The 286,936-nt window shown below is 47.6% G+C and overlaps 5 protein-coding genes across 12 annotated transcripts; 2 read left to right on the top strand and 3 right to left on the bottom strand.

Moving 5' to 3' along the window:
* Window positions 1-54,844: 54,844 nt before the first annotated feature.
* On the top strand, window positions 54,845-97,284 carry PLEKHG3 (pleckstrin homology and RhoGEF domain containing G3). 4 transcript variants are annotated; one of them, XM_079912563.1, is made up of 19 exons: window positions 54,845-55,056; window positions 81,413-81,793; window positions 82,961-83,058; window positions 84,239-84,308; window positions 84,582-84,628; window positions 84,737-84,887; window positions 84,979-85,110; window positions 85,334-85,516; window positions 85,728-85,820; window positions 86,081-86,167; window positions 86,389-86,422; window positions 86,762-86,854; window positions 89,372-89,461; window positions 89,915-89,953; window positions 90,394-90,413; window positions 90,865-91,185; window positions 91,863-91,976; window positions 94,086-95,478; window positions 95,925-97,284. In XM_079912563.1, exons 2-19 carry the CDS (start codon window positions 81,452-81,454, stop codon window positions 96,662-96,664), a joined length of 4,047 nt encoding a protein of 1,348 aa, XP_079768689.1. In that variant the 5' UTR covers window positions 54,845-55,056; window positions 81,413-81,451; the 3' UTR covers window positions 96,665-97,284. The 4 variants fall into 4 exon arrangements, with proteins under 4 accessions (XP_079768689.1, XP_079768691.1, XP_079768688.1 ...); XM_079912562.1 differs by having other exon boundaries at window positions 54,931-55,056; window positions 90,865-91,098; XM_079912565.1 differs by lacking the exon at window positions 89,372-89,461.
* Window positions 97,285-101,746: 4,462 nt separating this feature from the next.
* SPTB (spectrin beta, erythrocytic) lies at window positions 101,747-222,918 on the bottom strand. Of its 2 annotated transcripts, XM_079914756.1 has the most exons (36): window positions 222,711-222,918; window positions 167,152-167,350; window positions 149,494-149,645; window positions 148,047-148,220; window positions 146,967-147,058; window positions 146,488-146,568; window positions 146,063-146,178; window positions 145,578-145,690; window positions 144,566-144,753; window positions 142,656-142,773; window positions 141,935-142,093; window positions 140,708-141,010; window positions 139,616-139,766; window positions 138,138-139,005; window positions 136,940-137,077; window positions 131,431-132,187; window positions 130,771-130,973; window positions 130,597-130,687; window positions 128,973-129,119; window positions 127,313-127,576; window positions 126,724-126,930; window positions 126,193-126,282; window positions 122,328-122,606; window positions 121,622-121,752; window positions 120,494-120,698; window positions 119,847-120,221; window positions 118,226-118,470; window positions 116,995-117,133; window positions 116,443-116,527; window positions 115,478-115,674; window positions 115,119-115,168; window positions 114,554-114,632; window positions 104,807-105,102; window positions 102,601-102,774; window positions 102,303-102,345; window positions 101,747-102,159 (listed from the first exon to the last, which is right to left on the bottom strand). In XM_079914756.1, exons 2-36 carry the CDS (start codon window positions 167,297-167,299, stop codon window positions 101,992-101,994), a joined length of 7,026 nt encoding a protein of 2,341 aa, XP_079770882.1. In that variant the 5' UTR covers window positions 167,300-167,350; window positions 222,711-222,918; the 3' UTR covers window positions 101,747-101,991. The 2 variants fall into 2 exon arrangements, with proteins under 2 accessions (XP_079770882.1, XP_079770881.1); XM_079914755.1 differs by lacking the exons at window positions 101,747-102,159; window positions 102,303-102,345; window positions 102,601-102,774; window positions 104,807-105,102 and having other exon boundaries at window positions 111,977-114,632.
* Window positions 222,919-231,206: 8,288 nt separating this feature from the next.
* LOC307182205 (retinal rod rhodopsin-sensitive cGMP 3',5'-cyclic phosphodiesterase subunit delta-like) lies at window positions 231,207-232,048 on the bottom strand. Its single transcript, XM_079913424.1, has one exon. The coding sequence runs from the start codon at window positions 231,719-231,721 to the stop codon at window positions 231,272-231,274; it is 450 nt and encodes a 149-aa protein (XP_079769550.1). The 5' UTR covers window positions 231,722-232,048; the 3' UTR covers window positions 231,207-231,271.
* Window positions 232,049-257,673: 25,625 nt separating this feature from the next.
* Window positions 257,674-286,293, top strand: CHURC1 (churchill domain containing 1). 4 transcript variants are annotated; one of them, XM_079913647.1, is made up of 4 exons: window positions 257,674-257,788; window positions 267,598-267,733; window positions 269,294-269,364; window positions 275,142-279,127. In XM_079913647.1, exons 1-4 carry the CDS (start codon window positions 257,750-257,752, stop codon window positions 275,232-275,234), a joined length of 339 nt encoding a protein of 112 aa, XP_079769773.1. In that variant the 5' UTR covers window positions 257,674-257,749; the 3' UTR covers window positions 275,235-279,127. The 4 variants fall into 4 exon arrangements, with proteins under 4 accessions (XP_079769773.1, XP_079769772.1, XP_079769775.1 ...); XM_079913646.1 differs by having other exon boundaries at window positions 269,291-269,364; XM_079913649.1 differs by lacking the exon at window positions 275,142-279,127 and adding an exon at window positions 285,437-286,293 and having other exon boundaries at window positions 257,699-257,788.
* GPX2 (glutathione peroxidase 2) lies at window positions 281,036-285,049 on the bottom strand. The gene is made up of 2 exons (XM_079913637.1): window positions 284,196-285,049; window positions 281,036-281,634 (listed from the first exon to the last, which is right to left on the bottom strand). The coding sequence occupies exons 1-2, from the start codon at window positions 284,415-284,417 to the stop codon at window positions 281,284-281,286; spliced, it is 573 nt and encodes a 190-aa protein (XP_079769763.1). The 5' UTR covers window positions 284,418-285,049; the 3' UTR covers window positions 281,036-281,283.
* Window positions 286,294-286,936: the final 643 nt, after the last annotated feature.

Raw genomic sequence — 286,936 nt, 5'->3', positions numbered from 1 at the left:
TGGAAGCTACTTTGTCTTCAGCACTTCCATCCCCTATTTCTGGCCTTAGAATTTTAATTTAAGCCACGGATTAAAGCTCAGATGTGATTCAGCAACACATGGGGGGAAAACACTTTTAAACATATTGAAGCAAAACAAAACGAAGAATAGGAAGGCCGTCTAAGGGAAAAGCCCTCTGTCTTGGAGGTGGGAGTGGGGAGTAGAGCAAGGAGTATGAGAGGTGAGAAGACCTTCTGTAGGAAACTCTTAGCTAAACACCTGCTATGATAGTGGGAGTGAGGAACAGAGGAGAGGAGAGAGAGGGAAGAAGAGAGAAAGTGAGAATAAAGTTCCGTAGAGCTCGTTAATGACCCCTGAGCCCGTTCTTCCTTCCACAAACACTTCCTACCTTCCTTCTCTGAACTAGACATGGGGTTGGGGGCGTGAGGCATAGCCAGACGTGGGACACGAAGGGACACCCAGGGCCCGTGACTGCTCCTTGGAGGTCCAGAGCCTTGCAGGATTGCTTCCGAGCCTCAGACCTTGATGGTAGACTTCATCAAACACCCTCCTGGCCTCGGTGAGAATGGGCAATGCTCCGTTCACACTCAGGTTTCTCCTTCGTTGACACCAGCACGAGCTACACAGAACATGTGACAGAATTGTTCATGTGTTTCCAGCTGTTGTCTGGGGGGGAGACATTTTGTTTTGGAGCATCCCAGCCTTAGAATCGATTGACCTAAACATTGTCAGATGTGTACTCAGAACAAATGAAATTGTGTTCTGCGTAAATATAAGAGCACAACTGATCACTACAGAATCCATTAACCGTATCTTGTATTCATGGTTGATAGACTAAGGACCACCCTCAGCCAATCAGGACTCAGCAATGCCCAACACAGGTCACCAGAGTTCAGTGACTGAGTCGTGGGCTTAGCGGCTGTGCCATATTATAACCAAATTAGATTAATTGAGCAAGTCAATCATTTGTATCTGGTAACAGCAATTAAAACGTGAGATCGCAACCTTATGAGAGCAAAAATTGAACCAAGTCATTCAAAAGATAAAGCAACTTGCTTATGTGTAATTTCTTCCTTGGGTAGTTATACTAAAAGTGAGCGGTGGGGTAGGGAGTATGGTCTGCAGGTTCATTAGGTGTGTGTCATGTGCTTTATTTCTATGCCAGTCTAGAACCATAAGCATAATTTGAATGATCTTTATGTCCACTGTGGAGCGGGATCCTGCCATGTGGTTTTAAGGCAATTTTTTGTATGTTGTTTATGATCACCTTGGGGCTACACGATTATCCAAAGTAACAGAGTGTAACTGTTACACTCTGTAAAGCAGTCTTTTTCCAACTAGAGCATTCTGAAGGACTCTGCAAGTTATAAATTAGCTAAAACACTGTCTTCAGACTTGGAGAGCTTTAGAGTTCCTTGTAAAATAGTGACAGAATAAAAGCATGGATGTCAAAATCTCAATGTAGAGTACGGAAGAATCTGCTGTGTTCTCTAAAACTCCTTTTCCTGGCCTCCCTTGTATTTAGGTGTGGTCATGTGACTGGGTTCTGGTCAATGAACTGTGTGAGCGGGAGAGACCAAAATAGTTAAGAAATGGGTCAATATCACTGGATACAAGGTCAGTATACAAAAGTCACTTGTAGTATAACTGATTCACTTTGTTATAAAGCAGAAACTGACACACCATTGTAAAGCAATTATACTCTAATAAAGATGTTAAAAAAAAAAAGTCACTTGTATTTCTTCATACTAGCACCAAAAAATTTGAAAGCAAAATTTCAAAAAAACAATTCCATTATCAATAACACAAAAAAAATCACCTAGAAATAAACATACCAAAAGATGTGCAAGACCTCTACACACAAAACTATAAAACATTACCAAGATAAATTGAAGAAGGAAGAAAGAGGAGTTATATACCATGTTCATAGATTGGAAGAATATTATAAAGCTGTTAACTCTTCCCAATTTTATCTGTAGATTCAATTCAATCCCAAGCAAAATCCCCACAGGTTTATATGTGTGTGTGAAAACTGGCAAGCAAATTGTGAAATGCAAAGTACCAAGAACAGCAAAGACAATCTTGAGTAAGAACAAAGTTAGAGGATGTAAATTACTGATTTGTAAACTATCACATCATAATTAAAACTATGTGTGATGAATTGGGCGATTGGGATTGACATGTATACACTGATGTGTATAAAATTGATGACTAGTAAGAACCTGCTGTATAAAAAAATAAATAAAATTAAATTTAAAAATTAAAAAAAATAAAACTATGTGGTATCAGTAAAAGGATAGACAAAGGGACTAAAATAATAAAATAGAGTCCCCCAAATTGACCCACACATGTGTAATTAACTGATTTGCAACAAAGATACACTGTCATACAGCAGGGGAATGATGGTCTTTTCAGTAAATGGTGCTGACCCCTTGGGTATTCACATGGGAAAAAACTTGACCGCTACATCGTACCAAACACAGAAATAAATTACAGCTAAATTATAGACATAAATGTGAAAAGTAAAACAATAAAGTTTCCAAAAGATAACAAAGGAAACATGGAAGAATATCTTTGTGACCCTGGGACAGGCAATGATTTCTTTAACAGGACACAAAAAGTCCCGCCCATTAAAGAAAAGACTGTACTCCATATTTCATTACAATTTTTCTAGAAAAATTTTTGAAAAAATTTTCTGGTAATCTGGGACGAAGTGAGAGAGTGGCACTGACATATATACACTACCAAATGTAAAATAGATGGCTAGTGGGAAGCAGCCGCATAGCACAGGGAGATCAGCTCCGTGCTTTGTGACCACCTAGAGGGGTGGGGTAGGGAGGGTGGGAGGGAGACGTAAGAGGGAGGGATATATGTGTACATATAGCTGATTCACTTTGTTATACGGCAGAAACTAACACAACACTGTAAAGCAATTATACTCCAATAAAGATGTTAAAAAAGAAAACCATGAAGGGAGTGAAAAGGCAAGCCACAGAGTATGAGAATATAATTGCAATCCATATAACTGACAAAGAATTCATATCCAGAATAAGAAAAAGACAGAATACCCAAAAGAAAAGTTGACCAAAGACTTGAACAGGAAATTCTCAAAAGAGAGTACTGAAGTGGCCAATGAGCCTTTAAAAGGTGTTCAATACCATTAGTTTTTAGAAAAATGCAAATTAAAACCACAGTGAGATACCGCTGCACTCGCACCAGAATGGCTAAATGAGAAAGACAAGACAGTAGCACCAAGTGGTGACAGGTATATGCAGCAGCTGGAAGTCTCATGAAATGCTGATGGGCATGTGAATTTGTATAACCACTTTGGAAAACTGGCAATATCTACTAAAGTTTAATGTGTGCATGCTTTCTGACCCAGCACATTTACTGCTAGGTATATACCCAACAGAAACATATAGATAGGGACTTCCCTGGTGGTCCAGTAGCTAAGACTCCACACTCCCAATGTTGGGGACCTGGGCTCGATCCCTGGTCAGGGAACTAGATCCCACATGCATGCTGCAACTAAGAGTTTGCATGCTTCGATGAAGATCCCGCATGCCACAACTAAGACCCGGCACAGCCAGATAAGTAAATAAATATTTTAAAAAAGAAATGTATAGATATGTACACCAAAAGACAATTCATAATCGCTTATTGATAATAGTCCCAAACTGAAAGCAATCCAAATGCCCATCAGCAGTAGAATGTATAAATTGTGGTATATTCATGAATGGAATATTATATAGCAACAAAAGAGAATGAGCTACTGCTTCAAGCCACAATGTGGATGAATCTCACAGACATGATATTGTACATAAGAAGTAAGTGGAACTTCCCTATGCTCTCTTTCCTCGTCTGCCAAGTCAATAGCAAAGACTCCAAGGACCGGAAGAAGGTGGAGCCACACAATAGAGAGGGCTTGGGGAACCCTGAATGATCATGGGAAAGCTTACCTGGTCAGGAACACCCACTTTGTATGGTGAGTGAAAATTACTTTTTGTGTTAAGTCGCTGAGAATTTGGGGTTCATCCAGTTCAGCAGCCAGCATTGCTTATCCTCCGTGGTACACAGAGCAATACAATTAAGTGGTAACAGGTGGTACCACCAGAATGTGCTGGAGAAGCTCGTTAGGAGAGGCCACCAGGAGCTGGTGCTGTCAGGAAAGACATTTTCCCATCTACAGGAGCTGCAAGGCAAATGGAGGGTGGGGCTTGGGTAAATCAAGGGAGAAATCATTCTGGGTAGGGGCAGAGGCTCAGCGGCTGACGCTGATGGAGGACAGATGGAGAGCATTCTGTTCCTGCAGGTGGAAGATAGGACCAGCTTTTGCAGGTGCCCCTGTCATCTGCTGAAGGATCTGGGAACAAAAGGGTCAAGGGCTCCTCTTTCCTCAGTAGATCGTCAGCCCCTGATTTGAAATGACGTTATGTGCTCAGCCTACACATTCAAAGCAGTTACAAGTGAGATGTATGTAATTCCTTTCCTCTGACAACATGCTTCACTGTGTTCTGTCTGTTTCATAATTATCTACTTTTAAGAGAATTTATGGAGGCTGAGGAATAGCTGAATACTTCTTTCTTTGAACTCCCAGATGTTCTGACCAGATTCCACCCTCCAGTCCATGTTCCCAGCCATTCACCAGATCTGTCTGGTAATTTTCTAATCCTCCCCGGGACATTCCTATTTCCTGCTGAGAAATAAGAAAACAACAATGCTTCCCTAAGGGTGATGTGCTTCGGCCTGGAGGCCTGGAATCTCCATTTTAGGAAAAGTGTTTACAAGGGTATAAAAGCTCTGAAAGGAAACGGCCTGTGATTCTCCTGGGAAAGAATATGAGACCCCATCATGAGGATTTGCCATAGAATTCCGCTTCATTCCTCATCAGGACAGGGCTGTCTAAGAAGTTCGTTTTGATTAAAAAATATATCAGAGCAGAAGTGTGTATGTGCATGGGCATGTGAAACAGATCTGAGAATAAGACAGGTAAAAATAAAGTGGAGGAGATAAGTAGAGAGGTCAAAGGCAAACACTTCTCTTTCCTTCCAAAAAGATCTCTTCAGGGTGATTGAAGTTTTTATTATGGAAATATTCAAAAATAGAGAAAATAGTGTAATAAACCACCAGGTACCCCTCATCCAGCTTCAACAATTATCAACATTTTGTTAATCTTTTTCACTTATCTGCTCCTCTCCTTTCCTTGCACTAGAGCTGGGATTGGCCAAAACCATGGGCCAAATCCAACTTGCCTCCTCTTTTTGTAAAAAAAGTTTTATTGGAACACAGCCATGCCCATTAGTTTCTGTATTGTCTATACCTGCTTTTGCATCACACCAGCAAGGGTGAGTAGTTGTGACAGAAATCATGTGGGCCACATGCTTAAAATATTTGCTATCTGGCCTTTCACAGAAAAAATTTGCTGACCCTACAGCAAAGTATTTTAAAGCAAATACTAGTCAGCATATCATTTCATCTGTAAATGCTTCAATATGAACCTCTAACAGATAAGAGCTTTATTTAAGCCATATCTATAATAGAATTATCATATCTAACAAAATGAATAACTCCTTAATTTCACCTAATACCCAATCCGTTTAAAGCTCCTCGGTTATCTTAAAAAAAAAGGCTTTTTACAGTTGGATTTTTCACATCATAATCTAAATAAGTTCACACACTGCATTTGGTTAATATGTCTCTTAAGTATCTTTTAATCCATTGTCAGTTTTCCCTTATACCCCTCCCTTGTCTTCTTCACATTTATTTGTTGAAGAAACCAGACCATTTGTCCTATAAAATCCCCACTTTCCGGATATGACTGGTTATCCTCAATGCATCATTTAACATGAACACAGTACAGTTTTTTAAATAGGGAAGGCCTTTTTAAAAACAAAAATTGAAATATAGTTGAATTACAATGTTGCGTTAATTTCAGGTATACAGCTAAGTGATTCAGCTATATACATATATATACATCCTTTTTCAGATTCTTTTCCCTTGCAGGTTATTACAAAATATTGAATATATTTCCCTGTGCTATACAGTAGGTCCTTGTTTATCTATTTTATATATAGTAGTATGTGTCTGTTAATCCCAAACTCCTAATTTATGCCTCCCCACACTTTCCCCTTTGGTAATCGTAAGTTTGTTTTCCATGCCTGTGAATCTGTTTCTGTTCTGTATTTTTTTTTTAATTTATTACTTATTTATTTATTTATTTTTGGCTGTGTTGGGTCTTGGTTGCTGCTTGCGGGCTTTCTCTATTTGCGGTACGCGGGCCTCTCACTGTTGTGGCCTCTCCCGTTGCAGAGCACAGGCTCCGGACGCACAGGCTCAGCGGCCATGGCTCACGGGCCTAGCCGCTCCGCGGCATGTGGGATCTTCCCGAACCAGGGCACGAACCCCTGTCCCCTGCATCGGCAGGCGGACTCTCAACCACTGCACCACCAGGGAAGGCCCGGGGTCTACTCTCTGTTGCAGTGGGCAGGTGAGCTTCTCATTGTGGTGGTTTCTCTTGATGCTGAGCACAAGCTCTAGGCACACGGGCTTCAGTAGTTGTGGCACGTGGGCTCAGTAGTTGTGGCTCGTGGGCTCTAGTATGCAGGATCAGTAGTTGTGGCGCATGGGCTTAGTTGCTCTGTGGTGTGTGGGATCTTCCTAGACCAGGGCTCAAACCCTGTTCCCTGCATTGGCAGGAGGATTCTTAACCACTGTGCCACCAGGGAAGCCCCTCTGTCTCTGTTTTGTAAATAAGTTCATTTGTATCATTTTTTTAGATTCCACATATAAGTGATATCATATGATATTTGTCTTTTTCTGTGTGACTTACTTCACTTGGTATGATAATCCCTAGGTCCATCCATGTTGCTGCAAATGGCATTATTTCATTATTTTTCATGGCTGAGTAATATGACCACAGTGCATTTTTGTGTCAGGCTACATGAGGTAGTAGAGCTTTGGGCCATCCTCTGGTTTCCAGACCTGTCTAGGCATCCCGTTCTGACCTCCAGCGGTGGAACCACTGTTTTGAGGGTAAGAGTGTGCCTCGTTCCTTCGGCAAACTCCATGTGTTCCTGGTGAAGCTGCTGTTTTAGTCCATTTGGGCTGCTGTATGTATATGTATAGCTGATTCACTTTGTTACACAACAGAAACTAACACACCATTGTAAAGCAATTATACTCCAATAAAGATGTTAAGAAAAGAAAATATTAACACCATCATCAGATGGTGCTGGTTGGTAAAAAAAAAAAAAAAACACAAAACCCACAGACTAGGTGGATTATAAACAACAGAAATTTATTTCTCATACTTCTGGAGGCTGGAAGTCCAGGATCAGGGGCCACCATGGCCGTGTTTGGGTGAGAGCCCTCTTCCCTGTTCGTATCTGATGCCTTCTTGCTGTGTCCTCCTGTGGTGGAAGCGGGCTAGGGATCTCTGTGGGATAGCTTTTATAAGGCACTAATCCCATTTATGAGGTCTCCTTATTCATGACTTAAACACCTCCCAAAGGCCCCACTTCCTAATACCGTCATCTTTGGGGGTTAGGATGGGAACGTATGAATTTTGAGGAGACACAAACATTCAGACCATAGCAGCTGCCTGTCACAGCTCCCTGGCTTCCCCCTCACTACAGCCCAAGAGGTGGTCATGACACCCCGCCCAGCCAATTAGAGCCCTTTCCTGGGAAGTTCTTTTCTTCCTTAGCATTGCCAAACTGGCATGATCTCAGCCTAGAGCTACCCGTAGCCATGCTGAGCTTGGCCTAGTAACAAAGTTTGAATCACTAAAGGATGGTGAGGATCCTGACAGCAGTCACTTGATTCTGTCCCCACCCAACCCATGGACACATGTCTGAGACCTAAGGAGAGAGAGGGTTAGGAGTAAAAATGGAATTATTTTCATAAAATCTCTGTAAAACTGTAGCTCAAGGGCAGCACAGTGAAGAGGAGAGAATCATCTTCCTGCCACTTCATCACACAGCATCTCCCAGCTTTGGTCCAGTGAGTTCTTCAGAAGCAATACTTGGAAAGTAGGGGTGATGCCCTGTGGGAGACTTTGGTGCTTGGCCAGGGGCACTGACCCCTGGTGACATAGTGGTACCTAGCAGGAGACGTGGTATCTTAACATGCATAAGCAGTGCCCAGTGAAACACAGCCAAACAGCACATAGGGAAGTTCTTAAACACTTGCGAGAACTATCCCTCTTCTCCCAATTCACAAACATACTCTTTATTTTCCTATGGGAAGGGGGAACAGCTAATTTACAGAACTGCAAGTCCAGGTCTTCGACAGAAGAGGCAAGAGAGCGGAGGAATCCAAGTATCCCTCTTGCTGTGTCCCCTTTTGTACTCATGGGCTGAGGTGGGAAACTCAGGTATACTTGCGTAACTTCAATAAAGCTGGGTCACCTCACCCTCAGTGTTTTAGTTATCTATTGCTGCAAGACAAATTACCCCAGAACTTAGAAATTTAAAAATAACAGTAAATGTTTACTATCTCACACAGGTCAAGAATTTGGGAGTGGCTTAGCTGAGTGGTTCTGGCCTGGGGATCTCTCAGGAGGTTGCCGCAAGCTGCCGGCTAAGGCTATAGGCTCCACTTCTTGACGGTGGCCGGGGGATGCACTTCTAGGAAGTCTCACTCACGTGTTGGCTCTTGGTGGGGTGGGGGTGGGAGCTGGTTCTTGCCCACATGGACTTCCCCAAAGGACTGCTCGAGCATCCTCACAACATGGCAGCCGACTTACCTGAGGGTAAGGGATCCACAGAGTGAAGTAGAAGCTACAACGTCTTTTAGGATATAACGTCGTATGGTCCACTCTTTCCTTTCTACAATATCCTACTGTTACACAGTTTATCCCTATTCAATGTGGGAGGGAACGACACAAGAGCATGAATACCAGGAGACAAGGCTCACTGGGGGCCTTCTTAGAAGATGGCTAGTGCAGCCAGTCTCAGTATGGTACCATATTCAAAAGAAGTACCAGTTTCACATCCAAAAGCACTGAAAAGCAATTGGAGTCTTGACTGAAGTCTCTAGAAGAGGCAAGGAAGAAGGACTTACATTGCCCAGTGCCCAGCAAAAGTTCTAAAACTCCTCTTCACTCATCTATTTCCCCAAAGTTATCACTCATCACACCAAAATTTCTCTTCTTCCAAACTCACTCAGATCCTCACATCTCTCCTGTCACCTCCTCGCCACCTCAACTATGTAGCTTAAGTCAACTTCTCTCAATTCTCAACTCTCCTCTTTACCTTGAAGCCCCAGGAACCAGGTAGGCAGCCACAAAGACTCTCGAGTGGGGCCCAGAGAGGAGGAAGAGGGAAGAGGGAAGGCTGGGAAGAATGATACGTTAACATTTTGTGTCTGTATCACATTTATATCCTAAGTGCCTAATACAGTGCCTAGAACATAGTAGATGCTCAGTGTGCAGATGAATTAAAGGATGGTGGCATTTAAAAATTCTAAATGAAAAGTATTTATTCAGTGATATTCAAAACTAATGCTATAGCAACAAATTTCCATATGGAACACAAAAATGACATAGTATTACCGTGTGTAAAAATGTTCATGATAGCACTTCCTGGTGGTGCAGTGGTTAGGAGTCCACCTGCCAATGCAGGGGACATGGGTTCGAGCCCTCGTCCGGGAAGATCCCACATGCCGCAGAGCAACTAAGCCCATGCACCACGACTACTGAAGCCCGCACGCTTAGAGCCCGTGCTCTGCAATAAGAGAAGCCACCTCAATGAGAAGCCCGCACACTGCAACGAATAGTAGCCCCCGTTCGCTGCAACTAGAGAAAGCCTGCACACAGCAACAAAAAACCAAAGCAGCCAAAAATAAAAATAAATAAATAAATTTTAAAAATGTTCATGATAAGGATATGAAATGTTGTTATTGATATTTTTCTATGTATGTATTTTTTGGGGTTCTCCTCTGAATAATCCTCTTGAAATCAGAATCTGTGTTTTATTCATCTTTATGTCCCCAAAACCTGGCAATGCCTGGCTTGGAGTTGTCAGGAGTTTTGTCAATAATGTGTTTAACACTTACAATGTATACCAGACATTTTTCCAGAACCAATACATGTATTAACTCAATTAATTTTCATAGTTACCTAATGAGGTAGGTTATATTTTTATCGTCCCCATTTTTCAGATGAGAAAAATGAGATACAAAGAGGTTAGGTAACTTTCTGGAGGACAAAGGCAAGAGCTGGGATGTGGACCAGGGCAGTCTCGTTCTAGAGTCTGCAACCACCCTCCCTACCACATCTACAGGGTTTGTGGAATTATTAAAGTTGAGTGAAGAGATCAGTCAGACCTCTTCCAGGAAAGCCTGTACATTTTCATCAGACACATCTAGAAAAACACTGAGGAAGTCCTGGAAACCACTAGTGTGCTTTAAGGTGACTTATGGACGGAAGAGAGGAAGTTGCAATGCCTCTTGAGGGTGGGTGGTTTAGAGAAGGATGAAATATGTCCAAAAAAAAACCCAAAACAAAACAAAAAAAGCAATGAACACACAGAGGATTTTTTAGGGCTATGAAGATACTCTGCATGATACTATAATGATGAATACATGTTATTATACATTTGTCCAAACCCATAGGATGTGCAACACCAACGGACCTTGTGTAATTATGTTGTGTCAATGTGGGTTCAACACTTGTTACAAATACACCGCTCTGGTGGGGGGCTGTTGATAATGGGGGAGGCTATGCATTAGTGGGGGCAGGAGGTATATGGGAACTCTCTGTACCATCCTTTCAATTTGGCTGTGAACCTAAAACTGCCCTTAAAAATAAAATAAAATTAAAAAAACATGATCAGCAGAAAAAAATCAGTGAATACGAATAAAGCCAAGCAGCTGCGTTCCTGTTAACACCAAAACGGAAACCCAGGTGGGGCAGAAGCCTTTTGATCGGTGGCCCTGGTCAGCTGTGATGGAGAGCTGGCCAAGTATTTGGCGGACGCAGGGTCCATCACAAGCTGTAATAGCTCTGGTCATCACAAACCTCTGGTTTTTTTAATTTGTGTTCGGTCTCATACAGATATTAATGTTTGAGCAAAATTTTAGAAATCACCACAGAAACCAGGAAGCAACTCTCTTATTTGGAAAACCAGCTAATGGAAAGTTTTATAAAATAAGAAAGAAGCTTATGCTTCAGCAGTGGGATTTGCGGCATCTCTTCCATGTTACACAGTTAATGTCCACAAATAATGTCTCATTTGGTACCACATAGTAATTTTAGCCTTCAGAATTGGAAACTGCATAACTATTGGAGAAGTTTAAAAAGAATGAGAACATAATGATTTCCCAAATAAGTAAAGACTTTGCACAGCTGAAGCAAAAGGAAGTAGACTTATGGAAATGAGAGGCGGTGTGGCACCAGGGAGGGGCTAGGCTGGCATCAGGACACATGGGTTTGAATTTCAGTTCTGCTATTTACTCACTCAGTGTCTTTCCACGGGGCACTTAACCTCCCTGAGTCTTACTTTCCTCATCTGGAAGTTGAGAGGGTTGCCCTAGATAATCCTTAAGGACCTGCCCAGCCAGAAGTCTGAATCCACAAGAAACATGGTGCAGTGAAGGTCATGGCATTAGTTTCCATGTAGTTCATATACATAGTGAAGCCCACATGAAGTGTTCAGTTTGGACAGGCAGCTTGCACATGCGGCGACGTGGAATCTTCTGCAAAGGAAGTGGCCTTTTGATGTGCTCCACAGCATGCCACTTCTGGGTATATATCCCAAAGAACTGCAGGCAGAGGCTCGAGCAGATATTTGAACACCCATGTTCATAGCAGCATTATTAATAATGGCCAAAAGGTGGAGGCGACCAAAAACAGATGAATGGAGAAACAAAATGTGACTATATATATATATACACACACACACACACACACACACACATATATATGTGATTCAGCCATAAAAAGGAATGAAATTTTGATATATGCTAAAACTCAGATGAGACGAAAGCATTACACCAGAAAAAATAATCCAGACACAAAAGGGCAGATATTGTATGATTCCACTTATATGAGGTACCGAAGACAGGCTAATTCATAGACAGAAAGTAGAGTAGAGGTTACCAGGGGCTGGGGGGAAGAAAGAAGCGGGATTTATTGTTTAATAGATATAGAGTTTTTGTTGGAGACAATGAACAGTTGTAGGTATGGCCAGTCCTGATGTCTGAGTGATTCCCTGGGCCCAGCAAAGGGACCTAGTTTCTGGAGCCTTGAAGACAAAGGGTAACACCCCAGAATATGGTCTCATTTTCCACTCTATCTTCACTGGCCAAGCAGCTGCTGAGAACAAAGGCCGCATCTCCTGATACCTGGCAAAGAAATGCGGTATTGCCTCATGAATTGGTGCCCACGAGTGTATTTGGGGAAGAGCTTCAAGAACAAGTGGAGGAGCAGCTGTCTTTCTATGAGACTGGAGAGAGTCCACGAAAGAAACTGGATACCGTGAAGGAAGCAATGGTTCAGGCAGAGGGAGCAGCTGCTGAGATGACTAGGGAGCTAGGCAGGAGAAGAAATGCTTGGAGAAGGCAGGGACGACTGGCTGCCGTGGCCCCGGCATCTTCAGAAAACAGTAGTGGTATCCAGGGGGAGTGTGAGGGGACAAGTGAAAGACACAAAAAGAAGACAAAGTAAAAGCCCAGAAGGCTCCTCAGGAGGATGAGATGGAACATACATCTGTCTCTTTCTCCAAACCCAAGAAAAAGAAATCTTTTTCAAGGAGGAGCTGCTCAGGAGTGATCTTGAAGAGACAGTGGAAGTGGAAGTGGAAGTCTTCCCAGTGAGCGACCCTGAAGAGTCAGGAAACAAGAGTGCCCCCAAGAAAAAGAGGACATTCTCTTCCAGGGAGGAGCCACTCAACTGCTGAAGAGGCTGCTGGCAGCAAGGGCAGCAGCTCCAAGAGAAAGAAAACGTTCCAGAAGCTATCGCAGGGAGATGAGGATGGACATTTCCCTGCTGGGGCATAACCCACAGAGGTATCTCCCAACCCATCCCCTATATCCCAATAAAAACAAATTCACAAGAGTAAAAAAAGAAGAAGTTTTAGATATATATAGTGATGATGGTTACACAACCTTGAGAATGTATTTAATGCTACTGAATTGTATGCTTACAAACTTTTAAAAAGAGGGACTTCCCTGATGGTCCAGTGGCTAAGACTCCATGCTCCTAATGCAGGGGGCCCCGGGTTTGATCCCTGGTCAGGGAACTAGATCCCACATGCAGCAACTAAGAGTTTGCAATCCGCAACTAAGAGTTCATGTGTCGCAACTAAGACCCGGCTCGGCCAAACAAATAAAAAACAACAAAGAAACAAAAGCAAAACCAAAAAAACCCCACATATGTTTAAAAAGATAAACACTGTGTTATGTACCGGGTTGGCCAAAAAGCTCGTTCGGATTTTTCCCTAAGATGGTAGGGAAAACCCAACGAACTTTTTGGCCAACCCAATATATTTTACCACAATAAAAATAAATGTTTTAAGTGAGTGCTCTGTGTGCTTCTGTTAAAAACATTTTTTTGCATGTAAATCGGCTCTCTGTAAAGTGCAAGAGAAAGGTGAGAACATGGAAAGGGTGGTAGCTGCTTAGTATCGTAATCCGACTGGAAAGCATGATGACTGAAATGTTTATGTGTGTGCCAGCGCTTGTGTGGGTTTGGGAAGGTGTGAGGAGGAACCAGATTTAAGAAAGGCATGGATTTAAGAGAAAGTCAGAAAGGCAAGAGGGAGCCAAAGACTGAATGCAGGGAGCAAATTTTCCCCCAACAGGATTGCTGTCTCCAGACTCCCCAAATCACACAGAGGCCCAGTTTGCTCCTGACTCAGCAGCTGGGGCTGAGTAAAAGTTTGTCTGTAATCCTTCTCCAAGGGAAGCTTCATGCCTATTCTTCCAGAGCTCTTCTGCTTTTATCAGCTAAGTCAGGTTTTCAGATGGGCACATTTCCTTCCACAGGTAACAGAGTCTGAACAGAATCGGGAGGTGACCTCCCTTCTCTGCTTAGGGCCACCATTGCTCACCCATGCTCTGTGACTTAGCTCCCACTCTGTAATACACAGCTCACACTCACTATTACCTTCGAGAGCAGGAATTCCTTAACTGTGCATAATGCTCAATAGTTTAGAGAACACTCTGGAAGCCTGCCCCCGAGAACATCAGCTTCTTGGAGGCACGCGTTCTTTTCTGTTTTGTTCTCTGCTGCATTCCCAGCCCAAGAAACAGTGGGGTCACACAGCAGATGCACCACCAACAGCGCCTGAATATGTGATGAGGGAGGGTCTCAGGGCAATGCTGGGAGGTATTTTCTCCAGATGAGAAAACTGAGAAACAGCAAGACTGAGTAACTGACCCAACGACCTGGGATTCACACAGGTGTTTTGGCTCCAAGTCTAGTGAATAAGAAGTACATCAAAATAAATGTATGTTTTTATTTATTTATTTTTAATTTTTTAAATTGAGGTATAGTTGATTTACAATGTTGTATTAGTTTCAGGTGTACAGCAAAGTGGCTCAGTTATACATTCATATATTTTTTTTTCCAGATTCTTTTCCCTTACAGTTTATTACAAAATAGTGAGTAGAGTACCCTGTGCTATACAGTAGGTCCTTGTTGGTTGTCTATTTTATATACAGTGGCGTGTATATGTTAATCCCAAACTCCTAATTTATCCCTCCCTAACCCTTTCCCCTTTGGTAACCATAAGTTCGTTTTCTATGTCTATGGGTCTATTTCTGTTTTGTATGTACGTTTACTTGTATCATTTTTTTGGGGGGGGAGGGCTGCGTTGGGTCTTCGTTGCTGTGCGCAGGCTTTCTCTAGTTGCAGCAAGCAGGTGCTACTCTTCATTGCGGTGCGTGGGTTTCTAATTGTGGTGGCTTCTCTTTGTTGTGGAGCACGGGCTCTAGAGCGCAGGCTCCATAGTTGTGGCACACAGGCTTAGTTGCTCCACAGCATGTGGGATCTTCCCGGACCAGGGCTCAAACCTGTGTTCCCTGCATTGGCAGGCGGATTCTCAACCACTGCGCTACCAGGGAAGTCCTAGATGGTATTCTTGAATCGGTGTCAATTTCCTGATCATCATGGTTGTACTGTGGTTATGTTGGAGTGTGTCCTTGAACTTGGGAAACACACACTCAAGTGGAGAACAGTTGCTCTGCCTCTGAAAGCAGGATAACAGCAAAGTGGGTGGGAGGATGGATTTTAAAATCCAACGTACCTGGGCTTCCCTGGTGGCGCAGTGGTTGAGAGTCCATCTGCCAATGCAGGGGACACAGGTTTGAGCCCTGGTCCGGGAAGATCCCACATGCCGCGGAGCAGCTGGGTCCGTGAGCCATGGCCGCTAAGCCTGCGCGTCCGGAGCCTGTGCTCCGCAACGGGAGAGGCCACAACGGTGAGAGGCCCGAGTACCACAAAAAAAAAAAAAAATCCAACATACCTGACCTCCATCGCAGGCCAAGCCTCAGTTTCTTCATTTGTAAAGTGGAACTAATACTATACTTACTTCAGAGCATATTTTAAGAATTCGATGAGATAATGCTGGTAAAGAGCTTACCCTGATACCTGGCACTAGGAAGCCCTCCATAACCTCTAGCTATCTTTATTGCCTGTACATGTTTCAAGGGGATGATGAACTGTCATTGCACTAAACACTGGCTTTACAGCTTTGTGGCTGGGACTCTCCTGGGTTCCCTCCTGGCTGCTCTGCTTTGAGACCACGTCACCGTCATCATAGGCATTGTTGTCTTTGGGACCAGCCACTAGTTGGAATTATTTTCTTAGGCCTGAATTCAGTTTCCCAAGTTAATGTGTTGAAGACTGAAGGAAATCTCTGGCACAGAGCCCTTGCTTCACAATCAGGGTTTCCTGTTCCTTGTGGCAGCATGCTGGGGCGAGCTTCTATCTCTTCCTGAACAGCCTGGGGCTTGATTGAATTTCCTCTCGGCCTCCAGAGGGCATGACTCTGGATCCGGAGGTGGCCCATCCAAATCTCCTCATTTCAGAAGTTCTGGAAAGCAGCCAGGTAATCCGGCCAGTGTCCCTTAAATGTAGGCAGGTGGGGATTGAAGGTGCATGTGGGTGGCCAGACCCTGAGGGTCAGGTGTGTAGCTGCTGGGAGGGGAAGTGGCCTCTCTCTGAGCCGGACATCGGAGGGTGTGGTTTGGGCCCTACTCTGCCTCATCGCTTAAAGCACCTGTTCAGGAAGTCACTGGGGGTGGGGGTGTCCATCGATTGGGGAGGGTGTGCTCAGCTTTCAGAGATTTGATAGCAAAGCCTTCCTTGCAACTTTAATCTTCACCCTCTTTAGAGACCCTATCCATCTTGGTCTTTCAAGTATTGAATTGTTTAGATTAAAATTTTGAACTAAGTCTTGAAGCAAATATATTTATTTATTAGCTCAAGATTTCTGATGGTTAGGAATTCAGACCAAACACAGTGAGGATGACTGTTCTCTGCCCCATGATATCAGGGGCTTCAGATGGCAGATTTTGATGAAGGATGGCGGTTGGAGTCATTCAAAGGCGCCTTCACTCACATGTCTGATGATTGACACTGGTTGCCAGCTGGGAACCTCACTGAGGCTATTGGTGGGCTTCCTCACAACATGGTGGCTCCTTTCCAAAGGCAAGTACCCAGAGAAAAAGGGAGAGCAAGGTGAAGGCTGCATTGCCTTTTATGACCTGGTGTGTTAGTCAGAGTACTTGAGAGAGAAAAAAAAAAAAAAAACAGTAGGAGAGATATATATACAATTGACCCCTGAACAACATGGGTTTGAACTGCAAGGGTCCAAGGATTTATACAAGGATTTTTTTTCAAGAGTAAATACTACAGTACTACACCATCCTCAGTTGATTGAATCCTTGGATGTGGAACCGTGGATACAGAGGAACTGCAGATTTTCAACTATGTGAAGGATCAACACCCCTAATCCATGCATTGTTCAAGGGTCAACTGTATATATATATTTATTTTTAGGAATAGGTTCATGTGATTATGGAGGCTGCAAGTCCAAATCTGCAAATGGGCCAGTAGACTGGAGACCCAGAGAAGAGCCAATGCCATGGTTCAAGGCCAAAAGTCGTCTGCTGCAGAATTCCCCCTTGCTTGGAGGAGGTCAGCCTTTTGTTCTATTCAAGTCTTCAACTGATTGGATGAGGCCCACCCATGGAGGGCAATCTGCTTTACTCAAAGTCTACAGACTTAAATGTTAATCTCATCCCCCTAAAACCCTCACAGAAACATCCATAATAGTGTTTGACCAAATATCTGGGCACTGTTGCCCAGCCAATTTGACACACAGAATTAACCATTACACCTAGTTTCAGAACTCACATAGCATACTTCTACCACATTCTGTTGGTCAAGGCAGTTACAAAGGTCTAGCCAAATACAAGGGAAGGGAACATCGAACACCCCCCTGCTGCCAACTCAATAGAGTAATACCAATGTCATGCTATAAAAAGCATATATGCATGTGGCATGTGGTATACATTGGTGTGGCATCTTTGGAAAATACGATGTAACAAATGCCCAACTGTGATGTAAGGGAAAAGGAAACCAATTTATAATAAAATATTATGTCTTTCAAAATGTAAATTCCAGTTGTGGCTGCACTCAGAGTTATAGTGGAGAAGTCAGGTGTCCTGCACCTGTACACAGCATGACATTGAATGTGAGCACCACAGTTACGGACTGCTACAGGTATGTCCCACGGGAAACTCAAAGAACATGAGTGGAGCTGCTGTGGGTGGTGTGATTTTCCAAAATGGCGAATGCTCTAAAATTCTACACAAGGCAAAATGCAATTTTCCCTCTGTTTACCTGGTAGTTGTATTCCTGGGGCAGGGGGGTGGGTGGTGGGAAATTTAGGCATATAAAAGTTTGCAAAAATCACATTGTGTTTATATGTACAGTGGGGCTAGGTTTCAAGGCTCAAGGCACTATAAATAGATTGTTTTGCCTATAGGAATGTGTCAGGGAACACTCAGACATCATGGGGGATATAAAACAATTCCTGTAGAACCTTCCAGCACATTGCAGGAGGACTTCTGGCCTCCCTGATCTTTCCCTACTAAAAGCCAATAGTGCCCTCTCCGGCACTGAGACCACCAAAAACAGCCGCTATGCCTTTTTAAAACTCCTCCTAGAGGGCAGTAGCAACCCTAGTGAGAAGCAGTGCTATAAAGGAAAGGAACAGAGAAATTCCAAAGATTCCTGTGGAGAAAGTCTGGGGAGTATAGAAATGAATCAACCAGTGACAAAATGGAGGATGGAAGGCAAAAAGCCTCACGCCACATCTGATAGGTAAGACTACCCTGTGTGTGTGTGTATGTGAGTGTGGGTGGGTGGGAGGATCCCAACCCATCCCAGAGGCCACAGTAGAGGCCCCACCCTGCTCCTCCAGGAATCCAGCACCATCCAGGTTCAGCCAGAAGAGAGTCCTTTTCTACATGTCCACTGTCATCTGCATCAAGGGACCCTAAGCTTGTAGGACGTTTCCCACACTTGGAGTGAAGCAAGGGAAAAAGGAACTGAATGGCCAACAGTGTTCTCTTTTTGATCACTACATCCCAATAGTTGGGTCTCTCCTTGGTTAGGGATGAAAGAGAAACCTTAGGCCTTGCTGGGACTATTTGATAAAAACAAGAAACTTCAAGGCGTCCTCATTTTGTTTTTTTAACAAACAAAGCATCATTCAGGAACCCCTATGTTATACCTAGTGTATCTTTTAAATTCCTACCCCTGGGCCTTTGCACCTGTCACGTGCCCTGTTGCAAAGTCATCTTCCCTTCTGGAAGCCCATGTAAAGCCTGTTTATCCCCAGTCTCACTTCCTTCATGAAGCCTGTGTTTCCCAACCCAACCCAAGGAGACCTCTTGTCCTCCCCCACATCACTCTGTGTCTTACGGACCTGTCAGACTCACAGGACTCACATGTGCTGCGTGCATCTTTCATTAGGCTCTTCTCTCTCACTGGATACTTTCTTAAGGACAGGACTGAGGCTGATGCCCCTGTTTCTTTGTATCTCCCCAGAGCACCTAACCCAGTGCCTTGATCAAAGTACAAATATTTTAGACTAATTCAACAGGAATGAAACTTTATAAATCCTGCCACTTGAAATACCGTGGCTTTAACCTCCTGAGGTCAAACTAAACTTTCACATCCCTGGGAATTAATTGCTGACATTTTCAGAGCTTCCCATCTTCCTGTGAGGCTGAACTTTAATGGCTACTTGAAACAATAGGGCATTGATTTTGTTTAAGTGGCTGTTGAGAAGGGCTGCAGGGAAGGGAAAGCTGCAAAGGTCTGAGTCAGGGAAGGCAGGGGCAGCTGAGGAAGGGAGTAAATTGCCCTTGGCCTTTAAGAGGTGTGGCCCTGAAACCCTCTCCGGGAGGGAAGGCAGCGTGAGAGTCTCTTCAATCATCATCGTCAAACTTTATGACCTGTTCTCTTGTCACACTTCATGTCTAAGTAGTCCTGTGAGTCATTTCAGACACTCCCAGAGCCCCTGTATGGACCTTCTCTGCCCTCAAACGGTGAGAATGTTCAGAAACCCACTGAAGTACAAGAACTTCTTCATTTTAGTTTTCAGTTGATTGGGAGGTTTTTTGGTATCACAGGTTCTGGATTTGCTGTTTCTAGAGTGTCTGTGTTCTTGTCCTGTGACCTCATTCAATCCTCAGTTCAGGCCTGCCTGCATTCCAGTCTCATAGCAGCCTGAACTTCCCCTTCTTAGCATTTGTACAAGTGTGCTAAAAACTCTGTTTTTTAATGATCTGTTTAACGCCTCCTTCTCCTGCTGAGCTGCATGCCCCATGAGGGCAAGTGGCCAGGACTTGCAGGTCCACCACTGTGCTGTTTGTTCCTGGCACAGAGCGTAGTGGGGCTCGGTTAATATGCATTGAGTGGGGAAAGAATCTGGCAGTTCCTCAAAAAGTTAAACGCGAGTTGCGATACGATGCAGCAATTCCACTCCTAGGTATTTACCCAAGAGAATTGAAAACACGTGTCCACACAGAAACTTGTATACAAATGTTCATAAAGGCGATATTCATAATAGCCCAAACGTGGAAATACCCAAATGTCCATCATGCACACATGAATAGAACGTGGTCCATCCATACCGTGGAATATCATCCAACCATAAAAAACAATGAAGGGGCTTCCCTGGTGGCGCAGTGGTTGAGAGTCCGCCTTCCGATGCAGGGGACGCGGGTTCATACCCCGGTCCGGGAAGATCCCACGTGCCGCGGAGCGGCTGGGCCCGTGAGCCACGGCCGCTGAGCCTGCGCGTCCCGAGCCTGAAATAAGGCAAACACAAAAGGCCACATATTATATGAATTCCCTTGTATGAAATGTCCAGAATAGGCAAATCCGTAAAGACAGAAGGTAGATTAATGGCTGCTAGGGGCGGGGGGAGGAGGTAATGGGCAGAGACTTCGCATGAGGTTTCTTTTTGTCATGATGGAAATCCTTTGGAATTAGAGAGGGTGATAGTTGCACAGTACAGGAAATATACTAAAAAACATTGAATTGTAAACTTTAAAGTGGTGAATTTCATGTTTTTTATGTTGTGTGAATTATATCCCAATTTTTAAAAATACTGCCTTAAAATAGACATATTTATTTATTTGGGCCACACCTTGAGGGACCTTAGTTCCCCAACAAGGGATCCAACCCATGCCCCCTGCGACGGAAGCGCGGAGTCCTAACCATTGCACCGCCAGGGAAGTCCCAATATACATATGTATTGAGTGAACAGTTCATCCCTGAAACAAACTCAAGGGGCTCTGGATCAACTGTAAGCCTTTCTGGACTTTCCTGCTGGCTGTGGTTCCTAAGAAAAGTTGGTCTCTAAAGGGTGAGATGTTGGCACTCTGTGTGAGAAAAGGGTGTGGCCATGGTTTATCTGTGTGCATTGGCTGCCAGCACTCTTGTTGGATGTGGTCCATCACTGACGTTTTTATTAACTTCAAGAGAGGAAGTTGGAGAGGGAGGCTTCCACCCTTTTTTCTTGCAACTGATTTCCTAGGTGTGTCAAATGAACGAAAACATCCTCGATATCGAGGCCAAGTACATCAGCTCCAGCACAGGGGGACAGGGGCCGGTGGCAAACACTCCAGTTAGACTTTGCATGTATTTTATTGCAGGCTTTGGAAGTTTACGTAAGAGGTGAGAGAAAACCAGTTGGTGCCACGTAGGGTCACGGTTTAGAGCTGTCACAAATCCAGAGAAATGTGCTATGTCTGTAGTTCAAACCCCGATGGGGTAGGTGTAAGGAGAGGGACAGACATGCCGCGTGTGAATATACTCAGGGACCCTTCAGTTTGGATGAACAAGGGAAATTTTCAGGGTTTTTTCTTGCAGATGGATTTCCTCTGAATGAGAAGGCGGGACGGATCCTCTAGCAGGTTATTCCTTCTTATCGAGAAGCAAAAACATCCTGAGAAAAATCAATGTGGAAAAGGGAAAAACCATTTTTGCAGGAGAGACACAGGAATTCTTTGCTCTCAACAGGCCCTGGCCAGGGCCTCTTAGAGGTCAAGACTGACCTGCAGTTATGTGCTTTTTTAAAGGTTCCTAGTATATTAAAATGTGAAGAAATGCCCCCCTCAAAAGGTTGCTGAGAACTGCGGTATATTTTAAATGTTTACATTTGACAGATTAATACTTTTACCACAGAAAAATAGAATAGAAGTAATTATGCTTTTGCAAGATAATGCCAGGACATATTTTAAATATATGACATGAAGTGCTCTATAGGCAGTGATGGAACTCGGATCTAGAGTTTTACCCCGAATGTCAACTTCTCTCAACCCTGTCATCTAGAGATAACATCCAAAGCCAGAGTAGGGGACCCTTTGTGAATCGTGAGACCACAGCCCAGTGCCCTCTATACTCCACCCTCACCCCTAAATAGGCCCCGTGGGCCCCAGCAGCTACTGCAGTTCACTTGGGTTGGAGGGACATGGTGCATACTCAAAAGCTGTGTTTGTGCTGAAGCCAGTTCTTATTACGACCTTTCTCTTCAGTCAATAAGCAGTTTGCTCTTGAGACCTTAGTATTCTTTCTGGCCAATTCCATATGCTTGTTTGCTGCTGCCCTGCAGTGCCTGGGATTTTGTGGATTTTATTTTTGTTTAATTTTCGTCAAAAGCAGTAGCTTATTACAAGGGCAAAGGCAATAATTATTCATTTTCCAACTATAAACGACCAAGTGTCAAGCAGGGTCACACTTCAGCCCCCCTGGGTCTCACTTGTTGACGTGGCTCCTGTGAAGGACATGTTTGAGGCCTCAGTCCGCTCTGGACTCCTCATGCATCTCTTTTCCTGAAGCCTCAAACCCAGATGGCCACAGCCGCCAGTGACTTGGTAGTGGCACTGTGAGCCCAAGGACCCACTGGGGACTCACCTGGAGAAATTTGGGAAAGGGAATTTGGCTTCATTAGAACATCTTTAAACAGGGTGGCGGGGCGGGGGTTGGAATTCCCTGGTGATCCAATGGTTAGAACTCGGCACTTTCACTGCTGGGGCCCGGATTTGATCTCTGGTCAGGGAACTAAGATCCCATAAGCTGTGTGGCATGCCCGCCACCCCCCCAAAAAAAGAGTGAGGGGATACATGGCATTTCGGATCATTGAAGAGGGCAAGCTCCCTGAAGGAGTCGCTTGGATACTAAATCTCTGTGTGGGGTACCAGTTGTGAACTACCTTGCCATTCCCCAGTTGTGGCAGTCAGGGAACATTCCAGAACACCTATCACGTACCAGGTATGAATCAAACACTTGTCATGGCATCATCTCTTTTTATCTTCACCACAATCCAATGATATCGGTACTATTCTCATGCCCATTTTACAGATGAGGAAACCAAGGGTAGAATGGCTAAGCAACTTGCCCCAAATCACACAGCTAATGAGTAGCAGAGCTAGGGTATGAAGACTGGTCCGTCTCACTCCAGAGGTCAGGATCTCAGAAGCTCTATTTCCGGGTTTCTAGAGAACTTTCCTTTTCCAAACCAACTTTATGTTCTCCAGGGCCTTTGTGTGAACAGAGAGCCAACTTTACACCCCACAGGGCAGTGAAAAGGAGGATCCTGCAGCGTGGCTGTGAATTCAAACGACAAGGACACACGAAGCTCTGAACCTCGGGAGGAGGGAGACCACCACAAGCCTCTCTGGGAAGAGTTGTGAGCAGGAAGAGGTGTCTGCGCCCTGTGGAGACCAGCCTCCTAAGCAGCTCGCCCAAGGTTTCCTCTCAACAGAGACAGAAAGAGATTCAGGAGGCTTGCAGCAGGAAGGAAGCTTGATGACTATTCACCCTCTCCTGTTCCTCAGAGGGAAACAGGTCTGGAAGATTAAGTAAAGCACACCCTTTCTGCAAGCACAACCTGGGTCTCCTGGCTCCCACATGATTTAGAAGGTGGGCCACTTTCTACATTAGGAAGCCCAGGGCCTGAGAGGTGATGTAACTGACCATGACAGGGACCCAGCCTCGAGCCCCTTGAGGTCTGCCACCTGCTAAAGTAACAGTGGACTGTGGATGGGGGGAGGTCTTCAACCCCTTTTAGGATGAATGAATCATATGCATTTTTGTGAGAATAAGAATTATCTGGGGGCACCTGTTAAAAATGACTCCAATCTGACTGCAGGTCTTGCTCTTGATATACTGTTCTCACTGCGGATCCAGAAAGTTTCCAGTCTATTATCACCAACTTTTCATGGACTAAATGGTGCTCTTTTTAGATATGTTTCCTGCAGGTCCGGACCTGTCTGGATTTTTAGCACACTTTTTACCCACTGCCTTCTTGCCTTTATTTTCTATGGTGTAGGCTGTGTCCTCTAGGGGGCAGAAATGAGCCACTTGTTCTTTGGGGCTGAGCCTAGAGATGTCTCAGAACTTTAAGGAGAAAGTAAAAATACCCAAAGGTGTTTAGAAAGGAAGCAGATCGTACACACGCTTTTCTCACTAGATTGAAGTGTGATCTAGAGTCCTCTAGGAGACAGAATACTGGTAGGAACTAAGGCTCTGAATTCAAACAGACTCAAGTTCATGGATCTAACGTACTACATCATGACTACAATTCACAATACTGTGCTGTGTATTTGAAATTTGCCAAGAGAGTAGATCTTAAATATTCTCAACACACACACACACACACATACACACACGGGAACTATGTGAAATGATGGATGCATTAACTAACCTTATTGTGGTAATTGTTTCATTATATATATGAATATCAAATAATTCATTGAACACCTTAAATTTCCAGTGTTATTTGTCAATTATATCTCACTAAAGCACAAAAAAAAGAAGAAAAAACACAAAAAACCAGACCCAAGTTTACATCCAGTGGTCAGCCATCTACTGTCTTTGTAACCACAGCAGGCTATTCAAATTCATCAAGCCTCAGTTTCCTGTTTTGTAAAATAGGAATAATAATAATACCCTCTTAATAAGATTGTTGTGAGCTTTATATCGCAATTGCTAAAAAAAGTTTGCTTTCATTATTACCTCAACTGTTACTTCTGCTTTCTTACCAGCATATGATTTTTAAGTCTGAAGGGAAGGTGAAACCCACTTTCTTCAATAGTTGGCTAAAGCTCTCTAAGGAGGCATTCAGTCCATTCTTTTCCAGGCTCTGTCCTAGGATGACATTTTCACATCCTGGAAACCAATAATATGAACAACACAGAGGCCACACTGGACAGAAGGAAACGTGTTGGCTTCCTCAATAAAATCAAACCCGCTTCCTCCAAGGGGACATGGACACTGTCTGCATAGGAAGGGTGGCTGGCTCTCTTGTTTCTGTCCGCCAAGATTCACCTTCTCCCAGAGATTTCTCCCTGATCTCACTGGGCCGACCACGGGCAAGGAAAGCTGCACCCCTTCTCCACCCCTGTGAGAATTTTGCCTCTACCACCCACCTTAGTGGATCTGAGTTTGATTTTATTGAGGGTGTCAGTAAGTTTCCTTACTCTGAGACTTGGGGATTCTCTCCTTTTTAGCTTCATCCTGAGATTTCAGGATCCTTAGTGCCTAATTGGAAATAACAGTAATAATGATCATAGCAGCTACCATTTTATGTGCCAAGTGCATATGGATTCTCTCGTTCTGCTTCAGCCCAGGGGGGTTAGTTCCTGTGACCACCACATTTTACAAATGGAGAAACTGAGGTACTGGGACATTAGGTAACTTCCTCAAATCCTCTTTTTTTCTTTTCTTTTTAAAAATATTTATTTATGTACTTGGCTGCGCTGGGTCTTAGTTGTGGCATGTGAGATCTTCCTTACCACGTGCAAGATCTTCGTTGCGGCATGCGGGATCTTTTAGTTGTGGCATGTGGGATCTTTTAGTTGCGGCATGCAGGATCTAGTTCCCTGACCAGGGATTGAACCCGGGCCCCCTGAATTGGGAATGCGGAGTCTTAACCACTGAACCACCAGGGAAGTCCCCTTTTTTTCTTTTTTAATTGAAGTATAGTTGATTTACAATGTTGTGTTTGTTTCAGGTGTACAGCAAAGTGATTCAGTTTTATGTATATATTATTTTTCAGATTCTTTTCCATTATAGGTTATTATAAAATATTGAATATAGTCCCCTGTGCTATACAGTAGGATCTTGTTGCTTATCTATTTTATATATAGTAGTGTATATCTGTTAATCTCAAGCTCCTAATTTATCTCTCTCCCACTTCTTTCCCCTTTGATACCATAAGTTTGTTTTCTATGTCTGTGAATCTATTTCTGTTTTGTAAATAAGTTCATTTGTATCATTTTTTTTAGATTCCACATATAAGTGATATCATATGATATTTGCCTTTCTCTGTCTGACTTACTTCACTTAGTATGATAATCTCTAGGTCCATCCATGTTGCTGCAAATGGCATCATTTCGTTCTTTTTTATGGTTGAGTAATATTCCATTGCATATATGTACCACTTCTTCTTTATCCATTCATCTGTTGATGGACATTTAAGTTGCTTCCATGTCTTGGCTCTTGTAAATAGTGCTGCTATGAACATTGGGGTGCATGTATCTTTTTGAATTAGAGTTTTCTCTGGATATATGCCGAGGAATGGGATTGCTGGATCACACGGTAACTCTGTTTTTAGCTTTTTAAGGAACCTCCATACTATTTTCTATAGTGGCTGCACCAATTTATATTACTACCAACAGGGCAGGTGGGTTCCTTTTTCTCCACACCCTCTCCAGCATTTATTACTTGTAGACTTTTTGACAATGGCTATTCTGACTGGTGTGAGGTGATATCTCATTGTAGTTTTGATTTGCATTTCTCTAATAATTAGCAATGTTGAGCATATTTTCATGTGCCTATTGACCGTCTGTATTTTTTCTTTGGAGAAATGTCTGTTTAGGTCTTCTGCCCATTTCAAAGCCTCTTGGGTAGTCTGACTACAGAGCTGAATTCCAAGTCACTTGACCATGAAGGGAATTGAATAAACACAGACACTGCGTTCCCACCCCTGATGACACCAGTTTCATCAGAAAGTTTGACTGCAGCCTGAGCTCCCTCTGGCTGGCCCCTGAGTCAGGTCAAGGTGTCAGTGACATCAAGGAAGAGTTGTCCTGCAGGGAGAGAGCCAGCATCCCACAGCCATACTCTCTTCTGGCACATACTCTCCCATATACTTCCCTCACCCACCCCCAACAGCAAGTTCCCTCCCTGCTTGAGACGCTGGGAGACATTCAGTTCCATGATACTTTGCAAAGGCTCGTAGAGGGGGAAGAAGGAGTGTGTAGCTCCTTTGAGATGCAGTCAGCTTGCAAATGTCTGACACAGGCGGGAAGAGAAACACCTCTGAGGTCCTTCCTTGTCAGGCAAACTGAGCCCTGGGCCTAAGTACAAATGCTGTTCCCTCCTGTCTTACCTTTTCACCTCCCTATTTTTTCACCACTGTGAAGGCAACACTCACCAGGGCATGTAAAGACATCGTCCCTGCCCTGGAGACTCAGAATCTGCCGCCATCGCTATGAGGTGAGAAGGAAATTGCAGTGTTGAGGTTTCTTGCTTCTTCCTCACTGAGATAGAAAAACCCCAACTGTCAACAAACCCCAAACCAATCAACCAAATGATGCTGAGAGGTTGCTGGGCAGCAAGGCTGTGTCTGTGGCAAAAAAGATCACGAGATAGCCTGGTCACAGAAACCAAGGTGACAAAGGACAGAGGATGAAAAGAAGAGGAGAAAGCTTGAGAAGGGGGCTGCTTTCAACTCAAAGGGAGTGAGGCCAGGGTGTGTAGATTCCCCAGATACCCAGGCTGCTACCGCAGGCGCAGGTGGGGTCAGCCAGTGAGGAGGAAAAAAAGAATGGTGGGTGGGGAGGGATCAGAAAAGAGGGCTTCTATGACCCCACAGGCCAAAAGGAAGACCTTGGAAAGAAAAGCAAAGAGAACCAACAGGATTAGGACATTAAATATCCATTCCCGCTGACAGAACTGTATGTATATAAATTGTGCCTCATAAACCTGACTTAAAAGTAAGCTGGGGGGCTTCCCTGGTGGCGCAGTGGTTGAGAGTCCGCCTGCCGATGCAGGGGACACGAGTTCCTTCCCCGGTCCGGGAAGATCCCACATGCCGCAGAGCGGCTGGGCCCGTGAGCCATGGCCGCTGAGCCTGCGCGTCCGGAGCCTGTGCTCCGCAACGGGAGAGGCCACAACAGTGAGAGGCCCGCACACTGCAAAGAAAAAAAAAAAAAAAACGGAAAGAAAAAAAAAAAAGCTGGGGGAGGTGTCAAAAATTATATATTACAACTCAGCCACATTAAAAAAAGAGAACAATTTAGGCTCTTTATTTCTCAGAACCAATATAAGCTTCTTCACAAACTCTTATTCCCATTAATATTAGGTGGGAGAATTTAAACTTGCCAGTTAAAGGAAAACGAGTCTCTTCCACTTTATTTTATTTATTTATTTATTTATTTTTTAAAGAGGGTATGTGTGCGGCTTCCCTGGTGGCGCAGTGGTTGAGAATCTGCCTGCTAATGCAGGGGACACGGGTTCGAGCCCTGGTCTGGGAAGATCCCACATGCCGCAGAGCGGCTGGGCCCGTGAGCCACAACTACTGAGCCTGCGCGTCTGGAGCTTGTGCTCCGCAACAAGAAAGGCCACGATAGTGAGAGGCCCGCGTGCGGCGATGAAGAGTGTCCCCCACTTGCCACAACTAGAGAAAGCCCTCGCATAGAAACGAAGACCCAACACAGCCAAAAATAAATAAAATAAAAATAAATAAATAAGAAGACCCCAAGATCACTATTTTTTTTAAAAAAAAGGGTATGTGTGTTGGGTTTTTTTTTTAATTTCTTATTTATTTATTTATTTTTGGCTGCGTTGGGTCTTCGTTGCTGTGTGTGGACTTTCTCTAGTTGCGGCAAGCGGGGGCTACTCTTCATTGTGGTGCATGGGCTTCTCACTGCGGTGTCTTCTCTTGTTCTAGAGCAAGGGCTCTAGGTAAGCAGGCTTCAGTAGTTGTGGCACGCGGGCTCAGTAGTTGTGGCACACGGGCTTAGTTGCTCCACAGCATGTGGGATCTTCCCGGGCCAGGGCTCAAACTCGTGTCCCTTGCATTGGCAGGCAGATTCTTAACCACCGTGCCACCAGGGAAGCCCCCTCTTCCACTTTAACTTAATTTTGTTAAATTAGTTCAGCCACTTTTGGATAAATATTCAGTCCAGTCCCTGCCTGGACTATTACCTGCTTTCCAGGTGTACCCCCCTCCTGCCCCTCCCCGATCTGTCCCCACTCTGTGTGTAACTCTGGGACAATGGAGAGGGTGACTGGTCTGGGTGCTGGACCCTGTGTTGTGCTCTGGTCTTCAGTGACCTCTACAGAGATGCCCTTCACCCACCAGGTCTGCTGACATCCATGGTTGAGGTCCTGGCTGCCGGGGCCTGCTGCTTCACCCGGCTCATGGGTCCTGTCTCAGTTCTGCTGGTTCTGTGCATACAAACCTGCACCTGTTCGATGTCTCTGCATGTTTTCCATTTCCCAAGGCAGGTCCACAGGATCCCAGCTCTCAAGCCCCTCTGCATTCCCAGCAGCCTTAGGAGCTTCCGGGTTTCTCCCACACTCAAGCTAAGGGGAATTGGGATAAGGCAGGGCGGGGGGCAGGGGACACCTAAAGTCCCTCTCCCGGACTAAACATGTTATGCAGTCGTCTCTGCTACACTGGAGCTGCCCTAGATGGACATAGGGCCACACCCTATGGGACGTGGGTGACTGCCCCAGGGCTCCAGTGGAGGAGCGAGGCATAAATCTTTTGTGTTTCTGGCCTGTTCTCAACCTCTGTGGAGGTTTTCTACTGTTCTCTACGCCGGCACCAAGGTTTGACAAGGGTCAAAGAGCACGGGCTTCTGGCCTCCCATCCCTCCTGCTTCCCCTCCAAGCACCAGAAGCCTTTGTACTTCCTCTTTCTGTTTTTCAGGGACTTCTTTTCGTTGTATCTTCCTTCTTCCCTGCCCTCTGGGTTTTGTTCTAGACGGTATCCACCTTTCTCCTTCCCTAGGACCGTAAGCCCCATGGTGCAGTGAGAGAATTTTGCTCACTCATAAGGAAAGTGCCTTGGAAAATGTTTCAAAAACAGTACCTCCATTACTGTAGGATTTTAGGAACAAGGTAGTCATTTCCAAGGGAGGATGTTTTTCTTAGCCGTGATGCGCATCTTTCGGGATCTTAGTTCCCTAACCAGGGATTGAACCTACGCCCTTCGCAGTGAAAGAGCTGAGTCCTAACCACTGGACCGCCAGGGAATTCCCACCAAGGGAGTGTTTTTGCCGGCATGTTAAGGGACAGTGCTTTTTTTTTTTAATTAATTAATCAATTAATATTTATTTGGCTGTGTTGGGTCTTAGTTGCGGCACGCGGGATCTTCGTTGCAGCGCGTGGGCTTCTCTCTAGTTGTGGTGCAAGTGCTCCAGAGCATGCAGGCTTAGTTGCCCCATGGCATGTGGGATCTTATTTCCCCCACCAGGGATCAAGCCCACATCCCCTGCATTGGAAGGCGCATTCTTAACCACTGGACCACCAGGGATGTCCCAAGGGATGGTGTTTTAAATGATACACATTTTCTAAAAATGGGGGAATTCTCGTCCACTCAGGTAAACAACACACACTTAGTTATCTTTCCCAAAGTCACCTCCTTCTGTTTTTCCCCAAGCCTGTTCCTCCTTCTGTGTTTCTAATCTACCCAGACACCCAAGTCGGAGACTGAGACTCCTAGACCCTTTGTTTCACATCCAGTCTATCACTGTACCTTCTTCCTCCTTCAACTGGAAGAATGGCTGTTTCTGTCCTTGCTCCCATCCCCACTGCTACTGCTGACGTTCAGGCCCTTGTGTTTCTCACCTGGATTGTTGGAAGGATTCTGATCGATCTTTCTATGCCCAGACTTGTTTACTTGCTTTCCTCTACCCGTCCTTCTTGCCACTGGCATGCTTTCCCAGTACATATCAGACCGTGTCATGCCTCCACTTAAAACACTTCTGTGGTTCCCCATGCCTATATCACATGGCCCCTGCCCATCTCTCAAGGGTCATCTCCTTCTGTTAAGTACACAACCTCTGTTCCAGCCACACCAAACAGCTTGAAGTGGACTGGCTATGCCATGCTGGTCACCTGTGTGACTTTGCACATGCTGTTCCCTCTGGCAGGAACGTCTCTTCCCACCTTCTTATCATGCAACATTCGGCTCAAAGACTTCCTTCTCCTTGAAGACTTTCTGTTTCCCCCAAGCAAGAACGCTATGCTTTCAATCATCATGGTACCAACTTGCCTCTCTTAGGACACTTGTCACACAGAACTGTATCACAGCGCTAGGCGGTGAACTCCTTGGGGCCAGTGATGGGTTATGGTAATCTTTATTTCTCCAGCATGTCGCATTGGTGTCTGGCCCAAGCTAGCTGAATGAATGAATAACACTGAGCATCAGCCCTGGAGTGGGAAGAGACCTTGAAGGTCACTAGGTTCAATGTTTGCATTTTCCAGATGATTCTCAGAGAGGTTAAGTCACCAGGTTGACCTCACACAGCTCACTGATAACATAACCAGACCTGGTCCTTTGAATCCGAGAACTGAATTTTCTTACTATTTTGCAGGGCCTCTAGACACAGCAGGCTGTGGGTAGGGGTTGGTGAGAAGACAGCAGAAGCAAAAAAATTAACTCAGGGCCTGGTATAACTTATTCTTGAGCAAGAAAAGGGGTCAATCCCACAAAGGGTTTTTGTAAAACCCTTGTTACTCTCACCTGTGCAGTTGGAGCGACGTACACACTATCAGCATGAGCAGCTGGCCCCTGAGGTTACAATAACAATGCTGTGGGAGAAATTTAAATACAGTCCTCACTTGTTCACTACCGACTTGTTTGAGGCCCAGACAATTTATCTAGCCCTGATTACACTACCATCATCACAGGGATTTTTTTTTTTTTTTTTGCTTTATTTCTTTAAAAAGAGTCTGAATTTTATGGTTTAAAAAAAACAACAAAAAACCAGCCATAGAACCCTCACCTTGTTTCCTCCCAGAGACAGCGGGGGTGATAGAGTGTGGGCTCTTTGAGCCCAGGTGGAAGCTTCAATCTGGGGGTTATTTACGGCATGACTTAGGACAAGCCACTTAACTGCACTGCACCTCAGCTTTTATGTTTGTGAAAATAGAGGTCATGCTAGTTCTCCCCATGGTTGTCATGGGAATGGAAAAGAGGCGCTCGGGCAGCAGCCAGCAGGGTGGGTGAAGCCTAGCCCTAGAGCCAGAGCACCTGGGTTGGAATTCTGGCTCCACCCTTGCAAGGTGTGTGACCTCTGACAGGTGACTGTCCTCTCTGTGACTCAGTTTCCTCTCTTTGCGGGGTGCTTGCCAGTACCTGGCACATAGTAAGCACCAGGTAAGTGCAAGCTGGTGAAAACGCTGGACCCGGTGCCCGGCATTTAATACGTGGGAGCAGCTCCTTCCTCCTCGCACACCCAGAGGGACCCCGGGCTGTGCCTCCGTCTGCGGGTGCACAGGAACTTGGCCATGCTCTTCAGTCCACCCTGTATCAACTCATGATAAATCTGGAGGAACCAAGCCCTCCCTTTTCTCTGTTGAGTCAGTGACAAGTGATTCTTTCTCTTGGTCACTGGAGTCTCCGTATGTGAACCCCTGGCCCAGATATAGGGAGTCTGCTCTCCTGCATCCCCACCACAACAGCTGCAAGCCCAGTCTTGGGCCGAAGTCCCTGCTCCCAGGTCAGGACAGTGTGGTCTCCTGCCCAGCTCCACACAGGGTGCTTTGTTCAGTTCTGCGGCCTGGGCCCCAGCTCCCGAAACCTCCCCGAGACCTGTTTGTACCTGTTGTCTCTTGGGTTTATTAGTCTCAGCTCACCTGCTAGACTCTCAACTCTGCGTGCCAACCCAGTCACCTTTCCCATGCGGACACAGCCCTGGGCCCTGACAGGGAAGCTCAGCCCCAGGCTCCAGTCACAGCCCTGGAGGCGGTGGAGGGAGGCCGGTGGGACAGGGACTAGAACCTGAATTCAGAAGAGAAGGAACCTGAATCCCGCTGCTGCTGCTGAGAAGTTGAAAACAAAGACAGCAAAGGTCTGCAGGTCTGGCTTCTGTGTCTCTCAGAAATCCCTCCGCCCTGTGATAGTTCCAGGCCCAGCATCCCAGAAACAGAAGAGACCGTAGAACTCTTCTGGGCCTGCTCTTGACTTATCTGAAGCAGGAGGCCGTGCTATAGCACCCCAGGCAGGTGGTCTTCCAGGCCCTACGTGAATGTGCTCTGTGACCGAGCGCTCACTCCCTTTGTACCTGCACATGCCGTGGCTCAGCCCGCCGCTGGCTGGAAATGTGGCTTCTGGAATTTTGACCCAATGCTCCTAGTCTCTCTTCTGTGTGATGGTTGGTTTGAACAGTTATTCTACCCACTCCATCCCCACAGCTTCTCCAGGATCAACACCCTCATGGTTCCTCACATAACATGATTTCCAGACCCCTCCCCATCCTGCCTGTGATCACTGGACTTCTCTCATGCTCACAGAAAAGCATTGTAACAATAATAAGGAAGACAGCAAATATTTCGGGCCCTATTGTGTGGCAGGTATGGTGCGGAGGTGGGGCACACAGGTGTCACATCTGGCCTCTGTCCTCAGGGAGCTGACCATAGAGGTGAGAAAGGGATAACCTACCCTCACGTTTGCAGGCCAGTGGAGGGCACCTGCCATATGCCTACATATTAAACATTTAACAGTTGGGGGAGAGGGTGGGTACCTAAAAGATACAAAGTTTCTTTTTGAGATAATGAAAATGTCTAAAAATGATTGTGGTGAAGGCTGCACACATCTGTGAAGCTACTAAAAACCATTGAATTGTACACTTTCAATGGGTGATTTGTATAGTATGGGAATTACCTCTCAATAAAGTTAAGATTTTAAAAGTTTAACAGTTAAATAAAATGTGCTCTATCTTTCTACCTGGAAAGGTATTCCTCATAACGACCAGACCCAGAAGGCCAGCTTTGAAGTTAGAGTTCCTGGCATCCTTGGACCCTGCGTGGGAATGTGGCCACACAGGGAGAGCCAGTCTGGCCCTCACGTGCCCCCCGCCACCGCCCGCACCTCCTTCCTACCTCAGCTCTTCCTGCACCTAGAGAGGCTTCATGAGCACGCAGGTGACTCTTCAGCTCACAAGTTCCAGCTCCATCCACAGTCCCTTGTCAGCCACCCTTGCAGCTAGGGGTGTGCACACTGGTGGTGGCATCTGCTCTAAGGAGGCCAGACCCAGGGAAGACGTCATCACATGCCCAAGTTGGCTGGTGGCCTTTTTTTAAAAATTTTTATTACAGAATAGTTGATTTACAATGTTGTGTTAGTTTCAGGTGCACAGCAAAGTGAATCAGCTACACATATACATATATCCACTCTTTTTTAGATTGTTTTCCCCATACGCCATTACAGAGTATTGAGTAGAGTTCCCTGTGCTATACAGTAGGTTCTTCTTAGTTACTTATTTTATGTATAGTAGTGTGGACCTAGAGATTGTCATACTGAGTGAAGTATGTCAGACAGAGAAAGACAAATATCATATGATACCGCTTTTATGTGGAATCTAAAAAAATGGTACAAAGGACTTATTTACAAAACAGAAATGGAGTTACAGATGTAGAAAACAAACTATGATTACCAGGGGGGCAAGGGGAGAGGGATAAATTGGGAGACTGGGGCTGGCGGCCTTTGGACCAGGGGATTCCAGAGCCTGGTACAGAGCAGTACTATAAAATAGAACATTCTGTGAAGTTGGAAATGCTCTGTATCTGTACCGTCCAATACGGCAGTCACTAGCTCGGGCGGCAACTGAGCACTTGAAATGTGGCTAGTGCACCTGAGGAACGGAATTATTTATTTAAAAAAATTTTTTTTTAATTTATGTATTTATCTTTAAATATTTATTTATTTATTTATTTTTGGCCGCGTTGGGTCTTTGTTGCTGTGCGCTGGCTTTCTCTCTAGTTGTGCTGAGCGGGGACTACTCTTCGTTGCGGTGTGCGGGCTTCCTATTGTGGTGGCTTCTCTTGCTGCGGAGCACGGGCTCTAGGCGCACGGGCTTCAGTAGTTGTGGCGCACGGGCTGAGTAGTTGTGGCTCACAGTCTCTAGAGCGCAGGTTCAGTAGTTGTGGCGTACGGGCTTAGTTGCTCTGCGGCATGTGGGATCTTCCCAGACCAGGGCTGGAACCCATGTCCCCTGCATTGGCAGGCAGATCTTAACCACTGCGCCACCAGGGAAGTCCCAGGAACGGAATTTTCCAATTGAAAAATTGTCATCAAGTAACTTTCAAATTGCCACACGTGGCTAGCGGCTACCAGAGGTCTAGAAAGTGTGCTGGGGTGGGATTCTGAATGGACATGTCCTGTTGCCTCCATCCCACAGGGAGGGAGCAGGCAGGAGGAGAATCAGAATAGGGCTCTCAGGTCTCAGGAAGATACTGGAGAAGGAGATGAGATTTGTTCTGAGAAGGAGGGGACTTCCCTGGTGGTCCAGTGGTTAAGAATCCGCCTTCCAATGCAGGGAACAAGGGTTCGATCCCTGGTCAGGGAACTAAGATCCCACAGGCCATGGGGCAACTAAGCCTGTGCGCTCTAGAGCCTGCACGCCACAACTAGAGAGCCCCACGCACAGCAATGAAAGTCCTGCGAGCCACAACTAAGACCCAACGCAGCCAAATAAATAAATAAATAAAAGAAGGAAACCGCCATATAAGGCCACTTATCGCTGGCCAGCGAGCTCTCCAGATCTCTGAGGAGAGAGGCAGATGGCTGTGGGCTGGGGGGAGGGGCGTGACTCAAGGGCACCCCCCAGACAAGTCCTCCTGAGATTTTTGCGGGGACCTGTTTCACATGAGAGGCCTGCTTTGATAGTTCAGGCCTGCTAGGACTGTGGGTATTGGCAGACGGAGAAGACTCTCTTATTTTTTTCTTCCAAGGCCATGTGAACGGGGCAGGCCGTGTGCATAGTTTCCATGGCATAATGGGACTAGAAAGCCCTGTGTGTCTGTGGGGGAGGGGTGAGGAGGGGCCCTCAGCCAGGCCTCAGTCAGATCTGGGCACAAGCCCAGGAGGCACTTTCCCTGGAAATTCCTGCAGGGAGGGTCCTGAGCCATGAGTCGGGGAGCACCACGCCTGGCTGGCTGAGCCTTTGGAAGCTTGTTCGGTTGCTGATGGAGGTGAGAGTGTTGGCTCTTCCGGATGCCTGGACGCGAGGTAGAGGAAAGATAATGGCCGAGAACTGGGCCAGGGGGAGGCTCAGGCAGAACACAGGAGGCGGATTCACCGGGACGCAAAGCAGAGGCAGGCGGAGGAGGGCAGCCTGTCTGCACTTGGCTGCGGGGTCCCACCTGCAGAAGAGAAGCTGCCTGCAGGCTGGCTGGGGCCCACCCCTGGGGAGGAAGTGAATAGGATCATTTGCCCAGAGGGATTCTAGGCAGGTTCCCTGAACACTTTTGCTGCTGGAGAAAGGATGTCTCTAAAGAAAAGAGGCCACCCTGCCAGCCCTTGAAAACTGGGGATGCAGAGAAGTCAGGGATGCAGAGTATGGGCTAGCGTTAATTACGCATCTCTGTACTAGGTACCAGGCTCTGTGCTAAGCGTTTTGCACTTCTGATCTCATTTGGAACAATATAGATTAATAATCATTGTAACAGCTGATATTTCTTGAGTGCTTACCAAGGGACCAGACATCAATCCATTTAATCTTTACAACCCCTTGTCTCTGGAGTGAGGGAAGCTATGCCTCATCTATAATTTTGCCCCAAGTCGCTCAGCCACAAAACGTCCCAGTTGGCATTTGAACCCAGACACTGACCCCACACACTTGCTCTTAAACCACTGATTTTCCTGACAGTTGTTCTGGATGTAATGTAGATTTGGGGATGCTCTATCCTGGGGCCTTTGAAATGATCCCTTAGCTCTGAATTATCCAGCTTGTCCCATAGCTCCTTCTTCCTTCTCTCTCCTGGCTCTTTGGGGTCTCAAAGCCTGGAGTCTCAAAGGCTCCCTGTCCTTAGACAGTGGCTGTCCCTTCACTTGCTCTGGGTTTGTTGTGACGTGCAGGCCGGCTGCCCTGGGCCACGGAGGTTGCCCTAGACAATCCCGCCTTTCTGAGGGGCGAGATGGTCTCGGGTCTCAGGCCGCAGCCGGCACACACAATGCCCTCTCTCTCCGCCAGGGCAGAAAGGCGTATTATTGCGGTCGGGTCACTCTGGCCCCGCTGGGGTGGTGTTTGTGGTCTGTACATCCCCCACCAGGCGCCTCCCCACGCCAGCCAGCTGGCCAGAGGCTCCAGGGAGGGGGCACAGGACACTCAGGGCCTGGGGAGTCCCTTCCTCTTGAGGCTCCTGCCTTGCCTCCCAGATCAGACTTGTCCCTTGCCCTCCATCCCCTCCCGTAGATCCTTTGCCAGACTGTGTCTCATACTCTCAAGTCTGTGATGCTCTTACTTCTGGGAAAGCACATAGCATCGTGCCTGGTACCACAGGCCCCCACAAATGTGACTTTCTCTTCTGTTTTCCTTTTCTGGCTTCTCATGTTTGCACTTTATGCAGGCTGGAGATCACTTTGTCATCAGGAATTTTGACAAAGACCCCGAAAACAAGTGTGTTCTTAATAGCAGTAGCAGCCACAGTTTACTAAGCCATCAACATGTGCCAGGCACGGGGCCAAACCCATATCCTCATGACAGCCCTGGGAGGCTGTGCTCTTTCCAGTCCCATGTGAAGTGTGAGAACAGGAGGCTCAGGGGACTGGAGTGACTTGCCCAAGGTGGCAAAGCTAGTATGTGGTGCCCCTGGGAGTGGAGCTCAGCCCTGAGTTCAAGCACGAGCAATAGACCATTGTTACAGTGCCTGGATTTGTTTCCCAGGGCGCCAAAAACTAGGTGGCCTAGAACAACGGACATTTATTGTCTCACAGGTGTGGAGGCTAGAAGTCGGAGATCAAGGCACCGATAGGGTTGGCTCCTTCTGAGGACTGTGAGGGAGGCTCTGCCCCCCTCCTCTCCCCCAGCTCCTGGTGGCTTGCTGGCAACCTCTGGTGCTCCGTGGCTTGGAGATGCATCAGCCCAATGTCTGCCTTCATCTTCACCTGGTGTCCTCCTCGTGTGTGTGTCTGTCTCTGCATCCAAATTTTCTCTTATTGTTAGGACACCAGTTGTTGTTAGGTTAGGGCCACCTTAATGACATCATTTTTATTTGACCATCTGCAAAGACCTTGTTTCTAGGGCTTCCCTGGTGGCGCAGTGGTTAAGAATCTGCCTGCCAATGTAGGGGACACGGGTTCAGCCCTGGTCCGGGAAGATCCCACCTGCTGTGGAGCAACTAAGCCCATGCGCCACAACTACTGAGCCTGTGCTCTAGAGCCCGCGAGCCACAACTGCTGAGCCCAAGTGCTGCAGCTACTGAAGCCCGTGCGCCTAGAGCCCGTGCTCCACAACAAGAGAAGCCACCGCAATGAGAAGCCCACACACTGCAACGAAGAGTAGCCCCCGCTCGCCACAACTAGAGAAAGCCCGTGCACAGCAACAAAGATGCAACGCAGCCAAAACTAAATAAATAATTAAAAAAAAAAAAAAGACCTTGTTTCCAAATAAAGTCACATTCACAGGTATAGGGGGTTAGGACTTCAGTATCTTTTGGAAGGACACAATTCAACTCATAACAGTATCTTTCCCTGCTCAGTACCTTGGTGGCTCAGACTTTCTTCAGAGGAGGTAATGCTTCCCTCAGCTCCATGGGCAAGAGAAGCCTCTTTCTAGGGCCACTTTCACCTTGCTCACACGGTGTACACACACACACACACACACACACACACACACACACAGATGGCAATTGTCATGTCGACTAAAGAAAATGTACAACCTAAAAGTTGAGGACTGCATTTTTTTTCAGTTGATAGAACAGTGGCTGGACTGCCACATTAATATCTGGATCCCATGGAGAGAGGGCACATCCAGCCAAGGCACGGCATGGAGGGCACCAGGTGCCACAGCAGGATGGACAGGACACAGCCAGCAGTGCAGACACTCAGCCTTCTGAGTCCAGCAGATCTTTCTGAAAACATCCCCCATTTCCCCACCAACCCCTCCCAGACTCATCCCCCTTCGCCTCCCTTCCATTGGCTTTCAGTGTCCCTGTAGCTGAGAGGCAGAGGCAGGGGCCCATCTCTGAGCTCTAGCATTTGGCCCAGAAGCGATTATTTATGGAGCACCGAGGGCAGAGGGAGGCAGCTGGCCAGCTTGCGAGCTGTGATATGAATTCTTCCATCTGTACCTCTACCTCCACCCAAGTTTTCCCACCTGGTTAGTTCCTGTTCCTGCTGGGTCTCAGGTAAGAAGCCCCCACTCATCAGGTATAGGTGGGGCAAGGGGAGGCCCCAGCTGGGGGTAGGATGGTGCTTCCTGGGCCCCTGGCCTGGGGAATGCTGTCTATGCAGACTTTTGGCCCGCAGGGACTCTTCTAGCCCATGAGCCTTCTCCCCGAGCTCCTCCCCCAGCTCTCCCCCCCCCCCCCACCGCCCCAGCCTTCAACCCTCGTCCTCCCCTCCTCCCACGTCCCGTGGAGGTTCCTGTTCCACTTTCTGTATCCTCAGTGTCTCACCTCCCTCCGTGATTGGTTTCCTCCTGTCAGGCCTCCCAGGCCACAGTGAACACACTCACACACGCTTTGCACAGTTATACACGCACATGCTCACACCCACCCACACAAGCTCACACACGTTCACACACACCCAGACACACTTACCCACATGTGCACACACACTGTCACACAGGCTTGCATACTCACATACGTGCACATCTTCACATATGCCCACACATTCACACACACCTGTACTTTCTCTCACACACACTCACACACTCATGTACACACACGGCCTCATACATTCTCCTAGAACCTCCCTGCTAAGGGCTCTGCTACGCCCTGAGCAGGGGCTTCCTTGAGTTGGCTCCTTAGTGGCTGCTTATAAATGGGTCCCCTGGGATAAAGCACCCACTGGTCTTACTGGAAGAAAGAAAACTGAGACAGAAAGAGAGGTTCAGCCTTCAGATCAAACCTAGAAGTCTGCTTGACTTTTGGGTTAAATCCCAGCTCCACCATTTCACGGCTGTGTGGACTGAGGTACTTATTTCTCTGAGTCTCAGTTTTCTTATTTGGAAAGTGGGGATAATGGTCTGCGTTTCACAGAGTTGTGCTAAAACTAGAAAATGAATTAGAAAGATATAGCCTGGCGTAAAAGAAGCATTTGTTATTATTTATTTCAAAATTCAGTTGTATTTACATTTAAAAATAAGTAAGTCACATGATTCAAAATTCAAAAGGCAGAAAAGGATATACATCAAAGTCCCCCTCTCATCCTATTTCCGAACCACTTAGCCTCCTTCCACACAACCACAGAATCATTGTTCTGGACCTCACTTTCCTCACTTAACAATATATCTTGGAGAATGTTCCATATCAGTACATAAAGGGCTTCCCCATTGTTTCATGGCTGCATTGAATTACGTTATGTGGAGGTACCATCATTTATTTAACCAGTTCTCAATGGACGAGACATTTAGGTTGTTTCCAACCTTTTCCTATTTCAAACAAGCCTGCAGTGAAGAATCTTGTACAGACATCATTTCCCACAGGTGTGAGTGTATCCATTAATACAGCAAATATTGTCAAATGGACGATAAAAGCTACTTTTCCTGGCACGTGGGTCACTCTTCTTTCACAGGCTCTCATTTCTACAACCAAAAAGTCTTTTTTTAGAAAATTAATTGATTTTCTTTATTTTTTGGCTGCATAGGGTCTTAGGTGTGGCACATGAGATCTCTTTGTTGAGGCATGTGGGATCTTTTGTTGCGGTGCATAGGAGTACAAGTGACATAAGTTGGAGGTGGAAGGGGACATCTTGGTGGAAAGATAGGTAAGGGCCCTAGTAAACTCATTTTAAGGAGCTAGGAGACTGTTGAAAATGGACCCGACCAGCAATCAAGTGAGCTTTAAGTACATTGTTTAAAGTTACAAAGATAACCGGTAGAATAACTGAAAATGGTCATGACTAAAAACAAGAGGACTGGGGAGAAGGGTGGCGGTTGGGTAGTGGGCTAAATCCTCATCTTTCTTAGGCAGTAGTCAGAGACATCTGAGGTTGAGAATCAAAGTTGAGCAGCCAATTCCTTGGTGGTAGGGTGATGCCCATCTAAAAGCAGAGAAGTGTAAAGCCCGCTGTCTCTGGAAAGGAAGACCAGAGTAGGGCAGGGAAGTGTCACTATTCCCTATAACCCCCCTTATACCACAGTAAAATGATGCACAGGTTTTACTTTCACAAAACTTACAAGAAATTCTTTCTCAATTTTCCAACTTTTCTGTAAAGGGCATGAATGATGATGATAATGAATGATAAGAGAATATAGGAAAAGCTTAATTAATTAATAATTGTAAATTTTTGATTGTGGTAGAAACACATGACAAAACCTACCATCTTAACCATTTTTAAGTTTACAGCTCAATAGTGTTAATTATATTCACATTGTTGTGCAACAGACCTCTAGAACACTTTCCTCTTGTGAAACTGAAACTCTATACCTATTGTACAACAGCTCCTCATTTCCCCTCCCCCCAACCCCCAGCAACCACCATTTTTTCTGTTTTTATGAACTTGACTACTTCAGATATCTCATGTAAGTGAAATCATACAATATTTGTCTTATTTCACTTAGCATAATGTCCTCAAATTTCATCCATGCTGTAATATGTGACGGGGTTTCCCTCCTTTTTAAGGCTGAATAATATTCCATTGTATGTATGTATCCCATTTTCTTCATCTATCATCTGTGGATGAACCCTTGAGTTGCTTCCACCTTTTAGATATTGCAGACAATGCTGCAATGAACATGGATGGATGTGTGAGCTCGATTTATTTCTAAAAGAGGATACCCCAACTAGATGCAGAAACTATGGTCAGAGAAGACCCATAAATTGTTTAAGTCCCTCTTGGACTAGAGCAAGCCCAGGGCATGCACTCTTGGGTTCCTGCCTTCACTCTCCTGACAGCTAAGGAGTTGGTCAAAGCTCGACTTCTTGAGATGCTCTATAAGCTAGAGGAAGCATGAATGGCATGAAAGGTACGTGGAAAGGAGCCAAGTTGGCATCAGCCTGGCACATAGTCCTGTTTGCCACCCATCCATCTCTACAGTACTTCTCACTGTTGGTGTTCTCGCAGCCCCACCCATATCTACCCAGTGCCCTAGTCTGTCTTCTGGTGCCTGTGAGCAGCTGTGATCTGAGTTCAATGCACAAGCATTTGATTAATTATCTAACTTTCCCACAGGCTCACTTGTTTTCTTTGAGTCTTAGGCCTGTGTCTTGATGTAAATTTGCAGGGCTGGTTGAGGGCTCTCCTGGGTTATTATCAGGACCCATTCACCTAGTCCCTTGACCGTCCTGGGAGAGCAGATCCCTTTCTGGGCTGGAGGCTGTGGGTGAAGCCATGTCACTAGTGCTGGCTAGCTTGGATGGTTTCCCACTGTGTTAGGTGACATTGTTCTTGGACAGGAAATTATTTAAGTTCAGCTTTTTCTCTGATGATCTGGGAGGCACTCAGTCAACACGTGTGGAGCTGAAATCCCGCAGGGACCTGGCCATTAATGGACATGTGAGCTGGGGTCCTCGGCAGGGCATGAGATACTTCCTACAGTGGGAGAAGTGTGTGGGGTGTGGGGTACGGGGTCTCCAAAATCATGGGGTGGAGGCAGGGAGTTCCCTATGGGGCTACTGGGAGGCGTGGAAGTAATTTCCTTCCTCAGTGGACTGTGATGTTGGGGCCACCTGGTAGCCTCAGATGACCTTTTGTGAGGTCCTTTTCCGAAGCCGTGGCTCTCAGATGGGGAGGCTGGGTGACAGTTGCAAGAGTTCAGGCAGCTGATGTCTGTGTCTAGGAAAGAAGTTGACCCAAGGGGTCTTCCCTGTTTCCCATTCCACACCATCTGCTTTTCCCGACGTAGATCGTTGATTGGGATGTTCTGTTCCAATTTATCCTGCCTCTTCTCTTCCAAGCCCTGGAGGTGGGTGAAGGAAGGATGTTCTCTAAGGCTTCTGGTCTAATACGTAGCCTCTAGCCACATGTGGCTATTGAAATTCAAATTCATTTCAATTAAATAAAATTAGAAATTCAGTTCCTCAGTCGCATTAGCCACACTGCCAGTGGCTATCGTGAGGGACACTCCAGACAGAAAACGTTTCCATCATCGCAGAAAGTTCTGTTGACAGGCTGCACTAAGCCTCCTCCCTTTTCTCCTCTCTGATTCTGATCTGGAGTGATTGAAAGCTGCTGCTTCCTTAAGCTGGGGCCCCCAGAGAATGTTGCCTATTGAGAATTTAAAAGCAGAGGATGGGCAGCATGGAAATGCCCTCAGTCCCCCACTCAGTATTGAGTCCAAGGCAGCCTTGGGCTCTGAAATCTTGCTCTTCCTGAGTGTGGCACCTACAGTCCTGAAAGCTGCCACCCAAACCCTTTAAGTGAGTTCTGGCCTGCAGCAGGGATTCTGTTCTACTCGTCACCAAATCCTTTTCATGAATTTTCCAGGGTATGAGGGTGCCCCTGACTAACCTGGTCTTCTGATCCAGATCTCTTTCCTAAAACACCACACCTCCTTGGGTGTTTATCCAGTTACTAACCCTGCTGCAGTGTCCTCTGATAGATAGCTGTTGTCTGTAGGTGAGCTCTCCCGGCAATTAACCATTTGTCTCCCTGTGAAAAGAGTCTGGCCATTAGGGTTGGAAGGAAGTGGGGGCATGTGTCTATCTGGGAAGTAATAGGGGATGAGGTTTTTCCAGAATAATGCAACACAGCATTGCCTTCTTCCCCATATCTGTCCAAGGTTGTCCTTTTTGCCTTTCAGATCCACCCCTCAGCACCACATGTTCCCCACATGACAGCCAGGTTTGGGACTCCATCAGTGAACCTCTTCTACCTGCTTTGTCAGGGACCCTGACAAGAGGCCAAGAAGAGGCCTAGGAGGGAATACTTCCTCTCTTTCCACTGGGGTTGATAAGCTCAGAGAATATGGATCTAGGGTCGCTAGCAGCCAGCTTTCCTGCCTCCCAATGAGAGCCAACCTGTGAAGTGGATACCAGTAGAGTAGGAAAAGGGAGAGACAACAGAGCCCTGCAATATTGTTAGAGCCAACTGTGCCTCGATATTTTGCAAACTAATGTACTTCCATACCTGGACTTTCCAGTTATAAGAGACAACTAAATCTGAAGACAACATAAAAGACAATTTTCTACTGGAGTTAGCTTGTGTTGACTCTCTGTCACTTGCAACCAAAAAAAAAAAAAAAAACCACCTACCTAATACAGAGTCATTAGGTCCAAATATTTGGGAGGAGGAAGCATCTGCATCTGCTGGAAGACCAAGGTCAGGTCCTTGCCATGACACCTACGAGGAATGACAAGACTGAAATAACAAATGAACCAGAGGTGGGTCACACATACACCAGGGTCACACACAGACCAATCTTGACCATAGGTTTTGCTTCCCAGCACTGTCTTCTGCCCTTGATATTTCCTTTCCTCTTCAGCTTCCCACAGTCCTCCTTATCTCCGAAGACCTTATTAGAGCCCACGTCTTCTAAGAAGCCTTCCCTGACCACCTCAGCCTCTACCCTCTGGCTTCTAGTATTAATTGTCATTATCAAAGAACCGTGAACCGTCTTATACTAATGTCTGCTTTCATTGTCTAGAATGGTACTTTAAAGATTTTACTGTTATATGTTTACAGGTGGTCATTCTCTCTCACCTGGTCAAAGTCAGAGATGGGTCTGATGCTTTTGTGTCCCTGACAGGATCCAGCATAAGGCCTGGCACATTATTGCACCTCAGTGAATATTTGTGGATTAGAAACTTGTGGATACAATTGTGAGAGCCACAAGAGTCCAGCCTGTATGCAGCTCTCCTCAGTGGGAAATAAACTCCACTTGTGTCCAGGATGACAGTGGGTTACATTCCTCTAGCAAAGCTAGAGTGAGTGGGGATAAAAGAAAAGGAGGAACAGAGGAAGAGAATGGAGAAGAGGTGAGAATGTAGATCTTTGCTGATGGCTGAGACCTTCCAGGGAAAGTCTCCTAGGTCCCCCTGGGAGAGTGGAGAAGAGAAATGTCCCTGTGCCTCAGATTCCTCTGAACTTCCTGGGGGAGGAGTATAGGCTAGAAGGGTGGGTGTGGGGTGGGAAAAGGCTCAGGTCAGAATCAGCTCCTCTTTGGAAATGTCTTCAGAGATGGGGCAGGAGCCACGTGGGAGAAACCAGTGTTTTCACTCCATAGTCATTCCTCATTCTGGATCTATTTTAATGCAGCTGGAGATTATATTTTCCACCAGACCTAGGTCTAAATGGCATTTGACTATATCCCAAACATCCTACCCCAAACTTTAAAGCCTGGGATTTTTCAACACTGAAGCTAATATAATAATTTAAAGGTCTTTTGAGTGATGAGAAGATCTTTAACGTAAGCATATATCCTCATTCTTTGAAAGCTAACACTATTTGAATATATGTATTCTGAGTCATTCCTAAAAAGGGAGGGAATCTCTTTCCTCCCTTCAGGTGTGATAATAGTCACATCTGAGAGCATAGAAAATACTGCACAGTCAGGCCCTCAACTGTTCTCTAATTGTTTTCTGGCTCTTCCTCTTTTTGGTTTTTTTTTTTTTTTTTTTGAGGTACACGGGCCTCTCACTGTCGTGGCCTCTCCTGTTGCGGAGCACAGGCTCCGGACTCGCAGGCTCAGCGGCCACGCAGGCTCAGCGGCCACGCAGGTCAGCGGCCATGGCTCATGGGCCCAGCCGCTCCACGGCATGTGGGATCCTCCCGGACCGGGGCACGAACCCGTGTCCCCTGCATTGGCAGGCAGACTCTCAACCACTGCACCACAGGGAAGCCCTCTTCCTCTTTTTGATTTGGTTATACATTTCCCTCCTGGGGTAATACTATATCTTATTCTAAGTGTACATCTCCCAGTAACCAGGACACCGAATAAGTGACTATTGGGTGGATGGATAGATGAGTGGATACTCAGTAAATACCTACCTACACAAACAAATAAACAACAACAAAATCTGTATTAGTCAGGGTTCTCCACACAAACAGAACCAATAGGATGGAGATGGATATGTACATGAAAAGATTTAATATAAGGTGTTGCTTTATGCGATTATGGAAGCTGAGAAATCCCATGATCTGCCATCTCCAAGCTGGAGACCCAGGAAAGCTGGTGGTGTGGTTGGAAGGCCTGAGAGCCAGAGCACCAGTGCTGTAGGTTCCAGTCCAAGTCTGAAGGCCTAAGACCCAGGGGTGCCGAGGACAGGAGAAGATCAATGTCCTAGGTCAGCAGTCAGGCAGAGAGAGAATTCAAACTTCCTTCACCTTTTTGTTCTATGCAGGCCCCGCATTGGGGAGGGCAATACACTTTACTCAGTCCACCAGTTCAGATGCTGATCTCTTCTGGAAATATCCTCACAGATAACCAAAAACAACATTTAACCAGATGTCTGGGCATCCTGTGATCTAGTCAAGTTGACACATAAAATTAACTCTCACAAACCCAAACATTTACCAAGCACTTATTATATCCCAGGCACATGCTAAGTACTTTACTGATATTATCTCATTCTTAGAGATATATATGTGCGAGAATTTCCTAGAGGAGAAAATACTTATATTAGGTGACTTCTAGGGTCTCTTCCAGTTGTAAGATTCTTTGACATGATGTGGCATTAGGGAAGGTAGGATATTGAGGTGTGGGGCTTGGGAACCTAACATCTAGAAGCAGAAATAAAAATAACATTATTAGTTACCCCTTTCTGTAGACTAGGAACTGTGCTACGTACCTTACAGATATTTTCTCACTTATTCCTGAGTAACACCCTATGAGATAGGAACTACTACTCACTCTATTTTCAGATGAGGAAAATAAGGCACAGAGAGGTTACATGGCTCGCCTAAGAAGCAGAGTTAGCATTCAGGTCTGTGACCCCAAAGTCAGTTGCTCTTAACCATCCTGCTTCCAGAGGGACTGCAAAGCCCTCATTCTTGGTCTGGATATCTGGGAAGGTACCCTTCCCTGGGGCCACAGGGATGCAGGTGAGCCGGGGGAAGGAGAGCACTGTAGTAGGACCTGTGAGATTTAGTGAGGAGGGGTGGCATGCAGGACAGCTGGGGCTGAGGAAAGTTCTGGAGTCAATTCTGCAGGAGTCACTGAGCCCAGCAGGAAGGAGACGAACTCTCCACTCCCTTCAGCAGCACTTGGTAAAATTCAGTTTTCCTCCCTCTGTCTCTCTCCGGGGCAGACAGGACAGGATGTTCTGGAGTTTTAGCAGCGGGACCATTCCTTGGGAACAGGCAGCAGAGCTATGATTAGGGCTTAAAAGTCTGTGGTTTCCAGGCAAAGGCCCCGCCTCACCTTTTATAGCCGGCTAGCTTGAGACGTCACGTCACAAGTATTTAGAGACTTTTTGCTTCCCCCCCTGCCCCCCCCCTCTGCTTTATGACCCTGAATGCATTCCTCCTTTTCCTCCCATCGTTCAATTGTCCAGCCCCTGGAACAAGTCTGTAACTCACTTATGAGTCTAGAGGCTTTCTGGTGAATTGTTAGGCAATTCATACCGCTTTGGTTGGGCAAAACAGGGTGGGGGTATTTCTTTCTTTTTTTCTTTTTAATTTTATAAATTAATTAATTAATTTATTTATTTATGTCTGTGTTCGGTGTTCGTTGTTGCACACAGGCTTTCTCTAGTTGCGGCGAGCAGGGGCTACTCTTCGTTGTGGTGCGCGGGCTTCTCATTGCTGTGGCTTCTCCTGTTGCGGAGGACCGGCTCTAGGTGCGCGGGCTTCAGTAGTTGTGGAGCACGGGCTTAGTTGCTCCGCAGCATGTGAGGTCTTCCCAGACCAGGGCTCAAACCCGTGTCCCCTGCATTGGCAGGCAGATTCTTAATCACTGTGCCACCAGGGACGTCTGCATTTCTTATCTTGGGTTTAATTTGCTTAAGTTGCTTCCACCTTCTCTGCTTGGGTCTAGTGACTCCTTGGGAGCTGGGGTGGTGTATTTGGTAGCCTGATGGTGGTTAAGAGGATGAGTTTAGGACAGAGGGGCCTGGGAATATGTCCTAGGTCTACCATTAGGGACCACATGACCTGGGACCTGGGACTTGACCTCTCTGAGCCTCAATGTTCTCATCTGTAAAATGGGAGAGAACTATTACCTGCCTCAAAGGGTTGATGGGCAATCCTCAAAGGATGGTTGACTACACCTGGCATTATGTTATTCCCATAACAACCACAGGCTGAGGACACCCACAGGCCTGAGATAAGAGTATTTGGATCATAGAATCAGGAGTTATGAAGCCAGGTTTCTCTCCCTAGACAAGCTTGGAGGTGAAGGGAAAAGAGAGCTTGTTGTAGCTGAATGATCCAGTATGGGGTTCCTTAAGATGGTAGAATCCAAGATTTTCAGGATTGGAAAAAACCCTGGAAATCCTTTAAGACTGATAGGAAGGCAGTTATATAGCAGGAAAGTAAAAAAGAGAGCAGGCAAGTCTGACCCCCACAAAGCACTGCTTATGAAGGGAACGGAGATTCTGATGGGAGTGCCTGGCAGCCAATAATAGGATAGGACCAAGTGGGGTCTGGGAGCCTGGTCACTGCTCAGGTGGAGAAACAAAGTTATTCCATCCACCCTTGGGTCGATTCTTCATTGCCTCTGGAGGAGATGCCGGTGGTTTAGGAAACTAGGTGGACCTGGTCCCATTTGTCCTAATCTGGTTATAAATAACCCATGTTTCCTGTATGGTCTGGCACAGAAACCAGAGGAAGGGTATACAGATCTGGGCTCCACTGTTGCCTTGGCACAGCTGCTCTGTCCTCTTTGGATAAGACGGAGAAGCCGGGGAACCCATAAGGCCCTGTCTAGGAGGAAAACATCAACAACCAAAATTACAGTCAGGAAGAACTGCCTCCATCTGCAGGTAACTAGGCAATGACCTCCTAATCAAGCTCTTATTGATTTGCTTTCTGAAAGCTACAGTATAGTACTTGGTGGGTGCGCCCCGCCCTGCTTGTCACCCAGGTGTTGAAGATTAAGCATTTCACATGGAATCAAGGTGGAACTCTTTCATCTGATTAAATATAATAGCCTGATTTATTCCAACATCATGAAGTCTTAAAAGCCATACCCTTTTATCTTTGGAGCACAGGGAGGGATTGCAGGGTTTTTATCTTGAGTTCTGTGTTTCAGGGGAGGAAGAGGAAGCACCGGGAGGGGAAAAGACACAAAGCAGAATTCAGACCAATGTTTTTTAAAGTGTGGTCCATGGATCTCTCTTGCATCTGACTCACTTGCTTGTTAAAAAAAATGCAGATTCCTTGGGTCTGTTTCTGAGTCGGAAACTTTCCAGGTGATTTTTATGAACACCCAGGTCTGAAAAATCTCAGGTAGAAGTGGCAAGTCTTCTAGGACATTAACCACATGGATAAATGGAAGTACTTCAGACAACTCAAAACACCATCTCAGCTAATAGTTTCTTAACCCACCTCAGAAAATCTTTCACTTTAACATTAGACTGGGTAAAGCTTGACTTCCATGTTTACACTTCATTCACCCACAGGTAGTGATGTGATGCAAATAGAAAAACTTCTGGCCTTTGGGACAGAGAAGGAATAGCATGTCTGTGTATAAATCACCCCTAGTTCATCAAAGGCTGATGTCTTAGTGCCAGCTCTCAGGTCTCAGGTGTTGTAAATGCTGACTTACAGCTCCTTTATCTACTGATAACAAAGGTGAACATAAGTGATCTCCAGAAACGGTTCACGTGCACTCCAGGGTTCTTGAAACACCACAGGTGATTGGCAAATGTTTCTCTTGCAGACTCAAATTCAAATAAACAGCTCATTCCCTTCGAGAGCTCCCCACAGCAGTGGTTACGAGCCTGAATGTAGTAAGGCGGGGACAAGCCTTCCTCTCCCTTGCCCCATACTTTCTTCCCCTTTCCGATGTCACATTTTTCTGACACTTAAGGAGTCCAGACTGAGGGAAAGAAGTTATTGATAAAGAACTTCAGGAAGCAACTCCCATCCCCCCACTGCCCCTTGCCCAGGCCACTGCCCTTTCAGAGTTAGTTACAGACTCTCCATTCTACTCATTTCAGGAAGCCTGGGGGCCACATGGCTTTGAATCACTGTCTTGTAAGGCACAGTGAACTTCATTCAGTGGGCTCTGGGGAAATGCTGAGTTGGGTCCTGCCCGCCGAAGATTCTGGTAGGATTCTGATAGGTTTTGATTATAGGGAGCCTGGGTAACTCTGGAACATGTATGAATGGCACATGTAAAAAAGAATTAACAAATTTAGTGAGATATATTTCATATACCACATAATTCACCCATTTAAAGTATACAATTCAATGATTCTTAGTATATTAAATATTTTTAGTATTTATTTATTTTAATGGAAATGCATTTCATTTATTTATTTATTTTATTTTACTTTTGGCTGCGTTGGGTCTTCATTTCTGTGCAAGGGCTTTCTCTAGTTGCGGCAAGCGGGGGCCACTCTTCATCATGGTGCGCGGGCCTCTCACCGTCGCGGCCTCTCTTGTTGCGGAGCACAGGCTCCAGACGTGCAGGCTCAGTAGTTGTGGCTCACGGGCCCAGCTGCTCCGCGGCATGTGGGATCCTCCCAGACCAGGGCTCGAACCCGTGTCCCCTGCACTGGCAGGCAGACTCTCAACCACTGCGCCACCAGGGAAGCCCCCATTCATTTTTATGACTGAATAATGTTCCATTGTATGGATATACATTTCGTTTATTCATTCATCAGTTGATGGACATTTGGGTTGTTTCTACCTTTTGGATATTATGAATAATGCTGCTATGAACATTTGTGCACAAGGTTTTGTGTGGACAGATGTCTTCATTCCTCTTGGGTATATACCTAAGGAGTAGAATTGTTAGGTCATATGGTAACTCCAAGTTTAAGCTTTTGAGGAACTGCCAGACTGTTTTCCAAAGTGGCTGCGCCATTTTACATTCACAAACAGTGTATAAGAATTCTAATTTCTCCACATCTTCCTTAACACTTATTATTATGTGCTTTTGATTTTAGCTATCCTAAAATGTATGAAGTGATATTTCACTGTTTTTCTGATTTGCATTTCCATGATGGCTAATGACATTATCTTTTCACGTGCTTATTGGCCATTTGTATATCTTCTTTGGAGAAATGTCTGTTTAGGTCCTTTGCCCATTTTACAATTGGGGCTATTTGCCTTTTTATTATTGAGTTGTAGGAATTCTTTACCTATTCTAGATGCAGTCTTTTATCAGAGATATGATTGCAAAATCTTTCTCCCATCCTTTGCAGTTTTTCACTTTCTTGATGTCCTTTGAGGCATAACAATTTTATGTTTTGCTGATGTCCAATTTATCTGTTTTGTTGTTGTTGTGGCTTGTGACTCACACTTTGGGAAGTGTTGCTAAAATGCACCGTGGGGTTTCCCTGGTGGCGCAGTGGTAGAGAGTCCGCCTGCCGATGCAGGGGACACGGGTTCATGCCCCGGTCCGGGAAGATCCCACATGCCCCGGAGCGGCTGGGCCCGTGAGCCATGGCCGCTGAGCCTGCGCGTCCGGAGCCTGTGCTCCACAACGGGAGAGGCCACAATAGTGAGAGGCCCGCGTACCGCAAAAAAATAAATAAATAAATAAATAAAAGAAAAGAAAATGCACCTTGAAACTCTGGAAGCTTTGAGACCTCTAAGTTTGGCGGTGGTTTACAGGTTGACTTTGAGGTTGCCTTTGACAGGGATTTCCTCCAAGTTTGGGATTTCATTCCCCACCCAGCCAGCTAGCTCTTGCTCCTTCTCTGGGCTGGAAGCACAGAGCCCCAGGGGACCTTCACCGTGTTTACATTCCCCTCCCTCTCCTGAGGTCTACCACAATAGAGCAGCTGAGATGACAGTTTGGAAATGTCCTTTATTGTGAAAACTCAATGGCCTTTGTCTCTGGGATTTGAAATTTTCATGCAAATGTTGGCAGCCAAGAGTTCGGAAGGAGGAGGGGAAGGGCCGGGAGAAGAAACCCTGCCATTGATTTCCATAGTGAGTCATTTCAGCTCTGTGTTGTCTTGGTTTTCTCACCCATAAAATAGGGGAAAATATGTCCATCTCCCCAACTCAGTGGGGGTACTTTGAAGATGAGTTAGAATACTTTTGAGATCTTGGATTAAAGACATCACTGAGGCACAAGGTGTTATTATAATAATAAATGACTTAATAGAAGAGAGGGTGAGGCCGCTAAAGCAAAGGGCGGAAGGAGAGGCTCTGCACTGTGGAGTGGCTTCGGTCTAGAGCTCCTGGGCCCAGACAGAGTTTTATTCTTAGGAGTGAGATTGTGTAATTTCTCACAAACTGTTTGGGTTATTTCATTTGAGTTCAGTATTGCTCTGCTGAGTACATCCTATATGACTTCTGACACAAGGAAAGATTACACTCTTTTTAAGAAATAAGATATACATTAAAACAAGTAGAAACAGAGCAAGATATTATAATCAAGCCGTGAACTGAATAACAAGTGTCAAAAAGAAAGCAGAATAGATAATGGTGAAGAGAAGCATTCCCCTATTATGAATCTGAGATCTACCATACACTAGCTGTGTGACTTTGCCTCGTTTTCTTCTTCTGTGACTGCAATTGTTCATATAAAGGACTTGGAATAACGGCCAGCACATAGTAAGCCCTCAGATGTTGGGCCTATCTGGGATCTTGTCAGGCTCGGCTTTTTCTGGTTATGTGATCTTGGCCAAGTGGCTAGATTCTTCTTATCCTCAGTTATCCCATCTGTAAAATGGGGATAAGGATACTTACTAGTGAAACGGAGCAAGACCCTGTGGGGCCCTCCTGGGTACAAATCCTTTCTGTGTTCTCCATTTCTTGTTTGCAGGAAATAGGCTTCATGCAGCGTCCTGGATCTTCCTTGAGTTCCAAAGGGCAGATTGAAAGAGCTGCTGATCAGGGAAGGGAGTGCAGAAACACAGGAGGAGCACTCAAGAAACAATAGTGCAGCCATGGGGCAGGGTCCGGTTTCCAACTCAAGGAACACACATAACAATATTTCTGAGTTCTTCTGCAGGAACTAAGGCCCCCATCCAGGTGGAGGATGGTAACTTCAGGCTGAGCACAAGATTCCTGGAACACTGCCCTGTTACTTCATCACCAACCAATCAGAAGAAAGTCTGCACACAGTGGAAGGTAAGAAAGAATCTGACCCCCTCCCCTGATGATTCTCCCTTTAAAAACTTTCCTGGGCGAGCAGAATCTCTAGCGTTGGTTTTTGGGCAGGAGCGTGCCATCTCCCCAGGTTGCCAGCCTCTTGAATAAAGCAACATTTCTTTTCCAACCAACACTTGTCTCTGGAGTATTGGCTTTCCAGCGGCAAGCAGATGAAGCTGATTTCCGTTAACACTAGCTCACAAGGCGGAGGTGAGGATGGAGGGAGACAATGTTTGTAAATAGCATAGCAGGAGCCCTACAAATGGTAAGCATTCACTAAATTAGTTATTATCACTGTCAGTAACGCGATTACCTGCCCTGGCTGAGGGGTGCTGCTCACCGAGGGCTTAGTTAAATCAGAGGCCTTCTTTGGAAGCTGGAATTTGAGATGGGCAGGAAGGGATTGATAGGATTCGGGTGATCAGAGAAGAAAGCAGGATTAAAGAACGGCAGAAGCCTGAGGCTGAACTGTCTCTGGAAGGCAGGAGGAGACTGGGGCTTCTCACTTTCCGCACCCCCCAGTCCGGAGCCTGGCGGGCTGTATCTGGCAGAGCCCGTGGCTGCTGTTTACCTCCGACCCCCTCCACCCCGCACCCGCCTTCGCAATCTCTTTCACCTTCGCAGTCGGCGAGGGCAGTGCTCTGCTAGGTTGGAGGAGGCTCTCCCTCCCTGAGGAATGTGCGACCCTCCCTCTCTGAGGAATGTGCGCCTAGCTTCCCGGGCCGATCCGGCCCAGCGCCTACCACTTTCCCCCGCCGCGGGTAGCCAGGGGAGCCCCGCTGTCTTCACCCCACCCTCCGCCAGGATCCAGTTTCAAAGTCACCTGAAAGCCATTTCCTTCCGCGCACGCCCCTCCCCTCCCTGTAAATCACCTAGGGCTTGCATTTGCCTGGAGTAACTTTTTTTCTTTTCCTTTTTGGCTTTTTTTTTTTTTTTTGCTTATTTTGTTTTTTAACGTGAATATTAGGCGTTTACTAGACACACTTACCTCTACTGGATGTCAAGTATACCCAGCGGTTCTGATGTCAGTGTCCCATCCCTCCTCCCATCCTGGGCTTCTCTTCCCCTGTCCTGTGCTGGGACAGCATCTTTTTTTCAGTACATTTATTGATGAATTACTTCGGGTTTTAAAGTTTATGCTCTTGCTCAAAACGCAGCCGATCCTTATTGAGTGTCCCTGTCGCGTCCTCAGCCCCTCACTTTCCAGGTGTGCACCTTTCGATGCCCACGTGATTACAGACAGACATAAAAACAGGAGACAGGTTCTCTTCGTTTTACCAAAATGGGTCCTTTATTTACACGGGTTTCTGCCTCTTGCTTCTCCCACCTAACAGTCTCGTGGTGGACTCCCTCCAAGTTATCGGCTTCTTCATCTCTTTCTTGTCAGCTTCTCGGAGGTTTGGATTTATATCTGTAAAGGGTCACGGGAACCGAATTTCGGTGAGGAATTCAAGACGTGAGTTTCTGGCTCAGAAAAGCCGAGGTGACCTGCTCTGGTAGGATCAGGACTCCCAAGTCCGATCCCAACTAAGGACTCACTTGGAAGCCCCCTTTCCTGTCCGTACAAAGGGGGCTGTTTTGGCCGTCCGGTGACCTCTTGGGAGGCAGTGATATCAGGTCTGTGACACCACTGTGTGTTCCCCCCCACCCCCACCCCGTGCGTCTTTGTGTCTTAGCGCATCTAGGTTGCTCGGGGGCGGCTAGCGTTCGGCCGGGAGGACACCGCCGGGGCCGCGCGCTCGCCCCACCCGCGGGCGTTAATCATTAGCGGCGCGCAAGCCCCCCTCCCGCCGCCGCAGCCTTTACCCCGGGTTCCAGCTCGCAGCGCCGCGAGGTTGCCCCCGTCCCCCGCCGAGCCGCCAATCGCGGGATTCCAGTCGCTGGCCCGAGTCTCCACCCACTGGAAAAATTCCTGGTCCGCCCTCCCTGTCCCCTCCCGCGGCTGCTGCCGCTCTGCTCGGCCCCGACTTCCTGCCGGGCGCTGGAAGGCGCGCGCGGGCTGGGGTCCCCGGGGGCCGCGCTAGCAGCTGGCCGCGCCCCGGCCGCCAAGGGGCTGGCCGTGGGCGGGAGCGGCCGGCAGCCTCGGCCCCTTCCCGGAGCGACATTCAAACTCGCGCCCGCGTTGCGGCGGCACCTGGGTGGCTTCGCGCGCCGTGCGTTCTGGATCCAGCCGGGCGGCCGCTGCTCGGTGAGTGTTCGTCGGTTCTCCCCGCGTCCTCTGCGGGCGCAGCGGGCCGAGCGGCAGTGCCCGGAGTGGTTTTGAAGCTCTCGCCCTCCCGGGCACCCGCCCCAGCCCCCTGCGGGGTGAGGACTCGGAGCGGCAGAGAGGGGCCCGGGGCCGCGTGGGCTCCTCCCAGGGCGACCCTCCAGGCCGAGGGCTGGAGCGCGGGAGGCTCGTGCAAGGAGACATTTTTCTGTCCTTTAGCCCCCACCCCGGAAACGAAAGGAGCGAATGCGCCCCGTGACTCCCAAGAGGCGCAGTTTGAAACCCGGGAAGCCCTCGAGGCGGCGCCCACCCGCGCCCACTGCGCGCTCTTTTGCCCGAGGGCTGGTCCTTGCCTCGGACTGTGGGCCCGGGAGGGGTGGACTCTTCTGGGGAAGGACCCGAGCCTCTGGTCCCGGGAGCCCAAAGGCGCCAGCAGCCTGTTCCGGGTTGGTGTCACACAGTACTCGCTCTGGGAATCTCACGCGTCCTGGAGGGATTAGAGTGGGTGCCAGCAGTGGGGTGTCGGGGAGCCGAAAGCACAGAAGCCACTGCCTGCCACTGCCTCCCTCGACCTCACCCACTCCCGAAACCGGTTTGGTTGATTTTCTCCTTATTCGCAGCCCTTTGGTTTGGAACGCTAGGAGGAGGCGTGCAAACTCGAAAATTTCAAGACGTTTTTAGGTAGCTACTTTTACTCTTTGGAGCTGCTTTTTAAAACAAAAGAAAGAACGGAGTGGGAAATGTAATGGTGGGAGGCTGGAGGGGTGTGGCCTGGGGTGGGGCGGTGTTATAGCGGCCACTGTAAGAGTTTCACCCTCGGAAGTCACTTGCCTGTCTCCTGTTCTGGGGCCCCCAGGAGGCGATCCGGATTGCATCGTCCTACAGGGAACCCTGGACAGGGGGTTCCCAGAGTCTCCTCAGCCCTGCCTCTGCACGCAGCTCAGTCACACCAACCTTGCTCAAAGAAATAATGAGGGAGAGTAATGACAGCCCCGAGGGCTCCCCACTGAGCATATTGCCGGCCTCCCTTAAGGCAAGTGCCTTTCTAGCCTCGCCTTTGCTGGACTGGGAGTGGAATCCTGAGTGACGTAGCTGGGAATGACTTCACCCTAACCATTTCCAGCAGAAAACCTAGGGAGTAAGAACCCAAGAAAGGTGTACCCCTTCCCTCTGTTGTTCACCCTCTTCCCTGTGGGCCTGGGATGCCTCATCTCATCTCCTGCTGTTAATACTCCTCTGTCTCTGCTGCCTGCACTCCCTTCCCAGAAGGCTGGGCAACCCCTTAGATCCCTGGATGTCTTGCTCTGGGGATGGGACAGGGAGTCTGCATGGGGTAAACCAAGTCCTAGAAGCAGAGGAAGTGGTTTGCTTAAGAGCTGCCTTGGGCTTTTCTACTGCGTTTTATTAGAAGTGGCACACTGGGGAGAGTGGGAAGAGCACTGGCATGGGAGCCCAGCACAGGATTTTGCCTCCGCTTTAGTCCTGTCTCTACTGTATATGGCATCAGATTTCTAGAGTCATCTGGGCTGGAAGGCACCTCCCATGTGCCTAGGCCATTTACACATGCAGGCAGCAGAGCCCAGAGGTGTGACGTGACTGGAGCCTGGCTCCTGTTGGCCAAACAGGGACCAGAACTCAGATTTCCTCGTGGTCTAATCCATGCTTTTCCCAACGTGACCTGAGCAAGTCACATACTTTTTTCTGACTCAGTTTCCACATGAGTAGAGTTGGGGACTTGCCTGCTTTTCTTCACAGAGGCTGTGGTAAGGATCAAAGGAAGCCACATACATGGAAAGTGCTGCATAAACTCCTATACAAAATGAAGGGCTCACGGTGGCTAGGAGGGGCCCTCAAGAGCTTTACAATTTACTGGATACGTCCCATGTGTGCCACAAGGAGACGGTAGATACCAGGAGCCAATGGTGGATGTTTACACCCCTGGCCTGTAATAGCTCCAGGGTAAACATTTGCCTTACCAAATCCACAGCTCTCCCAGGGTCACTGTGTTTACCCTGGAGGTGGCCAAAGGCCATGGCCTGAGGGATGGCCAGGGCAGGAGGGGAAAAGGAGCTATGTTCCAGATGTATGGCTTGCCCCTTCACCTCCACTCTCCTCCTCAGAACCTTGTGAAGGCTCTGGTTCCAAGTCTGGGGGTTGCTACAAGCCCAGGCTGAGCACTGACTTTGGAGGGTTAATCAGGAGATCAACTAGCTATTCCCTGTTGTGTTGAGGGTTGAGGGGACTCTGGGCATTGGGAGGGTGCTGCCTTTGCAGCTGCACTGAAGGCTGTCTTCAGCTCCTCATTTGCCCCCCTCTCCCCATCCCAGGCTGCCACTCTGGCCCAGGCCGCTGCTCAGTCCTGCCTCTCTGGCCAGCTGCATGTCCATAGGCCTTTGTTTCAGGGTTGCAAGCCTGCCCTCCCCAGCAGAAGCCCTCAGGTTGGGGCCCTGGCAGCTGGAAATCACTCCTGCCAGCAGGAAGGCTTTACTGGAGTCCACAGGGGACCTGGCAGACCTTCATTTCCTCTTGTAGGCCCCAGCTGGAGCCCCCAGCTTGCCCCTGGCCAGATTCTCTCACCATCTTTTCTCATCTTTCCTCCCCTGAATGGATGGGTCATGCTCTTTCTCTTCCTACACTCACACTTCTTAGTTCTATTTTAAAGGATTCATTCATTCATTCAGCAGTTTTTTTGGCATCTACTATATATGAATGCTGGACGCAGAGGACACAGCAATGAACAAAATATACGACAGTCATTGGCTTCATGGAGCTGGCTTCTGGTGGGGGGAAGCTGTCAATAAGCAAGACAGATAGTGGAAAGCAAGTTAATGATAAGCAGAGCAACATGATAGGGAGGGTGGATGTGAATTGTCATGGAGGGGGTGAGATGGCATTTTAGATGGGGTGGCCTGGGGCGCATCCCGAGGAAGGGCTATTTGATAATACCTGAAGGAGGAGTTTCCCTTCATCTCTGGTTTCCTTCCTTTTCTTTTCTTTTCTTTTTTTTTGCGGTACGAGGGCCTCTCACTGTTGTGGCCTCTCCCGTTGCGGAGCACAGGTTCCGGACGCGCAGGCTCAGCGGCCATGGCTCACGGGCCCAGCCGCTCCGCGGCATGTGGGATCTTCCCGAAGCAGGGCACGAACCCGTGTCCCCTGCATCGGCAGGTGGACTCTCAACCACTGCGCCACCAGGGAAGGCCCTCTGGTTTCTTTTCTTGTAACCCAGTTGAAGCAACTCACTGCAGGGCTTGACAGCTTACTAGCCCTGCGGTGCTAAACTCCTTTGAGCTTGTGTTTCTCACCAGTAAAATGGAGTTAGTCATCATACCTACCACATACGGCTTTGTGAGACTGAACAATGAGCTAACGTGTGTTAAAGGCTTAGCAGAGCCTACAGAGGTCATCAGTAAGTGATAATCTTTTATTTTGTTATTTCTCCAACCAAATTCTGCAGGGGTAGCCCAAGATATTTAATGCCATTCCTAAATGAAAAGCTTTCCGTTTGAAGAATTAGGCAAGTGGGGAATTAGAGGCAGGTGAAAATCGAAACCCTAGTTAGTGCAGACTTTCTAGTTGGTGGGGCTTTTGAGCCATATCCTAGATGCTCAGGGGTTGAGGATGTGGGCCTCCCAGGTGTGTGTGCTGCTTCCCCTGCTGACAGGGTGAACTGGGGGCAGCCCTGATTCTTCTCCCTTGCTCTGGAATTCCCCTTGCTTCCAAGCAGCCCTGGTGAATCACACCTTCGTTCCTGGCTTCTCTGTCTCACAGCTGGGAAGACTATCTGCCCCTCCCCCAACGTCCTGTAGATAAAGTACCCTCAGAGAGGGAGAGAAAGGGATGGTGAGAACGAGGGAGGGGCAGGGGAAAGCTGGGCAGATGGGTGGAGCTGTTTTAGGAGAGCCTGCAGAGGTGCAAGAGGATTCTGATGAAGGCCTAGAGGCAGCCCCAGAAAAGGTTTCAAGAAGTGTCCACCATGGACCAGAATTTGTGTCCACCATGGACCAGAGTAACAGAATGGACAGGCACTATGATGCTCAGAGTCCGGCTGGACTCTGCTCAGCTCTGCACTGCTTCCACCCAGGCATTCTGAGGAGTCTCTTCCCCTCTCTGCTGGAACCGGGCCCTTAAAGGGAGGGACCTGATCTCAAAGCCTGCGGTCAAAAGCTGCGGTGAGCGGTTTCCTGGGGGCCTGGCCCTGGCGCAGGAAGCAGGGGTGGGTGGTGGAGGGCGGGTCCTGGGGGAGTGGTCATCAGCCAGACCACTCCCTCTAAGAGCCCTGTCACCATCCAGCAGGAGCTGGACAGCCGAGCGGGCCCTGTGGTGAAGGAGCTTCCCGGTGCCTGGAAACCAGGTAAAGCTAGGTATAATATGGCTTCAGAGGAAGTGGTTGGGAAGGTCCAAACAGCCTCAGGCATTTTTATGATGTTGGGTGACCTCAAGTCAGAGGGGAATGAAAACTGGGTAGGGTCAACGAGCCTGTGGTCAGAAGGAGGAGGTACATCCAGAGATGCCGGCATCCCTCTGGGTGCTGGCTGTCTGGGATAAAGGCTGGCTTTGTCAACAGGGTCTCTGCTCTGTTCTTATTTTGATTAGCAGCTCTCTGAAGGCAGGGACTCTGAGTCATCTTTGTTCCCACATTGCATGGAGAACAGTGTAAAGTGTAATCAACAGGGCATGATGAGCTTGTGCTGGGGTCCCACCCTGAGGGCAGTCTGGGCTCGGTGATCTCATCTGCTCCAGTTTTTGTTCCATGGAGTTAGAGGAAGAAGTCAGTGGTGGGGGTCAAGCCTAGCCCTTGGTGGGTTGTTGCCATCTGGGAATGCCAGCCAAGGGAGAATGGGCTTTTTATAGTTCTCTTGCTGGCCTTTGGGGAGGGAGCCCTCCTGGCTTAAGCTCAAGGAGTGGATTTTTAAGGACTCTCAAATTCTGTTTCGTGCTGAGCAGACTCTGGGCCAACCACAGGACCTGAATGAGGTACAGATGGGCACTATGGTAACTGTGCCTGTAGCCTTTTGGGAGATAGAGTTGGAGGGTACTAGGGGTTGCTCTGATGGTTGCTGGAGTTTGGCTGAGACTGGAGGGAGAGATGCTACAGGAGTGAAGTCTATTTCACTATGGTAATGGGATCTCGGGAGGGAAGATGGGTTCTACAGGTACTGGAAGCTCTTAAAAAGTCGTATCCTTTACTCTCCAGGCCACAAGACTGTGTGTGTGTGTGTGTGTGTGTGTGTCTGTGTGTCTGTGCACATAAATCAGAGGTTCTTGACCGATAGATGTCAAGTGTTTATTGAAAGGAAAAGAGAACCAGTATTCTTGTGGTCTCTATCCTGTGCGTCGCTACATCCCCAGTGCTTGAGGCATAATAGGATTCAATAAATATTTGTTGAATAAGTAAAACCCTACTGTGTGATGAACCTTTAGGAATTAGAGAAATTTTCATGCTCTTCACAAATGTTCTAATCCTGTCTGGAAGTATCTAGGATAGAGTATAATATTCTAAGAAGTTGAACCTGTGGTCAGCTGCTCTGGCACAGGGGCAGGCAGCTCTGTATTCCTCCAGCCTGGGCAAGTGAAAGGGTGCCTGGGGTCACTGGGACCAGTCCTCCTGGGCCTGCTGAGAGTTTGCCCCCATGAATGTTGTGTCCAAAGTGGATGGTAGGGTGTGCTTATAGTCTAGAATATAGTTCATTCCATAATATGTCCTATAATATCCCATAACACGTCTCCTACCCTATTCAGGACATGGCCACCCAGTAGCCTTGCTTATCTGCATGGAGCCAAGAAGGTCTCCAGATGAGCCAGGACTCAAGTTCCTGCATTTTTTTCACACCAGCTCCCTAAGACCCTGTTTAACTCTTTTTTTTAAAATACATTTATTTTATTTATTTATTTTTGACTGCCTTGGATCTTTGTTGCTGAGCGCGGGCTTTCTCTAGTTGCGGTGAGTGGGGGCTACTACTCTTCGTTGTGGTGCGCGGGCTTCTCATTGCGGTGGCTTCTCGTTGCGGAGCATGGGCGCTAGGCGCATGGGCTTCAGTACCTGTGGCGCGTGGGCTCAGTAGTTGTGGCGCACGGGCTTAGTTGCTCCGCGGCATGTGGGATCTTCCCGGACCAGGGCCCGAACCTGTGTCCCCTGCCTTGACGGGTGGATTCTTAACCACTGTGCCACCAGGGAAGCCCTGTTTAACTCTTATATAGGAGTTGTGTCATCCTATTTCCAAGCCCGCAACTGAAAGGAAGCAGCAAAGGAGAGTGTAAAGAGACCAGCATGGAGAGGAAAAATGACCACAGTGCAACTGAGAGTTGACACTGAGAGTGGACAGAGATCAAGACACTATGCAAAGCAAGCACGAGCGTAAGAGCCGGGGGTCATTTATTTAGGGGGAATGGCTTGGCACGCCTTGGCCCTTGGGGGGATCATTATTTTGATAATTGATGCTTTGCTGGTAATTGTGACCCTGAGTCATCAAGAAAAGGTTAAATGTTGTTCCCTTGACTGTTTAGGAAGGCAGGGAAGGAAGTGTGTAACATGTTTTTAAAAGATGTCCCAGTCAGATAGACTAAAAGTTTTAAAAGTGTTGACACTTAGGTAATATCACTAGTCCTCTCAACAAGGCAAAAAATAAGTGGTGGTACCCTCAACTACAGATAAGGAAACTGAGTCCACCCCCACACACAAGGTAGGTAACTTTTCTGAGGTCTCTCAGCTAAGACTTGGCAGGGATGAGGTCTGAACTTCTAAATGACTCTGGAGCACGTGCACTGAACTCTACCCCAGACTGTTTGGAAACCGGGCACACTCTTGAAAACATGGCTCTTGGACAGCTCTCTCTGCAGGGGTTCCGGCTAGTCAAGGTTTTACTGTGTTACTGTGGAGCCAGGATGGACCCAAACTTAATTCAGCTCCACCCATAGCAGACTGCCAGTTATCCTAAAGGACGCTTGCCTCAGTGGAAACAAGAATGCCTTTAATACATTTACATTTTAAGCACCTGCCTGGGTGCCACACAACACTTGCTGAGGCCAGAAAATGATAGGGAGGAGCTGCAATTTCAAAAATCCCAGGCCTCTTTCCGTCAGGAGCTTTTGTTCCTTTGTTTTGGTTCTGGACGCTGCTGAAAGATGCTGTGCTGTGCAGTCTCGGTGCTGGTTGTTCCAGTCTGTCTCCAGGGTGGCGGGGCCCGCCCCTGTGTAGGAACCCCTACCCCCATGTTCCCACCATCCAGATCTGGCAAATGGTAATTTTATCCTATTTACTTCTCTCATTTTTTATAGAGATAGAATGTTACAGATGCAAATGAAGCTTTCTTTTTCTTCCTAATAGCTTTCTCTTCCCTCCTTTCCGCCCCAGAAGTAACATTCTCTTGAATATGGTGTTTATCATTTCTATGAATGTTTTTATACTTTTTACTGTTGTCTCTAAGTAATTTATAGTTTCATGTTGTTTTAATTTTGACTTGTATAGCATCATGTTGAATGAACATTGTTGTCTAGATTTACCCATGTTGAAATATTTAAATCTAGTTTATTCGGTGAACTGTTATATGGTTTCTATTGCATATTACAATTCCCTTATGGACAGACATTTAGGTTGATTCCATTTTCTCACCTCTCTGAGTAATAACTGTATTTATCATCCATGTGCCAGTCTTCTCTACCATATGTATCAGTGGTGGGATTACTGGGTTATAAATTTTGCTTTTCAAGATACGGTCAAATCATGTCCCTGAGTGATTTGTAACCAATTTATGTTGTTACCAGAAACATGAGTGCCCCTATTTCACTAATATTGGGATTGTGTCTTGCAATCTGGTAGATGTAAAACGGTATTTTAAAATTAATTTATAAATTGTTTTTTTAAATAAGCGCTTTTGATTAAAGATAGAGATGAGCACTTTTCATGTTTATTGGCTAGCCATGTTTATTATTCTGTGAGGCTTTGCCCTTTACGTTAAAAAAATAAATTTTAACCAGGTAATGTATCCATATGATTCAGACCTTGAAAGGTAATACAGTGAAAAGTCTCCAACGTCTGTTCCCTTGCTCCCAGCTCCCCACCCTGTGACAAGTTAGAGGTTCCTGATACTTTTTCAGAGTTTTAATTGCCATTTTCTTTTTCTTGTTGATTTTTAGGAGTTAAAAAGTATATATATATTTATGTATGCTAAATAAATGATAATAAATAATCTTTTGTAGGTTATATTCATTACATATAGCTCTGGATTGTCTTAACCTTATTAATGCCATTTTTCATAGGGAAGTTTTAATTTTAATGTTGCCAGATTTGCCAGTCTTTTGTTCATACTTTCTGCGTCTTATTCAAGAAATCTTTTCCTACTCTGATTTTACAGAAACATATTTAGTCTATTTTCTTTTTAAATTTTGCTTCCACACTTACATTTTAAATTCACCTGGAATGTATTTCTTTTGTGTGACAATGGTTCTCAACTCTGGCTATGTAGGAAAGCCTCATGAGGAGCTTTTTAAGAAAGTACGATTGTCTGAGCCTCATTTCAGATCAGACCCATAAAATTAAAATATCTCAGGGTGGAGCCTAGGCGTGGCTATGAAATGCCCCAGGTGACTTTTATGTCCAGCCAAGGTTGAGAACCACTCAACCCTGTAAGATGGAACTGATTTTATTTTTTCCAGAGCAATAGCCAATTTTTCCAGTACTAGTTACTGAACAGTCTATGCTTTTCCTGCTGACTTGTTACTGTTAAGATTTGATTGATAACTTTATTGAGATATAGTTCACATATCTTAAATTCACCCATGTAGAGTGGTTTTTAGTATATGTTCAGAGTTGTGCAACCACCCCTGCTATCCCCACATCTTTTTTTTTTTGGTCGGGGGACCCTGTTGCTTGGCTTGTGGGATCCTCGTTCCCCAACCGGGGATCAAACCTGGGCCCTCAGCAGTGAGAGCTCGGAGTCCTAACCCCTGGACCACCAGGGAATTCTCTCCACTATGTAATCTTAAACCATTTTTATTACCCCTAAAAGAAGCCCTGTATCTTTAGTAATCATTTCCTATTTCCTCCATCCCCTAGCCCCAGGCAATCACTAATCTACTTTTATCTCTCTAGATTTGCCTATTCTGGACATTTTACGTAATGAGTTCATACAATATATAGTTCTATTGACTAGCCTTTTCCATTTAATGTAATGTTTTCGAGTCATCCCTGTTGTGGCATGTTATCAGTTCTTCATTCTTTTTTATTGCCAAATAATATTCCATTGTATGGGTATACTACATTTTATTTATCCATTCATCAGTTGATGGACATTCTAGCTGTTTCCACTTTTTGGTATTATAAATAATGCTGCTATGAACAGTTGTGTACAACTTTTTGTACTCAGCATACAGATCCCCTAGCTTCTATATGACCTATGGGGAGATGATTATTTACAAGTTAACTTTTTGAGGAATCGCTACATTGTTTTCCAAATAGGCTACACTATTTTACATTTTTTTTTTTTTTTTTTTGCGGTATGCAGGCCTCGCACTGTTGTGGCCTCTCCCGTTGCGGAGCGCAGGCTCAGCGGCCATGGCTCACGGGCCCAGCCGCTCTGCGGCATGTGGGATCTTCCCGGACCGGGGCACGAACCCGTGTCCCCTGCATCGGCAGGCGGACTCTCAACCACTGCGCCACCAGGGAAGCCCTATTGTACATTCTTACCAGCAATGTGCAAGGGTTGTAATTTCTCCTCATCCTCACCATTACTTGTTATTGAACATGGTTTTAATTTTAACCATCCTAGAGTGAGTAGGAAGTAGATTTAGTTGTGGTCTTGGTTTGCATTTCCCTAATGATTAATGATATTGAGCATCTTTTCTTGTGCTTATTGGCCATTTATATATGTTTTTTGGAGAAATATCTATTCAAATTTTTGCCCATTTAAAAAAATTTTTATTGTTGAGTTGTAAGTGTTCTTTATATAGTCTGGATACAAGTCTATTATCAGATTTACAAATATTTTCTCCCATTCTGTGATTTGTCTTTTCACTTTCTTTTTTCTCTCTTTTAAAAATTTTAATTTAAAAATTTAAAAAACTTGAGGTGTAATTGATATGTCATTATTGGTTTCAGGTGTACAACTTAATGATTCCATCAATATTTGTATACATTGTGAAATGATCTAGTCCACTTTCTTTATAGTGCCCTTTGAAACACAAGTTTTAAATTTTGATGAAGTCCAATTATCTATTTTTGTTTTGTTTTGTTGCTTGTGCTTTTGCTATTGTATCTGAGAAACCGTTGCTCACCCAAGTTCACAAAAATTTACCCCTATATTTTCTTCTAAGAGTTTTATAGTTTTAGCTCTTATATTCAGGTCTATGATTCATTTTGACTTAATTTTTGTGTATGGTATGAACTAGATATCAAATTCATTCTTTTGCATGTGAATATACAGTTGTCCTAGCACCATTTGTTGAAAAGACGATTCTTTTCCTATTGAATGGTTTTGGTACCCTTAATGAAAATCAATTGACTGTAAATGTGAGGTTTTATTTCTGTACTCTCAATTCTGTTGCATTAATCTATATGTGTATCTTTATGCCTTGGTAACTATAGCTTTGTAGTCGTTTTTGTGTGTGTGTGTGTGTGTGTGTGTGTGTGTGTGTGTGTGTGTGTGTGTTACGCGGACCTCTCACTGTTGTGGCCTCTTCCATTGTGGAGCACAGGCTCCGGATGCGCAGGCTCAGTGGCCATGGCTCACGCGCCCAGCCGCTCCGCAGCATGTGGGATCTTCCCGGACCGGGGCACGAACCCGTGTCCCCTGCATCGGCAGGCGGACTCTCAACCACTGCGCCACCAGGGAAGCCCTGTAGTCGGTTTTGAAATTGGGAACTGTGAGTCTTCCAACTTTGTTCTTTTTCAAGATTGTTTTTCTGGCTCCCTTGCTTTTCCATACAAATTTTATGATTAGCTTGTCAATTTCTACAAAAATACCACCTAGAATTTTGAAAGAGATTGGATTGAGTCTGTAGATCAATTTTGCTAACTTTAAGAATGTTAAGTGTTCTTATCCATGAACATGGGATGTCCTTCTATTTATTCAGGTCTTTAGTTTCTTTCAATAGTTTCCAGTATACAAGTCTTACACTCCTTTTGTTGAATATATTCCAAAGTTTTTAATGCTTTTGCTGATGTTATAAATGAGATTGTTTTGTTTCTTAGTTGCATTGGGGGGGTGGGGTGGGCTGTACCATGCAGTTTGCAGGATCCTAGTTCCCCAACCAGGGATTGAACCTGCTCCCTTGGCAGTGAAAGCGTGGAGTCCCAACTACTGGACTGCCAGGGAATTCCCCTTAATTGCATTTTTTGGATTGTGCACTACTAGTATACAGGAGTAGAAACGATTTTTTGTGTATTGATCTTGTATCCTGCCATCTTACTGGACTCTTTCATTAGTTCTAATCATTTTGTTAGTGGATTCCTTAGGATTTGCTATATATAAGATCATGTCATTTATGAATACAGATAGTTTTACCTCTTTTTTTTCGATCTGAATGTCTTTTATTTCTTTTTCTTGCCTAATTTTCATGGCTAGAATCCAGTACAGTGTTGAATAGAAGTATCATGAGGGGACATTCTTGTCTTATTCCTAATCTTGGGAAAGCATTCCTTCTTTCTCCATTAAGATGAAACGCCTGTGGGGTTTTTTGTAGATGTTCTTTGTAAGACTGGGGATGTTCCCTTCTGTTCCTAGTTTGTGTGGTGTTTTTATCATGGAAGGGTGTCAGATTTTGTCAAATGTTTTTTCTGGGTCTATTGAGGTGATCAGGTGGTTTTTATATTTTATTCTATTAATATTTAAAATTATATTAATTGATTTTTGGATGTTAACCCAATCTTGCATTTCTGGGATAAATTCACATGGTCATAGTGTATACTCCTTTTTCTATGTTGCTGGATTCAGTTTGTTAGTATTTTGTTGAGGATATTTACAGCCACACTTATAAGGGATGTTGGACTGTAGCTGGTTTTTTTTCTTGTGATATCTTGTTTGGTCTTGATAACAGGCCTCATAGAATGAGTTAAGTGTCCCTTTCTCTACTGTTTTTTGGAGGAGTTTGTGAAGAATTGCTATTTATTCTTTAAATGTTTGGTAAATTCACTAGTGAAGCCATCTAGTCCTGAGCTTTTCTTTATTGGAAGTTTAAAAATTATTAATTCAGTCTCTTATTAACAGATCTCTTCAGATTTTCTGTTTCTTCCTGAGTCAGTCATTGGCTTATGTCATTCTAAGGATTTGTCTAGGAATTTCATCTAACTTATTTAATTCATTGGCATAGAGTTGTTCATGGTATTTCCTTATAATCCTTTAAGATGTTCTTTTTTGTCTTTGATGTTCTGCATTTATACTACGGATGATGTGTCTAAATGTGAACTTCTTTTAAATTTAACTTAGTTGTGCTTTCAATATGAGGACAAATGCTTTATGTTCAGTTCTGGAAAATTCATATACATTCTGTCTTTGAAAATTGCCTCTCCCCTATTCTTTCCTTTTCCTTCCTATAGAACTCTATGGACCTCTGTCTCTTAATGTTTATATTTTCTTATTCTTTGCATCTACTTCAGGATAATTTCTTCAGTTTTTTTTTCCATTTCACTAATTCTTTCTTTAGCTGTATTTGATTTTCTGTTGAACGTACCTATTGGGTTTGAAATGTCAATATTGTATACAATTCACCCGTGAAAAATCTGGGTTTGAACTGCGTGGGTCCACTTACATGTGGATCTTTTTCAATAAATATGTACTACAATACTACACAATCCGCAGCTTGTTGAATCCGCGGATGCAGAACTGTGGATACAGAGGGCTGACTGTAAAGTTATATGCAGATTTTCTACTGTGTGAGGGGTTGGTGCCCCTAAGCCCCATGTTGTTCAAAGGTCAACTGTATTTTATTTCCATTCAGTACTTTTTCAAAGTCTTTTTCAGATTTTTCTTTTATTTCTAGCTTTTGGAGTACCAGTTTGTTCCCTCTTCTGACTCGCTTGTCATGGTTTGTTTTATTGTGTGGTTTGTAATTTTTATACTGATCTCCTCTTCATTGGGTTGCAAAGAGTGGGATGCTTAAAAGCAAGGTATTTTGGAGGTCTGCACTTATTGTGATGATGAGGTCCAGGACATATCAAATGTGTGGGTGAGTGGCTGAGGTGGGGTAGAGGAAAAGACTGGCAGAGGAACTTTGCATGTCTGGCTGCTTCCTGTCATACAGGTCTCTGCCGAAGAGTCACCTTTTCAGAGCCTTCCCAGGCCTCCCTAAATGTCTCCAGCCCCCAGTCCTACTGCCTTTCTTCCGTTTTATCTTATCACTGTTAACGCATCTCTATTCAGAAATATATTAGCTATTTGTCTATCTTTTGTGACCTTCCTCCATATTGGAATGTAAGCTCCATGATCATAAGGATTTGTCTTTTTTTTTTTTTTTTTGGCCACCCCACGTGGCATGTGGGATCCTAGTTCCCTAACCAGGAACTGAACCCGTGCCCTCTGCATTGGAAGCACCAGAGTCTTAACCACTGGACCGCTGGGGAAGTCCCCAGTAAGGATTTGTCTTATTCACTGCTACGTCCTCAGCACCTGGCATGTGGTTTATACTGTCCATAAATTTGAGTGAGCTTGAGTAGTCCTGTTTTTAGATGGAAGTCATCTGAGCCCCGATGCCGCAACTTTCAGCTGGGCTGAGTCTGACCAGGCAGCAGAGGTGAACAGTTTGCCTCTTCATCCCCAAACCTTTTTCTGGACCTCCACTGGAGATGTCTTCTTATCCCATTATAAGAGCCCAGAAAATACTATCCATCCTGCGTGCTTCAGCCTTCTTCTGGCATGAGTTCCACAGCTGCTAAAATCAGTAGTAGGGATTTGAGTGCCAGAAGCCCTGGGGGAAGAAAATGCACAAAACCCTGGGAAGATCTGGTCCTTACCTTTAGGAGGCTGTGATTGAGTTAAGAAGACATCACACCAGAAAATAGGTTAGGACGCTTGCCCACTCAGTGAGTCTGCTGTGTAGATTAGCGCTCCTGCTATGAGCTTTCGGTAGAGAAGGCAATCTGCGTGCTGGCCCCTGGGTCACATGCCGTCACATAAGTGGTTTCTGGAGGGATCTATTTGCAAGTTACGAATTCCCAGGTGACTCCATTTTGGCCTCCTTCTGAGGTTGCCCCATGCTGTAGGAACTTGGTCTGAGCATCATAGTGTTACTTGTAAAAGGGCAGAAAGTGCCTGCAGGCGTGCCCGTGATGTGGGCTAAGGATGGCACCTTTCCATTCGTCTTTGGCTGTACCTCTTGGCCCCGTTGGTTTTGGGGTTGGGGAATGGTGACAAGCACTGGAATTCCAGCAAACCCTGGCTTTCCCACTTGCCTTGCTGCACAGCTTTCGGTGAGTGAGTAAATGGCTCTGCCTCATATGGTTATGGTAAGGAGAGTTCCTAGAGAATGTGTTCATTAGCACAATGCCTGCTACACTCTAAGAAAATGCTAGTAGATATTATTCCAGGCCGGCACCTTGGGAGCCACTTGTGCCTCAGTTTCCTGATCTGTAAAACGGGGAAATAATACCGAATCCTTGCCTGCCGCCCCTCCCCTCTGCCCCTGGCTGTTGTAAGGGTTAATATTCTCAGGCTCTGAGGTCCTGGGGTGAGGGAGGAGCTGCATAAATGGGTTATTGTTGTGCTGCTGAATGATCTGGCTTTGTTCAAGTGTCTTCAGTATTTGACTTCCTGCAGTTAATGTCCCCTGACTTTAATTGCTATAGATATTTGCATGTCCTCAGCGGCTGGCGGCTCTCACCTGCCCGCCTGTGACCTGGGTCCTCACCCAGCCAGGGACCTGCTGAGTTGGGGTGGGAAGCTCCATTTCCTCTGTTAGGGGCCCCCCAGGAGTCAGGAATGAAAGAAATGCAGAAAGTATGACCCACACGCGCAACTGATCCTGAATAGGACGTTTATTGAAGAGGTTTTGCAGGAGGCGGCGGGCGCTTTAATTCCCAAGGCTGTTGGTGGCAGCTCTGTGCTCGCCCCAAGCCTGTTAACTGCTTGACTGCTGGTGCTTAGGGAGAATGGAGCTCCCCGGCCCCACGCGGCTCTCCTGGTGCTCGGACGGGAGCCCTTTGGAGAAAAGCGGTAGGTGCCGGGCTGGGCCAGGCCATGGGGTGTGAGTGGGGCATGACCAGGACTATCCCAACTCCAGGCCTCCAAGTCTTGCCAAACTCTTGTGAAAAATCTGGCTGGCCACAGGCTTTGGGGCAAAAGGTAAATGTCTCCCTTGGGGCTTCAGAAACTAAGGATGGGTGTAGGAGAGTTGGTCTCTTTTTAATCCTGTCCTGGCTTCTTCCAGTGGATTTGTCCATCGAGGCCCGGTAAGAGCAAGATAATCCTGTGTTCCTCTTAGAGGCGATTGCAAGTGGTTCTGCAAGGGGCTTCGGAGGCGCTTCTGATCTCTGAACACTCGGAGTTGTGTGGTGAGAGAACTGGGCTGTTCCTAGAGGGACCCAGCACGTACTGGGAAAAGCAGAGTTGATCTCCCATTTCTTCCTGAAGTTTCCTTTTCTCAGAATCCACAGAGGGTGGTTATTTTGGATAAAATCAAGGGCTGGCAGTGGAGCAGGTGAAAGGAAGTTCTTCCCCACCCACCCTGTCTTTTCCCTGGTGCCCAGGCCGGGGCAGTGCCCACCACTTGCAGAGCTCTGGGCTGCAGGAGCAGGGAGGTCAGGGGGCAGATTGCCACTCTGCTTCGGCTTGACTTTCAGCCCTGAATCAAGGCCTGGATTTTCCAGGAGCAGGACTCTGCTGCCTGGGCCATGCCACTCCATGCCATGTGTGTACCCGCTCGTCCAAGAATCTGGGGTTTGGTGACAGCTGCCCCCCCGTCTGAAGTCTGGTCTGTGTAACCTCTCAGCTGAGGGAGAAAGCTGCTCTCCTCCCACCAGGGAACTGGTTGGATGAGTTTTCTCGGGCCTCCCTGGTTGAGGCCCCTTAGAAGGGAAGGCAGGGACCTGGGGGGGTGGGGGCAGGTGCTGTGGGGTGGAGAGGGGCCCTCTCCTCTCCCTCTCTCCTGCAGTGGGATAGGGATCCCTGGGGGACAGGGTGGTGCAGGAGGCCCTGCTCTCCAAAGGGCTGGCTGCCTTTGAGAATTGACCTTGTGTGAGACTATAAGCTCTGACTTGGAAAATCCACTTTCCTAACATGTCTGGGTCGGGTGCCAGGCTCAAGGTCAGCATCCAGGGCAAAGAGGAGGTGTTGGTTGGAGCTCTTCTCTTGCTGTTGTGCCCGAGTGCCAGGGAGGACCAGGGTGCATGACTGATGGTAGCAGTTCATTAAAAGGGGGCTGCTCACGTTTACGCACTTTTCCGGGTCTGGGTGCTCTTGCTTGGAATTGGAGACCAAGGTGCGTTTGGGGGAGCCTCCCTAATTCTCATTTGCTTGGGGAGGGAAGGTGAGACTTTGGGGAAGGGAAAAACCGTCAGGTGGTAAGCTGTACACTGACTGCTCCCCCAGGCCAGCTGGGAGCTGCTGTTCTAGAATCACAGTGGGAGATTCCCTCTGGTTAAGCCCTGGTATCTCAGTTCCTAGACTTGGCGTTCTCCCCCTGCTTTTAGGAGCATTGCATTTATGTGTAGGTTCATATCTCCACATTTATTGGGGGCCTCGTTTCTTCCCCCTTCACAGGGGTTGGGATAGGTGTCATACTTCTTTCTAGCATATGTTCCCTGACTGTCTCTTTCCTCCTTGAAGCTCTCTGTAAACAGTCAGCACCTTCTTGGGCCTCGGGATTCTTCATGAACACGCTGGCTGTATAGATCCCTGAGGCCATAGCCCCACCTGGCGGTCTGTACCTTTTTAGGGCAGTTTCTCACACCTTGTCTCCTGGAGTCTCAGTGGTGGTTCTTCCAGGCCTGGTCTGGGTGTGCCCTTCCCCACAGTTCCTTCGGTCTGTCTTCGGCCTGCCTTCCAGCCTCGCCACTTGCTGCCAGACGCCCCAGGTCCTTGAGTGGTCCAGGTCCTTTCGGGACTCCACTGTCCCATGCTGCCACCCTTGCACCAGATGCCCTCAGAGCTCTTCTTCACCTGGCAGAAGCTTACTTATCAGTCAAGACTCAGCTAAAACTTCACCTCCTTTAAAGCTGCCGGGTCCCCCAGGTGGCATTTGCTACTCCCGCTTCTGTCAGCGGAGTTTATGTGTACTCCTGTTTCAGCACTTGAGGCACTGCTTTGTGGATAATCTGTTGATATAACTATTTTTTAAATTATGATTTTGTTATTATTATTATTACTTTTTTTGGTACTGTGTGGCTTGTGGGATTTTAGTTCCCTGACCAGGGATTGAACCTGGGCAGTGAGAGTGCAGAGTCCTAACCACTGGACTGCCAGGGAATTCCCCAGATATGACTATTTTTCCTTCTAGAATTCTCTTCCTCAAAGATAGAGGGGCAGTGTCTTATTCCTTTCAATATCCCTAGGGCCTAGCTTCATGCTTGGAAGTGTTGAGTGATTCCCAGACTGGAGGCTGTCTTGACCTCCCACATGGCTCCAACACCACCCTCTACTTCCTTTTGTTATTATTATGTGGGATCTTAATTCCCCAACCGTGGATCGAACCTTGCCCCCTGCAGTGGAAGCACGGAGTCTTAACCACTGGACCAGCAGGGAAGTCCCTGCTTTCTTTTGTTATTGATGTGCTTGTCTCGTTTCCTGGTAGAATATCAGCTCCTGGGAGTGGGCTCTGTGGGTGATTCATTTCTGTGTCACCCACAAGGCTGCAATGTCCTTGTGCAAAGTAGATGCCTGAATCTATGGTTCAGTGAATTCTGAAGCTTATGACTTGGGACGGGCCAGCAGTGCTAATCCCTAAATGAGCGGTAGACCCTGTGGTACAGGTGGCTCACTGCCCTGCTCCCTGTCATCCAGCGAGTTAGGAGCAGAGCTAGCCCTGGTTTTGAGCTGTGCTGGCTGGAGTCCCAGGGCTGTTCATACACATTCTGCTGCTTTGCCCTCTTTGATATTCCCTGTGACTTAGGAAATGGGGCTTTCCCCAGTACCTTATGTCTTTGTGACGTGCTGGCTCTCCCATGTGTCCACCCTGGAGATGGACTGTGTTTTTTCTTTAAAACCCAAGGACCAGTGTCAAGGATGGTTTCTACTGATCACTTCTTTGTGCTTTTGCTGCCTCGCATCACCTTCCATTCTGTTCCTCCTCAGGCCTGTTGTGCCCCATGGCTTTGTTCCCCTCCTAGCTGAACATGCCGGTCTCTACCTGTGGAACCCTGAGGAATGTGCCCTGCCTGCTACAGCAAAGGACTGTGACTCATACTTCATCCTCTGGTTTGACCTTCTGTGGGGCATAGATATCAGACTTTTTCCTTTCCAGCCTAATTGCTTTATGTTTGCCCTTATAATATCATGGTCCGAATGTATGTTGGGATCATAGATGATGGATGATTGGTGGGGTGAGTGGGGAGGGGAGGGTTAGGTCATGCTGGTTCACCAGGTTTAACCCATATCTTTACTATTGATTTGAGATGTAGGTCAACTTTTCTAGGCACACGTCAGAAAAAATCTCTTGTCCTGGTGCCGTGGAGCAAATAGTGATTCATCCGTCGTCCTCATCGCTCCCATTTATGGGGGGTTTACTGTGTGTCAGTTGTACAAATTGCTCTACTTGTATCATCTCAATCTTGGAGACCAGCGAGGTTGGTAGTACTGCTGTGCTCATTTTACAGGTGAGGAACTTGAAGCTTGGTCAGGTCAAGTGACCTGCCCAAGGCCACACACAGCCAGCAGAACGGAGGAGCTGAGGTTTAAACCACATCTGCCTGACTGCAATGCCTGTGAATCCGTTTAGTGCATTTAACCTCTGCTCTGGACTCCCACGTACTCACGTACTTGCTCATTCTCTCCTTCTCTTCTGACAACTCAGATCTAGTGGGTCCCTGTGTTCCCACTTGCTTCCAGCTGAGATTCTCCAATGCCTTTGAACCTGTTGCAATAGTAAATGCTGCAACTCTTGAAAGTGTGGTTCAAGCCGAGAGGACTCCAAACAAGCAGCCCCTACAGTGGGCAGAGGGGGGCAACTAGATGGCTCATTTGTAGCGTTGGGTCCCTGAATTTTGCTGGTAAGGAGGGGTGGTCCTGTGAACCTTTTTGACCTAGAGATGAGAGAGGTAGGGTCTCTGGGAACACTGGAGGTGTCTATGATTTCTAGCACAGTCTTTAGCTCCTCCATCTTCTGGGGACATTCTGTCTGTCGTTTTCTTTCTTAGTTACAAGTTGTGCTGGGAGCAAGCTGACCTACCCTGGCTGAGAGCAACAGCAATTTCTAATCAACGTTAATTATTCTCATTTGCCTTCGGTACGTGTTTCTGTGAAACCTCCTGGTGGACTGCTTTTCCTGGGGTATCTGTAGGGCCATTTTATTGTAGTCCCTTCTCCAAACTGCAAAGTGGTCCCTTGGCCACTTTCCCCTTCTCCCAGTTTTTGTGGCTGGTCACTTAATGTGTGGCATGGCAGGGCAGCTGTACCCCTGCTCCAGTCCCTCGTCTGGGGCTAGGGTACGGGACTGCTGGGGTGAACGAGCAGTCACTGCTCCTGCGTGCCTCTTGGTGGATCGGAAACTTGCTGGCAGTGACTAATGTGGAAACTCATTAGACTAGGAGGAACGGGCTCAGGTCTTGACTTTGACTACTGTTTATCTTTCACCTGACTGTGGGAGTGGTGAAGCGCTCTAGGCACAATCCCGTAGGAATTTATTGAGCATCTAGTGTGTGCGTTGCCTTCTGGGGGTGAAAGAAGGCCCAGCCCACTGGGTTTTATTATCTAGTCTGGAAGGAAAACTTGCACATAAGAGCCCCCAAGGACCAGTGCTTTATGTGACACTCAGGCTCATTAGAGTTCGAAGAAGTGCATGTGTATGAGTGTCCCATGGCTGCTGTAACAAACTGCAAACTTAGTGGCTTAAAACAGCACACATTTATTATCTTATAGTTCTAGAGGTCAGACGTCAGTCTGGGCCTGCATGGCTATGTTCCTTCTGGAGGTTCCAGGGGAAAATTTGTTCTCTTGTCCTTTCCAGCTTCCTGAGGATGCCTAGATCCTTTGACTTGGGGTCCCTTTTCTCCATCTACAAAGCCAGCAGCCTAGCATCTACCAACCTCTCACTCTCTGTCCCTCTGCTTTTGCTGTCACATCAGCTTCTGACTCCTGCTGCCTCCCTCTCATGAGGACCCTTGTGATTACATCAGACCTACCCACGTAATCTAGGACAACCTTCCCCATCTCAAGATCCTTAACTTGATCACATCTGCAAAGTCTCATTTGCCATGTAAGGTAACGTGCGTAGGCTCCTCATATCCAGGGATTAGGATGTGCATATTCTTGGGGGAGAAGCATTATTCAGTCTGCAATAGTGTGTGTGTTGGATGGGTTGGTGATGGTTGGGGAGGCCTTTCTGAGGGAGATGATTTGACCAAATTTGTGTAGGGAGAGAATGTCTAGGACACCTTCCAGGTTTGAGAAGCAACATGAGCAGTGGTTGAGCTTGTGGGTGGTGGGGACAGTGAGGTGTGGGTGAGTGGTCCTCCCAGTGAAACAAGATGCCAGGGGCTTTCCTTTCCTTCCAAGGCTAGGCCGAGGGAGTTTTTTGGACTTCAGTCTGTGTGTCCAGACTCCCTCCCAGAATTCAGGTGGGAAGGCTCCATTGGCAACCAGAGCCTTTCCTTCCACCACACTTGGTGGCCCCTGCTATTCCTGGGTGGTAGCAAAAGGAATTCACGAGGGAAAATGAATTTGAGCCAGCTGGCCTGGGTTTGGGTGGCCCAGAAACCCTGGTCACACTTTGCACAGCCTCTGTGGCAGCCACGTTGCTCACATTGAACACAGTCAGTCCTTAGGGAGCCTTCCCTTGCCCTCCCTTAGGGTGCGTAGGGCCCGGGCCCCTGAGTCTCTGGGGAGGGACAGGAGGGTCAGAAGGAGAGGGGCAAAGGCCAGACCCTCTCAGGGACCCTCCCCATCCCCAGGAAAGCCTCGATGGTGTGGTGAGGGGTGTCCTCAGCTGGTATGACCTCAGCCAGCTCTACTCACCATCTGCTGGCCGGGGGAGCCGTAGGAACAGACCCTAGAGAGCCCACCTTCTGTGGGGACAGCGCTGGGCAGCAGAGAGAGAGAGAGAGAGAGAGAGAGAGAGAGAGAGAGAGAGAGAGAGAGAGAGAGAGAGAGTGTGTGTGTGTGTGTGTGTGTGTGTGTGTGTGTGTGTGTGTGTGTGTGTGTGTGTGTGTGTGTGTCAGAGGCCTGTGGCTGCCCCTGTTTGGAGAGCCTTTGGAATATCTAGCAGGTGTCGGTAGTTGGGAGATGAAAGAAGGTCAGGAAGGAGGGCCGCGCAGCGTGCAGCCCCCCGAGCAGGGAAGGACTTGGCCCGCTTGCCGTTACCTGGTGATTCCCTGGACTTTGGAGCAGCTGCCTTTGGGGGAGACCCCTCTCTCAGTCCCCGCCCACCTCCAGAGCAGGTGTGGCGCTCCGCCTCTTGGGTGTGGGGCAAAGCGGGGTAGGTGAAAGGATGACGTCAGCCGCCTCCGCACCTGGACCCAGCCTCTCCGAACCAAAATGTTTTCTGGGGCGTCTCCAGGGCGCCGGCCTGCACAGCCTCCTCCCGGTCTCCTGCCTTCTCAGCCCAGTAGCCCCCGAAGGAGGGCCGGAAGGGAGTGTTGCTGAGCCCTGGGGACTCCCTAGGACCAGAGAAGCAGAGGTTCTCCGGAAGGTTCCAGGTGAGTTCCCCACTGGGACCGTTCTTTCTGAAGCTGGGGTGGGCTCAGGGAGCAGGGTCCTACAGCCTTAGTGACAAGAGGCTTGAAGACGGAACATGGGGGCTATGGTGGGGTTTGGATCGTCATTTTTTTCTGTTGGAGGCAGGAGGCTAGGTCAGATTGGGGGCACGGTGCTGAGGCCTCGCGGGGCGGAGGAGGATGTGGGACTTGGCCCCGGTCAGCTGTGCTGGGAATCCAAGGGGCCTGCTGCAGCCTGCTTGCGTTCCTGCCCGGGGATGTTCAGGGAAGGTCCCCGTTGGTGGAGCCAATAACCTGGAGAGGTGTGGGTGGAGGAAGGGTGTGGATTAAACTTAGAAAAAGTTATTAAAGAAAAAAAAAAGGAAACTGATCTCCCTCTCCTGTGCCCCAACCCTTAAAGGTGCGTGTTTGAGCAGCTTATTGGGAAGGTCTTATCAGAAAGCAGCTTATCAGAAAGGTCCTACAGGACCCTATCAAAGAGAGCTTCCCAGGTGTGGGAGATACAGAGTTTTCTAGAAGACTGACTCACTGACTGATGATTGACTGGATTGATTTGTGTTGAAAGATGGAAGAGGTCACTGCGGAGCGATACTTAGGGAACTGGAGACTAGTGTGACGGAACGGGGTGGGCGTGGACATCTGACTGCTGTCTGTTAACTTTCTCTCGGCGCGCACTGCCCCAGCGGACAGTGTCTTCCAAGATGAGTTTGAAGACCTGAGTTCTAATCTTGTCTTTGGGGTGAATCTTACCATATGGGGTGATGCTCCGTGGAGAGGAAGGAAAGATTGCCTCCGCCCAGGAACACGTGGGCCGGTGCTTCCGCCGTCTCTGGGAGCCTGAACTACACACACAGTAATGGTTGGATTGGGCTTTTAGGACCAGAGTGCACTCACATTAGGTGTGATGTCCCTTTTCCCTCTCTGTCTAATGGTGTCTGCTAACAGTCCCACTTGGACTCTGCCGTGTCTGCTCTCACTGCCCCATTTGCTGTTCATCCCTCCCTTTCTGGGTCTCTGTGTTCTTTTCCAGCGAGAGCGAGAGCGATAGAGAGCGAGAGAGAGGGGCGGGGGAAGAGAGAGAGCGCCTCATGAGCCTAGGTCTCCTGGTCACTGTAGGGCTTCTCTTGTCATCCGAGCAGTTACAGTCCGATCCCTATGCCCTCGTGCTTCTTCCCCTCTCCATGACCTGTAGTCCTTTGACCTGGAATCTGTATTTTTCTACGTTGTTCCAAGGAAAGGGTAAATGGGCAAATGTCACATAGTAGGAGGTCTAGAAATAGCCTTAAGGAATCTTAAGGCTATTTAAGGCTCTCTCTCTCTCTCTCTCTCTTTTTTTTAACCTCCATTGGCCTTTGTGGGATAAGTGAAATGTCACGTTAAAAGCCCTGACTTTTATGTCTTAATATGTCCCCCGTGGCTTATGCTGAGGCAAAGCCATGGCATCCAGGGCTGTGACTAATCGTTTGCTGCGGTTCTAGCTGCTGTGAAATCCATCAGGGAGGCAGCCAGCAGCGGGCAGGGGCAGGAGAGCATGCACACTGAAGCCTGAGTGCCTGAGTCCAAATCCAGGCTCTACCGCATGCTACTTCTGTGGCCTCAGTTTCTGCATCTGTAAAATGGGGATAATAATAGTACTGACCTCATAGAAATGTTATGAGATAAAAAGGTCTTGTTATGTCTACAGCACTTGGAACATTTTTAGCTGTTAGTCATTATGCTTTCTTTTAACCCCAGGAGGATTTGGGCATGGGCACTACTTTGAAAACATGATCTTGGTTTGCAGGCAGATGTCTGTGTGCAACCAGAGAAAATTTCTCCGAATAGAAAAGATGTTTTAGTTCCTGGGCTTTTGAAGTGTGCTTATGTTGCACCCTATGGCAACGGGGCCCCTAAAGAGTGACCCTCAGAAGGTACCCTTTAGAGATAAATCTCCCTGAGAGTGTGTGTGTGTGTGTGGGGTGTGTGGCTGTGACTAATCCTTCACTTTAAGGCCGTGACCTGACCAGCTGTGAAATCCATTAGGGACTTGGGCCTTTTCCGTTTAGCATCCCCATAGGGGCTGACTGATCCCAGGTTTGATCTGGGAAAGGTTTTAGGTCGTAAGTCCCTACCCCATTGTTCTAGTTGGGATTGACAGGCCTGGGGGGCTGAGGGGGAGAAGGGGTGGAGGGGCTGCGGTGTGCCTGACAGTGCACGTGCCTTGAAGGACACCAGAGTCCCACAGGGCTGGGGTTAAGGGCTGGGGCGGAGTTTGGGTCTTTGTCTCTCTTTGTGCTGAAATGACACGCCACAGGTGGGTAGAAATGACTAGCTGGTTCATTTTAAAGGCTCTTTTGAGGAGGTAGGAAAAAGCAGTGGTGCTGCATTTCCCAAGGGGCTCTCCTCTGAGATACTCAGTTTCACCAAGATGATCCTGTTAATTAGTCCTTTCATTGCACCTGGAGGGAGGGAGAACTCTGGACTGGCCCCAGTGCTGCCACTGTGTCTTCATCTGCAAAATGAGAGGCTCACATAGAGCACCTCGGAGGTGACCCCGTCCCCCAGCTGAGACATGCAGTGAGAAATTGCTGTGCTTGAGAGGGTCCTTGCTGGGCTAGCGTGCAGGCAAACAGGTCTCAGTGCTCCTGATCTTAGCTCAGTAGTAGCACATTATCCGCTTGCCAGATCACCTTTTAAGGCCCCTGCCCTTAGGTCACTTACAGCCTAGGGCAGGGGGTCTCACACAGAGAGTGCTACAATAGGGGTACCCCTGGGGTGCTGTAAGAGTACGTAGAAGGGGCCCCCAGGTTTGGTTTCTGGGGATGTATGGGGGGTGGCTTCTGAGACCCAAGGGTTGGTATAAGTGACACAGGTTGGGGGGCTGTATGGCGTGGGGTGGATGCGGAGGGAGTAATGGCCAGGCAGAGAGAACATTTGCCAAAGCCAGAGCCCAAGGGCGCTGGCACAGGTAGGGACACTGGTTCCAGGTTGGGGCACAGGCACAGAAAACCAGGGGGCAAATTCAAGGCTGCCAGAGTGATGGTACCTTCTAGACCCTTCTCCTCATAGCTCTAGTCTGTGATCTAGTAGCTTCTGATCCTTAGAACTAGAGGTGGAAGTCTTTGGGGCAGTAGAGGTGAGAGGGACGCTCTAGAACATTTTTCCTATGGAAACAGCAATCAAGTGAACATTCTGGAAAGTGGTGTTGGTGAGCTCTGGTGCTCTGGGATGGGGCTGGAGTGTCCTTGACCTTCCCAAAGCCCACAGCCACCACCCCACCTTCACAGACTTGCTGCTCCAGGCTGGCCTGCCTGTGAGCCACACCATCTGCTTAGGGAATAAAGTCCACCTGAGGCTATGTTTGCCTCACCTGGGAACAGTTTCCTGCTTGCTGTGCTGCCCTGATCTAGATCTAGCTGTGCTGAAGGGAACTTAGGGAGACTCACCGGTGGCTCAGCCCTGGGGAATTTCCTGTGCCCCTGGAGCCAGGGTGAGTCAGGGACCTGTACAGAGGGCTGGAGCTGGGGGCAGGGGGGGTAATGTGGGTTCAGCCTTTGTATCATCTCCTCTGCCTTTTCCGTGGGTATCCAGAAGGTTTCAGGTTCATGGTGAAGCCCCTGGTGGCCCCAGAGATTCTGCCATCCTGGGGAGCATCTTACCCTCTGGCACGTCGATTGTTAAGAGCCGGATCCTTGACAGGTGGACACTTGGGAAGTGCTTTTTTTTTTTTTCCCTCGGTATGCGGGCCTCTCACTGTTGTGGCCTCTCCCGTTGCGGAGCACAGGCTCCGGATGCGCAGGCTCAGCTGCCATGGCTTATGGGCCCAGCCGCTCTGCAGCATGTGGGATCTTCCTGGACCGGGGCACGAACCCGTGTCCCTTGCATCGGCAAGCGGACTCTCAACCACTGCGCCACCAGGGAAGCCCCGGGAAGTGCTTTTTGACACTGTTTTGATGGTTTATGGAGCCGTTGCTCTGTGCTGGGCATCAGGCTCAGAGCTGTACATCCAGCAGGTCACTGCATCTTCGGGGGCGCGGCCGAAGCTGAGGCTCTGGGAAGCTCGGTACTTTGCTGGAGCAGAGGCACTGGGCTTCGGATTCCATCACAAGGCACCCCGGACCGTTGCTCTGGCAGAGATGCCCTCTCTGCTTTTCTGGGGCCTCAGCTTTCTGAGCCCTTTATTGTTACTGGATGGGGTCCACCGTGGGAAAGACGGAGGTGGAGCGGTTGCAGTCAGGCAGGAATGTCACTTGGGCATCCTTGCAGATGCTCATACAGGCTGAAGGCAGGGGCCTCCTTGAGATTCCGAGCTGTTGCTTTTATAATTGTGGTAAAATACACATAACATAAAATTCTCATTTTTAAGTGTTCAGAGGTCTTAAGTACATTCCCATTGTTGTGCATCCTTCGCCTCCAGCCATCCGTAGAACTTTATCTTGCAAAACTGAAACTCTGTATCCATTGAACACTAACTCCCCATTCCCTCCTCCCCCAGCCCCTGGCAGCCACCCTTTTACTTTCTGTTTCTGCAAGGATTCCAGAGGTTTGCCCTTTGTCTGTCCCGCCCAGAACCTCCCTGGAGCGCCCCCACCAGGCAGCAATGCAAGGATGCCCGTCTCTGCCTCGCTCCACCAAGATGGCAGCCAGGAGCGGCCCGTGAGCCTGACCTCCACCACCTCCTCGTCAGGCTCCTCCCGTGACAGCCGCGGGGCCATGGAGGAGCCCAGCGGCTCCGAGGCTTCGGCCAAGAACGGGGCCGGCTCCCCGCGCGGCCGGCGTCTCCCCAGCAACAATTCCAGCAGCTGGCTGAGCATGAGGGGCCCCCTGTCCCCTTTCAACAGCCGGGCGTCGGTAGCGCCTGCGCACAAGCTCAGCTACGTGGGTCGAGTAGTGCGGGAAATCGTGGAAACGGAGCGCACGTACGTGCAGGACCTGCGCAGCATCGTAGAGGTGAGGCTCACCCCTCGCCCCCCGCGGGGCTTCGGAGCTAAGGTTGGGAGGGGACCACCCTCTCCTCTGGGGCTGGGGCTGGCCTCTGGCTTCGGGTGGCCCAGCTCTCGCGCATAAACCTACTTCCACCCAGGGAAGGAAAGTTGTCCCTGACATGTTTGTCTCCAGGAGGTGCTTCCCATGGAGTAGTGGGGAGGCCTCACGGCTCTGGCCCCGGGAAGCCACTGGCTGCTCACGCTGCCTTATGACTTGGGGTCCAATCAGTAGCTTGGGCCAGCAGAACTTCCCGCAGATGCTCGGGGCGTAGGCACCCCTGATAGGGAGCGGGGACAACTGTGCTTAGCGGAGACTGAACCGCAGTGAAGAAACTGGCTCTGGACCCCACCTGGCCCGCGCCCAGATTCCTGCCCTGTTGTTTCCTGCTTACGGGGTCTTGGGCACCTGCGTAAACCACCCCCACAGCGCCCAGCCTCAGGTCCCTCATCCATAAATTGAAGATGCAGGGCCATGTACGTGTGCTTCACACTGGGAGGCGCACTGGGCGAGGTGACCGTGGGAGGGAGCTCTCTGCCCTGCGGAGGGAGGTGTATTCATTTCCTAGGCCTGCCTAGCAGACAACCACAAACTGTGGCTTAAGGCTCATTAGTTTATCCTGTCCTGGTTTATGAGGCCAGAAGTCAAAAATCAAGATGCTGGCAGGGTTGGTTCCTTCCGGAAGCTCTGGGGGGGGGGGGGTGCGTTCCAGGGCTCTCCTAGCTCCCGGAGGTTGCTGGCAACCCTTGGTGTTCCTTGACCTGCAGATTTATCACCCCGTTTCCACCTCCGTCTTCACATGGCCTTCTCTGTGTCTCTCTGTGTTCTCTTATAAGGACACCAGTCACTGAATTTAGGGCCCACCCTAAATCCAGTATGGTATCATCTCAAGGTCCTTAATCGTTACATCTGCAAAGACCCTATTTCCAAATAAGGCCACATTCTGAGGTTCCAAGTGGATATTAATTTTGAGGGGGAATTATCCAACCCAGTACAGTAGGTGATGTCTGTGAAACTGTGTCCTAGCTGTAACATGCAGTACAGAAATGAGGTGTGGCTGGGGGAGAAGAGGGAAGACGGGAAGGGACAGGATTGTGCCTGGGAGGCTGGGCCCTGACGCCTCACTCCACGCAGGACTACCTCTTGAAGATCATTGACACGCCTGGGCTGCTGAACCCGGAGCAAGTCAGTGCCCTTTTTGGGAACATAGAAAGCATCTACGCACTGAACAGGTATGGAGCGGGCCTGACATGCACCATGTTCTGCCTGTGAGGCCCATCTCAGGGCCTAGGGAGGAGCCCCGGATGTCCCTGGTCTCGTGGGCTGTGACACGTGGGCCAGGGTCTGATCTCTGAGGGTGGGGAAGGGTGGTCCATCCCTGTACAGTGGTATAGTTAGCTCCCTGCAGGAGAGGGGGCCTGTGGGACCGTGTGCCCTGGGGCTGATGTGCTCATTTGAGGCCGTGTTCATGTTGGGTCCAGCCTGGGCCAGCGCCCCTCAGGGGACTGCTGAACCTTGCACGTGATGCCCTCTCCCCTGTCCCTTTGTGGCCCCTTTGTCCCTCTCATCTTGGTCCCCCAGTGCAGATCTCTTCGTTTCTCCTCCACCTTCCCACTGATTCCGTGGGAAGTTGGGGCTCCCTGGAGGTGATCTGACCCATTAGGGGAACACACAAGCCAGGCAAAGCGTGATGAGGGAGTCCGAGCGAGGCCTGGCGAGGGGCTGCTTCAGGGCAAAGGGGCTCCACGAAGATCACACATGAGTGGCTCCCGGCGCCCCCAGCCTCCCCAGAGAGAGGGCACTGGTCCGGAGGAGCAGAACTTGTGGGGACAGTATTGATAGGACAGGAGGAACCTTACCCCAGGCGCCTTAAGATGGGCAGAGGGACTTCGTGCTGGTCAAGCTGGGAGGGCAGACGGAGGTGAGACTTAGGCGGGGGGTGGGGGGGGTTGGGCAAAGAGGAGCACAGGAGGGGAAGGCAGGGGGAGCACTGGGGTTTCCTCTAGAGCCCCCATTTAAGAACAAGCAGTGCTGGGAGACTCACCCTGTCTCTCCCCTTTCCTTCATCCTTCTGAACTGGGGGCCTTGGTTTCTTTGCGAGTTCCCCCTCTCTCCTTCCCCCTTTAATGTCTGCTTTTGTGTGTTTGACCCCTGCCTGCAGAGGAGCTGTGTCCCCTCCCGAGGTGGGTACTGGTGTCCCTTCTCCCTCTCCTGCTTGTGGAACGCATGGCTCTTTTTTGTCCCCCACCTTTGCAGTGGTGCTGGATACTTTCTGTGTTGGCTGCCCTGGGCAGGGCTCGCTGACACCAGGGCTGGCGTGTGTGTGGGCACCAGGAGGGTGGGGAGGGGGTGTAGTGGTGACTGGAGGCTGCGAGCGGTCCGGTGTCTGATGACCATTCTCCCCTTACCCAGCCAGCTACTCAGAGACCTGGACAGCTGCAATAGTGACCCGGTGGCTGTGGCCAGCTGCTTTGTGGAAAGGGTAAGAAGGGCGGGGTCCTTGCCTCCATCCTGCCTTGCTGGGGGCCTCTCTCCAGGGGAAGGGCTGAGTGCCCGGCCTCAGATAGGAAGGGCCTTTGGGGTGGAGCCAGGGACTGCTGGGTGGACGGCATGTCCGAGACAGATGGGCACAGAGATGGCTCTGCAGATGCTCGGGGAGAGTGTGCTCTGGGGGCCAGGGGCATGTGTTTGATACACCCAGGTTTATAGTCAAACGGGAGTCTCCCTGAAATTACTAATTTTGGTCTTTCTTTAGAGCCAAGAGTTTGATATCTACACCCAGTATTGCAACAACTACCCCAAGTGAGTAGTGAGGGTGGAGAGGGGAAGCAGAGCCATTTGGCGAGTCCAGAGCACCCCACCTCGCCACGCAGGCCTTCCCCTGGTGACGGCCCCTTCCTCCACTCCCAGCTCAGTGGCCGCCCTCACCGAGTGCATGCAGGACAAGCAGCAGGCCAAGTTTTTTCGGGACCGGCAGGAGCTGCTGCAGCACTCGCTGCCCTTGGGCTCCTACCTCCTAAAGCCAGTCCAGCGCATCCTCAAGTACCACCTGCTACTCCAGGTAACCCCAGGGTCCTCCCGAGTCCACAGGGGCCTGAGGGAGGGGCAGGGCCCTTGAGTCTGGGCTGCCTAAGCCCCTGTCTCCCACACAGGAAATCGCCAAACATTTTGATGAAGAAGAGGACGGCTTTGAGGTGGTAGAGGATGCCATTGACACCATGACTTGCGTGGCCTGGTACATCAACGACATGAAGAGGAGACATGAGCACGCAGTCCGGCTCCAGGTGCTCTGGGGCCGGTAGCTGGAGGGACAGGCAGGGGTGGGGCGGGGTTTGGAAGAGGGAATGCGAGCTGAGGGGTGGTGTCGGTGAGGATGGGCTTCTCTGGGGGGAGCCCTTGGTGCAGCACGTCTCTGCAGAACCCAGGCGGTGGCTCCTGGGGCCCTGTGTGGTTCCCAGCAGGGTCTCGAGCACCCTGACCCTGGGGGTCGGGGATTCGCTGCTGCAGGAGATTCAGTCTCTGCTCATCAACTGGAAGGGGCCAGACCTGACCACCTATGGGGAGCTCGTCCTGGAGGGCACATTCCGCGTGCACCGTGTGCGCAACGAGAAGACCTTTTTCCTCTTTGACAAAGCACTGCTCATCACCAAGAAGCGGGGAGATCACTTTGTCTACAAGGGTCACATCCCGGTAACGAGGCCACCGCCATCTCCTCTGCCCCCTTCCCACCGTCCCAACGGCCGGGCTCCACTCCGTGTCGCCTTCACTGGGCCCCGGGTTGGTGTGGACGCAGCTCCACCCTTCAAGATTACTCTCCCTGCCTCCCCAGATGGTCTTGAGGGGCTGGGGCCCCAGGTCAGCTCCCCGCCTCGTGCTTGACTGCCCTCTCCCTCTGCCCCAGTGCTCCTCCCTGATGCTGATTGAGAGCACCAGAGAATCCCCGTGCTTCACCGTCACACACTACAAGCACAGCAAGCAGCAGTACAACATCCAGGTGAGGGGCGGGCTGGGGCGCGGGCTGGGGACAGAACCCGCCCCCTCGCGCGGCGGCACGAGCCTCAGAGTCTCCCTCTGCAAGGGAGAGGTCGTTGTGGGCACCTCTCAGGCTTGTGCTGAGGAGTCAAGGTAACCTCACAGAGCCCCCAGCACAGGCCCTCTTTGGCCTCTGCCCTCCTTGGCAGAAGCCCAGCGCACGCTGGATGGCTTCAGGCCTGTCATGATAACCCCCGCACCCTCTCCCTCGGGTCCTCCCAGGCCAAAACTGTGGAGGAGAAACGGAGCTGGACTCACCACATCAAGAGGCTCATCTTGGAGAACCACCACACCACCATCCCCCAGAAGGTGAGCTCCCAGGGCTTCTGATGGGGTACAGGGAGAGGGTCCCTCAGAACCAGCTCCAGGGTCCACGGGGGCCTCGCCTTCTGGACGTTGGCCCCACTGGACAGTGGGGATCAGTTCAGCGGATGCCACGGCCCTTGGTGCAGCAAGAGTGAGTCTTTGGGCCAAGGGAGAAAACGGCACGTACCGAGGTAGCAACGCGGTGGGTTTCCTTTCCCTTCCAGGCCAAAGAAGCCATCCTGGAAATGGATTCCTATTGTAAGTGTACCCTTTCTGCCTGCCTTGTCCCTAACGGTGCACATCTCTAGGTCAGACCTGAGGAAGCTTTGCCTGATACTTACATTCCAGAGAGCAGGGAGGGTGGGGAGGCTCCTTCTGTCAGGACTGGGGGTCTACTGCAAGACTAGGGCTCAGTGCTGCTGGTGGCTGGGCCTCGTGCTCCTGGATGGAAGAGGACGGAAGATGGAAGAGGGGGGAGCTCTGGAGTCTTGTGGCCCCTGGAGCTCGGCTGGGCAGCAGAGTTGTGGTCAGGAATGGGCAGAGTCCACGCCAAGGGTGATAGTATCCCAAAGGCCTGGTTGTCTCTCTTGGGTGCAGATCCCAATCGGTACCGCCACAGCCCAGAGCGCCTGAAGAAGGCCTCCCAGGATGAGGCGTCCACCCATGTGCATCAGGGGCGCCGGCAGTCTGGTAAGGCAGGGGCTGTGCGGGCAGAGAGGCTTCTTTCCAGGACCCTTGACCATGTGGGGAACCTTCTGCAGCAGCATTTGGGGCTGGCTCTCACCCTCCGGAAATCCTGGGAAAGGGCAGGAAGGAGGGTAAATGGGGTGTGTCTGTAGCATCCTGCCTTCCACCAGGCCCCTCTGGGCCCTTCCTGCCTACCCAGGGCTGGACAGCCCTCCTTTTCCAAGGCCCCCCTTCTTAGCTCCTCTGCGATCAAAACCTTAGATAGTGGGAGGCAGCCAGAGTAACGCTCAGACGTCATGGATGGTCCCCAGCCCAGTTCTGGAACAGAGCAGAGGCAGGACGTGGGGAAAATGAGTTAGATTTCAAGTGGCACCAAATCCAGACAGGAAATATTTACTTTGGGTCTCAGGGAAAAGTTCTGCTTTCCTGGGTTTTCTTTCATGACGGCTTGCTGCTGGGTACTTGGAGGTATCGGAGTGACTCGTCTGTTGAAACGAGAAAACCTTGCTTTTATTCTCGGCTCTTGTAGTGGTGCATGTGTGTGTTTTCTGCCTCGGTTTTTACCCTCGCCTTCAGTCGAGGCCCAGGGATGGATTTGGCTTCGGCCAGGCACTTGTCAAACTTACACATGAGGTGGGAGTTGGGGTGAGGACCATCTCAGAGACCCCTAGAGCGGAAGATTCAGGAGTGATGGGAGATGTGTCCTGACTGGGATCCCCACGGTGAGTTGGGTTTGATTGGCATGGCTCACGGGTCCTCTGAGCAGCTGTGTGGATTGCTGTACGGGCTTTGGTCTTCTGGAGGGTGGAGCTGAGCGGTCTTTGGAAAGCTTTTGTGTTTTTGTTTTGTTTGGTATTGTTGCTGATGGATCTCGAACCCTAGGCAAACTTGCCATGGTTGCAGAAGTGCTACGGTGCTGTGTGTTAAAAGCCCCAAATGGGCTTGCGGGATCTTAGTCCCCCGACCAGGGATCAAACCCAGGCCCTTGGCAGTGAAAGCACGGAGTCCTAACCCCTGGACTGCCAGGGAATTCCCCCCTTTCCTTTCTTCTCCTATAATTCTTCTGTCCAACATTCCCCCTAACTCGCCATAGCTTTGAACTGGAAGCTTCTGACACGTGGAGGTAGTCAGTAAGGGACTGTGGTGATGGTGGTAATAGTAACATTACCTGTCATAACATCAGCTTCCAAACTGTAGCAAGCAGGGCACTCAGGAAATGATCCGCTTCAGAGCTCAGGTTTCCACAAGGCTGAGATTTTAGCCTGTAAACGCTAAGAGTTGGGTTTTGTTTGTTTTCATGTTTTAGTTTTAATTGTTATGAAACAGACATCTTTCTAAAACATGCTTCATACGCTTGAGCCTTATAAAATAGAGGAGGCCCATACGGTCAAACTTTTCCCTTTCTGGAGTCGGTGTAGCAGCATCTTTGTGGCCCCCATTCTCTGGGGCCTTGGGGGGAGGCGGGGCTGTGGGTTGCCATAGAGACAGCTGGCATTGAGGTGTTGTGTCCATCTTTACACTGAAGAGTTCTCCTTATCAGTCTTGGCATGCGTTTCTTTAGTAGCCCTTCCTTCTTCCCTCTTCTGTTAGAAATTAATCGATTTAATGTGCGAGAAGCATGTGTAAAAGCAGGCCAGTGAGTGGATGAGGGGGGATACAGGCCAGTGGAAGTGCTTTAGGGCCTGCTCTCAGCCATCTACTCTGACTGCCTCTGGGCCTTTTCTGCTTCCTACTTCCAGAGAGCTGGGATGGACAGATAAGTACACTATATGGATAAGTAAGGTGGTGTTGTCATCATTTGTCATTTATTAAATATTCATTCATTCATTCATTCATTCATTCATTCATTCATTCATTCATTTATTTATTTATTGGCTGCGTTGGGTCTTTGTTGCTGCACGCGGGCTTTCTCTAGTTGTGGCGAGCGGGGGCTACTCTTCGTTGTGGTGCGCGGGCTTTTCATGGCTTCTCGTTGCAGAGCACGGGCTCTAGGCACGTGGGCTCAGTAGCTGTGGCGCACGGGCTTAGTTGCTCCGTGGCATGTGAGATCTTCCCGGACCAGGGCTCGAACCCGTGTCCCCTACATTGGCAGGCGGATTCTTAACCACTGTGCCACCAGGGAAGTCCGCTTATTAAATATTCTTGATTACAAGTTTTAAAATGAAAGAGAAGAGCATTTTGTATTTCTCACTCTAAAAACAATTGGATATCTACTTACCTCGATGCAGATAGAGTGTAGGTATGTGTGTGCCCATGCACGTTTAGAAAAAAGGTTCTTCAGTTTGCTCTCCTATCCAGGAACAGCTGAGAGACCTCAGTAGACCTTCCTTGTGGCTCCAAGTTTATAGTGGGCCTCCCACTGAATGCCAGTTCGTCAAGGGCAATATGGGCTAAGGGCAAGGTTCTGTAGACAGGTTCCTTGAGACATGCCTCCCTATCTCAGGTCTGTCCCCAGAAAAGGCGGGTTGCGAGGTGCTGACACCATCAGCCTAATGGATGTGTTTTGTATTCTGTCCTCAGAGCCTGGTCAGCTCCTGTACAACCGGGCAACACTCCCCAGCAGGCAGCGAGGCTTCACGGTGCCAGGCCTTAAGGGCCATAGAAAGTCGGGTGCGACCTCTGCTTTCCAGCTGGGGTGCTGTGAAGGGGCTTGGCGTTGGGTGTAGCTAAGGTGCTGATGTGCTCCGTGCAGGGAAGGAAGGTGGGGCTTGCGGTGGAGCCAGGGCCCTCAAGAGAGGCTCGTCATTCTGAAGGGGGCAGCAGGGGGCTGTGGCCCCGGAGCTGAGGGCCCCGGGCTGTGTGCTAACGCAAGGATGGGGGCGGGGCTGCTTCTTGGCTGTGGGTCACAGCAGAGTCCCCAGGCGGGTGGGGGCAGTGGCCCGGGCCCTGTCTCCCTGTGGGCTGGTCGCGAGGGCAGCCTCCTTCAGGCCCTCGGGCTGTGGGGGGCCCCCGCTGGAGTGGACTTTGAGCTGATGATGGGTGTGTGGCGCTGTGAGCGTGGGACCAGGGCCAGGCCGGGCTGCTTCAGGCCTGCTCTGACTGCCCGTTCGCTTTCCTCACCAGAGCCATCCAGACATCTGCTCAGGCAACACAGTGAGAAAGGTGAGTGAGTGAGGGGTGGACAGGCACCACCCCCTTTAAGGTGCGCTCTAGGGCAGGGGTGAGAGGGTGAAGCTGGCGACCAGCAGGGTGTGGGCGTCGCGGACAGTTCAGAGGGGATTCTGCCTCGTTCTGCCCTGGAAGTGGGCCTCACCCCTTGCTGTCCGGGCTCCCCCTGCACACCTTGCACCCTGTCTCTCTGCCCTTGGGTGACAGCAGGAGCGAGTGACCGTGCCATTCTGCACCCCCGGCTCCCGGTCTGTCAGTCATTTCTTTGAAAGCCCGGGAGACCTGGTGAAGGTTCTGGGAGCAGAGCCCCTGACGCGCTCTCGCTCGGGGGCTCTGGGCCTCAGGCCTCTGTGAGGGGGCTCTTTCTCCGGGTTACTGATCTCCGCTCCCCCTCCCCCTCGCCGCTGTGCCGGGACCTGGTGGTGGCGGAGCAGGCAGAGCAGCAGGAATGAAGGTAAGACCAGGGGCACACGGGACAGCCTTGGGGGACAGCCCAGGTCAGCCCCCATCATCTTCCTTCACTCAACAAACACCTGTCGAGCACCTACTGTGCGCCAGGCTCTGTCATGAGGGTCACGGAGATGAATAAGCCGTGGCCCTTGCCCAGGGGACCCTTCTGTACCCTTTTCCTGGAGTGGCACCCTGGTGGTGGCTGGCCCGGCCGGGATCCTCTCATTTTGCCCTCTCCCTGGGGCAGGCAGGCCTCTCTGGATCCTGAGTTCCTGAGCAGACCCCAGTCCCAGCTTCCCACCTCGAGAACCCCCTGCTTCATGTGGGAGCCTAGTGGAGACCGGGGTGGGGGTCTAGATGTGGCTTACTCTGTGAAGCCTCCCCAGCCCCAGCTGCTGCAGGAGGAGGGGGGCTGCCCCGAGGCCTGTCACGAGGGGGCCTTGTGCTCTGAACAGCATGCGGGCAGTGTTGGCATGCTCCTGGACTTTGAACAGCCCCCCTGTGCTCGGGGCCTGCAGTCGGAGGCTGAAGGGGCTGCCCGGGAGGAGGAGGAGGAGGAAGAACAGGCCTTTCAGGTGTCCCTGGAGGACCTGGCAGGGCATGAAGGCCGCGAGCAGGGGGCTGGGCCAGAGCCCCCAGGCGAGGAGGAGGAGGAGGAGGAGGAGGAGAGCCTGGCAGTGGCGGAGCAGGTAGCCGACTTTGCCAGCTCCCTGCTGGCCGCCCTCCACTGCTGGCACTATCGGGCCAACGCTTTACTTTTCTCCCGGGGCGCTATGGTGAGGTGTCTCTTCGATCTCCCCCTCCTCCTTGCATGCCCCCTGGCACGCGCATGCCCGTCCAAGAGTCCCCTCCCCTGCCCTTCTCATCCCTCCGTCCTTGTTCCTTCCTTCCTGCCATCAGCACTTCTTAACACCTTGCTCACTGTCACGCCCTGGTGAGCCCCTGGCATTCGTTGTTCCAGCACTGGGTGCTAACCAGCATGCTACTCAATGGGCATGACTAATGGGGCGCGGTGGGGGGAGGGGGAGAGGCCAGCACACAGGGAGCCGCATGCCTGGCAGGGATTTCTTTTTTTTTTTTTTTTTTGGCGGTACGCAGGCCTCTCACTGCTGTGGCCTCTCCCGTTGCGGAGCACAGGCTCCGGACGCGCAGGCTCCGCGGCCATGGCTCACGGGCCCAGCTGCTCCGCGGCATGTGGGATCTTCCCGGACCGGGGCATGAACCCGTGTCCCCTGCATCGGCAGGCAGACTCCCAACCACTGCGCCACCAGGGAAGCCCCTGGCAGGGATTTCTGAGTCCCCAGACCTGGCAGTTCAGGCTGACTCTGGAATGGCTCAGGTCCAACACAGCCCAGCCCCTTTGGGGCTCAGGAGATGCTGCCAGGGTTGGGATGCAGGAGGGACCAGCTCCCCGTTGTCCTGGGAGCTGACGACTACCCTCTGCTTGCTGCAGGGGAAGGGGCACAGGGAGCCCGAAGACCCCAAGAGCTGCCGAAGGCCCAGCAGCCGATCTCCAACCACCGCTGAGAAGTGCCTGAGCTTTGAGTCTGTGTCTTCCCTGCCGGAGGTGAGGGGCCAGCAGGCGGGAGGGGGATAGTGCAGAGGCGCCTGAGCCCAGATCTCCAGCTCTGCAGATGGGGCTTTCAGGCATGGGCTGTCCCGTTGGGCCCACGGGGACAGGGAATCCCACTCCCTAGGACTCTCGGGCCCTCAGGAAGCCTGTCTGGCCTGTGGGCATGCGGCTTGGTGACCGACAGCCTCTTACTCTGAATTAGAAAAGGTGCCTCTTCCTTTGGGCAGATGCAGTCTCTGGTCAAGGGGCACAGTTATTGGAAGTGACCAGATTATAGGTCCCCTTGGCCAGGCCTCCTTGCATAGAGCATAAAGCTCTGCCCTGCTAGTGTGCCAGACACTTAAATCATGCCTGTCCCACCTGGCAAAGGAGTAAGGTGTCGATATCTACTGGGCACCTCCTACGTGCCTGATGTTTTGTTTCTTCCTCCTGTTTCCTGAGCCAGCTCTACCAGGGAGAACAAGACTCAGGTTAGGTTGACGTGCCTGGCATTGCGCAGCTTCTAAGGGACAGAGCTCAGATTAGACTTGGGTCTGTGACCCAGAAGCCTGCACTCTTTTTTCCCGCCACCCCACGCTATCTGGGGGTTATGTGGAATGGAGTTCTTTGCTCTCGCAGAGTTCCAAGGAAAAGTTCATGAGGCTTAGACGCCGGGGTGGGCCTCACAGCCAGGACATTGAGAAGCCTGGGTGACATTGGAAAAGAGTTCAGAATGGTGCTGTCCGGTGACAATAGAATGTGAGCCTCGTGTAATTTTATTTATTTATAAATTATTTATTTATTTAAAAAATTTATTTATTTATTTTGGCTGCGTTGGGTCTTCGTTGCTGCGTGCGGGCTTTCTCTAGTTGTGGCGAGCAGGGGCTACTCTTCGTTGCGGTGCGTGGGCCTCTCATAGCGGTGGCTTCTCTTGTTGCAGAGCACGGGCTCTAGGTACGCGGGCTTCAGTAGTTGTGGCTCCCGGGCTCTAGAGCGCAGGCTCAGTAGTTGTGGCCCACGGGCTTAGTTGCCCCGCAGCATGTGGGATCTTCCTGGACCAGGGCTGGAACCCATGTTCCCTGCATTGGCAGGCAGATTCCTAACCACTGCGCCACCAGGGAAGTCCCCTCATGGGTAATTTTAAATATTCTAATAGTCACATTAAAGAATTATTTAACCCAGTTTTTCCAAACTACTATCATGTCAACATGTAGTGTGTTAAAAAGCTGTTAATGAGGTATGCTGCGCTTTTTTGGTATGAGGTTTTTGCAGCGTGGACCGGCTACATTTCAGTTGCTCAGGAGTCACGTGTGGCTGGCAGCCATTGTGTTGGACATTACAGGCCTGGCTCCTGGGTCCCACTGTGCAGGTTCTAGACTAGAACGATTGGAATCGGGTCTGATTCCTCGGGCTATAGCGTGTTATCCTGTGTTCTCCTTAAAGATTCCTCTGGAAAGCTGCCTGTACTGGCTGGTTTTATGATTCAGATGACCTTCAAGGTGATCAAGAGAGAGCTGCCAACTTTGCTTCCTTCCTTGCCATCCGCTGCGCACATGCAGAGTCCTGCACGGGGGCGGAGGCTGGCTGGCAGGAGCCACATCCCCGTCTTTACCCTCTGACAGGATTCCAGCACGTGGTCCTACTGCCCTCTGGATCCTGATCCACACGGGAGACCCTGGCCCCTCAGGGAAGTTGTTTAGGCCTGGGTTTCAACCCGGAACAACCCCCATGTGGGGAGCTACTGGGGCTTCAGGGAGCCGCCTCCCCTCAGGCAGGGGAGTCCTGGTGCCGTGGCTCTGGCCCCACGCTGCACGTTCCCACCGTGTCCGTGTGCTTTCCAGGCAGGCCGCCACTGAGAGGTGCCACCGCGTCACCCCATCTGCGTTCCTAGAATTTTTCTCGGGTTTGAGAATGTGGGCCCAGCACCCCAGCTGCAGGGTGACTAAGGGACATCCTCTCCCTAAGGACCTGCTGCCCACTCCTGAGTCATGCTCATTCTGATGGCCTGCAGTCCTAAACCGCAGCCCCTCTCACTAGGCTTTGAGCAGGCTGTGCTGTCCCCACATCCCCCCGGGTCACATGAGGGAGGTTTTTGGCTCATATGAGCTCTTTGTGCTCTCCCAGGTTGAGCCAGACCCTGAGTCTGGGACAGAGCAGGAGGAGTCTGCTGCCATGGAAGGTCCCAGGACCGAGGAGATGCCGTCAGACACAGAGGCTCCAGAAGTCCTAGAAATGCAGCTTGACACCCACCAGCTGCTGCTGGGACTGGACCCCCCGGGTGACGTGGTGGACTTCATGGTGGCCGACAGCACCGAGGACCCGAAGGTCCTGAGCAGTGAGGACGAGGAGGAGGAGGTGGGGGCCGCCCACGAGCCCGAGAGCCTCCTGCCTCCCTCTGTGCTGGACCAGGCCAGCGTCATCGCCGAGCGGTTCGTCAGCAGCTTCTCTCGGCGGAGCAGCCTGGCGCTGGAGGACGGCAAGGCCAGCGGCTTCGGGACCCCGAGGCTGACCAGCCGGAGCAGCAGTGTGGTCAGCCTAGAGGACAGTGAGAAGGGCCTGGCCCGGCGAGGGAGCACCACAGACCCCCTGGGCTCTCAGCTCCCTCCAGAAGCGGACATCAGTATGGGGGTGGCCGCAGAGAGTGACCCTTCTGTCAACGGGACAGAGACCCAGAGCCCAGGCTGCCCAGCGGAGCCAGACAGGCCTTCCTTCACGAAGGAATCGAAGCTTTCTTCCCGAGACCGGCTGTTGTTGGACAAAATCAAGAGCTACTATGAAAGTGCAGAGCACCACGACGCAGGCTTCAGTGTCCGGCGCCGGGAGAGCCTCTCCTTCATCCCCAAAGGATTGGTGAGAAACTCAGTCTCCAGAATCAACAGCCTTCCCAGGCCAGACCCGGAGCCAGTGGCTCCGCCGGGGCATAAGAGACAGGTGGGTTCGCGGGCAGCCTCGTGGGCCCTCTTTGACTACCCAGGACCAGGCCAGGCTCGGGCTGGGGACCCAGCTCCCATCACAGATGCTGAGTTCCGCCCGTCTTCGGAAATTGTGAAGATCTGGGAGGAAATGGAGTCTCCTGAGGGCAGCCCTGGGAAGGGACCAGGCCAAGGCCAGGCCAATAGCTTTGACCTGCATGAGCCCCTCTTCATCCTGGAGGAGCGTGAGCTGGGGGCCATCACTGAGGAGTTGGCTGCTGCCTCGCCGGACCGTGCCTCCCCCACTGAGCCCCCCAGCCCGGCCCACCTGGCCCGGGAGCTGAAGGAGCTGGTGAAGGAGCTGAGCAGCGGCACCCAGGGGGAGCTGGTGACCCCGCTACACCCCCGCATCCTGCAGCTCTCCCACGTGATGGACAGCCACGTGAGCGAGCGAGTCAAGAGCAAGGTCTACCAGCTGGCTCGCCAGTACAGCCTCCGGATCAAGAGCAAGTCGGTGACGGCCAGGCCACCGCAGCCATGGGAAAAGGTGGCTGCCACCACCCCCCACCTGCAGCCGGAGGCTGGAGCACCATCTGCTGGCAGAGGTATGAAGGGGGTGGGGCGGAGGGCCCTGCCTGCAAGCCTGGGATGGAAGCACCTTTTAGGAGCCAGCTGGATTCTGGGAAAGTGACCCCCTAAAGGACCTCTACCAAAAAGAGGGCTGGGGCGAGTCCTGGAGCGGGTCTAACGCTCAAGGCCAAGCTCCTCCTGTGGAGCAGAGGGCCTGTGGCCATGGGCCTCTGTTTTCCAGGAGAGCAGAAGCTCTCGTCTGTCCCTTTGACCCCTGACCCCACCCCACCCCCTTTTCTTCATTCTTCCCATTTCCCTTTGGTGAGGGCGCCGTGGATGGTCAGTGAGGTTTCTCTCCCATCACACGCAAACCCCCAGCAACCAGCCTCGCCTGGAAGGGGAGTTGAGGTCAGTCCAGAGCCCTCATGTCCTCTTGCTCCCTCCTGCACAGGGGTTCAGGCGGCTCGCTGTCTCCTCACAGGTAAGAGGAAACCGGTGCTGTCTCTCTTCAACCACGAGCAGCCCACGGCCCAGGAACACAGCCCGCCCAAGTCCGGCTCTGCCAGGGAGGTATCGCCGCGGCGTTTCTCCTTCAGCTCCTCGGCCACCAGCCCGAGGACCACCTCGCCTGGGGCCTGGCACATCCCCCGAAGCCCCCTCAGCCCCTTGGACACCGAGACTTTCAACTGGCCCGACGTCCGAGAGCTCTGCTCCAAATATGCCTCCCAGGACGAGGCGCTCCAGGCCAAGGGCAGCCGGCCGCGCAACCTGCCCGTCAACCGGAGCCACTCGCTGCCGGAGAACATGATGCAGCCGCAGCCGGCCCTGTCGGGGAAGGTGGGCCGCTGCTGCAGCCTGAACGCCAGGAGGGCTCCGGCAGGCCCAGGGGTCGCCCAGCCTCAGCCTCTGGCGGGGTCATCCCCAAGCGCGCCGGACGGAGGGGAGGCCCTGTACGTCACCGCAGACCTCACACTGGAGGACAGCCGGCGGATGGTCATCATGGAGAAGGGGCCCCTGTCCGGCCCCAACACGGGACTGGAGGCAGCCAGCGGGCAGGGACCGAGCTCACCAGCAGCCCAGGCGGGGCAGGGCCCGGCGTTCCAGGAGTGTGCAGAGTATCGGCCTAAAGAAGAGGGTCCCAGGGACCTGGCGGACCCAAGCCAGCAGGGCAGAGTGAGGAGCCTGCGGGAGAAATTCCAGGCCTTGAACTCCACAGGTTGACACTGAGTCCTGGGGGAGGGAGCAGCTGTGTTGAGAGACGGGGAAGAACGGTGGCATCCTCGCTCACAGCCTGGGCTCACCGTGCTCACCCGGGGCCCTCAGAAAGGCTGCCCCTGGGAGAGCGCCCTGGGGCATCGGGCAAGGGCCTGTCGCCTGCCGTGGGCGCGCCAGTGACTCACGAGCCCCTTTGCCCTCCGAGGCCAGTGTGGCCGCTTCCCTTGTATATAGTTCTTCTCTAGTAAGAGGCCAGATGGTTAAGCTCATCTCTTCCCAGGGAGAGCGAGCCCTGCTCAGGCCTCCAGTGTTGCCTGGCCGCTGCCAGACTGAGGGCCCCCCCGGGGGACACACAGGAGTGTGGCCTGGGGAGGCTTTGTTCTTTAACTGTGCCTTTTCTTAGGATCCGGGCAGGAACGAGGCCCATAATTTATTGCTTTCTACCCTGTGGTATGTCGGTGTGCTCGCGCGCGTGGGTGTGAGTGTGTGTTCTGTTGTTGATTTCCCTCCTGGGAAGAATGTCGTGGACTCTGTTCAGGTACCTCTGTGGGTTGTCTCGCTGGCCCCGTGGTTGTCACTGATGTACACACATTTTGTTATTTGCCGATGGTGTAATAACCACTGCTGACCAACCAACCTGTTGAGTGGTCTCCTTACTGGTGTCTGGCCGGGCTGGGGAGAGGCGATCGTGCCCAGGCCTGTCTCAGGGGAAGCGGGACGTGGGCGTGTTGCTTCCACAGGTGCTCACCAAGCACAAGGCCCCAGGTGCTGGCGGGAGAGGCTGGGGCAACAGGATGTGTGGGAGGGGACTTGTTCTGCTGCTTCTGTTCCCATGGGCTTCTGTCTGCCCACAGCCTGGCGTCCTGTCTGGGGTAAGGTCAGGGGGCACCGTGCCAGCCTTTAGCTCTTTTCCCCAGGTGCCAAAGTTGGACTGAAAGGGGTGGGGTGGGGGTGGAACATTTTTCTAACAGGCAGGTATTTCCACATCTGGTGCCTTTTATTCTTCTCTCCCTTGCTAGTTCCCAGGAGACATCCTAGGGGGCAAGGATTCTCAACTTGGAGCCTAGAAATATCTTAAGTGGCTGGCAGTATTGGGTGAGGGGTACAGATGCATTTTTTCTGGAATGGAGCCTCATTCTTCATCTTACTCTCAAAAGTGTCTTTGATTCAAAAGGCGTAGGTATGCCCCCTACTTCTGACTGGGTTTTCTGCCTTTTTTTCCCTTGGTGGACCAGCCTTGTTTCTCCCTGTTTCTTCTGGCTGGGGCCTGGGAGGAGTGGGGCCGCAGGGCCAGGTGGTAGAGCTGTCCTTGCAGGTCTTCTGACCTAGGAGGACGGACTCAGCCTGAAGATGGGTCTGCTGAGTGTGATGAGCTCAAGGGAATATCAGAGGCAAGTGGAGGCCTTTCCTGAGCAGAAGCAGAGCAGGGCTGGCCCATGTCCTGCCAGCTGGTCACAATGGTCTGTGGGTACTTGCACAGCCGCTGAGAGAGCTGGCTTCTACTAGACAAGTCTCTGATTGTGGTGAATAGCCACACACTAGAGTGAGAGTCAGGAGATCCAGCCCTGCGTTTAACTAGCCGGGTCACCTAAACTCATGCTCTTTCCTCCTCTGTAAATTAAACAAGATGGATGAATTGTTGCTTCTCAAACCCTCTGACTCACACTCTTCAGGAGGTGAGGCCTGGGGAGTAGTCGTCAGCACCTTCCCCAGGTGATCCTTACACAGCCCTCTAGGTTATACCTGGGAACCCTGGACCAGCTCAGTGGTTCTTACTGGCTGCCCACTGGAATCATCAGGGGAGGGAACTTTTTGAAAAATGCTGATGTCTAGGTTTCACCCACCCAGACCAATTGAAACCGCGCCTCCGGAGATGAACCCCAGGTGTGTGGATTCTGATTTTCAGACCTCTGTCCTGAGCTCCATGGGGAAAGGCCTGCAGCAGGCCCTCAAGCTTTTCTCAGGGTCTCAAGTGAAGCACAGAACCTAGGTGCCAGCAGAGTTGTTCCCATAAGACTCCAAGGACGGGCCAGGGTCTGGCTGTGCCTCTGTCTCCACGGCGGTCCTGTGTTCACAGATGCTGCCTTGCTCGATCCACCAGCCCCCTTTGGTCCAGTTTAAAGGGAAATAGGTGAGTCAAATAAGAAACGGAAATACGGAGCATTATTGATTTATTAGAAAAACTAGTAAATGGGTTTTCTCTGGTTGGTGGAAGCACATTTGAGCAGGTGGAGGACAAGGCCCAGCCGGCCCCAGGGCCAGCCCCAGATTGCGTGGTCTGTGCCCAGCAGGGTGGCAGTCCTCTGCAGCCACCTCCTCCCTTGCATCCTCCCTGAGCTTACTTGTCCAAGGGACCGAGCCATGGGGTCCTCTGGATCTCTGCCCCCTCCTACTGAAGGGAGGAGGGCGATCCAGGGCCAGCCTCGGGGACTCTCTTTGCTCTCTGATAGGCAGGAAGAAGGAGTGGGGTGGCGGGGAAGCCGAGCCCTCCCCCCCCCCGCCCCCACCCCAGATCTCCTGTTATTGGTGCTAGTGGAGGGGAGGAAGCTCGAGGACCCTCCTTACCTCCCTCAGCCACAGTCAGTTGAGGCCAGGGGACAAAGGGGAAGGAGAGAGGGAAGGAGGACCACCTGACCATGCCCAGAAGGAGCTTCCTCTAAACTGCCCTGGGGAAGAATCCTGGTTTGCTGGTGTAGACTGGAGCTGTTTGGGGATACTGTTAAAGAAAAGAACTACAGGGCTTCCTTGGTGGCGCAGTGGTTGAGAGTCCGCCTGCCGATGCAGGGGACACGGGTTCGTGCCCCGGTCCGGGAAGATCCCACCCACATGCCACAGAGCGGCTGGGCCCGTGAACCATGGCCGCTGAGCCTGTGCGTCTGGAGCCTGTGCTCCGCAACGGGAGAGGCCACAACAGTGAGAGGCCTGTGTACCGCAAAAAAAAAAAAGAACTACAAAATAGAAAATGTAAGGAGGGAAAAAAGAAACCTTGCCAGGGCACCAGGAGCTTAGCCCCCCATGTGGCACAGAGTCCCAGAGCTGGGCCCCTGCAGTCTCAGTCCGGTGAGTTGCATGTCTCGGGGCCTGTGTGATGTGGGGGAGGGATGCGTGGGGAGCTGGCAGTAGATGGTGGGTCACGTGCAGCCGGCTGCTGCCCTTGCCCAGTCTGGGGGCCCAGGGGCAGTGAAATCCTAGCTTTTCCTCGAGGCCCTTTCATTCTTGGGACTGTGGAGTTGCTTGCTGAAATTCTTCACTTCAGGTGCTGCTTTGGCACACGTGGAGGGGAGAGGGTGGCCCCTCGTCTCTTGGCGCCCTGAAGACTGGCCCATGGGAACAGTTGAGGGAGACTCTTGCCGCTATCTGCCCTGGAGCAGGACATGCCCTCAGATGCACCAGAGGCCTTCTTTATTGCCAGGTGAGTGTCATCACCTCACTGCCTCCTGCCTTGGTTTCCCTAGGTATAGAAGGAGACTGGTGGGTGGTATAGATTAGGTCCCCTGTGGATGCACAGAGGGCCATAGGGTTAGGTGCATACAGGCCCAATGAAGACCCTGGCTCCAGAGGTGGGACCACCTGTCAGGCTCCAGCAGAGAACGTCCCTCCTGTGGTTCTCGTCTGCTGAAATCGCCTTCCCTTGACATGGTGGTATTGATCTCGGGCACTAAGGGCTCCTGGGAAGGCCTAGTGACTCCGGATGCCTATGCCTGTGATTTCTGCCTGAGCTTCACCCGCTTCCGGGGGATCATCTCAGTGTGTCTAAGGCTCCTTCCCATGGGGAAGGTGATGGAAACAGCAACTGCTGGCCCCAGGGACCTTTCTGGTCTACCCAGGGGAGATGCCTGCTGCCTGCAACTTAACCCCTCTTTTGGACCTAACCCCAGTTAAGATGCTGGGCTGGAGCTGTATTGCTTTCGGAGAGTGGCGGAGAAAAATCCCTGTGGAACTAGTGGTCTCTTCCGTCTGGAAGTCTGACCTCAGCAGCACAGGGAAAGCTATCCCTGGGGATAGAGGTTGCAGGGCCCCTTTAGGCTGTGCTTGGGATTGTGGGGTAGATACCCATGTGGCCCCCTGACTCAAGGCCAGGACCTTCCAGAGGAGCTAAGCAAGGGTGCCCGCCACACCTTAATGGCTTTGGCCCCAGCATTTGTCCCAGCCATCTGGGGTTGTTAACGTGGGTCGTAATAAATACCCAGGTGTGGCCACATTTGCCACCCCGGGGTGACGGGTCATGAAATTTGCTGTCGGTCCAGCCAGCACCCTCAGGTGGTACCAGCTGCAGACGGAACACACGGGGTATTTGGCTTTGGGATATCTACTCCAGGCATTGTGGTGTCCATCCTGTGCCTGGGGCCCTGTGCTGTCTCCCGTAAGGGCCCTGGGTCCGAGTGGGATGCTGCTGGGAGTGCAGGAGGACCCCAGGGTGGAGAGGCAGCGCCTTAGGCAGTGTGGAGACCTATCTACCTCCTTCTGGGCTGAGCCCTAAACGGCAACTGTAGTTTTAAAAGAGGGCTGGCTTGAGAGCTTCCTGGTCCTCCCTGCCACCATCGGGGGTGGCAGCAAGGGGTGCCGGAGGCCGCGGGAGCCCCTTTGCACTTAGGACCCATTGATCTTGCAGGATGCCTCCCACTTTCGGTGGGAGGAAGAGCGAGGAGGGGATGCGGTGGCCCCTGAGGTGAGAGTCCCCATTCTGAGGAAGCCCAGCGGGGAGGAAGCCGTCGTGTCCCGTCAGTCCCCAGTAGCCCCTGGCCCAGAGCTACCTGAAGCCTCCTTCCTCACGCCCCTCAGGGGCAGGTCGGGCATTTCCGGGGTCCTCTTCCCTTTCCCTTTCCCTGGCTGCGACTTAGCAGGAGGTGACCCCAAGCCAGACTTGCTTTGGGAGTGGGCAGCGTCTGAGGAACCCCATCAGCCTTCTTCTCCAGCTTATGTTTGAGGGGGGGACGGGCTGGCGCCCCTCAGCCCGGGAGGGGGGCGGGGAGAGGAGGGCGTGGGCCTCGAAAACCGTCTCCTGACCCCAGCCCTGGAGGCCCCGAGGGCCGGAGGAGCTGGGAGCTCCGTCCCTGGAGCCCGCGCTCGCCGTGTGCGGGGCGCCGGGGCTGCGGGCAGAGGGCGCGGAGGCAGGCGTGGGCCGGGCCGGGCCGAGCGGTGGCGCGAAGGCAGCTATTGCAGTGCGGCGGGGCCCGGGGCCTGGGGCCCGGCCGGCGACTCGGGGCAGGCAGGCGGCAGGCAGCGGCGGCCAGGCCGTGGGCAGCAGGAAGACCCGGCCGAGGAGGGAAGCGCTCGTCCCCGCTCGTCGCTAGTCCCGACGCACTGGCTTCACCCGCGGGGTGCCCGAGAGGCTACTTCTTTTTGGGGAAGAAGCTGAATCTCTTCTCCTTGTCTTTCTTGCCGAGGCTGGCGTCGGGGCCGGTGATGGAGGCTAGGGGCAGGCTCTGTGCCTTGACACGGATGCTCTGGGACTCGTTGATGGCGGTGCTCACGCCCTGCAGCCAGGACAGCATCTCCTCCTACAGGGCAGGAGGGTCAGGGCCCCGCAAAGGACGAGGTGCCTCTAGGACAACCCCTCCTGAGTGAGCAGGTCAAGTGGCATGCGTCCCTTCCACCTGCCCCTTTGTTGATGGGGGTCTGGGCTAGGCAGCCCTGCACTTACCTCATCCTTGCCGTGGAAAAGCCACTCGCTGCCATTGCTCAGCCTAGGAGGACAGAGGGTTTCCTGCGTGGCCACCTCTGTATCTGATCCCCCAGCCCCCCTGAGCTTTCCCATGACCAGAACCCTGTCAGGCAGCACAGCACCTTCTGAGAGAGGCAAAAATCAGGACCACCAGCCTCTCTGATTTGAAAAATCCCTGAAGGGCAGCTCAGGTCTGAAGCTGGTCCCAAAGAGTGGACCCCTGTCCAGCCACTTATTGCCAAACCAGGGAAGGGGTAGTGGACAGGCGGGGCCTCACCTCAGCTTGAAGACGTGCTTCTTCTTCTTGTAGCTGGCAGCAATCTCACAGATGGCATGTCTCAGGGCCAGGGGCTCCTCCCCATGGTAGGGCACCCCCAGGGCCAGGTTCTTGGCATCCTTGTAGAAAGTCAGCTCGCTATTCCTGAGCACACAGTACAGGTTGTTCCAGGACCTGTGAGGGTACAGAGAGGCAGGTCACCTACGGTCCTGATACAGCATCTCTATAATCAGTTCCCATAGCTTTACCATTTTTCTGAATTATACCAATTTTACCCTGATCAATAGTAATACATTTTACTGTTTAAAAAATTGCAAATAAAAATCATCTGCACGTAATTCCCCTACCAAAAGTTAACTATTGTTAACATTTGATGTATTTCCTTCTAGTCTTTTTTCTGTTCACATATATAGCTAAAATTGGATTATACTGTATATTCAATTTTATGTCCTGCTTTTAAGTTTAACACTATCGTGAGTATTTCCCCATCCTCAAATATTTGAATTCTCAAATATTTCTTGAAAATAATTTTGAATAGTTATATGGTATCCTATCACATATATAAATAATCCCTTTATTGATGGACCTTTTAATACTGGAAATTTTATCCACGATTTAAATAGCAGTATGATAAACATCCTTGCCTGTAACTCTGATCTTACCTTGAGATATATTTCTAGAAGTAGAATTATTGAGTCTAAGACCAATAGTATAAACAACTTTTCAAAGCATTTCCATAGCCACCAGCATATTTGAGTCTCACTACAGAACTGTAATGTGAACAGAGCAGGGTTTTGTTTTGCTGGTAGTGATATTTTTGTTTTGTTGATGATATATGCCTGGTATACTGTACTAGCACTTTTTAAAGAAATGTATTGGTGTAAATCAAGGCTCATCTCAGCTGAAATGTTTGGTGAGAACAGCAGGCTCATGGGCTCATGTGTGGGCTCACCTGAGCTCCTTCCCTGACAAATGGGGAACATGTTGCCCTTTCACAGTAATGAGTACTGAGAAACATTAAGCTTTTCTTCCTCCTCTTCCTCCTTTCCTCCTCCCTCCCTTTTGAGGGCAGAAAAGTGGAGAACTAGCAGGGCACGTAGGGAGGAAGGACTGGAAGGTCAAAGAGAGAACCTGACCTGTACAAAGCTGGCTGCAGAGCCATTCCACAAAGCCCAGATTTCTGACACCAGCTCAGGGATCTTTCCTCTGGCCCTCACCACCTTCTCTGAGCTTGTAGCCCAAGTAAGGCAGTTGCAAAGGAGGAGCTGGTCTTGGAGTAAATGGACAAATGATTTAACCTCTCTGAGACTGTTTCTCCATCTGGAGAATGGAAACCACAATATCATAGGAGGTTTGAGAAGCTATTATCAGTCCTAACATAATGCCTGGCACACAGTAGGTACTTTATAAATGCTAGTTTCCCTTTCCCTGCAGGCTTTGCATATAAGCAATATACCTCTTCAGGTTGGCTGGGCCCCCCAGTTGATTTTTGGAATTTGAATTAACTTTGGCATGTCCCCCAGGCTAGGCTCTCTCTGTATGCTGCCAGTGGGCCCTGGGAATGTGGCTGGCTTCAACCTCTTGATGCTGCCTTGTTTCTCTGGGACCCTGGACTGCTACCTGAAGGCAGGAGCCTCCAGAGACTTTGGGTCTAGGCATCCCTGGGTAGACCACACCCAAGGACATGACTGCCTCAGGGTCAGGAACCGACACAGCCTCTGAATGAATTCCTCAGAGTCATCTGGTTGCTAGGAGGGACCATAGCAACTCTTTCTCCTCTCCTATTTTATAGCTGGGGAAACTGGGGCCCAGATTGGGTAAAAAGTGGGACTTGGTCAAGGATGTGTTGTTAGTGCTAAGGCCTACCTGTTACCCCGCCCTGGGATAATAACAGCTAGCGTTCACCGAGTTCCTGCTCTGCGCCAGGCATGGCATCTGCACTGAAGAGGCAGGCTGCCCCCGTCATCCCCATTTTACAAGTGAGAGGCTGAGCAACTAGTACCAGGTCATAGGATTTGAACTCAGGACCACAACGGAAGACAGGCTTTTCCCATCATGCCAAGCAGCCCCCAGGCTGTCCCAGAGAATGCCCAGGAGCTCTCAGACTAGAGGCAGAGGGTACCCTCGCCCACAAGCATAGCCATGTTGCTCTCAGAGTCCCTGGGAGCTGCCCACCCCTCCTACCCCACGGCCCTCCCCCACACACCTGTTGGACGCCTTCTTGTTGGGCCCCTCCAGGTCGTGCTTGCGGCCCAGGTAGCCCTCCATCTGCACGCTGTGCCCGTGGTCCACCTGGGCCGGCAGCGTTGTAGGCTCTTCACCCTCGCTCAGAGGCGTGTCCAGGACCTTAAAGAGGGGCTCTGTGGTGGGCCTCTCATCCGTGCTGGATTTCTCCTCCTGCCCTTCCTTGTGCGGCCCTGGCGGCAGTGGCGGCTGCAGGTCCTGGGGCCACTGCCTCTCTTCTTCCCCCTGCTCAGGGGCATATGGGAGGAGCACACCTTGCTGGGGGTTCAGAGCCAGGGGTGGCTACTCTCGGCAGAACTGGGAGGTCAGCAGGCCCCACCTGAGTCTGGTTCCTCTCTCCTGTGCCCTTCCTGGCCCTCCCTCAACCTGCTGTGGGTTTCCACCTGGCCTGCTTCCCTAGCCTGTGCCCATGTCTCTGGCTCCATTCTCACTCTCCCCCTCTCCAATCTAACATAGGAACAGAAGGTTCTTAGAGTGAGCTGAAGGGGCTCATCCGGGGGTTTCCGATGCTGCCCGCCTCCAGGGCCCACCCCTGCTTCAGACAGATACTCCAGCTCCTACTGAGTCATCCGTGGGGCTCTGGCAAGACTTCAAATGAAGAAAGGGTTCTGCTGCTAAGACAGGACAGAAGAACATTTGTGGTAGGATGTTGTATGGGAACCCTTCTGTTACTTTCCACTTGGGTCTAAAACCCCAAAGCTAAGGGCACCAGGCCCTAAGCCTCCGCCACCACCTTCTAAAGGGAGACCCAGACCTTCCCGGGTCATGGTGCAGGGCCGTGACCTGCTCCCCAGGTCCTGCCTCCGTCATTTGGTGGGGATTTGTTGGAGTAGGGCAGTGGCTCCTAACCCTGGCTGCCTTTTACAATCACCTCGGGAGCGTTAACAAAGGATGCCGGGACCCATCCTCAGGATGCTGAGTTAACTAGCCTGGAGTGGGGTCAGCACACTGGAATTTCTTAATCAGCTTTTCATGCACTCGAATGTGCTGCAGGGGTAGAGAATCACCACCTAAGGAGTCACTGCTCCAGGGAAAGTCCGCGGCTTTTACCTCCCTGCTCCTCCCCGTAGAGGACAGGATCCTCCCAGCCCCTGCCCAAGCCAAGTGAGGGGCCTCCAGTGGAGCCACGTGCTGGTATGTCAGGTGCGCATAAGAAGGGGAAGCAGACCTCTTATTCCCCAGCTGGGTACACCCTTATGCAGAGGCCTTTGTGCCACTGCATCAGGAGAGAGGGCAGGACAGATTGCGGCAGCAAGGGGCAGCCAGCCTCCCAGTGCAGCACAAGAATGCCGGCTGGGGCAAGAATGGGCGGGTCTCCTATGAGCCCAGCACCAAGGAAGGCCACCCTAGCTTGAGACATCTGGCCAGAACCCTGTCTCAAAGGCCTGACTGCTAGAGACCTTACAGCACCAGGTGGGAAGGGTCTTGTAGGCCCCAAGCAGGTGGTATCTGGACACCTGAAGGACCAAGGGCACTGACAGCCCAAGAGGACCAGAGCCAACCCAGGCAGTAAAGAGACACTGCCCCCTTTTCTACTCCCTGTCCCAACTGAAGATGGAGACCCAGGGGAGTGTTGGGGAGGAGCCAGGAAACAGCAGACCTTGTGCTCCCCATCGTGGATCCTTCAGACCTTGGGTTGAAGCCAAAATAGAGAAATGGAGAATGAGAGATATGGGCACCATACGGGACATCAGATTGAAGCTTCAAACTGAAACAGACTGGTTAGACTTTTTAACAGCTAAAAGTGACCAGGGTCTGCCTGAGCTGGCACTAAGGAATGGGAAGCGGAGGCTCAACGGAGATGTCTGAAGGCAGTGGTTGGAAGAAAGGTAAAGCTGGTCATGGCTGTATCCCATCAAATTAGGGCTGTTCAATAAACAGGTTGGGGTTCCCTAAGAACCCCCAAAGAAAGGATAATATGGCTGGAAAAGTTGGAAAACACTACCCTAGTCTAACACCTTCAATCTATGAGAAAACCTGTACTCAGAGAGGTTAAGTGACTTCCCCAAGGTCACACAGCTAATAGATACCAGAGGCAATTAAGAGCATGCACTCCAGAATCGGACAGGCCTGAGTTTTTACCACATCTGTAGGGCTCTCATCTTTTCCTGTCTTAGAATCCCTTGAGAGTTGTGGCTGGGCCATGCCCATCTTTATGCATCTGGCAGTATTTATATCTTTGAGTGTCAGCAAAGAGCCAGAATTGACCACAAGGATCTGAAGGCTCTAAAGCCCTGCCTGGATCCTCCTCCAGCAGGGAGGAAGGGCAGGAGTGGCAGGGTTGGATTTGGGAACCTGCGTTTGGGGTCCTTCTATGGACCCAGTCAGGCCAACCCTCTGACTTGGGCATAACTGTTGGGGAGGTAGTGAAGCCTTTCATCCTCTCTCTCTCCAGCTGGCTGTGCTGTTCCTCCTGGTGATGGGCCAGGCCCTCCCCACACCTGCTCTGGGGGCCTCAGGGAAGATGTGTGGCAGATGCTGGGAGGAAAACCCAGCAGACCCTCACAACCATGTTCACCCCTCTCACCCAGCCTCTTCCCTCCTGGGACTGGTTTTACTAGAGCCCTGTGTGTCCGTATTTTCTTCCTATACTTTTCATTTCCATGCTCCTTCCTTACGGGAACTCTCCTCTGAAAATAGAGATGATTTTTCCAGGACTGCCTCCCAATTTAATCTCACCTTTCTTCTGTTTCTTCCTAATGGATGCCTGACTTATGTTCCCTGGCAGGGCCAGTCAGAGGCCACGGCCAGTGTGACCAAAAGTTAAATGGCCAGGTCATGGGTGGGCTTTGGGAAATGGGGGTTTTCCAATGTATGCAAAGAATTCTTCTGTTCTCTTGACTGTTCATGTGGAGAAAATTTAAAACACACCCTCTCCCCTCTCCCCTCTCCCCTGAAGGCCAAGGCCTGAGGAGAAGGAGTCGAGAATGAGGGTGGGAGGTGGAGGGGTCTGGTGGCAGCTGCTCCTCCCAGGCCCAGGGCTGGCAGGGCTTCTCTCTCTCCTGGGTTAGGGGAAGGGACACACAGGAGAAAGATGGGGGCGTGGTTTGGGCCCTCCTTTTATAGGCCCCAGGGGTGAATGTGCTTTGCACCATCTTCTAAGAGAGCTGGGGGTTGAGGGGCAGTTCTGCTGCCCCTGGAACCATACCATGCTCTGATAGAGATTGTGCCTTGCCCGACAGGCAGAGAGATCTGTGGACAGCAGAGCACCAGAAGGGGATGCTGGCTACTCGTTGGCTGTAGGGACAGGTAGGTTCTGCCAAAAGGCCCTGGATAGCTAAGATGATCCTCCGTGATATAAGGCAGAAGGCCAGCTGCTTTAGCCCTTGGGTCATCAGGAAGATGCAGAGATTACACCTACTCTGCTGAGAGGTAACCCAGCCTAGAGCAATCACTCAGAGGAGCTGGCGGACACTGAAAAAAAGAGGATCCAGCTACTTGGAAGAAACTCTGGGCGTCAGGTTGGGGCTGCTGGAGAGTTTAGACCATAAGTGGGTGTAACAGAAGGAGGGAGAATGGCCCAGGGATGGGGCCTGGAATAAGCATGGAGCTTCTGTTCTCTGATTTGAAGGTCTGGGTGACAGGTGGGTGGGTGCGCTGGCTGCTGGGATCACGATGTCAGAGCAGGGTAGGGGACAGGCAGCACTGGATGCTGGTGGGAACATCAGGGGAGGAAAGGGCACAGATAGGAGAGCCTTTTAGGATCCCACAGGATTGTAGTCAAACAGGGAGAGAGGCCTGAGCCCCTGATGGGCTGGGGATGGCCACATCAGAGTATTTGCAGAGTCTTGTAAGCTTGACATTTTAGGGTCCTGCCTTGTTAGGAAACTGACTTGGGTGGGGGGAAGCAGGCAGATGTCTCTTCCCCAGAGGAGGTTCAAGAAGATGAAGGGAAGAGGGGCAGCATGGGTACATTTCTTACCTGGACTAAAGGTGTTGAAGGTGTACTTTCAGGCCAAGCCAGCAGGTGGCGCAGGGGGACAGCACACAGACAACTAACTCCAGCTCCAGGGAGAAAAATAACCAGGGGTGCGACCACAGGGTCTTTGGGAGATTCTAGAAGATGCTCAGTGAACCCAGACACATCAACAAACAAGGAGACACAAGCGAGCTTCTCTCTAAAGGAAATGCTGGTAAGTGAGAACGAGGGCAAGAGGATGCAGCCCAGAGATTTTGACTTTAGCCGTGCAATGGTCTTACCTGCCTACCTCACAGTAAGGACTGAGCCTAGAGTGTGTATGTAGGGTGCTTCCAGGGAAGGGCACTCCAGGAAGATTGGTTTGGGAGGGTGTTGGCAATGGATGTTAGAATTCATATGGAGAATGTTTCTCTTAAGAGATGAAGGACTGCAGTGAGAAAAAAATGAAGGGAAAAATGAACACAATCACCTACTAGGTGTTCTACCCATATTCTCTTTTTCTATCCTCACACCCTTTCTGCGAGGCCAGTATCACTGCCCCTATTTTACAGATGAGGGAAACTGAGGGTCAGGGAAAATGAGTAACTAGCCCACCGTCACACAGCTAGTGAGTGGAAGTCTGAGGATGCGAATCTCTCTGGTCCCAAACCCTGTGCTCTTCCTACTAAATCCTGCTGCAAAAGAAGACGGTGGGACTATTGCTCCAGAGAAAAGAGCCTATCCGATGGGGCTCATGGTCTAAAGGGGAATGCGTCTGGCTTATGTAAGACACGTGGCTGATAGGTTGAGGCAGTGTGGTCGTGTCATGGTCACCTTGGAAAGGGCCAGAAGAGGGGCTTGAGGCCAGACAAGATCTATTGTTGAATACCTTAGGCAACCAAATAGCCCTGTGAGACGGTGGGGTGGGGGAAGCTGGCCACTTCTGCAGCCGAGAACTTTTTCCCTCCCCCAGTGTCTGAGGTCTGGGCTCTCATCCTCTGGGTGAGAAGGCTGTCAGCAGACAGGTTGGGAAGGTTGCTCAGAAGACAGTTGTTTGCAAGAGGAGAAAAAGAGATGGTTGGTTGAGTTGAGAGCAGCCAAAGAGATGAAGAGATGGGAACTTAGAGTGAACAGAGACAGATGCCTAAAGGGAGAACAGAGACGTTGTTGCTGAACAGAGGAAAGAGCATGGGAGGAGCTGAGGCTGAAGCAGCGAGGGGTCCACCGGGTTGGTGGCAGGGATGGTGAGGGGCTCTCGTGAGGAGTGGGATGGGCAGCGGAGGGGCTCAGCACTGTGTCCCAGGGGCCAGCTATCTGTCTGAGATGACCACTGGGAACCAGGGAAGACAACAGGAGGGGACACAGAGCAGAAGGCCACCACATAAAGTGACGGGGAAAGGAGAGGGGAGTGTGCAGGGTCCCCTTGGACAGGGAGGGGAGACCTGGTCCACGGCCATCCCGGGGGAGAGAACGACTCTTCCTCAGGAGCTGTCTTTGCCATTCCCACCACCAGTGTGGGCTCCCTGCCCTGGAGGCGCTGGCGGCTGCTTGATGCCTTGGTGACTCTGAGCCAGCCACTCAGAAAGTCTCAAAAGAGAAGACACTGACTCGCCCATCCAGATCTGACACCCAGCAGTCGGCAGCTTCACGCCTCATTTCTGAGATGCCTGCAATGTTAACTGAGTCCCATCCTGGGTTCATCAGTATCGGGGATGCTCTAAAACACAGATTGGAGGATGAACTTAGGAGTTGCCTTTGAGCAGCGGGACCAGGAAGATCACGTCCGACCCTAGTACAGAGAGCTGGGCGCACCGAGCGGCGGACAGATGTCCACAAAGAGCCTAGAGCCAGCTTCTCCACGGAGCCTGGGGTGCCAGGGCGCGGTGCCAGACTGTAGGCAGACACAGCCCTGCCACGCTGATTCAGGCATCCTGGGGAGACAGACACGCCCAGGTTCACGGGAAAACTGACGTTCTTTCCAGGCTGGGTCTGCTCATTATGGGCAAACACACACCATTTGCCTTCACTGTAAAACGCCTGAATCAGCAGCTCAGTTCAGCCTCACAGGGGGAGTGGAGGGAGGATGGGGAAAGCTCGCTCAGGCAAGAAGAAACACAGCTGCTGCCTCCACACCCACATCCCTTCCCTCCAAGAACGTCAGAGCCAGGCCTCTGGCCGCTGATTAGAGCCCTAGGCTGCCTGCTGCTGTGGGGAGTTGCCAAGGGAGTGACAGCAGCTGGAGCCAGCCAGCCACTGGCTAAAAGGTGACCTGCTGCAACCCAGTGCCTGCTCAGCCCCAGGGCACCATCCCTCAGGTTCTCAAGTGCCGGTTATTTCCCTGAAGCCACGTCAACCTCTAAGATGCTGGAAGGAGATGCCCAGTCCTCTCGGGGAAGCCAGCTGCAGGCGGTCTTGGAAGGTCATGGGAAGAGTGACGTCTGTGAGCTGCACTTGGGTAAGAGTTTTCCCTGACAACCTGATGAAGGCCTGATAATGACAGGCACCCAGGCAGCTGCTCTCAGGAGCGGCCTCACCCCAGAATCCCTGCACCACAGAGGAATGTAGCCTTGAGGCTTGAAGGCAGACGGGGCACGACTGCCCCAAACAGGGAACCCCGAAGGCAGACTCTTTCTTGTCACAGCCCCTCGCAGCACCAATCCCTCTCGGGGTATCCCTCTCGTCGTCACAGCAGCCCCATTGGGAGAGTTCCTAGAGCAGGGCCTCCTTCCCACCCGCGGCCGGGAAACAGGCACAGTGCCACAGAAGAGGTTCCGCAGCCGTTGGCTGGGGGCCCCTAAGCCTGGGTTGACTCGGATCCTCTGCAATACCACTGCTTCTCCAGGAAATCAACCTCAGCATCTTAGCAATCAGCATCTCATCGCAAATGGTACACTGAGGATTCTGCGGCACTCAGAGCCTAGAAGATGAGGACCCTTAGCAGGACCCTCAAGCCCTCCCCAGAGCCGCACCCAGGATGGAGGGGGGACACACAAGGTGGAGGGTGGGGGGGTGAGAGGAAGGGGGACGGCTCAGCCCGCTGCCCGGGGACCACCTTCAGGGCACTGGCCTTGGCAGGAGCAGAGGTCCAACCCTGGCTTCCTCTCTTCCCCAAACAGGAAACACCCTGGCCCCTTGCCATCTCTTTCTCATCTCCAGCCTCACACCAGCTGGCACCTGACCACAGAACCAGGTTCCTCAGAGTTGAGAACGAGACAGAAGTGGGGAAACCCGTCTCTCCCAACTCTCCCTTTATCTAGGTGCATTGTTCACATACAGGAATGTTCTGGACTTTCTGTAATCCCACAGACGGAGCTTTATGAGGGCAGGGGGACCCAGGAGGATTAGGGGGTTTGCCTAAAATCATGCACGAAGTCTACAATTAAGGACTAGAACCCAATGTCCTGACTTCCACTCCAGGAATTTTGCCATTTGTGAAACCTTGTTTCTTCTGCTTGGCCTCATGCACTCTTTCTTACACACTTACCGTATAATGGGTTTTTTTCCTTTCTTTTTGTTTTTATTAGAACATGCTCTAATGTGGAAAGGTAAGAGGTGATAGAGGCAATGGATGTGCTTGAAGAAACGCTGACTGCGTGGAATGGTACTCCAGTCCCTGCGTGTGCGTACATGTGTGCGTGCACACACCCGGGAAGCGGAGGACCAGGCGGGGCTGGCAGGGTGGCCACCGTGTGCTGTGCAGCAGTCTACTCAGGGATTCAGGTGCCTGGTCCACTCCCATGCAGGAAGCCGGCATGCACTAGTGATGGGTTTCACGTGAAGCCACAGCGTACGGATCTATCCCATAGGGCACCGACACCAGACCACACACAGCACGGATCTATCCTATAGAGCACCGACACCAGACCACACATGGGACAGCAGGAGAGCCACTGGACCCAGGCCTACCCCAGAGAGAAGGCTCAGCGGACAGCCGCCTTCCTGGGAGAGGCCTGAGGTTTCTGGAAAGGTTTTGAACCCTGCATGTGACCCATTCTCCTCTCTTCTCATATCAAGGACCAATGGGGTATCCCACTCTCCCTCGGAGTCCCATGGAGCCTCGTGAAAACTCAACAAAGGGCTCGGAAAGGAGAAGCAGCAAGAACTCTGTTTCCATGAGGCCTCAGGCCTGGTGTTCATTTGATTCGCCATCCAGTTTCTTCCTGGTACCGGGCACAGGCCAGTTTCCCCATCTGGCGGGGTGGCTGGCTCTCTGGGAAGGGTCTCAAATGTGGGCTCACTCCCTCCTTCCAGAGACGCTCAGGTCCAAGCAGGTTATACTCCCCCCAAATCCAGCGACATTCAGGCGGTGGGTGGAGGCGGCTCTGATGCACATGTAATTACATTGCACAGACGTACACGACACAGACAATGGATGGATCGAGCAGGTGGTCACAGAGGAACCCGTAGACCCAGGCCACCACCGTGCAGACACACAGGGACGCACAGCTGAAGCGCAGGTGGCAGGAACAGTCCCAGCCCCCGTGTCCACAGTCCATGCCAGCCCCCAGAGTTCTCTCTCCTTCCAGTGGAGGCTGTTCCTGAGAAAAAGTCCACCAGAGACTCCCACATGTGCTGATGGGATCTTCAGAGGGAAGTCCTGGGAGAGACCCACCAGTGGGAGCCCAGGAGTGCCCTCTGCTGGACATGAAGGGCTGGTGCAGCTCAGGACACCTCTGGCCGGCTGGAGGTGTCAGAGGGAGCTCGAGTGTGAGTGTGAGAGAGAGAGAGTGTGTGTGTGTGTGTGTGTGTGTGTGTCTCAGAGGGTGGAAAGGGCTGAAATATAGACCTGACAGGGATTCTGCACAGGAAATGCTCAGTGTTGTGCATTTTTCTGGGGTGGCTGGTGTACCAGAAATTTCCACCAAGAACTCCTAAAGGTTCAGGCAAGCTCACCTGGGCACCTGGAGAGGTGGTGGATATGCAGTGGCAAAGCCATGCAAGGCACATGCTGGATTCTTACTTTCTTCTCAGTCAGCTGCTCCCAGCACATTTCCCCAAAACCTGGATCACAGCCTCCCAGACTTCCTGCATAGACCTCCTGGTTCCTATTCCAGGCCAGGTCCTGAAGCCATCTGCCAGGCCTCTGGCAGTGGGAGTGTTTGCGTCCCTCCCTCACCTCCCCCAGGCGTCCTCTTTTTCTACAAATTGGAGGCCTGTGACCCAGAAGCCCTGGGGCTCTCCCTCACTCCTGAAGGGCTCCGTCAAGTCTGTCCTTGCCTCAGAGCTAGCTCTATCTCCAACTCCCTGACCCACGAGCCTCAGGCCAGGAAGGTGCAAAGGGGGGGGGGCGGCTCTGCTTAGGAGGAAGGAACCTGCTAGAGGGTGGGTATGCCCACTTCACTGCCCCAAATGCCCTGGCCAGGGCAGGAAGACCAAATGGTCCGTTTGTGAGTATATTTGTGTGTGTGTGTGTGTGTGGGCGTAGAGGGGAGAGTTAAGGATGGTGTTAGAGGGAAAATGGGTAAAAGGACAGTGTATACAAAGGAATCATTCCTGCCTGTATAAACTGTTCCCCCTGATGTAGATGGTAATGTATTTATATAATAAAATTTATTAGACCAGATAAAACCAAACTAAGAGAGTCATGTCAGTGGGCTGGCATGTCAGTCTTTCCTTGGTTGAAGGGAGAAGGGGAATTATTCTAGGAATTAAGAAAAGCTGAGTAAACAAGGAAGACTGACTGGAGGAGTCTGGGGGGCAGGGGCAGTGTGTGCCCATCCTGGCCTCCTGCCCCAGCTGGGCCTAGTCGGGATGAGGGGGCTCGGGCAGCAACGACTCCCAGGAACTAGACAGATGGGACAGGGAACTGACCGGGGACGTTCGCTCGGTGGCTGCGCGGTGGGGACCTCGGGGAGCCTCCCCTGCTGTCTCGCCTTCCTCTTCTTGAGGCCTATGGAAGACAGAGTCCCGCTTTAGAAACAAACGCCTCTCAGAGGCCAGAGACTACCTCCAAGGCCTGGCTTCCCACCCCGTCCCCAGAGAACACAAGCCAAGTCAGCAGCCTGGCAGACACTTAGCAAGGAGCTGCTCAACCTGCCTCCGCCTGAAAGGTTAGGCAGATGCTTCAGAAATGCCACGGCTCCGTGCAGCACGGCCTGTGGGACACATGTTCAGCCGGTTCCCAGAGCAGGGGGGCAAGGGTGCAGCAGCCACTGCCCTCCACCCATTTCCTTCCTGCACGAGGCCTTCAGGCCACCCAGGACTGGGGGAGAATGAAAGCTCTTCTCTGTCTTTAAGCTCCAGACACTCTATTTCCCTGACTAGTGGCCCAGGTGTGAGAGGTCACAGGTGGTTTGTCAAGGCATCAGGGGGCGGTTTCTGATTAGAAGGACCCTTCCCCTCTCCTCCTCCACCCCTCTCCGCAGAGGGCACTCACCCAGTCTCCTCGTCAGTTCTCTCCGGGGTCTGGTGTTCTTTGAGCTCAAGCTAGGGGAGGCAAAGGCCGGGGGTGGGTGTCGGGTCAGAGAAGCCACAGAGGGGAGCCTGCTCTCAGACAACCTTCCTCCAAAGAGGCTCCCAGATACCCGACGCACCTGGTGTTCCTTCCTTTTGGAATGAGCCCCTTTTGTCTTTGGGGTTCAAAAGTCAGCACTTTCTCCCTCTCCTATTTCCTTCCCACTCTCCCGCCTTGCCCAGCCTTTACACTGTCCGCAGGTCCCCAGTAACCGCCGAAGAATTCTTGACTTGAGGACCCCCCAGGCGTGGCTGCCCACCGCCCCGAGCCTCCCGGCTCACCGTGGTGGGCTTCTCCAGGGCGGCGAAGCGCTCTGCCCAGCCTGCCGTGGATTTCTCAAAAGCCTCGTGCCTCTTGATGAGCTTCTCCACGCTGTCCACCGTGTGTCCAAAGTCCCGGCTGGCCAGGTAGGGCTCCTGGGCGATCAGCCATGCTTCAGCCACCGAGGCGTCCCGAGAGAACTGGCACACTTCCAGCCCTGCCACGGACAACACAGCCCAGGGGTCTGTTAGCACCCGGCGGTCCGATCCTGCCGGGACCCCGGGGCCCCTCACGGACATGCGGAGCTGGTGGGCAGGCCGAGGCCCACACAGGTGTCCCTGAACCGCGTGGACACCCTGCTCAGTGGCGACCTGCTGCCCGAGGCTGCTCCATCCCCGTGCGGGGCCCCTACCTCATCTCCACCGATAGCGATATTTGAAAAACACATGAATTAGAACAAACTCTAAAACAAAATGGTTTTGACATCGCCCTTTGAGAACAGTCTTGAGTGTTCCCTTCCCGGCCCCTGGCTGTCTCACACAGTCGCAGCCACGGGAGAGTCCAGGTCTTTGTGGCTTGCGGCTCCTACCTGGGTGGTGGAATTTCCCTACCTCTCCTGTTTCCAGCTGCGGAGAACAGAGTTCTTTCTGTGCCCCACATGCCTCAGATCAAACCTTTGGGATGCGCTAGAGCCTTACGCTGACCCCTGGAGAGGCCACAGCTCTACGGGGACACCGGCCAAGCAGGAGGCGGGGGACAGGTGGGGCAGAGGGTGGACAGGGAACAGGTGCTGGCTGGTCAAGGGCAGGCTTCCAGCGGCGTGTCTGTTGGGTCTTCTTCCCCAAGGCCCTTGGCCCTGAACTTTGCTGATGAGTGGTGCTGTGGCGGCTCTTCTCCAGCAGGGGGGGAAATCCACCGCGTTGTGCCATGGCCCCTCCCCCCGGCCCGCCCCCCCCAGGTTCCCTGGCTCCCAGGCTGCACTCACACATGTGGAGCTGCTCCTGGCGGGCCTTCCACTTCTCCTTCATCTCCTTCCTCCTGGACACCACCTGCTGCAGTTTCTCCCTGATCTGCGGGGAGGAAGGGAAGACGGCTCAGGCTTTGGTAACCCTTCCCCCTGTCCGAGGTGGTGTGCGGAGGGGCCCTGCACAGCCTGCTGGGCTTTGTCCCACCGACCTGGCTTCAAGTCTTGGCCCTGCCACTTGCCAGCTGTGCAGCCTTGGGTAAATTACTTAACCTCTCTGAGGTTACCATGGGCCTCACCCAGGAAGTGGGTGTCACCAAGACCAAAGCACACACATATGTGAGGGTTAGTTGGGTTATGAGCCCACTCTCCCTACAGAGTAGCGGCCAGTTCCTCGAATAGGTTTGGTGGAGCTATAAGCCCCGGGCCTACACACAGCCCCAGTCCCCCCCGCAAGAAAGCCTCCTCAGAGAAACCACAGCCCATGGGTTCCCTCCCAGAAAGCTGTCTGGCCCAGCAGGAGCGGAGGGAAGGACAGGGAGGGCCTGTCTCTGTCCCGCCTTCCCCTCACACCTCATCCGAGGCTTGGTGTTGCCGCTGCAGCAGGGACTCGCCGAGCTCCAGGCAGGCGCTGAAGTTCTTGCTTCGGGTTTCCATCTCCGCCAGAATGCCCTTGTGATACTTCATGAGCAGTTCCACCGAGGAGACGTCCCTGCGGGGGCAGGTGTTTGGTGAAAAAGGAAACTCTGGGTGACTCTGGCCCATCTGACACCAAGTCCCGATCAGAGGGGGACCCCTACCTGCCCGGGAGTCTGACTCTCTCTCTCTGGACAGCCAGGAAGTCCTCTGCCAGCTGCCCAGCCCCAGCAGGAACACTGATGCCCTAGTGTCCTCCCTTGCTCAGTGGTCAGGACATGGACGGGGGTGCAGTGACCATAAAAAAAGCCCAGGAATGTTAAATTTGCCAATAAAAAGGAATGAGGTACTGATACGTGGATGAACCTTGGCAAGATTGTGGTAAGTGAAAGAAACCAGTCACAAAGGACCACATATTATATGATCCACTCATATGAAAAGTCTACAACAGGCAAATTAGAGACAGAAAGCAGATTAGTGTTGCCAGAGGAGCGGGGTGTGATGACTGCTAAGGGGTACAGAGTTTCTTTTTGGGGTGATGAAAATGTTCTAGACATGCTGTGGTGACGGCTGTACAACTGTGACTATGCGAAACATTGAATGGTACATTTTAAATGGCTGAATTGTATGGTATGTGGATTATAGCTCAATAATGATGTTAAATATAAAAGCTTGACCACCGGGACAGGCACCCTAGGGGCAGAGGGACAGAGGTGGGCACAAAGCGTGTAGAGAGCTCTGATCCCGGCCGACTGCCCACGTGCCTGCCCCCACCTCTCACGCGCAATGAGCTCCTTTCCTGAGTTTTAGGGAAATGGCCCCCATATGCCCGTGCTGGGGGGAAGAGCAGGACCACTTCTGGACCTGCCCAGCTCTGAATGTGTAAACTGACAACCACGGCCCCTGCGCCCACCGTAGAATCTGAACGACAGATGTCTTTCTCGGCACTCTCAGGATTCCCTTTACTCTGGAATAGTCGGTTCTCCTGGTGGCAGCTGAGCCACTCAGATTCTCCCTGGACGCAGCCTCAGGTGCCCCTTGGGGATTCTTGCGCACCCACAGTCCAGGACGTCCCTCCGGGGCAGACTCTCGGAGCAGCGCCCTGCTCTGCCAGCCTCTGGGACCAAGTGGGCCGGGAGCGGGGCTGCCTTGAGGACGCTGCCCTCACCTGGGCTTCTCCTGGGTCTCGATCTGCCGGATGATGCTGTCCATCCAGGAGAGGAGGTCTCGGACCATGCTGAAGAAGCGGAATTTGTCCGCGGTGTCCACCAGCTGGGTGCGGCGCCCCGCGCAGGCATCGAGCAGCGCCTGCCATGCAGCAGACACCTCCTGTTCCTTGTTCTGGATGGTGTCTGCCTTCTCTCCAGCGTACGCTGTCTGCAGGCGGGTGGCCACGTCCTGGAACTGCTGTACCTGTGATGGGGCAAAACTGAACATTGTTTTCCAGGCAGACACGACTTGGGCCTGGGATGGGCGAGGGCGTCTGCCTCCTCCCAGTCTCCCTCCCGAGGACAGTGCTGGAAGCAGGATCCACCCACTGGCTGCTGGAGAGAAGGCTCCTTGCTTTGGCACCTCTGCTGACCCAAAGCATCCCTTGGGCTCTGATGAGGATTGGGGAGTGAGAGGGGCTCTGTGCCCCTTGGTGTGTGACTGTGAGAGTGATTATGTGCCAGGCGCTGCTCTACACACGTTCTGTTACTCTCTTCATCTTTACAACAACACCGTCAAAGAGGTACTATTATTATCCCTGTTTTTGAGATGAGGAAACTGAGGCACAGGGAGCCTAAGTGACTGGCCCGAGGTCACTCACGCTCAGAGAGGGTGCAACTGGGATTGGAGGCGTGCTCTCAACTCGCTGTTCCTAACCATTCTGCATGGTACCATCCCCTGTTTGAGGCCGGCCCCAGGGCAGTGAAGCCTCATTCCTGAGACCTCGTTGGGGCTGTACCTGCCACAGGGGCTCCAGTAACCCCAAAGCACCTCCAGCTGGAGGACAGATCTTGAGGCTGTCCCCTTCTTGGTGAACCAGGGGCCCAACCTACTTTGGTGTTCTTTCCCGAAACCCTGCTGGGTCGGTGCAGGACTGCACAGCTGGCCCAGCTCTCCCTGCTCCACCGGAGGCCCGGTGAGTCCCCACAGCTGAGCCCCTTGCCCTCAACCTATCCATCATGCTGAACTCTGCAGAACCCTAGGGGCCTGTGGAGGTACCTCAGGGGGCAACCCATGATGAGAGGAGGGAGTCTAGGCTGGCCCTGGGCCCCCCTCCAGCTCCCATGGGGAAAGGCTGAACAGCTCAGTGGCTAAGGGTGTGGAGTCTATAGCCAGACTGCCAGGAGCTGAATTCTGGCTCCACTGCTTAGCTGCATGTTTCTGGACAACTTAGTCACCCTTCTGTGCCTGCTTTCCTCATCTAGAAAAGGCAGATAACATTATTCCCTTCCTCAGAGGCTGAGGATTCACTGACCACGTATATTGCTTAGAACAGTACCTGATACTAGAAAAGTGCTACATGTATGTTCACTAATGATACTGTAACACTTTGACAACCAGAGAAATTGCATTTGAAGGTATTTTTGCATCGGGTTTTGGGAAAGGTTCAGTTTAAAGAACTAGTTCTGAAGCTAAAGAGCATCTGAAAGCCTCTGCTTCCTGCCCGGAGCTGTTGCTTCTCTAAGGAGATGCCTGTTCGAGAAGTCTCCCCTCTAGAAGCCAGGAGAGGACCTGACACTGCGCCCCAGGGAAGCCAGTCATGGGGAAGGCGTGGAGGGACGGCCAGGGATGAGAGGCACCTGCACACCCAGCAGGTGGAGCTCCCGCTCGAAGGCTGTGTGCACGCGGTGGAAGGACTCGGCGGTGCTGGCATCCAGCCCCACATCCTCAGGCAGCTCGCGGTGCTTCTCGTCAATGAGGCCCAGGATCTCGGCGCCAGTGTAGAAGTAGCGCTGCAGGTCGTAGGAGGCGGCCAGCAGCTGCATGCGCGTGTCAATGAGCTCCAGCAGGTCCGCCCACATCTCGTTCAGCCCGTCCTTCCACTCGGCGATGGTGGCCGCCTCCGCGTGGCCCACGTCGATGAGCCGCTCAATGATGGCATTCACATTGTCCACCCGCTCCTGTCCAGTCGCCCCGGTCTCCCGGGCAAAGTCCCGGAACTTGTCCCGGAGCAGCTGGACGGGGGTAGACAGAAAAGCGGTTACCGGTTACCAGGGCTCAGGGGTGTGGTGGTGTCATCACACTAGCTGTCGACGCTCCCAGCGGCACCTGCCACTGCCCGGAGCTGGGCTCTCATGTCTTCCCCAGGGCACCTGAGCTCGCACCGGGGGAGCCCGCATCGCTGCGGCACTTTGCACCTGGCGGGTGTGTGTATGTGTCTGCACGACAGCTCCTAGGTCTACTGCACTAGAGGGAGACAAAGCAAGCGGTGGCCATGGGTACTCACAGTCACGTGGTCAAAGTCTTGCCCCATTTCCGGGGAGGAGGCCACCAGCTCCTTCTCCGTGATCCACTGCTCCAGGTCTTCCACCTCCCGCTTCAGCTGGAACAGGTGGTACATGTTCTCCAGCTTCCGCCTGCGCTCCTCTGCCATGTCCTTCAGCCCCGCGTACTGCTTGTCCACCTGCCCTTGAAGTCTGATGATCTGTTCCCTGGAATTCAAAACAAGAAAGCCCTCAGAGACGGCAACAGAGAACCTAGAGCAGCCAGATCAGGAGCCAGCCTCCTCCTCCCCAGGCCCGAGGCAGGGACGAGTGGCGGAGCACAGCTTCAGAGAAACAGCAGAGCGGCTTTGCACGGGGAAGAGTTGGGGAGAGAAGGAACCACCCCTTAGACCACGATGCTTCAGGGGACAGTGAAATGTGTTCCCCTAGAGGGGGTGCCTCCCACCCCTGCCCCTGACTCTGGGAAGCTCAGAGAGACACGTGCAAATGGAGAAATCTTCCGCTATTCTTCCAGGGAGGCTGAGGCGTGGGCTGGCTGAGCCTGGCTCCGCCAGCAGCAGACCCTGCTCAGCTCTTCCGGGAGGGGCATGCCATACCAGAGGCTCGATCCCTGGGGCTTGGGAGATGCTGAGGCAGCTGCTGTGGGTGCCCTGAAGGTGACTGAGGACAGGGCCGTGACTGGGGGTGGCCCGAGGTGTCTGGCCCAGTGGGCTCCCATTTATGCAGAACCCACACAACTGAACAGTGTAGACGGGTGTATAATGATTTCGCTGAGACACTGTGAGATCCTGAGGTACCTCCTGGACCACAAAAAGAAAAGCAAATTTAGGCTAAGCTGAAAGATGCTGAAGACGAACTCCTGAGAAGACTGGAGCTCTCTGTTCACCAAGAGGGTAGTTTCGCTGTTCCATTTCCTCAAATCTCTTTGCAAACCAGGCCTCAGTCAGCCCTGTGTGAAGTTACACAAGACCACAACATAACAGGGAACTGGGCCAATGAGCAGGCCAGAAGGCAGTTTTCTCAAACCCACAGTTTTCGGGAAAACTGTTCCTGTTCTCCGCCTTGGACCTGAAGGGATCCTGGCTGGCGGGGCCCCTGGCCTGACGCCCGGGATCTGGAGGCACACGCACCCCTCGGGGTGGCCTGAAGACAGCAGGCTCTGGGCCCGGCCGGCCAGCTGCTTGATGCTCCTCCCGTACTCCTCTACTGTGCGCTGCTGCCGCAAGTGCCGCTTCAACATCACGATGGCGCCCTCTTCATCCTAGGAGGCAGCGGACCGTCAGGGCACGCGCTCACCTGGCCCAGCTTACAGCCCTGCTCCTGGAGGTGCCCGAGATGGGGGAGGGCCAGGCTCGCGGGACGCCCATAGGAGAACTGCCCACGGTCCCCTCCCCTCTCCTCCCGTTGCCCGGCAACACCCACACCCTACCTTCCATTCGTCACCCTCAATTCTCGTCTGACATCCACCCTTCCCGGCCCAGATCCAACCTCTGTCCCCATGGAAACTTCCTGTATCACCCCAGCTTTTAGAGACCCCCCTCACCTCTCACCCACTCCCGCAGCAGTTCATCTGCACAGAATCCATGGCACAAAAAAGGTGAAGAACCCTTGGGTTAGAGCAAATCTAATTGCAAACAGGGCGCCCGGCTGCAGTACGTTTACTGTATGTTCTTGAGAGGAGGGGCGTCCTGAGAAGCAGGGTTACTCGTACACCCTCTCCCTGCCCTCACTCCTCACACACCTGGCCTTACAGGTTCCCCACTGACTGCCCACCTCCACCCAGCTCTTCCTCTGGGCTGGTCTTGACACCCAGCCTGGCACCCTTCCCGAGCCGACCTGGGGTGTCTCGTCAGAGAAGACGTAGAACTCCTGCTCACTGATCCAGGCCTCGGCCTCGCCCGCGTCCAGGTAGTACTGCTGGGCCTCGCTGGCGTCCCGCAGGCGCTGCAGCCGCCTGGCTGCCGTCTCCCGCAGTGTGTCCCACGAGACCTGCAGTTGCCCCAGGCACTCCTCCACGTCTCGGCAGTCGATCTCGGCCGCGGCCACCAGCTGCTGCCCCCTGTGCAGCACGTCCTCCACCCGCGGCGCGTGGCCCAGGATCTCGTTCTGTAGCGTCTGCGGCCAGAGGGGAAGGGCTCAGGGGCTGGTCTTCCCACCGTGCAGGGCAGCCCAGGGTCACACCCTGGCACCTCTCGCCCTGAACCCCTTGGGGAAGCTTGAGCGGAGCAGATGTGGCCATAAAGACTGCTAGTGACCAGGTGCCCAGCACGGTGCTGGGCCTGCCACCTCATTCTCCTCTGGCCCCCACCATGACCTTCTAAGGTTAGCACGGGACACCAGCACACAGCAGTTAGGTGACTGGACAGCCAGTGCCAGAGTGGGATTTGAACATGGCTCTCTCGCAGCCACACGTGCCCTTGAGGGCTCCCTACACCTCCTGTCTCAGCAGAGCTTGACTTCTCAGCTGTACGTGGTGGAGGAGAGGAAAACGATACTTAAATGGCCTTTTGAGATCTGATTTTAGCAGCTTTTTTACGCTGTATAAAACAATAGTTGACAGTTGCCCCTTGGTCAGAGTTTAGGATTTCGTTTTGTTTTCCCGGTTCAGTATTTCCTGCCTTTGGTCACCAAGACGGCATTTCTTCCCACTCTGGTGATGGGTCACCTTTATCTTCAGGGGGCCGTGACATGTCGTCACTCGCTTTCTGGGTCCTAGAGGCCCCAGCCCGGCTGCTCCTTGCATGTGGGCTTTTGGCTCCTTAGCCCCCATCTCCTCCCTTTTTACAATTTCCCATGGCCTTGAAAACTGTCTAGAGGGCGGCGGGTAAGAGAAGAACACACAGGCTGTGCTATGACTGTCAGCATTTAAAACACATAGAACTAGCAATACCCACAAGTCACCTAACTTGCTGAAATGCATCTTTACACCTGATGCTCAGAATCTCGATTCTGACAATTTCCCGTGGTCTCTGCGATTGTAGTCAAATGACCCGTGATGTCAGCTCCGCTTGCCTCTTTACTTTCCCTGAGATCTTATATCCTACAAAGGTATTTCCTTCTCTTCTTTTAAGCAATTCCTTTCTAGGCTCCTGTGCAGTATGCTTACTTAGAACATCTTCTTCCCTGACTTCATTCATTCAACCCACAGTTATTATTTCTGATGTATCAGGCCCTGTTCTAGGGACAATATGGGAACAAGATAAACAAAACCCCTGCCCTCATAAAGCTTACACTCTAGAAGAGGAAATGATAAGCATGTAAATAAATGAATGAATGCATATAACAGGTACCACGAGGAACAGACACCACTGAGATGAGGACTGTCTTCCAAGGTGTGGTGGTGGCCTCTTTAACTGGGGGAGTCAGGAAGGGTTTTCTGTGCAGATGACATCTGAGTAAGACATGAATGATGAGGAGAGGGCAACCCCACAAAGATCTGGGGGATGAGCGTTGCTGGCAGGAGGGAAGAGCGAGTGCCAAGAAAGTCCCTGGGGTGGAAGCAAGCCTGGACGGTCCAAAGGGTCAGGCAAGCTAGAATACTGTGAAGGAGGGCGAAAGTGATAAGGGAGGAGATTCGGGAGGAGGCAGGGGCCAGACCAGGCAGGACACTGCTTTTTAACCCTGGTTGCAGGTTGAATCATCGGGGAAAACAGACACAGCCAGGGTCCCATCCCCAGAGGTCCTTATTAATTGATCTGAGGTGGGACCTGGGTACTCGTATGCTTTTAGGTTCCCCCAGGTGATTCTAATGTGCATCCAGAGTTGAGAACCCCTCGTGCGGCACCTTGCAGGTTCTGTTCTAGTTGCAATGACAGCCATTAAAGTGGTGGTTCTCAAAGTGGGGTTCCAGGCCAGCAGCAGCAGCATCGCCTAGGATCTTGATAGAAGTGCAAATTATCAGGCTCTGCTCCCAGAGTCTGATGCAGTAAATCTAGGGTGGAGCCTGGTCAACTGTGTTTTAACAAGCCCTCCGGGTGAGCCTGATACACACTGACCACTGCAGTAGAAGAAATGATAAAATGGGATTTCGGCTTTAGCAAGGCTAGCCTGAAATAGTCTTTACTGGGGCAGCCATGCTCTCCCACGAGATTATCTTTCCCTTCTTGTTAAGGGGAACCCCATATTAGTCTTGCCCTTCTCCTGAAATAGCAACCTTCAGCCAGGGGAGTTGAAAATCATTGGCAATAACACTCATTGAGGCTGAAGTCTTGAGTACTGGAAGGACTAGAGTTGGCCCAATTTATAGTTGAGGAAACTGAGGCCCCGAGAATAGTCTTCTACCAGTCTTCCCCACTTTCACTGGAGGGTGTGATGTTAGCAGAAGCCCCGCCTCCACCACCTTCTAATTCAGGTCCCTACGTGTTGCCACCGGAACCTCTGGGATTTGATCATGCCAACTAGAAGCAAAGTGTTCGAGGGAGCTTTTAAGGAACGTCTTTGAATATAATTCATTCAGGCCTTTGCACAGTTGCTGGGTTCTGTGAGCAGATGTTGGCTGCTGATATCTGGGGGGAAGGACGTACTGTCTGCCATGACCTTCCTTCCCCAATGAGCTGCAGTACCGACTGGCACTCTGGGACACACTGCTCTTCTCTGGGATAAGTTCCTAGACACTCCTTGCTCAAGGTTGCGGCTGCCGCCACTTCCTGAAGCAGAGAGCAGACCAGGCAGGAGGGACTCTCTGCCCAAGAGCAGGGGTACGGCCAGCCCCTGGCTAGACCACATGGCCTGACCATGACCCCATGCAGCTGGCCTTCCTGGAGGACGCAGGCTTCCCCTGCAGCCCTGACACAGAGGAAGTGCATCTGCTCACTTCCAGGATTCTGACCGGGGCTGCAGAGATTCCCAATCCAGCCTGGGAGAGCAGAACAGCCAACGGATGTTTCCTCCAATGGCTCAGAGTCCAAGTTTAGCAGCTTCCTCGTGGCGTTGCAGCCCCACAAGTATGCTCATGTGTCTAGAGAACAGGGGCCTACTTACCCTGAGGAGACTCAATAGGCCAAGCTTAGCCCTGGAAGAGGGACAAGGCAGTGATGGGAGAGACGCCAGGAGCTAAGAGCCTCCTCTCAGGGAGGTCACGGAATACAGAAGCTGTAAAGGACATGAAACCCCAGGCCAGGGCCTCCAGGTCCTGCACACACCTGTGCCCTAATGGGTCTGAATGGCCCCCAAATCCCAAAGCACCTGGACCCCCCGGCCCCATTCACCTCCACCCCACTCTGTGGTCCTCCCAGAATTCTCTCTGCCATCATCAGAGCTGCTCCTTCGGCTATGAGAATACAAACACAGACTGGGGACCCTGTAGCTATCAACAACAACAATAACCTGGGGCTTCCCTGGTGGTGCAGTGGTTAAGAATCCGCCTGCCAATGCAGGGGACACGGGTTCGAGCCCTGGTCCGGGAAGATCCCACATGCCGTGGAGCAACTAAGCCCATGTGCCACAACTACTGAAGCCTGCACGCCTAGAGCCCGTGCTCCACAAGAGAAGCCACCGCAATGAGTAGCCCCCGCTCGCCGCAACTAGAGAAAGCCCCGCGCACAGCAACGAAGACCCAACACCGCCAAAAATAAGTAAATAAAATAAATAAATTTTTTAAAAAAGAACAATAATCTGTTATGTGCTGCTGGGGACCTTGTGCAGATCAGGGCTGGGGCTTCCTCTGTGGGGCAGGTGGGACTGACGAGGTGGCAGGACTCACCTGGTTCTTCTTCATGAACAGCTGCACAGTTTGCAGGTTCGTGCCATGATCGGTCGACTGGGCCAGAGGCAGCCTCTCCTCCACCCAGAGCTGCGGAGACCAGAAGGCGGGGGACAGCTGACGACAATCACAGCCACCCTTTCCCCATCACTCACCGCGGGCCAGACAGAGCTCTGCTTACTGTGTCTCCCCAGCTCTTCCCAACACCCCATCAGGGTTTTGTAAAATGGGGGCATTTTGCTATTTTGAACTGAGGTTCCAAATAACTTGCTCCTGGTCACTTGGAGGGAAGGCAATGTAGCTGGATCTTGAACCCAGGTCTGCCTGGCCCCCAAGTCCACGAGCGAGCTACCATTCAAAAGGCACTGGCTTACACTGACGTTTCATGTAGTCATCACAACCACCCTCTGAGACAAGGCGGTGAGATGACCAGACGTCTGCTACCAAGAACTGCCCCGGGCAGCCGCCAGCTATCCCGGTGACAGCTGCTGGCTCAGCCGCTGGGGGAGGGGGGAGCTGCGGCCCACCCACCGTCTCATCCTCTAAGTCCCGGCTGATCTGCAGCCTGGCTCTGGATGATTCCAGCTGCTTCTTCCTCCTCCCCAAGGGCTCCAGAAGGTCCAGGAACCGCTTCTCGATGCTCAAGTCTTCATGCTCCGCCTCCTCTCCCAGCGAGGGCATCTGGGCAAACAGCTCCTCCAGTTCCACCTTCCGCACGTTCACTTGGTCCTCCACACGCTGGGACACAAGGGGACAGCGTCGGCACCAGCCCTGGCACCTGGGCAGCCCCTCGTCCGCTTCATCGTGCAAATCCCACCCATCCTCAAAGGCCTGGTTTGAGCTCAGCCTCCCCTAAGAAGTCTCCTTGGATTGCCCCCACCTCATCTTCTGCCCCTCTGAGCGTCTGTCCTATACTTCTCACGCACACTTTTATTACCCCGTCTGGATCCCTCCCTGTCTTACCCATTGCAAAAGGGTAGGAGCTGGGCTGTGAACCAGGAGACCTGATAAAAAAGCCAGCCCAGTTAAGGGCACAGGAGGGTACTCTCTTTCAGGTTGCAGATTTGCTTCCAAGACCCCCTCCATTCCAACACCCTCAGTCTACAACCTGCTCACTTGCCTTCAGCTTAGCCAGCATCCTGTTGACGCTGGTCAGGTCCTTGCCCAGGTCGTCCGACCGTAGCTGGTCCTCCATGGCCTTGATCCACTTGTTGAGGTCGGCCTGGGTCTGTGAGCGCAGGTCAGAGCTCCTGGCGGCTGAGAGGTGCTGGGTCGTCTCCTGTGTGGTGGCCTGAAGCTCATCCCAGAGCCGGTGCAAGGCTTCCAGCCTCTGGGACACCAGGTCCGCAAACTGGGGCTTCTCCTCCATCAGCTGCTTTCCTTCCTGTGTGGGGAAGCAGGAGAGTTCACCCTCTGACCTTGAAGAGCCGCCTTGTTCCAGATGGTTGCAAAGGGCTAACCGAGGGGAGGCCAGTGAGGCAAAGGATCTGCCTAGAACTCAGGTGAGGCTCGGCTGAGAGACTCTGCACCCCCAGAGTTATTTGCAGTTATTTGAAGTAGAAGTTATTTGCAGTAGAAGTAGAAGGTGGGACAGGGAGAGCGTGTCTGGGGCAAATGACTCAGGGAGACTGTAGCATAGGGAGCTGCAGACAAGAACCAGCTAGTACTAAAATTTTTTTTAGTTATTTAAAAAAAAAAAGATTCAAGATCCACCCAGGTACAACCACCACGGAAACCTCCCTGTGAGTTTGTTTGTTTGTTTATCGTGCCGCGCAGCTTGCGGGATCTTAGCTCCTAGACCAGGGATTGACCCTGGGCCCTCAGCAGTGAAAGGGCAGAGTCCTAACCACTGGACTACCAGGGAATGCCTTCACCCTCTCTTAATTGTCTTGCCAGAATCTGTGCACTGACCTTCAGTGGTATCTTTTAGTTGCTGAGTTTGTCTTGTCTGGTTTTCACCCACATAAATGTATCTTTTTCGGAAGGTTACAGATGATTTGGGCCTAGGAATACATACTTGCTAGTAATAGATAATATTTATTGAGTGCCTAATAATTGCCAAGTAATACTCTAAGTGCTTTAATGCTCACAACTCCCTCGGGTGGGTACCATTATTATCCTCATTTTACAGATGAAGAAACCGAGGCGCAGGGAGGTTGAGAAGTCAGACAGCCTGGCTCGGAGCCTGCACCCTTAGCCACGATGGACACAGCCTTGTGTGGCCCTAGGCCCGCTTTTTCCAGATAGCCACAGCAGGGAGGGGCAGAGGTACCTCCCTTCCTATTCCCAGATCTAACTCCGGCCACATTCTGACTTGGGCCCCTGGGCAAGCTTGTTACAGGGGGGACCCTTGGTACGAATGACCACTCCCTGGTGGTTTGCCCATCCAAACAGTGAGGGTCAGTAGTCCCTGGCCCATTCTGCTCATCTCACATATTCCCCTGCCCCTGGGCAGGACAGCGCGGGGCCCTGGTGTGGATGATGGAAGGCAGACAGAGGTTACTGCCCTCCCAGCACTGAAAGCTGAGGCTCTGACTCTGTGTCCTCAGTGTCCTGGACTGTCCCCAGACTCAGGTGACCCAGAGGAGGCACCCATTCTGACCGGGTTTTATAAGACTGGCCGTATCAGGAGCTCTGAAGGTCTAACTACTACTTGGAGAAGTTTTTCACGCTCAGGTTCTACACCGTCCAGCAAGCTGCGGGCCAGTGTCCATGCCCTGTGTGAAGCGCTGCTCAGGGAAGCATCCCGAGCAGACAGCCCAAACGCTCGCTCTACTCACTGCATCAATGTTCTCTAGCCACCCCTGGTGGGAAGCCAGCTCTGCCACGAACGCCTGATGCTTCAGCCATTTGTTGTGAAGGTTTCGAGCTTCATCATAGGAGACGTCCTGAGATGTCAGCAGCTTGTCATTGATCCAGAGAGCGAGCTGTGGGCAGAAAGAGTGGGTTCAATGGTCCCCGAGTGTCCTTCTTTGGCCAGGGGCTCAGGGCAGGACTGCCGCCTAGCTCTGGCTGCGGAAGAAGAGGACCAAGGGGAGGAAGTAGGAGCACAGCAGAGTACTCCCCTCCAACGCTGGATCCCTAACTCCCAGCACAGGAAACTTAACCTGCGTTGTCTCAGGGTTAAAATACAGGCACTACTGTGTCTTCCCCTCTAGAGTGTGTGCACTAGGACACCAGGTATATTTATACTTCTCTCCATATTTCCAGGACCGAGGACAGGGCCTGGCCTACTGCAGGAACTCAACAAGTGTTTACTGAATGGATGGATAAATCAACCCTTTGGCAGTAGGGGGAGAAATCATTAATAAACACGGAGAAAGTGTTCTCTGAGGAAAAAGCCAAGGCAGATCCTATAATTAACAATGAAGGAAGAACTGTGATGAGCCTCTGATGTTTCCAAGATGTCCTGGCACCATAACAAGCCTGGTTGGTACCAAGGGCAGAGGTGGGTGAAAACAAAGTCATTTGGGTTGAGAGGAAAGGGGTATGAGGATGGAAGCAAGAAAGAAGTCAGGGGAAGCCCCATTCCACATGGAAGTATTGTTCACGGAAGGACCTAGGAGTGCAGGTTAAAGACCTTCCTGTACAGCTCTCCCCAGGCTGAGCGAGGAGCTTCTGAGTCAGCAGTTCTCCAACCAGAAGGTTGGTTGAGAATGTTGCTCTTTTTCACCCCCTAAGTTCTGGTTCATCTGGGCCCAAGTGGGGCCCAGGAGTCTGCATCTAACCAGAGCCAAGACTGGCTCCATAATTTGCAGGGCCTCGTGCAAAATGGAAATATTCAAAATTATTAAGAATTTCTCAGTGCTTTGTGACCACTAGAGGGGTGGGATAGGGAGGGTGGGAGGGAGGTGCGAGAGGGAGGGGATATGGGGATGTATGTATATGTATAGCTGATTCACTTTGTTATACAGCAGAAACGAACACAACATTGTAAAGCAATTATACTCCAAGAAAGATGTAAAACAAATTTTTTTTTTGAAAGTAGAATCTGCTAAAGGAAAACTATTTAAAAAAAAAAAAAGAATTTCAAGATGGCAACAGGAGAGCATTAAACTAAACATGGGGCCCTTGTAAGCACGGGCCCTGTATGAATGCACAGGTCACATGACCTTCAGGCCGACCCTGACCACGGCCCTAGGTGACTCAATACAGATAGTCCTCAGGCCACTTTTTGAGAAAGCCTGCCCTGGACTTGACAAATTAGAAGCTATCTTTACAGATTTGAAAAAGAAATTGTGGAACCAAAGATTCTAGAGGATGAAGGACTTAAGCTGTCAAGTGCCCAGAGCTCCCCACTTATGGAATCCAGACTCCTGAGTCTAGAAAGGACTTCCCACCTCTAGGACGCTCTGCTTCTAGAAGGAATCTCCTGCAAAGTGGCCAGCCTGGCTGGAGCCTCACCTCCTTGCAGTTCTGCAGGAAGTTCTGGAGCTCCAGGTTGTCTCGCAGAAGGACTGAGGCCTCCTGCGCCTTCTCGTCATTCTTCCTGTGCCTGGAAGGGAAGCCGGAGCCACAGTCACGATGGTGCTGTACCACCACCCTACCGGGCCCCGTGACCCTAGGGGCGGAGGGTACCTGTCCTCAATCAGCTGCACCTTCTCCTTGATCTTGTCTGAGTAGAGGTTTCCTTCAGCTACCAGCTTGTTTCCAGAGTCCACAGGACTCAAAACCTTATCCCGGTTGTTCTCCATAGACACCAGGAATTCCTCAAACTTCCGGATCCTGGCCTCTGCAGCTTCTAGGGAGTCTGGGGGCTCCAAGTGAGCCAGAGTGTATTCCTGTTGAAGCAAGTTTCCAGAACAGGCATGAAGACAAGCTGAGGAGGCGGGGAGGGCACCCGCCAGGCAGGCGCACCGTGTGCAGCCATGCAGGTGACAGCATGAATGGTACCCCCTGGAGCTGTGGGAGGAAGGAGCTCCCTGGGTCTTGTTCCCCACCACCACTCGGGGGCATCTGATCAACAGGGTGCCTGAAGCCACATGGAAGGGTAACCACCCAGGGAAAAATTCACTTCACTAGCCTCTAACCGGCCCAAGAACAAGACGTAGCCTGTGACACGGGGCTGGAAAGGGCACATGATGAGGAACGAAGAGGACTGTCCTCCGAACTAGTGGCTAGAGAGAGTCCAAGAAAAGCATAATTTGGTCCCTGAGCCCTGTTGCAGACTTACGACATAAATTCCCTATTGCCCTGAGAGATGCCCCCTGGCCCCTGGCCCTGAATGCCTCGCCCTACCTGGTTGCTGAGGATGGCTTCAGCCTGCTTGGCATCCTTCTGGAACTCCTGGAAGCCGAGGCAGTGGGTGAGGGCATGGCTGCGGCTCTCCCACATCCGGTGCAGGGCATCCCAGCCCTTATCCAGGCCATCCAGCCGCTGGCCCAGGAGCAGGTACTCCGGGTCCGTCTGGCCGTGGATCACCTTCTCTCCGGATGCCTTGACCTGCTGGTAGCTATTCTGGTGCCTGTCAATGTCGTCCTTGATGGCCGCATGCTGCTGCAGGAGCTGCTCGGCCTCTGGGAGGGACTCAGGCATGTCCTTGGAGGCCACGTCCTTCTGGGCCGTGGACAGCCAGGCCTGGAAGGCATCCAGGTCCTGCAGGAAGGCCTGCAGCAGGCTGGCTTCCCCCAGCGAGGCCTCCTGGCTCTTCAGGGCTTGCTGCAGGGCCTGCCACAGCTCCTCCACATACGCCTGCCGCTGGCCAATGTCCTTCTTCAGCTCAGGGTGTGACTCCATCAGCTGCTGCGACTCCTGCCGCAGGGCATCCACGCGGGCATGGATGGCGGCCACGTCACGCTCCAGCCCCGACAACTTGCGCTGGATGGCGATGACGCCTGTGAGGTCCCGGCCCAGGTCCTTTGTAGACTCCACCACCTTTGTCTTGTCCATCACCCACTTGCTGGTCTCCTCGCAATCCACACAGTAGCTGTGCACCCGTAGGGCCGAGTCCACAGCCTCCCGTCGTTCCAACACCATGGTCTGGAATTCCTGCCACCTGCCGAGGGAGACGGGGGACACAGACACCGTCTTCCTTAACGCTTCCCACAGGGTGTCCCTTCCACATTTAGAAGGGACACCAGATTTCCCTTCCAGAGTCTCTCCTGATAGGCCTTGCACGCTGAAACAAGTCATCTATCCAACAAACTGTCATGAGTAAAATATGTTTATCCAATTTTACTCAAGACAACGTAACTGCCAATCAGAGCTTTCCATCAGCAGGAGGTGAGCTGTGATGTTATTCCAACCATCAGTAAAGGAACATGATGCTCTGTATGGAAGCTCTATATGTAGTTGAATTTCAGGCAAACATACAGTTTCCCCAGAGTTTGAAAAATACAAGCATACCTTGCTTTATCGTGCTTCGCTTTACCGTGCTTCACAGATATTACAGGGTTTTTTGTTTTTTACAAATTGAAGGTCTGTGGTGACCCTCTGCTGAAAAATCTATCCCTGGCATTTTTCCAACAACATTGGCTCACTTCATGTCTCTGTACTACTTTTTGGTAGTTATTGCAATATCAAACTTTTGCATTATTATATTTGTATGGTGACTTGTGGGCAGTGATCTTTGATGTTACTATTGCAAAAAGATTATGACTCCTTGAAAGCTCCTATGATTAGCATTTTTTAGTGATAAAGTATTTTTAAATTAAGGTATGTACGTTGTTTTTCTAGGCATAATGCTTTTGCACACTTAATAGACTACAGTATACTGTAAACAACGTTTATATGCACTGGGAAACCCCCCACATTTGTGTGACTCTCTTTATTTTGATATTTGCTTTATTGGGATGATCTTCAACTGAACCCACAATATCTCCGAGGTACACCTGTCATGAAAATAATTAGAAACCTCCCATTATCAACCTCAAGAATGCTTTAGGACACAGGGTCCCAGCTTCCCCAGAGGAAACACACAAATGCCTAAGACCAAGTTCCAAGTGCCCAGGGCCTAAGAAAAGCCACCATGGTTCTAAAACAAAAGAGTCCTGGTGAAGAGAAGGAAAAGGAAGAGGAAGGGGGAAGGAGAAGCTGGGATTATAATTAAAACATCATCTTAACCTTCAATGTGCAGTCTGGAATGAAACTGGGGAGGGTGCAGATGTTGGGCAGATGTCCTGGGGTTGGCCTGCAGCCCACAGTAAGCTTCTTCTAAAGAGCTGCCCATTAGCCTGGGCCCAGACCACCAGGGACACCTCCCGTGGACCCAGGTTTACTCATCCTGCATCACCGTAATCTAGATGCACACGATAGTATGCTGAACACACACTCGCTAATTGAGCCTAACTCTCTTGAATATCCACAATGTATAAGCATTATGTTAGACTTTGGGAGGATACAGTCATAGCTAGACTTTGCTCCACGGAGTGTATGGGTTAGAGAGAAATTAAGACAAACTCACCAAAAAACGATAGTATAAAATACTACGTACATAGCGCATACCAGGCAGAGAGGACTAAGGGAGCTGTGAGGAGGGATAATAGCAATCTCATGGTGGTCATCTGAGCTGTATTTCAATGGGCAAACCTCCAGTGCCTCCACGGGAGTGATCTATTTAAGGATGGGGCCCCGAGTAGCGCGCTCATCTTTGCGGTCCCAGCACCGGGGGATGGAGGTGGAGACAGGAGGCAGATGGGCTGGGCAGAGCCCACTGTGGGCGTTCCCAGGGTGACCGTGGCCGCAAGTCTGGGGGTGGAAGACAGGCCTGCAAACAGAAGTGAGAGATGGGCCAGGAAGAAGGATCGGGAATTCCGCGAAAGAGAGAGAGAGAGAGAGAGAGAGAGCAAAAAGAGCCCAGAGGAAGGATTGGGAATTCTAGGAAAGAGAAGAGGGAGAGTCCAGATGTGAAGTCCCTCAACTCTGGGTAGTTCTGTGCCTGGTGCGTGGATGCGGCTGAGGCTGGACCTCAAGGGAAAGGAGCAGAAGATTTCCTCCAAGGTGGTCTGAAACCACTGTGAAAGGACAGCAAGGCACTCCAGGGCTGTGAGATCTCCCGGCTCCGTCCAGAAGCCACAGGAGAGGGTCTGGCGGTGCCCCTGGACAAGTGGCTCCATGGCGGTTTTCCAGACTTTTCCTGGTGGGGCCTCACTGCAGCCACCAGGTAGAGCCCACACAGGGGACAGGGTGAGGTTTGGGTCTAGTCTAGCTCCTGAACCCCCCTTCCCCTCCACTGCACCATCTCCAAAAGGAAGGCAGTTGATAGAACTGCTCTAGGCAGCACTGGCCAGACCATGTCAGGAGTCCAGGTTTGGTCCCGGGCCCAAGATTGTTAAGAAAATGTTGGTCAACTAGAATGCATGTGGTGGGAGGTAATCACACATTCAGTAAGTGTTTGAATGACTCATATGTGCCGAGCCTGGCAGAAGATATTTCAGTTTTGTCCCCGGTCACTCATTCACTGTGTTATATCACACAGCTACCAAGTGCCAGGCCCTGTTCAAGGCTCTGGGCATGTAGCAACGAACAAAGCAAAGTGCTCTCATTCGAGTGGGCAGAGACAAATAAGTGTTTAATCCATCAGGTGGTGACAAGTACAATGGAAAAAATGAAAGCAAGATAACAGGATGGAGGCAGAGGAGCTGGATGGGAAGGAGGTAGTGATACTTTGAATGGGGTGGACAGTGCGGGCTGCTCCAAGAAGCTGACACGTGAGCTGAGATCTGAGCGAGGGATTAAGGCAAGTGGCTATTGGGGAAAAGAATATTCTGAACAGAGGGAACCTCAGCAGCAAAATGCTTGGTGCTCAGAGCACTGTGAACAATATATGAAGATACTGCTCTTCATTCGCTTACAGTCTAGTAGAAAAGTTCTTCGGGACAAAATTATAATACAAGGTAGAATGTGAAGCTTTAAGCCAGTCGAGGGAGGGAAAGATACTTTTTCATCCTGGAAACTGGGAAGGAGAGGAACCCGGACTGGCCTAAAAACAAGCACGATTTAGACTACGTAGTTGGAGGAGGATGCACTCTGTAGAGAGAACAGCAGCGACTGGGAGGCAGGACTGTGGATGGGGTGAAGAATGACAACTGTCTTTAAAAATACTTGAAGAGGGCTTCCCTGGTGGCGCAGTGGTTGAGAGTCCGCCTGCCGATGCAGGGGACACGGGTTCGTGCCCCGGTCCGGGAAGATCCCACATGCCACGGAGGGGCTGGGCCCGTGAGCCATGGCCGCTGAGCCTGCGCGTCTGGAGCCTGTGCTCCGCAACGGGAGAGGCCACAACAGTGAGAGGCGCGCGTACCACACACACACAAAAAAAAACCTGAAGAGCTATCATGTGGAAGAAGAATCAGGGTAAGTTCCGTTATCTCTAACGGGCAGAGCCCGATTTTCAAAGAGGCAGATTTCCATTCATGATGAGATCAAACTTTCTACCCAAAAGGAGCTGCTCCCAAATGGGGTGTGCTACATGGGGACGGGGCGAGCTCCCTATGCTTGGAATGATTGTGCAGGATGCAGGCTGTCTGGGGTACATGGCTCAGGTACCTTTCGACACTCAGATGTCATGGAAAACCATTTTACCTTTTCACACCTCAGGTTCTCTCTCACCTGAGGATAAGTATCTTGGTGTATTACACTTAGGATGGTGTATGGCTTAGAGGTCTGTAAGATCATTCTCTGAGCATAACTCATCAAAGCAGCTGACAAGCTCTTCCTGTGTGTCATGCACACGCACACACATACATGCACGCACATGCGTCCCGTTACCTCCAAACCTAAAAGAAGAACAAGGAGGCACCCTCCTCCCCGGCATAAATGTCAGATGACGGAGGACCCTCCTGAACTACAGTCCCTTTCTTCGGACGCTCAGATGATAGTGGCTCCAAAGTCACCCCTTGCCTCCTCTTAAGCCCCGACTGTGCTGCTCCTTTTCTTTACAGCTGAGTCTTCCCTAACCCCACCTCCCAGGTTGCCTCGGGCAGAGCAGGGCTCAGGCACAAGTGTGGGGAGAGGGACCGGGGTAGTGGGGAGATGGCGAACACGTCCCATTGTGCGTGTAGGACCCAGGGGAACAAACAGGACACAGGCGCATGCTCTGTCCTCAGAGGTCCTCAGGGAACTCGTGGCCATTGCACCCTGTACTGAAAGCAGCCCCTCTCCAAAGCCTCCTCAGGGCCTGTTTTTTGTTCTGGCCACGAAGCGTGCTCAAGGCTTGCTGCTAATTCTCCTCTTCATTCGAGCCAGTCTCATTACCAATGCTACATTTTGGTGCCAGCAGGAGCTTTTTTTAATGGACAGTACTTCAGAGCTCTCAGAAAGCAATCTTCCCTGCCTGAGAACGTCCAGGGAAATGCGACATGAGTACCACATGGCCTGATTCTAACTCTGGATGCACTCAGGACATTCGCTCCATCACTCAGCACATGCCCGCCCCAGGCACAGCATTCGCAGCTCTGTGAACAGGTCTCTCTCCCTCCCTGGGCTGGTCACCACACAGCTCTCTCCTTATTACTGCTAAAGCTCCAGTGTCAGAAGGAGACTCTGGCTGAGTGAGGCAAGAGCTCAGGGTACAAAGCTGGCAGTGCATAGCAGGCATCCTGACTACTGGGCCACACCCCCAAGGCTCTGTCAGGTGTCGGGAGAGCCCTTAGCCCCAAGCCCTACCCACACCCCACCTGGTATTCAGGTGGTCCTGGGCCACACCTCCAAGGCTCTGGGCCACACCCCCAAGGCTCTGGGCCACACCCCCAAGGCTCTGTCAGGTGTCCGGAGAAGAAGCCCTTAGCCCCAAGCCCTACCCACAGCCCACCTGGTATTCAGGTGGTCCTGGCACTTCTTCACTTCCCCACTGCGTGGGTGGCTGCTCTCTAGCAGGCTGTTGGCAGCAAGGTTCACGCCATCAATCTGAGCCATCAAAGTCTTCATCTCCTGGTCCAGTATATCAAACCTGATGTGGACAGAGAAAAGGAGGATTGGGAAGGCAGCAGCGGCCAGTCTCCAGAACGTGTAGCTCTTGCTTTCTCCGTCCACCTCCTAAATACATTGACCAGGTAAGAGGGGAGAAAGGTGTGCTGACACACCCTATTTTCTGGTTCATGGGTCCAGTTGCATGGTTTAGCATTTCCTGGGTCAGGCTGGGAGAAAACTGGTTACTTATAAGACAACTGGCTAAACAGAGAGGTTTATGGGAAAATGAGGTGTAGGAGGTGTTAATCGCCACAGAGACTACCTGCCATGCCTCCACTGCCCCAGCTGCTGCTCATGGACCCTAATTCTACTGCCTTGACACCTGGACCTGAAGGATACCTCCCCAGCCAGGTGCTCCATCCCTGGTAGGAGAAGGCAGAGCTGCTGAGGGGAGGGGCACTGTGTGGTTATGAAAGCTGACTCTTCTGAGGTAAGAGCCCAGGTCCCTCCAGCATCAGCGTGGGACCACCTTGGCATGATCGAGGAGTGACTTCTTTTCCTCAACTCCTTGGATCCTGTACTCAGGATGATGGGACGCCGCACAGACTGGGGGCACGCCCTCCCATGCCAGAGTGTTGATGGAATCGGAATAATGGAAATGAGAGTGGCCTTGCAGACTGGTGATTTACAAACTGGTCTCTGTGGCCCCTCGGGGTTCCGTGGCTTAGGGACTGCCAAAGAAAGCTAGAGCTTGTGGGATCCAGCCTCGCGCGCCCCCTTCACCACAAGCACTCCACTTTCCACTGTGTTATATGTCAGGGGTTCCATCTACCATTCAGTTGAACAAAGGCTGCTGTAGCTGAAAAGTCATCAAACACCTGGACCAGAAAGAGCCCCTTTGTCTTATTTTGAGGAAGGTCCCAGGGGGTGACGTACCAAGCACCACAGAGCCAGATTAGAACTCGTGACTCTCAGTGCCTGGCCTCTGTGATCAAGGGCATCCTATGGCCTCTCAGAGACCCTTGTGGATCTGGAGGCTGTTCCAGCACTAGGAGCACAGACCGCGTAGGGGGAGGCGAGAGGGAAGGGCCGGCCCTGACCTGTGCTGCACGACCTCCAGGTCCTCCAGCGTGTCTGGGATGTCCATCTGGGCCAGCCACTTCCCCTTCTCGCCCATCCACAGTTCACAGGCATCCGTCTCCCCGAACACCGTGTACAGGTCCAGGGCATCCTGCAGCCTCTGCCGACGCATGTCCGCTTGGGCCACCACCTGCACGTAGAGATCCCGGAGGGCCTGCAGTCGGTTGGTCACATCTGGGGAATCCCGAAACTCTTGGGGGAACCCCTTGGCCTGCTTTTCCAGATGCTCCATCACCCCGCGGTTCTCCTCTAGCTCCTCCATAAAGTCCTTGTGCTTCTTGCCCAGGGCCTGTGTGGCCCCTTCATCCTGCCCCACATCTCCCGAGAGCAGCCGGTGGGCATCTTGCAGCCAGGCCTTCAGATCGTCCGCATCGCCCTGGAACTGAAAGAAGTTCTCCGCGTCCTGGAGGTTCTTCTTGCGGAAGGCAGCCAGCTCCTTCAGCTGGTTCCACTGGGCAGACACCTCCTTGATCCGGGCCTCGATCTGCGGGTGCCCAAACTCCTTGCGTGCAACCATGCCCTCAGCCTCCTGGAAGATCTGGTCCAGGTGGGCGTCCAGCCCGCGCAGCTCGTCCTCGAAGGCCTTGTGCTTGCGCTGCAGGATGAGCACACTGGTCAGGTCCTTGCCATAGTCCAGGGAGGAGTAAATCTGCTCCTTCTCTTTGATCCAGCTCTCGGTCTCATCCATCTCCCAGAAGAACTTCCAGAGCCGCTTGGACTGCTCCAGCTGGGCCTTGCGTCCGGCTGCCGTGTTGCTCAGCTCCTCGAAGCACTGCTCCAGGTGGCTGACACGGTCCTGGATGACCCGGGGGTCGCAAGGCTGGTACCCTGGGAGGAATGGGAGGAGGGAGGACAAAAAGGGTAAGGGCTTCATCTGAAGGGCAACCTTCAGATCAGGTGCCAGGCTAGGACCATGTTGTCTAGAACCTGCCATCTCACTGGGGCTTTGGGATTGGACGCAGGGGGTCCCAGTTCCCAGTTGCTTAGAGGACAGGCTGTTAATTAGTTCTTTTTAATGAATTCCCACAAAAAATTCAGGAATAAGAGAGGTTAAAAGTTGGGTCAACTCTCACTAGAAATGCACAATGTAAAATTATTTTTAAGGAGAACCAGGCACAAATTTCAAGATGATTCTTCAAAGAGGCAGTGGGGGTCACCTATCTGAGACCAGAAGCTGTAAACCTAAATTGTCTCTGTCATAACTTGAACTAGCAGAGAGAATGAAAGACGGAGCATGCCTTCTTGGTTCTTATAAATCCTTCTGATTATAGATGGCCAATGCAGTTGCCTGTCCTCTGAAGAATTTTGCTATCCCTCAAACTTCTTTCTTGCACCATTAGTTGATGAAAGAGGCAGAATTGTACAACTAGATTTATCCAAGCTGGGGTGCTGGAGTGCTGAGCCAGAGGCCTCAACAGGAAAACACCTGTGGCCTCACCTGGCTCCTCAGTGAACTGAAGAGTGGCTGTGATGATCGCATTCACTTTGTCCCCTTGGATGGCGATGTCAGCCTCCATCAACTTGTGTTTTTGGAGCAAGTCCTCGACCTCCAACAAGTGCTTCCCGAACTCGGCAGACAAGAGGTGAGCCTGGCAAAGAGGACAGATAAGGTAGAGGGAGCGAGGAGAGGTGAAGAAACCCACTCGCTAGGAGAAGACCCCTCTGAAGGGAGCGTCCGTGGCGTGTTGGGGCCGGGATGAGTCAGATGCAGCTGGAAAACAGCTGCTGCTCAGCGGGAAAGAAGCTACAGAGCAGGAGTTCCCACTGGGGATGCCCGTTAAAATCATTCAGGGAGGGCTTCCCTGGTGGCACAATGGTTGAGAGTCTGCCTGCCGATGCAGGGGACACAGGTTCGTGCCCTGGTCCGGGAGGATCCCACATGCCGCGGAGCGGCTGGGCCCGTGAGCCATGGCCGCTGAGCCTGCACGTCTGGAGCCTGTGCTCCGCAACAGGAGAGGCCACAACAGTGAGAGGCACGCGTACCGCAAAAAAAAAAAAAAAAAAAAATCATTCAGGGAGCACCTTTCAGGAGCTCAAGCCCTATACTCAGTCTCCTATGTGTGTCCCTGACTTGGGGCCTGGGCATGTGTATTTTTAGAAAGCTCTGTGGTCAGTCTGATGTGCATCCTCAGTTGAGAGCCACTGCGGTAGAGGGAGAGGAGACAGACTTCTTGGTGGCTATGTGCCGGGTGGTCTGGGTTCCCACCAGAGTCAAATCGTGATTACCCAGAGCCTGATTCTCCAGGCTCCTGATGGATGTCTGCGTCTTCTAGGCCCTGCAGGTTGGCACCTGCGCTACTATGAACCCCAGATTTCTTGATCACGGGGAATACAGAAGATCTGGGCTGGAGCAGTGTGAGCTAAGGCGTTGAGAGGCGGATGCAGCCCGATGCTGTGCTGCCTCGGATTCTCCACTCTGACTCAGGGAGGTGGGGCTGGGAGGTGCCTATGGAAGCACGCTCCCATTGCAGGGCAGGTGCTGAAGCCCCAGGCGGACACGGGGGTGGGGGATGGGGGTGCCTGAGCCCACCTTGATCTCGTCCATCCAGTCGATGCTGTGCAGCATATCCTGGAAGAGCTTCTGCAGGGCCAGCGTCTTCTCAAGCCTCTGGCGCCGGGACTGCAGCAGCTCCTGCAGGTAGCTCCACAGGCGCAGGACGTTGTCCTTGCGGGCCGTGATGCGCTTCTGGTCGTGGTAATTCTCCCGTTCCAGCTCCTGGGCCAGGTCCTCCAGGGCCCTCACCCGCTCCTCGTAGGCAGCTGTGTCCGTCTCAATGGCCTCATGCTTCTTCTTGGCAGCCTCCACAGCTGCCAGGTCGTACCCGAAATTATCCTGTCCCCCAGGGAAGAAAACAGGCAGCTCAATCAGGCTCCCCCTGGCTGGTCCCCAAACGCAGAGAAACAGCGGTTCCCTCCGGAACAACAGCTGGACGGGAAAGCCCTTTCCCAACGAGTTACTTCTGCCATCTTTTCCAGCCTATCTTATCAGAGCCAAGTTCCAAAGACTAAGTGTCTCACAAGAACCTTTACAAGAAGCTTGTGATTTGACTCACTGTGCCATCCTTGTGGGTAACACTGGGTGAATATTACTAACAGAGCTCTTTCACCACCTGCTGGCACTCACCACCCGGCCTTGTGCAGACCTGCCCGATTCTGGGCAGGAAGGGGCTTCTCACTAGGAAACCATGCAGCTGTACACGGGTGGTTTACCCCCATGCTATCTGGGGCACATGCATGCTCTCCAATGCTCTCAGAATGCTTGCTTTCCCCTTTCTGGATGAAAGGGGAAATTTGATTCCAAGCTGCAAGTGGGAAGGAACAGATGCTCTCAGGGAGAATCAGTCCCGGGGTCAATTTTCAGCTAGTGAAATGTGACACAGCCCCAGAGGCCAGAGTCCAAGGGGCATGTCTGACACATACGAGGTGCACTGCTTTCATCACATCCCCGGAGGACCACTGAAATGTCAGCCTGAACTCTGGCTCTAGGTGACGCCACTGGCTCACGTGAGACAACTTTTGGGGCCATTTTTGGGTTGTGTGGCTCTTTCCTAAAGATGAGGCTTTGTCAGTCTGGGAGAGTTCCTTTTCAGATGTGAATCTCGATCCGCCCAGTCACAGGGAGCAGGGCTGCGAGACCTGTGGGGAGGCTTAGCCTGCTGCCGCCACCGAGCGACCAGCGTGGGCTCCAGCCCTGCTGTCTACTGGGGGCTCTGGAAAGCTCCCCCTCTCCTGCAACCCCAAGTGCGGCCCCCTTTACCTGGGCCACAAGCCGCTGGTTTTCATTGAGCCACGTCTCTCTCATGGCAGCCTTTCGGTCAAAGCGCCGGGCCAACTGCTCTAGCTTCTCCTGCCGGATGAGCTCCTCCCTCAGAGCCAGCTCCCGCCGGTACTCAGCTTCCTCCAGGCTTTCCCAGGCCTGCACGAGGGGCAGAGGAGAGCTCTTGGGATTTGGGGGTCCCGACTCTTTCACCCAACACTGAGGAGCCCACTAGCAAACCCGCTGCATCCCCATTCTTATGGCAGCTTTGAGCTGGAAATGTGCAGCTACGGCCTCTTTTTCTTTTTTAATTTTTTAAATTGAAGTATAGTTGACCTACAATATTGTATTAGTTTCAGGTGTATAACAGTGATTCAATATTTTTATAGATTATACTCCATATAAAGTTGTTATAAAATATGGGCTATATTCCCTGTGCTGTGCATTAAATCCTTGTATCTTATTTATTTTATACCTAGTACCTCCCCTTCACCTATCTTGCCCCTCCCTCCACCCCTGAACAGGGCGCTGAATGGATGCTTGCTGGGTGGAGTCTGACCTCTCAGGGCTAAGCTCAGATAGCACCCTCAATAGCCAGGTGTGTCATTAATAACACCACAGAAAGTGGCTTGGTTTAACCCTGTCCAGGGACCATTCCCTGTGCCCTTATCAGGAACTCAATCAACACACTGGCAACGTGAAATGGAAAACGTTGCTGTACCCGGTTGATGTCGGACACGAGTTTCCCATCATGGGGCGTGTACACTTTCTGATTGTTGGCTCTCATCCGTGACTGGAGGGTAAAAAGTAGGACTTCTAGATTCCCCTTCTCCTGAAACCTGTCAAGAAAAAAGAGGTAGGGAGATGAGTGTCGAGATTCCCACAGCCAGTTTTTTTTTTTTCCTTCTAATTTTCTGGTCAGCCATGCGGCACGTGGGATCTTAGTTCCCCGACCAAGGATCAAACCCGCGTCCTCTGCATTGGAAGCGTGGAGTCTTAACCACTGGACCACCAGGGGAGTCCCAGCCAGTTGTTCTTTTTTAAGTGAACATGGAACCCTGGCATCTTGGAGCTCGGATAGCAAAACACATTTCTCTTAAAAAAGTAAAGAGGATCTACATAGGTTTACTTACCTGTTAAAAGATCTATCAATCTATCATACTCGCCAGCTGAGATCTAATAGGGGATGAGTCTTTGCAACATAAACCAGAGAAAACGACTACTGCAGCATTTGCTTGTCATTTGCTTCCACGGAGGAATGGCTAACTGGACTGTTCTGGTAATTCCTATAGGTATCAAGTTTTACTAAGCCATACAAAGAAACTCGTCCCTGTTCTGCACACAGTTGAAGGCTTTTGACTAGTTCTTTACTCAGTTTTTTGCTGAGTGAGTCAATAAAACCATGTATGTTCTTACGTGGAAGCAGCACTGTCCACGTAAGAAGATACTGCACCGAGAGCAACTTTCACCTGAGTACAAATGAGTCAGCTCTCCTGACAACAGTGCAAAAGCCCAGATGCTTCTGAGAGGGGAGGAAAGGCTAGGCTCCGGGAGGACGTTAGGGGTAGGAGATGAGAACCGGCAACAGGATGGATTTCTGGAACCCAGGGTCCAAGCTCCAGGTAACTGGGTACTTTCCCATTTCTGCCCGTAGCCAAGTATGTACCCACTTCTACCTCCACCACGCAGTAGTCAGAGATCAGCTGGTAAGCAAGGTCCCCACCCTGAGGCCAGCCTAATTCATCTGCCTGCGCACAGGCCCTGCAGGAGGGCTGTGGCCTCGAGCACTGTCTACGCAGCCAGGAGATGCTACCCCTGTGTGCAGCGCCTGGTAGACTCACGGGGCACGTTATCTGTATTGGATTTAGGACTTTAAAAGTGGGTTAGTGTCAGGCCAGAAATCAGATACTTGTTTATAGTACATCCTAGACTCCGTGTCTCGCCTCTCCCTGCTTGCCAGTCATGAATGAATGAGCCGGGGAGGAACCACCGATGGTGGTTACCACCGATGAGCTAGAAATCTATTTCTGGGGAGCTGGCCAAGCTAAGGGCGGGCGAGCTGGAATGCCCCGTGTCTGTGTGGGTGTGCGCGTGCACGCGTGTGCACAGCTATGTTTGCACGTGCCTAGGTGCACGTAGGCCCTGCACACGCTGGAGTGAAGCAGAGGTCCCGAGAGGCAGACTGAGTGCTCTGCTAATGGATGAGCAGTGACAGATGGGAGAGAAAGAAGGATGTACTCGATGATCAACAAGGCCTCACGTGGAGAGCTCTGGGGCTGTGGATGCAGAGGTCATTACCAAAGAACAAACCCGCAGCTCAGTGCACAGAAGAGAGAGGAACTTTCCAGCACATTCTTTAAAGATACCCTGAAGTCTGAGATTTCACTGCTGCTCCCCTTCAGGGATCTGGGAAAGTGTTTCTTTGGCTATGAGCCAGGGGTTACTCAGTGCCCACTGCCTGTAGGCAGACGGCTTGGGAGCAGGGAGACAAAACGGGATGAAGTAGGTGACAGATGGGCAGCTCTCTAACCTCCAGGAGCCGCCTCCCGGATTCCTTCTCCAGGCCCGCCAACCTCCTGGAGGTGGTTTCTCGGCCGTGATGCCCGCCCTCCCGAGTGCCCAGGCCCTTACTTGGGCGGCTTCTCCACGGTGCGGTAGGTACTGAAGGCCTGCAGCTGCTGCTGGACGCCGGTCAGGGAGTTGGCGAACTTGCGGCTGTTCAGGACAGTGATGGTCTGCTCGATCCAGGTGAGCAGGTCTGAGGCCAGCCCGCTGTACTTTTCAATCATCTTCTCGGTCTCAATGGCGTGGTCAATTACCTAAGGAATCACCTTGTGACTCATCCTCGTCAGAAGGGCGAGGACGCCCGTGAGGATGCCGACCGGGACCACAATCGAGGTGGTCCTCCTCCTTGCGAGCCCTGGAGCGTTTACGTTGGGTTTGTTCCCTGAGCCCAAGACCACTGCTGAGCAGGGGGCCGGACTGGAAGTGCGCCGGCAATGTCAGGAGGGACCTGGCTGTGCTCAGGACGGGAGCAGCACCCCCCTCCCGAACCCTGTAAAAGACTGGAAAGCTGTCTGTGCTTTCCAATCCAGCCGCCAGAGAGGCCAAGGTCCTGTTTATTTAAGAGTGGGTATTAGGGATCGAAGGCTTCCTGGCATTGTCTTTGCTAAACACCAGTGCACGAAGATGAATGAGAAACGGTCCCTGCCCTGGACGGGCAAAAGACCCAGCCGGGGAAAGGACTCTGGCACGAGGGTCCGTACAGTGGGGTGGCTCCCCTGTACAGTAGGCTGCGGAGCCTAAGAGGCTTGAAATCACAATAAACTAACAAGTAAAGAGCCTGTTTTGTTCCTGTGGGAATGCTCACGAGACATGGGTCTGCAGGTGGAAGGTCGGCTCAGAGCTAAGGGCCATGACCTTGTTCGGGACAGACCATCAACCTGTGTTGGAATTCAGCTTGGGAGCCATTAACCTGGCAATGCTTGGCTTCAGAGGAAGTTGGTGGGGGGTGGTCTGCACCCTCTCCCACAGCTGGGGTCCAGACACAAAGCTCTTAGGGTAGAAAGGGAGCATCTCAGTCAGGGCCTGTGCGTGGCAAGCAGGGAAATGGTGACACTCTGGTTACGCAGCAGCTCGGTACCTTGCCAACGCGCTTGCCCTCCACTGCCAGCACCTTCATCTTGGAGAAGTAGTGGTAAAACGCCACCACGTAGGTGATGATGGATTTCTCGTCAGGGTTTTCTGTGAAGACATCTGCAAGGGGAAAGGGTGGGCTCTCAGGACCAATTGCAAGTTGGAAATGTCAAGCTCAGGGGGTTCATCTCCCTGTGTCTCCAGCACGAAGTTCAACTATAGGCACCAAGTGACAGGCGAGAGTGGAAGAGGAATCGCCCGTGATTTTAGTGAGAGGATGAAATCCATATTAGGACCACAAAGAATGAAAGAGGGGAAAAGGATGGAAAGACTACAGTGGGCCCCCAATCAGGCAGGGGAGGTGTCAGGAACCAGCTTGGGTCTGAAGAGCAGGCCGGAGCGGAGCCCTGGCCCGGCCACCACGCCCACGGCTCTCCCAGCACGGCCCACACTCCTCCGGGCGCCCTGACGGTCTCGTGGGCGCTGGCTCACCTTCAGGGTCGAGGAGCGGGATGATGCCCAGCTGTCGCTCAGCCACGTCGAACGCGTGCTCCAGGTTGTGCCGGGCGTTGGAGTCCTTCAGCTTATCAAAGTCAATCAGGTCGGGCCTGGGGACGAAGCCAGACTGTTAGAGGGCAGGGGGCATGGCATCCCCACCAAAAGGGCAAAGCCCCTGGGCAGACGCAGGCGGGTGGCTGAGCCGGAGAAGTGAGAGGAGGAGACGGGACAGAGGAGGGAGCTGTGAGCACCAGCGTGTGAGGAAGGGGGATTTAAGGGAGGCAGGATGCCGAGGGTGAGAGGAGAAGGCGTTGCGGCTGTACCATTCCTGTGACGCCTACATGTAAAGTGCAAGGTGTCCCAATCCCCCCAGGGCTCCCTGGCTCCCACAGGGGTTCCCGCTCCGCTCCCCCTCTTACCGGTGCTTGTGGATCAGGGCGTTGAAGGCTAGGCCATCCTTCCAGCTGGAGGTGAAGTTGGTGACATTGACATGGGGGTAGCTGCGTCCAAGAAAAGCATTCAGAGCTAAGAAACAGATTCTTCCGGGGTCCCTACAGGTGTGTGAACCCAGGGCCAACACCCAGGAGAGGAGGGGACTGGACCCTTCCTGAGCCCCTTCAACAAGAAGGCAGCCGTTAAGTCACACAAAGAGGCTCCCTCGTCAGGTGGGCCCAAGAGACTCTCGCCCCCAACAGACCCCATGGTCTGACCCAGGCAATCTGGGGATAGACTCCTGTATTCAGGGCCTGTAAGAATCAGGTCAGGATAGACTGGGCATCAACTACATCCAAACGGATGTAGTTCTGGGTGATGGCGTCTATGTCCCCTGGGGACGGCAATGCTTGGGAGGCACGGGGGCTGGTGAGGAACGTGGTAGTGGCTGGTCCCCAGGGCATACCCTGCCGTCTTCATCTGACACCATAACAGCAATGCGTCCTTAGCTGAGCGTGTCTCGCGACCTTCCTGAGTCTGGACAACGATGTCCTGAATCTGTGGGCACAGGAACAAGAGAGGGAAGACTTAGATTTGCATCTGACCCAGAGCCTCCCTGCTCTCCCTGGAAGGCCTCCTCCGTCCTTCCTCCTCTGTAGCCGTCCATCCGGTCGCCAGCCCTGCAGCTGCCCCGCAGCCTGAGGCCCCGGGTCCTGGAGGCCTGTTTCCCTGCCTTGTCAGCTTCTCCACGTCAGAGGAGACCGCTTCAACTTGAAACCCTAAGGGGAGGCCAAGAATAAACAGCAGGATGGCCTCATTCCTCCTCAGGAGGTACGATGCCACCTGGGCCATGGAACGGCATGAATGTTGCAAGGTACTGTATTTTGATGATAGCAGCTCCTCTTGCCTTTTCATCCTCCCCAATTCTGCTGTTATTACCGTTTCATCGTACACACCCTCAGAGAGTGAGATTGGACACCCAAGACCACTTGGGTGAGATCTTCAGGCCAGGAGTTGTGTGTTATCTTCCTTCTCCCTGCCCTTCCCTCCTCCAACTAGGTTCTTTCTGTCCCCAGACCAGCAGGTGGAAGGCTCTGCTTTCCTCCCCTCGTGCTTTCTAAATTCCTTGCAAATAAGCGACCTTGAATTTCAGGGTGGGAAGAGAAAAGCTTCTGAATGAAAAACATAAAAGCAGATCTTCTGCACTCTTGCAATTTCTGAATCAAACTATTTAAAAAACCAAAAAGTGACACACGTGGGGGGAAGGGGACGAAAGTAGGTCTTCCAGCCAGATCTCAGCCCAGCTACTAATTTCTATCCTCTCTCTCAAAAGACTACACTATGGACTGAACAGCTCATCCTGAGCTTCCGCAACTTGGCGATGCTCAGGATGGTTTCTCCTTCCTATAAGCATCATCCCACAGGACGGGCTTCTAGCCTCCCAGAACGTGCAAACACTCGCACTTAGTCACCATTTTCTAAGATTCCCAAACCCAGTCTGGCCCAGGGAAGCTCCCTCCACCCGCTCTGCCCCCCGGGAACCCACCTGGAAGCGGAGGATGATGGTCCAGATGAGGCCCAGGACCAGGCGGTGGTTGCCATCCACGATGTCGTGGGAGCCCATGTTCTCCAGGTGCACACGCTGCTCCTTCAGGAACTGCAGGGCCTTGTCCACATTCTCCAGGCAGTGGATGCGCATCTTCCCCTTCGTGGGCTTTGGCTGAGGGACAGCATTGCCCCGTGGGCATGGAAGAACCTCATGGTCACGCGTGGACCAGCTCCGGTCATCAGCGACCACCCTCCATGCCAAACTCCAACTCCCATGCTCACTCCTTGACACTTTTCAACCCCATCCTTCCAGCAAAGTTCAGAGGCTCCCTCTCTTGAGCACCCAGAGCTCTGCAAGTGGGCTGCATCAGTACTGTTCCTGGGTCTAAACAAAGGCTTCTGAGTGGGTGATAAGTGGCATTCAAATATAGTAACACAACAGGTAGTTCGTTGAGCACTTACTATGTGCTAGGCACAGTTCTAGGAACTGTTTACTGCTGGTTGGTGATAAGAGTGGCTTTTAGTGTGGTGACTGATAATGAGTCCATTCTGCCATCCAACCTCCTCCCTCCCCACCCCCAAACGGCCTCAGTCAAAGCTCAAGGGGACCCCCATTGATGAGTAACTGCATCATCTGAAGGTTTCTTAGCGGTAACTCTCTCTAGTGGGGTAAGAGGCATTCTTTAACTTCAGCCTGGAGTTGAAAAGGCAACTGATGAATGTGGTACCTTTCATTCAAACCCTGAGGTCTTAGGCTACTACATCAGGTAAAGGTATCGGTTTACACATGGGGGAAATGAGGCAAAGAAGGTCCTGCCTCATAGGCCCAAGGTCATAATGGAAGTAACTGAGCAAAACATGAGCCTTGATCTGGTTCTCCTGCAGGGGCAACGTTACCACCGGGTGGGTTACAACTAAGAGGGCCTGTGATAAACTTCCACTTGTTAGAGTGATGGATACACAGGAAAATATCTTTCACACTTTCCTCCTCGTTCCAAGAAGGAGGCAAATTTTTCCAGCTGGGTAATGGGATATGTCTTAGCCTGCGCAAGGAGGCTGAGGGTGGGCCCGCTGCAGGCCAGTCACAGATAACCAGGTGCCAAGAGGAGACAGTCAAGACCTCTGCATGGCTTCTGGGAGGAGCATGAAGGGGTGGGAGCGGCCAGAAGGAGGCAAGAAATTCTGAAATGCTTCAGCAAAATTAACAAATGTTTTGATGATATATTAGATGGAAAGCCAGGCATTTATGCTGGGACATATTTAGATGAACACGTTCAGAGAACCCAGTCAGCCACACGGACACCTCACATCATTAGTACTGAAACCTCCCAAAAGAATAGGGAGAAACCTTGGAAGGCCATGAGAACTGGAGAGGCCCCCAGACCATGTGTGTCCTGAAGAGGGGACAGAGCACCAGCCACTGGGCCTAGGGAAAGGGGCTTTACCAGCATCTCTCCAGAGAGCACTTCCAACAGCCTGATAAGCATCCTCCCATCCCGCAGGTCCTTGTAGAGGTCAGTGATGCGGCAGGACACGCGCGCCAGGTGTGAGTTCACCCATTTTGTGAAGGTTTTCTTCTGAACGACTTCCCGCTCATCTGGGTGGGGAGAAGAGCCTTGGGTGAGGTGCCTGAGGTTGGCAGGGTCCATTTGCAATGTGACATGGGGCTGAAGGGTTTTTCACCTTAACCCCAGAGTCGCCCCATCCCTGGCAGAGGAGGTCAATGTATCCATTCCATCCCCTTCTGAGGAGCATTTCTGACCAGAGCGTAGCCTTTTGGCTTCACAGGTCCACGTGCCATGACTGGGGCAATGAAGAGGTAACTTCCACCACCACGGTATCAAGACACCCCTAGTCCAGTCACCTGATTCCCTGTGCGCATCTGAATGCCCTGGACCACTGGGCCAGCGAGCTCAGAATTCAATGCCAGGTTCACCCGTCCACCCGTCCAACAAATACTCCCTCTGCCTAGAATGCTGTCTCTCGGACCCTCCAGCCCTCACCCCATTCACCTAACTCCTAGTCATCCTTTAGGAGTCAGTGGAAACAGTGCTTCTCCGGGAAGCTTTTGTGACCTCTCGCCTAGGTTCTGTCTCTCCTTGCGTGCCCTGACCCCTGCATCTGCATTTCTCATTTCTCTCTCCTCATATTCAGATGAGTTGAAAGTCTGTCTTTCCTGCAAGCCTGCAGGCTCCTTGAGCCCAGCAAAATCTGTCTGTCTTGTTCACTTCTGAATCCCCAAGGCCTGGAGTCTGGCACACAGTAGGTCTCCAGAGCTGCACTGTAGCTTACCATGCAGAGGTTTATTCAGCTCCTACGCCAGGCCTGCTGAGACATAAAAGAACAAACCGCCTGCCCTCAAGGAGCTGCTGGCAGGTGGAGGAGAGAGATGTGCATGGAAACAGTGAGATCATGTGGAATGTGTGATCCATGTAGGCTGAAGGGTAGTGGGGGCTTGGGCTGGGGGCGGTGCATGGCACTAAGCTCTCCTTCGCTCCCGCAGAGTGGCAGGCAGGATTTTCCATCTTCAGACCCGGGAAGCTGACATGCCACCCCCAGCCTAAATCAGCCTCAGACCAAACCAAGCTTCCAGCCCAGGCTGTACCAGTTCAGGTGGGCTACCTTTTTTGTGTGTGTGGTACGCGGGCCTCTCACTGCTGTGGCCTCTCCCGTTGCGGAGCACAGGCTCCAGACACGCAGGCTCAGCGGCCATGGCTCACCGGACCAGCCGCTCCACGGCATGTGGGATCTTCCCGGACCGGGGCACGAACCCGTGTCCCCTGCATCGGCAGGCGGACTCTCAACCACTGCGCCACCAGGGAAGGCCTGGGCTACCTCTTAACACCTCTGTTAAAATATATACAGGGTACTGTAAAATAAATGCTGGTACCTATATGGTTAGGGCTGGGAAGCTTGATCAAGATGCTGGAGAGAGGACAGAGGCTGGGACAGCAGAAAGAATGGGGACAGGGTGAAAGAGAGAGAGAAGAGGGGCAGAAAAGATAGAAACAGGAAGAGAAGTTTGCTTTAGTGAACAGTCTGTGGCAACCTGCTTCTGGGCACTCTTGCGGAGGATTCTAGGCAGGAGATGACCAGGCTATGTGGTCATGGGCCTGGTCCCTGGGGGGGGGGGGGGGGGGGGCCGTGGAGGGTCCCTGGGGAGAGTGTGCTCAGGTTGGTCACAGTCAGGGCAGACTCCGAGCTGTCCAGCCAGGGGAAACTGTAGGTGCCGTGGGAACAGGCTAAATGTCTGCTCAGCTGAGCCCAAACTGTGGAAGGGCTGGCTTCTTAAATTATTAAATGTCTGACTTAATAACAACAAAAAGAGGAGCCCAGCCAGCATGGCCTCGAGGGTATAAGCCTGGCAGTTTCTGAGGCTCACAGCATCAAATTCCTTCCTACTTCATGGCTATTTTGGTGTTAGGAACTCAGACCCTTTATTCGCTTATTCATTCATTCAGCAATTGTTCACTGTACAGCTGTTAGGTGCCAGGCTCTGGGTGGAGGGGGAGGCAGCCAAGGACACGAAGGCGCCCCCATCCTTGACGCAAACTCCGTTATAAATATGATGAGTGCTGGAGTCACATGAAAAGAATTCTACGGAAGCCATCTAAATAAGACTTCCAAGAAGAGCAAAAATACTACTAGCGACTCTACAAATCTGTAATAAATATAAAATTAAAATGCCACTTGTTTGTTCTGGGCCTCTGGGCAACGGTTCAGGGGGAAAAGCCCCCTTACTCTATTGGACCACTTCCCTGATTTCAAGGACTGCTTCAGCAAAATGTAACTAAAGTTCTGATGATATATTGGACGGAAAGCAATTGCATTTATGCTGGAGCATGTTTAGATTCAACAGAGCCAGCCTCAGTCCCACGACGCTCTCCCTAGAGACCGGATCTGTGCTGTAAGAGGCTAACCCTTCCGACCGGTGGTGGAGCTTTGTCTAAGGGGCTGGAATTTGTTGCCCCTCTAGAGGTAAGTGTCTCAAAAAGTCAAAGTCCTTTCTTCCCATCTCCTTTTCTTGTCTTTAAGAATCTAAAGAGTTCATTATGTGGGTCTGAGACCTGTTTATTTGTGCTCAGCAAAGGGTAAGGAAGAGCTGGGCCGTGGAATTTAATTCTAGGCTGCCGGGCTGGCACACACATCGGTGCAGATGTAAATCACCCTTAGATCTCTCCAGTTCTCAACACACAAATAATGCTCCCTGGGCCCCAAAATGCTGGAGCTGCAGGTTTAGAGCTCAGGTAGGAGGCCTCCTGGCTGCATTTTACTTGAAGGCTGGGGTGCAATTGCCCAGGAACCCCAGTATCCTAAAACAGTCTGCAGTGTTGAGATGGGGGAAAGGTTCTGCGAGGCTCATGACGGTCATAAGGAGAGGAAGGCCCAGGGGTGGGGATTAATTTCCATCAGCTCATAGCCCTGGCTGCTCTGCATCAGCTCGCTCAGTGCATCCACTCCCAGCAGGCACTCAGTGGAGCGTTCTGAGTGCAGGAGAGGCGGGAGGCCCGGAGTGTGTGCACAGGCCGCGGAGGCAGCTGAGCATTGGGCCTGCTGTCCCCAGGAGACCTGGGCCATCCTGCAGGGAACCGCCGTGGAAAAGAGGCCTCAGCAAGGCCCTGCCATGGGCCAGGCCTTATTTCCAGAGCCCTAACCCTGCCAGTGAAGGGGAAGCGGGCAAGTCCACCAGCACGGCCTGAATCAAAGCTACCAGAACCTCAGAAAATACTCACATCTCTGCAACCATCGAGCTCGGGGCCTCTCCATTGCTGCCTGTTCCTCTCCCCTTTCCTTCCTAGGCTGTGGCCAGCCTCCTTCTTCCCTACAAAACTCCCCTTCCCCTCTGACCAGCTAGCTAGAGTCACTGTCTGGATATTGTGACCAAGTGCCCTTTCTTTTATGTCCCCCCTTCAAAGGTTTAATTTAAGGTCAGATAAACCCAGCAAAACTCAAGTGTTTACCCACTAATGAGTTCATACATGGAAAGTGCTTAAAACAGTAGCCAGCACACAGAAAGAAAGCTTGAGGTAAACATTAACTATCACTGTTATCACTGCTGCTACTATCGTTACTGCCTATAGGGCCCAGATGCTGCAGGGAGCACGAGGCAGGCTCACTCTCCCCAAGGGCCTCGCAATCTAGTTGAGGAAACGAGACACAGACCCACAAATAGTTTTGCAACCACACAAGAGATAAAGGGCAGTTCATTTAATAATACAAAGGCTGTCGCAAGGTAATATTGGATTAGTTACCAGATAAATGGCACATACAATAAATGGTCAGGGGTGAAAGAGGAGAGAGGTCATTTCCAATTGGGACACTCAAGGCGGGGCTCGTGAAGAAAACCACTTTGCACAGGCAGAAGAGGAAGGAGAGGAGCCACAAGATGGAATGCATAAAAGGATGGAGCTTGTTCAGGGGTTGTTGACTAGCTACAGGTAAGAAGAAAACATGTGGAAAATAGCTTTTATATCGGATGTGGAAAGCCTTGAAGGAAAAGCTAAGAAGTTTAGATTTAATCCTAGAGGTAAAAGGGGTGGCAGGATCCTTTCCTGAAATAGGAATTTGGAAAAGCCCCAATGATAATAAAAAGACAAAACATTTCAGCTTAAATTTTAAAACAATTGTGTAAAATCCATATAAATCTATAAAGTCTCCCAAGGCGCACCAAAGATTTGAACAATTGGAAAACTCACACTCAATTCTTGAATAGGAAAACTCAATATCATAAAGATGTCAATTTACCCTAAAGTTATATATTTAATATTATTTTTAAAATATTTATATTATATAATTTAAATTTGGGGGGAAACTAGACAAATGATTAGAAAACTTATTATAAAAATAAACAAAAACAGGGTTCCCTGCTGGCACAGTGGTTGAGAATCTGCCTGCCAATGCAGGGGATGTGGGTTCGATCCCTGGTCTGGGAAGATCCCACATGCCACAGAGCAACAAAGCCCGTGCGCCACAACTACTGAGCCTGCGTGCTGCAACTACTGAAGCCTGTGCACCTAGAGCCCATGCTCCACAACAAGAGAAGCCACTGCAATGAAAAGCCCGCACACTACAACAAAGAGTAGCCCCCACTCGCTGCAACTAGAGAAAGCCTGTGCACAGCAACGAAGACCCAACACAGCCAAAAATAAGTAAATTTATTAAATAAAATAAAATAGCTAGGAAAGTTTCAGAAAAGAAGAGTAATAAAGGGTAACCCACGTTCCCAGGTGTTTTTTCTAACAAATATTAAAGTATAGTAAAAAGTTATAATGATGAAACTGTGTGGTACTAGCATATGAATATATAGACACATCAATGGAAGAGAAATAGTCCCAAGTATATATAGGCATTTAATATCTGATAAAGGTGGCATGTCAAATATGAAGGGGAAAGATGGATTATTGGGTACAGGGTGTTGACAAAACTAGATGACCATCCAGGAAAAATTAAGTTAAATTCATATCTCACACTCCAGGATAAATTTCACTGTGGTCAAAAATAGAAATGTAAAAAATAAAACCATAAAAATACCAAAATCAATCATGATAGAATGTTTTTTATAATGTTAGTGTAGAGAAGGGCCTTCTAACTCTGAAACAAAATCCAAAAGCCATAAAATAAAATAAAAGATTGAAAGTTCAACTGCATCAAAAAAAGTTCTGTGTGAGATAAAATACCATAAGCAAAGTCAAACAAGCAAGGAAAATTATCTGTAACTCATATCACAAAGGGCTAACTTACCTAGTATGGTAAAGAACATGTACAGATTAATGAGGAAAAGACCAATAATCCAATAGCAAAATGGACTAAGAATGTGAACAAAGAGTTAATAGAAAAAAATTATAAAAGTCTCTTAATGTATAAAAAGTTGTCCAAGCTATTTATAATAGAAGTACAAATTACAAGTATACACATACACACAAACTTAATATACAGTCCTTAATTAGTTTGAACAAACTAATCATAAAAGTCATCTTTGAGACAACTGGGAAAATTTGAATATTAAGTGGGTATTAAATTGTATTATGGAATTCTTAATTATATTAGGTGTAATAACAGAATTATAGCTAGGTGGGAAATGCTCTTGTTATTCAGATATTCATACTAAAGTATTCTGATAAATTAAGTATTCTAGTAAAATGTCATGATAAATCTTCAATTTACTTTAAAAATACCTCTACCCCAAAATGGACAAGCAAATATGGCCAAATATTAACAGTTAAATCAAGGTGATGATTCTTTGTACTTTTTCTCTACTTTCTTGCATGTTTTAAAATTTTGATACTAAAGGTCCAAAAGCGAAATGAAAGTACATCAAGACACTATGTTTCACTTATCAGATGCACAAAAATCCAAAAGTGTGATAAAATACCACATTGGCAAGGATGCAGGGGAAAAAAACATTCACACGTTGCTGGAGAGGGTATAAAAGGCAATTTGGCAAGACGGATCAGAATTACAACTATACGTATTTTTGGACCCAGTAATTCCACTTCTAGGAATTTATCCTTCAGATAGACATACATTTACAAAATGATCTACATACGAGTTAATTCATTGCATTTTTGGAAATAGCAGGAGATTGGAAACAGCCTAAATGTCCACCAATAGAGGACTGGTTAAATTAAAATTATATGTCCATACAATGGAATACTATATCTGTTAAAAGAATGAGAAGGCTACTTGTGTACTAATATAAAACTATCTTCAAGATACATTGGGTGGGGGGACTTTCCTGGTGGCGCAGTCGTTAAGAATGCAGGGGACACGGGTCGAGCCCTGGTCCGGGAAAATCCCATATGCCGTGGAGCAACTAAGCCCGTGTGCCACAACTACTGAGCCTGTCCTCTACAGCCTGCAAGCCACAACTACTGAGCCCACGTGCTGCAACTACTGAAGCCCATGGGCCTAGAGCCTGTGCTATGCAACAAGAGAAGCCACTGCAATGAGAAGCCCACACACCGCAACAAAGAGTAGCCCCCGCTTGCCACAGCTAGAGAAAGCTCGCGCGCAGCAACGAAGACCCAATGCAGCCCAAAAAAAAAAAGATACATTGGGTGGGGAAAAAAGAACAATAAGGGACAACGTATGGTGAAAAAAAAAAGCTGAGAAAAACAATATAGACCATTTGCTAATATATGCATAAAACATTCCTGGAAAGATACATGAAAAACTGGTAACACTGGCTGTGGGAAAAGAACTGGGTCTGGAGGACTGAGATGGGAACGAAACTTATTATTTGCCCTTTTGTATCTTTTGAGTTTTACCTACCGGGTGTCTATATTACTTATTCAATACAGAAATACACTTTTCTTTTCTTTTTTTAAAATGAGCCAGTTTCCCAAGGCTCTATCTGTTTGTAGAACACATGGAAATATATTAACAATCATCATTTTTTTTTTGGCTGCGCTGCACAGCTTGCGGGATCTTAGTTCCCTGACCGACCGGGGATTGAATCTGGGTTCCTTGCGGTGGAAGCGCAGAGTCCTAGCTATTGGACCGCCAGAGAAGTCCCACACTTTTCTTTTTCTAAAGAAAATATTAAACTTTTTCTCACCCCCTTCTCCAAGATAGTTTAGTTCCTTTGTGCACCCCTGCGTCAGGGACTTTTCACCAGACAAAATTCATAAACATAGTCAACCACCTGAGCCCACGAGAGAGGTGGGAGGGAGAAGAAGGTGGTTTATGAGCTGAGAACACTCCTGTGACACCCTCCCCACCCTGGGACAGAGCCTGGGAGTGAGGTCTGTGGGTCTTGAGGGCAGCGAGGTACACTCTGCCCCACTGTGGCCACACAGCCACTCTAAGGACTTGCCCTCTAGAATATTCCCTACAAGGGTATCAAAGCGCACACCTCCCCTTAGGGTCAAGGCTCTTTCCTTCTCTTATGTTACACCTCTCCAGACTTCCTCTTGGTTCTTCCTTCAACCTCCCTCCATCATTCTTGCCAGTAGCACAGTAGCTGCTGGCCCCGCCCACTCTGGTACCTACTCTACTTCCTGAAGTCATGGACATCCTGGAAGTTTGTCATTAAAAGTCCCCAGTGGGGCTGTTATAAAAATAAGCCTTTTACCCATTGGCTGTTCTTGAGCTAAATGGTAAAGCTTTTACCCATTGGCTGTTCTTGAGCTAAATGGTAAAGCTGAAATATCTTATCTTTGGAAACAGTCACCCAGTTCTAGGACCATCTATTTATTCCTGCCATGGCTTCCTGTAAAATTCCTTGACTGTTTCATGCCTCTCCCTCTTTTCTCTGTTAAAAAATCTGCTCTCAAAAGTAGAGAATAGCAGCCTATATATGAAGAAGGTGGGAGAAGACCTTTCAGTGGCAAGAAAGGATATTATAATACATTCTGAGGGAAAATTCAGATTATAAAACCACATGCATAATATGAACCCAATATTGCAAACCTATATGCATAGATGCAGAGAAAAAAGCAAATGTTGGGCTATGTTACAGCTGGGTATTAAGACTGTGGGTGACATTTTTTTGCTTATCTATGTTTACTAAAATATCTGCAATGAACATGTATTACTTTTATAGTAAGAAACGACAGATGTCATGAAGAAAAATAGGGTATAAAACTCAAACCCCGAGGAATAAATGACTGATGAAAATCAAATAGGTATGCTTCTTGAGCAAGTCTGTATTTTTACCAGCCCATGGCTTTAAGCTATCAGTAAAGCTAGGTGGTCAGAAAGGCAAGTGGGAGAAAAGGCACCATGGGAGGCCATGGACCACTAGCCTGGGCCTGGAAACAAGCATTTAATGTTGAGCCCTTTGCAGGTTTACAACTTGGGATTTCCCTCCTTCTCATGTCAGGAAGCCAAGAGCTTAGGGAACCTGAGCAAGGGATACTTTCACTCCCATGAACTTGTGACAAACCTCAATGACACACATGCCAATCCATGATAAAGCCTAGCACGGGGCAGAGCCTCAGGGACACATCATAAATGATGATGCTGACACAAATTCTACTCTTCCTGTTTAGTCTGGAGAGGAATTTTTCTTTCAACCAATCCACTTTCATTACACTGGTATTGTGAACAGCAAGAACATAGTTCTCCTGCCCATAAGGATTTAAGATCCAACTAGGGTTGATTCTAAGAGAGAACTTTAAGATGCTTACTACATATGCAAATGCACATTTGAATATATACATACTCTTTGATGTGTAAGAATGAAGCACACAAGACTGACTCTAAAAGCGATCAGAGTTGAACCTAAGATGCTGGTTAACTAGATCTGGGTACATTAATACAAAGGAAGACTATACAGCCATGAAAATTATAATCTGCACGTTTACAGACATGAAAAAATATGCATAATATATTGCTCAGTGAAAAACATTCTAAGATTATAGATAATGTTACTATTTATACATATACATGCACAGTCACATATCCATAGGCATTACAATATCTATATGGGATATTAACAATGCCTCTAGTTTTCTCTTTCTTACCTGCTTTTCTAATCTTTTCTACACTAAATATATATTCTTGTGTATTAAAATGTTTAAAGATACAAAAGCAATCACTCTAGTTTTTAAAAAAATAGTTTTTATATATTATAGGAAAAGAGAAGTTATCATAGAACAGTTTAAATTAAAAAAATGTTTTCTGAAGAAGGCTAGTTTTGATCTGGAGCTTGAAGATGATAATGGTTTTAGAATGGCAGGGAAGGAGGGGGGTCTTGTTCAAAGCCTCTGGTGGAAACTGGCAAATGTGTATTTGTGTGTGCATGTAGGTATGTGGGTGCATGTTTTGGGGGTGAGGGAGAAAAGCAGTTAATGCATCAGAGCAAAGGAGTCAAAGGACAGTCTAGGGAATCTGAACTTTATGCTCTGGGAAAAGAAGAGCCAGATAAAGTGACATTTCACTAAAAATTTGTGGGAGGATAAAGATTCTAAGTGCCCTGCACAAATGGGATTGGACAGGGGAGAGGCTGGAGCCCGGGAAACCAGCTTGGAGGCGGCTGCAGAAGTCTGAGGTGCCGTGGCCCCACTAACATGTGAACTATGGAAATGAAATGATAGGAGCTGATCTGGACAGCATCACAGAACAAGGGTCAGCTAGCCCTGGCAGGTGACAGCATTTGGAGGCTGTGAGACAGAAGTAAAAATGAGTTCAGGGTTTTGATCAAAGAGGCTCTAGAGGCTGGTGGTGAAAGCAACACTTTCCCATTCCAATGTATCAGGTGGGGTGTGGAGGGGGAGATCAGGCAGGTCTGAGGGACATTCGAGAAAGCTCAAGTGCTGTAGCCTCAACAGCACAGGGCTGATGTTAACACCCCGGGATTCCAGTCTTGTCCTGGCACTCCCTGCCATGTGACCTCCCTCATCTATAAAGGGGATGGTGGTAGCTATACCTTGCCTACTTCAGAGTGGCTGAAGGGGCAGTGAGATCATCTGGTTAAAAAGCACCTAGAACACTAAGCAGCTGTATAAACACCAAGCACTGTTGTCACGCACACAGGTGGCGGCTGCATGGAGAGATGACCCTCGCTGAGAACACAAGGCTGCAGAAGTCAAGATGGTCCGGGAACCCAGCCTCAGCCTAGCCTTTAATAAACAGAGAGAATTTCTGGAGAACCCACTGATTTACTGAAAAGGATCAATTCCCTTCCCCAAAGCCAGGAGCCGAAGCTCCTCGGTTCAGGGTAAAGGCGTGTGGTCAGCGCTACCTCAAGGGAGCTTCTTCCCAGGCTACGAGCTGGGAAGACCTCCCGCATCAAGCCCCTTGTGTTACAGGTGAGGAAACTGAGGCCTGGAGGAACAGAAAAGTAAGTTGGCCGAGGTCACCTCACTGGGGAAACTCCATGATAGCCGCAGGAGGACAGAAGAATGACGTGGTGGGGATGGACCACTTTCTGCTCCCTGTGGCCACCAAGCTGACCCTCATTGCCACCTTCTCTTTCCTGGACTTCTGTGCAGCCTCTCCACAACCTGTTCTCCCCACTGAGGCCAGAGTGATCTTTCAAAGCTAAACATAACCAGGTCACTTCTTTGTGAAAAGCACTTTTATGGGTTGGGAGCAGTGCCATCCACCCAGCCCTTTACTAAAGGCCACAGCCCCTGTCCTGAGAGCCTACAGCTCTCCCTGCTAAAGGTTCCCACCCTTTGACCCTTCAACTCTGCCACTCCTTTGCAAATAATCCCCTCATTAAACTCCTCAGCCACCGCTTTAGAGTTGCCCGCTGCTTGGCCAAGATACCCATGGCTTTTAAGGCCCCCGTGATGTGGCTCCTGTCTGCCCCTCCTGTCTCCACCCACCAGTCCACACTCTCACTAAAACAAGCCCCTACTCATCCTTGGGTGAGTTATAAGCTGTGGGTTACGTTATAAACGCAGAGTTCCCAGTTAATAGCATTTATCATCATTTGTCATGACATACATGTCTATATGTACAAAGACACATGTGTGATTATCTATTTCTCACTAGACTGTAGAACAAGGTGCCCTGGTTGATCCAGTTTCCAGAGTCTGAAGGCCAAAGGGTTCGGAAGCAAAATTCTCCCAGAGACTAAGCTGCTACCAGCCTCCCTGTCATTCTGTCTCAGTGACATGATGAAAAGGGAAAATGAACAATTGCCACAGATGCTCTGAAAATGACATTCTTGGCATCTCTTCAGCCAAGCAGCACGCAGGGGGGACCCCATGGGGGGAGAAGGGAGGGAGTGCTGGCTGCTCCCAGGAGCCAAAAGCACAGTCCAGGCCTGGTATCAGAACCTGCCCTTGGGAATGAAGCTGACAGCCCATAGGAATGTCCCAGAGATGGAGGAGGCTATTAACATGGCTCACTCAGACTGCGCCGCACGGGGAGGGAACAGAGTCTCATTATTAACCTCGGTGTATTAATATTTGATAAAGCATCTTCACGATGATAGATAGCAGTCACCCAGAACAGGGGAACAGCTGTGGTTCTGCAAAGCATTCTCAAAGAGGAGGAACAGTTTTTATCAAGAGGGGACAATGGGAGAAAGTGTTATGTCCTGGGCAGGGGAAGCTGCCCCAGACCACACAGTGCAGGTGGCACACTGGCCTCCCTCGTAGGTTGGTCTACACAGGTAACTGGCAGGTTTCTCTGCACAGTGGCCTGTCTCAGGGGAAGAAGGAGAACTCACAATGGCTGACCTCCAAGAGCTGCTGAGCCAATTATGTTTTTCTTCTGACAGCACATTAAAATGATTGCTGATGATTAAAGATATTTCTGTGAATAGTACATTTTCCCAATATCTAGTCTCTAAATAGAACTCCATTCCGTGTTTTGAAATCTGAGAAGAAAACATTTTAAAAATTTCTCGTTAATGACACCATCTTTGTTCTCACAGGTAGCTTAAGAGAGACATTTGGGCCATGCACACCTGATGCCTTGGTCTCCAGCAGCTGTTTTTGAAACTGTCAACTTAACAGGCTGCCAAGAAGCACCCCTGTGCCAGGGGTCAGGTTGCTGACCCCTCCTGGCACAACTGTGATGGAATCCTGCTCTCTGAAAGAAATCATTCACCCTTTGGACACAAAGCCCTTCTCACACAACTGGGGCACCTGGGCTCAGAGTCATCCTGGTGCAGGTGGGGTGAGACTAAGCGTCACTTTTTGCCACCAGAGTCAGGAAGGAGCCCATACCACCCTCTCTGGGGAGTTTCCGGAGGGTCCAGGCTGGTGGGCAGGGAGTGCCAGGGTCTGAGGACCACTGTCCTAAAGCTCTGATGGAATACCTGCCGGTCGCAGAACTTAACCTTGGGGCCTGGGCACAGTGGGTCTGGAAGACATTCAAGGTGCAGAGTGGCAGCGACCATGTGCTTCAGGGTACAGGGACACGGCCTGCAGTGCACCCGCTGCCCTGTTGCGTTCTCTGAATTGTCCTAAAGCAACCTCACCTCTGGCCTCACCTCATTTCTAGTAAGAAGGCTACAAAGAGAGAATGTGCAAAGGAAGCACGTCTCTAGTTTGAAACACGACTTGGATTCTGATTTAAAGGCACAAGCAGAGTGGGCTACATAATTTCGTGCATTTTGTCTTAAAAGGGAGGCTCTGTGTAGTCTGTCCCTTAGTAATTGTTCAATGAGCCAAAAAGGGGGAGAAAGGACGTGTCAGGTCCTCCCCTCCTCACAGCCTCCTCTCTGCACTGCAACCTTCCAGATGCCTCTGCATCAGTGAGCTGGAAATCACACAGCGGGCGGCACTGGGGATGCGGGGAGGCTGAGCTGTGTGCGTGCATAAGGCAGGCAGGGGATGTGCGATGGAGGCTAGTGCACAAGGTTTCTCTTTTCAGGGCATCTTTCTGTTGCCTTCCTCCAAACCGCCCCCCCCCCACCATCCCTGCCCAGTGCGGCCACATCTGCCCCGAGGCAGCATCCTCACCCAGATCACAGGGGTCCACAACAGGTGCGAGGGTGCGTGCAGGCAGAGGCCTCCTCTGGGATGAGGAAAGAGGGCAAGAAGGGCAGGCGTTCTGGCCGAAAATTCCCTGCAGCCCGCAGTGCTTCATCCCTCATTCAGACCCACAAATGTTTGCCTACTGGCGCCCAGTGTGAAGGACAGGAAACGGGGTGAGTGATGATGAGGATGGCTCGAGGAGACACTGGGAGCTTTTTTTTTTTTTACTGAAACTCGAAGGCTGGAACCTCTTGGAGGGATAGGAACTTGGGCTTTCCAGCTGCTCCCCTTCCTCTAACTTTCAAAGCAAGTCTGAAAAGTAGGAGGGGGCCAGAGGCAGTCATCAAAGCAGAGAATGGCCTCCCGTTCAGGAAGAAGCCTCAGGACTTAGCCACTGCTGAACCTCAGGAAGCGCTGTCAGCTTCAGAGGCTGACACTGAGCGCAACATCTGCCCAGGGACCTACCTGCAAATATTCCTGCTGGGCCCCCAACCCTCCCCTTGGCATGCCAAGGTCAAATCCATCCCCATCCAGGAGCCTCCTGCAGTGTCTTCTTACCCACCTCCCCTTTCGCTTTAGTCAGGCTGATCCAGTTCTGAACCCAGAGTAATTCATTCTGGAGAGGAGTCAGGTATTTGTATACCAACGTGGCAGTTTCCAGGCAGAATAACCAGATGCCTTGTTTATTTCGGCCCTGGGCGGAAGAGCCGTGAATGGTCTGAAAGGCTGAATAGGGAGTGCTTCCTTTGGAGCTGAGAGGAAGATGACTTAAGAGGCAGAATAGATGGGGTCCAGCTAACCTAATGCAAGTCCTCTAACCACAGGTCACTAAGCAGAGAGGGGCCAGGAAGAGCTGCCACACTAGGAAGAGCATCTCACAGGGCCTCACCGTCCTCTGGTTTCTTGGGCCTTCCTGTCACTCAGCTGATGGCAGACACACACCTGGGGTCTAGGCTGGATGCCTTTGGAGAAAGATCTGCACAGCAGCGGGCTTCATCCCCATGGCCCCTGGGTCCCTGGGGACCAAGCCAAGCGCTCGAAGGGCAAGCATTAGCCTAATTCCGCTGGTCCCTGGCTCTTTTTTCCAACCCAAGCCTTCTAAGATGAAGGAGGGTGGGGGTTAAGAGGGAAGAAACTGGCCCTGGAACAGGCCAAGGTAACTGGGACATTGACTGAGCTGATGAACTTGAATATCTGAAGTTGGGAGAAGAGAAGGGACAGAAAGATACTATTCCTGGGAGTTCCCTGGCGGTCCAGTGGTTAGGACTCAGCGCTTCCACAGCCAAGGGCCCAGGTTCGATCCCTGGTGGGGGGACTGAGGTCCCACAAGCTGCAAGGCCAAAAAAAAGAAAACAAAAAGAAAGATACTATTCCTAAGAAGATTTCCTATAAATACTAACATTCACCTAGTATATTATTAATAAAATAACTTTCATAAACCTTATATTACTTGATCTTCACAACTACCTTGGGAAAATACTACTGTCTTCATTGCATAAAACAGGAGATTGGGGGCTTCCCTGGTGGCGCAGTGGTTAAGAATCCACCTGCCAATGCAGGGGACACGGGTTCGAGCCCCGGTCCGGGAAGATCCCACATGCCGCGGAACAACTAAGCCCGTGAGCCACAACTACTGAGCCTGTGCTCTAGAGCCCGTGAGCCACAACTACTGAGCCCCTGTGCCACAACTACTGAAGCCCACGTGCCTAGAGCCAGTGCTCCCAACAAGAGAAGCCACCGCAACGAGAAGCCCGTGCACCGCAACGAAGAGTAGCCCCGGTTCGCAGCAACTAGAGAAAGTCCGCATTCAGCAACGAAGACCCAACGCAGCCAAAAATAAAATAAATAAAATAAATTTATAAAAAGAAAAGCCCAGGAGATTGACTGAACTGTCCTCCATGGCAGTAGCATTAGCAGTGGAACCAGGACCTCAATCTGGGTCTTGTGACATTTTCCTCCTCATCCCAGGACCTTCGATTTGAGATGGGAAAGACCAGGCCAACATCTCCAACGCTGCCATGTATACGTACAAAGCAGATCACCGCCATCTTTTAAGAAATACAGGGCTGCACGCCTTCCTTGCCGTAGTACTCCTGGGAGTGGGGGAGTGGCCTCAGAGCACGCTGGAATAATAGGGACCAAAGGCAGCCTCTGCTTCCTAAGCCTCTTTGGAAAGGCTGACCCCGCCTAGACTGCCAAGTCAGCCCCAAAGACGGCACTGAAGAGAAAAACGTCAAGAAGTTAAAACCAGTGGGGAGGTGGGTGTGGGAGACTGACGCTCCCTTTCTCTGCTCTGCCTACCCAACCACTCTACTTTGGACCTTCTCAAAGCTTTAGTTTCTCCCACAGGTCACTCAGAGTGGGCTCTCAGGAGAGGAAATTCAGTAAACTGGTTAGGGTTTTCTTTGTTTTAAAAAATCCTGAATGGACCCCAAACTTGCATGTTTACTTGTTAGCCAGATGTTCTAAATGACTAAGGTCCAGGCATGCAGCTCTACACTCTGCGGTTCCTCTCCTTCTGGGGGGGCTTTCAGATGCTTTGATAGATGAGATGCACACTCGTAGTGAGGAACAGGCAAGGCTGATGGAGGCCCCTTCCTGCTCAACCCAGTTCTACCAGTTTCCCAGGCTTCGCATCACTCAGGCCAGGCTACCACACAGACCCGCCAACTGGACCAACTCTTAGCCCATCGGCCTGTTAGAACCACACACACCCTTCAATCCCCGGCCCCAGGGCCACCTCTTCCATAGACAAGTCCCTGATGCTCCCGGCATCTCCCCCTTTGTTCTCTCATTGCTATTTAATTATGTGTCTTTCCCATAGTTCTTCTCTAATTCTACTCATGCTAATTAACGATGAACATTGTTCACTTCCCTAATAGATCATAAACTCCTCAGGGACGCATACTATATTGAATCCAACTCTCTGCTCCCCTCCTCTCCACATTCATGTCTGGGTAGGGGTTTAGCTTTACACATAGTAGGAACGTGACTGATAATTGTTAAAATGGAATTTAGCTCGATTTCTTAAAAAACAGGTTACCTGTGAAACATGAAAGACAGCCCCACTCCTCAAGCGGTTCTTTGGCAAACTTTATGGAACACAGTACCGCTCTCCCTCCAGCTGTATCCCAGGGTCACTGCAGCCAGACCCAGCCAGCATGAGACACAAAGAAGGTCACCAGACTGGCAAAGGCAAGGGTTCCAAGTTTGGTTATTTAAAGAGGTTAAAATTACACTGGGGTTGGTGCCAGTAAACATCCCCTAGGAAAACCAAGGAAGGATTTTGTGGGGTAAGGGATGGTGAGGAGGAGATGAAGGAAGAAGAAAGGGAGTTTCCTGCAAAGAGCAAGGACCAAAAGGGTGACGGCTGAGACCTGAAAAGATTCTCCACTGTGACAAGGGAATGAGCTATCCCATCCCTGTAAAAGGGATGGGAAACCCAGACACTCCTGAGGTGGAATGTCATCATGGCCTCAGAGGGGCCCTGCTCTGAGTCAAGGTCAGTTGGAGACCCAGGCACCTGGGAACAGAGTGGAGGGAGAGAAGGTGGAAGGAACCTCAGAGAGGGCCACAAGGAACCTCAGAGAGGGCCATGAGCGAGGGGCACTGGGAGAATCAGCCCAGAGAGTGCTTATGGGAAGGCTGTGCCCTTCAAACAAGGCAGAAGATGGAACAATCGATGACGGGGAAGCGAGTCTGATCTGACCCATACACCACCCCATGTAACCCAAACTCTCTTTATTGGTCAAGGACTTAGGGTCAGAACATAGCTACCCTGGGCAGGGCTCCATGGAGGCAATGGTCACAGGGGTTGGAGGGGGGAAAAATCCCAAGAATCAGATCTCAGCCAGCAGGGGGAGGAGAAGCCATTTCCACTAGAGATTAAAGATTCCCTCTCTCTCTCCCTCTCTCTCTCTCAGACACACACACACAAATCTATTATGAACCTGCTAAGTAAAAATCTAATTCCAGGGACTTCCCTAGTGGCGCAATGGTTAAGAATCCGCCTGCCATTGCAGGGGACATGGGTTCGAACCCTGCTCCGGGAAGATCCCACATGCCGTGGAGCAACTAAGCCCTTGCGCCACAACTACTGAGCCTGCGCTCCACGAGAGAAGCCACCGTAGTGAGAAGCCCGCGCACAGCAACGAAGACCCAACGCAGCCAAAAATAAATAAATGTATTAAAAAAAAATCTAATTCCAGTTTGATAAGAGGTTTAGTCCAGAAAATCCTCCTTTCTGAGGCAGTGTGGGGAAGACGTTATCTGTTCTCAGTTTCCTATCGAATCACCCTTTCCTTTCGGGGCCACAGAGAAGATGATGACAGTTCCTCTATCCAGGACCAGGCAGGGGATCGAGATACATAATGAGGTCCACGCACCCCTGCCCGGCTGTCCCGCCCCTCACACACTCCTTCGCCCAGACCTTCTTTCACTTCTGACTTTGGACACAGGTCATTCAGGACAGAGGTTGAGGCCAAGGGTCCACCTGCAGCACCTCACACCTGGGAGGAAGTGGGGGACATGTGGGAAGAGAGGCTGCCTGATCTGTGCTCCCTCCCGAGGGGCCCTGGCCTCTGAGCCACGCAGCCATGTCTCCATCGCCGCCCTGCTAGGGCTCACGCCAACGCACACAGAGGATTCACCACAGGCGGGAAGGGCAGTGAACCTCGGGATTAGGCGAGCGGCTCCCCTAACCGCCACGGCCCCGAAGAGTACCTGCCAAGGCCTTGATCCGGGACCTCTCAAAGAGCCTGGCTGAGCTGTTGTCATTATCCAGCTCATCGTCCGGGGCATCCCAGCGGGCATTGATCCGGCTGTACGGTGGCTGGTTGCCCACGTTTTCAACCTCCGTGGCCGATGTCATGTCAGCAGGCTCTCAGCAGCTATGCCTGCCTCAGTCTTCATGGAAGGGTCCCTGGGGGCGGACAGCAACATAGTCAGAGGGTTAGTGCCCACCCCCTTGGACTTTGTCTCAGGGGAAACTTATTTGGAGCGTCCAACAGGAGTATATCCCGCGGGAGCAGCACACGGTGCCCTCTGCCTGGCCATGCTTCCTACCCAGGGTCTCCAGGTTGTCAGGTATAAAATAATGCAGCAGCAGAAGCAGCAATGGTAACGGCGGCAGTGGCGGCGGGGACGGAGATCTGTATGCAGCAAGGGTCAGGACAGCCAGCAGGTGGAGACGTCAGTCGCAGGCAGGCCCGCTGCCTCCAAACCTGCTGCCGCGGCCACCGAGGGGGCTGGCTCTCCTGGGAGTCAGAGGCTGGCATGGACGAGCTGGGAATAGCAGCTCCATCCTGTGGACTGGGGCCAGGACCCAACCTGGCGGGGAGGTGGGGACAGGGCTGGAGAGGGGAGAAGCTGGGAGTTGGCTGAGTCTGACTCAAACATGAATCAGTGGGGAGAGAGGAGAGCATGAGCTTTAAGATGCCACTGGTGCCACCAGCCCCTGCAGCTGCACTGGGGAAAGTTAACTCCTCCCAGGGGCTGCCCAAGAGCCCTCCGAGTTCTTTCCCTGCAGCAAACATTCAGAAAGCTGGGCCCTTGGTTTGGCCTTCTCTGAAGTACGCCCAGGTGCTTGGACAAGCTCTCCTGTTGCATCCCAGGCACGATGGTGGTGTGCGGTGGTGAGGGGATCCCACCGACAGCGGAGCTGTGTGTGTTCATCTGTGCCGTGAACATGGGCATCGGGAGCACTGGGTTCCTCACTTGCCCGTCACTCATTCACGATGCTCATTCATTCATGATTATGTCAAAGATGCGCCCAGTCCCAACGAGGCGGCAGGCACTGTGCCAGGCAATTATGAGCAAGACAGGCAGGGCCCTGTCCTCGTGGAGCTTCTACTCTGGCAGCTAGACAGAGGATTGAAGAAGCCGTTACAACAAGGTGTGATGCTGTGCCCCAACTAGGAAAGGATGAGGGAGCGTGAGGGACTAGTGCTCGAGGCTGGGTATCCGGGGAAGGAGAGTTTGAGCTGATTCCTAGAGGAAGCTTGGAGGCATCCTATAAAGGGATAGGTGGAAAGGAACGGGTCCAAACAAAAGGAATAACGAGCAGGTGCACTGTTCTGAAGGTAAGAAAGGGCGTGGCGAAACTTAGGAACCTTACGGTATAACTGGAGGTGAGGGCGAGGTCAGAGAGAAAAGCGGGACAGGAGGCTAGAGAGGCCGGGCTGGGTCCTCAATGTCCTGGGCCTTTGGAAAAAGACCGGCTTCCCTTCAGTCTTAACTTCCTCCCCCGTACCTGCCCTTCAGTGCTCTCCCCAGGGAGCTTACAGGACTCCAAGATCAAGTCTGTGACACAGAACAGGGAGCCCAGGGCCTTCCTATCCAAGAGAACAAAAGGGGTGGGAGTAGGGGAGGCTGTGAGGCAGACAAATGACAAGTGTCGACAGCGAGTGAGCTGTGAGGTAAGCCACTCTCTCCCGGAGCGCGTGCACACACACGCACGTCACACACGCACTCAGTCCAGCACACACACTCACCACCCAAGCAGGCACACGCTTGAGGAAGAAGTGAAGCCAGTTCACCAATCCAAGCGTGACTGCAGCCGCAGAGCCCTTATTTTTCAGACTGAATCACTTCAGGCTCTTTTCCCCCATCTGATGAATCAATCCCACCGCAGGCCTTTGCGGTAAGACAGGAGGAGCCAGAATTATCCACCCTAACTGCATAAGGGAGGAAACCAAGGCCTCCTAGGATGAGGCCTCCCCAAGGTCATCTCGGGAATTACTGCTGCGGCCGGGAAGAGGCCAGACTGGGAAGAGGCCACTTTACGAAAGCAGGTGGGGAACGAACATGGCACACGGGGTCAGAGGGCACTCCCCGGCTTCCAGGGCTTGGCCAAGGTGTTTGCTACTCATGCGGCAGGCAGGGGGCGGGGTGGGGGAAGGCAGGGGAGCCAGCCATCACCCCACCGGGTATCCGCGTGATTCCAGGCCTGGGACCCAGCACACCCTCGTCCCTTCTGACAGCCTGTCGTCTTGCACAGACGCGCTGCTTCCAGGGCTGAGATGTCCCACTCGGCTGGCCCCGCGGAGGTGGCTGGGAGGGCCCTCCTCCCTCCACCACGCCCTTCCCTACTTCCCTTAAGGGAAACCACCACCAGCTTCGAGCTGCGAGTGGGGAGGGGCTGACAGGCTGACCGCTGGCCCCTGAGCAGGGCCGAGCTGCCAGATGCAGACGGCGAGGTGAGATCGGATCGTGCGTGCAGGAGGTAACCAGACCCTGGCTCTCCTTCTCGTCTCAGGCTATTTTTAAGCGTGGCTGAGAGGGGCCCAGGCTGCGGGGCCCAGGGAGTGAGATTACCTTTGCCGCGGCTCCGTAAATAAGTCTGCCCCAGAAAGATGAGCCTGAGCGGGCAGACCAGCAGGACCGGGCGTTCAAGACAAGACTGATGGCCCCGGGAGCAGAAGAGCAGCCACTCGACAGCAAGTCACCCTGCTTAAAAACGCCCGTGCCGCCTGCGACTGCAGCTCGGAGGAGGCTGCAGCCGGGCAGCGGCTCTGCCGGAACGTGAAAAAAAACACACGTGCGCGTCTAAACACACAACGCTAGGTGTTTTTTCTTTCTTTCTTTTTTTTTTTTTTTTAGAAGGGTCAGGTCCCTGAAGACAAACACCAAGGAAAGAGATTCAGAAACTAAAGAGAGGCCCTCTTCCTCCTGCCCCCTCCCCCAGCCATGCCCACCCCAGCAGCCTGCCCAGATGGCATCCCATCAGGGCCAAGGGGCTGGGGGCTGGGCCAGTGTGCTCAGAGGCAAGGGGAGAATCAGGTGTGAGAGGCAGAAGAGAAGAAAATAAGAAAACAGGAAAGCTACAGATGGTTATTCCAGGAAAATAAAACAAAACAAAATATGCCTAAAACCAAATTCAACCCAGGGTCACCCATAATTGTCACAACGGCCCTTCAAAGGCATGGCAATAAAGAAACCACCATGACTGAAAAGAACAGCATAGGCTGGGGACACACGGTGGGGACACCTAACCAAATGGGGGTGTTCATGGAAATGACATTTAAGTTGATATCGGAGGGGAACTTGGAGCCAAGGTGATTCAGTCACGTCTTTAAGGATATAAGTCATCTATGCAGCCAGACTGGCCCTCCATGAGTACGGCAGACAGCAATTCCATGGCTAAAAATAGGCCCCAAATTGCACCTCTCTTCCCTGCCAGCCCACCCAGGAAAAAAGGTATAAGAAGAAGTTCCATGTCCATTTACTCCCCAGTTCACCCTGAAGCCCCCTAGAAGCCCTTCTCGCAACCCACCAGACCCTCGTCAGACTGCAGGTGGGTCTTCTGTGGTCTGTGGGACTCCGCGCCCAGGAGAGCCCACCTTCCCTGTCCGTCAACCTGCCTGTTCAGCAGCGGGGCAGGCCCGTCTCCAAAAGCACAGTCCGAGGCTCAGCCTCACATGGCGAGCTTCTGCCGCCCCCCGACCCCAGGTTACACTTTGAGTGGGATGGGTGCCTAGAAGACTTGCCCACAGCTCAGTACTGAAGAGCTCATGTGATCGCACAGCGCACTCACTTGCAGGAGGAGCGCCTGCCCGGGAAATGGATTTCACAACATCACTGATGCAACCCACGGCTCTGCCCTTCGCTCATGTGCCCAGGGCCCCGTCTGCTTCTGAGATCAGGTGTTAGGCCTCGGAATTTCAAGCCCACGTGCTATGCTCAGTTAATTCCCAGGGCGGGTAGGAACCCAGGAGGTGGCAGCTCCTTTCCCCGCCTGCAGGGTGCTGCCAGAGTCCTAGGTAGAGCTCACTTCAGCCCTTCCCATAGGGCTGAGCAGCAGAGGATGGATGTTCTTTTCTTTCCCTCCCAACCCTATCCCCTCTTTCCTGTACCACACAAACGTGAGCAGCAACAAAGTCCAGGAGTGAGAAATGGGGGAAATACAGGCTGATGCTGTGTCTCCTTAGCAGGGTCACGGGTGCAGGCTACTGCAATAGCTTAAATACAGTCTTCCTTAAACCGAGAATTTAGACCTTCTCTATCTTTATTTTCTCTTTAGTTGTAAGGTTTGACCCCCTCACTTGCGTCCTATTTTGTTCTGCCCCTTTATGCTACCCCAAACCTGCTTTTAACATGTTTTGCTACTATGGCAACCCAGGTCAAAAGATTAAATCCTAAAGTTTCCCTGGAAATTTTCTGCCAATACTTTTACCAAAACAGAACGTTCTTCTACTCCCTTTGATCATAATCTCATTGCATATTCACAGACACCTTAAAGAATAGTTAAACACTCACTAAAACATCAGGAGAACCAGTGAGCTGCCCAGCGCAGGGTACTCTATATCTACAGCCAGCCCCAACTTCCTCCCCATCCCCCGTCTCCAGCCTGGCACCTCCATCCGTCTAGCAGACGTCTCCACCTAGAAATTACGGCTCAGTCTCATTACGGCTAAGACTGAGCACACGGCTCCCAGCACAGCAGAGTAGGGGAGCTTCAGGACCATAGGGTGACAATGAGGCCCGGGCAAGCATACTACCTGTGGGTGAACTTTCCAGCAGATGGACATCACCAGCAGGGCCTGGGCCAAGCTGCTGCCTCTCCCCAGAGCACACTCTGCTTCCCCACACTCTACCGTTCCCATTCTGACCCACCCTGGCTTCCAGTCCCTCATCAGGAGGGTGCGGTTTGGGGGTTCTTAAAGTCTCAAGATTCCTATCCATGGTTGCCACCATCAAGGATGCCCGTACATTTGCAACATCCTGGTCATTCTAGTCCACTGCTGTTTGGTCATTTTAATCCTTCTGCTCCAGTTTCTGTCACCAGGCAGGGACTTCAGGCCCACATGTCACAACTCGTCTGCCCTCATCATGGAAAAATCTACTACTAAGAAATGGCTTCGGTCATGCTGCAGCTGCTTGGATGGGGGAGGAGGGGAGGGATCATGGCCCCAACAGTTCTTACAGGGATTTGAATGGGGAACAGGTGCTGCTCAGCTCTGATATAGGGATTGGCCCATCAGCTCTCTATCTTAACACCACCTATCAGCACATCACGTCCAACACAGACGCAAATGTCCACTGGGAATGATTAAAGGAGAGGGGAGAGATGGTCCTCTTAATATATGCAATTTTCAAAGATTATCTTCTATTGGGATTCTTGGGCTCCATAGCTACACATACAGAAAGTTATTACAACCCAGTCCTACTTCTTATCCCTCCTGACTCATTTCTTTCAAGATAGTCCCTGGCCTCCTCCCCCAAAATAAGTAGTAATTCTACGATAGTTGAATTGAAAAGCTGAATGCCCAATTTCTGTTCTTCCAAGAAGACTTTTCTAGAACACCCACAGTTACCCCTCTCTTCTCTGATGAAAACTGCACAGGGAGGTAGTGTGGCCTCAACATTCGAAGTGGTCAAGAATAGGCTGAAATACCTATGAACTGGGAGAAAATATTTGCAAATGATGCAACTGACAAGGGCTTAATTTTCAAAATATACAAACAGCTCATACAACTCAACAACAAAAAAACAAACAACCCAATCAAAAAATGGACAGAAGACCTAAATAGACATTTCTCCAAAGAAGACATACAGATGGCCAACAGGCGCATGAAAAGATGCTCAACATCACTAATTATTAGAGAAATGCAAATCAAAACTACAGTGAGGTATCACCTCACACCAGTCAGAATGGCCATCATTAAAAAGTCTACAAATAACAAATGCTGGAGAGCGTGTGGAGAAAAGGGAATCTTCCTACACTGTTGCTGGGAATGTAAATTGGTGCAGCCACTATGGAGAACAGTATGGAAGTTCCTCAAAATACTAAAAATAGAGTTGCCATATGATCCAGCAATCCCACTCCTGGGCATATATCCGGACAAAGCTATAATTCAAAAAGATACATGCACCCCTATGTTCACAGCAGCACTATTCACAATAGCCAAGGCATGGAAACAGCCTAAATGTCCATTGACAGATGAATGGATAAAGAAGATGTGGCACATACATACAATGGAATATTACTCAGCCATAAAAATGAATGAAATAATGCCATTTGCAGCAACATGGATGGACCTAGGGATTATCATACTAAGTGAAGTAAGTTAGACAGAGAAAGACAAATATATGATATCATTTATATGTGGAGTCTAAAACATGACACAAATGAACTTATCTACAAAACAGAAACAGACTCACTGACATAGAAAACAAACTTATGGTTATCAAAGGGGAAAGGGGTGGGGGAGGGGTAAATTAAGAGTCTGGGATTAGCAAATACAAACTACTATATATAAAATAGATAAACAACAAGGTCCTACTCTATAGCACAGAGAACTGTATTCAATATCCTGTAATAAACCATAATGGAAAAGAATATAAAAAGAATATATATGTATATGCATAATTGAATCACTTCATTGTACACCAGAAACTAACACATTGTAAAATCAACTATACTTCAATAAAATAAATTCTAAAAAAAGAATAGGTTGAAATAATTAATTTGAAATAAAAGGTGAGATATTTCTCATGAAACAATTGATTCAGAAAAGATAATCAAAAAATAAAACCATTAGATAACAGATTGATGGAGAATTATACAATGGAATCAAGTTCCCAACACCTGAATTCACTGATGAGTTCTAGCATCACTAAGAAGACGACAATGAAATACTGTGTGTCTCCAGATATGATGCAATATGAAGGACATCATGGCCTATGACATTCTTGCCAAAAAAGTTGAACCTCAACCTGATCGAGTCTGTAGCGCTAAGTTCCCATTTACAGGAATTATAGGAGATTGATAGACAAGTTAAATGACAACATGAGGAAGCAAAGAGGAGACCCGGAAGGCGGGTCACTTTGCAGACAACCGACTCCACTTTTTCAACAAGTCAACGGCATTAAAACAAGCAGACTGAAAAAGAGGCAGAGGCTAGGGACTGCTGTAGATGAAAAGAGACTTAGGAGATATAATAGCGAATGTAACATGTATTTTGTTTGGAATTTGAATCAAACAACACCAAAACACATTTTTTAGACAACGAGGGGTATCTGAATTATAGACTCAATAGTGGATAATGACCAGGAATTATAGTCAATTATGTTAGGTGTGATCATGGCTTTGAGGTTATGTTACCGTGGCCCTAGCGCCTAGTATGGTCTGGCTTCTTCCTCCCAGTCCAAGCTCATCCCTCACCACATGCACTACGTGCATCCTTCAAGTCTCCTTTCAGTTCTCAACCGGCATCCACGCCCCAGGCCGCCTCCTCCTCACCCCACCCCGGCTCTTGTGCACACTGTGCCCTTGGCCTGGAACACTTCCTGGAGCATCTTTGCATGTCTGGCTCCTCCTCCTTCCTCAGGTCTTCTCTTAGGTATCACTTCCTGTGGAAGTCCTCCCCAAGTACCACATCTAAGCTAAGTCCTTTGTCATCCTCAGTCTGGGCACTTTGCTTGACCCCTTCATAGCCCTCATCATAATTGCATTACTCATACATCTGTTGGTTTACTTTTGTTTTTGTCTCTCCCTGCCTAGACTGTAGAGGTTCCTTGCAGGCAGCTGCAAGCCTGTCTTATTCATTATTGTATTCCAGTGCCTAGCACTGTGCTTGGGACATAGAGGTGCTCAGTAAATATTCTCCTCCTCCTAGAGGCCTAAGCTCAAACTCTGGAGCCTCTATCCCACCTTATTCCTTGATCCATGCAGTACTCATTCACATAGTCCACTTATGTGCATTGAGCACTTATTCAATATTGATTCATCACCACAGCCAGTCATTAAGCCTCTGTAAAATGTCTTCCATCCATCACTCCTTTATGTTCTAAGGCTTCCACTTCACTCCAGGCCCTTACCGTTTCCCGCCTGGACTTGGGTAATGGTCCAACTTTGTCTGTTTCGGGCCTCTTCAATCCATCCTACACAGCCCTCCTCATAATGACTCGCCTCTACTCCATAGCTTTCAGCAACTCTCTAACGCACAGTCTAATCCAGGGTCCTACACCAGCTGGTGCTGAGCTCATACTCTCTCTTATGCCATCTCTGCTCCAACCAAGAGGGTCCACGTGTCCTGCACCCCCCACCTTTGTACCATGTGCCTCTACAACTTTATTTGTGCCACATCCCGTATGCTGAAATTTAGGCACCTCTCCTTGCAATTTAAAACAAATATAACTTTCAAACATTTAGAAACACAATATAACATTTTCCTAGAATAGGAAGGAGGTCACCTTACCCCTCCTATTCAACTCCATGGATCCTGCACTGCTTCTATGACCAGCAAGTGGAGGCGGCAGTCACGGTGGGCTCAGGGAAAGCTGCTGACGATCTGTGCACCGACTCTCCCTCCTCAGTCCTGCTCCCTCCCCCAGTCTCATGTTTATTGCTGGGTGAGGCCAGATCCTCACTACCCTTCCTTCTGGCCATCCTTCCAATCCTGGAAAGACGATGAATCTTTAGCTTCTTCTCCCTTCCATCTTCATTTTAATATGTTCACGTCTTTCTCATCTTAAGTAAAACTCCTCCTTTCCATCCTTTCTTTCCTACCTTTCAAAGCCAAATTTCTTGACAAAGTTGCCAAGAATAAGAACAGGTGATTACAGAAGTGATTTACAGAAGAGGAAATCCAAAAGGCTAAGACCCTAAAAAGAGATACTCAAGTTCATTGGCTAACCAACAAGTGCTGATTAAAATGAGACACCAGAGGCAAACGTTATCAAGCTGGGTAACACGAGGTGTAGATGGTGGTGTGCAGCACAGATACCTTGTGTACTACTGGTGGGAGAGTGGAGCGGCCCAGCCATTCTGGAAGGCAGTCTGCAGTTCTCAGGCAGGTTACGTATCTACAACCCTGTCCGTAGGCATGCAGAGCAAAGAAATTCTCACACAAGTCAAAAAGGGGACAAATGCAAGGAAGTTCACTGCAGCATTGACTGTGGTGGTGGGGAGGTGAAGATAACCTGTGTGTCCATCGCTGGGAGATGGACAGTAAAATGTGGTGAATGGACACATGCAGGACACATGGCAGCATTGGAGGATCTTAAAAAATAGTGGAGAAAATAAAGAAACAGAATGAGATCTATAACACACCACTGAATAATTTCAAAACATATGCACATAAAACAGCATACATATTATAAGGATATAAACAAAAGAAAAACTCTTAAACACATGAAAATGGTTGTCTCTAGGTGGACTTAGGGAAACGGAAAAGGGAAATGGAGATAAAAAGAAACCAACCAACCAACCAGGGGAGGTGCCCTGCCTAGAAAATGATGACGATGAACTGAGAGGGATGATGAGGCCTCTGCTCCTAAAGTAAAAATAGATACAGTGTATTTAACTATATTCATGAGAACTTCCTCATCCCATAACAACTCACTCCTTACTGCACTGAAAGCTGGCTTCCCTATTAGTTCATGAGGCTATTCTTGAACTATTCTTGAAGTTATTCACTGACAGCTCCCTTCCTTGTTCCTTAAAACAACAGATGCTTTTCAGGTCTTATCTTGACTTCTCAGAAGCCTTAAGCTCTGTTAGCCATTCCAAAATTTCCTGAAACCACTTCCTTTGTCTTCCAGGACATGCTCCTTGTTCTCCTTTAACTCTCTGGCCTTTCTCCTTGGCCTGCTCTGGGGGCTACTCTTCCTCTACCTGTCCCTTGAATGGTGATGTTCCCCAGAGTTCTGTCCTGGGCCCCTTCCATTCTTCCTCTGTCTACTCGCTGTTTCTAGACAATCTCCTGCACTCCCATGACCTGAATGACCACCTCGCGTGAATGACTTCGTGACCTTCACCTTGCATGACTTCTCTGCAACTCCCATCCATCACATCCAACTGCCTTCTGAACATCCACCTGGAAGGCCCACAGGCCTCTCACACTCAGCATTATTCCCAGTTGACTCTATCATCAACCCAGTCCCAGTCCTTCCTGCCATGTTCCTAGTCCACCAATATCCCAATGGCCCAAACCCAAACCTGGGGTGACAGAACCCAGTATCTCATCAACTCAGTCCCCTCGGTATCTCTCAAATCTCCATTCTTCTCCATCTCCACTGCTCCCCTTCACTTCTCACCACTGTCATCTCAACTCTAGTGGCTTCCTGCTGATTTCTTTGCACCCATATTTGCTCTTTTGCCTACCATCCTGACCTATCCTCTACAATGTGGTCAGAAAGATCATCTTAGAATATAAATATGAGGTCACTTCCATACTTTAATAGCTCCTCTCTATCTCAGAAGAAAGTTTAAAATCCATCATAAATCAGAGTCAGAGCCCTTTGTGATCCATCCCCTCCCTGAACACTATTTTATCCAACCCTCCCTACTTCCGCAACCCTACTTTCCAGCCATAACGAACTCTATTCAGGTCCCCAGCTCTCTCTGGACACACTCTTTGCACGTGCTGTTCCCTAAGCCTGGAACACACTCCCTCTTTTTCAGAATAATTTCTTATCCTTCAGAACTTGTCTTAGCCTTTGCTTTCTTCGAGAAAGCTCCCCATCTTCACCCCCATCCCCTGCAGCAGTGGGAGGTGGGAGCACTTCTTCCAGGCTCCCATCACACTCAGTGCTCATTGTCATCAAAGCACTTAGCCACAATATAGGAGAATAATCTATTTTTCTGTCTTTCCCAATAGACCATAAGCTACTTGAAGCCAGGGACATCCTTAATCATTTTTTTTGTCCCAATTGCCCAGCATAATGCCAGGTACACGAAATGGGGATAAAAAATACTGAACAAATGGGTGAGAACTGAGAAATGCAGAGTACTGCCCTGAAGAGGACAAGAGCAGCTCCTGCCGAGGACACACTATTTGGAGGCCAATTTGGAGGTCAAGGTGGTGAAGCGGCTGGAAACGTGGCATGTAGCAGGAGTGCTGTGAATGCAGGCTGGTCATCGATGCCCTGACAGTGTCACTGTTGCCCTTGTGCCTCAATCTCACATTGCCGCTGTCTCTTCCTCTTTTGCTGGACTGTGGTGGCAAAAGAACAGGCAGTGGCAACAGGGCCCAACGCCTACAAACCAATCTTGAAACCTTTCAGAGCAGCTCCGACTCAACCCACACCTCAATTTTCTCACCAGAAACATTGATGAAAGCAGCCGTTCTCACCCAGAACTCTTCTAGACAGGGAAGCCCCACTCCACTTAGCTGAGAAGTCTTTTATTCTTTCTTGTGTCACAGAAACATCACTCATAGAATGGTTTCTATCTGTACAGCTCTGCTACACAAAGAGATCTATTTTAAAAGTTGAACCTATAAATAATATATGTTATGGGTGCCAATTCGGCATTCATTCATGTTAGAGCTTTTAAAATAATTCAGTTAAAATTAATCTTTTAAAAGTTGCTCAGGCCCACAAGGACTCCTGAGGGGACGGGCGCTGGCTGGAGGATTTTCCCACCTTTGGCCAGGGCATGAGCCTGGTGCGGTGGGGCTGTCCTCTGGACACATACAGGACACATACACAGCCCCTGCAAGGCTCCAGTCTCGCAGCAAAGGCAAGTGCAGCCTTTCCAGGCTTGGCAGAGCCGGTCCGCCTGTGCACAACCTCCCAGTCTGCTCAGAGAGCACCCCTCGGCCACTAGAATCCGTTTCAGCCTCCTTCCCTGGACGCTGCTGATGGGGACGCACCAGCTGCTGGCTCATGCAGTCACTCTGCCGCCCACGGTCCTCAGGAAAAAGACTTGGCTCTTTACACAACTGTGAGCAAAGCCCAAGGCTAGGAAGGGAACCTGGAATTTACTAGGAGCGTTATATACATTGCCCCATTTAACACACACCTATACTCACAAACTATTAGATATTATTACTGTTATTACTGCTATTAGTGTTATTGTCCCTGTTCTATCAAAACAGCAGACCTGGGTTGAAATCCTAACTCCTGTACTTAACTTAGTAGTCGTGTGCTCTTCTATAAGTCACTCAACCACTCTGTACCTCAGTTTTTCCACCTGTAAAATGAGGGAAATACCCTGTGCTTCCACGGCACAGGGTAGGGCCTACCAATGTCCAAATTCTACTCTTTCTACACTCAGCTTGGAGGCATCTTCCAGTCACCCCTATGGTTAGGTGTGGCTGTGTGATTGAATGTGCACAAGGGACACCACTTCGAGGGCTTAGCCATAAAAATCTTCCCCATAATTCCTCATTCTTTCCCCTAAACTCCTAGGACCTAAAGGGCCAAGATGAGAGGAAACTGATTTCCTGGATGACTGTGGGGAACAAAGTCTCCCCCTCAATTTATACCCATTGACTCATCTATGATGTGAGCCAGAAATAAAATTTATTTTACAGTTCCTTATTAGAGCAGTTAGGATACCGAAATCAACACACCCACCACTTACCACATAAAGCTGTGTACAGATTATAGGAAGTTATATGAAAATGATGTATAAACCATAGAGTACCCTATAACCCCAAGGTATAGTTATTTACAAAGAAAATGCAGTATTTCTCAGTATCAAATTTGTGGGTCTGCTCAATACACACACTCTCACAGCAAAAAGGAAAGTACACAGTAGAAGGAGTCTACTGTCATTACCCCATTGCCCCTTCTGCAAACGTCTTTCCCTTTCACCCCTGCCTCAAGCATCCAAGCTCTCTCAACCTCCCTTGATGCCAGGTTCCTCCACTGAGTTGAATGACCCAAGTGGAACTCCTCCTTCAGACCTACTTCCATCCTTACTTCAAAACAAAATTGACTTTGACAACCTAATTCCCTATCATAGGCAACTCCTCAAAGGGAAGGATGCCATTTTCACCTCAGAGGTCTCTGCACATGGCAGGGACTCAATTTTAGTACATGTTAATTGGATGAAACGGATGTATCTACTTTCCCAAGGGGCAGAGTACCTCTCCCAGGGAACACATCTTAATAAGCGCCTTACAGAAATAGATCACCTTATTCAAAGGATGGATATGAAAGAGACAGTGTAGGACCCAAACCAGACAAATAGGTGAAAAATGGTTAGTCAGACAGGTTACTCAGCATGTTCAAATTGTGTGAGGGAGGGAACTGTGTATGGTACCTACAGGGAAAGCCAACTTTGCCTAGAGAGCCCCTGAAAAGTATAGCCTTAACTTATGGACAACCTGTGCTAGGAGGTAAACCCTGGGTGGGAGAAGGAACTGTCCAAAGTTAAAGAATGTGGCAAGAAGGGTGCAGAATGAGGCCCTATTTCCTGCCTTCTAGAGTTACACTCAGACCTCTTAGCCTCACTGCTGGCCTGACCATAACCAAGGACTTTGATGAATTTTCCAACATTATTCTAGTACCCTGTATCTGACTACAGAATCAAGACAAGCATTCACAAGTAGGTTGGCACTGTTTATTCATTAATTCAACAATTTTTTATTGAACAAAGCACCCCCCGCAAAACTCATGAAATATTTAGATATAAATAGAACAAAATATGTGCAAGATCAGTAGGCTGAAAACTACAAAACACTGATGAAAGAATTTGAAAGTCTAATAAATGGAGAGATATACCATGCCCATGGAATGGAAGATTCAATATTATTAAGATGTCAATTTTCCTGAAACTGATCTACAAATTCAGTGCAATGCCAATCAAAATACCCACAGGGCTTTTTTTTTTTTTTTTTTAGAAATCAACAAGTTGCTTCTAAATTTTCTATTGAAATACAAAGATAATAGAATAGCAAAACCATTTTGTAAAAAGAACAAAACTGGAGGATTCACATTACCTGATTTCAAGACTTACCACAAAGCTACAGCCATCATGATAGCATAGTATGGCAAAAGGATAGACACACAGATCAATGGACTAAAGTCCAGAAATAGACTGACATATATATATAGTCAAACAATTATTGTCAAAGGTGCAAAAACAATGTAACAGAGAAAGGGTAGGTTTTTTCAACAAATGGGTGCTGCACAACTAGACATCAAATGAAAAATAAAGTGAACCTCTACCTATACCTTACACCACATACAGAATTTAAGCTAAAATGGATTATAGACCTAAATGTAAAACCTGAAACTTCTAGGAAAAAAAACAGAAGAAAATCTTTGTAAAGTTCGGTTAAACAAAATATTTTAGATACAGCACCAAAAGTATGATCCATAGAAGACTGAGTATTATAAAAGAAAAAATTGATTAATCTGACCACCAAAATGTCTGCTCTTTGAAAGATATTAAAAATACAAGCTGCAGACTGGGAGAAAATACTTGTAAAACACTTGTCTGATAAAGGACTTATATCTAGAATATATAAAGAACTCTCAAAACTCATTAATTTTTTAAAAAAGGAAAAAACTCATTAATTAAAAAAAGCCTCAATTAAAAATGAGCAAAAGCTTTTTTTTTTATTTTAATAAATTTATTTATTTATCTTTGGCTGTGTTGGGTCTTCGTTGCTGTGTGCGGGCTTTCTCTAGTTGCAGTGAGCGGGGGCTACTCTTTGTTGCAGTGTGCAGGTTTCTCATTATGGTGGCTTCTCTTGTTGCAGAGCACAGGCTCTAGGCATGCGGGCTTCAGTAGTTGTGGCACAGGGGCTCAGTAGTTGTGGCTCACAGGCTCTAGAGTGCAGGCTCAGTAGTTGCGGTGCACGGGCTTAGTTGCTCTGCGGCATGTGGGATCTTCCTGGACCAGGGCTTGAACCCATGTCCCCTGCATTGGCAGGCGGATTCTTAACCACTGCACCACCAGGGAAGCCCGAGCAAAAGTTTTATACAGATGTTTCATCAAAAGATACGCAGATGGCAAATAAGCACACGAAGAGCTCAATATCATTCATCATTAGGGATGATGAAACTACAATAAGATATCACTATGTGCCTATTAGAATGGCTTTTAAAAAAACTGACAAGTGCTGGTCAGGATGCAGAGCAACTAGAACTCTCAAACATTGCTGGTGGGAATGCAAAAGAGTACAGCCACTCTGGAAAAGAATTTAGCAGTTTCTTACAAAATTAAACATACATTTACCATATGACCCAGCAATCCCACTCCTGGGTATCTTTACCCTAGAGAACTAAAAACTTAGGTTCACACAAAGTGTAAATGTTTATAGCAGCTTTACTCAATAATGACCCCAAATTAGAAACAACCTGTTTATTAACTGGTGAATGGATAAACCAACTGTGGTACCTCCACGCAATGCAATACTACTCAGTGATGAAAAAAAGAACTGATAAATTAGACCCAACATGAATGCATCACAAATGCATTATGCTAAGTGAAAGAAGCTGGACACAAAAGGCTGCATACTGTAGGATTCAGTTTATATGAAGTTTTGGAAGAGGCAAACCTATAAGGACAGAAAACAAACCCGTGGTTGACAATGGTTAGGGTTGAAGAAAGGGGCTGACAACAAAGGGGCATGAGGGAATTTTGGAGGGTGATTGTGGTGGTGGTTATACCACTGTGTGTATTTGTCAACACCTATAATAACGTACACTGAAAAGTGTAAATTTTACTGTATGTAAATTATTCCTCAATAAATTTAAAAACAAAATACTGAAACTAAAAACATAAACATAAATAAAAAGACTAAAAACAAATACTTATTGAGTACCTACTATGTACAGGTGCATTGTTATGAACTGCTTTCACAATAGTGATATAGAATAATTATTACAATTTATTTTAAAATAATGAGAGGGTTTTCTCCAGCAAGGTACTATAATGGAGGAGATTCTGCCCTCAGGTTGCCTAAGACGTGGATATAAGCAATGATACAACAAAATAGAATTAGGTAAGTGTGAAGAGAGAGACGTAAATAAAATATCACAGGAATTCAGAAACAGGAGAGAATACTGAATGTTGGAGAAACCAGGGAAGGCTTCACGATCAAGAGATGCTATTTGAGTTGGGTGCTGTTGACAGGAAGTGGTGATTTTATTGTCCAGGTAAACAGTGTTTATCAGAAAGTTTTCTCACATAATTTCTCTTTGATCCTTCTAACAACCTGGGAGACAGGGTAGGAGTGGGGGAGATACTATTAATCGCAGTTTCAGTTAAACAAACTAAGACTTTGAGATCAAGTTCCTTGCCCAACACTTGGGTGGCAAAGCTAAGGCTTAAACTCAGGTCTTCTGAGAGTTCGGCTCACTCTCTGTTCCCAGATGGTACACCCATCTAGAAGAAAAGTTCTTCCTTCTCATGATATCGAGAGTGACTGCTAATGGTGCCCTTTCCACCTTCGGATCTCTCCAAGAGAATGGGTTACTTCTAGCCGTTCTGGCCACTGAGAACACCCTACAAGGCTAAAATGCTTATTTGAGTCTTTCCTGCATGTGGAATGAGAGCCAGCAGAGGGGAGATTTTCTGTGGCATTCATTTAAACTCAATGTCTCAAAGTATCTTTTATAAATACTAAAAAAACCAAAAGCCTTGAAAGTTACAAGGATAATATGGACTGCTTTGAATGCATGGTCATATACGTAACCCTGAAATTATTTAAGACGCGACCCCAGACCTTATAGGGCAAACTACTCTTGGAGGGGATCAGCTCCCCCAAAGAACTCTGAAGCTCTTCCAAGAAGCTTTCTTGTGACCTGAAGGAGGACACCTGTTCACATGCCTTATCTGGCTGAGCCTCTTATCCGTCGTTCCTTCACGCGTGTGAGAGTCTATCTGGCACACACTGAGCTCCTTGCTCTGGAGCCTGTCTACATGCCAACCACTAGGCTAGCGATCACATTTCTCTGGGGAAGAAACAATACCACGGAGATGTAAATGGCTTCTACATTTTGCTGCTGCTATCTCAATCCTTTTTGTTCATTGCTAACTTAAAAAAATAATGAGACAGTGCCATTAGGAGCAGAAATTAATTTAACCAAATATTTCCTGAATGGATACTATATGTGTGTTCATAATGAGATGGTCCCTGTCCTCAAGGATCTTACAGTCAGGCAGGTTATTCAAACATTTCTCATTGGCAAAACTGGAGAAACTTCTTTCTCCTTTCTGAGTTCTAGTTTTCTCATGTGGATACTAGGGAGTAAATTTCTCCAGCTATTAAGCAGTTGTCATCAAAAACATTTACTGAGAATCTATAGCACGTTGCACCTCATAAACACCGTCACGTGAAATCCTCAGAACAACCCTTTGAGGCAGCCACTCCTTTTTCTGACTGAAGCATAGTTGGTATACAATATGATATAAGTTACAGGTGTACAGTATAGTGATTCACAGTTTTTAAAGGTTATACTCCATTTATAGTTATTATAAAATATTGGCTATATTCCCCATGTTGTACAATATATCCTTGTAGTTTATTTTATACCTAATAGTTTGTACCTCTCACTTCCCTACCCCTATATTGCCCCTCCCCCTTCCCTCTCCCCACTGGTAACCACTAGTTTGCTCTCTGTCTCTGTGCCTGTTTCTCTTTTGTTATATTCACTAGTTTGCTGTATTTTTAAGATTCCACATATAAGTGATATCATACAGTATTTGTCATTCTCTGTCTGACTCATTTCACTTAGCACAATACCCTCCAAGGCCATCCATGCTGTTGCAAATGGCAAAATTCCATTCATTTTTTATGGCTGAGTAGTAGTCTATTGTGTATACACACCACATCTTCTTTACCCATTCACCTGTTGACGGACACCTAGGTTGCCTACATTTTGGCAACTGTAAATAATGCTGCTATGAACATTGGGGTACATGTATCTTTTCAAATTACTGTTTTTATTCCTTTTGGATATGTACCCAGGAGTGGAACTGCTGGGTCATATTTTTAGTTTTTTGAGAAACATCTATACTGTTTTCCACAGTGGCTGTACAAATTTACACTCCCAGCAACAGTGTAGGAGGGTTCCCTTTTCTCCACATCCTCACCAACATTTGTTATTTGTGTTTTTTGATGATGGCCATTCTGACAGGTGTGAGGTGATATCTCACTGTGGTTTTGACTTGCATTTCCCTGATGATTAGCAACGTTGAGCATCTTTTCATGTGCCTGTTGGCCATCTGCATGTCCTCTTTGGAAAAATGTCTATTCACGTCTTCTGCCCAATTTTTAATTGAGTTGTTTGCTTTTTTATGTTGAGTTGTATGAGCTGTTTATATATGTTGGATATTAATCCCTTACCAGTCATGTCACTTGCAAAATTTTCTCCCATTCAGTAGGTTGCCTTTTTGTTTTGTCAATGGTTTCTCTTGCTGTGCAAAAGATTTTAAGTTTACTTAGGTCCGTTTTTTTTTTGTTTTTTTTTTTTTTTTGTGGTACGCGGGCCTCTCACTGTTGTGTCCTCTCCCGTTGTGGAGCACAGGCTCCAGACGTGCAGGCTCAGCGGCCATGGCTCACGGGCCCAGCCGCTCTGCGGCATGTGGGATCTTCCCGGACCAGGGCAAGAACCCGTGTCCCCTGCATCGGCAGGCGGACTCTCAACCACTGTGTCACCAGGGAAGCCCGGTCCGTTTGTGTATAGTTCTTATTATCCCCATTTTAAAGGTGAGGACACTGAGGCTTAGAGAGTTCGGTGATGTGCCCCATCCATTGGCCAGTAAGTGATGGAGTCAGGATTCAACCTCAGGCAGACAGGCTCAGAGCCCCTGCCCTTAACCACTGCGATCATAGTCCTGCCTGCCCTGAGCCCTATGCAGGGAGGAATGAGAGATCAAAGGAGCAGGTGCCTATAAACAGTTTTGAAATCATCTGGGACAGATTCGTCCACATTCAGCTCAACACCAGGCAACAAGAACATCAAGAAAGGCAACAGGAAAGAAAGATGATCTACATTGGGAGGCCAAGAGGCCCTTTAAGGTCACAGTTAATCCAACCCTGAGATTGCAGAACACAAATACACTGGGTCTCTAGCAGGCATCAGACCCACATTTCCTCTGAGGATCTCCAAGCACCTTTTCCTCCAGAGTCGTCGCAGACACCGAGAGGATAGGAAAGCAAGGTGGGGTAACTTTCCCAGGACAAACAAGTGGCAGTGTCAGAAGGGAAATGTCTGTGTTTAACCCCCCAGCTCTTCACTGAAGCCACACTCTATTTTTAGGGTCCCTCTTTAACCCAACACACATCTATTTTCAGAAGAAGGGAAACCCCAATGTGTGGAACCAGAGGAGAGTTTCTGCAGGTTTTCCAAGGTGCCACAGTTTGATAACACTCTCTGCCTATCTATTAAAGAGTGCAGCAAATGTTATCACCTGAAAGCACCCGAGGCCACGGTACCCCTGGTTCTGAGCACTGGAAATGGGCTACCCAGAACTGGACAGCATGTCAGAGCCTCACCCTGTAATCAGACTGAGCTGCTTGCAAAGGAACTGCTACCACATTCCTCTCTTAAAGAGGCCTGACACCAAATAGCTTGGCCGGGGCCAGGGCAGCCAGAGCTGCCAAGTGCCTGCCGTTCCCAGGGAGGCGTGTGTGTGTGGCCAGGGTGGTGGACACGTAAGCCACGGTAGGTCATCTGAAGAGTGTGGAGAAGTGAGTGATCATCGCTAAAATAGTCTGCAGGCAACTCCAGAAAGCTTGCCATGCCTCGACATTCTCAAGTACATGGTAGCAATACTCGACCATTCAGCAAAGGCTTCCAGAAAGAACCAGAGATTTAGTGCCAGAAATAGTAGACTAAGGCGACTTTGACCTGGGGACATGAACCAGGCAGTGCCACGCAGTGGTTGGGGGCATCTGGAGTTAGACAGCCCCGGGGTGACTCTGGCCTTAGCCACTCACTAGCTGTGTGGCCTTGGGCCATTTCTTTAAACTCTTTAAGCCTCCGTTTCTTCATCTATATATAAGGTGGAGTTAATAGTCATCACCGGGGCTTCCCTGGTGGCCCTGTGTTAAGAATCCACCTGCCAATGCAGGGGACACAGGTTCAATCCCTGGTCCGGGACGATCCCACATGCTGCAGAGCGACTAAGCCTATGTGCCACAACTACTGAGCCTGCGCTCTAGAGCTCTCAAGCCACAACTACTGAAGCCCACGCACCTAGAGCCCATGCTCCGCAACAAGAGAAGCCACCGCAATGAGAAGCCCGTGAACCGCAATGAAGAGTAGCCCCCGCTCGCTGCAACTACAGAAAGCCCGCATGCAGCAACAAAGACCCAATGCAGCCAAAAATAAATAAATTTTAAAAATAAAGTATCTGTATCGTGTGATATGATATATATAAAAAGAACCAGTCATCACCTCACAGCACTGATGTTTGGATCAGATAAGATGATGTATTTAAGAGTCCTTCACAGTCCTTCACAGAATGCCTGAATACGTGTGGGCCACTAAATATCGCACCAGGTCTGTGGCTGCTCCCACAACTCAGAAGAATGAACTGTTGCCCCTCATTGTACCTCAGTTTCTCCAGTAATAAAACAGCAACTCTTCTTCCCCCCTCCTCTGTTTATGGCACTTAAAAGCTGGGGATATGCAGAAGTTGAGGGTTTCTTTAATCATCAGAAATGTTATCCAGTGTTTACACAGCATCTACTCAGGGACTGGCCATCTCTCCCTTTTTGGGAATCTGTCCTCTAAATGTTGGATGACAGATTTCTGATTAAAACAAGCTGTCTAGGGCTTCCCTGGTGGCGCAGTGGTTGAGGGTCCGCCTGCCGATGCAGGGGACACGGGTTCGTGCCCTGGTCCGGGAGGATCCCACATGCCGCGGAGCGGCTGGGCCCGTGAGCCATGGCCGCTGAGCCTGCGCGTCCGGAGCCTGTGCTCCGCAACGGGAGAGGCCACAACAGTGAGAGTCCCGCGTACCGCAGAAAACAAAACAAGACAAAACAAAACAAGCTGTCTATACTTTTGCACTTCTTGAGGTTTTTATGGTGCCAGGAGCAGACATGAGGAAGCAACCATCTCCCATGCTGTCAGAGACTCATCTACAGAAGAGACGCTACGGGAAGGATGCAGAGCAGCCGTGCTGTCGCCACTCAGGATCTGTCATGTGACACCCCCCTCTTTCCCTCCAATGAAAGCAGAAAGATGTCTTCAGTCCATTGGGGGAAAAGAAAATCAGTGCTTGAATATTTGCCACAATTCTTCACAACAAACCCAGCAGTAACTTCCTTACTTTCTCATTTCTACTTGGTCATGGCCCCATCACAATGCCCTCATTCCATCACAATCCCTACTTCTCATGCTAGAAAAAGGGACGGGAGTGACATTCTGTTGAGAGTTAGTACAGGTTTCTGGCTTGCACAAGCTGCCTTCTCTGGATAAAGGCCATCAGCTGTCAAAGCAGCCCGAAGAGCTGAGCTCTGAAAGAAGAGTGGGTTTGCATAGAGGGGAACGATGCCTGCCTCACCTTGGCACCTTCCCCACCCCAGGTCAGTCAGCAGGCTTGGGGAGCATGAACATTAACCTTCCTCTCTCAGCATCAGCTCCTGCGCCTTGGCCTGAGCCATTCTACTACCACCAGCGACCAGCTTACTAAACCAGAACAGCCTAGATGGGACCACTATTAATTGGATGTATTTCCTTGTAGCCAACCTAATATGTTTTAGTAGATTGTTTTTAATTATAAAAGCGCTGTACTCCAGGCCTTTAGAAAATCCAACAAAACAGGTTGCAGTGGAGAGCCAACAGTAGCAGTCTATCCATCCTCAAAATGGTGCCCCTAAGCTGAGTAGGCCGTCCTTACGCGAATGTGGGACAGCTGTGCCTCCCAAGAGCTGCTTAGCAGGAGTCCCCGTGTAAAAAGGATGGGCTAGAAGACCCGAACTTCCTTTATTTTTATGGTTACCCTTGATGACCAGTGAATGAATGCCCTCAGTTGTGAACTGTCCACATCTATTCCCATCCAAACCCTTTCCCTGCACTTCAGGCAGCCAGACCTCTGGCTACTCATGTGAAGGGAACAGGTCCCAACACACAATAGGAATGTGCATCTCCAACAACAAACATCTGTAGAATATCATCACAGAACAGCAACAATAATAACAATAACAAAAATGGGAACAAGCATATTCAGCGAGGACTCAGTACATGGGATGCATATACTAAGTGCCTGGCACACACAGGAGTGTATTGATAATGAAATGAGCTGTGAGTGCTTTTCACTTTCTCCATCTTATAAAGGAAGAAAGTGAAGCTTACAGAAGTTTAGGAACGTCCCCAGGTCACACTACCGTGAGAAGCAAGGGGTGAAGTCCAACCTACACCTGGTCTGACAGCATAACTTTTGGATGAATTGCTGCCAATGATAAATTTTAACTGTGTTAACAGTCCAGTAATCCATATGAACACTTAGCGGGGCTTCAGTTGAAAAGAAACGTGAAGATGATGCTGCGGCTCCCCATAAACACTTCCTATGTGTATAAGTCAGATTTACTGTTCTCCTCCCAGATGCTGCATCCCATTTCTACCCAAAGTATAGAAACATTACCAAAATACATTCAAACCACATTCCAGGGATCCCACCTGCTCTAAGACTTCCCTTGGTGTTTAGAAATCTGTCTGGCTCCTGTTTCCTTTGTGACCGCAGCATGCCACTGTAGAGATGGCGAGCACGCTGCTGTTTCTAAAGGCCTGAGCATTTCAGGTCACTAACCCCACCAGAAATGAGACCCAGAAGTCCAGAGTCCTTGAGCTATTGTTCTCCCTACATATTATACTCCCTTGTTCAAGAGAGAGACAGAGGGACGGACAGACATGCAAAACTACTGGAAAACGAAAGATCCAAAGTAGTCCGTATCCAAACCAGCCCAGGGCTGCCTTTATAAAATGAACTCCTCTAAGCCTCGGCCCATTATCTGGGCTTTGCAGAGCTGGCCTGCTCTCCTGACTTATCTCTCTTCGCGCCTACACAGTTTGCTACACCCACTGCATGTGGGCATCCTTATCAGAAAATATCCACATGACAAGCGTTTGCCTTTGAACAGAAGTAGCTGTTTAGCCTGCCAAACATCAATAACTCTGTATACTTGTTGGTACATATATTGTGAACACGTACATAAAGCTCGCAAATACAGAACAGACACCCACTACAGGGCACAAGTGGCCAGGTGTCTTTGGAAACTGCCAACCTATTACAAAATACCTGCCACTCTCCTCTTCCCCATCGACTAGGAAATGAGAAGAACAAAACTTGCAGCTCTCTGAATAATTCATTTGTTCCACAGATATTTTCTGAGCATTGTGTTGTGCTCTCAAACTGAAAGTTTTACCAAACTATAGGATTCTAGAGATGAGAAGAAGGTTGGCCTCTGTTCCTTTTACGACTAGTTTCACCAGACAGCAGGATCATCCAGCATCAGACTTGCCAAGAGGTGACAGCCTTTGACAATATGAAAATATCACTTTTCAGGGGTCAGGGGGTCCCATGTGTGTCTCCAACATTGGGAAATAATGACTCGGCGACAGCCTCATCTACTCCCTTCATTTCTGAGTCAAATTATTTTTGACTCTTTTTAAAGTTTATCATTTTGGTTTTCAGTGTGTACTTGTTATTTGTTAAGTCTATTTCGTGGGCAGGCATTTGGGGCCAATAGTGACTTTTTAAAAATACAGACTACATTTTATGCATAAAGTTGGTCGATCATGGAGTTGAGATAAAATGTTTACTAGCTGCATGTTTCTTAAAAGAAACCACCACCGGAAAGCACTGTTGCAGCCACAGCCTAAAGCACCTAGTGAAATGCGAGACGCTTCGTTCCTGTATCACCTGCTGTGATCAAAATGAAAGCAGAGAACTGTTACTCCTGACTTGTGGTAAGTAATTTGATTATAATGCATCAGGATGACTGGAATTCCCTTCTCCCTACACTGAGAAGCCTGATCTCAACAACAGAACAAAAGCCTACACAGTAATTAAAAACTCTGTCCCAGAAGTGGAGTAGGGGGTGGACCTCATTCTCCTTAAAACCCTTTGAAGGGTCAGGAAACATGGGGGGTGGGAGAGAAAAGGGGGAGTTGTAAAGACCCTCAAAGCTGGTGTATGCATTACTCGAGCTGTGTGTAAAAGGACTGGCGGGGCCTCACGCTTTGTAGAACATGTTTGGCTGCAGGGGTCTAGATGATGCCCAGCGGCAGAAAGCCCGTGAAGATACAGGGGTGGGGGGAACCCATGCGCCTAGGGTTGCTGAATGCACACGTTGTATTTGTAGCAGAATGAAAGCACAAAGGAGATAAATGTGTGCACCTGTGTTGTGGCAGCTGATTAATTCAATTAATATTTATTGAGCACCTGCAGGGCTCATGACAGCTTACTGTGGGGAAAGAAAGACAGTGTCTCCTGCCTTCAAGGAACTCATGATCTCCTTACAATAAGACAGTGACAAGGAGATGATATAACTGTATGTTTAAATTGGGTCTAAATATCTGTCGGAAAAGGCCTTTGTCTCACTGATCCTTCACATTCTTGATGGCTGACAGCAAGAAAGAAGTCATCTCAACAATCAAATTCCAATCTGCTCAAGTTTTGTTGATAAGGTGAAAGAGGACATCAGGAGCTCAGGCCACAGCCTCTGGGCAGAGGAAGTGCGTGTATGTGTGTGTAGAAGCACTCGTCGAAAGCATGGCTATCAAGATCCAGGGTGGTCTGCAGCAGGCCATTCAGCTACCAGGAACCCATCATCCATCAGCAGCTCCTCTTCGCCATATGTCTTAACAGCCATAAAAGCCACTTGTCTATGTGTAGAATCACCTCAAGGTGTGATTTCCCCAGTTTCCCACAAGCTTTGCAGCATCAAGCCTAGTTACTTTTTGGATAGGCGTTTAGTCCTCAGAGCCCCAGGAAACTGAAATAGAATTTCACTAGAAAACAGTGATTCAACAGACCTGTTTAGAGAACCCAACATGGTTGCTGGTCTTCTCCCAAAAAACATCAAAGACCAAAATCCTGGCCACATAAGAAGGTGTGGTCTATCCAGACGAAGGAGGATGGGCAGAACATATCTGCAGACAGCTCTCTTCCAAGTATAGACCAGAGCTCAGGCTAAGACGACCCTCATGTGGGCATCTAGGGAGACTTTTCCAAGCTGGGTCCAGTGGGCATTGGGGGATGGGTGGATGAGAGGGAAAAGCCTATTCATCTACCCTTCAGTTACCGTGACAGAGCGGCTTGGCTCCTTCAAGTCACACTGGCTTTGAATCAGAACATCAACTCAGAAGTGTAAATCCTGGGCTGGGAGGAGCCACTGGACTCCTAAGTTAAAACAGGAAGCAGGACTCAGAGTCTGAAGTGAGAGCATTTACTACCATGCGACACTGCGCCAGCTGTTGGGAAAGCTTACCTGTATATTCCCTTCCTTTTCCAGCCAGAGTCTAGAACCGCTTGAAATTCACCGTGGAGATCATGCATAACAAGGCATCCACCGTCTGCCGCTGTGTTGGCCAGCACAGACCAGCTCTTGAAAAGAAGCTGCTTTGCACTATTTACAAGAGCCAAGACATGGAAACAACCTAAATGTCCATCGACAGATGAATGGATAAAGAAGACGTGGTACATACATACAACGGAATATTACTCAGCCATAAAAAAGAATGAAATAATGCCATTTGCAGCAACATGGATGGACCTAGAGATTATCACACTAAGTGAAGTAAGTCAGACAAAGACAAATACCATGTGATATCACTTACATGTGGTATCTAAAATATGATACAAATGAACTAATCTACGAAACAGAAACAGACTCACTGACATAGAAAACAAACTTATGGTTATCAAAGGGGAAAGGGGGTGGGCGAGGGACAAATCAGGAGTTTGGGATTAGCAAATACAAACTACTATATATAGAATAGATAAACAACAAGGTCTTACTGTATAGCACAGAGAACTATATCCAATATCCTTAATAAAAGATAATGGAAAAAATATAAAAAAGAATATATATATATATATGTATAATTGAATCACTTTGTACACCAGAAACTAACACAACATTGTAAATCAACTACACTTCAATTATAAAAAAGTGAAAAAAAAGAAAAGAAGCTGCCCCTTTCCCTCAACACCACCCTGTCAGTGGGTGAGACAGAAGGAGGCACTCCACATCAACCTACACCTCCACTTCCTCCGTAATTTCTGACCAGGTGACCACACACGCCTTTCCCTGTAAAGTGCTGTCATCCCTCTCATCTGTGTCCTCATACTGATACTGATCGAGATAGTAAGGCCACCCTTAAATATCGTCTGAGAATAGAGGCATCCCTGATGCTTTTTGATGATCTCTTCTAATGCTTCACAACCATCGCATTTATAAGTTTTACGCTTTGCTTTAATTCTTTTACTACCATTTAAATCTACCTTTAAAAAAAATAACAACCGAATGATGGTTCCTATTTTACCTTCAATACAGAGACAGAAATCTGATTATAGACACACATTCAAAGAAAAGTCACTCTCACTCTGCTTGCTTTCTAATATCATGATCTAAATCCCTTCCACCTTTAATTGAAGAGCCTTAAAAATCACATTCATTTTCTTTGCTCTCGTTAATACCCACTCCAATTCCCCCCCATTTTTCTCTCACTAGGAGCTCCCCAACGAGACTCAGCCCTGTGTGAAGAGCTGGCCAGATGTTCTGAGCGTATGACCTCAGTGCTCCTCTCCTGTTGTTGAAAACTTTTCAGTATTGTTAGTACATCGCAGTCATTTTCAGTTGATGGTTTAGATAAGTAGTTAAGGCCACAGCCCAATAAGCCTTCTCTGATATTCAGTTTTCATCAATGCTATTAATAAGTCGATTCTTGTGCATATTACAGTTACTGAATTACGAAACTGCAAGACACCTCCACAAATTAGCCAATCTATCACCAACTCACCCACCAACACACAGAGTCCAATTGCTTTTACTTTACTACTTTTCAATCTATGATCCACCAGGGCAGCTTTCAGTTTAGTTACAGCTTACAGGGGAATTCCAACATTTTTGAAAACACATTTTGAAATTAGAAAAATAAATAAGGGCTGGTTGTTTAACAGCAGCATAACACTCTTGACTTACATCATTATGCTTATGGTAATAAGAAAATCAACTGACTTTTAATGAGTGCCTACCATGTACATGCACCATGCCACGACACACCCTCTACACTCCCAAAGCTTCCAGTCTTACTTAAGAGACATCACACACATCATAATCCCTCATCCACAACAATTCTGAAATTCAAAAAGCTCTGAAAGCAGAAGGAATTTTGTCATTCATCTGATGGCAAAATCTGCCCTGAAGTTAGCTAATTTATATTCTTTATTTATCTGCTTTCATGTAAATATAAGTTTTGCTGTCAAAATAACATGCTCAATTATAGGATGCCACCCCACACATGGTATAATGTTTCTAAATCTAAATTCTGAATTCCAGGTTAATTCTAAACCCATGCTCTTAAGGGCTCTACCATACTTCTTCCCACATGATTGAGTCCTTGGTTATAGCTCGTAAAAATAAAAAAGAAGAACAAAGAGGAGGAGGAGAAGGGGAATGAGGAGGGGAAGAGGTAGAGGAAGGGGAAGAAGAAGAAAAAGAGAAAAGAAATCTCAATTCCAAATACATATCTCTTACCGGCTTCAAATAAGTTGGCCATGGACCCAAAGATTGACATGAAAAAGAAAACAACACAAACCAAAGTTACCCCATCCACTGAGTGGGGGATTAGGCAAAAGGTGGGTTAACCTTGTTACTCTCTTCATTCTTAATAATTGTAAAAATCTACTCTGTAAGTGACAAATGAGTGTCACAGCAATATTTAAATTACCTTAGTCCCTTGAAAAAAGATAAGGACAATGGCAACAATATAATTGGAATTTTTGGCCCCATTTTATTAAAACTTGGACACTTAAACCTAACTCAATCTTGACAGAGCAGTATTTGTGCATCTCCTCTCTAAGAGCAGAACATTTTGCATTGTTGGCTACTGAATGGAACCTTCCTCATTTCAGGTCCTTCTCCAGCTCCAATGTCAGGGATTCCCATCATAGTCATTAAGATGAGGGCCATTCCTAGTACGAAGTCACCCTCAGAGTAGAGTCGGACATTTGCCCTTTTCCTTAACCAAAACTCACCTCTGTTGCCCTTGTCATCAGGGGTCCTGGAAGAGGGGCTTTGTGGTCAACACCCTCCTGCACACCTTCACCAATAACCAGAAACCCCTAACTGAGTTCTATATTGGACCCACGGTGTGGAGTTTGCAGACCCCTGGTGTAGAGTATTAACCCGTCTCCTGCCATGAGGGCTCACTACTCAAAGACAAAGTTTATTTAGCATATCCTGGGATCTCTGGGGCACTCACCCTGCCCGTGGCAGAGCCTGAAGCTACAGCTGGGTTACGGCTAGACAGGAGAAATCCAACGATAGCCTCAGCCTGTTCTTGTACAGCGCATGAACTGAGTAGATTGTACATTTTTAAAGGATTGTAAAACAAACAAAAGTATGCGACAGAGACTTATGTGGCCCCAAAAGTAAAAAAACGTTTACAGAAAAATTTTGCCATTTACAGAAAAAGTTTGCCATTTACAGAAAAAGTTTGCCAACTCCTGCTTTCTCACCTGTGAAGAGGGCAGGGCAAAGGATGTGTGACAAGATAAAGGCCTCCCCAGACCCTGGTCACATATACCTGTGGATGATTTCTTTCCAATCCCACCTTGGAACTTTCCAGCAGGATTTTAGAACTAATTGATTCCATCTCAGTTTTATTTTTAAAAAGGCCCACTTTTCCCTTAATTTCCCCCAAATAACAAAAATAGACACATTGGCAAACTCCGTCAGGTTGCAGGCCCCTCACCCAGGGCCCGCTCACAAGCCCAGGCCTGCACTGTCACCTGGGCTAAGGCACTTGCATCCCCTCCCCTAAACGTAGGTTCCAATTTGGGGGGGAAGCCAAACAGGTAGAACACCAGCAATCCGTATTTTCTTCTCATTCTTTAAGTTGCCTGTCTGTGTGAGAACTGTGAAGCAAATGAATTTATCTTATGGGAACCTCAGCTTTCCCTACTCTCCATGACTCCTTTCCCAATGATGCCATAATTCTTTCTCTCTCTCCTCCTTTCCTTTCCTCTTGTCAGACTCTGCTCTGCAGTACTGACAATGCAGAGTTTAATGTGTTCCCAACCTCACTCAACAGGGTGACAGAGCACCAGAGTGCTGAAGGTGGTCTTTGAGACATGAGAGATAGAAGTGTTAAACGTGGGTCTAAGCTGGCCCAATCTGGTCTGATTCCTGTCTACCTACCTGTCATACTATTCATTAACCTGACACTACTTCCATGGTAATAACCCGCTTCCCATAGAAATGCTCATAGAGACCCATTACTTGCCCTGTCAGCCCCTTTTGGATTCTTTTTTACCCTCCAAGGATAGAGACCCATATCAGACTCAGCAAGCAACACAACAAGTTAGAGGCACAGTTTTTAAAAGTCCATGCATGTTGTCTCTGCTAGTGGAAAGGCAGTACAAGGACAGGATTTAAGAGCCAGGGCTCTGGAGCAGACTACAGCAATTCAAATTCCAGCTCTGCCACTTATTAGCTGTGTAACCGTGGACAAAATAACTTAACCTCTCTGTGCTTTGGTTTCTTCATCTATAGAATGAGGATGCTAACATTATCTACTATATGAGGTGGTTGTAAAGATTAAGGACTTCAAATACGTAAAATACCTAGAACAATGCTTGGCACCTAGAAAGAGTGTAAAAAAATACCTATTAACAGTAGTAGTAAGTCTGTTCCTCAATCCCATTGTTTTGAGCTCATTCATTCTTTAAAAGGCATGCTATGTGCCAGGCAATTTGCTAGGCATGGAGGTTACAAAGATGATTAATACCTGGTTTTTGCCCTCAGGAGCTGGCAGATGAGTATGTGAGACAGTCATAAAAACAGGCTAGGTCCTAATATAATGTGGAGAGAGAGAAATACCCCAGGCTTTATGGGAGCACAGTAGAAGCGTACAGGAGGCCTCTGCAAGGGTGGGTGGGTAGGGATCAGAGCTGAATCCTTAAGGAGGACATACTCCATGCATGAGGGCAGTAAGAAACAGCCTGGAGTTGATGGGAAACCGCCAGGAGCCTGGTGAAGAATGAGAGACAGACAAGGGCCCTATCACTGTAGGCCTTTATTGCCATGCTAAGGAACTTGAGTAACGGGGGAGTCAATAAAGGGTTCTAAGTGGATGGAATGGCTAGATTTGCCTTCTAGAAAGATCCCTTTGGTAGGTGCATGGAGGGATCGATTTAAAGGGGCAGAGACAAGATTACAGGCAGGGAAAGTGATTAGGATGTTAACTGCAGCAGTTGAGACAAGAGATGCCTTGGGTCAAGAACTAGGGTTTTGGTAGTCAAGGTGCTGAGGAGAGATCAGGTTACAAAGCTATTTAGGATATTGATGGGTGAGTGGAAACCACAGTTAGAAGAAGCAAAGAGTCAAGAATGACTCCTCCACCTTGAAAGACTAAGTGGAGAGTGGGTCTATCAAGCAGGAGGGTGATCACAAGAGGAAGAGGAAGTTTAGGGCAAGGAGTGAAGATTTCAATGGGTCAGAAATACGTATCAAGGGGCTTCCCTGGGGGTGCAGTGGTTAAGAATCTGCCTGCCAATGCAGGGGACACGGGTTCCAGCCCTGGTCGGGGGAGATCCCACATGCCGCAGAGCAACTAAGCCTGTGTGCCACAACTACTGAGCCCACGTGCTGCAACTACTGAAGCTCGCTCACCTAGAGCCCGTGCTCCACAGCAAGAGAGGCCACCGCAATGAGAAGTCACCGCAATGAGAAGCCCGCGCACCACAACGAAGAGTAGACCCCGCTCACTGCAACTAGAGAAAGCCTGCACGCAGCAACGAAGACCCAATGCAGCCAAAAATAAATAAATAAGAAAGAAATACGTATCAAGCCCTTATTCTGTGTTAGCCATGGCGTTAGGTATTGGATATGCGATAATGAAACAAAATAGAGAGGCTTTCTGTCTCATGGTGCTTTCAGTCCAGTAGAGGAGGCAAATAGCCAATGAATTATTACAAATAATTAATTTATAATTTACAAATTGCAGAATGCTGCAGCGGAAAGTGCAGAGTACTAGGCAAAGGTTAACAGGGAAGCCTCACCTAGCCTGGGGAAATGTGGGATGGCTTCTCCAAGCAAGTGGCCCTTAACATTGGTAGTTATGGGACAAATAAGACTTAGACAACAAATGGGGAAAGGGCTTGTGCAACACCTGCAGTAGGAGTCTCAGACATCCTGTGAGACGTCCAGGGGAAACACATAACCTGAGGCTGGGTGTTCAAGTCCTAGGGAAATTGTCTGGGCTGGAGTTATTTTAGAATCATCAGCAATAAACAGGTAGCAGCAGAAACACCGAAAGTGGGCAAGATTATCCCCAAAGAGAGTACAGGTGTCCAGAATGGAAGCTGAGGATGGGCCCTGGGGAACTCCTTCCTTGGGGTACACAACTGGTGACCGCAGTAAGAATAGTTTCTGGAAAGTCATGGGGATGGGAGTCCAGGAAAGTGGGGACTGGAAAAAATGACAGCAAAATCATGAGTATAGTGCATTCCTTCAAAATGTTTGTAGAGGGAGGGTATGTAGTTTTGAGGGTGGGCAGACAGAGATGCAGGGCCAAAGGACAGGTTATCCAATGAGAGAAACCTGGGTGTGTCTAGAGGCTCTAGGAAAACAGCAAGAGAGAGGGAAGGGTTGACGACTCAGAAGAGCTTGGGATCTCCCCCAGTGCAAACTTTAGCACTTATCATTGGGCCAAAACTTCCCAGACTCTTGATTGGATACTGCTTTTTCTTCTTCCACCACAGGGTCCAACTCTGGACTCGCTATATCACTTAGGCCTCAGCTGATTTTGTAGGATTCCCACTAGCTGGCCCAGGCCCAGAAAGCCACATGGGTGAGAGGAAAGCTCCTCAAATTACCCCCCTCCCCCCCCCCCGACCCATCCCATCCTCCAGGATGCTGGGAGACTCAATCCCTATTCCAGGCCAAGGTTCTGCCCTTCATTAAGCAGAAAACTGAGAAACTTGGTATCATTTCCTGGTGAACAAAATAATAGAGCTACCACACCCCAGAAACTTTCCTACAAATGAGCTTTCTGTGCACAGAGAGAGGCTGGCTGAGAAGGTCTGCTGACGTTCCTTAGATGGGCCTGGCTCCGTGATCACCCCTTTCAGGAAGTGGCGCCTGTGTGAGATCATCCTTGGGGCCCTGGTCCTTCGCTGACGGCAACTCGCCAGAAAGCAGGCGCCTCTCACCACCACTCTGTGGTCAAGTGACAGCAGGGATTCCTGGAATCAATGTGATCCGTGGAAGAGAAGGGTGGCCCCAATGAGCCCCTAACCGGGCAAAGGGCTTTCCAACCAGCGGAGCGCTTTGAGGAGCAATGAATCAAACAAAAAACTGCAGCAGCAGCTTGGAAAAAGCAATAAGAGAAGGAGAGAACATGTGAGAGACAGACAGACTGATCGACAGACTGACCGACCGTCAAGGGAGTGCCCAGGAGAAAAGTCTGGGTGGTTCAATAAGGGTGCACTGACACAGAGACCCTGACCCACCTCCCGCAAACACTATTCTTTATGAAATATGAAAACAACCCCCTAAAAAGTTATTCTTTATAGTTCAGGGAGATGAAAGAGAGAGAAAGAGATTGTGTTAAAGTGCTTCCTCATCACAAGTATCAGCATCACAAGACATCATCGCCCCTCATGTTCTAACACAACGTAACTGGCTGAAGAGAAATGTAAGCTCTTCTTAGTCAGCGGCCTCCAAACTTGGATCTCACACACAATTCATCTTGTAGCCACTGGGACCACGAAACCCAAAACACACACACACACACGCACACGCACACACACACACACACACACACACACACACACACACACACACACCAGAGAAGCAACCAAGGGACTGTGGTGAGTGAACCCCAGCAGGGGAGAAAACTCAGGAACTCCTCCTTCCCACCCCTGCCCCACCCCTTCCCATCTTCTCCCAGCCACCCTGCCCCACAGGGCTGGAGCGGGACCCCAGTGTGACACCTGTGCAGTGCCACTCAGAGGCTCGCAGGGCTGGATGCTGGGCAGAGCTGTGGAAGCCCTGGCCGAAGCCCAGGCTCTGGCCCGAGGAGTGAGGCCTGGCAGATGGCAAGGACACACACAGCCCAGCTGGCTTCAGAGCCTCCTCGCCTGGTTCAGGGGACGGAAGAAAAAGCAATATGCTAATGCCGGGTCCATAGCTTCCACTGGCTTTAGCAGGCAAAAGGCAGGAAAGCCCAGGAGGCTGTCTCTCCAGGCACCTTGCTTCAGAAGCAGACAGGCCTGCTGTTGTTTTACAAGGCAGCTCACCTCCAGAGACAGGAGCTTCCTGAAGCTCAGGTTACAAGGTCAGGCCAGGAGCCCTCCCTGGGCCTCCTCCCCAGGACTCTCCGCAACTGCCACCTAAGAGGAAAGATCCGGTGGGAGGACCCCACCGCCAAGTTCTTTCCCTCTGCATCAGACCAACCAACTTTGTCAGCTCCGCAGACCTGCCTCTGAGCCCACTGCTCAGCGAGCTCAGCAGGACGCCCCTCAAGTCTCAGCCAGGTTCAGCAAGGGAGCAAGAGGTGCCGGGTTTTGATGGGGAAATTCAGTCCTACTGACGGCAACAGTTGGATGCTCTGGGCAAGTCATTTCTCTCACTCACAGAGCCTTCTTCCATTTGAAAAGAAAGAGACTGTACTAGCCAACCTGCCCCAAAAGGACCGGCAGGAACAAACTTTACAGAGAGAATAGTTTGCGTTTTCTAATCCCTCCATCCAGGGCAATGCAAGGTTCCCAGGCTTTATGGAATGCCTGTCCATACAGGAGTTCCAAACACCTCAGAAGAGATGGGCTCTGCCTAAAGAACAGGAGTCCTCAAAATTTGTTCCTTAGTGGGCATGAGGGGAGGGACAACTCACCCCAAGTGTGGGAGAGGCACAAGAGATAAAAAGCAAGCTTGTAATTCCTGCTGATCTGCTATGGGACCTTGGACCAGTTCACTACCTCTGTGTGCAGGGAACAAAGTGCTTGGTTTTCCTTGGGAACTCGAAGAAAATTTGAATCTGTGTTTTAATTTCCTTACCACTTGTCCTTGTGGTCCAGTGCTTCACCTTGGGGGATTAGCACCAGAAACCAGTAGATGAAGAATAGACTCCAGACCAAGTGACTCTAGAATGCTGAGTATGAAACCCCAAAATGCAGCTTGCCTTCTGCAAGCAACTAGAGTAAGCCAATTTCTGAGGGTACCAGAAAACCACTGCCATTCTTAATCTATGACAAACCCCCAAATGAACTGGCAAAGTCTTTGCTAAGAAACTCTTCATGCACTTTTGTGGCAATGACTAAACCACAAAGAGCATTCCTTAACTCAAGTTGCTGGACCTCAGAGGGGAAAAAAAAAAAAAATTCCAGATTCTGGGAACCATTTGGGATAAATGGAGACAGCCATTCTCCGGGAAAGCCAAATGATTTCTAGCACAAGGAACTTCAAAGAGATAGCTAAATTCTTGTCCTAAATTTTTATTTTATTATTTTATTTACTATTGCCAAGAATACTGGCAAAAATATTTCTGTTCAAAATTTTACATCACTATGGGATCTGTTTCTAGTAAGACCTTGGATGCATTGGTTCTTTGACCCCTTATAACACATAATGAGATTCACTAAAAATTAGCTAAAGAGAAACCAAGCTATCATAACAATAGTAGCTATCATTTTTGCTCACCTACCACGTGCCAGACATCTGACACACATTTTTATCCAGTCCATAGTGCAACCCTATCTACTCTGCAAGGTGGGTATCATTATTTCCCATTTTACTGAAGAGGAAAATGAAGATCAAAAAGATTAAATTACCTGCTGAGGTAAGTGTTAAAACCTGGATTCGAAGCCAGGTCAGACCATAGCCAAAGAATGTACTCTCTCTGCCACAACCCAGGGCAGGAGTTTCCACTAGAAATGAAGTCACCTCACGAGGAATGGAAATTTACTATTCACAGTACAGTGAACAGAGGGTGAGGATAAGTAGCAGGAACGTGGGGCAAAGGGGCAGTTGTGTTAAGCTTGATTTGTCTTTAAATCCTTTAAAGGGTAGGCCAAGTGACTTGGGGAACAGTAGATTTAAAATATTTTGCAGATGAGGCTACAGGGGAAGCCAGCGGACACAAACAAGGGCACCGTCTAGAGAAACTGGAAACACTAGCAGGGCATAAAACAAGATCAAAGTCAGGAATGGTGGGAGGCCCGCTGTGGGAAAGGAAGGCATGCAGAGCCCGGACACTCATGGGTGACTGGAATAGAGGAGAACTAGGGGGGACGCTGCAACTGGACACCGAGTTAAAAAGAGGAAGGAAGGCATGAGGGAGAGAGGAAGGAAGGAAAGGGGAGAAGCAAAACAAAATGGCAGTGTGATCTGGTCTAAGTACATTTCATAAAAAAAGGTCTGTGCCTGGGTCCTGCCTGAGAGAAGGGACAGGAGACTCCCCTGGGCTGCAGGAGAGGTCCTTCCCTACTTTGAGAATGGAGAGAATGGAGGGAATCAAGGAGACAGCCTTATACATCCCCACTAAACTTGGCCTCATTTTTCTAGCCCCTTTAGTTCAAATAGGCCATCCATTCCCAGCAGTTTAAAACTAGCTCCATATTATTGGTTAGAGCCAAAACAAAATGAAAACACACAAAAATTAAGACAACCTAATTTGGCATCATTTAAAAATTGGTTAAATAAGTACGGTTTTTCCATACAATGGAACCATTTTGAATGAGGAAAACCTACAGGTATACATATGTGGAAAGACAACCTTGTGCACTGATGAGTAAAACAATGTAAATGGTCAAATAGTATAGTATCCATAACAGAAATCCTTTTCTGTGAAAATAAATAGCAACGATATATATTATTAGCATATGTATAAAAAATGCTGGCAGAATATGCCTCAAATTGTAGTGAATGACTATCTAGGGGATAAGGAAAGTGGGTGATGAGGAACTTTCATTTGCTATGGTCTGTATTTCTGCAATATCTTACATTAGTAAAGCTCTGTATTATAATTGTAAATAGAAAGGAAAAAAATTTAAGTGTTCCTGAAAAGAAGTTAAGTCTCCCAGCTCATCTCAACCAGGAAATGTAAAATTGCCAAAACATAAGTCAGACTCTTCCCATTGAATAAAACTCTTCATACTCTTCGAATCTGAGAGAATTACAGCAAATGTGGCCTGATCCTTGGGTTTCTGCCTTTCCGCAAAATAGAGTTTGGGGTGGCAGGAGCGCTTCCTAGCAAAGATCCCTCTTGTTCATTGGCCATCAGGGAAATCCCCCAGTGACATGAACCAAGCAAAGAAAGCGCATTCACACCCAGAGAGCTTTCAGGAAACCAGATCCTCTCTTATCTCCATCAACAAAGGAGACTCATCTTTCACCAACTCATTGAATGAGCCCCTTTGTTTCCCCTAAAGGATCATCATATATTCTTTCCCGGCTTCTACAGAAAGTCCCGGTGCCCCAGAATTCAGCACTGAGAGGCACAGAAGGAGTCCCAGTACAAACTTACTTGTCCGCATTTTCGAGGCAGGACCTGAGATGGCAGGGAACTGAGAAAAGGGGAGAGGCACGCAGGTAGGTGTAAAGTGTGAATGTGAGAATGTTTGCTTTATAATCAAGCTTCCAAACTTACATGAGCCGCACCTACATCATACGTCCCACGGTAGAACATGAGAAAAGAGAAGGGATGGACCTGCTCCAGGATGTTGTGGGACAGGAACGCTAAGTCCACCAGAGCGCTGACAAATACGCACGGGTGCATCTTGCTGTGCCAGGCACTACTCGAGGCAGAGAGAGCAGGCAGTCCACACAACGTCCCTGTTCTTGAGGAGCCTAGAGTCACCTCACAGCCTCACTGAAGGGTGGGATGCCCCTGGAATACCCATCATGGTGCCTTGTGTGCAGAATTGCATCAATGTCAGGGCACAGGTGTGACTGGGCTGGTCGGCTACCCTACGACTCGGTGCTTTCCAGCCTCCCAGAGACCTCAACCATCCACCAATCCTTTCTCAGTCCAGCTTCCTTTCCAAGGGCTCCTTACCCTCTCAGCCCAAAAATCATGTCCCGCCAAACTTCCTTGGACCTTTCTCAACCCACCCATTTTCTATCACGTTCTCAGAAAAGCGGTCTGCATTCACTGCCTTCTCCTCCTCACCATGGCTTCACTCTAACTCCGGATGATTGAATGGGACCCTCCACTAAAACTACTTTCTTGAAGGTCACTTGAGCCTCTTACAGGCTAACGGCGTCCTCCTAGCCTTTCCTCTCATCCCTCTCCAGCATCAGACACTATTAACCATCCTATTCTTGAAGCTGGAATTGGATGGCTTTGGATTCCCTTGGTTCTTCGTCCTCAGTATGTTGTTACACGGCAGTCACATTCTCTAGGTCCTCTTCCTCTGCTCATCCCTTAAATGTGGGCATTACCCAAAGTTAAAGTCTATTCTCTTCCCTCATGTGATCCTCTCCCTTTCTGTGCTGACTGAGGGCTGTCACATCAACACTCCCAACCCCAGCGCCTCCTGGTCTCCAGATTCACTGCAGCAGCTCCACCGAAACATGCCGCCAACACTTCCCACTCTACATGGTCAACTGAACTCTTGCTTTGTGCCTCCTCCCCACCCTCAGAGCGCCTCCTTCTTTTAAGACTTAAATCTCAGTAAATTAGTAACACCAACATCCCAGACACCTGAGCTAGAAAATGCTAAGTCGTATTCAACAGCTCCCCTTCCCCCCCACCTTAGTGCCACTGAATTTTAAGGACTGGCGAATATACTCTAAGACTTGAAAAAAACTGACTGGTGCCAAAGTACAAAATTAACACTGTAAAATCAAAATTAAGAATAACTCCAAGAGGGGGAGGGATGAATATACACACTACTATATATAAAATAGATAACCAATAAGGACCTACTGTATAGCACAGGGAACTATATGCAATATTGTATAATAACCTGTAAGTGAAAAGAATCTGAAAAAGAATATATATATATATATACACACATATATATGTATAACTGAGTCTCTGTGCTTTTTATCTGAAGCTAACACAACATTATACATCAACTATACTCCAATTTTTTAAAAAAACCTAATATATAACCCCCCCAAAATCCCTTCAAATATTTTTGACAGCAAAACATTATATTTAAAATACGATACTGGTAATTTTTTATTTTATTTTATTTTTTAATTGAAGTAGAGTTGATTTACGACTTGTGCCAAGCTCTGCTGTACAGCAAAGTGACTCAGTTATACACATATAGACATTTTTTTATATTCTTTTCCATCACAGTTTATCACAGGATATTGAATAGAGTTCCCTGTGCTATACAGTAGCACCTTGTTGTTTATCCATTCTAAATATAATAGTTTGCATCTACCAACCCCAAACTCCCAGTCCATCCCTCTCCCTCCCCCCCCCTTGGCAACCACAAGTCTGTTCTCTATGTCTATGGGTCTGTTTCTGTCTTGTAGATAAGTTCATTTGTGCCATATTTTAGATTCCACATATAAGTGATATCATATGGTATTTGTCTTTCTCTTTCTGACGTACTTCACTTAGTATGATAATCTCTAGTTGCATCTGGATACTGGTAAATTTTAATACGTTTGGTCCTTTATGTGGCAGGGCCCACAAAAATCGACAATGGGTCTGACCTCACACATAAAGTCCAGATACTTGGACTTGACAGAATCTCTTGGATTCACCTCTTCCCTTCCATTCCCATTGCCCTGGTTTCGACCCTCCTGAGCCCTTCGTTACATTTCTGCAGGATGTCCTAAAACACAAGCTGACAGCACATCACGCCCCTGTTCAAATATTTGGACAGTGCCCCCAGGACCTAAAATATAAACTACAAGCTCTTTACATGGCATTCAAGGCTGCTACAATCTAGCCCCATCCTAACTGTTGGGCCCCTCGGTCACTACATCCTCCCACTCATCCTCTGCTGTAGCCACACCAGGCTCCTATGTCGCACGTGCCCCCATTTGCTCTATGGAATGCCCTCTCCCCTACTCGGCCAGTGGGGAACTTGCACTTGTCTCCAGGATCAGTTCAGATGGCTGCTGCTCAGTGAAGTCTGCATTCCCAGGACCCCTGGCCCAAACCAACCTTAGCTTCCTGGAGACCCTGGGGCAGTTTGTGATACAGTCAGTCCCACAGGAGTCTTTCCCATTGCCAAACCAGAAGCTTCCCAAGAGTGGAGAGTCTCAGTCAATCCCTCTGTTTCCCGCACAGCCTAGCACATAACAGACAATAATGTGCCCTGAAGTGCAGCCACCTCTTGTCCCTCCTCCTCACATCACTCTCTCTCTCTGCTCCACTTCTACTTGGTCCTCCATATCATTACTGGTGTGTGTAGTGGACCCTTAGCTGGGTCTATACCAACAAAACTTGGAAGATATGAAAAACGCTGAGCTTTAAACCCATCATAACCGTTCTTCCTAGTGTCCTAGATTTCAGACAATGAAAAAGGTTTTGGAGTCAAGCAAATCTGGGTTCAAATCTGGAGCCTGGCACTTGATTGACTGTGTGACCTTAAGCAAATCTGGCTTGACTAGCCTCAACCCGCTCATCAGTAAAATAGGAATTATATTTAACTCAATGGACTGTTGTGAGAATTAAATGAGTTAAAGCATTTAAAGTCCCAAGCGTGGCACCTGGCATATGACAGGGGCCCACAAGTAAGTAGGAGCAGGAAACAGAAGCAAGGTCTCAGATTTCTCAAACCATCTGACCTTGACAGAAGTTGTTCCCCTCCCCGGATGCTAATATAAAATATTCTTACATCAGTAACATGAATTCAAACTCCAAACTAATGAGACCTACTGTATAGCTCAGGGAACTCTGCTCTGTGGTGACCTAAATGGGAAGGAAGTCCAAAAAAGAGGGGATATATGCATACATATAGCTGATTCACTTTGCTCTGCAGTAGAAACTAACAGCATTGTAAAGCAACTATACTCTAATAAAAACTAATTATAAAAAAAGATTCAAACTCCATGGTGCTGCTTGTACATATTAAAGTCATCATGGAGAAACAGAAGGAGCGTAAGATACTATACACCTGTTAAGAATGAAAGAGGGGGCTTCCCTGGTGGCACAGTGGTTTAGAATCCGCCCGCCAATGCAGGGGACACGGGTTTGATCCCTGGTCCGGGAAGATCCCACATGCCGCGGAGCAACTAAGCCCGTGTACCACAACTACTGAGCCTGAGCTCTAGAGCTCTCGAGCCACAACTACTGAACCCGCGTGCCACAACTACTGAAGCCTGCGCACCTAAAGCCTGTGCTCTGCAACAAGAGAAGCCACCGCAATGAGAAGCCCGCGCACCACAGCGAAGAGTAGCCCCCGGTCCTGCAACTAGAGAAAGCCCGCGCGCAGCAACGAAGACCCAATGCAGACAAAAAAAAAAAAAAGAAGAAGAATGAAAGAGGGCAATCTAATAATCTGATATAGATAGACATCCAAAGTGTCTCATCATTAAATGAAAAGGGCAAGTTGTAGTATAGTACAAAAAGCAACCACAACATACATATATATACATATGAGGGGGAGAGGCAGAGAGAGAGGTAGGACTGGGCCATAGATCAAGAGCCCCAGGTTCTACCTGGAGCCCTGCAACTAACTAACTTTGCAACCTTAGGCAAATCAGCTCCCCTCTGCGGATCTCCCTTATTGGTTCAAAACAAAAAGGCGAGTTGAACCAGATACTCTTCAGAGAAAATTTCTAGGTTATAAGATGATGTCTGCAAGGTGCTCAGAGAGTACCTTTTACCCATAGGACATCTCTCTTTGAGTTGTTTTGATGCTTTAAGCATCAGGTTTTTAAAAAGGAAAACTCATATGCTATTTCATTTTGACCTCCTTTACATTTCAATGAGAAAGCATTCCCACCATTTCACAGGCAGAGAGACCAAGTATAGACTGTGATGATTACTTGCCAGCCAAACACGCTGCTCACTAGACTGCTGTTTTTGCAAAGATTTATGACGCCAGGAGTTTTATAGCTCCCACTTCATTCCCTGCCTCTTCCGCAGAGGAGGTGCAAGGCTTATGCAAAACAAGCAGAAGGCACTCGTTGCTGGTGGAAACAGGGCGAGATGTAAAGTGACTTCCTCTGGGTCAGAGCATAAACAAAGCTGGCTCCCAGCACATTTACGAGGTAAGTATTGAACCCTTGGGATCAACTCCACATCCCTCCCCCACCTGGACTGAAAGCTTCACCTTGAAGATGTGTTTCACTGCAGTCATTTTCTGAGCGTTTTCTGGGTCAGAAGCAGTGAGAGCAGCTAAACCGGGGCTGCCGATGGAGTTGCTACACTGAGGGCACGGTACTGACTTACCTGCTCTACTCCGCACCCACCAGCTCACCCAACGACCTGCTGCTGGTCGAGTATTTTTCCAGTCTCCTGGCAAAGTGGTTTCACACAGCTTTGAATGCAAGTGACCTCGTTTGTCCTCACGGGTGTTGGGTCCCTGCCTTGCAGAGGGTACCTACTTCCTACCCCAGAGCAGTGTGCTCTGGTTCTAACACAGGGTCTCACTCTCTGTGCCTGTAAACACATCCATTCTTCTGATAACTTTCCACCGTGAGGGACTCTCCTGCTTCAGATTTTAAATGTCTGGGCATCGAGATTCCCAACAGTTGCAGAAAGCACGTACAGAATGCAACATCCACCTTGCAGAGAAAGGAAGAGCCTGAGACACTGACCCCACCAGCAATAGCCTAGATTTTAAATGGGAAGACAGAGACCAGACCACAGCTAACATAATACAAAGTAAATCATTCCCGAAAATAAAATAAAAAGGCTTGTTCACTCGAAAAGCACGCAGCCAGGCCACTTAACCAGTAGTCAGCCTGCTGGTAACCTTTACAATGGCAACTAGGAATCCTTGAGATGGGATAGTGACCACTGGCATCCATGGCATTCTATCTAGACCTTCTAGAAGCCGCTATTAGTTGACCCCACGCTCAATGTCACCTCTGGATCAAGTTTGCTGACTGCTGTGTGCTCATCACTGGCCTCCTTATGCCCCTCAGGACTCTCTGGGGCCTTCAGTTATCTTGCCTGAGTCCCCTCCTTTGTTTCTTTCCCCTCAGGTCCCCCGCATGAGACCTAACTTTGTCCTCTGCCCCTCTTTTTACCGGGCACATGCGTCCACAGCCTTTTGAGGGCCTTCCGTTTATCAGTTCATCTCAGAACCCCTGCACATGTTTATAAAGGCCTAGCAGCCCTGCTCACTGCCTTTGGAAGCTAAAACCCAGCTCCTATCAACCACTGGGCACAGAACACAGCAAAAGAAGAGAGCGGTTGGATTGCAGTGGGAGTGTGTCCATGACAGAGAGTTTTGTTGAAAGAAACAAAACACTCTCAAAGGCCTGAGCCAGCAGTATGCTGGGGAGTCCAGCCACTGGTGAAACTCACATCTTGCCCGGGTAAGGCAAAAAGCAGGGCAGAACATACCAAGAAACAAGCACTGTAGTATTTTACAAGGTAGTCTCTATGTTGACATGCCTTAAGCACAAACAAACAAACAAAAAAGGTTAAATGCACCTAGAAAAAAATGAAACCTCTCTACAGGAATTTGAGGGTCTTTTTTTCTGAAATGTTTTTCTAACTCTTCACTATTATAAAGCAAATCTCGTGTATATTGCTCTGACAACACCCACTCAAAGAGCCTTTCATAGCTGCATTCTGAGGGTCAGCCTCAAACATTCACTGAAAAATGAGGTGGGAGTGACTGTATTCTCGATGAATAACTAAATTTTTCTAGCACTAGACATATTCTGATGATGTAAGTTAAAAGTCGGCAGTTACTTTCCCCTCTGCTAAACGGAAAGCAATTGGGGAATACAGAGGTGGGAAGATAGCCTCCTCAGGTCTAAAGCATACCTCTCCACTCCCTACCCCAAACCCGTCAACAGCGTGTGTCTCCCATTAACCCTTCTTCATAATTGTCTATAGGTCAGAATGTGGGGGATTATTTTCAGTGTTGAATATTCTTGAAACTTCCCCTATCACCCAATTCAACCAACACTTCTTGAGCACCGCCCATGAGCCAGACCCTGAGTTAGGCACCAGCTCCCCCGTGGGCACCAGACAAATGTCCCTTCTTCGAGGAACTCATAATCTGAAGGAGAGTCACGCCTGTATACGGCCAGCCAGGGTACCACGTGAAAAGTGACAGCGTAAGAGCTCAGAGGAGAGTGTAGTGTCTTCCTGGGTTAGGGGAGAGGGAAAGCATCAAAGCAGTTATGTTTGATCAGGGACTTTAGGGACATTTGTGTAAGAGTTCACGGCTGAGGAAAGGCAAAAAGATATTCCAGCCCTAGAAAGCAACAGAAGCAAAGTCATGGAGGCATGAAAACGCACCCCAAGTTTAAACAGTCATAAGCATCCAATGTGGGGTAAACAGAGAGAGAATGAAGCCTGGAAAGGAGGTTGGAACAGGTTGTGAAGGTCCCTTCCTACCTGTTTAAAGTTTATTTGGGGGCAACGGGGAATGATTAAAGGGTTTTAAAGCAGTTGAATGACTCAGTCAGACTCATGTTTTTAAAAATAATTCTGAGATCGGGAGTAAGATGGGTTAGAAAGATAGAGACTGAAGGCCAATTATTCAAACATAGGATACGAATAGGGACAGTGGAAATTGAAAGAAAGGAACTAAATTGACATTTTTAGAGAAAAAATGTAAGGAGCCGGCAGCCAACAGGATGTGGAAGTGTGAAAAGAAGAATAACCACAAAAGTTGCTGAGATTCTTGATTGGGAGGGTGGTGACAACATGAGCCCAGCTGTAAGAAAGGGCAGAAGGGCAGGTTTGGGGGTGAAGAAGGGGGCCAAGAGGTCCTATTGCTACATGGTGAGTTTGAAACCTCTTGTTACAACCAAATGAAGTCAGCTAGTACACAGCTCTAAAGCAGCCTGGAACTGAGACGGGAGACTGGGGCTAGAGATAAGGGTTTAGATGCACTGGCAACCTCAACAATTAAAAACTGGTAGCGAGGAAGGAACAAAAAAAGCAGAAAGAAGCAATAGTAAGCAAGCTGGGAGGAGAAAAAGGAAGCCAAGGGAGGGCATAGTTTCAAAGCAAGAGTGGTTAATAGTCAAATATTGCAGGGAACCTGGGACTTGGGTCTAGATGGAGGTCATCACATTTGACAGTATCAGACCCCTTTGAAAGCAGTTTTAGTACAGCGATAGGGGGAGCTGCCTTATGACAGTGGGTATATTGTACAGTACTCATTAGCACCTTCATCCTCAGATGTCAAAGAACTGTTTCGGAAATAGGATTCAGAACATCCATTATTTATTAACAGCTAATCAGGGGATTCAAGCCTATTAGGTTAAATCATTGAAAATATAAAGCAACACATAAAGGTATACAAATAATTACCTCTCTAATTTCAGATCAGTAAAGATGCAGGATAAAAGAACAAAAGAAACTCTTAGAATTGAGAGCCGTGGAATATTGATGTCCAGCCAAATACGGTAGGCGTGGTGAGTCCAAGCAAGCACTCTAGAATATACGCCAGGGTTCAAGTCCAGCTTTGATCTTCTAGGTATGCAATTTGGGGGAATTAAACTTCTCTAAGCCTGATTTTTTTATCTCTCTAATTAGGATAATCGAAATAACAAATACATATAAAAGCTCTCAGCATAGTGCCATCACATAATAAATGTTGACTTATTATAATAACTCATTATTCTAATTGTGCAATTATTATAATAATGTTTCATTTAGTCTTTACTTTTTTAATCAATAACTATTTTTGAGCCACTCCCCTCTACGTACCAAGCATGACTCTAGGTGCTGGGAATATTAATTAAAAAAAAAAAAAAAGAGTAAGACCCAGTTCCCCATCACAAGAAGCACAGCCTAAAGGTTTAGAAGGCAAGTGCACAATTGCAAAACAAGATGATCCTTGTTGTAACAAAGGAATGAGAAAGGTGCTCAGAAATATTCAGGAGGAAGCACTCGGTGCTACCCCAGGACCTGGAGAAGGAGAAGGGCTGTCAGGCCAGGCTACAAAGATGAAGTAACAGTCATTACAAGGAAATCTGTGAAGAAATTTTAAGGATAATAATAAATATTAAGGTGCCATCACACACACACACACACACACACACACACACACACGCACACACACGCACCTGAAAAAGTCAGAAAAAGAAGGTTCTTTGCCCAAGGGCAAACAGCAAGAGAAAAGGAGTTGGAAGCAACCCAAACTCTTGTCATTCAGCTCAAGGAGTTATTTTGGCTGAAATAATCATCATGTAATATTTACACTCTTCCCACCTGAGTTTGGGCTACATGTTCTACAAGCAAATTAAACATCTCCTGCCTGTCCTCTAAAAGTCTAGCGTTTAAAAATAGTTACTAACACAGGGACAAATTCAAGAACTTTGATGACAAACTACCCCCTCAAGATAGTGTTCTCAAAGGAACAATTTTCAAGTTCAGTTTGGTCCCCAAGGTGAGGATGTTAATAGATTTTGCCCTTCCCTTTGAAAACAACAAATATCAGGGAGAAATTTTAAAATTGCATGGCTTGGTTTCTCAAAAAGTCAAAAATAGACAGATCCAGCCATATAATGGAGTACCCTTCTGAGTATATACCCAAAAGAAGTGAAAGCAGGATGTTGAAGAGATGTTTGTATATCCACGTTCATAGCATCATTATTCACAACAGCCAAGAGGGGAAGCAGCCCAGGTGCCGATCAATGGATGAACGGATAAACAAAATGTGAAAAATACATACAATGGAATATTACCCAGCCTTAACAAGGAAGGAAATTCTGACACATGCCACAACGTGGACGAACCTTGAAAACATTATGCTAAGTGAAATAAGCCGGTCACTAAAGACAAATATGATACGATTCTGCTTACCTGAGGTACCTAGAGTGGTCAGATGCATAGAGACAGAAAGTAGAGTGGGGATTGCCAGGTGCTGTGGAGTGTTAGTGGGAGTTAGTGCTCAGTGGGCACAGAGTTTGAGTTTTGGAAGATGAAAAATGTTCTGGGGCTTCCCCGGTGGCGCAGTGGTTGAGAGTCCGCCTGCCGATGCAGGGGACACGGGTTCACACCCCGGTCTGGGAAGATCCCACATGCCGTGGAGCGGCTGAGCCCGTGAGCCATGGCCGCTGAGCCTGCCCGTCCGGAGCCTGTGCTCCGCAACGGGAGAGGCCACAACAGTGAGAGGCCCGCGTACCGCAAAAAAAAAAAAAAAAAAAAAAAGTTCTGGACGTGGCAGTGATGATGTGGCTACACAACAATGAGCACATACTTACGCCACTGAACTGAGCACTTCAAATAGTTAAAAAGGAAACTTTTATGTTACACATACTTATCATAATTTAAAACAATTTTTAAAATTCGAATGGTTGCCATGCTCATTAAATGCCTGTTCTACATCACTTAGAAGCAAATAAAAACACCCCGTTTCTGACATTTAGATGCAATGCCATCTGAGGAAGGGACAAGAGACTGAGGCCAGGCGTATCAGAAAGTTCTTTATCCAAAGGAGCAGCGTCCAGTTACCATTCCCTGGGAATGGACATCTTTGTAAACCACTAAGAAGGTGGCCTTTTTGGCAGCCATCATCTGACAAGTTTTAATTAAAATAATCCCCGTGTAACAGCATCACCCCGCTAGGGAATGACTGTCAAAGTGCACATTCCAAAAATTACTAGTTGAACTTCTATGTGCAAAAGCATTAGGCCGAGCTTTATGTAAGACCTGTGACTGCAATTCTTAAATCAGTTCTTGCTCTTAAGAACTGTCTAGTTGAACAAATAATAGACACAAGAAAAGTTAAATGACAATAAAAGAAGTCTATGATTATGTTCAATTAAGTAGTATTTGTAACTAGCCCTTTAACAAACTTGGAGAAGGGAGAGATGACTGGGGGCTGGAGTGTTCCAGGAAGACTGATGCAAAAGACTTTGGGAGAAATGTTCAGGACTCAGTAAGTAGAAGCAGATGACCCTGGTTCAAGTAGTGGGTTTGTAATGGGAAGTGGTAAGAGAGAAGGGTAGAAAGAGATGGGAGCCAGATTACAATAGCTTTTAAAAAGTCATTTTCTGAGTTTGGATTTCCGCCTCTACCCACAGAGGAACCACTGTAGGTTTCTGAGAAGGGGCACTGTATGATGAACACGATGTTCCCATGTGCGGTGGCTTTGGAGAGGGAGAACCTTAATTGGTAGAAAGTTGGATTCCGGCCCATTGAAGTGTATACCTGAGGGCCACTGAGTCACAAAAAATGAAACCGAACACATGCTTTTGTTAGGTTAAAGTCAGGACTTTAAAATGTGTCAGGCCATATGCTTATAGATGCACTGAATTTTTCTTGAAGGATACACAGGAAACTGCTGACATTGGTAACTTTTTAGGAGTAGGACTGGAGGTAGGGGAAGGAAGACTTTGACTTTTCATTGTATACCTTGTACAATGTGGATACACTTCTCAACCATGTGCGTGAATTCATTTTATAATTTTAAAAGTTCTTTTAAAAATGACAACCAGATAGTGTTAAAAAGTGGGCTCTAATCAGCAAATTCAAGACATTTCTAATTACAAAAATGGACATGTATCTCAATCTTGTTTGTACCATATCTTTTTTTTTTTTTGCAGTACGCAGGCCTCTCACTGTTGTGGCCTCTCCCGTTGCAGAGCACAGGCTCCGGACGCGCAGGCTCAGCGGCCATGGCTCACGGGCCCAGCCGCTCCGCGGCATGTGGGATCTTCCCGGACCGGGGACAAACCCGCGTCCCCTGCATCGGCAGGCGGACTCTCAACTACTGCACCACTAGGGAAGCCCTGTACCATATCTTAATCTCTATCACATATAGTGAGATGTTGTGAGAATGACCTAAAAGTAATGGAACAAAGCACAAAGAACTAACTCCACATCTGAGGCTTTACCTCAAAACAAACAGATGAGCTACTCATAATAAAACACCTTTTTGGTGTATCTGCCTGAGTCTATTCCAAACGAACTCCCCAGTGAAAACAAAAATCAAAAATAGTAGCCCACAGTGTATTTGATAAGACATATCCCCATCTCAGTAAGTGGGTTTTTCATCCTTCTAGTAGCTCAGAGCAAAACCAGTTGAATCATCCTTGACTTATTCTTTTTCTCCCATCTTCTATATCCAAGTTCCATCAACTCTACCTTAAAGATTTATCCAGAAGCCAGCTGCATGTCACCAAACCTACCACCCTCACCCTGGTCCACCATCTCTACCTGGACCACTTACAGTAGCTTTCATTCCACTCCCTGCTTCCACTCTTGTCCCATACAATCAATCTTCCACAGGACAGCCAGAAAGATCCTCCTAAAATGCCAATCTGAAGAAGTCACTCCCCTGCCCACAACTTCCTGTGACTTCCTGTCATATGGCTAAGACCCAAAGTTGTCGCCTGGCCTCAAAGCCTGCATGATCCAGACCCAGTTTCCTCCCCAACATCACATCCTGTGCTCCCCGCTGGCTCCCAACACGCCAGTCACACTGGCTTCCTGCCCACTCCTTGGACACAGCAGTGACCCCATCTTTGGGCCTTCATCTCAACCAATTCAGGTTGAGAGATTCACTCAACCTGAATCTCTTCCCCCAAACGTCCCTGTTCCCCCACCTCGCTTCATTTGTGTCTCTAGTCAAATGAAAACTCATCAGAGAGGCCTTTCCCAGCCATCCTACATCAACTTCTAGAACCACCTCCCTCTCTTTCCCTTTGCACTATTTTTTCTTTATATCACCTGAAAGTATGATAGATACTCATCTGTCATTTGTCGTTGTTTTGTACTCGCCTCACCCAACTAGAATGTGCTCCATGACGTCAGACTTTTTTTTTTTTACCATCTTCACTGCTATATCCCCTAGGTCTAGAATATGCCTGGCAAATAAATGAGAGCTCAATAAATATTTGTTGAAGACTGAAGTAAGCACAAATCAAGGCACCCAAGATCACTGGACAAAAAGAGGTTTTTGAAGCCCCAAATGAGGCATATGCATAACAATGCCCAGTAAATTTGGGATAAGAGAATGAAAAACCCAAAACATCAACTGACAGCCATATAAGTCCATTGCTTATCTACAGCATGCTGGGAATCCACATGTATGCTTGACATTAAGTCATACTTTGCAACATCATCTCTGTACAGGCTGGAGGGCCATCCTTAAGGTTTTGTGTCTAAAGAGTAAATACGGTAACAACTTTCCTCCTCCCTTTTTCCAGGACCAATGAACTTAGACTGAAAATTCTGCTGAAGAAAGAAAGCAATCACTGTCTCACCCAGAAGGCCCAGAATATTCAATTATTCCATGGAAAAGGTCTAGACAAAGCCCCAGCCTTGGAACTAGGAAACTGGGTCAAAGTCAAGTTCTACTACAAATTCAGGGGCCTTGGGCAAATCATTATATGTTTCTGATCCTGTTTCTTTGACTATAAAGCAGGAATGATGACATGTTCCCTGTTTCTTCACATGGTCATTGTAGAATAAAATGAGATGATGCACTTACAAAGGCCTCCTGAAAACTAAGTGGACCATACATCATGTGTGGTCATCAACTTGTACTGGCTGATCTCTAGTTCACATTCCCTTCTCTTTTGCTGGTGAGCTTTGTCTAAACAAGGATCTGATCAGATCCCTCCCCTGCTCAAAACATTCACTGATTTCAGCTTGAACCTTCAATGGTTCAAACTTCTTCACAAACTGAACCCAAACCATTTTTAGGGTCACACCTTCAGCCCATTCCTGTGCTGTGGCCTGTACTCCAACCACAGAGAACTACTCCTCATTCCCTAATCTAATCATGATCTATTGCATGTCTATGCCAGGCTATGTGCCTAGGGCCCCACCCTCACCCATCCTCCCTTCTTCCATCAGGAAAATCCTAGACACTCTCCAGCCTGAATCAGATGCTTCCCCCTGTGGGCTTTTTCTCAGGCGCCCTGAGAAAAATCAGGGCGCCCCGAATCACTGCTTGTTTGCAAGTCCTTTCTCCCACCGGACCAGTGGGTCTCCATCGGATGTTGTGTGTCCTCAACATATAACAGGGTAATGCATACAGTAGGTGGCCAGTGTCTGTTCTTTCAGAATATGGCTCTCTCAGGCCTCTCCAGCTCTAGCTCCCTATGACTTATGGCTTGGAGTAAGTGTTATGAAAGGCCTTTTCTTCCTCTTCTACCCCTGAGGAAATATTCTGTAAGGTGAAGCTGATTGAAGACTCCTAGGAGGCTTCTAGAAACAGGCAAGAACTGAGCAGAGGGACAGAATGAAGCTAGTGGCCTCTTTCCAGTCCTCATAAGTTATGTGTTTAAGGTGTGCTTAATTTTATTTGAGGTGCTTTGAATTCGCTAGTGAGACACACCCATATTTAAGTCTGGTATAAATGGAAATGGTTTTCAACTTATTCATTTTCAGGATTATCCAAGTTTCTCCCTTTCATGCTGGAGGAAACTCTTTTATTTATTTATTTATGGCTGAGTTGGGTCTTTGTTGCTGCACGTGGGCTTTCTCTAGTTGCTGCGAGCGGGGGCTACTCTTCGCTGTGGTGTGCGGGCTTCTCATTGTGGCAGCTTCCCTTGTTGCAGAGCACGGGCTCTAGGTGCGCGGGTTTCAGTAGTTGTGGCAGGCGGGCTCAGTAGTTGTGGCTCGCGGGCTCTAGAGAGCAGGCCCAGTAGCTGTGGCACACTGGCTTAGTTGCTCCACGGCATGTGGGATCTTCCCGGACCAGGGCTCGAACCCGTGTCCCCTGCATTGGTTAAGGTGGATTCTTAACCACTGTGCCACCAGAGAAGCCCCTGGAGGAAACTCTTGAATTGACTATAATTCAAAGGAATCATTGTTCTTTAGCTGTCAAGGTGCCCTGTTATTCTTTTCATAAATATCCTGGATGATCTGATCCCAGTTCAATGCAAACTCTATTTTTTTTTTCCTAGCCCTGTACCTTTTCAGTTGCTAAATTTACAGCATTAAAATGAAAGGAAGAAAGGAAGTCCCACTTTTGCCCCCACTGCTAACATGATATATGTCTGGATTTTAATTGCCCTTGTAATTATACTCTTGGCCGGGTCTCCACAGGTATAATGTAGAAATTAAACATTACGGCACAGCCTGAAAAGGCCTCGTTGAGGTACGAAGACACGACGGCTTTGTAATATCTCCAGCCATCAGGAGAAGGAAAGAGAAAGATGAAAAGGAGCCCTGGGAATGTCATAAGCTAGCTAGCAATCCACTGAAGAAGCATTTTCTGTCTATGACTACCTCGAAGACTGTGTGAGCTGGAAGGCTGCGAATCCCCTGGTGGTTTGATAGTCAGCTAAGGCGAGATGAAAATGGAAGAACGTGGATTGCTTGACTGTGAGTTAAGAAATAAGCACAGCAACAAAGGGAAATATGCTATGAGATTTTCTAAATATTTACCAAGGGGAGTTGACAATTCAGTGAGTGGAGCCAGACCTGACAGTGAGCTCTCCTGACTGCCTCCGACACCTTCCCTCGATCACCATCTCCATCTCTAAAAACAGGTGATCCTCACCTCTGGGGTTGTCAGAGGAAAAACCGTCTCTCTGTGATAACCCGGTAAATGCTCCGTGATGATCTTAGCACACAGACCACTGCATTTACTCTTCCTCCCCAGATTTCTTATCTAAAGTAGACGAGTAACCAAACAGCAGTCTGTAAAACACTGAGTCAATATAAACTACGTTTAAGGTAAAATACTTCTTTCCACAGTAATTTTCAACTAGTGATATAGCCACGTGATTTCAGAACCCAGTATCCCTGAACCTCCCTGCCAGTCCTCATTCCAAAGTCAAATTTCTCATCAGCCCACACAGCAGTTATTTTCATTCTTGATCTTCCCAAGTCAATTGATAATTGTTAATCTGCAGGTCAAGGTTATTAATTTTTTTAAATTATTTTTTTATTTAAAAAAATTATGAAGAAATGTACTTTATATCACTTTAAACTTCCCACTGGTTATGTTTCTACCATTTCAGGTCTTGAATGGAGAGTATAATTTTGCTTTTGAATTTGAAACTTGGAATGATATACTTCAAGAGCAATTTAGTGACTGGGCTTAGATTAAAACAGGTATTTGACAGTCCCAATAATTCCCTAAAGTCTTTTCCTTCTCCATTGCTCCAGAAATGCTACATAATTATCTGTCTTAAAATCTGTATTGTCTCAAGATACCTGTTGTGTAAAAATGCATACATCTGTACACCTAACAGGCAATGGGGAGGTTATGGAACAGTTTAGAGTTGAATACTCCTGATGTCTTCTCTCCTATCTCCAATACCTTTTTAAGATTTCACTAGGATGAAAGTATTGGATATTAAAATATATCCTCTCACAACCTCCCTCAAAGGAAAGAAAATGTCAGTGGTTTAATATTAGGCAGAACTTCAGGAAATAAACCCAATACTGGCCTTGAGAGAGAGAGACAGGAAAGAAATGGTCTAGAATGGTGAGAAGCATGGAAGGCACGTACCACCACTGCACATAATTGACCAGGTAAATTACAGTTCGGTCTCACCTTTAAGCAAGTAGCTACGCAAATAGAAGGCTAGACTCAATGACTTCCAAGGTCCCTTCCCAGTTCAATAACGTTTGCCTCATGAATTTTTTATAGTCATCCTCCGTCCTATCACGCTGTCCCCATGCATCATCAAGCCCTCCTGGCCAATTCCACGACTGAAAGGAAAATCTGTTTTCAAAAAATCCATGCTTTGACTACTGCCAAAATTACAGTTCTGTCCTTGAAACAATGACCTGCACATAATGGGCATGGGTAAGTACCTCTGAGCAAGGAAGTGTCCAATACCTTTAGCAATATTTTTAAAGCTTCTTTGATATAGGCAGAATTATTACCTGAGGCCTTGAGAGTGAAAGATTGTGACGCTAAGAGACAATCCTATAACCAAACTTTCCAATTTATACTTCTATATCCCCTGCTGACTTCTGAACCTTAAAAGAGGGTGGAACTGAACAGGTGAGTTTGAATCCCAGCCTCACCTCTCATCAACTGAGTGATGTGAGGGAAATTACTTAATCTCCTTGAACCTGTTTCCTCACTTGTAAAATGTTGATTATATGAGCTACCTTGAAGAGTAATTGTGACAACTGAATAGGACAATACAAAGAAAACACTGAGCATTCATTTACTCATTCCCTCATTCATTCAACAAAGATTAACTGAGTGTGCACCACCAGCCAGGCACCAGGCTAGGCACTGGTATGTAAAAGACAGAAAAAGAAGGAAAGAAAGAAAGCAAGCTACTGTTATTTTTATTTACCAAAAACAAGCCTGTTTCCAGAACTGTGGCAGAACCATCAGATTCTGACTCTACTTCAAAACTTTCATTCACAGCTAGTTTGCCTAAAATAGTCATTTTTAGTTTGTCATATAGGAGAGTCTGCCTCCTGCCACACCTTTACCTACTCCGAAGCTAACCATCTAGGAGGTATTTTGCTAAAAGACACCTTCAGAACACTTGGGAGAAGCAATGACCAGAGCAAAAAGTGGTATCCCAGCTCTCAGCTGGGCAAGCCACTCAGGAAAACTTGATACGCCTGTGCTACAAGGCCCATCCCTGGATGCCTGGGAGGTTTGGGGTGCTTTCAATTCCATGAACAGACTGTCTTCTGAGAATTGGGGATTAACAGGACTGGCTCATCCCCAATCATTGTGACTGGACCACCGATAAAGAGAAGGGCAACAGCTAAGGGGGGGGGGGGGGGTCTAAAGGCCATGTGTTTGTAATGTAGGGCTTATGTCTTTCAGCTGTACTTTATGCTAGGATTTGATAAAGTTCTGTATAAATGACCCACATCTGAGGAGTCAGTTAGCTTCAAGGCTGGTGGGCTCTTCTTCAGTGTGAGCCTAATATTCCTTTTTCTAACTAGCCCACAGCCTCTGGGCAAGTACAAGCCTAGCTGTGTTGGGTACTGAGCATTCAGTACACTTAAACATTTTGCACTTCCAAAAAAGAGTTTCCCAAGACACTCTGGAACCCACGGCTCCTAGCAAAAGAGTTAAAGTCTGATACTGGAATAGGAAATGACCTGCCCTAGGTCATAGGATCAGAGGGTGGTCAAAGAAGGAATTCTAGAATAAAATTTGGTACCACCTTTGAAATTAAGAATCGGTTAGTGGATAGTACAGAGGTGCCTAAATTTTTTTGATTTGCACACTCCTCTCATTCAAGAGCCGCCTGAATCACTTTCCTTAGGAATTCAAGTATAGATCGTGACTAACTCAAGGCTGTGGACTTTGCAAGGCTGCCTGCTACCTGGAAGTGACAGCCTAGCCTCTCCTCACAGGAGTTCTGGTGCAAAAACACTGTCACTATATATCCACCACCCACCCACCCCCCTCCACCATCTGATGCTTACAAAACTGTGGTTTCTTTTCATTTTCCTTCAGTGATTTAAGTGCGTTACTATTAACTCCTGGTGCCTCTAATTCCTCACTGAAAATAGTGGTTTGGATATTAATAGGCTGTAAATCAAGACCCTACCTGGGGCTCGTTGTCACGGAAACGGTACTCAAGCCTGCCGCTACTTCCCCACCTTTGGACGTCTGGGCGAACTGGTGGGAGTTGGGGATTGTTTTAAAGCTCCTGTTATTTCTCCCACTTTCTGCTATTTCTCAGGGCCAAGTTGTCGGAGAAGGAGGAACCCGTGAGGCAAGGGAGAGTAGAGTGGACCGTAGCAGCTTGGAGAAGCGGAACTCTTTGGGAGAGGAAGGGTGGGGGTCCTTGGAGGATGGCTTGGGGCACGCTGATCTCTCATTCTTGGGGCTGCACCCGGCCACTCTCCGCGTCGTTCCCAACGCTCGGGGACCCGGCCCCTCCGCCGCCCTGTCCTCCCTGCCTGGGCGCAGGGCTGCCGGGGAGCGCGCAGACAAGTTCCCCAGAAGAGAATCTGAGCGGCCCCAGGGCTGAGGAACCCGGCAGAGAGGGCAGCGCGGAGGTCCGACAGGCTTGAAGCAGAACCCCCTTCGTCCCCACGCCGGGGTCCTGGAGGAGGCAGCCCGGGACCAGAACACGCACCCCCCTCACCGCCCTCCCAGCGCCCCCGGGCGACGCTCCAGGATCCGGCTCTCCAAAGCAAGCGCCCAGCTTGCCAAGCGCCGCCGAAGTCCACGAGGATTCCCGCGCCCCGGGGCGATAGCTGCCGCAGCCGCCAGGGCCTCCCACGGGCTCTACGCCCGGCACCCAGGGCTGGGTCCCCACCCGGTCCCCTGGGCCCCGTGCGTCACGCGCCCCCTGGGCCCAGCGCCTCCGCTGCGCTCGCGCCGCGCGCCCCTGCCTCGCGCCTCCGCACCCGCACCCAGCTCCCTCTGGCCGCCGGGCCCTCCCGGGACTCACCTGCGCTGGGGCTGTAGCGGCGGCCACCCCGAGCCCGGGGGTGGCAGCGGCGGCGGCGCAGGGGGAGGAGGGCAGCGCAGGGCTCCTGGCACAGCGGCCGCCGGGCGCCTGGTGCTGCCGAGCCGCGGACCCGCCCAGAGATATAAATAACATTATCTGAGGAGGGACATTCCTGCCGGGGGACATCGCTGCTGCCGGGACCAGATAGTCCCGCGGCGGGGGCGGGGAGGCGGGGCCGCAGCCTCCCGCAGAGCCAGGCCCAGCCCCCGCCTTCCCCACCCACTCCCGCACCTGCCAATCAGCCTCCAAGCCCGGGGCCACCTGCCCGGCCTCCGCCCGGCTCCCCGGGCCGGCCTCCGCCCCCTCCGGACTGCATGAGCCCGAGCCGCCAGAGGCCAGAGCCGGCCGCAGCGCCCCCATAGCTGCTCACCGCCCCTCACCGCGCGCTACCCCGAGCCCCCTGCAGCGGGGAAAGGATTTGGCTTTGCAGCTCCGGCCTAATTCGTTCGCCCAGAGCGGCGAGTCTGGCCACGAACATGAGCCCTCCAGTCTTTCCCGCCCTGCGTCCCCACTGTATACAGTCAGGTTTTTAAAATATATTAAAAGACACGCTTAGGCCATAGGGTAGGCAAAGCTGGCGCCCCGGCAGTGCGCCCCCGCTGCGGCGGATTTGGGAGGGACATTTGTTCCCGGGGGCTGCTGTTAGAAAGCGTCCTCCGGGGCTTCTCCTGGATGGTAGTAAGAACAGACGCTGGGAGGGCTCGGGTGGGCACTGGGCCCGAGACCCGCGCCCCCAGCCTGAGGGCTCGGTGTCTCCGTTTCTGTTTGCAAACCTGGTGTGGTCCAGGCGGACCGGGCAATGCTGGCGGGGCGCAGCCCGCAGTCCCATGGCTCGCACGTTACAGGGACTGTAATCAACAGGCAAGCTGCCACCCCAGCCCACCGACACCTCCTGGCCAGACCCGGTTTCCAGGCGAGCGGACGCTTCCGCACGCTGGGTGGGGTGGGATGCTGTAGGCCAGAGAAAACACTAGAACCGATGGTGCCAGAGAGGAAAAACAAAGCATCTCCGAGTCACCTCGGGAGAGAGACACAGAAGTGGCAGCTTGCAAGGCTGTCCACTTTCTTGACTTTCTTACTATACAAGGTCATTGTTCAGTAAGGCTTGGTGGTACACCTTGCTGCAACATTCATCTCTTTCCTCCATCAGCCGTGCTGAGGCAATTTCTCACCAGACATCAGCCCAGGTAATCTCAGGTGTTTTGGAGATGACAGTGGAGATTTAAAGCGCAAAGATGAGAGAAGAGTTTTAACTTTGGTGATGCCTGGTGTTCTTAACAACGAAACAGTCTTACACCTGAGTTATTTGCTTGGGAGTATAATTATGCTGCTTTCCAGGATTCACCAGGAAAAGGGTGTTTAAGTGCCAGATGTGCGTGCTTAGTTTATATATTGAACATATGCAAAGATACTTTACTTCCTGCTGCAGTCACACCTCTTTTGAGAGTGGGCATTTAGACATTGAGATGTGCTAAGTGGCGCAAACTCCACAGATGTTACAAAGCCACAGAACTCTCCGCACTACCACCTTGTTGTCTGGGCCCTTATTAAGCTCAATTTCCCAAGACACACTAGTAATAGAGGGAAGATAATAGAAGAATATTTGTGGTCAACCCATTAGATTAGCAATGAGCCACCCTTCCCCCTTTCTGATAACATTTAAGAATCCATTTGTTTTTTTACTGAGTTAGAAACAACAAGGTCTTTTTCATTTAAAAATTAAGAACCAAATTCTGGCAAGGAAAATTCAAGAAAAACAGGCCAACTTCAAAGGCTGAGACTATCATATATCTCAAGTAGAAATCTTTGTTCTATTTTTGAAATAAAAAAATGGAGAGAAATTATGTATTTGTGTTTTTTAAAAGCCTTGTGTGGATAAAGTTATTAAATAAATTCATGATACCCTAGAATTGCAGCTCTGCAGCTACATAATTATATACTACATGAAACAGACAATTCCTTAGCTTTAGGGCTCTGAACTGAAGAGTTGTACACATATATTTCTTTGTAGCCTTAAAATTTATTATTTTCAACCACGAGAAAAAATTAATATGGCAAAAGCACCAAATCAGTGGACAGATTACCCCAGGATTTTACAAACCTGTTCAGCTGCTTTAGTTATTTCCACTTTAGCTGAAATCTAAATAATTCAATACAACCTCATTTGCTACAGAGCCTGTTATCCTGACAGCATCCCCACATGCTTTACAGCTAATTGAGTTACAGTGAAATGATAAATTAGGACTGAGGGAGAGAGGAAGTTTAGAATTACAGAGGAAAAGGGTATTGTCAAATAAGGAGGGAGGAAAATGGCAGATCCCAGGGAGTGGGAATGAGAAACTGGGGAGAGTGAAATAGGTAAGAAGGAAAAGCTCATATAAGGGTTCATATTTGAAGTCATTGCTGTGGGCAGCAGGGATTAATTCTGCAGAGGCTTCCTGAGAAGAGTTCGTAAAGCCTCCCTGAATTGTCTATCAGAAAGGTGGGAGATCGGTCCTCATCCTGGGTGGTCAAGGGACTGCCCCCCTAACCTCCTATTCCATGTTGACAGCCCACACTTCCAAGCTACCAAGCAAGCTCCTAACGCAATCTGCAGTTCTAGGGCCAGAGAGAAGGTGTGCATTTGAAACTAGATGCTGTCAGCCAGGAACTGGGGCTTCTACTTAACCAGGAAGTGAGAGGAAGTCCTCGCAGAACTGTCAACCCAGCTCCAGCTAAAATCAATAGGTGAGAAGTGGATATAAGTCAGGACATTAGAGGAATCTGACACAAGAAGGAACTTTCATTTCCTATTTCTATATTCTCTGAATTTTTTACATTGAGCTTGTATTATCTGATAATTAATTAGAGATAGTAAAGAAAATAATAAGTAGAGATTGGGTCAAGATGGTGGGTTGAGCCCATGCATTTACCTTCTCTTCCATCCTAAATCTCATAAAAAGATATGTCTTAAAGAGAATAGAAATCTAACAGCACAGGGAAATAAGAAAAAAATGTGATCAATTTTCCAGGAATTTTTAGGAAATCCTGAAATATAGAAGAGAGAGGCAGGACTTGATCTAGACAAAAACAAAGTTAGAGGAAATCAAAACAGGTTCAGGAGAAGGAATAGTTTAGGGAAATTCCAAGCAAGAGTCAAAGGATACAAGAGGAGGTGGGGAGTGGGGAACCTAGGATAGAATAATTCATTGAGGAGTCCCCTCCCCTGCTGGCCTTAAGTACCAAATGTTTGCCTGTGGGATAAAGTTAGCGGGGATCCCGGGACCAGAGGGGCAGAGCCCAAGTATACACTGACCGCTAGAAGTAATAGGGAACTTTCACTCTCTCTGGATAGCATGTTGTGCCCTTCCTTCACAGTTCCTGAAGACAGGCTATGATTAACAGAACAGACAGGCAAGCCGATCCTCAAATAAAAGATGATTGGACAATCAAAATCACCAAAGATTTCGTCAGCGGAGGGGAACCAATACCATGAAGGAAAAGCACCAAACACAACTAACAAAGAAGTAATATCAGAGGAAACTAAGTTAATAAAGAAAACAGAAGATAAAATTTAAATGAATTTAAATTTTATTCAGCAAGATTTGAAAGGATATTGTATCCAAGAAAAATAATCAGTGAGAAAACGTAGAGATTTAAAAAGTAGTTTCTGAAGTTTAAAATTCATTAGCTGATCAGCAGAACTGATCAAGTTAAGAGCAGATTAGTGGAAACAGAAATTCTCCCCAAACACAGGGCAAAAAACGAGGAGATGGAAAGTTTGTGAGAATCGTTGAAAGTCATGGAGGTGAGAGCCTCAAGTTCCAATATCTGTTCCAATAGAAGTTACAAAAGGAGAGAAAAGAGAGAGCAGATGAGATGATAATAAGGAGAAAGTAGAATAAAATTTCTCAGAGTTGAAGAAAAATATGAATTTTCAGATTCAATAGAAGCAGTTTAAAGCAGGATAAAGATTTTAAAATACAGTTTACAGTTTTATGTACAGTTTAAAGCTTATGATTTGATTCTAAGACCCAAGAACTTGAAAAAATTAAATCATAAACCAAAAATAGAGCCTAGACTAGCTTCCTGTGCCTTGAATTAAATTAATCCTACAAACTATTTTTACTGAATCACAGAACCAGTTATTTGTTTGAAATTTTAAGACTACTGTGACTTAGAAATGAACATGTATCAGAAAGCTACTTAAAAACAGAGATACCAAACCAAATAAACCCAACCCTACCCAATGTTCCCCTCATTCAAATGTCTGCTAACAATGGAAAAATCGAGAACTCATGGTTATGAACAGAAAACTTTGAAATAGTGCCTAGAGCTCAAAAAACATTAGTTCCCTTCATCTTTACCTTGTCACCAAGAGATGCATTTCATAAAATTAAACTGAAATTTCTGTTCCATTTCTGGGAACATCTAGGGGAACCACAGTCTCCACAACTTCCAAAGACAAAGCAGCAGGAGGACCCATTTGAAAAGCCCACCATTTACAATATAGAGGCATTGAGGACAAAGGAATAAACTTCACCTTCAGATGCCTCAAACAGAATGGTCCTTGCAAGGAATCTGAAAACTGGCAGTGAGTGTGTAAATACCAAACTGACCTCCCTATAAAGGAGCAAGTGACCCCAATTTCAAATTTCCATCCACCGATAATGGAAAGGAGCAGAAGAGCAAGACTTACATCCTGTCATCCACCAGTGCACGGAAGCACTAAACAGGCTTTGGAATAAATGGGCATCTTTCCTTCTATAGCTGTGCCTGAGCTTTCCAGGATTAGATTTTCCATTACCTAAGAGATGTGAGCTCGTGCAGATGTAAGAGCAGGCTTATACTGGGGTGTGATGATAAACTGGTGCCTGAAGGCACTTATGTTCTGCTGCAGTTGCCTTGTTCAGGCTGTATTAGTTTGAGTGGGCTTCCATGACAAATACCACAGACTGGGTGGCTTAAACAACAAAATTAGTTTTCTCACAGTTCTGGAGGCTAGAAGTCCGAGATCAAGTTACTGGCAGGGTTGTTCTGAGGCCCCTCTCTTTGGCTTATGGTGGCCATGTTTTCCCTCTGTCTTCACATGGTCTTTCCTTTGTGTGTCTGTGTCCTAATCTCCTCTTGTGAGGACACTAGTCATATTGGATTAGGGCCAGCCACATGATTTCATTTTACCTTAACTACCTCTTTAAAGGCTCTCTCTCCAAATCTGGTCACTTTCCGAGGTGCTTGGGGCTAGCATTCTAACATATGAATTTGGAGCGCAGGCCACAATTCAGTCCATAACCCAGGCCTCATCTTTTCTCACATGAATTTCTTCTTATAAATCTCCTAACTGCTGTCCCATTCTCCAGTTTCACTCTCCTTCAATTCTTCCCCCACATAGTAGCCAAAGTACACTTTCTAAAAAAGAAATCTGATCATGTCACTCCACTACCTGAAATCATCCAATGGTTCCCTGTTGCTTTCGGGATACAGTTTTAAGTTTCCCAGCACTTAGCACAGCCCCCGACACGCAAGATGTACTTAAGAAAGGCCTGATGAGTAAGTGAGTTAATAAGTGAATTAATGAACAAATAAATCATGCAAACTAAAAGAGAGTTGCAGTTCTGGAGGCCAACCAAAGAAGTAGGTAATTGAAAGTCATTTCTAGTTGGCTTAAAAATATATATTTGTGACTCTTTACAGGAGAATCACTTTCCTATTTATGTTTGAGTAAATTTATTTAAATACATTCACATTCCCGGAGACATAATTGGCAATATTTGTGTCTGAATTTCACCAGCTCCTCGGCCACCTTGGCACATTCATACCTAACTTACTGTCTGTGGATGAGAAATGAAGTCAATTAAGTAGGTTTTATGTTCACACCCACAATCAAGTTCACCTGCCGTCTTCCAATGTTTCATTCATAATGAGGTACAGCAAATACAATAGTGATGGTTCAGCTCTGTGGACTTTGTCTCTGTTTGCTCCACCCTCTCAGTGCCGTTTTCAGACTTCATCCTGGGGCAGTGGCCCCACTCCAAACCCCACGCTCCAGTATGCCAAAGCCTTGAGCACGTAGGATTAAGAACGTAGGAAGGTGGATCAAAAAGCATTACAAGCAGTGAGTTGGTGTTGACATTAACACTCTGTCTTGAGTACTCCACAGAGTGGATAGTCTGTATGTGAATAATCAAAAGTGTCTAAACCTGAAACCTTTGTTCTCTTCTTTTATAAATATTTATCAAGCCAGGAACTCAAATCAAGGAGAGAAAATATAATTTAAAACTCGAGTTTGTTAACAAGGAACGACAGCTAGAGTGCTAACAATTCAACCAATTAAACAATTTTGTGTTTGTGTGATAATTACTGCCAGCATAAATGATCTTGTTAATTGCTTTAATTTGTTAGCAGTTTCCAAACTTACAATTTTTTTTTCATAGTATTAACCAAAACCTTTGGGAAATTTTCAATAAAATTTGGAAAGATACTGCCATGAAAGATTCCATTACCTCTGCAAATTCATCTCATTTTCTATTCTGTGGGATATTTCTGCAGCTGCTCAACTTCTGTTGAATATTTCTTGAATGCTTTAAAGACTACAAGAGATTCAAACATGATTTATTCTGTAGAGTAACTGGTTCTTATCAAAAACACCATTCTTCATGTTCCTCTGTGTATGGCAAATTTTATTTTTAAAAGATTTATCATTTTCTTTTTGCCAAATGCCATATAATCATTTTTATTCAATTTCATGAAGTAAATTGCTATCATTATCCTTATTGCCAGATAAAGAAACCAAGAAACTCAGAGTTCAAGTAATTGTCCAAAAATCACATAGAACTCCAAATCCCTTCCTTATGAAAGAGTTATTTATCTAGGAAGCAGTATCTTGTGGGGTTTTTTTTATATAAATTAATTATTTTTGGCTGCGTTGGGTCTTTGTTGCTGCGTGCGGGCTTTCTCTAGTTGCAGCAACGGAAGCTACTCTTCATTGTGGTGCGCGGGCTTCTCATTGCAGTGGCTTGTCTTTGTTGTGGTACACGGGCTCTAGGGGCATGGGCTTCAGTAGTTGTGGTGCACGGGCTCAGTAGTTGTGGCTCGCGGGCTCTAGAGCACAGGCTCAGTTGTTGTGGCAGGAGGATTTAGTTGCTACATGGCATGTGGGATCTTCCCAGACCAGGGCTCGAACCCGTGTCCTCTGCATTGGCAGGCGGATTCTTAACCACTATGCCACCAGGGAAGTCCCTCTCATGGGTTTTTAAATTAACAGATCCCATGATATTTAATGTAGATGATCTACATTATAGACTAATTTTTTAAGTCAATAATTAGATCAAGAATTTAGCCCCCAATTATGCTGAGTGTGTACAAGTAACAACTCAGTGCTGCTAGTTCTATTCCATCATCATCTTAATCATCAAAATACACTTAATTAAGCATCTAGCTCCGGACCTTCCATAGCAGAAACTGAAATAAGCCAAAGCTTTAGACCCTTCTTTTGGAAGTGTTTCAAAGCTGTGAGTGAGCATCAGTATTCTGTTACAGACCCCAACTACTGCCTAAACCTATTTCTCAACTCCCACTCCTCACGTCTACTAAATATGGCCAGAAATTGAAGTAAGAGCTTGTCACATACGATTTCAAGTACTTGAGGTATTCCCTGACCTCATTCTAAAGATTTTATATATTATATATATATACATATATATATAAATCTTTTAACTTATTGCATAACTAACAACAAATATTAAAATGCAAATAACCTTGGGAAGAGTTAAGTTTTAAGACACAGGCTTTTGGCTACTGGAGTAAAAATAGTCAGTGCCACTTAGTGACATTTTAATAGCCAAGCAATTTTTTAGAAAGATGGTAATAGGGTAGACTGAAAAGATTAATAGATGTAAAGTCAGAAGACCTGGCTTCTACTCCCCTTTATCCTCTCTATGCCTTTCTTTTTCTTCCACAAAATGATGGCATTGAACTAGCTAGTCTCTAAGGACTCCTTCAGCTCTAGTTTTCTATTTTTTTTATTATTTTAATTCATATGTTTTAATTCACTATGTAACAATAATATCACAGTCTATTTTACAAGTTAAATGTATGAGAATGTATGAAATAGAAATGGTAGGAAAAAACTAAACGTGGGTCAGGAACTTGAATTTTCCCAAAACCAGGCGCCAAAGGAAGATGTGTTGCCTGCAGGGCCCAAGAAGGAGGCAGGGAGGGTGACGGGAACAGCTTGTGGTATGTGTTTGTCCCCGTGTCTACTCCAAGAAGGAGTTGAGGCATGCCCTCTGCCCTGGTCTGGGATTGGGAGTTTAATCTGGTCAATTGAAGATGGTGGCTTGAGAGAAAAAAGCCATCTGGTACCTACACAGAGCTGGTCCCCTGGTGGCCGCAGGTGGGTTTTGCCGTAGAGGGAATTAGGGGTGGAAGTATCAAAAATCAAATGTATAGAGGAAAAAAGTAAACAGTTTCCTCCTTCCCCCTAAAAAAATGAATTCTTGAAATGCACACATATTCTTCTCTCAAATGTAGAAAAGTCTCACTCTGGATGTGCTTACAAGAAGATCGTCGTCAAAAAACTTTGTTTCTATAACACTTCCAGTTAGCACGCTTGCTGGCATCATCTGGGACTCGGGCGCTGCCTCTATCAGGGACTGCCGGGTGTTTGTGGAGTTAGGGATCACAGAGCCAAACTCGAAGAACCATTCTTCCAGGCATTGCCCTTTGAAGTAAACTTTTTGTTCCAGGCGGACTTTTTCCATTTGCTCCGCTGAAGAGAAGTTCAATTCTCGAGACACTGCCTTGTACTTGAGGATTTTCTTGGGAACACGGGCTTCATGCTCCACTCCAGGGCCTGACAGGTCTTCTTTTCCTTGCCAGAGTATCTTCCCTGTCTCAGCATCCTGAAGGTTCATCCAATTTAGTTTGAAGCCCCTCAGGATCTCCCTGGCCCGCTCACCCTTGGTTGACATGATGCGGCGGCCGCCGCCTGCGGCTCTCCCACGCTGGCCCGGCGGGGCCTTGTAGACTGTGCCCAGGAGCTGAGGTCTGAGCCGCAGCCCCGCCTGCAGACCTCGGGCGAGCAGCGGCAGCGCCCAGACCCGGACCGGCCTCTTTCCCCTCAGCTCCGGCTCCTGATCCCTTCTCCTTCCTAGCTTTCTATTATTTTACACTTACAGCAAGAACATACTAGATGTTTGTTACAATAATGTTCTTTAAAAGGAAAAATTGGAAATTAGTTCAACATTCATCACAATGGAACTGATGAAATCAAGTATAGTGGGTAGACACACGTATAAATTCTATGTAGCCAGTTAAGTGATGATATGGTTTTATATTTATTGATAAAGACGTCATGACATACTGTTGTTTTTTTTTTAAAGTAGCCATCGAATAATTTCCATTTGACTAAGGAATGAAGTATTTTATATAAGGAAGGATACTCCTAAAAATCTCAAGTTATTTCTAGATGGTGGGATTAAGAGTAATTCTTACTTCCTTCTCTATTTTTCGATGATGTTTGGGTATTTATACGTATAGAACATTTTCATAACAAGCAACAAAGTTATTTCATTTTGGGGGAAATATAGTTAAATATAAGCAGCAAATATTAATTCCTTTCCTATGAGCAAGTTTTGGTAGAGAAGAGGGCCAGGGCAAGGACAAAACAGCAGTGAACTAAAGGAAAACAATGCCTGAGGGCTTCCCTGGTGGCGCAGTGGTTGAGAGTCCGCCTGCCGATGCAGGGGACGCGGGTTCGTGCCCCGGTCTGGGAAGATCCCACGTGCCGCGGAGCGGCTGGGCCCGTGATCCATGGCCGCTGAGCCTGCGCGTCCGGAGCCTGTGCTACGCAACGGGAGAGGCCACAGCAGTGGGAGGCCCGCGTACCGCAAAAAAAAAAAAAAAAAACAACAACAATGCCTGAATATTTTCATCAACAACTCAGATAATGAAATAAATATGTGCCATGAAGGTAAAAAACAGCCCTTGTTACACAAATTGGGCACAGCTGATCTGTTTTTCTCCATCATCTCAGTCATCACGTGTTGGAGGCGGATTTGCCTGACTCATGCTCCCTCCCTTACCAGTCCATCCCATGCACAATGGGAAGATTTATCAAGCCATCAGACTGGCCCAATCCAAGGCTAACGGTCTTATGACAAGATTAATCCCATAACTTTGTGTTCTTTACTACCCGTGCTTTAATTATTTGAGTTTCCTAAGGTTGCCTAATCAATCTTGATATTTATCAATTATCTCTCAACTTTGAAAAAATGCAGAATTATCAGAAAGTAGATTAAATCAAAGAGGGATTCATACATACTGAGTCAGCAAAGGAGGAAGAATAAGCTTCCTAAATACAAAATGGTAACTAACAGTTTTGACCCAAGTAGAAAACAGGTAGGAAAACAGAATCTTGTGGGAGATCATAAATTAAATACAGGTCAACACTGAGGTTGTCATGCAAAAAGTGTGGGGTGTGGCTGCCACACCCAGCAGGAGGCTCTCACCAAGAGCTAAGCTTCTAATGCACCCTACTTGAGGGATCCTTCGCTTGCCAACTTGAATTTATTAGTTCCATGTTATTTGCTTGTCACCAATTGCATCGTGTCTTCTGTGCTAAAATTAAATTCCTTGATTCAATTTGGGGTCAATGGCTGTATAGCTTAACTATCCAGAAGCAAGAGGGGGCACATGAGAGGAGCTACGCTCACAAGGAAGACAATTTCTAAGGTTCAGACCACAAGAAGCTCAGGAAGTCAACTGGTCTTTGCCTGCTGGAAGTTCTAGAGGTATGTAGGGACCATGGTGGGAAACTGTAAGTGGAATCACTTTAAGTCAAAGACAGCCTATATAGAATTAAGGATAGTATTTTTTATGAATGTATTTATTATTTATTTTATTTATCATATTCTGCTTCTTGAAAGAATTTTTTTAAAGTCCTAATCAGATTAGATTTTTTTTTTCTTTTTGCTGCACCACGCAGCATATGGGATCTTAGTTCCTACACCAGGGATCAAACCCATGCCCCCTGCAGTGGAAGCGCTAAGTCTTAACAACTGGACTGCCGGGAAGTCACCCTGAAAGAATTTTTTTTTTTTTTTTTTACATCTTTATTGGAGTATAATTGCTTTACAATGGTGTGTTAGTTTCTGCTTTATAACAAAGTGAATCAATTATACATATACATATGTTCCCATATCTTTTCCCTCTTGCATCTCCCTCCCTCCCACCCTCCTTATCCCACCCCTCCAGAGGGTCACAAAGCACCGAGCTGATCTCCCTGTGCTATGCGGCTGCTTCCCACTAGCTATCTACCTTACGTTTGGTAGTGTATATATGTCCATGCCTCTCTCTCGCTTTGTCACAGTTTACCCTTCCCCCTCCCCATATCCTCAAGTCCATTCTCCAGTAGGTCTGTGTCTTTATTCCTGTCTTACCCCTAGGTTCTTCATGACATTTTTTTTTCTTAAATTCCATATATATGTGTTAGCATACAGTATTTGTCTTTCTCTTTCTGACTTACTTCACTCTGTATGACAGACTCTAGGTCTATCCACCTCATAACAAATAGCTCAATTTCGTTTCTTTTTATGGCTGAGTAATATTCCATTGTATATATGTGCCACATCTTCTTTATCCATTCATCCGATGATGGACACTTAGGTTGTTTCCATCTCTGGGCTATTGTAAATAGAGCTGCAATGAACATTTTGGTACATGACTCTTTTTGAATTATGGTTTTCTCAGGGTATATGCCCAGTAGTGGGATTGCTGGGTCATATGGTAGTTCTATTTGTAGTTTTTTAAGGAACCTCCATACTGTTCTCCATAGTGGCTGTACCAATTCACATTCCCACCAGCAGTGCAAGAGTGTTCCCTTTTCTCCACACCCTCTCCAGCATTTATTGTTTCTAGATTTTTGGATGGTGGCCATTCTGACTGGTGTGAGATGATATCTCATTGTAGTTTTGATTTGCATTTCTCTAATGATTAATGATGTTGAGCATTCTTTCATGTGTTTGTTGGCAGTCTGTATACCTTCTTTGGAGAAATGTCTATTTAGGTCTTCTGCCCATTTTTGGATTGGGTTGTTTGTTTTTTTGTTATTGAGCTGCATGAGCTGCTTATAAATTTTGGAGATTAATCCTTTGTCAGTTGCTTCATTTGCAAATAATTTCTCCCATTCTAAGGGTTGTCTTTCCGTCTTGTTTATGGTTTCCTTTGCTGTGCAAAAGCTTTGAAGTTTCATTAGGTCCCATTTGTTTATTTTTGTTTTTATTTCCATTTCTCTAGGAGGTGGGTCAAAAAGGATCTTACTGTGATTTATGTCATAGAGTGTTCTGCCTATGTTTTCCTATAAGAGTTTGATAGTTTCTGGCCTTACATTTAGGTCTTTAATCCATTTTGAGTTTATTTTTGTGTATGGTGTTAGGGAGTGTTCTAATTTCATTCTTTTACATGTAGCTGTCCAGTTTTCCCAGCACCACTTATTGAAGAGGCTGTCCTTTCTCCACTGTACATTCCTGCCTCCTTTATCAAAGATAAGGTGACCATATGTGCGTGGGTTTATCTCTGGGCTTTCTATCCTGTTCCATTGATCTATCTTTCTGTTTTTGTGCCAGTACCATACTCTCTTGATTACTGTAGTTTTGTAGTATAGTCTGAAGTCAGGGAGCCTGATTCCTCCAGCTCCATTTTTTGTTCTCAAGATTGCTTTGGCTATTCGGGGTCTTTTGTGTTTCCATACAAATTGTGCAATTTTTTGTTCTAGTTCTGTGAAAAATGCCAGTGGTAGTTTGATAGGGATTGCATTGAATCTGTAGATTGCTTTGGGTAGTAGAGTCATTTTCACAATGTTGATTCTTCCAATCCAAGAACATGGTATATCTCTCCATCTGGTTCTTTGAGAAGATAAACAAAATTGATAAACCATTAGCCAGACTCATCAAGAAAAAAAGGGAGCAGACTCAAATCAATAGAATTAGAAATGAAAAAGGAGAAGTAACAACTGACACTGCAGAAATACAAAAGATCATGAGAGATTACTACAAGCAACTCTATGCCAATAAAATGGACAACCTGGAAGAAATGGACAAATTCTTAGGAATGCACAACCTGCCAAGACTGAATCAGGAAGAAATAGAAAATATGAACAGACCAATCACAAGCACTGAAATTGAAACTGTGATTAAAAATCTTCCAACAAACAAAAGCCCAGGACCAGATGGCTTCACAGGCGAATTCTATCAAACATTTAGAGAAGAGCTAACCACCTATCCTTCTCAAATTCTTCCAAAATATAGCAGAGGGAGGAACACTCCCAAACTCATTCTATGAGGCCACTATCACCTTGATACTGAAAGAATTTTTGAGGACGTTCTTGCATTTTATTTACCAAAGCAGCTTGAGGTATTAATCTTCTCTTCCCAAGCAGACTGTATAATTCCTGATACCTAAAAGCACGTCTTTAGTTTCTTTTCAATTGCCCAAGGTGCCTAAACAGTGATAGATGAACATACATAAAAATAATACTGAAGACTGTAATAATCAGCTTAAGTACATAGTTACTACTGGTTACTTTAATTCGTAAAGCCATGTTCAGATTCTAGCTCTTCTTCTGGATCCCACAGAAGACATGGTGACCATAGGGTGACCATATGTCCCACCTTACCTAAGTCAATCGTGGTTTACACTTGTCCTGGCAGAATCATTAATAGTGTTACTTTGCACTCTCAAAAATGCACAAATTATGTAATAACACTATTGATCACGCACCTGTAAGGGGCTTCACAGTAAATTCCAACATACAAAAAGTAATCTGTGTTTAGCAGTAAGTGAAAGCTTTGTGACAAAAGATGACCACAGAGTACAATGTTTACGTTGGATTACCTAAATATTACATTACTAATTGCTATTTCCTAAGACAGTTTATCTCTATATAAATTTGTCAACTCTGCCCTCTACTGTCTTAAAATAGAATTATGACATCATGCAGATAGCACTATTTTGGCTTCATTGATTGAAGGTGATTGTGTTGGTCCTGTTGATTACTTTAGACGGCTGGTCCTCAACTTTGCCTGTCACTATATTAGCTTTTAAAGATCTGCACTGCCTAAACCCCACCCCCAACCAATTAAATCAGAACCTTCGGTGATGAGACCCAAGTGTCAATTTTTTTAAGACTCCCCAGTTGCTACCAACATACAGTATAGGTTGATAAACATTACTTAGAATGTCAGATTAAATAGTCCATTGTGGCTCATTTAGTTTTTTGATTCCATAACCCAGATGATGCTATATGCCTAATCATGTATGCAGAAGCCTTGGAGATTGGAAGAAAAAGATGAGCATATCAGGACAAATCTATACCACGATTTGAAAAATGGCTTAAAAAAACATTCTAAGGGGTTATGTCTTCCTTGGGTCTAAAAATATATTTTTTACTGATAACGATGACATATATGGACAGTACTTGCTAGGAAATGAGTCTGTTCAGCCATGAGTTTTGTTGCCACAGCTCAGCCCTAATTTTCTGCTGATGGAATTATCTGATGAAGAAGCTCCAAGATAGCCAAGAAAGTTGGATCAGAAGATAGGGGCAAATGAGGTAGAGCCCATGGTACTGAATGACTGCTTCCTTATTCCTGAACGTTCAGAGTTGTTAATGGAGTTTATCATATGGAAATGCACTGATGTGAAAGCCCAGGAAATCTGCTGGAGTAGAAGTTGCACTAATGAGAACATGACTAAATTAAGTCACTGGGGGGAAGTGAATCCCAAAGTAAATAAGAGAGAAAGGAGAAAGATACAGAAAAAAAGTCATTAATAATCAGCAAGAGAGAGATAGCTTTTGCAAAAAATTAAAGAAGCAGGTTTTTAATAATAAGCTCAATGTTTACTTTCCACTTCCTTTTTCTAAAGTTCATCAGAAAAAGCTAATGATCTCGTGTTGAGATTGGCCCTGTTAGAAGAGGTTTTATTCCCCTTAAACTCTTAACCAAAACCGTGGGATGAGCCAGAAGTGTTGGCATGAGAAAAAAGGGATCATTTGGGAACTTTGATAGTGTGTGCCAGAGTAAAGATTCCTTGTGAAAACAGCAGAAGCCTCCTAATACTAAAAGGAGAGGAGAGGAAGATGCCTGTGACAGATGGTGAGGTCCTTGTACACCATGTCTGGGACTGCATTATTCAGTACTTCAATCCAGCCAAAGCAAGACACTTAGCATAAGTGAGGACAGTAGAGGTTTGGAAGAAGCATTAGGAATTATTCTAAGTGATTCTATCTGTGTTGGTTCTATTGTCTGTAGAACAACTACTGATACTTAAAAAAATTCTTTTGTAAGAAACGAATAGGGACAAAGTAAAAACATTTCCATAGATATATTAATTCATAAAAATGGTTCTTACTCTTTTCTCTGTAATAGACACCTGTGAATATGTGATGGAAGCTATGGACCCTCTCCCCAGAGAAAAATGAACATTTTTATACATAATTTTACATACAGTTCCATCCTAGTCTAAAAACGCTGGACATACAGATGGCCAAAACGTACATGAAAAGATGCTCAACATCACCAATTATCAGAAAAATGCAAATCAAAACCACAATGAGATATCACTCACATCTGTTACAACGGTTATTAGCAAAAAGACAAGAAATAACAAGTGTTGGTGAGGATGTAGAGAAAAGAGAACACTTGTGCTCTGTTGGTGGGAATGTAAATTGGTGTAGCCATATGAAAAACAGTATGAAGATTCTTCAAAACGTTAAAAACAGAACTATCATATGACCCAGCAATTTTGCTTTTTAGTACCACTGGATATTTATCCAAAGAAAATGAAAACACTAACTCAAAAAGATATTTGCACTCCCATGCACAATAGCCAAGATATGGAAACAATATAACAGTGTCCATCAATGGATGAATGGATAAAGAAATGTGGAGGGCTTCCCTGGTGGCGCAGTGGTTGAGAGTCTGCCTGCCGATGCAGGGGACACGGGTTCATGCCCCGGTCCGGGAAGATCCCACATGCCGCGGAGTGGCTAGGCCCGTGAGCCATGGCCGCTGAGCCTGCACGTCCGGAGCCTGTGCTCTGCAACGGGAGAGACCACAACAGTGAGAGGCCTGTGTATCGCAAGAAAAAAAAAAAAGAAATGTGGAATATTTTTCAGCCATAAAAAGAATGAAATCCATTTGTGACGATATGGATGGACCTTGACGACATTATGCTAAGTGAAATAAGTGAGACAAAGAAGATAACTACTGTATGATCTCATATGTGGAATCTTAAAACAGAGAAACAGAAAAAACAAGATCATAGATACAGAGAACAAATTGGCTGCCAGAGGCGGAGGTAGGGGGTGGGACAAGTGGGTGAACATGATCAAAAGGTACAAACTTTCAGTTATAAAGTAAATAAGTCCTGGGGATATAATGTACAGCATGGTGACTATAGTTAATAATACTGTTTTGCATATTTGAAAGTTGCTAAGAGAGTAGATCTTTTTTAATTTTTATTTTACTTTTGGCTGCATTGGGTCTTCATTGTTGTGTGTGGGCTTTCTCTAGTTGTGGCAAGTGGGGACTACTCTTCGTTGCGGTGTGTAGGCTTCTCATTGCGGTGGCTTCTCTTGTTGCAAAGCATTGGCTCTAGGTGCGCAGGCTTCAGTAGTTGTGGCACATGGGCTCAGTAGTTGTGGCACACAGGCTTAGTTGCTCCTCGGCATGTGGGATCGCCCCAGACCAGGGCTCAAACCCATGTCCCCTGCATTAGCAGGCGGATTCTTAACCACTGTGCCACCAGGGAAGCCCCGAGAGTAGATCATAAAAGTTCTCATCACAAGAAAAACATTTGGGGGAGACCTTCAAAATGGTGGAGGAGTAGGACGTGGAGATCACCTTCCTCCCCACAAATACATCAGAAATACATCTACATGTGGAACAACTCCTACTGAACCCTGGCAGAAGACCTCAGACTTCCCAAAAGGCAAGAAACTCCCCAAGTATCTGGCCATGTGGCTGGCAGGGTCTTGGTGCTCTGGCCAGGTGTCAGGCCTGTGCCTCTGAGGTGGGAGAGCCAAGTTCAGGACATTGGTCCACCAGAGACCTCCTGGCTCTCCATAATATCAAACAGTGAAAGTTTTCCCAGAGATTTCCATCTCGATGCTAAGACCCAGCTCCACTCAATGACCAGCAAGCTACAGTGCTGGACACCCTAAGCCAAACAACTAGCAAGAGAGGAACACAACCCCACCCATTAGCACAGAGGCTGCCTAAAATCATAATAAGGTCACAGACACCCCAAAACACACCAACGGACATGATCCTGCCCACCAGAAAGACAAGATCCAGCCTCATCCACCAGAACACAGGCACCAGTCCCCTACACCAGGAAGCCTACACAACACACTAAACCAACCTTACCCACTGAGGGCAGACACCAAAAACAACGGGAACTACGAATCTGCAGCATGCGAAAAGGTGACCCAAACACAGTAAGTTAAGCAAAATGAGAAGACAAAGAAACATACAGCAGATGAAGGAGCAAGGTAAAAACCCACCAGACCAAACAAATGAAGAGGAAATAGGCAGTCTACCTGAAAAATAATCCAAAGTAATGATAGTAAAGATGATCCAAAATCTTGGAAACAGAATAGAGAAAATACAAGAAACGTTTAACAAGGACCTAGAAGAACTAAAGAGCAAACAAACAATGATGAGCAACACAATAAATGAAATTTAAAATTCTCTAGAAGGAATCAATAGCAGAATAACTGAGGCAGAAGAACGGATAAGTGACTTGGAAGATAAAATAGTGGAAATAACTACCACAGAGCAGAATAATAAAAGAATGAAAAGAATTGAGGACAGCCTCAGAGACCTCTGGGACAACATTAAACGCACCAACATTCGAATTATAGGGGTCCCAGAAGAAGAGAAAAGGAAAGGGTCTGAGAAAATATTTGAAGAGGTTATAGTTGAAAACTTCCCTAATATGAGAAAGGAAATAGACAATCAAATCCAGGAAGTGCAGAGAGTCTCATACAGGATAAATTCAAGGAGAAACATGCCAAGACACACATTAATCAAACTATCAAAAATTAAATACAAAGAAAACATATTAAAAGAAGCAAGGGAAAAGCAACAAATAACATGGGAATCCCCATAACATTAACAGCTGATCCATCAGCAGAAACTCTGCAAGCCAGAAGGGAGGGATAGGACATATTTACAGTGATGAAATGGAAAAACCTACAACCAAGAATACTCTATCCAGCAAGGATCTCATTCAGATTCAACAGAGAAATCAAAAGCTTTACAGACAAGCAAAAGCTAAGAGAATTCAGCACCACCAAACCAGCTTTACAACAAATGCTAAGGGAACTTCTCTAGGCAGGAAACACAAGAGAAGGAAAAGACCTACAAAAACAAACCCAAAACAATTAAGAAAATGGTAATAGGAACATACATATCGATAACTATCTTAAATGTAAATGTATTAAATGCTCCAACCAAAAGACATAGATTGGCTGAATGGATACAAGAACAAGACCTGTATGTATGCTGTCTATAGGAGAACCCACTTCAGACCTAGGGGCACATACAGACTGAAAGTGAGGGGATGAAAAAAGATATTCCATGCAAATGGAAATCAAAAGAAAGCTGGAGTAGCAATTCTCATATCAGACAAAATAGACTTTAAAATAAAGACTATTACAAGAGACAAAGAAAGACACTATATAATGATCAAGGAATCAATCCAAGAAGAAGATATAACAATTATAAATATATATGCACCCAACATAGGAGCACGTCAATACATAAGGCAAATGCTAACAGCCATAAAAGGAGAAATCGACAGTAACGCAATCATAGTAGGGGACTTTAACCCCCCACTTTCACAAATGGACAGATCATCCAAAAATAAATAAATAAGGAAACACAAGCTTTAAATGATACATTAAACAAGATGGACTTAATTGATATTTATAGGACATTCCATCCAAAAACAACAGAATACACTTTCTTCTCAAGTGCTCATGGAACATTCTTCAGGATAGATCATATCTTGGGTCACAAATCAAGCCTTGGTAAATTTAAGAAAATTGAAATCATATCAAGTGTCTTTTCTAGCCACAACGCTATGAGATTAGATATCAATTACAGGAAAAAATCTGTAAAAAATACAAACACATGGAGGCTAAACAATACACTACTAAATAACCAAGAGATCACTGAAGAAGTCAAAGAGGAAATCAAAAAATACCTAGAAACAAATGACAATGAAAACATGACGACCCAAAACCTATAGGATGCAGCAAAAGCAGTTCTAAAAGGGAAGTTTATAGCAATACAATCCTACCTCGAGAAACAAGAAACATCTCAAGTAAACCACCTAAACTTACACCTAAAGCAATTAGAGAAAGAAAAACAAAAAAAACCCCAAAGTTAGCAGAAGGAAAGAAATCATAAAGATCAGATCAGAAATAAATGAAAAAGAAATGAAGGAAACAATAGCAAAGATCAATAAAACTAAATCTGGTTCTTTGAGAAGATAAGCAAAATTGATAAACCATTAGCCAGACTCATCAAGAAAAAAAGGGAGAAGACTCAAATCAATAGAATAAGAAATGTAAAGGGAGAAGTAACAATTGACACAGCAGAAATTCAAAGGATCATGAGAGATTACTACAAGCAACTATATGCCAATAAAATGGACAACCTGGAAGAAATGGACAAATCCTTAGAAAAGCACAACCTTCCAAGATTGAACCAGGAAGAAATAGAAAATATAAACAGACCAATCACAAGCACTGAAATTGAAACTGTGATTAAAAATCTTCCAACAGGGGCCTTCCCTGGTGGCGCAGTGGTTGAGAGTCCGCCTGCCGATGCAGGGGACACGGGTTCGTGCCCCAACCTGGGAAGATCCCACATGCCACAGAGCGACTGGGCCTGTAAGCCATGGCCACTGAGCCTGCACGTCCGGAGCCTGTGCTCCACAATGGAAGAGGCCACAGCAGTGAGAGGCCTGTGTACCGCAAAAAAAAAAAAAAATCTTCCAAAAACAAAAGCCTAGGACCAGATGGATTCACAGGCGAATTCTATCAAACATTTAGAGAAGAGCTACCACCTATCCTTCTCAAACTCTTCCGAAATATAGCAGAGGGAGGAACACTCCCAAACTAATTCTATGAGGCCACCATCACCCTGATACCAAAAACAGACAAGGATGTCACAAAGAAAGAAAACTACAGACCAATATCACTGATGAACATAGATGCAAAAATTCTCAACAAAATACTAGCAAACAGAATCCAGCAGCACATTAAAAGGATCATACACCATGATCAAGTGAGGTTTACCCCAGGAATGCAAGGATTCTTCAATATACACAAATCAATCATTGTAATACACCATATTAAAAAACTGAAGGAGAAAAACCATATGATTGTCTCAATAGACGCAGAAAAAGCTTTCGACAAAATTCAACACCCATTTATGATAAAAACCCTCCAGAAGGTAAGCGTAGAGGGAACTTACCTCAACATAATAAAGGCCATATATGACAAACCCACAGCCAACATCGTTCTCAGTTGTGAAAAACAGAAAGCATTTCCTCTAAGATCAGGAAAAAGACAAGGTTGTCCACTTTCACCACTATTACTCAACATAGTTTTGGAAGTTTTAGCCACAGCAATCAGAGAAGAAAAAGAAATAAAAGGAATCCAAATCAGAAAAGAAGAAGTAAAGCTATCACTGTTTGCAGATGACATGATACTATACATAGAGAATCCTAAAGATGCTACCAGAAAACTACTAGAGCTAATCAATGAATTTGGTAAAGTAGCAGGATACAAAATTAATGCACAGAAATCTCTTGCATTCCTATACACTAATGATGAAAAATCTGAAAGAGAAATTAAGGAAACACTCTCATCTGCCATTGTAACAAAAGAATAAAATACCTAGGAATAAACCTACCTAAGGAGACAAAGGACCTGTATGCAGAAAACTGTAAGACATTGATGAAAGTATTTAAAGATGATACAAACTGATGGAGAGATATACCATGTTCTTGGATTGGAAGAATCAACATTGTGAAAATGACTATACTACCCAAAGCAATCTACAGATTCAATGCAATCCATATCAAACTACCAATGGCATTTTTCACAGAACTAGAACATAATATTTCACAATTTGTATGGAAACACAAGAGACCCTGCATAGCCAAAGCAATCTTGAGAAAGAAAAATGGAGCTGGAGGAATCAGGCTCCCTGACTTCAGACTATACTACAAAGCTACAGTAATCAAGACAGTATGGTAGTGGCACAAAACCAGAAATATAGATCAATGGAACAGGATAGAAAGCCCAGAGATAAACCCATGCACCTATGGTCAACTAATCTATGACAAAGGAGGCAAGGATATACAATGGAGAAAATACAGCCTCTTCAATAAGTGGTGTTGGGAAAACTGGACAGCTACATGTAAAAGAATGAAATTAGAACACTCCCTAACACCATACACAAAAATAAACTCAAAACGGATGAAAGACCTAAATGTAAGGCCAGAAACTATCAAACTCTTAGAGGAAAACATAGGCAGAACACTATGACATAAATCACAACAAGATCCTTTTTGACTCACCTCCTAGAGAAATGGAAATAAACGCAAAAATAAACAAATGGGACCTAATGAAACTTCAAAGCTTTTGCACAGCAAAGGAAACCATAAACAAGACAAAAAGTCAACCCTTAGAATGGGAGAAATTATTTGCAAATGAAGCAACTGACAAAGGATTAATCTCCAAAATTTATAAGCAGCTCATGCAGCTCAATATCAGAAAAACAAACAACCCAATCCAAAAATGGGCAGAAGACCTAAACAGACATTTCTCCAAAGAAGATATACAGATTGGCAACAAACACATGAAAGAATGCTCAACATCACTAATCATTAGAGAAATGCAAATCAAAACTACAATGAGGTATCACCTCACACCAGTCAGAATGACCATTGTCAAAAAATCTACAAACAATAAATGCTGGAGAGGGTGTGGAGAAGAGGGAACCCTCTTGCACTGTTGGTAGGAATGTAAATTGATACAGCCACTATGGAGAACAGTATGGAGGTTCATTAAAAAACTAAAAATAGAACTACCATATGACCCAGCAATCCCACTACTGGGCCTATATCCTGAGAAATTCATAATTCAAAAAGAGTCATGTACCACAATGTTCATTGCAGCTCTATTTATAATAGCCAGAACATGGAAGGAACCTAAGTGTCCATCGGCAGATGAATGGATAAAGAAGATGTGGCACATATGTACAATGGAATATTACTCAGCCATAAAAAGAAACAAAAAAGAAACAAAATTGAGTTATTTGTAGTGAGGTGGATGGACCTAGAGTCTGTCATACAGAGTGAAGTAAGTCAGAAAGAGAAAAACAAATACCATATGCTAACACATATATATGGAATTAAAAAAAAATGGTTCTGAAGAACCTAAGGGCAGGACAGGAGTAAAGACGCAGACGTAGAGAATGGACTTGAGGATATAGGGAGGGGGAAGGGTAAGCTGGGACAAAGTGAGAGAGTGGCAAGGACATATATACACTACCAAATGTAAAATAGATAGCTAGTGGGAAGAAGCTGCATAGCACAGGGAGATAAGCTCAGTGCATTGTGAACACCTAGAGGGGTGGGATAGGGAGGATGGGAGGGAGATGCAAGAGGGAGGAGATATGGGGATATGTATAGCTGATATGTATATGTATAGCTGATTCACTTTGTTATAAAGCAGAAACTAACACACCATTGTAAAGCAATTATACTCCAGTAAAGATGTTAAATACATAAATTAAAAAATAAAAAATTTGGTAACTATGGTGACAGATTTTAACTAGACTTATTGTGGTGATCATTTCACAACATATACAAATATTGTTATACAAATATATATCAATATATATATTTGTACATATGTTTATGTGATATGCAAATATCAAAACATCGTTATACACCTGAAACTGATAGAATGTTATATGTCAATTATACCTCAATTTTAAACAAGAACATGATTTATAAAACAACCCTCTGCAAATGGATTTATCATTAAAATTATTATTTTAAAACATTTATCAAGAGCTATGTACATAAATCCTTAAGTTGAACATGACGTACACACTAGGTTAAACAATAGAAAGTTCCTCTGTTTATAATTAATAATTATAATCTTTATAATTTATTTATAATTCAACATATAATGTCATGGTAGCCATGTAAAGGACATGCAGTCGCTACATGAGAAATAAAAACATTTGCATCTTCATGGCGTCAGGTAAGGACATGCTGAGAGGTAGTGGGCAAAGGCAGAGTTATTTAAGGATCCATGACCTCTTTTCAGTACAGTCAGGGAATTTTTTTTTTAATGTATTGAATGCCCCAAGTGCAAGGCATAGTACTAGACCCTAGAGAGGATCAAAGATGAGGACATATGTCTTTTGTCCTCGGACTGCATTCACTCTCGTAGGGTGGAGATAGGAAAAGCACACAAATGACTCTAATGTAATGCAGACTCTGGTAAATGCCCTATACAAATTACAAACACAATATTTTGGGGAAGGGTTCAGATAGCAAGATCACATTGAACAGGACATGGAAAATGACCCCACACCTTCTTGTACCTTCCTCTCTGTGGGAAGCCCCTGTTGTTTTCACAGAGAAATTTACGTGGCCACTCCAGATAGAAAGACAAAGTGAGTCCCTCTTTTTCATGGCTGTAAATCAATTCGAATATAAGGAAATTGTGAATATTAAGACAGAAAGGGTAAGCCAATGCCATACTGTGGCTGGCTTTAAAAGCCAGGGTGAGGAGCCTGTACCTAATTCAGTTGACAATGGGAATTTGTTGAAGGCTTTTAAGCAAGGCACAGATAGGATCAGGACGGTGCTTTAGGAAATTAATCTGGCAGCGGTGCTTAGGAAAGCTGGAGTGGAGAGACAGAGACAGGTTATTATAGCAGTCAAGGTGAGAAGTATTGTGGACCTAGGATGGTGGCCGAGGAAGTAGAAAGCAGGTTGGATGTCAGGCTGTGAAATTTGTAGGCCACTGAAGGTTTTTAACTGTGGGTTGATTGGGGGATTTAGAGAACCTCCCAAAAAACAAAACAAAACAAATCTCCTTGGTGTTTTAGAGCTATCCTCTCCTAACTTAAATGTCTGCCCCAGCTACAGATACATATAGTTTCTGCCTGAACAGAAAGGGGCCCCGTCTATGTGGAAGAGATTAGGTCCATTTTCATCACCTGTTGATGACTAACTGTTGAGTTCTTACCAGTTCTCTTCCTATCTATATTTTCTTCCTCCCTTGCCCTAGTAAGCTTCTTGCTTGGAATTCAGAGGAAGAAAGGTACTATGAGCAGTTTTAAAAAATCAGAATTTATTCTAAGCAAATAAAGTGCTATCTACAGTCTAACACAGAACATAAATTCCTTATCGTATTCTTTTAAAAAATCCTCCCTTAATCCGGGCTTATCCTTGAATTTTCGTCATATTTATTTCCTCCCTTTACTGCCAAATTTCTCACAAGATCAGCCTTCATTTATTATGTCCCTTGAATCATCATCTCTCATGCCTTAACCCTTATAACATGGAGCCCATTTCCACAATTACAATCAAATCATAAACTCCAAAGAACCATGTCATCCTCACCATCAAAAACTATGAATTTTCTCAGTCTTAGTCCTTCTTGACCTCCTCTTTGACCAACATTTGGTTCTGTAAATCAACCTCTCAAGCTTGAAACTTTCTTTTCCTTTGGTCCTCTTGACTACACACTATTCTGTTTCCTTCCACCTCTGGGATCTCTATTCTGCAATCTTGACAAGTTGTATTCCTTCCTACTCTACAAAGTATAATTGCAACCCAAGTGATAATTTGGGCTGTCTGCTATTTCTGATCTTGAAGGAGAAAACTTTTTCATTCAATTATTCAACACTCCACAGGGTTCCTAAATCCATATCTTCTAGCCGTCACTATCTATCGCAGTTCCAATCTAATACTTCCTGTTGGACATTTCCAAATGGATATCTCAAACTCATCATGTCTGGAGGAGAGCTCCTCTATCCCCCCAAAAAGCTAACTTCTCTCAACTCTGCCACATTCATCAATGATCCTATCATTTTCTCAGTATTCAGCTTCTAAATCTTGAGTCACTCTTGATTGTTCCCTCTCCTTGCATCATTACCCAGTTACCAACACACTATCAATCCTGTCTTTGCAAACTCTCTCAAATCCGTCTCCTCATATTCCTTTCTACTGCCGCCACTATATACTCTTATCACGTCTCTCTTGGGTGTTTCCAACACTTCTGAAACAAGTTCTTCTCCTTCTTTCTTCTCTTTTCAGTACACTGAACACGTTACTTGGGAATATTAATCTTCCAAAACCATTTTGTTGTAGGTATTATTTCCTGCTCAAAACTCTTCAGTTAAATTCCAACCCCCCACAGGATAAAACTTAAATTTCTTGATCTAGCATTTAATATTCTCCACACTCTGTGTTTTGTTTGCTTCTATTCTTACCTCACACAAATCCTCTACACAAATTCCCTTCTCCAACTACAGCAATCTTCCAATTGCTCCCCAAATAAGACATATCCTTAGAGCCAACACTTGCACAACCCAGAGAGCACCATTCACAGAAACATAATGTGAATGGTATCCCCGGAATCTGGGCCATGGCTGTCTTTATTCCCACATCCATGGTGGTACCTTTGTTCTTGGTATTCTCCTGTAGAACGCTCTCTTCTTGCCTCTGCCCTAACTCTTCCTTCAAGGCCCAGCTCAGGTTCTGCCAGTTCCATGAACTCCCCACCAAGTTCCTTAGCCATAGATAATGACTCCCTCCCCTTAGTTCTTAGACCACTGGTCTATACACAATTTAATTTATCATCTAAACTGTGATGTTTGAGAGTTACAGGGGACACAATTACTCTGGAACAACAGGCATAAACTGGGACAAACTGAGGCATATGATCAGCTACTTATATATTACTCATTCGGCACTCAGTATGTGTCGTCTGGAAGGTTTTGTTTCTTTGTTTGTTAAAGTGAATGTATATATTTAAGTGTACATGCCTTATCTCCTCAAGACAGTAAATCCTCTGAGTAAAAATCACGTATTCTCCCTCTGTGTTCACCTGGTGCCTGGCCAGTGTCTCACATATAGTATACTCTAAAAATTGTTTGTTCATCATGATGATGTCTTCACTGTTATTTAGCAGTGAAGCTTGGGCTAGGAGTGAACTGACAAAAGTTATAAATTCATCCAATTATGATTCTGGCAGGAAGACAAAATTCTCTGTGACCCTAGAAAGATATATTTACATCAAAAAATTTCCTCAAGATTTTGGCGAGGGTTAGGTCATGGCCTCTGTCATACGATTCTGCCTTGTTGCCTGTTATTTAGGAATGTCCTTGCCCTCTATCTTGACAGCATCCTCTTTCCATTGCTCCGTCATGACGCCACACAGAAGAAAGCTGACAGCTCCAACCAGAGGCTTTATATAACTCACATCAAAGTAAAACCACATCTAAGAAGATGCTGCTGTGACTAACTAACCTGAAACCAAATATTTGGAAGTTTTGATTTGCTTGACTTGCTTTGCTTAATTAACATCTGCCTCCTGTTTAGCATCATCCCTGCTAAACTACCAATAACCAAAGGAGAAAAAGGAAGAAGGCCTAAGAACAGAAAAAGGCAGCAGGCACTCATGATAGCTTAGGCTCCAAAAATAAACTAAAACACAAACTGAAAAATGGAAGACATGTGGGAAAGAAATAATTAGGACAGAATCATCTCTCAGGAGTAAATATGTAATGGAGAGTCATATTACCAAAGAGCATCAAGTCCAAATCACATGGAGGAGGGCTTCCATTGTGGCGCAGTGGTTGAGAGTCCGCCTGCCGATGCAGGGGACATGGGTTCGTGCCCCGGTCCGGGAAGATCCCACATGCCGCGGAGCGGCTGGGCCCGTGCGCCATGGCCGCTGAGCCTGCGCATCCGGAGCCTGTGCTCCGCAACGGGAGAGGCCACAACAGTGAGAGGCCCGCGTACCGCAAAAAAAAAAAAAAAAAAAAAAAAAAAAAAAAAATCACATGGGGGTATGGGGGCATATTGAAAATTTCCTGGAAGGAAAACCATTTCATTCAAACTACTGATGGTTTGGGGCTTACTAAAATGCCTCCTGCCAAGTAGGTGACCAGCGTCAGGCAGCATTTATCTGTTTTTACACGGAATAATGCAAGGAAGTTTGCCCTGGATTACTTTTCTAAAACTTGGTTCTCAGAGAGATTTCATCTGTACGCCTTTGTCCTAGCATTTCCCCTTCTATCAGGTAGCAATCTCTCAGCCCCTCCTGACAACAGCGGTCTTAATAAACATAGTAATCTAACTAGGGAGTCTCTAAATGTTCTCCAGAGTTTGAGGAAGAGCTCTTTGGAAAAGATGACTCCCAAATATTCCAAGAGATGCCCTTCTTCCTTCTACTTAGGATATTTTTATACCTAGACCTCTCTGGGAGTATTGAATATATTACCTCTTAGAGTTCCCAAACCTTTCATTTCATTATCTCAAATAGAGTCACCATCTGTTTTGGAAAATTTAAGCCAGAAATAGGCAGCTAATGGCAGATGTGCTACTGAAATGTATTTCTCATCCCCTTTGTCCAATCATTTGGCTTCCTTTTCCCTTTCTCTCTCATTCCCCTCTTTCTGCTTGAGATTTTATTTATTCTATTCTCCCACACCATCTTTTCTCAGATATATTTAGGGCCTTTGATACCAGGCAGGGCCCAATACTGTTGATTTACGCATTGATCTTCTTAGATGCAGAGCTCTATATTAGATAACTTCTTGAGAGTCCTTCTACCTCTGGGGTTCTCTGGGGCTTCAGTTAATTACGATACCTTGATTACTACCCACTTGCTCTTATATCTTTATTAGATTCTCTGGACTCATTTTCATCTATATAGCTAACATGTATTGAATACTTAGTACATATATCAGACCCTGTGCTAAGTAGATTATCTCCTTTAATTCACTCAGCAACTAGATGAGGTAGATGTATTCCCAGTTTGCAAATGAGGAAAAAGGCACAGAGAAGTTAAGTACCTTGCTCAATGTGACACAGCTAATAAGCACCAGAGCTAGGATGTGAATCCACATCTGTATGTCTTCACACAACCACTTTGGTGGAAAACGTGATGCTGATATATATTAGGAAAAATGGTAAGCAATATAAAAATTCAATACAGGGACTTCCCTGGCGGGCCAGTGGTTAAGACTCCATACTTCCACTGCAGGGGGCGAGGGTTTGATCCGTGGTCAGGGAACTAAGATCCCGCATGCCGCAGAACACGGTCAAGAAATAAGAAAAAAAAAATTTTTATTATATGTTAACTTCCACCAAGGCTGTGTTATGCATAATTATAAAGTCAGCCGCCCCTGACTTAAGGGTTAAAACTTTATCCTTCACTTGAATGCTACCTACTTTATACACCAGCCTTCCAAACTTGTCTTCCCATTCCTCTGTATCTTTGCACATGTTGTTCCCCCATCTAGAGAACACCCTGCCCAACAGCCACTAATGTCCACCAGTGCTTAAGTCTGATGAAATATCAACTCTTCTGGAAAATCTTTGCTGACACTGTGTCCCTTCTCACTCCAGCCTCTCCCATGTTGAAATGCTTGCCCTTTCTCTGGGTCCCAATAGCAACCCTAAGAGCAATTATTACACTATATTGTTAGAATTGGGATTTCTTTCCCCCCAGATTGTAAGCTGCTTGAAGGCAGGTAGGGAACGGGCACGCCAAACATTACATGAATTGAATCAAATTGAATCCCTGAGCTTTAATGTTATAATATTACTTCTTCCAGGTGTATTTACATTTTGAGCACCATGTAAAATTTTGTGATGGAAGATTCTTTGATGTAAGCATCTCAAGTATTAACTGAATTGGTGAGAAAGGACAAAGAAACCACACTGGTAGGAGAGTCACCTACTCCCTCCAACCCAAACCAACAAACCATTATGGATCAAATTACCCACAAAAGAAAAAGTAGTGTATAGAATCAATTGAAGTCAGAAAAGACATTGTTAAATCTCTAGGAATGAGGTGACTAACTGAACTCTAAATTTACAGATCATTTCCTAGAGAGCAATGAGGTGTTAAGTTGAATGATATTAGGGCAGTTTGTTCTCTTTGTTGAGGCATCTGTTCCTTAGGCAGAATCTTCCTTTTGGTGGGCACAGCATGTATATATGACTTAGCAATAAATTCTTGGTGAGTAATTGAAGAAGAGGATATTGGATTAAATTTTTTTTTGAACCAAAACTCCTTCACCTAAAAAAAAATTTGTTTTTAAAATCTTTGAAAGCAAATGACCCGGAGTGAACACAGTGAAGTCTAAATGAGACAGGTGAAATGGTGGCTGCTTTGGGCCATGAAATTGGGAGTAAGGTGGTAGGATGGGTGAAACTGTGTGTTCAGCTTTTGCAACCAATCAAAAAACATTACTGAGTACCCACTATCTGTCAGGCATAATGCTAGGAGCTGGGAAACAGGCATCATTCTCAAGAAGCTCAGAGTCAAGTGGTGACTGTGCCTTCTATAATAGAAGAATGAATTAAGTGTGATTATAGGAAACTAATAGCCAGTCTTGGAAGAGGTGATGTTTGAACCATGTCTGAGAGACTGAATATAACTTCAACAGGCAGAGAAAGGGCCATTCTGGGCACAGGGAGCAGCACACAAAAAGCTCAAAAGGAGACTTGGAAGAATTTGGTACGGTAGGGCCATGAGAAGTTTGGGGAGGGAATTCCTTGGTGGTCCAGTGGTTAGGACTCTGAGCTTCCAATGGTGGGGGCCCGGGTTAGATTCCTGGTCAGGATCCCACAAGTGCAGCAAAAAAAAAAAAAAGTTGGGGGAGGCTACAAATAGGAAATGTGTGATGACAAAGAATGGACAGCAAAAGGAGATGTGGGAAGTAGCAGGACATGAAGTGAGAGAAGTAGACTGGGACCAAATTTTAAAAGGTTTTGAATGTTGTAGTAAGGAACTTGGTCTTTATCCTGAAGGCAATAGGGAATCTCAGAGCTTTTAAAGTGATATGAGATTGATTCTATTACATTCTTGGCACTGTCTTACATAGTTGTTTAATAATATGCCTCACAGGACTTGCCTCATGGTGCAGTGGTGAAGAATCCGCCTGCCAATTCAGGGGACACGGGTTCGAGCCCTGGTCTGGGAAGATCCCTCATGCCGCAGAGCAACTAAGCCCGTGTGCCACAACTACTGAGCCCGCGTGCCTAGAGCCAGTGCTCTGCAACAAGAAAAGCCACCACATGAGAAGCACGCGCACCGCAGTGAAGAGTAGCCTCCACTCCCTGCAACTAGAAAAAGCCTGCGCGCAGCAGTGAAGACCCAGTGCAGCCAAAAATAAATAAATTTTTAAAAAATATATGCCTCAGTTCTCTCAGACTTTGGTATATACTTTCTCATTAATTCTCAAAGATGATTTTGTCAAGAGAAAAAAGTACAAGGAACCAGCAATAGGGTTGGGAATTGTTGATTAGGTATGAACCCAAAGTAGCACTTACAGAGAAGGCTCCTGCCTCTTTGTGCCTTTAGGTAACTTTCTAAGACTGGAGAAGCCTATCTAGCTCTTTCTAACTTCCTGGAGGAGGCTTTTTGCTCTCTCCCCATCTCCTGTGGTTTCCCTCCCTAGCACAATTCTTCCCCCACGGTGTCCTCTCCAACATGTTCCCTCAGTCTTTTCAAGTGCACCCAAACCACCTTGTACAAATTAGTCAAAGTACACGGTCTCATATTACCCAATTCAGCTAGACACAGATTCACACATTGGGCAGGCTATTAGTCATTGCCAATCCCCTCTTCCTAATTTAATATCCTCTCTTCTACAACCTCGTGCTTATGGCCAGAGTTCTTTTTCTTGGCACCCTTGAGTCATATGTATATACTCATATATCTAAAACATTTGTGTATCATTTTATAAAGTAACCCTGTAGGGTAGTTATATTCATTATTTTCATTATTTTCATTATTTTCATTATTTTACAGACGAGAACATTGACGCCCAGCCAATAAGTAGACTTGCTTATGGTCCTACTTTTATTAAGATACAATTAGGACTGGAATCTAACATTTTAACTTTATTTAATTTATTTTTATTTTTTTAAGATTTTTTTTTTAATGTGGACTTTTTTTTTTTTTTTAAGTCTTTACTGAATTTGTTACAGTATTGCTTCTGTTTTATGTTTTGGTTTTTTGGCTACGATGCATGTGGGATCTTAGCTCCACAACCAGGGATCGAACCCGCACCCCCTGCATTGGAAGACAAAGTCTTAACCACTGGACCACCAAGGAAGTCCCTAAAGTTTTAACTTTATATCATCATGTTATTTCCCAAGTACACCATGCAGCGTCTATGTACCCCTTCTCCATTCCAAGTCAAAATTAACCAAGCTTTTTGACTCCTGTGGATTTTGTGCCTGAATTTCCTGGAAGCAAACCCTCCCTCTGCTGGCCATTCTCCAGGACAAAATAGAAGCCTCTTGACTTCCCTTTCCTCACTCCCTCAGGTTCTCCGAACATTCCAAACTCCTTCACCTCTCAGAGTCGACATAGGTAGGAGAGAACAAAAGTCTGTTCTGAGTCTTACTATATTCTTGGGGCACACATTAGAAATAGAATAAGATAAAAGCATATCTAAGACCCTCTTACATTTTGATTATTAAATCCATCCCAATCCATGTAAGATTTGAGGGATAATATTTTCCCAAAGGCTACTACATCAGAGATTTTGACATAAATCATTAAAATTGCATATGGAAATGATCATTTGTATGTGAAAAAAAAAGTGAGGAGAGCTGAAGAAAACAGAATAAAATGAAACAGTAGCTATTCCATTGCTTTTTTTTTTTAACATCTTTATTGGAGTATAATTGCTTTACAATGGTGTGTTAGTTTCTACTGTATAACAAAGTGGATCAGCTATATTTATACATATATCCCTATATCCTCTCCCTCTTGCATCTCCCTCTCACTCTCCCTATCCCACCCCTCTAGGTGGCCACACAGCACCAAGCTGATCTCCCTGTGCAATGCAGCTGCTTCCCACTAGCTATCTATCTTACATTTGGTAGTGTATATATGTCAATGCTACTCTCTCACTTCATCCTATTCCCTTGTTTTTTAATGCCATGTATTTAAAAGCCAGAGTTTATAACCTGAATAGCTATGAGAACCATAAAGGGAAGAAAGTACAATTTGGCTACTGAACTGAAAAAAAAGGCGGCCAGCCCTGAACTTTCATAAGCTCTGTTGTACCTGCTTTCAGCCAGGCTCACGTGGGCTCACAGGGTCAACCCAGGATTGCTGCTAATTCATTCACCCCAGGCAGGTGAGGCCAGGTAAATACCACTCCTACTTCACCACTCCTACTTCACACTTTCCTCGAGACAATGGAAGGAATGACACATACCATTCCCTTCTGGGAATGACACTTACCCAGAGAACTTCACTGGGTGGATAGCGTTTAGCTCTTGAATTTTTGTGCCTATGAATAAGATGACCTTTTTATTCACTTGCTCATTTTAGTAACAAGATACTATATCACTCTGGGAAGGTAAAAACGATGCTGGTAAATATGTAGATTGCCTTTCATGCCTCAGAAAATTAAATCAGTTCATGCCAAAAACCTACTCTTTGAGATCTTTGACTGCAGCGTAATTTTCTATTTGTTTAATTGTTAAAATTATACATGTTTTTTATTAGTGATGAGGCAGAAAGCTATACATCTCCCCCTTGTGGTTCCTGTTAGGGTCTGCCTTTCCATGTCCAATTTCTACCAGTTCCAAGCAATCCCAATAAAATGCTAAAATAATCCTCCTAAACCACAGTTCTGTTATTACTCTCCTGCTCAAACTCTCAGGGGCTCCCTGTTACATGCAGAGTAAAATCCAAACTCCTTGCATTTGTCCACCTGGAATTCGTATACTAAAACTCTCTGCTTTTTGAAATCCTACATATTCTTCAAGCCCTAAATTCCTCTTTCCCAATCCCTCACCTGGAAATAGGCTTTCCATTTTGTGCTCTTATAACACAATCTGCCAGTAATTATAGGTATTTGTGCTCATTTTATCTCTCAGACTCTATTGTGAAGATCTGGAGAGTAGGAAAGGACAAAGTCTTTCTCATCTTTCTGTTGTTGCCACCGTTCCTTGCAGTGAAGGCACTCAACAAATGTCTATAGAACTGAATAAAACAGATACAGTGGTTAGTAAAATTAAGTCTGCATTAGGCTTTAAAAACAGGTGACACAGGACTTCCTTGGTGGTGCAGTGGTTGGGAGTCCGCCTGCCAATGCAGGGGACAAGGGTTCAATCCCTGGTCTGGGAGGATCCCACATGCAGAGCAAGCCTATGCGCCACAACTACTGAGCCTGCACTCTAGAGCCCATGAGCCACAACTACTGAGCCTGCACACCACAACTACTGAAGCCCGTGCACCTAGAGCCCGTGCTCTGCAACAAGAGAAGCCACTGCAATGAGAAGCCCACACACTGCAACAAAGAGTAGGCCCCGCTCGCCGCAGCTAGAGAAAAACCAACACAGCCAAAAATAAATTAATTAAAATTAAATAAAGTTGCTGGAATAATTATGACACATTTAAAAGTGGATCAAGAGAGAACTGCATAGACCAGCCCCATCCAGTAGAAATATAATTTGTGTAATTTTCAATTTTCTGGTAGCCAGATTAAAGAAAGGAAACAGGTGAAATTAATTTTAATAATATATTTTAGCACAATTATTTCAACATGTATCAATATAAAAATTACTAATGAAATAGTTTACCTTGTTTATACTGTCTTCCAAATCTAGTCTGCAGGATGTACTTACAACACATCTCAGTTCAGTCTGCCACATTAAAAGTGCGTCATAGGGCTTCCCTGGTGGCGCAGTGGTTGAGAGTCCACCTGCCGATGCAGGGGACACGGGTTCGTGCCCCGGTCTGGGAAGATCCCACATGCCGCGGAGCAGCCGGACCCGCGAGCCATGGCCGCTGAGCCTGCGCGTCCGGAGCCTGTGCTCCGCATGGGAGAGGCCACAGCAGTGAGAGGCCTGCATACCGCAAAAAAAAAAAAAAAAAAAAAAAAGTGCTTCATAGCCACACATGGCTACTGGCTACTGTATTAAAAAGGTGCTGAGCCCAGGGTAGGAACTGAGTCTAGTCCTGGCTGACTACTGAGTGATTTTGTTACCCTAGACAAGACCTTTAACCACTGTTTCCTTGGTTTCCTCATCTGAAAAGGAAGACACATAGAGAGATAGAAACACGTTTCCCATTGCTTTGTCCTCCAGAGGACTCTGGAATGGTCATTTATTATTAACATTTTGTGTTTTCACGAGATTCTCTGCAGAACTGTAAGTGCCTCCTACCAAACACTTCATTTATTGCTTGTTCCCCTGCCAAGATCTGAACTATCACTCCCACTGCCCTAAGAAATGGTACGGAAAGGTACCCAAATTGTAATTTCAGCTTTATATATGGAGTAAGCTGAAGCAGCAAAAAACAATTCCCTTTCTTGTGTATTGCGACTTGGCTTTCTGTCAGCCTAGACTCAGGAAGGCGCCTATTGGAACTTTGCTCGGTCCAAGATCCCTTTCCCTTTCCTCTCTCTCGGAAGGTTTCTAAAGTCCTACCCTTTGCCGTCGGTTGTTGTCTGGGAGACCAGACCCAGCCCTAACAATAGTTGCTAAGGGGCGGAGACTTGGAATTAGCTCAAGACCCAACACTCCAGGGTGAGTACTCTGGGCGCATGCGGCGACTTTCTCTGAGCTCTCGCGAGGTTTCCTCTTCCCGGAAGAAGCGGACGAACTTTCCCGTTAACTGCGTCGCGATGTGTGGGGACTGTGTGGAGAAGGAATATCCCAACCGGGTGAGCGAGTGGGCGCCGAGAACTTCCCTCTCCTTTGGCCCATGGCCGCCCCTGAGGCTTCTCATATCCCCGGCCGGCCTTCATGGGAGGCCGGGCGCGGGGCGGACTCAGCCGCTCCGCCCCATCCAGTGACGCGGCAGCTGTATGTAGGCACTTGACAGCGGGGATGGCCTGCAGCCGTCGGTTCCTGCTGATCCCCGCTCTGGCGACTGATAGCAGCCGTCACCCCATTTCTCTTGAGCTCCAAGGGGAAAACAAATGAAACCCTACCACCACCAGCAACCCAGTCGACAACAGAGGGACACCCCCATCTCTACCCTGGTCTCATCCTCAAGCTTCATTTGATAACGTTCAGTGCTCTTCCTGAATTCTAGCGCTGGAAGGGACCTCTTAGGTCATCTATTCTAACCCAATTTTGCAGATGAAACTAATGCCTAGAGAGGGGAAATCACTTGGCGAAGTGCACATTCTAGTTTGTGTGAGAGCCAAGACTAGAACTCAGGTTTCCAGGCTGTTACTTTCTTTTAAATCTCTGTTCCTTTCAAGCTCAGGAGATTGAGAAGTTTACTCTCATTCATTCAAGGTATACTTACTGAACGTTTGTATGCGTGTAACTAGATTACTTTGCCAGGCCAGAAAGGGATACCCAAGAAGAAATAAAAGGCAGCTTCCGTGCTGCCAAAGAGCTTACATTTTACGGGAGCACGTGATTAACAAAAAATGACTAGTACGGTCCATTAATGCTATTCCGGTTTAGAGAAAGGGGAGAGCAATAGAGGATAGCGCTGTTCTCCCAACAGAAAGGTGGACTTCAGTTGGGACTTGAAGGATAGGTGTGACTAGGGTAGAAGAGGAAAGGAGGAGCTGATGCTGGGGGAAAATAACAAGAACAAGGATTCTCATATTGGTTGGGAGGTAGAAAATCTTTGTAGTTGGTCCTGTCGCTTAATATTTTGAATAATACTTAGTCTTTTGGGAAGGTTTTATAACAACATGAGCACTCATGGTACAACCTCTTTGAAAAAGGTCTAGCATTATCAGAAAAAAGAAAAAAAAGTTAAAGATATGCCTGCTGAATGACCCAGCAGTTCCCATTTTAGACAGATAAATGCATGTGCCTAGTGTGTTCCTGGAGACTGGTATAAGAATGTTCATAACAGCATTGTTTGTGGTAGTAGACTGGAAACATGTGATATAGCCCTAGAATGGAACACCATGAGTGAATGAGTAATGAAAGTGAATGGAGCAGTGGCACTCAACTGGGAGTGGTTTTGCCTCCCAAGGGACATTTGACGATATCTGGAGGCATTTTTGGTTGTCACACTGGGGTACTACTGATATTTAATAGGTAGAGGCATTATGCTGTACTTTATGTTTCACATTTCTGTGTTGTGTTCTTTTTCATACTTTTTTTTAAGTTTAAAAAGATTTTTGTGAATGCAGTAACAAAAACTGCACATTATAGGCACCATGAGGGAGATGTTTGCTGTGGATAGTGTTAAAGATATTAGGTTGGGGAATTCCCTGGCTCCATGCTTCCACTGCTGGGGTAACAGGTTTGATCCCAGGTCGGAGAACTAGGATCCCACATGCTGCGGTGTGGCCAAAAAAAAAAAAAAGGATGTTAGGTTGGATTTTTAAGAGTTGAGCTAATCAAAAGACAAATTATATTGAGAAGTTTAGGCATTGGGCAACTATACAAAAAAATTGAATAGGGAAATGATTCTGAAATCTGCTATTTAGGAAAGTGAATCTTATGGTTGTATGTTAAGATGATGGGATGGGGGGAAATGTAAAAGGACAGCCCTACAGAGCATTTGGGGAACCAAATAGCAACAGTAGTATAGGCATGAGATGATGAAGACCTCATTTATTGATTGATTGATTGCTGCGTTGGGTTTTTGTTGCTCTGCAGGGGCTTTTTCTAGTTGCGTCTTACGTCGAGCAGGGACTAGTCTTCCTTGCGGTGTGCGGGCTTCTCATTAGGGTGGCTTGTGTTACAGAGCAGGGGCTCTAGGAGCGTGGGCTTCAGTAGTTGCAGCACGCGGGCTCAGTAGCTGTGGCTCAAGGGCTCTAGAGCGCAGGCTCAATGGTTGTGGCATATGGAATCTTCCTGGACCAGGGCTTGAACCCGTGTCCCTTGCATTGGCAGGCGGATTCTTAACCACTGCACCACTAGGGAAGTACAAGTCCTCATTTCAAAGAAAGAATTAACAGGATTCAACCAATTTAATGTAGGAAGGAAGAAAAGAAGAGCTGACGATGATCTAAGGGTTTTCAATCTAGGCAGCTGGGAAATTTGGAAGTATTACAGAAATTGGAGCCATCTGGGAGGGAGGGAGAACCAAAATTGGGGGAGCAAATGATCAGATTTTTTTTTTTATCATGTTTAATCCGAGGTTGAGAGTGTAACATCCCAGGAGTCAAGTGAAAATATAGGATGGCAGTTTGGGTAAGAGATCCAAACAGATGAATCAGCCAAATAAAGGAGTCAAAATAGAAATAATTTGTTCTCTTAGGAAAAGAATGTACAGAATCAACCAGAATCAAGAACTGAGCTTCAGGGAATAAATTAATTTAGGAAATGAAAATAAAAGTATAGGAAGAAGAGTAGAGAAAAGCACTGAGGTGACTGGAAAACCAGGAAAGTACCTGAAGCAGTTTTCTCTGATTTTATTCTGTTCTCAAAGAAATAAAGGGCTGTCATGAGGAAGAATTGAGCTTTTCTTTGAAATTTCAGAAGGCAGATTTAGAAATAATTAGTGCGTGGATGTTAGGGAGTTGTAGGCTTTGAATCAGAATAAAGAATTTTCTAACAGGTTTTTTTTTTTTTTAATAGAATGGGTAACCTTAGAGGAATTGAACTCTCTTCCTGTTGTTCCGTAGAGACTAAATGACTACTTGAAATCTCAGGGATCCTTCCAACTCTGGGATTTTTTTAAGTCATGAGATATTTTTAAGGGCGGTAAGAGCAGAAGCCACTCTACTTAAGCCTAGCAAAGGAAAAGGTACTCAGGTGGTGGTAGCAAGTATAGTCCACTCGTTCAGAAAGTTTGGCAGAGGAACATAATGGATTAGCATGTTGGGTAGGTCTAAATGCAGAATGAGGAGGTAATAAATGTTTGATTATTTATCTTTGGTTTCATAAAATTTCTGGAGTTTTGTGGTGGATGTTTACCACAGGCTAGAAAATTTCTAACAGAGCTCTGGCCCACTTGCTTGTAAAATTACGCCAAGAACTTGAACTCAAGCATGAATCAGATTGAAAATGAACCATACTAATTTTCTGAACTCAAATTTTTTTACTCAACTGTGAACCAAACTTTTTTTTCATTCAGAAAAGCATTTAGCAAACCAGTTGGAACTAGAACTCTACTGCGTTTTCTAAAATAACTGATCAGGCCCAAAATTGTAATAAAACATTTCCACATCAAACTGGAAATGAAACCTATATTTCATATAGTTCAAGTTTCAGCTTTAAAAGTATTGGTAATTCAGCAGCAATACAGAAATATAGCTTAAATTTAGGTTAATCAGAAGGACGTAATCAGTGTAAATTAGTTATGTTTAAATTAGAAATTATGTTTTATATACCTCACTTAAAATTAAACTACAAAAGTTCACGTACTCAAATTGTTGCTTAGCATTAAACCATATTTAATTAAATGCTGAGTCTGATATATAATTGGTAAAACAATTGTATGGAAATGGATGCTTTAAAATGATGCATTTTAAAATGACTATATTAAAAGAAAAAATCTGGAATCAATAACCTAACTTTCCACTTTAAGTCAGTAAAAAAGACAAGAGCAGACTAAACCCAAAGCGTGCAGAAGAAAGGAAATAATAAAGACTAGAGTAGAAATTATGAAATAGGAAATAGAAAAACAATAGAGAAAATTAGCAAAACTAGAATTTGGTTCTTTAAGAACTGTATTTTCTATTTTCAATTTTAAGTACTCCCTGACAAAACGTATGCACTGTTAAGTTATACCATCTGAAATAATAGTTTTTTGGAAGAAGCAAATTAGCCCAATCATTGTCAGTATAGTTGCGGATTTCTCAAATTTGTAAGTTTATCATAATATACTTTCATACTAATTATCATCATAGTATTCAACCATTTCTTTTTTTTTTTAAATAAATTTATTTAGTTATTTATTTATTTTTGGCTGCATTGGATCCTCGTCGCTGTGCGCGGGCTTTCTCTAGTTGCAGCGAGTGGGGGCTACTCTTCGTTGCGGTACGCGGCTTCTCATTGCGGTGACTTCTCGTTGTGGAGAACGAGCTCTAGGCATTCAGGCTTCAGTAGTTGTGGCACACGGGCTTAGTTGCTCCGCGGCATGTGGGATCTTCCTGGACCAGGGTTTGAACTTGTGTCCCCTGCATTGGCAGGCGGATTCTTAACCACTGAACTACCAGGGAAGTCCCTCAACCATTTCTTCTTGCACATTTGTATACCTTTATAGATCCTCAACCAGGATTTAGCTGAATCACATTTTCTAAGGATATTTAATGTTTGTCTTTTTTCCTGTCTTCTCGAAACTGTTATAGTTTACTGTTATTACTGTGGAATTGATTTAGATTTTTTTCTTCTTTTTCCTCCCATTGTGAGAGCCTCAAAAGCTTCTCTGAATATTGTATGCTTTAATTTACTTTCCCAAATTTGGACATTAATAATCTTGTTTCATCTAATAAAAGAATCATGCCTCACTGATGAAGGTTATTCTCACATTCAAATGACCAAGTCCCTTAGAGAAAGCCCCATCAGTTTCTTATTTACTGTACTTGCATTTGCCATTTCAAGAATTTATTTCCCTACCTCACAACTGATACATAGATCCCTTTTCTCTTCCCTCAGTGTTTAGAGTTTACATTCTGCCTGCTTATATAGTCAGATTACAGAGGTTAGACCATATTGTATAAGGTACCTGTGTTTATGTGTGCAGTTCTGTTCAGAGTTCTGTTTATTTGAAAATGGTATTTAGATCTTTATTCTTTTAAGACTTTTTAAAAAATTACTTAATATCTTGGAGTCTTTGTCAGTCAGCTTTTATAGATTCAAGGCAGTCCCAGTTCAAACCCCAGCAGGAGGGGCTTCCCTGGTGGTGCAGTGGTTAAGAATCCGCCTGCCAATGCAGGCGACATGGGTTCAAGCCCTGGTCCGGGGAGATCCCACATGCCGCAGAGCAACTAAGCCCATGTGCCACAACTACTGAGCCTGTGCTCTGGAGCCTGTGAGCCACAACTACTGAGCCTGCGTGCCACAGCTACTGAAGCCTGCGTGCCTAGAGCTCGTGCTCTGCAACAAGAGAAGCCACCGCAACGAAGAGTAGCCCACGCGCCGCAACGAAGAGCCCACGCGCAGCAACGAAGACCCAGTGCAGCCAAAAATAGACAAATAAATTACAAAAAAAAAAACAAAAAACAAACCCAGCAGGCTTTTTTGTAAAAGTTATAAGCTGATTCTAAAATTTATATGGAAATGAAAAGAACCTAGACTAGCCAAATTATAGGACGTAAACTACCTAATTTAAAAACTTACTATAAAGCTACAATAATCAAAAGAGTGTGAGATCAGTGCAAAAGATAGACATATAAATCAAGGGAAAAGAATAGTCAAAAGTAGACCCACATATATAGGATGATTTGAGTTTTCCACGGAGTTGCCAATGTAATGTAATGGGGAAAGGATAGTCTTTTCAACAAATGTTGATTGAACAACTGGATATTCATATAGAAATAAATGAAACTTGATCCTTACCTCAGACCATATATAAAAGTTATTTCAAAATGGATCATAAACCTAAACCTACCAGCTAAAACTATAAAATTTCTAGAAGAAAACAAAGGAGAAAATCTTTGCAATCTTGGGGTAGGCAAGATGTTTTAGAATACAAGCACAAACAATGAAAGAAATTTAATAAACTGGACTTCATAAAAATCAAAACTGTTTGTTCTTCAAGAGACACCATTTAAAAAATGGCAAACCAGGGCTTCCCTGGTGGCGCAGTGGTTGGGAGTCCGCCTGCCGGTGCAGGGTACATGGGTTCGAGTCCTCGTCTGGGAAGATCCCACATGCCGCAGAACAGTTAAGCCTGTGCACCATATTTGTAATACATATATCTGACAAAGGGTTTGTATCTAAGATACATGAAGAACTTTTATAACTCAATAAGAGGATAAACAATTTAACTTTTCAAAAAATGGGCAAAAGACTTGAATAGATATTTCACAAAATAAGATATATTAATAAGCACCATGAAAAGATGCTCAACATCACTAGTCATCAGGGAAATATAAATTAAAACTAAAATGAGACACCACTTTACATCATTAGAATGGCTAAAATAAAAAAGACATAATACCTAGTGTTGATGAGAATGTGGGAAATCTGGAACTCACACATTGCTGGTGGGAATAGAAAATGGAAACTAATTGGCAGTTTCTTATAAAGTTTATATATATACCATATTTTTACTGTATGACTCAGCAATTCCACTTCTAGATATTTACTCAAGAGAAAGGCATATGTCTACACAAGACTTATACATGAATCTTCATAGCTACTTTATTCATAACAACCAAAAACTGGGAAGAACCCAAATGTCTATCAACAGATCGATCCATGCAATGGGATACTACTTGGCATTAAAAAAGCAATGAACTACCAATACATACAACAACATAGATAATTAACGTGGACATCATTTTAGGCAAAAGAAGCTGGGTGTAAAAGAGTATACTGTATGATTCTATTTATGTAAAACTTTAGAACAGGCAAAACTAATCTCTGGAGATAGAAATCAGGTCAGTGGGTGCCTGAGGTGAGATAGGGGTTGGAGATAGACTGCAAAGCAGGAAGGACTTCCTGGGAAGACAGAAATTTTTGTATCTTGATTGGGGTAGTGATTACATTGGTATATACATTTGTTAAAATTCTTTCATGTATACCCTTACAATGTGTGGATTTTATTGTGTGTAAATTATACCTCGGTAAAGTTTATTTTTTAAAAAAATCAAAGCACTTGTTCTTAATAGCTGGAAATTTATACTTTAATCCCAAGGCTTTTTTTCCCTTTTAGTAGTTATGTTGATGTGCCTATGTTTTAGTATCTCCAAACTGCATAGTTAGTTTGATTCCCCCCCACCAGAGTTAACCTCTTAATACATAGCACTACGAAGGCACTTAGTTAATGGTGGTGCTGGGAATCCAGGAAGGCTCCACTGTGGCATTGGTTAAGATGGGTCTTAAATCCCTCATACTTCATAAGCTCCTTGAAGGTAGAAACGTCTGTGACTCATCCTGCAGTCCTCGGAATCCTCCACCATGCTTTGCACAGTATCAGGCATATAGCTGCATTGGAGAAATGCATTAGTTTGAATGGTTTTTAGTCACATTAACTATTAAAAATACCTCAGTTTTTTTGTTGGTCAGAAATGAGGTTGAACTACTATCAAAAAAAAAAAAATAGGGGCTTCCCTGGTGGCGCAGTGGTTGAGGGTCCGCCTGCCGATGCAGGGGACGCGGGTTCGTGCCCCGGTCCGGGAGGATCCCACATGCTGTGGAGTGGCTGGGCCCGTGAGCCATGGCCGCTGGGCCTGCGCGTCCGGAGCCTGTGCTCCGCAACGGGAGAGGCCACAACAGTGAGAGGCCCGCGTACCGCAAAAAAAAAAAAAAAAAAAAAAAAAAAAATTGGTAGAGGACCTAAATCGGCATTTTTCCAAAGAAAGGCATGGCCAACAGGCACATGAAAAGATGCTCAACATCACTAATCATCAGGGAAATGCAAATCACATCACACCTGTCAGAATGGCTATTATCAAAAAGACAACAAATAATAAGTGTTGGTGGGACTTCCCTGGCTGTCCAGTGGTTAAGACTCCATGCTTCCACTGCAGGGGGCATGGGTTCAATCCCTGGTCTGAGAACTAAGATCCCATATGCCGTGTGGTGCGACCAATAAATTAATTAATTAAATTTAATTTAATGCAAGTCTGGCTGATAGAAGCATGGTGGAAGCCTAGATGTGACCCATGCCACTTAAAAAATAAAGTGTTGGCGAGGACGTGAAGAAAAGGAAACCCCAGTACACTGTTGGTGAGAATGTAAATTGGTACAGCCACTATGGAAAACAGTGTGGAGGGTCCTCAAAAAATTAAAAATACAACTACAATATTATCCAGCAGGTCCACTCCTGGGTATATATCCGAAGAAAATGAAAACACTAATTGAAAAAGATATATGCACCCCAGTATTCATAGCAGCATCATTTACAATAACCAAGATGTGGAAGCAACCTAAGTGTCCATCACAGATGAATGGATAAAGAAGATGTAGTATATATACACAATATATATTACTCAGCCATAAAAAGGAATGAAATTTTGCCATTTGCGACAACATGGATGGACCTGGAGAGTACTATGCTTAGCAAAATAAGTCAGAGAAGGACAGATACTGTATGTTTTCACTTATATGTGAAATCTAAAAAATCAAGCAGGGGCTTCCCTGGTGGCCCAGTGGGTAAAACTCCACACTGCCAATACAGGGGGCCCGGGCTCCATGCCTTGTTGACGATCCCACATACATGCTGCAACTAAGAGTCCACATGCTGCCGCTAAGAAGCCCACATGCCACAGCTAAAGATCCCGCATGGCGCAATGAAGATCCTATGTGCCTCAACTAAGACCCGGTGCAACCAAAATAAATAAATATTTAAATAAATAAATAAATACTAAAATAGATAAATAAATTTGTTTATTCAAACGAATGAACAAAACAAAACAGAAACTCACAGATTCGTGGAACAAAGTAGTGGTTACCAGAGGGGAGAGAGGTGGGAGGACGTAAAGGAGATGAAGAGGTACAAACTACTAGGTATAAAATGAATAAGTTACAAGGATGTAATGTACAGCAGAAGGAATATAACCCATATTATATAATAACTTTATATGGAGTGTAATCTACAAAAATATTGAATCAGTATGTTGCATGCCTGAAACTAATTATATTTTAAGTCAACTATAATTTTAAAAAAAGAAATAACATTCTGTAATAACCTAAATGGGAAAAGAACTTGAAAAAGAATAGATACATGTATAACTGAATCACTTTGCTGTACACCTGAAACTAACACAACATTGTTAATCAACTATACGCCAATATAAAATAAAAATTAAAAAATAAAGAAATGAGTAGAACTAGGTAGTTTATGAAGTGACTTTAAGTTCTGAACAATTATTAGTAAGCCTTTAGCAAAGACCTCCCTTGAGCCAGGAGTATATGTTGTTTACAGTTTCTTAGTGACAAGTAAAACCCTTTCTCTTTTAAATGCCATGGTGTCAATCTGATGAATTGCGGAACTTACCTTTTCTGCCTGAATCACACATATCCTAGTGACTGACATCTGTAGAGCTGAGAGTTTATTTCTCTTTGTTTATTTTGTGGTATTTTTAAGGCTTGAAAAAATGCTGTTTCAACAGTCAACTGAGCATCACAGTGGATAAGATCATTTTTATCATTGGCTCAGTGTTTCCATTTTGATTGAATTTTCATTCTAGCTTTATAATATGATACCTCATTTAATAGTGTTGGCTATTAGATTTTTCTGATTTTTCCTTTTCACATGTTGTATTAAGACTTCATTAAAATTACTTGGTGTACACTTCAAGCAAGTAAATTCTGGCCATGTTTTTTGTCTTTAGAGACTGTAAGTCTATTAATCATTTTCACCAAGGATTTTGAAATATAAGAAAATTAAAATCCCCTCAAAAAAGAAAACTAAATTCTGTTTTTCTTATTTTAGGGTAACATCTGCCTGGAGAATGGATCTTTCTTGCTGAACTTTATAGGCTGTGCAGTGTGCAGTAAGCGGGACTTTATGCTGATCACAAACAAATCTTTGAAAGAGGAAGATGGAGAAGAAATAGTTACCTATGATCGTAAGTAGACTTTTTTTCCATCTGAGCCCGTTAGCAGGTATCAGCTTTTGGGAGTTAGGTTGCGCAAAGTCGTATGAGGCCTGTTTCACTATCATATTGCAACACAAAATCGCTAGTTAGTTTTTTAAGAGGAAAATGTTGGTAACATCTCATTTATGTAGCATCATCAGATATTCCACATAAATGACTTTTGCAGATAACTGAAGCTTATGATTCAGGCACCAATTTTCTTTTGTTTATCTTTAAAGACTGTGTCTTCTGAAACAAGATATAGGGACTTTTTTTTTAACTTAGGGTCTTCCATGTGAATTTTCACTTTCTACTATAATATAATACAGTGATGTGCTCCAACAGCTATTAAAGTGTTTAGGGCTGTTTGCCCTTATACTAAATGGTTCTGGGATGCTATGGTTTTTTTAGTCTTGTTTCTGCTTTTATAGCTTTTGTCTCTTTTGTTACTGTCAGTTTATAGTTTCTTTCTTTTGCTACTGTAAGTATTAAGTATGCTACCTTCATATGCTATTCCTTATCCTTGATACTAGGAAATCAAATAACTATAATAAAAATAAATAAGTTCTGAGGTTGGCACTAAGAATCTCTACAAGTAAATTAAGTATATGTGCACTTTCGTGCCCAGATCTTATGGCAACTATTTAAATTGTTCACATTTGCTTTTTTGCTTGTCTCCTGATTTTTTGGTATGTTCTGACTATATGAGGATTAAATGTGCAAATAATGATATTTTGAAAGAAAGGTGCGAAAGACACTAAGCCTTTAGAATAGAGTCAGACTGTGGAAAAATGTTCTAAATTAGAAGAATCTTTTTCTTTCCTGTATCATGTACCCCTTTAAACTCTATTTTTTTCCAGGTAGTAGAGGATAGTGGTCAAAAGCAAGGGCTCTGGAGCAAGAAAGCTTGGGTTTGAATTCTGATTCTAACACTTTGTAGCTCAGCTGTGGTCTTCCTAGTTCTTATCCATAGTGTGCCTTTGTTTCCTTATCCCTACAAACATGATAACAGTAGTATCTACCTCATTGGGTTTCTGAGAACATTAAGTGAATAAACAGTTACAAAGTATTTAAAACAGTATCTGGCACACATTAAGCACTCAATGTATCATTGTTATTATTACTGTATTGTTTTTACTAGAGCCTTTTGTTACTGCTAAATTCAGTTTAACATCTAGTGTTAGCTTTTTGTTTATGATTGGTTAGTAGCACAATTTCTATCATTCCTGAGAATAAAAGCTCCTACATAGTTAGAAAGGTCCAGCTAGTTTCAAAACACACTTACATATCCGTTAATTGATTACCTTAGAGAGCTTTCAATAGGAATGAATATATGCACATTAAGTCTCTGAGTTCAGGCTCTTAATTATATAGTGTTGCTGTGTGACAGAGTCTGGATTTTTTATCAAGGTAGATATTATAATGGGTTTCCTGCTGTGTTAAATATGACAGAGTTAAGATTCTTTCAAAGCAATACCATGCTAAGACTAGAAATTTTACTGTCTTAGGGCACCTTCTAAGACTTAATTAAGTCTTTCTCTGTTTCAGCAGATCTTTGTAGGAATTGTCATCATGTAATAGCCAGGCATGAGTATACGTTCAGTATCATGGATGAATTTCAGGTAAATGTATAAATGTGGGTATGTTATTGCGGGGGGAGGGGAACAATAAGAGTACCCTTGAAAAATCTAGGTATAGTCTTCATAAATGAAGTACTAGTGAATCTTAGAGGAGACCATCCCTGTCTTCCGCTTGTGTAAGTTGAGAGACACTGCAGATGTGGGTGGATCTGTTCAAACCTGTCTTCACAACAGTCACAAAGCAAAACACATGCCTTACAAATGATATCTCATTTTGCTTGTAAAGAACAGCACATTGTGGCTTCATATGAGGTTACTATTGTGCCTCTTTTTTCTCTACCCAGTTACATGATTGCACAATTCTTGGCTTTAAGTGTTGGCCTGCCCACTGCCACCATACTTGCTGAGCATGGAAATCATGCTAACGAGATTATCTTTATTTCCCTTATAGACCTGTAGAGTCAAGCAACTCTGTAGTCTCAATTGCAATAGGATATTTTAATATTATTTGATAAGTAAAATGACAAGATAGGTGTATCATGATTGGAGGAGAGAAGCTGAACCATATAAGGATAGAGAATACGGATGTAGTATAAGGATTAGTCCTTATACAATTCTGAGAGCATGTGAAGAATTCTACAGAATTCTACAGGCTGGTGTAGGCCTGAAGTTGCTGAAGATTCACAGGTCTAATGACCAGGAAGAAAAGCTGGACAGTGAGGGAGAGCCAAGGGCAAACTGGAAAGCATGAGGACACACTTACCTGTATCTGTCCCTCACTGCCTCCGCTTTCAAGCCCTCAGATTGAGTTACTTATTTAGTGTGAATTACATGTTCATCCAGAGGATATAAATGTGAGGTAAGAGTTTTAACAGGCAAGGGAATTTTTTTTAATCCTTTAAATTTGGGTGGTACTATATAATTAGGGGAAAAAAAATCTTCTACAGCAGAATCTTATAAAACAGTATAACCACTTTCATTCATTCTTATTTCAGTGTGAAAGAAGGCACTTAGTCACCTGTCAGAACCTGGTCTAATATCTTGTGGTCCATCTTAACAACATCCTGACCACATCTCCCCAGGATCAAAAAATTATGCCTCAAAATACTTATATGATAGATGTCACTTACGGCAAAATCGAGATCTCAGTGAATGAATAGTGGCCAAATAGGGGAATGAACATGTCGGGGGCTTAAACAAGCAGCTCTGTCCGTTCATGGGAGGAAGGGAGTGCTTATAGCTATTTTGCAGCAGTTCTGAAGCTCCTGTGAGCTTTTTAGAGTCTGTAAGTGGATATTGAGATTGCCTGTTTATACCCTAATTGAGCCATTGTGTGTCACTGCCATGAGACCAAAGTCTAGCTGATTTTCCTTTATGATTGAGCACAGCCATTTTCAAAGCTCCCCAGAAGTTCCTTTGGGGTAGGAAGAAGCTAAAGGAAGATGGCTATAGTCACAAGGCCTATATAATGTGGAATTCTCTTGGAAAAAACTCTTAAACTAGACTCTCCACTGCCAGTCCTTTCTCTCCCAACATCCACTCCCCCCCCTCCCCCATATTCTATATTCTGCCACCAGCATATTTTTCTTAAAATAATGCTTTCAGACTACCTCATTGGCCTTTCCGTAGTTCACCTTCAGCTACGGTATAATATCCAAGCTCCCCTTCCCGAGGTTCTTGCTGGGCTGGCCAGCCTCCCTTTCCCTCGTTTCTCACTACTCTCCTTTTGCACACCATTCATAGCATTGCCCCAACTTTAGACTCTCTTCCTTCCCTCCTGTAGTAGAGATTTTTATTTCCTCCTCTCTATGGCTACCCCCACTGCATTTCCTCAGGAATCTCATGTTATCTTCTCTCTTCCTAGCATCCTCTTTTCTCTGTGAGATTTAAAGCATTTTTACATTAAATATATTTAGTTCTTCTTTATTTGTTAGAAATAAATTAAAATCCTTTTGTTTCACTCAGCTGCCTCTTTGATTCATCCTCTGATCATCTCTCCTTTTGCTTCTTTCCTTGAGTAGCTCTTTACCCTATTTCCCTTATTTCCCTGTGCTCCTCCTAACAACCTACAAACTGGTTTTCATTTTCACTTTACTAAAACTGTTCTCTCATAGATTTCCTATAAGGTGGCCAAATCCTGGGACCTTGCCTCAGTTCTTCTCTCTCTTAATATCTCTTCTGGATCTGGTTTTGATGACCATTGTCTTTTTTTTTTTTTTTTTTTTTGAGGTATGCGTGCCTCTCCCATTGCAGAGCACAGGCTCCGGACGCACAGGCTCAGCGGCCATGGCTCACGGGCCCAGCCGCTCCGCGGCATGTGGGATCTTCCCGGACCGGGGCACGAACCCGTGTCCCCTGCATCGGCAGGCAGACTCTCAACTAGTGCGCCACCAGGGAAGCCCACCATTGTCTTTTTGAAGCATTTCTTCCCCTGGGGTCCATAGAGCTAGACTTTTTTCTTTCTTTTTAAATCATTTTGACTGTTCCTTTGCTTACTCTCTGGTTTCCTCTCCTGTTTCTCCCTAACTGCTTTTCCCCTGAGCTTTGGTCTCTGGTCTAGGAACCTTCTCTGTACTCCCGCAGGCATTGAGCACACGCACCCTCGTGCCTGATGAAACCTATCGGATATCTCCCGGGTCTCCTTCTTTAACCCTAATGCCCTCCTTTCTTCCTTAGTTTCTCTTGCTTTTGTCTGTCTCCACTGCCACCCCTCGTATCACGGACCATACTGCTGAAACCTAAATTACTGCAGCAGTCCCCACAGTATAGTCGTGCGTACTGCCCTCAAATTAATCTTCTGGAAACACATCATCCTGTCACTCCTCTGCTACTCCATATGCGATGTGCTTGCTCTATTCCATATCACTGTCTTTATTCGTGCTTTTTCCTTGACTTAACGTGTCCCTTTCACTACCTTCAAGCCAACTAAATCTTACCTCTTTCAAGCTGAACTTAAATTCTATCTCCTTCTTATTCTTAATAGTTCAGCCCATACTGCTTTCTCCCTTTACTGAGCTCTTCTTGTACCTACAGCAGGCCCCGACTCCTGTGACTGGCCAGCTGGTAACTTCCATCTTAGTCTGATGACCCCAAGAACTCTTCATACTCAGCTGCTGTGACTTACTTTCCTCAGCCCCACCCCATTCCAGCCCCCATCTTATTCCAGCAGCCATTGAGGTTCAAGATGGGATTCCCACCATTGGTAATATTTTGTTTTGTTTTAAATGTCTTATGGGAAATTTAAACATAATCAAAAGTAGGCAGAATAGTGTATTAATCTCCAATACCCAGCTTCAGTTTGCTTTATTTGTACCTCACCATTTCCACATCTCCCCACAGGATTACTTTGAAGCAAATCCCAAACATATTACTACTTCTGTAAATATTTCAATATGAATCTCTTAAAGATAAGGATTCTGTTTTTAAACAAATTCATTTTTAACAAAACCATTGTTAAACAAAGTAAGATTTTCTGATGGCAAGAGTAGAGGGGAAATAGAGACATAAGTACAGAGTTTAAACAGAAAATAAATTATAAATGATTACAGGTATCTGATATTTTTTATATCACCCTAAAATCCATTAAAAGGACTATATATTTGCCTCAGGAAACAAGAGGGAAACTGTGAGACTGCTCCCTGTTCTTCTGTGGACCAGGGAAGGAGAGGACTAAGGGTCAGAATTAGCAGGTAATAATAGAGGGAAAAGGCCCATGGGACCCTCAGCATAAAACAAGGATCTGATCTTGCCCAAAGGTGATTCCACCCACTCCACCTTTCCTTCCAAATCTCTACCCTCAGGCTTTGCCCAGGTGGAGCCTTTGAAGGTCTCCATGAATGACTGGGGGGAATTCTGATTCTCCTAACTTGGTCAGTTTGGGTGAAGGATGTCCTGATCCAACCATATTCCTGGCATCCCAAGTGAGCATGTGTTCCTGGCATCCCAAGTGAGAATTCTAGACATATTTTCCCACAGAAGCACTGCTATATGTGGTTAGATTCTATAGTACTTGTGCAGTATAAATTTAAAAGACTTCCCGGATTTCCCTGGGAACCTAACTGCCATGTGCAACGTTACCTCTGGGAAACTGCTTCTGAATTCCAAATAATTGACCTACAATGAAATTTGGATTCCAGACTGCCTATAAATGAAAGATTACAGGTGTAATCAGTCTTACTGATTTAACAGCCTTTCCAGATTATACCATGTGTTAGGTTTTTCCTTTCTCCCAAGTTAGACTGTAAGTTTTGCAAGGTCAGACTTTGTCCTTGCCTTCTCTCATGTCTTCTGGCGCACCTGGCACATTGCAGAGCCTTTAGGCACTTAATAAAAACTTGTCAATGGATAGATTGGTTGAAAACTCAAATAGTTATCTAGCTTCACACATTTTCCCATTTTGACTTTATTACTTTTTTCTTCATTTCCAGTGAGAGGGTGACATCCTACTAGTAATGTCTGGTAGGTGAAAGTAGGATTTGAAAGCAGTAAAACCTTGGAGAGAGTAGATTTTAATTTTGTTTTTGATTCATGAGACTCATATTTGTTTGCTGAGCTATAGCCTGTGTTTCTACTGTTTGTGTAGAATAGACTTTAAAATTAAATGTGGCCTCTGGGGCTTCCCTGGTGGCGCAGTGGTTGAGAGTCCGCCTGCCGATGCAGGGGACACGGGTTCGTGCCCTGGTCCTGGAGGATCCCACGTGCCGCGGAGCGGCTGGGCCTGTGGGCCGTGGCCGCTGGGCCTGCGCGTCTGGAGCCTGTGCTCCGTGGCGGGAGGGGCCACAACGGTGAGAGGCCCGTGTACTGCAAAAAAAAAAAAAAAATTAAATGTGGTCTTTAAGAAACAGTCTTTCCACTACTACAACTAGGTCTCCCTGCTGAACTCTCTAGTAGGAAATGGAAAGGCAGTTGCCTGGTTCTGAGTCTTTGTACTGTAGCCACTGTTTATCTTCGTGACCCTCTCTCTAGTGAGACACCCATGAAACACAAACTGCCTTGACTGATCAATTTCCAGGCTGCCAACAATCTCAAAGTCAGATGTGGAAATACTAATAGATTTAGTATAGATGCTTGTTTTCCTAAAGAAGATAAAAAGCTTTAGAGTAAAAGTTTTGAAAGAAATATGTTTCTGTAGTTTATGACCATATTAAATATTCTAGAAAGGAACAGCTATAAGAACAGGACTTTGCCCTAAGGATTTTTGCCTAAAACAAAATAACTTCTGTCACCAGTCTGGACATTTGTTAAACCCAAGAAACAAAAAGCTCCTTAAATAGATCAAATTCTAGACAACTAGCTATCTAAATATGAGACATTACATACTAATGGATTTAACATAATTGTTTATTTTTTCTGGGGTAGATAAAAATAGCTGTTTGGGTTTGGAAATTTTTTTCCTTTTTTGTTGTTTTAAAACTCATTTCTGTTGCTTATTAGTGTTGAATATTCTAGAAAGGAACAACTCTAAGAACAGAAATTTGTCCTCAGGGGCCCACACTCAAATTGCTTCATTACTTTAAATAGCAGCACTAAGTAAGCCCAGTGTGTGTGTTTCTAAGTCCAGGAAATAGCCATGCATTTCCAAGGTGACATTCTTGTATACATAGTAAATAGAGCGTCAGCGTGTATTCAATTTATATAAACAGAAGGCTCTGGGATACACAGACTAAACCTAAGACATTGCTTATAGGTGTTGAAGAAATTGATCTAATGTACAGACACCATATCCATGACAATTTACAGAGAACGGTTTTACCAGAGAAAGTTACGAAGCATCTTTCTCCCAGTTCCTCAAGGTAATTGTGCACTTTATCTTGTTCTAGGAGTATACCATGCTGTGTCTGTTATGTGGTAAAGCTGAAGATACGATCAGTATTCTCCCTGACGACCCCCGACAAATGACTCTCTTATTCTAAGGATCCTTCTGCAGCTCTGTAATCACAATGTGGTGTTGGTTTACAATACAGCAAGCCTGATGGTTTGTCTAACTTAGTTTATAATGGAAATTATTTGCATATTATTTTTTTCTGCTTAGGCTTACCTATTCTCTGAAAGAAAAAGTGGGACTTCCCTGGCGGTCCAGTGGTTAGGACTCGGCGTTTTCACTGCCATGACCCGGGTTCAATCCCTGGTCCGGAAACTAAGATCCCATAAATCAAGTTGCACGGCCAAAAAAAAAAAAGTTAGAAAGAAAAAGTAATTTAGGGGATTGCTGTTCTCTAGAGCTGAGCTTTTCTTCTAAAGTTCCCAGTGCACATCAGTGCAGCCAGAAAGAAGCACCTTTGTTAGCAGCTATGTGGCTGAACAATAACTAGGATGGAAAGCACATCTAGTGCCCAGATCTTGGTTCCAATAAAAGAAATTAGGATTCCTTGGGGAAATGACTGAGTCTAGGACTGGGGCAGTAAATACACAGGACGAGCTTGGAGCATCTTGAGCCACAAAAAAGCGAAGTGCTGAAATGAAAAATCCCAATGATTGGGAGTGTGTCAAAGGGACAGAAGAGCCAGCTGAAGGAGCTCCCAGAGACGAAAGTTGGAACAGTTTGAGCAACAAAATAAAGTAGTATTGGATTATAAACCAAAGTATAAATATTCATGAGTCCATACTGATATAAATGAATGACTGAATAAATAAATACATATATTGGAGAGAATAGACAAATCCCCCACGCAGAAAAATTTCAAATAATATATGTAGATACTCCTCACTCCTTAAGTATGGGTTTGCATAGTGACTTCCTTCCAAAGAGTATAGTATGGAAAGGGGGAAAAGAGACTTTAACTTTTACTTCACTGAGAAACCTGACAAACACTAGCCTGGTGATCAAGATTATCATCATTGATGATGAGCCACGTTGATAGCATTACTCTTGATATGATGTGATGAGAATGACACTTTGCCTTTGTGGTCTTCCTCCCCAAAACCCGTAACCCCAGTCTAATCATGAGAAAAACTTCAGACAAATCCCAGTTGAGAGAGGAATCCCAATTGAGGAAAATACCTGACCAGTACTCCTCAAAACTGTCAAGGTCATCAAAGACAAGGAAGTCTGAGGAACTCTCACAGCCAAAAAAGAGCATGACTATTAAGTGTAATGTGGTATCCTGGATGAGATCCTGCACCAGAAAAAGAACATTTGGTAAAACTAGGGAAATCTGAATAAAGTGTGGACTTTATTTAATATAAATAGAATGGTTTCAATTACTCCAAAGGGATCTTAGAATATCTTACCTTGCATAGTTGAAAGAATTCTGGCTTGGGTGTCATAAAACCTAGCATTTAGGCCTCTGCCATTTGTTAGCAGTATAACCATTAAGCAAAGTGTTATTCTGGACTTTATTGTCCCCTTTCTATAAAATTGGACTAGTATAAATTGATGTTATACTTCCTTCACAGTATTGTTAGAAGATCCAAATGAATAATGAATATAAAATGCTTTGGAAGGCATATAAAGTTCTAGACAGAATGAGATGGTTTCAGTTAGTTCTTCTCATTATGAAATCAAAACTTAAGGGTCAGGCATTAAAACAGAATTTTTTCCTATTCATATCTCAGACATTCTGAACTGAGTGAGCAAAGTTGTTGACATCAGGGAAAAGCTTTGTTTTGTAACAGGAATAATGATAACAGCTGAGGTTTATTGAGTACTTACTATGTGCCAAGGCCTTTTTAAGCAGTTGTTTAATCCTCATTAACAATTCCATGAGGGTAGGTACTATTGTTAGCCCAGTTTTAGAGCCAGAGAAACTGAGGCACAAAGAAGTAACTTAGTCCAGGTTACATAGTTAGTACAGTGATGCCCTCAGTAATAGTGTTCAGTACACGTGAAGTAACAGAGTCTAGCAAGGTTAGGAAGAGGTTGGGGATATCAGTGACAGCGCTCTGAGGAATCTAGGCATGTCAGACCAAGATTTATTATTGAGAAAAGTTAAGGCAGCTGTTCCTTAAGGATCAGTTGTTTTATTCCTGGAAAATGCTTTCCACTTTCTGCAAATCTATATCTGACCTGCTGAGGAAATCGTTTGGTGAAATGAATCCAGAAAGCAGAGAAAATGTTTCATTACCTTAAATAGCAGCACTAAGCCCATTATAGCTTCTGAATTGTCCCTTCATGGAGTTTGCTAATGCTTCCAACTTAGTCATTTGGAGCTCAAGAGTATGATTTTATATGCCCCTCCTGATATCCTCATCTCTTGCAGAATGTGTAATTATCTGGTTTAGACAATATATTACAAAAATTTTAAACATAAGATCCTATCCATATATTTCATTATTATTAAACCAGCATTGTACTGTGTTTTGCAATACTTTATCATCTTCTAGAATTCTTTTATGGATCTAATAGAATAAAGAACTCTTGAACTCAGTTCTACTGCATCTATATTTCTCTGTTTAAGTAAAGGGGAACCAGGCAAAAGCATTGGTCTTCTTTGCTTCCCTTTCTGAGATACAAGAAGAAGAAGAAATCACCTGTAGGTGTAGTGGGGAACGTGAACTTGTCCTAGCACCTCATTCTTTCTCTACCTGCTCCATGATGTACAGGTCTGGGGTCGACCTGGTTAGGCTCTTGGAGTTCAGAGCTCACCCTGTTTGCTGTTGTGTTGTTTTAGCTAGCTCTGTCTTCCTCAAATGATCTTGGGTTCTCCCAGTAGTAATTAATTGACATATGATATAGTCTAGGAAGAGCCAGATATGGTTTGTTACTTGTAAGTCATCAGTAATAAGTATACATTCACTGTTCTTTATTTCAGTGTAACAAGAATCCTTTCGGTTTCATTCTTCTGTTTCCTGAGAAAAGCTAACTTACTTGACTGAATTTGAGGCTCTTAGTTTTAAAATGTATGTTTCTTGACTGTAGTACAAGTCTCTATTTGAGATATGCTATGGTTGGGTAGAAAGGAAATCAAGAGACCTGGGTCTGAAATTAGCTTTGCCACCTGCTCATGGTGGGACATTGGGCAAGTCATTCTGTCAGTACCTTGGTTTCTTCAGTGGAAAAACAGACATAATCATGCCCCCTTTACAGAGTTTTAAAATCAAATGATATAATGTAAGTGAAAGTGTCATTAGGTCATACATTGCTGTGGAGAGGCAGCTCAGCAGTCTTAATGCAGAAACTCTGAGACAGAAGGAAGCACTATTGTGTTGTGGTTAATAGTAGAAGCTTTGGAGTCAGACTGACCTGGGTTTAACTTTCAACTCTGCCCCTCACTAGCCCTTTGTCCTTGAAAAGTGTCTTGCTCAGTTACCTTATCTTTAAATAGAGATGAAAATTCCTCAGGGTCCGTATGAGGATTAAATAATCTAGCATATAGAAAGTACTTAGTGCAGTGTGGGAGTATAGTGTATGGTAATTTGGATGATGGTTGTGATGGTGATTATAAGAAATCACCAGATTTGAAATCACCAATAAGGGTTTGGCTCAGTGTTCCTTAAACTAAGGAGATGCAACGGTGGGAACATAGTCATGGAAATAATCATCAGTTTCAGTCTATGTATCTTGGCCCCCTAAATCACTTATTCCAAGCCATATTTTTTGTAAGAGCCCTCAGAGGAAAGATTCCCTCTGTCCCTCCTCTAAATCGAGTAGCATTATCTCAGCACTTCTGGGAAGGCTTGTTTATGGGACTTCTCCTTACTTCCTGAATGCCCCTAGGGAAATTTGATTAAAAGATTATGTTTATCTAGGAAAGTGGGTGATTATATTAAGCTTTGCCGTGTCTGTTTATGACCATAAGCTGATACTTCTGAGGATGTAAAGGGGACCAACAAGAAGAGGAATAAAGAAAAGGAAACAATTTCTCATTTCTGAAGCAAACAGCATTTCCCTGACCAAGTGAGGAGCCCTCTTCCTAGCACTAAGGCCCTTTCTGACTCTCTCTGCAGAATCACTTATACTGTAATTCCCATTCCTTTGGGAGTCTCTAAATAATTCTCTCAACTTGAGCCTCCTGGGGAAGACCCAACACATCGTTCTGGCATATCAGGCCCTAAGTTGCCGGTGCCATAATACCAGCATCCAGGATAGCTGACGCTGCTGTTAGACATCATAACAGGCAATAGCACTGTAAAGATGAACAAATCATGCTAGCATCCCACATGAATTCTGATTTTATTTCTTCAGGGAAGCAGTTTGTCTCTGCAGTTATTGCTCTAACATCAATGCTTGGTCCTGCCCACAAACCCATACCCCAGCTCTTGGCTCTGACAGTAGGAATCTTGAAGGGCTTGAGTTCTCAAGAGTCAAATTAAGGATGGCCTTAATTTAGCAGGAAGTCTGCAGAAGGATGCCAGGGGAGTCCCACTATACCACTCAGGTTACCGTTTTGAAATAAAGCACCATTGATGACATAGCTTTAGTAGAAGGTCAGACAGTAGGGACCCTTAACCTCTATTCCACATTTACTTCTCAAATGATGCAAGTGCTTGGAAAATAGTTACGGGGAACATCCCTCAGCATTGGGGTTCTCAAGCTGTGTGTCCAGTTTGGAGAACGGTCCCTTCAGGGCTTCAATGAAGAGAAGTAAAATATTCCATCTAGTGATCAAAGAAAGAAGGGCAAAATGAGAAGTTTCCAAGAAGAGGTTTGTGGGACAAAATGAGAGGGCAGTGGCCTGTCAGCTGGTGTCTTTTCTAGAGCATGATAGGACCTTGTCTTGGTGGTGCTTTTGAGTATGCCTGTACTAGGTGAGGAATCTGGGGCACTGTCCTTCAGAGCCATTCGGCAGAACTCTGTTCTCACAGGACAGCTATCGTGTTGGCGGGTTATAAACAGTATGACTGTCTGAAGGGAGGCCCTCTCACATCCCCACCCTCATGGAAGAAGTGAAACCGGGGCTTCCCTGGTGGCGCAGTGGTTGGGAGTCTGCCTGCCGATGCAGGGGACACGGGTTCGTGCCCCGGTCCGGGAAGATCCCACATGCCACGGAGCGGCTGGGCCCGTGAGCCATGGCCGCTGAGCCTGCGCGTCCGGAGCCTGTGCTCCGCAACGGGAGAGGCCACAACAGTGAGAGGCCCGCGTACCGCAAAAAAAAAAAAAAAAAGTGAAACCAGTCATTCATGCCTAAACTTGTCTGTCTTATTCCTGCATTTGTGAATTTGTGAGTGTGAGAAAGACAAGGGTGGAATGTGAACTTTAAAAAGGAGGGAGAGTCAATCTAACAAAGGATCTAAAACAAACGTTACTCCACAAGGTGATCAGGAAATGGGTAAAGTGCTCTTTGTGTTCCCAGCAACTGTACTCTCCACGCCCTTGCTGTCATTAAAGTGGACTAAGTTCAACTTCTTAAGGTGCAGGTAACCTTTAGCCCAGTACCCACAGTGAAAGTGACATCTTCCTGATTGGAATCCTCTAACTTCCCAGTGCTTCCTCCACTTTTCTTCCCCTTTCTTCTCCTTATCACCTCCTTTCCCCAGTTCTGAAGAAGAGCCATAAAGTAATAATACAATTCACACTTACCGAAACTCCGCCTGCCACCCAGACCGTGACCTGAGCCTGCTTTCCAGACAGTAATTGGAGTGTCCCCTTGATCGGAGCCTCCCTCTCCTCAGCCTTTGTGTGCTGCCAGCCCCTCCGTCCCACCTGTGGTTTTATACCGTCCCTCCCACCTCCGTCAAGGAAGAGACACAGAGAGCCTGGCCGTTTCCACACCTGCCCTTTATTGGACTCAGCCAGAAGGCTGGCTCTGGACCCTCACACTTCTCAGACACCTCCCATACAGCTTTAGGAAGGCGCCATCACTCTGAAGGCTCAGAGCCCACCCGTCTTGGAGCCCCAGGTTGAATCACCAACCAGAAGTTTGGGGGCAAGGAAAGGAAACAGGCAGACCAGAAAGGCAAGGCTCTTCAATGCAGGGGACTGATCTGAAGGGAAAGCCCGGGCCCAGCAGAGTCTCCTGAGGGCACACTGAATGCTCAGGAAAGACGCTCAGGGGCAGGAGGAAGTAGGAGATCTGCTGGTGGTTATATGGCAACTTTGAGGAGGCGCTTGATGTCAGGCTCGATGTTGATGGTCGGGAAGGTGCGGCTGTAGCGTCGGAAGGGCTCCCCCTCTGGCCCGACGAGGAACTTCTCAAAGTTCCAAGACACATCTGAGCGGTGCACAGGGCTCCAAATGATGAACTTGGGATCGGTCATGAGGGAAAACGGGTCGTCGTAAGGGTAGGGGAGCTTATCCTTCAGGTAGGTGAAGACAGGATGCTCATTCTGACCATTCACATCACACTTTTGGATAAGGGTAAAGGTGGGCTGGAATCCACCCCCAGGGCGGACGTACTTGAGGCTGTTCAGGATCTCCTCATTCTGACAGTTCTCCTGGGGGAGAAAAGAGACAAAGCGCTTGGGAAATGCAAGAGATGAAGGAGCTACGAAGGATCTACAAAGTCACCCTCCTGTACTCCCCAGGATCATTCTTTCTATTATGTATTCCCCACCCCCACCCCCCTACCCCGTTCCTTCTCTTTCCTTCTTCATTCGCTTTGCCCTACTCTTGACTCGGAGTTTTCCCTCTCACAGCTATTGTCTGATGGTTTGCTAGGCCATTTCTGAAAGTTCTCACAGACCCTAGCTTGGCTGTTCTTGTACTGAAAGATATAGAGCTTTTGAGCTGTCACTTCTCTCTCCGATCTACCCTGAGCAATGCTTAGGGTATCTGTCTGAAGCTTCAAGGAACCTTGAGTTCTGGGCAGTAGAAAGAAAGGGAAAGGAGGCTCAGGTCATATTGCCTAGAACCCTCCTTCCACTTATGCACCCACACATACATGCACACCCACACACACACCCTGCCACCACCTTCCCTTTCCTTTTGCCCTGGCCTTGCCTGTCTTTCTTCTAATTACCTCTGAGTGTTGAATCTAGCCTTGGCCTCTGCCCTACTCAGCTCCTCAAACGAAAGGTGAAATTGAGATCTAGAAGAATGGGATTTATAGCTTCTTCCTTTCATCTTGTCCTAGATCTAAAGTACAAGTAGGAGGAAGCTTTGATGAAGGAAAACCCCATCCAAGGAAGACTAGTTTTCAGGTGCCATAAAGGCAAAGTAGGTTAGAGACAACAATGAACGTACTGTAAACGGAATTACTTCATGACCAACAGGCATGAATTAAATAGGATTGAAGGTTTAGTGTTCTGGAATAGGCCAGGGGAAGGGGAAGTTAAGGAAATAAGGGCTTAAGGACCAAAAGTTGTGAATGTGTAATTATCGTTCCTTTCACTTAGCTTCCTGCACCTCACGCTCACTTGCTGTACTCAGCTAGGATGCTTTAGATCTCAACCTATTGCCTGTCTTTCCTCCCCGCTGCCAGCACTGTCCTATCCCCACTTAGCATTCCCCACCCCTGACAGCCCACAAAGACCCATAGAAACCCTTATTTTCCACCGCCATCCGCCAAGTCTAAGAGTCATATATCTCCCTCAGGGCAAGAAGTTCCTGCCTCTGACCTACTAGAACCAATTAGTACAGTCAGTTCCAGGCCATCATGACATCTTGAGCCCAGAGTTGATGGCTATTAGACATCTTATCTCCTAATGCAAAAGGCCTGCTGGCTACTGGTAGCTTACGCATTCCCTCCAGCAACTGGCTGGCCTGAAGTGATGGAAGGAGGCATCTCTAGGGCCAGAGAGACCCCTCTGAAGAGGTTTTACCTTTTCTGTCTCTCTTTCCCTGGCCAAGCCTAGAAACAGAACTGAGGCAAGGAAGGAACAGTGAGAGCACTCATGGTTTGGGCTCAGGTTTGTCACAGCCAATGACATTTCAGCCTTCCTGCCTATATCTCTGATAATCTCTTCCTTGCCTTCATGCCACTGTGAATTGAACCCAAGGGATTATAATTGGAGGACATTCTGCCTGCTTGTGCTATTAAAATCCTAAGTGAGGGTTTCCCTGGTGGCGCAGTGGTTGAGAGTCCGCCTGCCGATGCAGGGGACACGGGTTCGTGCCCCGGTCCAGGAGGATCCCACATGCCGCGGAGTGGCTGGGCCCGTGAGCCTTGGACGCTGAGCCTGCGCGTCCGGAGCCTGTGCTCCGTAGCGGAAGAGGCCACAACAGTGAGAGGCCAGCGTACCGAAAAAAAAAAAAAAAAAGAAAAAAAAAAATCCTAAGTGAAAATATAAGAACCCCTAAAAGATAACTTGAGGTGTGCGGGCTGAAGATCTATAACAACTTGACCCATTATCAGGGACAGAGAGGCACGCGTGATGCCCAGAGGAGACACGTACACTTTGCAAACCCTTTTACCTTCCCCCAAATTCACTCTCCACTTGGCTGATTTTAAACAAACAAACAAAACCTTTCAATCTAAATAGTAAAGTTGCTTACATTTGCATATTACTCTATACTTTTCAAGTTACTTTTGTAGCTCTTATCCCCACAACCTCACAATAATCCTATCAGGTAAGTGGTATTATCCCTAGTTTATAGAAGAGGAAACCAAAACAGAAAAATTGAGTGACTCTTCCTGGGGCACAGAGCTATTAGCAGAATCAAATGTAGTGAAAATGAAGGTCTCCTGAGTCAGTTCAATCCTAGTTTGATTCTTGATCTTCTATTTCCTCCAGTCATTCATTCAACAAACATTTAATGAGTGCCTTCTATACCCAGGCACGGAGGACACAATGGAGAGAAAAACAGACCTGGTACCAGCCCTCGTGGAGTGTAGTGGGAAGACAAGAAACCATAAAAATCCATACGTTTGGTGTTCTATCACAGACAAAATCATACTGACTTCCCCCTGGTACTCGCATGCACCTAAAGACCTAGATTAACAAAACATACCCCATGATTCAAGACACTCAACACACATAGTCGTCCTCCCCCTCTCTTTAGCCCACTGGAGCTGCAGCAACCCAACTCCTTGGGTACAATACCAGGGACGTCTCACCTGATGTCCAAATTGGTTGCAAGGGAAGCCAAGAACCACCAGGCGCCTGGGAAAGCGGCATTGCAGCTCGTTGAGTTGGGTGAAGTCCCGGGTGGTTGTGCCTCAGAGCGAGGCCACGTTCTCAATCAGCACTGCCCTGCCTCGGAATGTATTGAAATCTACCTTCTCCCCATCTAGGCTGATAGCACTGAGGTCGTAGAAGGACTTGGCAACGTAAGCCATGGTGCGAGTGCAGAGTGAGTGGCAGAGCAGTGTGACCCCACTTAAGGGTCTATTAAAGGGGTGGGGAGGAAGGAGGAGCCAGGAAGGATCTCACAATGGGACTTTGAGCATCCCCAGGATGACTTAGCAAAAAGTCACCTACCCGTTAAGTGCTGTTTGAACAGGAAGGTCGCTCCTCCTATTTACAGACTCTGAACAAAGCCACCTCCCTGCTCCACCCTGTTGGCAACCTAGGAAGGGCCAATGTGATATCTCTGAGCAGACATGAATAATTCACCGCTTGCAGGAAACCAGAGCCCCAAAGGTTGGACGGGGAGGAAAAAAGGCAGGGAGGGATGCAAGATTGACTCCTACTTGCCCCAGCATATTGTTTTCACTTGGCACAGACAGTTACTGAGCGCCTGCTGAGTGCCGAGCTCTGAATTGTGCAATTGAGAGGTCAGGGTCTGCCGAGGGCTGAAGGATGAGGAAGAGGACTGGGCGCATGTCCCCTTTACTCAGACTACAAATGGAATATACATGTTACTGTTCACATTTCTCTCTTTGGCTGTTACTTTCCACAAGCACAAAATCAAAGGGACCATTAGGAAGACGGTGTGTGGTTTTCTAAAATAATGGCTTTCAGTGCCTCAGCTTGCACCAGTCTGAAGAGGGGAAGCTGTGTTTGTCTTGAAAAGTCTCTCAGTGAGTGATGGTACTTGTCCTGGAGAGCACATCTGCCCTTGCCCCCTGCGCTGTACCATCTCCTCTAATACCCCACACCCCACCTCCACAGGGTCATGAGGCTGCAGTTGGTTGTGGCTGGGATAACAGAGGAGTCACAGAGCAGGTGGGTAAACTCAGAGGGGATGGATGCCCCTACCTCTTATCAGACAAAGACAGTCCCAAAGACTTCTCAGAGGGGCTTGTGCTGGTCATTCCCCACAGAAGGAAGTGTGCAGGCAGTCGAAGCTGCTATGGTTCTAGACCCAGCTAGGCCGCTCACGATGTTTTCAACACCAGCATGCAATGTGTTGCAGGACATCGGGGGACATGCTAAGAGCTATCATGGGAGCACAGCACTGGAAGCCCACAGAAACTAAAAAGACCTAATGCTTCACTTCATTCTTCCAAACACCCATCAATGCAAGAAATCGGGGTTTGTTATTTTGTTTTTAATGCCTGGATTTCTCCATCATTAAAGCTGGCAATTAGGCTTTACCTGGCTTTGGGATTTTAGAGCGAAATTTCAATAACAATGCTGTTGTTTACTAGAGAGTGTTTTCACAGGTATGTGTCCATTGGGAACTGTCTCCTAGAACAAAGAATAAGCCAGGTTGGGGAGCAGCTGGTCTTGAGAATCTGATTTGTTGAGAAGATGGAGGAAGTACTTTCCAGGAAGTACCCAGGTGTTCTGTTCTGTAGCCTGTTCATGGCTGTTTAATGCAACACGGGAATCCATACATCTTAACTGGCTGCTCCCTACAAAAAAGCCTCCATTACCTAAGTGGGAATGGAATCTTTTGCCACTAGAAGAGGTGGCAGGAAATGCAGAGGGAAGTGTGTCCCCTGCTGAGGCTGGGTGGAGTTGCTAGAAAAAGCAAATAAACGCCTCCGAAGCCACTGAGTCAAGAACTTCGCCCTGATAATGGGCTAAACTCTTAACATGAACTTGCCAGATTCACCTGCATGCCTAGCACTTCCCTAGTACTCTCTGGGCTTCCAGATGCCTCTTACTGGCTGCCCTTCTGGGACCCCTCTCCAGGAAGACCATGGAAGTTGCTGAACTGAGGAGTGGAGGTGCTGTCTTCCTTAGGTACACGACATCCCTTTTCTCCAGGGGCAACCTAGGACACCTTGAGTTGCCCAGGTTCTCACCTTTCACGATTGAATACAATTGATGAAGCTCTCCTAAAATACCTCTTTGTTTCCAGATGTACCTCAAACTGGCCTACTTTCCAGAAGCTTGTAACTCTGGACATGCACTAACATGGCTTTCCACAGGGACAGTAGATGTTCTGGAAACTTCACTGGCTTAGTAGGCAGAAAGCCTAGGTCGATGGTTCTCAATTCTGGCTGCAAATGAGAACTGCATGTAGCGATTTTTCTAAATAGAGGTGCCAAGCTTTCCCCTTTGGAGATTTCAATTCCGGTTGTTCCTTTTAAGCCTTGACTCTGCCACTCTTCCTTGGGGCCCCTAGGCACCTGTTTCCTTATCTGTCGAACTTGGATAAAGATAATCACCTTCCTTATCTCACACAGACGTGATTGTCTGATTGTTCCGATAAAGGAGATAAAGCATTACAAGTTCTCTGTAAATTGGAAAATGCAGGTTAAGATCTTAGGCTACTGTTGCCCTGCCTTGTTTTACTCCTTCCTTCTTCATTTTATCTTTACCTCCAAACATTCTCTGCCTCTTCCATCAACTCTGGACCCCAGAGTATAGTATTCATCAGTCCCCAGACCCCAAGATTCTAGACTGCCTTGTTCCCTTGGGGTATCCAAGCACAGGGGTAGGATGAACTTCTGAAAGATTACTT

This window comes from Stenella coeruleoalba (genome assembly GCF_951394435.1).
Source record: "Stenella coeruleoalba genome assembly, chromosome: 2".
NCBI classification, from domain to species: Eukaryota; Metazoa; Chordata; class Mammalia; order Artiodactyla; family Delphinidae; genus Stenella; species Stenella coeruleoalba.
This window is presented reverse-complemented; position numbering and strand designations above follow the sequence as displayed.

Coding starts and splice junctions, on each gene's coding strand:
- PLEKHG3 (XM_079912563.1), top strand. CDS start 81,452: ATGCCCGTCTCTGCCTCGCTCCACCAAGATGGCAGCCAGGAGCGGCCC. Junction 84,629..84,736: donor TATTGCAACAACTACCCCAA/GTGAGTAGTGAG, acceptor CTCCACTCCCAG/CTCAGTGGCCGCCCTCACCG. Junction 91,186..91,862: donor TTTTCTCCCGGGGCGCTATG/GTGAGGTGTCTC, acceptor TGCTTGCTGCAG/GGGAAGGGGCACAGGGAGCC.
- SPTB (XM_079914756.1), bottom strand. CDS start 167,299: ATGACATCGGCCACGGAGGTTGAAAACGTGGGCAACCAGCCACCGTAC. Junction 146,569..146,966: donor TGTCAGATGAAGACGGCAGG/GTATGCCCTGGG, acceptor TCTTGGACGCAG/CTACCCCCATGTCAATGTCA. Junction 126,283..126,723: donor GGGACTTAGAGGATGAGACG/GTGGGTGGGCCG, acceptor TGGTCTCCGCAG/CTCTGGGTGGAGGAGAGGCT.
- LOC307182205 (XM_079913424.1), bottom strand. CDS start 231,721: ATGTCAACCAAGGGTGAGCGGGCCAGGGAGATCCTGAGGGGCTTCAAA.
- CHURC1 (XM_079913646.1), top strand. CDS start 257,750: ATGTGTGGGGACTGTGTGGAGAAGGAATATCCCAACCGG. Junction 267,734..269,290: donor AGAAATAGTTACCTATGATC/GTAAGTAGACTT, acceptor TCTCTGTTTCAG/CAGATCTTTGTAGGAATTGT. Junction 269,365..275,141: donor GTATCATGGATGAATTTCAG/GTAAATGTATAA, acceptor ATCTTGTTCTAG/GAGTATACCATGCTGTGTCT.